Source organism: Mixophyes fleayi, chromosome 11 (genome assembly GCF_038048845.1).
Source record: "Mixophyes fleayi isolate aMixFle1 chromosome 11, aMixFle1.hap1, whole genome shotgun sequence".
NCBI classification, from domain to species: Eukaryota; Metazoa; Chordata; class Amphibia; order Anura; family Limnodynastidae; genus Mixophyes; species Mixophyes fleayi.
This window is the reverse complement of record NC_134412.1, coordinates 91,780,525-92,012,524: the sequence shown is the minus strand read 5'-3', so window position 1 is coordinate 92,012,524 and position 232,000 is coordinate 91,780,525. Positions and strand designations below refer to the sequence as shown.

Genomic DNA, 232,000 nt, shown 5'->3' with positions numbered 1-232,000 from the left:
CACAAACACGCGCACACAGCTCACACACACACAGCTTCACACACAGCTCGCACACAATCACAGCTCGCACACACACACAGCTCATACAGACTATTTATACACACACACACACAACTCATACAGACTACTTATACACACACACAGCTCATACAGACCACTTATACACACACACGCACATTACCACACACACAGCTCATACAGACTACTTATACACACACAGCTCATACAGACTACTTATACACACACAGCTCATACAGACTACTTATACACACACACAGCTCATACAGACTACTTATACACACACACAGCTCATACAGACTACTTATACACACACACAGCTCATACAGACTACTTATATATACACACACACACACAGCTCATACAGACTACTTATCTACACACGCACATTACCACACACACAGCTCATACAGACTACTTATACACACACACACAGCTCATACAGACTACTTATACACACACGCAGCTCATACAGACTACTTATACACACACACAGCTCATACAGACTACTTATATATACACACACACACACAGCTCATACAGACTACTTATCTACACACGCACATTACCACACACACAGCTCATACAGACTACTTTTACACACACACACACAGCTCATACAGACCACTTATACACACACACGCACATTACCACACACACAGCTCATACAGACTACTTATACACACACAGCTCATACAGACTACTTTTACACACACACACACAGCTCATACAGACCACTTATACACACACACGCACATTACCACACACACAGCTCATACAGACTACTTATACACACACAGCTCATACAGACTACTTCTCCACATACACTCACACAGCTCACTCACAGCTCTCACACACACAGCGCTCTCTCACAAACACGCGCACACAGCTCACACACAGCTCATACAGACTATTTATACACACACACACACAACTCATACATACCACTTATATACACACATAGCTCATACAAAGTGGTCTGTATGAGTTGTGTAAGTGTATAAAAAAAATAGAGGAAAAAGCGCTGGTTCAACTGTAACAATTTAATTGGTATAAACAATTAATAGCCTATAAGGCAGAAGCATAAAATTACCACAACTGACTAGCATACATAGGTTAATTGATCGTCGATAAACTTAGGAGTAACACCACTTATAGGTTGGCACAGTATAATTAATTACACTGGTGCACCAGTGAGTATAAAAGAGTAGCCTGTAGTATTCAATAACAATGTGTTCCATACAAATTTATAGCACACTATGGTCCGGACCAATCAAACTGCATCAATCAGACAGATGCCAACCTATAGGTGGTGTTACTACTAAGTTTATCGACGATCAATTAACCTATGTATGCTAGTCAGTTGTGGTAATTTTATGCTTTTGCCTTATAGGCTATTAATTGTTTATACCAATTAAATTGTTACAGTTGAACCAGCGTTTTTTCCTCTATTTTTTTTATACACACACACAGCTCATACAGACTACTTCTCCACATACACTCACACAGCTCACTCACAGCTCTCACACACAGCGCTCTCACTCACAAACACACACACAGCTCACACACACACAGCGCTCTCTCACAAACACGCACACAGCTCACGCACACAGCTCACACACACAGCTCACACACAATCACAGCTCACAGCACAAAGCTCACACACACACACACACAGCGCTCTCTCACAAACACGCACACAGCTCACAAACACGCACACAGCTCACACACACACACAGCTCACACACACACACAGCTCACACACACACACAGCTCGCGCACACACACACAGCTCGCGCACACACACACAGCTCGCGCACACACACACAGCTCGCACACACACACACAGCTCACACACACACACACAGCTCACACACACACACAGCTCACACACACACACAGCTCATACAGACTACTTCTACACACACACAGCTCATACAGACTACTTAGACACACACACTCACACAGCTCACTCACAGCTCTCACACACACAGCTCTCTCTCACACACACACCTCACACACACACAGCTCATACAGACACAGCTCTCGCACACAGCTCACGCACCTCAAGCGCACACACAGCTCACACACACAGCACACAGCAATAGCGAACAGCTCACGCACACACACAGCTCACGCGCTCGCACACACACACAGCTCTCGCGCACACAGCTCACGCACCTCAAGCACACAGCTCACCCACACAGCTCTTGCTCACACACACCTCTCACACGCACACAGCACACACACACACAGCTCTCGCTCACACGCTCTCACACGCACACAGCACACACACACACAGCTCGCGCGCACACAGCTCGCGCACACACAGCTCTCGCACGCACACAACTCACACGCACAGCTCGCACACAGCACACACACCTCTCGCGCGCACACACAGCTCACACACACACAGCTCTCGCGCACACACAGCTCACGCACACACACAGCTCTCACACGCACACAACACGCACACAGCTCAAGTACACAGCACACACACAGCTCTCGCGCACACACACACAGCTCTCGCGCACACACACACAGCTCTCGCGCACACACACACAGCTCTCGCACGTACACAGCTCTCGCACGTACACAGCTCACGCACGCACACAGCTCACGCACACAGCTCGCACGCACACAGCTCACACAGCTCTCACACGCACACAGCTCACGCACCATTCACACACTCACAGCTCACACGCACACAGCTCACACACCATTCACACGCTCACAGCTCACACACCATTCACACGCACACAGCTCACACACACAACACGCACACAGCTCAAGTACACAGCACACACACAGCTCTCGCGCGCACACAGCTCGCACACACACAGCTCTCGCACCTCTCACTCGCACACAGCACGCACACAGCTCACTCACTCGCACACAGCACGCACACAGCTCACGCACGCACACAGCTCACACACCATTCACACGCACACAGCTCAAGTACACAGCACACACAGCTCACTCACACACACACAGCTCACGCACACAGCTCACTCACACACACACACAGCTCACGCACACAGCTCTCACACGCACACAGCTCACGCACACACACACAGCTCACTCACACGCACACACACAGCTCACTCACACGCACACAGCTCACTCACACAGCTCACTCACACGCACACAGCTCACTCACACGCACACAGCTCACTCACACGCACACAGCTCACTCACACGCACACAGCTCTCTCACGCACACAGCTCTCGCACGCACACAGCTCTCGCACGCACACAGCTCTCGCACGCACACAGCTCTCGCACGCACGCAGCTCACGCACGCACGCAGCTCTCACACACGCACGCATCTCTCGCACGCAGCTCTCGCACACCTCTCACACGCACACCTCTCACACGCACACCTCTCACACGCACACCTCTCGCACGCACACATCTCACACAGCTCACGCATAGCTCGTACACAGCTCTCACACAGCTCTCGCACATGCATAGCTCGCACACAGCTCTCGCACGCACACAGCTCGCACACACAGCTCTCACACGCTCACACACCATTCACACGCACACAGCTCGCACACGCACACATCTCTCACACGCACACATCTCTCACACGCACACATCTCTCACACGCACACATCTCTCACACGCACACATCTCTCACACGCACACATCTCTCACACGCACACATCTCTCACACGCACACATCTCTCACACAGCTCACATCTCTCACACAGCTCACGCATCTCTCACACAGCTCACGCATAGCTCGCACACAGCTCACGCATAGCTCGCACACAGCTCTCACACACACAGCTCACGCACGCACACAGCTCACGCACGCACACAGCTCACAGCTCGCACACAGCTCGCACGCAGCTCACACACACAGCTCTCGCACGCACACATCTCACACAGCTCACGCATAGCTCGTACACAGCTCGCACACAGCTCACAGCTCACACACCATTCACACGCACACAGCTCTCACACGCACACATCTCTCACACGCACACATCTCTCACACGCACACATCTCTCACACAGCTCACGCATAGCTCGCACACAGCTCTCGCGCACACAGCTCTCGCACGCACACAGCTCACGCGCACACACACAGCTCACGCACACACAGCTCTCTCGCGCACACAGCTCTCGCACACAGCTCACGCTCTCACACACACAGCTCTCACACGCACACAGCTCTCACACGCACACAGCTCTCACTCACACACACAGCTCTCACACACAGCACACAGCTCTCTCGCGCACACAGCTCACGCACGCACACAGCTCGCTCTCGCACACAGCTCACACACACAGCTCACGCTCTCGCACACAGCTCACACACACAGCTCGCGCACACACAGCTCGCGCACACACACAGCTCTCACACGCACGCAGCTCTCACACGCACGCAGCTCTCACACGCACGCAGCTCTCACAGCTCTCGCACGCACAGCTCACGCACACAGCTCACGCACACAGCACACAGCTCACGCACAGCACAATTAGCTCTCACACGCACACAGCTCTCACACGCACACAGCTCTCACACGCACACAGCTCACGCACACAGCTCACACACACAGCTCTCACACGCACACAGCTCGCACACACAGCTCTCACACGCACACAGCTTTTGCACGCACACAGCTCTCACATGCACACAGCTCACACACACACACACAGCACACAGCTCTCGCACGCACACACCTCTCTCACGCACACAGCTCACACACACAGCACACAGCTCTCGCACGCACGCAGCTCACACACACAGCACACAGCTCTCGCACGCACGCAGCTCTCACACGCACGCAGCTCTCACACGCACGCAGCTCTCACACGCACGCAGCTCTCACACGCACGCAGCTCTCACAGCTCTCGCACGCACAGCTCACGCACACAGCTCACGCACACAGCACACAGCTCACGCACAGCACAATTAGCTCTCACATGCACACAGCTCTCACACGCACACAGCTCTCACACGCACACAGCTCTCACACGCACACAGCTCTCACACGCACACAGCTCTCACACGCACACAGCTCTCACACGCACACAGCTCACGCACACAGCTCACACACACAGCTCTCACACGCACACAGCTCGCACAGCTCACGCACACAGCTCTCGCGCGCACACAGCTCACACAGCTCACGCACACAGCTCTCGCGCGCACACAGCTCTCGCACACAGCTCACGCACACACACAGCTCATACACAGCTCTCACACGCACACAGCTCACACAGCTCACGCACACAGCTCTCGCGCGCACACAGCTCACACAGCTCACGCACACAGCTCACGCGCACAGCACACACAGCTCACACACACACAGCACACAGCTCACACACACACAGCACACGCACACAGCTCACGCTCTCGCACACAGCTCACACAGCTCACGCTCTCGCACACAGCTCACACAGCTCACGCACACAGCTCTCGCGCGCACACAGCTCACACAGCTCACGCACACAGCTCTCACACGCACACAGCTCACACACACAGCTCTCACACGCACACAGCTCGCACAGCTCACGCACACAGCTCTCGCGCGCACACAGCTCACACAGCTCACGCACACAGCTCTCGCACACACACAGCTCATACACAGCTCTCACACGCACACAGCTCACACAGCTCACGCACACAGCTCACACACACACAGCACACAGCTCACACACACACACACAGCACACGCACACAGCTCACGCTCTCGCACACAGCTCACACAGCTCACGCTCTCGCACACAGCTCACACAGCTCACACAGCTCACACAGCTCTCACAGCTCACACGCACACAGCTCACGCACACAGCTCTCTCACGCACACAGCTCTCTCGTGCACACAGCTCACGCACACAGCACACAGCTCTCTCGTGCACACAGCTCACGCACACAGCACACAGCTCTCTCACGCACACACAGCTCACACACACACAAAGCTCTCACACGCACACACCTCTCACACGCACACACCTCTCACACGCACACACCTCTCACACGCACACACCTCTCACACGCACACACCTCTCACACGCACACACCTCTCACACGCACACACCTCTCACACGCACACACCTCTCACACGCACACACCTCTCACACACACAGCACACAGCTCACACACACACAGCTCTCGCACACAGCACACACAGCTCTCACACGCACACAGCTCACACGCACACAGCTCACACGCACACAGCTCACACACACACAGCTCTCACACGCACACAGCTCACACCTCACACACACACAGCTCACACACACAGCACACAGCTCTCACACACACAGCTCACGCACACACACAGCTCTCTCGCACACACAGCTCTCGCACACAGCTCACGCTCTCGCACACAGCTCACACAGCTCTCGCACACAGCTCTCTCACGCACACAGCTCTCTCGTGCACACAGCTCACGCACACAGCACACAGCTCTCTCGTGCACACAGCTCACGCACACAGCACACAGCTCTCTCACGCACACAGCACACAGCTCTCTCACGCACACAGCTCTCACGCACACAGCTCTCACACGCACACAGCTCACACAGCTCTCGCGCACACACAGCTCACGCACACACACAGCTCATACACAGTTCTCACACGCACACACCTCTCACACGCACACACCTCTCACACGCACACACCTCTCACACGCACACACCGCTCACACCTCACGCACACACGCAGCTCTCGCACGCACACAGCTCACACACGCACACAGCTCACACACGCACACACAGCTCACACACACAGCACACAGCTCACGCTCTCGCACACAGCTCACACAGCTCTCACACACACAGCTCACGCACACAGCTCTCTCGTGCACACAGCTCTCACACGCACACAGCTCTCACACCCCTCTCACACGCACAGCACACAGCTCACACACACACACAGCTCACACAGCTCACACACGCACACAGCTCACACAGCTCTCGCGCACACACAGCTCACGCACACACACAGCTCTCGCACGCACGCAGCTCACACACGCACACACAGCTCACACACACACACACAGCTCTCGCACACAGCACACACAGCTCTCACACGCACACAGCTCACACACAGCTCACACACACACAGCTCACACACCCACACAGCTCACACACACAGCACACAGCTCACACACACACAGCTCACACACACACAGCACACACACACACAGCACACACACACAGCGCACACAGCACACACACACAGCACACACACACAGCTCTCACACGCACACAGCTCACACACACACAGCTCACGCACACAGCTCACGCACGCACACAGCTCACGCACACACAGCTCACGCACACAGCTCACGCACGCACACAGCTCACACAGCTCACGCACACAGCTCTCGCGCGCACACAGCTCATACACAGCTCTCACACGCACACACCTCTCACACCTCACGCACGCACGCACACAGCTCACGCGCACAGCACACACAGCACACACACACACAGCTCACGCTCTCGCACACAGCTCTCACACACACAGCTCACACAGCTCTCACGCACACAGCTCTCTCGTGCACACAGCTCACGCACAGCACACACAGCTCTCACAGCTCTCACACGCACACAGCTCACACAGCTCACACACACAGCTCTCACACGCACAAAGCTCACACACGCACACAGCTCACACAGCTCTCACACGCACACAGCTCACACAGCTCTCACACGCACACAGCTCACACACGCACACACCTCTCACACGCACACAGCTCTCACACGCACACAGCTCTCACACGCACACACCTCTCACACGCACACACCTCTCACACCTCACGCACACACGCAGCTCACGCACACACGCAGCTCTCGCACGCACACACAGCTCACACACCCACACAGCTCACACACACACACAGCTCTCGCACACAGCTCACGCTCTCGCACACAGCTCACACAGCTCTCGCACAGCACACACAGCTCTCACACGCACACAGCTCTCACGCACACAGCTCTCACACGCACACAGCTCTCACGCACACACCTCTCACACGCACACACCTCTCACACGCACACACCTCTCACACGCACACACCTCTCACACGCACACACCTCTCACACGCACACACCTCTCACACGCACACACCTCTCACACGCACACACCTCTCACACGCACACACCTCTCACACGCACACACCTCTCACACGCACACACCTCTCACACGCACACACAGCTCACACACGCACACACCTCTCACACGCACACACAGCTCACACACCCACACAGCTCACACACACACACAGCTCGCACACACACAGCTCTCGCACACAGCTCTCACGCACACAGCTCTCACACGCACACAGCTCGCACACACAGCTCTCACGCACACAGCTCACACGCACACAGCTCTCACACGCACACAGCTCACACACACAGCTCACACACACACAGCACACACACACAGCACACAGCTCACACACACACAGCACACGCACACAGCTCACGCTCTCGCACACAGCTCACACAGCTCTCACACACACAGCTCACGCACACAGCTCTCTCGTGCACACAGCTCTCACACGCACACAGCTCTCACACCCCTCTCACACGCACAGCACACAGCTCACACACACACACAGCTCACACAGCTCACACACACAGCTCTCACACGCACAAAGCTCACACACGCACACAGCTCACACAGCTCTCGCGCACACACAGCTCACGCACACACACAGCTCATACACAGCTCTCACACGCACACACCTCTCACACGCACACACCTCTCACACGCACACACCTCTCACACGCACACACCTCTCACACGCACACACAGCTCACACACGCACACACAGCTCACACACGCACACACAGCTCACACACACAGCACACAGCTCTCACACGCACACAGCTCTCACACGCACACAGCTCACACACACAGCACACAGCTCACACACGCACACAGCTCACACACAGCTCACACACACACAGCTCACACACCCACACAGCTCACGCACACAGCTCACACACACAGCACACAGCTCACACACACAGCACACAGCTCACACGCACACAGCTCACACACACAGCACACAGCTCACACACACAGCACACAGCTCACACACACACAGCACACAGCTCACACACACACAGCTCTCACACGCACACAGCTCACACACACAGCTCACGCACACAGCTCACGCACACAGCACACAGCTCTCACACGCACACAGCTCACACACACAGCTCTCACGCACACAGCTCTCACACCCACACAGCTCACACACACAGCACACAGCTCACACACACAGCACACAGCTCACACACACACAGCTCTCACACGCACACAGCTCACACACACAGCACACAGCTCACACACACAGCACACAGCTCACACACACACAGCACACAGCTCACACACACACAGCTCTCACACGCACACAGCTCACACACACAGCTCACGCACACAGCACACAGCTCTCACACGCACACAGCTCACACACACAGCTCACACAGCTCTCACACGCACACAGCTCACACAGCTCTCACACGCACACAGCTCACACAGCTCTCACACGCACACAGCTCACACAGCTCTCACACGCACACAGCTCACACAGCTCTCGCGCGCACACAGCTCACGCGCACAGCTCTCGCGCGCACACAGCTCACGCGCACAGCTCTCGCACGCACACACAGCTCACGCACGCACACACAGCTCACGCACGCACACACAGCTCTCACACGCACACAGCTCACGCACACAGCTCACGCACACAGCTCTCACACGCACACAGCTCTCACACGCACACAGCTCTCACACGCACACAGCTCTCACACGCACACAGCTCACACACCCCTCTCACACGCACACAGCTCTCACAGCTCTCACACGCACACAGCTCTCACACGCACACAGCTCTCACACGCACACAGCTCACACACACAACTCTCACACGCACACAGCTCACACAGCTCTCACGCTCACACAGCTCTCACGCTCACACAGCTCACACAGCTCACACACACAACTCTCACACGCACACAGCTCACACACCCCTCTCACACGCACAGCACACAGCTCACACACACACAGCTCACACACACAACTCTCACACGCACACAGCTCTCACACACACACAGCTCACACACACAACTCTCACACGCACACAGCTCTCACGCTCACACAGCTCTCACGCTCACACACACAACTCTCACACGCACACAGCTCTCACACGCACACAGCTCACACAGCTCTCACACACACAGCTCTCGCGCGCACACAGCTCTCGCGCGCACACAGCTCACGCGCACAGCTCTCACACCCACACAGCTCACACACACAGCACACAGCTCACACACACAGCACACAGCTCACACGCACACAGCTCTCACACGCACACAGCTCACACACACAGCTCACACAGCTCTCACACGCACACAGCTCACACAGCTCTCACACGCACACAGCTCACACAGCTCTCACACGCACACAGCTCACACAGCTCTCACACGCACACAGCTCACACAGCTCTCACACGCACACAGCTCACACAGCTCTCGCGCGCACACAGCTCACGCGCACAGCTCTCGCGCGCACACAGCTCACGCGCACAGCTCTCGCGCACACACAGCTCACGCACACAGCTCACACACAGCACACAGCTCACACACACAGCTCTCACACAGCTCTCACACGCACACAGCTCACGCACACAGCACACAGCTCACACACAGCACACAGCTCACGCACACAGCTCACACACACAGCACACAGCTCTCACACACAGCTCACTCACAGCTCACGCACGCACACAGCTCACGCACGCACACAGCTCTCGCACACAGCACACAGCTCACACACACACAGCTCACACACACACACACACACACAGCACACACACACAGCACACAGCTCACACGCACACAGCTCTCTCGTGCACACAGCTCTCACACGCACACAGCTCTCACACGCACACAGCTCTCACACGCACACAGCTCTCACACGCACACAGCTCACACACGCACACAGCTCACACAGCTCTCACGCGCACACAGCTCACGCACACAGCTCTCGCGCGCACACAGCTCTCGCACACAGCTCACACACACACAGCTCACACACACACAGCTCACACACGCACACAGCTCACGCTCTCGCACACAGCACACACAGCTCTCACACGCACACAGCTCTCACACCCCTCTCACACGCACAGCACACAGCTCACACACACACACAGCTCACACAGCTCACACACACACAGCACACAGCTCACACACACACACAGCTCACACAGCTCACACACACACAGCTCACACACACAGCTCTCACACGCACAAAGCTCACACACGCACACAGCTCACACAGCTCTCACACGCACACAGCTCACACAGCTCTCGCGCACACACAGCTCACACACACAGCTCTCACACGCACACACCTCTCACACCTCACGCACACACGCAGCTCACGCACACACGCAGCTCTCGCACGCACACAGCTCACACACGCACACACAGCACACACAGCTCACACACGCACACAGCTCACACACACACACAGCTCACACACACAGCTCACGCACACACACAGCTCTCTCGCGCACACAGCTCGCACACACACAGCTCTCGCACACAGCTCACACAGCTCTCACACACACACGCACACACCTCTCTCACGCACACAGCTCTCTCACGCACACAGCTCTCACGCACACAGCTCTCACGCACACAGCTCTCACGCACACAGCTCTCACGCACACAGCTCTCACACGCACACAGCTCACACACACAGCTCTCACGCACACAGCTCACACACACAGCTCTCACGCACACAGCTCACACACCCCTCTCACACGCACAGCACACAGCTCACACAGCTCACAGCTCTCACACGCACACAGCTCACACAGCTCTCACACGCACACAGCTCACACAGCTCTCACACGCACACAGCTCACACAGCTCTCACACGCACACAGCTCACACAGCTCTCACACGCACACAGCTCACACACACAGCTCTCACACGCACACAGCTCACACACACAGCTCTCACACGCACACAGCTCTCGCGCACACAGCTCACACACAGCTCTCACACGCACACAGCTCTCACACGCACACAGCTCACACACAGCTCTCACACGCACACAGCTCTCACACGCACACAGCTCTCACACACAGCTCACACACCTCTCACACGCACACAGCTCACACAACTCTCACACGCACACAGCTCTCACGCACACAGCTCTCACGCACACAGCTCTCACACGCACACAGCTCTCACACGCACACAGCTCTCACACGCACACAGCTCACACACCCCTCTCACACGCACACAGCTCACACAGCTCTCACGCTCACACAGCTCACACACACAACTCTCACACGCACACAGCTCACACAGCTCTCACGCTCACACAGCTCACACAGCTCTCACGCTCACACAGCTCTCACACACACAACTCTCACACGCACACAGCTCACACAGCTCTCACGCTCACACAGCTCTCACACGCACACAGCTCACACAGCTCTCACACGCACACAGCTCTCGCGCGCACACAGCTCACGCGCACAGCTCTCGCGCGCACACAGCTCACACCTCTCACACGCACACAGCTCACGCACGCGCACAGCTCTCGCGCGCACACAGCTCACGCGCGCACACAGCTCACGCGCGCACACTGCTCACGCGCACACACAGCTCACGCGCACACCTCTCACACGCACACAGCTCACACCTCTCACACGCACACAGCACGCACACAGCTCATGCACGCACACAGCTCACGCACGCACACAGCACGCACACAGCTCTCACACGCACACAGCTCACACACACACACAGCTCATGCGCACACACACAGCTCTCGCACACAGCTCTCTCACGCACACAGCTCTCACACACAGCTCACTCACAGCTCACGCACGCACACAGCTCACGCACACAGCTCACGCACACAGCTCTCACACGCACACAGCTCACACACACACAGCTCACACACACAGCTCACACGCACACACCTCTCACACGCACACAGCTCTCACACGCACACAGCTCTCTCACGCACACAGCTCTCTCACGCACACAGCTCACACACACAGCACACAGCTCACACACACAGCACACAGCTCACACACACACACAGCTCACACACACAGCTCTCTCACGCACACAGCTCTCTCACGCACACAGCTCTCTCACGCACACAGCTCACACACACAGCACGCACACAGCTCTCTCACGCACACAGCTCTCTCACGCACACAGCTCTCTCACGCACACAGCTCTCACACGCACACAGCTCACACACGCACACAGCTCACACACACAGCACACAGCTCTCACACGCACACAGCTCACACACACAGCACACAGCTCTCACACACAGCTCACTCACAGCTCACGCACGCACACAGCTCACGCACGCACACAGCTCTCGCACACAGCACGCACACAGCTCATGCACGCACACAGCACGCACACAGCTCACACACACAGCTCATGCACACACACAGCTCTCGCACACAGCTCACACACCTCTCACACGCACACAGCTCTCTCACGCACACAGCTCTCACACGCACACAGCTCACACACGCACACAGCTCACACACACAGCACACAGCTCTCACACGCACACAGCTCACACACACAGCTCACTCACAGCTCACGCACGCACACAGCTCACGCACACAGCTCTCGCACACAGCACGCACACAGCTCATGCACGCACACAGCACGCACACAGCTCACACACACACAGCTCACACACAGCTCACACACACAGCTCATGCACACACACAGCTCTCGCACACAGCTCACACACCTCTCACACGCACACAGCTCTCACGCGCACACAGCTCACACACACACAGCTCACACACAGCACACAGCTCACACACAGCACACAGCTCACACACAGCACACAGCTCACACACAGCACACAGCTCACACACAGCACACAGCTCACACACAGCACACAGCTCACACACAGCACACAGCTCACACACACCTCTCACACGCACACAGCTCACACAGCTCTCACACTCACACAGCTCTCACACGCGCACAGCTCACGCACACAGCTCACACAGCTCTCACACACACACAGCTCACACACAGCACACAGCTCACACACAGCACACAGCTCACACACAGCACACAGCTCACACACAGCACACAGCTCACACACAGCACACAGCTCACACACACCTCTCACACGCACACAGCTCACACAGCTCTCACACGCGCACAGCTCTCACACGCGCACAGCTCTCACACACAGCACACAGCTCTCACACACAGCACACAGCTCTCACACGCGCACAGCTCTCACGCACACAGCTCACACAGCTCTCACGCACACAGCTCACACAGCTCTCACACGCACACAGCTCTCACACGCACACAGCTCACACACACAGCACACAGCTCGCTCACACAGCTCACGCACACAGCTCACAGCTCACGCACACAGCTCACACACGCACACAGCTCACATACACACAGCACACGCACGCACACAGCTCACATACACACAGCACACAGCTCTCACACGCACACAGCTCTCACACGCACACAGCTCTCACACGCACACAGCTCACACACGCACACAGCTCTCACACGCACACAGCTCACACACGCACACAGCTCACACAGCTCACACAGCTCTCACACGCACACAGCTCACACAGCTCTCACACGCACACAGCTCTCACACGCACACAGCTCTCACACGCACACAGCTCTCACACGCACACAGCTCTCACACGCACACAGCTCTCACACGCACACAGCTCTCACACGCACACAGCTCTCACACGCACACAGCTCTCACACGCACACAGCTCTCACACGCACACAGCTCTCACACAGCTCACACACGCACACAGCTCACACACGCACACAGCTCACACACGCACACAGCTCTCACACGCACAGCTCACACAGCTCTCACACGCACACAGCTCACACGCACACAGCTCTCACACGCACACAGCTCACACACGCACACAGCTCTCACACGCACACAGCTCACGCACACACACAGCTCACTCAGCTCTCACACGCACACAGCTCACACACGCACACAGCTCGCACACAGCTCTCACACGCACACAGCTCTCACACACCTCTCACACGCACACAGCTCACACACGCACACAGCTCACAAAGCTCTCACACGCACACAGCTCTCACACGCACACAGCTCTCACACGCACACAGCTCACACACAGCTCTCACACGCACACAGCTCACACACACACACAGCTCTCACGCACACACAGCTCTCACGCACACACAGCTCACACACACAGCTCACGCACACACAGCTCACACACACACGCAGCTCTCGCACGCACACAGCTCACGCTCACACACACAGCACGCACGCACACAGCTCTCGCACACAGCTCACGCACACAGCACACAGCTCTCACACGCACACAGCTCACACACGCACACAGCTCACACACAGCTCTCACACGCACACAGCTCTCACACGCACACAGCTCTCACACTCACACAGCTCGCACACAGCTCACACGCTCACACAGCTCTCACACGCACACAGCTCTCACACGCACACAGCTCACACACACCTCTCACACGCACACAGCTCTCACACGCACACAGCTCTCACGCACCTCTCACACACAGCTCTCACACGCACACAGCTCACACACGCACACAGCTCACACACAGCTCTCACACGCACACAGCTCACACAGCTCTCACACGCACACAGCTCACGCACACACACAGCTCACTCAGCTCTCACACGCACACAGCTCACACACAGCTCTCACACAGCTCGCACACGCACACAGCTCGCACACAGCTCTCACACGCACACAGCTCTCACACGCACACAGCTCTCACACACCTCTCACACGCACACAGCTCACACACGCACACAGCTCACACACCTCTCACCTCTCACACGCACACAGCTCTCACACGCACACAGCTCACACGCACACAGCTCTCACGCACACAGCTCACACAGCTCTCACACGCACACAGCTCACACAGCTCTCACACGCACACAGCTCTCACACGCACACAGCTCACACAGCTCTCACACGCACACAGCTCTCACACGCACACAGCTCACACGCACACAGCTCTCACGCACACAGCTCACACAGCTCTCACACGCACACAGCTCACACAGCTCTCACACGCACACAGCTCTCACACGCACACAGCTCTCACACGCACACAGCTCTCACACGCACACAGCTCTCACACGCACACAGCTCACACAGCTCTCACACGCACACAGCTCACACGCACACAGCTCTCACACGCACACAGCTCTCACACGCACACAGCTCACACAGCTCTCACACGCACACAGCTCTCACACGCACACAGCTCACACAGCTCTCACACTCACACAGCGCTCTCACGCACACAGCTCACACAGCTCTCACACGCACACAGCTCTCACACGCACACAGCTCACACGCACACAGCTCACACAGCTCTCACACGCACACAGCTCTCACACGCACACAGCTCTCACACGCACACAGCTCTCACACGCACACAGCTCTCACACGCACACAGCTCTCACACGCACACAGCTCACACAGCTCACACACCTCTCACACGCACACAGCTCACACACCTCTCACACGCACACAGCTCTCACACGCACACACCTCTCACACGCACACAGCTCACACAGCTCTCTCGCGCGCGGACCCTGCTCTCGCTCACTCTCTCTCGCGCGCACCCTGCTCTCGCTCGCGCGCACCCTGCTCTCGCTCTCGCTCGCGCGCACCCTGCTCTCGCTCGCGCGGACCCTGCTCTCTCGCGCGCGCTCGCGGGGACCCTGCTCTCGCACACAGCTCACGCACGTGTGCGTGTGTGAGCTGTGTGCGAGAGCTGTGTGCGTGTGTGTGAGCTGTGTGCGTGCGAGAGCTGCGTGAGCTGTGTGTGTGCTGCGTGAGCTGTGTGTGTGCGTGAGCTGTGTGCGTGTGAGAGGTGTGAGAGATGTGTGCTCACGCACACAGCACACAGCTCACACACGCACAGCTCTGACACGCACACAGCTCTCACACCTCTCACACGCACACAGCTCTCACACGCACACAGCTCTCACACGCACACAGCTCTCACACGCACACAGCTCTCACACGCACACAGCTCTCACACGCACACAGCTCTCACACGCACACAGCTCTCACACAGCTCGCACACAGCTCGCACACAGCTCTCACACAGCTCACACAGCTCTCACACGCACACAGCTCACACACAGCTCTCACACGCACACAGCTCGCACACAGCTCACTCAGCTCTCACACGCACACAGCTCACACACAGCTCTCACACGCACACAGCTCACACACAGCTCTCACACGCACACAGCTCTCACACGCACACAGCTCTCACACGCACACAGCTCTCACACGCACACAGCTCTCACACGCACACAGCTCTCACACGCACACAGCTCTCACACGCACACAGCTCACAGCTCTCACACGCACACAGCTCACAGCTCTCACACGCACACAGCTCACAGCTCTCACACGCACACAGCTCTCACACGCACACAGCTCTCACACGCACACAGCTCTCACACGCACACAGCTCTCACACGCACACAGCTCTCACACGCACACAGCTCTCACACGCACACAGCTCTCACACGCACACAGCTCTCACACGCACACAGCTCTCACACGCACACAGCTCTCACACGCACACAGCTCACAGCTCTCACACGCACACAGCTCTCACACGCACACAGCTCTCACACGCACACAGCTCTCACACGCACACAGCTCTCACACGCACACAGCTCTCACACGCACACAGCTCACAGCTCTCACACGCACACAGCTCACAGCTCTCACACGCACACAGCTCTCACACAGCTCGCACACAGCTCTCACACGCACACAGCTCACTCAGCTCTCACACGCACACAGCTCACTCAGCTCTCACACGCACACAGCTCACACACACACACACACACACACAGCTCACGCACACACACAGCGCACACACACACACACACAGCTCACGCTCACACACAGCTCTCTCGCGCGCGGACCCTGCTCTCGCTCACTCTCTCTCGCGCGCACCCTGCTCTCGCTCGCGTGCGCTCGTGGGGACCCTGCGGGCGCTCGCGGGGACCCTGCTCTCGCTCTCTCGCGCGCGCGGGGACCCTGCTCTCGCTCTCTCGCGCGCGCGGGGACCCTGCTCTCGCTCTCTCGCGCGCGCGGGGACCCTGCTCTCGCTCTCTCGCGCGCGCGGGGACCCTGCTCTCGCTCTCTCGCGCGCGCGGGGACCCTGCTCTCGCTCTCTCGCGCGCGCGGGGACCCTGCTCTCGCTCTCTCTCGCGCGGGGACCCTGCTCTCGCTCTCTCTCGCGCGCGCGCGCGGGGACCCTGCTCTCGCTCTCTCGCGCGCGGGGACCCTGCTCTCGCTCTCTCGCGCGCGCGCGGGGACCCTGCTCTCGCTCTCTCGCGCGCGGGGACCCTGCTCTCGCTCTCTCGCGCGCGGGGACCCTGCTCTCGCTCTCTCGCGCGCGCGGGGACCCTGCTCTCGCTCTCTCGCGCGCGCGGGGACCCTGCTCTCGCTCTCTCGCGCGCGCGCGCGGGGACCCTGCTCTCGCTCTCTCGCGCGCGCGCGCGGGGACCCTGCTCTCGCTCTCTCGCGCGCGCGCGCGCGGGGACCCTGCTCTCGCTCTCTCGCGCGCGCGCGCGCGGGGACCCTGCTCTCGCTCTCTCGCGCGCGCGCGCGGGGACCCTGCTCTCGCGCGCGCGGGGACCCTGCTCTCGCTCTCTCGCGCGCGCGCGCGGGGACCCTGCTCTCGCTCTCGCGCGGGGACCCTGCTCTCGCTCTCTCGCGCGCGCGCGGGGACCCTGCTCTCGCTCTCTCGCGCGCGCGCGCGCGCGGGGACCCTGCTCTCGCTCTCTCGCGCGCGCGCGCGCGGGGACCCTGCTCTCGCTCTCTCGCGCGCGCGCGCGCGCGGGGACCCTGCTCTCGCTCTCTCGCGCGCGCGGGGACCCTGCTCTCGCTCTCTCGCGCGCGCGCGCGCGCGGGGACCCTGCTCTCGCTCTCTCGCGCGCGCGCGCGGGGACCCTGCTCTCGCTCTCTCGCGCGCGCGCGCGCGCGGGGACCCTGCTCTCGCTCTCTCGCGCGCGCGGGGACCCTGCTCTCGCTCTCTCGCGCGCGCGCGCGGGGACCCTGCTCTCGCGCGCGCGGGGACCCTGCTCTCGCTCTCTCGCGCGCGGGGACCCTGCTCTCGCTCTCTCGCGCGCGGGGACCCTGCTCTCGCTCTCTCGCGCGCGCGGACCCTGCTCTCGCTCGCGCGCAAACAGCTTATGGGAAAGCAAGATAGAAATTACACTACAGGGTGTGATATCAAATATGTATTGGCTTTAGCTCCATTCTCTTCACAACATTCTCCATTCTTTTATTAAAGAAAAGTATTTTAGGGGAAGACATTACCATAAAATACGCAGTATCCTTATTAGATTGCATGTATCTTCCCCATACACATGCAGGGTTGTGGCCTATACAAGGCAGAGTCATTAGATCTCTGGTTCCTAGTGAATGAACAGGCTGCATTGTCAAAGTTAGTTCAGCTTCTCACCTCCACCTGGAACTCGTTGCTGTTGTAGCGTCCGTTCAGCTCAGAACAGACCAGTTTAAACTTCCTGTCAAACAGCGAGACAGTATTCCAGTTCCGGTAGCGGACGAGATGCAGAACCTCCTCGTAATTTACCATTGTGTCGACACCTGCGAGACATGAACAGTGTGTTTAATGCTGTGGATTTCCTGTGAGATCTATAGTATTACCATTTACTGGCACATATCAGCAGAGCACAGACTATGATCATTACATAACATGGCAGGTTTCCCGAGCATGACTAATACACAGGAACACAGCTGAAGAGCTTCCTCCCACAGGTGCCCATGTAATAAAGTAACAGGACAAGACATATTCCATTTCTAATACCAGAAACCACATAGAAAACCCAACCATGCAAAGCCCAAAATCAGCAGCTGATCGGTGTAACTCAGGTAAGATACAACTTAAATGATGCAGCTGTAACATAAAAGGCTGTTTAATTACAATATTTTATTTATATTAATATTCTTCCCCCCATTCCTGTTTCATTATGAATGCTGTGTGCCTTTTCGTTTGTATCGGACTTGCCAACTCATACTTCTATGGGACAGTAAAGCAAATTAGTCTGCAGGCGTGTGTACACACACACACACACACACACAGTTATTGTTCCCAAACCGACCAAGATGCCCGATGATCATAATACATTTAAAAAATACACGATTATTATCGGCCACGTTGGTACATCCCCGACAGCCTGTGCTTATCTCCCGACCACAGTAACCTACTCTTGTGACAGTGGAAGTGACACAGGGCAAAGGCATAATAGCCCCATTAGAAGATTAATCTGTTGGACAGGTTAAAATAAAATTACTTAAACAGGCTGCCTGTTATAAGCCAGGGATTGTCCCCCTTTCTAGCTCTGCAGCGCTGACGTACCTGTGATCACTATGCCCTGATTGGAGCTGCTCATCTCCATTCCTTTCTGCTGCAGGTGTGTCAGATCCAGCTGCAGGCTCTCTCTATTGGGATCCAAGTCCTCTCCCACCACACTGATCTCACACGTATCCAAGTTATGCATGATCTCCTCCGACACCAGGGATTCTTGTACTAAGAGATAACAACAGCTTACTGGTCAGGCCTAGCTAGACGATGAGAAACTGTTATATGACCTACATAAAGCAGCTGAAGGAAAACCAAGTAGATGACAAAATAATTCAATACTTAATACATAACAAACTCCAACATAATGCAATAAATTAAGATATTTCCTCACCCTAAGCGATCACTGTCGTTTTTGTCTTGAACAACCAAAGTAGGAAAACCCAAGGCTCTTCCAAGGTTATTTGTATCCAACCCCAACAGACTCAGAGGTACAGGGTTAGTGGACAGTGAGGCAGCCACACACTCAGGTTATAACTTTGTTGGGCTCGACCCACTTCATACACACAAGGTTTACTTTGGAAACATAAGTGAGGGACAGCCTGTGGCACTGGGACCAAAGACATTCACTGAGGGTTTGACAGGGATGACAGCACCATGTCTGTGCAGTCTGGTAATGAGTGTCAGCCTTATGGAGAGATGTACATGGTGTGGTAGATTAGGGAATGCTGCCGATACTATTTACACAGTGAGGGCTAGTGATAATCTGAGTGTGAAGAGAATTAGGAGGGGTCTGGACAGTGCCTGGAAAGGTTACACAGGAAGCCGAGCGCAGGGTGGAGTATGGAGGTTTGGTAGGAAGAGGAGGTTTTATGGCCGAGGCACTTATAACAAACAGAGCAATAAGCAAAGTTAGGCTCTAACTTTAGTTTGTTTTTTAGTCTTTGTTTTCAAGTGCAGGGGGTGGTACAACGCTAATACCACGCCTGTCCTTTTGATCGCTGGCGTACAGCAAGCATCAGATGTTACCACACATTTATTTGCATAGAACAAAAAGACAGAAACCTGTAGGATCCTCGTCCCCTTCGCCTTCTGCTTCCACCTCACGTGTGATGGTGCTGATGAGATGTAGCTCGGGGAACAGAGACACCCCTTCTGTGCTCTCAAACTCAGAGGCGGAACGGGCAAAGTGATCGATACCGCTCAGACTGATCTTGGGCTCCTCGGGCTGCAGCACCATGACGTAGCCATCAACATCGGGGACATTGATACATGTCTCCTCGTTAAAGCACCTACAGCAAAGTACAGCAAATATTTCTGATAATTAACGGTATTAGCTGGTTGCACATCGGATAAAGATCTAACATGTCAGTTGCACAGACATTGCGTCTCTGTCCATCCTACCCTCCCCTTAGATTGTACGCTCCTTCGAGCAGGGCCTCCTCTCCTCCTGTTCTCCACCACCTGAACTCTGCTCTCCAGCTCCTTGTCTCTTCCGTGAGGTCCTCCTGCCCTTCTACCCCTCATCTAGCTGTACATTGAGCTTCTGAGTTACTGTGCTTTTTGTTAACTGTATCGTGCTGTCTCACCCTGTATCGTGTTTCTGTCTGTCCCTGTATGGCGCTACGGATACCTAGTGGCGCCCTATAAATTAAAAATAATAATAATGTTATCATGAACGGCATTATAGAAACCCCCTAAATGCTCAATGCTGCTGTGTCACCTACTTCACAGTGGTGGTGATCTTCAGACGTCTGATGCCAGGGGTGGGGAACTGACGGGAATTCAGGTAGGAAATATGCTGCATCGCCTGGTCAAAGCGGTCAATGTCATCACCTTCCAGTGTCAAACTGGACTGGCTGGGACTTAAATTAATCTGTGAAATTAAATTCAGACCATTATGTATTGTGACAACTTTGCCTTATGTCGACAATTCTGCACCGGAATGGCAGAAAACCGGCTGTGTGTTACATTGTTTACAACCAAATCAGCATTTCATAATGTACAAAATGTAACGTTAACCCCTCATTACCTTCTAACATCATTTTATGTGATTATGAGATGCTAATGAATTCAAGTGCAACTTCAGGACATTAGGGACAACAATGGGGGTAACATGTGGCCCATCCAAAGTCAACATCCTCAAGCTTTGCTAATGCATTATTAAAGTTGTATAATTCAGAATGCCCATATATATATATGTGTCTTTACTAATATTTGTTGTTCTCATTTCTTTTAAGGACATACGGCTCGTAAGTTTAGTTAAACTGCAAGCATTACTGCCATCTCATCATTCTGAAGCACATTAAGAATGTTCTACTGTATCCTGTATATATTTGTAGATACTCTATGGTAAGTGTACATATATGCTGTAGTGGTCCCAATATCACACTGACCTTAACGCCTTTCCCAACACCATCAGCGGGTGGGTATTCCAGCCCCTCTTTGCAGGTATACAGACAGTCTATCACCTTCTTACTTTCTAGCTTTCCAGTGCGGATCATCAACCCCGCGAGGTTTCCTCTGAAAAACTGGGCCATGTGCTGCTCTCCACCTGGACAGAGAGAAGAGACAGCAGTCAGTCTCAGCGCTGAGCCCAGCCATGGTCCTCTGCCTGCAGAAGATGTTACAGCATTGCATGCAGGTTAGTAACATCCAATCGTGGGAACCACCTGGCCTCCGCCGCCAGGAACCCACGAGAGGGGAGAGACATGCAGATGAGCTCTGGAGGTGGCAAGTGCAAGTGGTGGATATAGGAAAGGTATGGATTGGACAACCTGTGGTACCTAACCCATGATCATACCTTGCAAAAATAAAAATAAAAAAAACAAACAAAACACTAACATGTTTCTACACCGATTGCTTCATAAAGTTTTAGATTTAGAATTTCATTAGCAAATGTCTACAATAAAATAAAAAAGAAAGGAATCCTAAAATGCTTAATTGTAAGAAAATCAAACGCAGCTATTGTGAAACTACAAGCCCCAGCATGCCATGTCTGCCCAAGGTTGGCATGTAATGAAGGGGCGTGCAGTTCCACAGCCGCTGAAGAGGCGGTGTCTGCCTTTCCTGTTACCCCCCTGAACTTACAGAAGTATACTATATCATATCTGTATTGTGTCCAGTTTGTTCTGTCACTAACTAAGGACTTCCAAAATGAAAGCAGCTCTGCTCTGTGAATCTCAATGTCCCCGAGTCCCACTAGAATATAAGTAACAAGGGTTCTCTAATGTATGGGCGAATTCACCCCAGGAATCCAGTGTTACATGTGACGCTGTGAGCTGTACAAAGCGCTATGTTAGCGATGCTTCTGTGTTATGAGATGGAGGGAAAAAAAAGCCTCAATAGGTTGCCCCAAAACACAAAAAAAAATAAATAGAAAGTGAATTTAGCGTTTCATGCACGGACTGAATGAAATGTCTGTGTGGTTTAGTGGAAGAGATGGATAGGGAGGGGATAAACTGCAGCCACCTGCATCACTCTCTGTCATTGGCTCACTGACATTTCCACTTCCTGAATACTCTGCAGAGAGAGGTAAGAGAAGGGACAAACAGGGGAAGTGACCACAGGGTTAGGGACATTTGTAACAACAGAACAGGTTATGACAACAAATGCAGTGGTGCGATAGAGTAGACGTGTCCTCTGAGGCTCTGGTTCATCTCCAGGACCTTCCACGTCGACACAAGAGCTTCTCAGGTACGGCCAACCCTTTAGGCTCTGACGGCTTCTGAAGCTCTAGCAAATACACACAACAAGCTCCCACAGACACAACACTGCCTTACATTCAGGTTAATGATCATAGCGCTGTGATTATTCCATATTATTGTAGCCTACATGTCTGCAATATGATGACACTAAGGCGCAAATACAAGAATCTGTAGATTTCTACTCCTACTGAAGACATTGAATCTACCCTCCAATGTAATTACTATTTAGTGGCAAAGTGGCCATGCTGATTGAAAACCCTAACATGGGTTAAACTGTTCACACTGGCAACACAGAGTGAGTGCAGACATTGTCAGCTTAACCAAGACTTAAGAGACTTCAGTCAACCAATTAACTACAAACCAGTGGTATCGGAAGCATGAATATTAATGAGAAAGCAGCCAATCAGTTCACTAGGATCTACTGATATCTCTTGGATCCAAATCACCACTGTGATGTCACTGGATCCTTGTGAACGGATCGGCTGCTTTCTCAAATATTTGTGCATGACAATGAATACTCACACACTAGTCTAAGTGTTCTGTAAAAGGATGAATGGAAGAGTAGCACATTACATATACGCCCTTCCCCGGCTCTACAATCTGTACTCCAGAGTGCGCCTAGGGAAGCGACAGACAGGTGTATTATTGAAGCCTTACCTTGCCAGCAAGCTCCGACCACGAGCTGGGTGTCCAGCTGAGTAGGGTGTAGGGGATAATCCTCAGTCACTGTGACGGGGTCATACAGAACACCATCCACATAGAGAGTGACCGTGGGGAAGTCTACAGTGAGCACGTAGTGATGCCATTCCTTGTCGCAGGCCTGCAGAGACAAGACGCAGAAAACCGTAAGTCTGTTATTTCTATAGCTGCTCCCTAAACCCCGACACAAACACAAAGCTCTTCTACAGGAAGCCGCATGGAATGAGAATGTGTTTCCCATAGCAACCTAACAGGTACGGATTAGTTCTGAGTTTACGAAATGAAAGCAAATGATGGGTTGCTAGGGGTAACACAATGACACGTGTAAGAGTTCTCACCAACCACCTACATCAAGTAGGCACATTAACTACACCCCAGGACAGACAGCAATCACCAAAGCACAACAAAAAGGAAATGTTAATTTCCTGTCAGATACAATTAGGAAACTCTTCTAATCAGCATTTTCGGGCCATGAAAACAGATGTGGAGGATGATACATAGATCTGAGCAGTGACAGGTGAACAACTGAGGAAATTACAAATAATGTACATACTGATACACCGATATCCCAAATACCATCAAGTAATAACACAATCCAGTATACTAAACCAAAAACATAAAGCTCATATATTTGACACAAAGAAAAAAGACCAGATATGTTCTAATTTACAGGAGTTAAACTATAGAAAACATAGGGCGACATAGTATTTTGGGGGAAAGGGGAGATATACAACTAAAGAGGGTAAGATGTGATAACAGGCTGCATTGTGCACAGATGGTTAATGCAGGTGTCACGGTTACATTGATATTATTAGTGGATAAGTCAGTCCCTGTGCGATTATTACTGCATGGTTTATGTTACTCTGAACGGAGTTAATTAGCCACAGTAACTGTTTAATTAATGAAAAGCCCCAAATGGAGGAAGTGCACATAAAAGGAGTTCGTACCACAAAATGTTTAGCTTATGAAACGCCTCAGGCAGATGCTACGTGGCACCTTGGCAAAACTATTATCATCTGGACAAGTTTTGGACACAGTCTGTCTTAGTCTTCTGCACACAGGAAAGGTGAATCATTCGCAGAATGAGGAGCATAAGATCTTACATACGGGGAACGTCTGGTAATTTGGATTGGCTATTACCAAAGAGGACTGTCTGTTTCTACGTCAATAACCACCAACCCTACGTTTTATACATCAGTCTGTACTGGCATAGCCGGTCTGTATCCACACAACAGGCTGGGGAGTCACAATTACTGGGATTTAATTGGCTTACATTGCTATACAGCAGATCTAAATCTAAGATCATTATAACCAATAATGTCGGACTTGATTAGTTTGCACAGGAGCACCACTATCACTGAAGGATTTATTTAAGTGAATGCGTATCCTTGATCTTTGGGTGCCGACTCCTCTCTAGTTTTAGAAGCACACTCTGCAGCGCTTTACAATTGGGAACAAACAGTAATAAAACGATACAGGCTCATACCGACAGAGAGGGGTAAGAGCGCTGCGCAGAAGCTTTTACCATTGTTTGCATCGCCGGAGCAGAGGAGTACGGAATGGGACAGGATATAGGGACCAATTGTGGACATTGTACAGTAAATGACCTGATCACTCTCACATTAAGGACTGGAGCCGGCTTGCTCTCTGTGCGGGTAGGTAATGCAGGAGATATTTCTAGCACAGAGCTCCATTATAAGACAAGGTCACTTTGGCTTCTACGCTGCAGTTTCCCTTGGGACAAGACCATGACTATCTGCATCAGTAATGGTAATGCTGAGGTTTCACTTATTGCTACATAACATTACTCATTTAGATGGAACTGGTGTCAGGACGATTCTATTTCACCCTTTCATAAAAACAATAAACATTGTGCTAAACAAAGTTACCTGTATCATCATCATCATCATTTATTTATATAGCGCCACTAATTCTGCAGCGCTGTACAGAGAACTCACTCACATCAATCCCTGCCCCATTTGAGCTTACAGTTTAAATTCCCCAACACAGACACACAGAGAGACAGACACACATACACAGACTAGGGTCAATTTGATAGCAGCCAATTAACCTACCAGTATGTTTTTGGCGTGTGGGAGGAAACCGGAGCACCCGGAGGAAACCCACGCAAACACGCGGAGAACATACAAACTCCACACTGATAATGCCATGGTCAGGAATCAAACTAATGACCCCAGTGCTGTGTGGCAGAAGTGCTAACCACTGAGCCACCGTGCTGCCCTACCTTTATATCAGGTGGGGCAGCACGGTTATGTTGCCAAGTTCCTTTACACGTTTAACGTGTCAGGCTGTGATTGAACGGCTCTGTAGAGACCCGTCTGCTCTGTAAATATTGACAACGTGCCCACTGAACTGACACAAATTCCCTGTTTTTCCCCATTCTGATCCCAGCGCTACAATGTGACATGAGCGCGTATCTAAGTGTTTACTTGAAGCGAAGTTTGCTGCGCGGTAACTGACATCCCACACCGCCCACAGCAATCTGCGCATCAGCAGCTGCCTAATTAACACTCAATGTGTCTTTCTGCAGCAATCTGGGGCTGTAACTGCTTTTGCCTTTAACGTTAACAAATGGTAGAGATGTGGATCATTCTTACACAGTATAAACAGAATGACGTCTGATCTAGCACCCCGTGAAGAATTTTCCCAGTGTTCTACCCAGATCCATCAAACACTAGAGCAGGGTTATTCCAGCACCTGAACTCCGTTCTTGCAGAGTTTCCTTTGCTGTCAGCTGGGAGCTGTTGTTTAACAAACGTCAGTGCCACAGACTGCACAGCACACGCTGGCTGTATTAGTACTGAGCGATGTTCGGTAATTCCGGCCAGAACCGCAATGAAACAGTGACGGTTATACAGCCACATCTAGGTAGACGCACTGTCAGTACATTCTCTGGAGAGTTCCAGGGGTACCAGAGACCTAAGATGCCATCAGTCACTGGTCACAACTAGATTTATTATTTATCTTGGTCAGTGGAAAGCACGGAACTTGCACCAGGAACTGGTAAGTCTGACTCCGTATGACAGAGGTCACAGGATTATTCTTTATGAAGCAAAAGGGACTTTGTGGGATTTTCTGTATACAATAATACTACAATTCCCTAGCTCACAGCTGCTAGACCAGAGGAACTAGGAGAACAACCTGCAATTGACACAACCCATCCGACAACAAGCGTTCATGTTGTAATGGACAAACAACCAATGACCTCTAATGAATGGCGCTGATCCATCAGAGACTACGGATGATATTGTAACCTCAGCAGAGGGAAAATGGCAGCTCCTCCTCATTAATAAATTAAATATGCAGAGAGATGAAACAAGATTTGCTGTGCAGAATAATCTACGCTTTACTGATCGATTAAGTAGGAATAAAACGCTACTTATAAAGACGACCGCATATTCCCCCGGCACTGATCCTATAACACAAGCAATAGTGCAGCAGGACGGTTCTGGCATTAATGTGTCTTGATGGTACCTTAGCACACCTATTTCTTAAATGTGAATAAAAGATCATTAGGAAAGCATACACTAGAAACTACTTTCATCCATCAGCAATAACGGAGCTCAGTAGCCCTCTAGATCTATGACGGAAGGAGCATTGCTGAAAAGTGTTTGGAGCTCATCGGCGTGAGATTTCTGACATTTATGAAACGATAACCAGCAAATATGACCCAAAGTAGAGCCATAAAAGACCATGTACGAGGTGCTAATCAGGGGACATGTAGACACATTGTCCGCACTAATGGCCATTATTACACAGCTCTGGTATGGACGCCTTTATCATTGTCCCATAGTGGATGCATTTTACAAGCCTGGGAACGTACACATTTCTTCTCAATTAGAGAACAGGCACTACAGATTAAAGGCTCTTTATCTGCAGCCCATTTAAGGACACACGGAAGGGAACATGAGACCAGAGGCAGCTCCTCTCACCTGATTGATCTTCCAGTGGAACTCTGCAGGTTTATAGGTCTTCTGCTCAGAGGGCTCCTGGCGGAACAGGAATCCCAGCTTGCAGTTGTGGATGTACAAAGAGTAGTGGTGTCTGTTCATATCTAGATAAAGAGTGTAGATGCTATGGTTAATAGGTCAAACTAAATTGAATTTGTGAAGTACAAACTACAGTATTCAATCAGCTCTGTGCACAGTAACCATTGTTATAACAACAATCTGGCAATATTTATAAAGCCATTGAGAATATAAATCTTTCTTTTCATCACTTACAGTACAATTCTCATGTAACAGGACAGAAGCCCTTCAGTCACCTAGACAGAGATCATTGTGATTAAGAATAAGAACGGTCTGTCTTCTAGGAGTGACCGCTACAACACAAGACGTCCAACATCGGATTACTTTATGTGGATTCAACTTCCAACATTTTATGTAAGAAATTTGCTCGAAAACAAAATATCCTTAACACTTGAAAAATCATGAAGTTAAATAAAATATTGCTCTAGAATGTCACGCAGACAACAGATACAGGAGCGGTTTCTTTCTGTACAAACCCAAGAACGTTCGGTCGTCTGATCGCGTTTCACTTCCCACAGACAACAGGTCTCTGTTTTCAGGTTAATGCCGGGGCTGATCAATGCCGCCTCTGTGCACCGCAGCCGCTCAGGTGGAAATATAAATGGATGGGTGACACTTTTGCCCAACCTTTTGAGGTCACAGAATACGACCCAGACTTCAGCCAGAGTACAGATAACAGACATTCCAGTGAGGTAGCAGATCGGCTTTCTCTGTATTTAATATCTACCAGTGAGGCTTTACACAGCACTGGTTGTACTGGATGGTGAACTTAGCTTGGGCAGACTTGAGCGTAATAGTGATTAATATAGATCACAATCATTAAGACGTCTGTACTTTTCCCTCCAAACACCTAAAGGACAAAAATACCATGCCTTGTGTCCTGGGTCGGTGAGTCCCTCAGTCACCCTCCTAACACTAATTTTAGGTTCTGTGAGTGAGGGCCAACGCCTCACAGACAGAATTAAGCTGCTCTACCCTTCAGTTATTCAATGTAGATCTACCTATAGGGGCACACTGAACTGAACATGATCCGTGGAGTCTACTTCAGAAAGCCTACATAAATGATTACATACAGCTACTTTGTTGGGTGTGATTAACTATAGATATCGCTTCCTGCACAACTTATTTGTACCAAGCAGGTAGTTCCCCAAGTCACAAGTTGCCTTACAAATTAAAGTTTCTGCTTACTGCATAGTTTTGGTTAAAGAGCACAGAAATCTATTGAATCTGTCACATAACTCCGGACATATAACGAAATAGAAGTGTTTTACTTTTAGCCATACAAACACATTAGACCCCCTATGTATTGTTACTCCTGTTTAATTACACTTATTGTCTCCCCATTTCCCATAGGTTGGCAGCACAGCAGTAAAAATCATTCAATACAGTGAATGTCCTTTATATATAGCCAATATAAAAGGAAGCCAGTACCTGTCTTGTCTGAATTACACATGATGGTCTCTTTCTCTCGGCCTCCTGGTCCGTGTCTCATCCACACCGATATCACAAAGGGCTCCTTCAGGTCAGCGGTCACCACGCCGTCGGGGATCTTCACTGCCTGCGTACCGTTAAACTCAAACACCTGGTCGCTGTCGTGCCCGTTGTCTGTGGAGAGTCCCACCGTCCAGTTGGCGGCAGCGCTGGGAGGGGGGAGCAGCTCTGCGGTGTTGGATGTAGCTCCTACGTAGAAGCAGAGAGAGACCGTCAGGACCTCGTGGTGCTTTTACCAGACCATGTTCTGATACAGGTGAAATCCACACTCATTTTAGTTTCACAATTACACAACATAAACACATTATATATACGGTTAGTTAGGGTGATGAGGGGGTTTGTGAGGACTCTACTTAGCCCAATATTAGATCTGCACCTGGTTTCTAAACAGATTCAGTTCTGCAAATAGCAAAAGGTTGATGGATCTTTTCACTCAACCATTTGACCATAAAGGCAGAAGTATAAGAGCTTTAGGTTCTTACCGCAGAGCCTGTGAATGGACTTCTCCGAGTACGTGTCCCTGTCGCACCCTTTGCCAATGTGGCTGGTTTCCAGCTGTACAGTGGCTTGAATGGAAGTGATTGGCTCATCGCATGTCTCCAGATGCATGCCGGGGAACAATGCCAAGGATCCTGTGCCAGGCTCGTACTCTATCCTCTTACTCCATCCTATAGTAATACAGAGGGAAACAGTTGTTGTAATGTATCCTCTGTTGAAGCAGAAGACAATACGATGCCCACTATACAACTCGCTGACCAGCAATATCCCCATTACCCTACCCACATGACAAGAGCTACACGGGCAAACCACCGGCGTCCCGACACAAGTTACTTACCCTGCCAGCTGGCTTTACACGTTGGTTTAATGCTAATTTTCACTAATATGTCTTCAGCTGCCCTTTTCTTCCCGCAGTCATAGGCCGTGACGGTGAGTTTATACTGACGCTCTTTCCCATAATTCAGCTTTTCTGTGTTCTTGATGTAACCTGAGACATTCAGAATTAGGAAAAGGTCACAAGTCTCTAAAACATAATCCATAAACTGTCCAAGGGAACAAGTTATCACTTTATAATCAGAGACTGCGTTACCCAACGTGATTGTTCGACCCACAGACTGTGAGGAGGGAAGTGGAATAACCGATCATACGATCCTGCTTTATAGGTGAGAAACTAGAATCGGTTATAAAAGACTTTGCTCATTCCCAGGCGTTCAATGACACTTCTGATAACTAAATGCACACAGTTGGGGTAGATTAGCAGAGTCCACCCATCCTGACCTTTGGCAAACACCACTAAAATTAAAAACAAATCCCTACCATGCAGAAGATCGGTCATTTTAATACTATAGTCCCAACAATGTGAATGTAGCAGACTTCTATACCCTTGTTCCATGGATTAGTTAATATAATGGTTCAAAAACAAGGATCTGACTGGCGGATGAGCTGTAAATACCACAGGAAAGCACCAGATGTTTTCCATTTGGTTAATTTCCTCTTCAAACCCCGTAAATCACATTTAGAAAGCTGGTTGCTGACAGAATGCATCTACATGGTAAACACCGATCAGACGCTGGGTTTCTGGGTCTTACTGTGGCTGATAGAGGTTATCTCCCGGTATTAGTCACACACAGGCTTCCCTGTGACCTCTGAAGGAATAGGACTATTCTAAATTATGTAGAATTCAGGAGCTAGTTGGACCATTAAAACATAAGCGTCTGATACAAACGGTGGAGGCGGCCATCTTGTCAGCTATACCAATATCGGGTCTGTCACAAGGGATCTTACAGGCAGTAGGCTTAAAAACTTTGGTTAAACCTATAAGATTGCTTAATGTCATTAATCACAGCTCATCATCTGCCAAAGTCTGCTCCAAAAACTTGGTTTTATAGTGTTTAGAACCTCAATCTTGAAAACGGAAATGAAACAAAACAATTAGGTAGCATTCTACATAGCGCTGTGCTCTGCCAGGAGAGCGACCACTCACAGAGATCCTTTATCTAACACTGTATCTGAGCTCTATAACACACCAAGTCATTCTGCAACATATGGATCATCACACGGAGAGCAGAGACTTCCTGTTCCAGCAATGGTTAGAAGTCAACCTGCTTCCACATCTGTATTTAATAGACGTATTGGTAAATCAAATACACACACGACTAAAAACAAAGCACCATAACCATCTCCGTGCACGTTATACACCACAAATACGGGGAAATAAAACAATATATTGCTAATTTATATACAAAAAATGTGCAATAGATTTACCAGTTCTCACATGAAATATGACTGTGTGAACAAGTTGGTTCCCGGCTACTTACTCATCCCCCTTTCCTTGGTTTATTACAGCGCATTACTCTACGTCACAGATATACGGGCTACATTTACATAAATTTTCCTTCTGATGAAAGTGTCCACAAATACTGAAACGCGTCAAGGATTGATAGCGATACATTATATCCAGCTCGCAGCGCACTCTCACGGGAACACGGTGAAAAACATAGCGGTACTTCATCTTACTGCATAGATGGGATTTACCCAGAAGCGGACTCCATATTAAAGCCATAACTTGGGAAGCTTTCCTTCGAGAGACTAGTGCTGGGAACTACATTTATATGTACCACTAACAGCCTCTTATATACATATCTCTCTATATATAGCCCCTAGTGAGCCCGGTCTGGGTTATTGGTCGCCTTACCGTCCTTGTCAATGGTGAACGGCACGTCGGGGGTGACTATCTCATAACTGCAGATCTGGCTAAACTGGGGGGAGCAGTCGGCATCCACAGCTTCCACCTTCAGGATGTTATCGTATTTCTTTCCCTCGATGGCCGTCGCCTTGTAGGACTTCTCCTTAAAGACTGGAGCGTATTCATTCACGTCGTTCACTTGGATGTGAACAGTTGCCCTGCAGCAAGTTAATAATACAATTTAGATGAGACCAACCGAGGAAGTCAATACATGTGGTCTAATAAGAGGGGGGTATCCTCACCGAGACCAACTACAGGAACGACCCACAACTTTGTAGGAAAGAATTCCTAACACCCAGCAGATTTTATGATGGACAAATCATTGTTATAAATTCTTCTGCTAGAAAAGTACTATATCAGTTTGTGTTGTAACCTATCAACCTGTGAGCTGAAGATCTTAGCTGGTATGTATCAAGTAAGTTGGAAAAGATTGTAGTCTGATCTCACGCATACCCCTCCATTCCCTATTCACTACACTAGGACTTTTCTTTTTACAATGTTGTAGAACCATTCACCCTACAGAGAAGGGGATCACACTTCACATTCATAAAATGGTTACTTTAAATGCTGTTTTCAACTACAAGACAGCAGAAAATTATATATAAATGTGATGAAAATATCACCATTACCCATTGGAAAATATAAATGATTATAAGTGGTCACCTCCTTCAATCAGGGTGGAGGTCCTACAACACAGGCAGAGAAGGTGGGGGGAATATATGAAGGTACAGTATCATAGGTTGGTAGACAATGCATTTAAACATTGCTACTAGCTTAATTTTCCCTTTAATCAGTGGTAATGACAGTACGGGCTTGCTGGTACCGGTTAGAGCGGAACACACAGAGACATGTGATGTTTATAACAGCAATTAAAGTGAATGCTTCAAAGAGAAGATTCTATTAGACATGTGCAATTACTTTACGTCTCTTAAAGCAAACGTTTTTATATATTCAACAGATGTCTGAAACATTACTGGGGTACGGCTGGTTTTGTACCATTTTGCTGAAAGCTAGAAGCAGGGGTTTCTAATATGCATTTACAGTGTGAGATAAGCAGCACCAATAGGGGTACAGTAGGATGGGGTGAAGTTTCATGTGTAATATCACCTAATACATACATAGATAGTGTGGGGGTGGGGGTGGGGGGGGGTGATGTATATGGGCAGGTAGATCAGCAGCATAAGACAAGAAAAAGCCATTTGTGATGTACATGCACTTTGGAGACGAGAGCAGACATCAGTAACACAGCGTAATAAGCAGCAATAACTACAGTTCTAGTTAGTTTTACAAGACGTTTCTCCTGTGCAGTAGAGGTTTTATTAGTCCTCGCCCGGCCATAGGTTAGCGTGTTGTAGCATGTCGGGAAGCTGTTTGTGGTGTATGAGCTGAGTTATTCAAGTTCATAGCAATTACGTTCCGAATATATATTGAATAAAGGTTTTTGTACATACTGGCAAGTTGGATGCCAGCTCTGATCGGTGTGTCTGAGGGGCGGCAAGCGGACGCATCTGCTGCTCCTTCAGACCAGGACGTACCTATAACTGCATGCGCCCTACATACATACACGTATGTGCAACTTTTACACATGCAAATGACCTTTCTGATGCAAGCAACGTGCCCTCTCGTATCTCTTACGCCAAACAATTTGTATTTGTATAGACTATATAAACATATATACCTCCTAACATACCCAATTAGGAAATCGGGGCATTTTGGACCTGACCCAACAGAATTCTGCAATTGCAAATCTCCGCCCACAGATTACTGGCGCTATCGTTATTAGATTTATATTCGTCAACTTCAGTTATTATATTCACTGGTCCATCAAATGCACAAATCCTATCCGGCACCTCACAAGCTCACATCTGTCATCGATCTTACTTGTGGGACTTTTTGGCGCTTGAGCTGTCTGGTCCTTTGCCGCAATCATACGCCTGGATAGTAAAGGTGTAATCTTTCTGTAACTCGCAGTCCAGCTTCTCCGTGGAGCGAATCACACCCTCCCCGGTGGTCTTGTCCACCACCACGGCCTCAAACGGCACGTCCTGCTCGTGTATCTTAAAGCCGCAGATTTCACCTAGAAACATGACGGAGAGACGAGAGGGGAAAAACGTAGGTTACAGCCGCAACCAGCAGAGACTTAACCCTTCCACTGCCCGAGATCTCCTCAAAGCTCGGACAACCCAGCAGTAAAAGGGTTAACGTACAGACACAGGGGTAAAAGAGCAACACAGATATATAAGACAACCAAAACAAACAAATAAAATATGACATATTTGGCAGCCAGGGGGGTGTGAGGGTTTGTGGGCAAGGCAGAAGCACTGTGCTTTACTAGATGGGTGAAGTCCAGGGACTGTTATTTACAAGAAGCAGATGCCTGCCTTTCAAGCAAGTCCAGTATCTTGCATCCATTCATGCAGGAATACAAAAGAGAAAAAATAAATATAGAGAAATATAGATAGACAGGCATTTCACAGGAATACTCAGCATTTACACTAAGAACGGAAAACAGAAAGGAGAAGGGGGGAGAGAAAGTAATAGGAGGGAGGGGGACGAGCAGCCGAAGCGGCTGGTATTATTCCATCTTTGCCAAGCAATTGGGCAATGTTCATTTCAAGTGCAGATGGTTATAATGCACAGCGTGACATTATAGCCACAGCACTGATTATTGACATTCTGCTACAAAAGCAGATCTCGTGGGTCGGGGGGGGGGGGGGGGGGGGATTGGAGAGAGAGAAGGTAAAAGAAAGAAGAAGAAATTTAACAAAAACAAAACAAAACAAAAATAAGCATTAATAAGAAGAAGTCTTCCTGTGCAATGATCCTGGCTAAAATTAGGGAATCAAATGCAAAAAACGTTATGGGAGACGTAGAAATATCAATAGTTCAGACATCCATTTCAGCAGCTATCCCAACCAGACACCGGACCCGACGGATAAATGCACCTATTGTAAACGTGGCGTCAATGTATTCTATATATAGAGGTTTATGTGTGAGCATTTATACACAAATACCCAGACTGGTTGGCTATCCTTGTCATCCAGTTTATGGAAACATTTACAAACAACTGGAAACTGGGAGACCTCCTACAAGCTGGTGGGTTACTAACGTGACACTGAGTCATTGGATTAGCTTACACACAGACATATATGATCAGATCTAAAGCTATACCTTGGGCAACCTGTTACTCACCAGCCGTCTGAGAACTACAAGTCTCAGACTTCTCTGACAACAAAAGCTAGCTGTGTGGGGACTTGTAGTAATACAACAGTTTGTTTATAGACAAATCAGACGGTTGCTGTATCGTAGAACAATAGAAAAGTAACCACTCTACTGGATGGTATATAAGGACACTGAGAGGGGGCAGGGAGATCATGTACTTAGTCTAAGTTGCAGTAAGGCACGTGTATGTCAATGAATGATTGTTCTATGAAGACGTAAGTCCCCCTCTGCCATACAGAACTCTGCTCATCGATCTTACCTGCAATGTAACATTAATGTCCTGGAATGGATGTCTGCTCACCAGATATTTCTAACCAATGGGGGGAGATTTGTCACATAAATCATTTTCAATTAGAAATAAATAAATAAAAAAATTAACATAAAAGAAAACAGAAGATTATAAGAAAGGGGATCAGTATCTTCTGTTTACCCCTTCAGAGCCAATACTGAACGGCAATCTACATTGCGGGCTGTATGGCGCTGAAGGAGCCCAAGTGCTGATTCCCCATTTTCAGAACCAAAAAGTTAGTGGGTTAATAAAGTCATAAGAGGATAGAAAGAACCCAGTTATCACCTTCTTTGGTGACTGTCACCTCAAAACTCTCTAAAGGGAGAAAAGATAAACCTGTGTCAGTAAGTAGAGAGAGCATCAGAGATACACACAGATTGTATGACAAAGTCTTACTCCCCAGCCAGTACCTGTCCCATCTTCTGCTGCTGAATAAGGCGGGAGAAACAACACGTAACACATGGAACTATACAGACAGGAGCGCCTGGCACTCGTTATGGGAGAGAGAGGCACAGGTTAGGTAGGAAGGGGTTACAGCGGACTCCAAACCTACAGCGCATTGGTGGCAGCCGTTCTGTGGCCTCGTCTCATGTCCGCGAGAACGCAGGCAAGGAAGTCATAGTCGCTGTTTGCGCGCAGTCATATACTACAGAAGGAGAAAGTGCATTCATAGTTCCAGGTGCACTGTGTGTACCACATTAATGATTTATATCCAATTATTGTGCTAGGGCAGGAATAACCGTTCATGTTTACCTGTGACAGGAGCTTACACACAAACACACACACACGTTAATCCCGTGTTTAACTTCCTGAGACCACGCCACTAGATGCATCAGAAACCATCGCCTGTCACTTGATTTCATGTCATCACAACTTTCTCCCTCCCATTCAACCAACCTGTGAAAACTTCCCTAAGAGTGATTTAAAGCAGTTTGCTTGTCAAGGATTGTTTTTGATTGTTCGTAGTTCAAAACACTTAAGTGTGATATTAATGCACAGCTAGCTCATTATCACAGTTGCCTTAACAGTGCAGCCAGTACGCCAACACTTATGTATTAACTTGGAACAGACCAGACTTAAAGATTCAGCATTTAAATAAAAAAAAAAAATTATTGTAACTATTCTCTGCTGCCATAAAACTGTGGCAAATAAGATACAGTAAATGTATTCCTGCCATCCCCCAAGGGGGGCAAAGCACATTCATTGGTTTTGATGGACAAACTACAAATAAATCTACAAATTAAATGGCCATCCTGGGGCTATCCCTCCACCGCTGATGAATGCACATATGCCAAATTAACATTAATGAAACAGATAGCTGGGGCCCTATTCTATGCATTAGGAACGCTTGGGATAATTAGTTTTAAGCTTTATTTAAGTCAGCACCGAGTTCTCCTCACATCATATAGAGCAATGATGAGAATTTCAGCCGGCGGGGGAGACGCGCTATGGCTGACACAATGTCTTAGTAATCAGGTTAGCAGCTTTGCCCAAAAGGCTTTTTAGCTGCCTCATTTTTCCACCTAGACACATCATATGATCCACTTGCTGACACACAGGTATAGCAGGTAGGAAGAGCGAACGTTTATATACAGAGACATCTGAGCTTTGTGTTTATTGACGCAGTGGTGAGAGACTAGCACAGGACAAGACATGTCTCTTTAAACTACTCCACCAAAACACCATGCAGGACTCCCATTCAGACGCTGCTAATTGTGGTCTTTCCTATTGTTGCTTTCTAAAGCCTATCCTGCTTTATATTGGGGATGAAAGCCGCGGGGCTCATGGAGAGGCTCTTTGTGGATCAGACCTGCTTGTAATGCAAATAAATAGCAGGAGAATCTAAACTACAAGCTCCAGTCACAGCAAGAATATAGTAACACTATTTATATAACATTGTATGATCCGTCTACTGCCAATCCCTGTCATAAATCCCTCTTACCCTCGCTAGGTTACCCTATTACCACCCTCTTCCTTCTCTGTCTGTATTACCCAGTCTTGTTTTATTACTGTGTGCGTTCCTAAAGTGCTACGGAATACGCTGGCGCTATATAAATAAATGACGAGACATCCATGACTTATGCTGGACTACAGATGTCTCTGTGATAACCAGTGTGGTCGCACATTAGTAATGTTTAATGGGTGTGATATGAGCTCTCAGCAGATAATACGCAGTGACAAGGGCTGTGTGGCCTTGTATGGAGGGCACAGCCTGCTCTGTCTTTATCTAGTCCCACGGGAGCCCCTGACACTGACATGTACTATATGCAGGGGACGGGTATCTGTGTTGTACATAGAACAGAGGGTAGAACCAGACCCATGACCTCATTGTTCTGCATGATAATCTGTGTGGGGTGAGGCAATAATTAGCTGGGTAAACAGAAGCCAGACACGGGAGGCGGATCCAACAGATCCTCAGAGACTGAAGCGTTAATAAAACAAGTACATACTCTGCAATCTCCTGCGCTCTCCCGCTGTGAATGAGCAATCTAATTGTTAATCCCACTTAGCCATAATTACCTAATGAGTGTGTAAAAACAATGGTTTATGTAACATACAGAAGATGTTTAGTGCACTAAGATTGGACTCCACCTGCAACCACTACAAGGCATGCAACCCGTGTCTGTAGGTTTGGGAGAACAAACTAGGCCAGGCCAGCCTGCGGCTCTACGTGTTGTGAAACTACAAGCCCCAGCATGCCCTGTCAGCTATTGACTGCCTGTCTCCAGGCAGAGCATGCTGGGGCTTGTAGTTTCACAGCAGCTGGAGAGCCACAAGTTGTAGAACTAGGGCCATGTAACTTGTCATTACAGCACATTGATGGGCATGAATCACTGTTGTCTAGGAGAGCAAAAAAATTATACTTTACTGAAGTGGAAATGTTGTCTCTCTTAAAATGGCGTTTAATAAACATTTAATTCTGGTATTTTAATTATATAGTTTCTCCATAAAGAAATCCATAAGGACATAAAGGAAAAAAAACAATGTTGGGTTTCATTTGGATTCTTAATTCCTCTTCAGTTGTCCAAACTGTCCACACACCTCAGCACATGGTCCCAAAACAATTGGAGCCATGACCAGATTTGTTTGGATGATACCAAAGTCTGGCGAGCTCCTCATTACAGACTGAACAGTTATTTAGTTTATACGGTGATTTAGGGAACCACTAAACCTCATATACATTGATGACTTTAAACACAACAAAATTATAACATAGGTTTCCAAGCAGCACTGGAATAACAAGATGAATAAAAAAAACCTAGAAAGAAAATATTGTCGGATGTATTTAATAAACAAAAATAAATAAATAAATTAATAATTGAGGGCTTCATAATTAAGGAAAGGACGAGTTTATTCCAGATGCTGCATTTCCTCCACGGCAGAACAATGTAAAGGAGGAGACGGTGGAACAAGGTGCAGATTCCTAGCGGGAGACGGGAGGCTGCGATTCTCAGATCACATGTTCCAGCCTGCAGTATATAATATATTCTCATTTACATTCCAGGCACAGGCTCCTTCCACTCCCAGAAAGTTCTCAAAGTCCTCTGCTTCCCTCACTTCAACGAGGTCGTCTTTTATTCCTTTTAAAATTTGTTAAAATTGCATCACCGGTGAGCGCGGGGAGAGCTGGCAGAACCCGCGTTACAAAAGGATAACTTAATCAATGTCAGGTTCCTAAAACAGTAAACTGCAGAGATATCACCTGAAAGGTGTCTTCTGGCACGTTGCACTTACAATATCAAAAACAACACAAGCCCATGGAAAGTGATCAATATGCGTGTTGTGTTAGAGGCAGACGTACTCTGCGTACGTATAAATAGAAAACTAATGGAGGGTTTGTAAACAGAAACCTCGATACCATCTCTAATGAAAACAGACAAATACACAGGTTCTGTGGATCACTGGAATTCAGTAACCCTCCCACTCATTCTGCCACAGATGAGATGATTAGGATTGCTGCCCTGGGTGTGACGAGCCAGGCACGTACAGAACTCCAAAAACAGTATTTCGGATTGTCTGTAACTTAATACTGTAGCTTTAATTAAGTACTCAGTCCAAGTGTAACATCTATTTCAGCCTTTTGGCTGAAAGAGGAAGAAGTTTTCCTGGTGTACACATAAGTGTCCCCGTTCCCTACACCAACTAGAAGCAGCCATCTTGGCGATGCCCACAATCAGGAGAAGACAGAGTTTTAATTCACTTCGACTTCACTGAGCGATGACAAAATTATGAATATGAGGTGGGCCGTACATCCCAACTGCCCCAAATTAGACAAGACGGCTCTAATTCTCAGCCGCTTAACAGTCAGGACTTTTGGCAGGACTGCTGGGACCGTACATATAAGTACCTGCTCACTGAAGTCATGTCGGAAATGATGGGGGGTTTTAGAGTTGGAGGACTAGCTAGAGACTCCCCAACGAGTGGTGGGCACTCCTGCAAGGTAACATGTCCTTGATGGCCCAGCAACAAATGCTAGGAGCTAGGGTCCAGCCAGAAAGTAGCCCTCTTAAACAATTTACATTGCTGTCACCTGCAGTTGACATTGCCAAGTAAATAAGAAATGCCTGAATATAAGTAAACCACAGAGATTGGGGAGAGGGGGTGCAGACAGCAAGGTTTCACATGTATCTATCCTGGGCACTGATACTAGTGCTGAATCGGCAGGTTTGTTATGCTTACAGTGGAAACGGCAGTCCTGCAGGTTGGTATACACGGGGCAGCATGCCTCCATATTACAGATGTTTTACTAGATGTTATTCAGATACATGCCATAGGACATTCCAGTTACACAGACAGTGCGTCGGTCTCCGTCCTACAAATACTTTTTTGGGCAAGATGGCTGCTTGGCATGAGCACACAGTCTCTCCCCAGTACTAAGCTTCGTTTATAGCCTGGTGTGCAGAAACCATGAGAGAAAATGTGCAGTGTGTGAATTAATCCAACTGTGGTTCTGGATGGATGGACACATACTGTGCAAAACTATATTGTGTGGGACATGAATTATACATGAATGTTCAGATCTAATCAAAACCAACATTCCCAGGGAACAAAAACACTGCAGAATGCCACCGATTTATGACAGCATGCCCTACGTTCCAGCAAGGCCATGGTCATTAACCCCTAACTGTCCCCAAGCTGCCAGGAATCTGTAACGCTGCAGATGTATATGTGACACAGCTTAACCAAAAGATACGTCTATGTGGCGAGACATCTAAGCAGCTTAACACGTCTGTGCAACCGGATCTTGTAGCAAAATATTTCCACCGTAGTTAAAGGGCTTCTTGCAATTCACACACAACAAAAACACCTACTAGAGAAGCTGGGACAAAGGCTCTGCTATTTGTTCTCCTGGGGGAGGGACAGAACAAGGCCTTTTTGTTTACTATTGTGACATGAGCAGCCCCTGCTGACTCAACTCTCCGGGAATGTGGCAGCGTCCAGTTTGTATGGACTGAAGATCCAGATTGGGTGAATGTTTGGAAACGCTTCCAGGAATTGGTCATGGTCTCAGGTCCTGCTTCCAGCACCATTTCATAGCTGCGTAATATGGTTGATCATCGGCTAATAAGGCATATTTAATTCTAAAGTGTTTTTCCAGGAAGAAATACAGTTATTTATTTTAAATGCAAAGAGAGCCACTGAAACTATTTCTGTATTGTTGAATAGGATCCCTGTATACAGATATGGCTGTAAATAACTATATTTTTACGAAAAGTTGCAGTAACTTCTTAAAATAAAAACTTTTGGCTCGTGGACAGAGGTCCAGTAAACCGAGGCCACAACAGTCGTCTCCAGATTCCCCTTGGTGCTATATAGTGTCCCCCCTAAGCCGGCCCTGAACGTCCCAGTCAGTAGTCCCATAGGCTGATGACTTGTCATTTTCTGAATTTGGGGTTTTAATGGATTTTTTCTCTCTCTTTAATTTAAACTTGAAACATCAGATGGATTTTGTTAAAAATACCAAATTACCAGCCTGGTCACACCATGTAACCAACTATACAATATTTTGCAAATCACAGTTACAGTGCGTGGTGCATACGGCATTATATGTCAGACCTGAGAGGAAACCAGAATTTAGGCGGCATAAGGTTAAAAACTTACACCATCTCCCACGCTAGGGCTCAGTCACCCCCTTCTCCTTCCCCAATTAGTAAATAAAACATCACACCCCTGTATCTTTCATCTCCATTAAGTCACATCTGTACTTTGCTAGGTCAGATGCCTGAATGTATGACCTGCCCACATTATATATGTGTCCTATATCTCTCTGTTTGAATTATAAACTGTCAGTTCCTCTGGCCCCCAATATTCATGTTTGGTCTATGTATGCTGCGTGATGAGAGTTATAAATAAAGTTCTTAAAAAAAAACAAAAACAAAAAACCTTCCACCAGCAAAGAAGTCTATCAGGTATAATAGGTCTAATTATATAGAAAAGCAGCTCACTCCTATGAAAATAAAACCCGTTAGCTCAGCAACAAGGCCAAGCAGCAGTCGTTTAGACTTCTACTAGGCTGAACATTCGTTTATCATATAACTGGCTGAAAACACAAACAGTACTAACAGTTAGGCTGGGTACACACTGGCCCGATGACTGCACGAAACCCCTCCAATCAGCCGACATCCGACCGTTTGGTCAGATATGGTGTAAATATGTGTATAGTGACACCATGATCTAAAGTCGTCCCAAAGTGCCGATCACCATTTCATTTGGTTGGTCGCACTATTTAATATTTTCCGACCAATCACAGACCGGTCATGTAGTGTGTACACACTCATGCTCCCGATCACCGACCGGTCATGTAGTGTGTACACACTCATGCTCCCGATCTCCGTAGAGGTTACTGAGTCGGGCTTTATTCAGCCGATGCTAGCGATGAATGTCCCCGTGAATAAATGTAGAGAGTGCTGTAGAAGGAATAATTCATTTGATCGTTCCGAGACAGAATGTTTAGTTTCAGAGTCACAGAAGATAACAAAATTTGTTAGGACATGTGGATGGCTATAACAAGGCGGTTTAATCAGTGTGACAATGTGACAATAATAAATATTGGTGCTGTCATTCTGTGAAGACTAGAGGACCAGAGGAAGAGCACAGATCTAAAAGTAAATCGTGTCAGTGTGTATGAATGAATCTTCAGACTGATCAGACTTTCAGTCGTAGGTACAATCATTTGAGAGAACATGTTGGTTGGAAAATTCTTCAGTGTGTACCTAGCCTAATAGTACACTGCTAGTAACAGAAATCTCCATCTCTACAAACAAGGTCAGAAATAGGGAAAACAATAAACTAGTGAAATACACTTAAACACATATGTTCTATACGCCTGTCCACTCCCATATGTCTAACAGAAATAAGGAGAGTTGCCAAGCAAAATTATATGAACAATTTGCTAACAAACGGAGTGGAACGATTGAGAAGCTGCGTCTCAGCTCAGCGGAGAGGTGCTGTCTGACAGGGAGGCCTCATGGACCCAGGGGCTAGGAGTCCGCTGAAGCAGAAACCTCCGTGGCCGAATGTGATCACTGTGTGCTGAAGAGGAGCCGCAGCCAATGAGTTGATGTGTGTAGATGGTGCGTGAGCCCAAATGCCAAGTTCATCATCGTCAATTAGCAGCAGCAAATAGTCTGACTTTTCCTGGTGTTACAGACTGCACATCCCCCAAAACATCATGCAACAACGTACACCATAGAAATCCCAGCAAACAACTTTAAAATAAAAAAAACCACAGTATTGAAAGTTATTTTTGCTTAAAAGATAATATAAAAATAAGCACTGCAATTAAATGTAAATACAAATACAACTTCCATGTTAGATGATGATTTGAAGACAGCATAACATTTCAGCATTATTTCAAAACAAACCAACAAAAGAGGTCACAAGACATGGACTTAAACAGAGGGCTCATACCTGCATAACGCAGCGGAGCATCTTTGTCTAGCGCTATTAGAGGAGGGTCCAGCAAAACGGCATTATCGTTTTCTGTTACAATTCCGTGGTACGTAGTTTCAATCCATGGCTTATGTTTATTAACTATGGAAAAAAGAATGGAAAAAAAAAAAACACATTAAGAAAGGAGAGTAAAATGTTATTTAAAAAAAAAGGTAAAACAAATTCTGAATTGTATAAATGAACATTAAGAGATTTCTTGGGAAGATCCCAACATTGTAAGGTACAAAAGACATGTTGTGTGGATGGTTAGTGTGCAATAGCCTGATAGGGACCAGGGAATCAGCCGGGTGCTGCCTATGGTTATAGCCACTGCTTCTATGGTGCCCATACCAAAACAAATGGTGTATAGAAATATCTGACAGACCCGTCTGTGCGGCCTGTAGGGGAACCCGTCATGCAGATGTGACCACATATACCAGTGTTGGCTAAATCTGTGACACTCTAGGTGTTGTGAAACTACAAGTCCCAGCATGCTTTGCCAATATATAGCAGCTTATTGCTGGAAGGGTATGGTGGGACTTGTAGTTTCACAACACCTGGAGTGTCACAGATTAGCCAACATTGACATATACAGTCATCTTTCACTCGAATTTAGGATTGCTCACTATCAGATGGTGACCGGGGTAGACTGTCTTTTTGGGCCCATGCAGAGCACAATTTGGGGCCAGTTAGCTCTTGTATGGGGTGGTGAATCCATAGGGTGTGTGGGTATCTATTGTTGTCAAATGCCTTTCATTTCCAGGGACAGGACCATGCTTTAAAGATTAGCATCTAGAGAGGTCCAGCTGCCCAGTACAGTTCCATGACTCTGTATTTACCAGACAAATCTCACAACCTGTTCTATATGGGATTTATGGATTACTGAAGAGTGGTACTTAAAATGCAAAAAAGAAACAGATGTAGATTGCAATGAAAGGTCTGTTTACACAGTACAGTGTGCAGCAACAGGTCCCTTGAATGCATTTAAAGTGATGATTAGGGCTAAACCTGCGGTATCTCCACTCCATGGCCTACGGTCCTCCGAGCGCGACACCTCCTGGGCTTACAGCGCTTCAGCCAATAGAGCTGATGTACAGTAGAAGTGTTGGAGTTTCGATAGGACATCTCCTGAACTTTTTATTTTATATATTAACAGTTATTTACAGAACACCTACCTACATGTTATACAGTGCTTCAGAGAGAATATATAACCACTCACATCAGTCCCTGCCCCAGTGGAGCTTACAATCTATACACACACATGGGGAGAGCATACAAACTTTGCACCCTGGGTTGGAATCCAATCTATGACCCCAGCACTGTGAGGCAAATATGCTAACCAGTCTGCTGCCCGCTTGGGATATTTTGGGAGCTTGCTGATGAACAGAGGTGCTTCTGCTGTAGCAGTGGGCTGTGTAGTTGCTGATGTCTGCAAGTCAATTATTAGATGAAGTCAACAGATCCGATGAAGGTGGAGAATATATATATATATATATATATATATATATATTTATTATATATGCTCTTGTCCATGATGCAAGAGAGCTGATTTTTAAATATTGTTTGCTTTATTTGTGCTATTTTTCCCAACTATACAATCCCGTTTATATGCCTGTTTCTGCTGTGCTGTGCGGCACTTCTCTGACATTGGAATCACAAGGTCATAAAGTCCTATTTACATCACTGTGTGTCTTAAAGGGACACATACCAATATTTTTTAAATGCATGGAACTTCACACGTATAGAATTAACAGTCTGGGAGAAGTGCCATAGGGGTCCATGATCAACACTACTGAGAGCTATACATGTGGCACGTACACTGCATTCACAGTGCACAAAAATCCTATATGCAGGGAAAAAGACATAATAAAGAAGAGAATCATCCAAATTACTACGAAGTTACAATTTTTTTTATTTTTTTAAAAAAATACATTGAGTGAAGGTCATTAAGTCAATGAAGAAAATAGTAAATCTTTTCATCTGCACATATGTAATTTGTACTCTATGTATTTCCTTATACCCATACACCAATGTAATCAGGCCCCTGCAATAGTTACAATGTTTTATTCTAGTGCACCCTAAATTCAAGTAAATAGTTGCTAATTACCAACCAATATAGAGATAAGCAAATCCTCTGGCCCTGCAATATCCAGTGCAGAACACTTCTAAGGCTAATCAAGTTGAAGTCTTTATCTGCAATAATCTGATTATCTGTGCTTTTACATTTGTGCAATTGCTGCTATCAGGCCCTATTAGGAGATAACTCTGTGAATTGTCTGTGGCTGCACCGCCTGACTGCTCCGTCCCCAGTAAATAAATATCTCACCAGGCATTTCAGTAGAGCTGAATCGCAGCACATTGCAATATGGCAGACGAAATTGGGCCATTGAGCAGATTTCACAGCGCACCATGCCAGATAATGCCGTGTGACCATGACAAACAGCAGCATTGCTGATGTATAAACAATATTCCAAAGATATGGCTCAAACCAAAATTTACTTGAAATGCAAGATGGCCCCACAAGAATCTATAACACACCTCGGTAAATACTGTAGGTACCATGCATTCTGATATTTATTCAGTTCTGTATAACTCACAAACTCTTTCCTACATGGAAGCACTGCTACTACGGTCATTACATAGTGAGGCTGCTCCCCCATCATACTGACATCCGTGTGTTCTCCTCTGAATTCATCATCCAAATGTGTGACTAAATCCAATCTATTTAACTGCAGGCACCATCTCAATGACCAAACTGAGTACAGCAACAAGGTACTGGAACATGTGAGCAGGGGAACTAAGTATAAGACACAATAATCCCACCTAGCAGGTCCATACATGCAGTACATCTCTGTAGTCACCTGCTACACATACTACGGAAGCTTCGTGGGATCCAGTCATTTATCCTGAGAACAGAGTGGCGGAATCTGACCAAACTGGCATTGTCCGGCCAACTTGGGTATATAGACCAGGTGTGCCCATCAATCAGGTGCAACAAACAAATCTCACTTTATTTATTCAGTATGGGTTTGTATCCAGCCACAGTATCCCCCCAGTTACTGCTTATGAATAACTTGCACAAAAAGAATCCAGCCGAGATGTAGGCTGGGAGTTCTCCATGACCTCATTAAATAACAAACACTTATCACATGTTCCATCAGCATTTATAAGGAAGCCAGCCTGAGAGATGGAAGATTACATGGTTTTAAAGTCGGCTTTATCCTGTTCCGCAAACCCTACTCTACTTCGATAAGGTGGCTGCAAATACACAGTTACTACTGTAGGATACGATCAGAGCCTACAGGGCTAACACTTCACTTCTTTTCTGCAAGTTTATACTAGAAGTCTATGGGCTCCTTTCTACTTAACTGTCCTCACAGAGTCTGAAATAACTCAGACAGAATGACAAAAGCAATGTCAAAATACTTAAAAAGGAAAAAAATAATATTGTAATATGTATCTGAAAGTGACCAATTAGCATTCTACCCTCAGTATATACTGCTGTACGATCACCACTATCGGTCTGTGGTCGCTGATGACCTAGTGATAGGGGAACAGATATAACTGCTTGTACACCAATGCAGTCACCCAGTATATGGTCATGTGTGGTTAGAATGGTTTTATCTGTTTGTCTTGCGTGTTAATTGGTAATAACAAAATAGTGCCTGCTCTGCCATCGTATTTGGACAACGGTAAATGTATAGATCCAAGTCTGGAGTAAGGTACGGACAGAAATATGGTAGCTACCACTAAGAAACATCTAACTAAACAGAGTTATTTTGACGGAAAGGTACAAAACAGTACAGATCCCTCTTCCTTCCACTCAGCTTTACAGGTTTAGTTTTAATTTAAGATCTGCTGAAGAAGAGAAGACAGGGCAGTAATGAGGAACATGAATAACAGAATCTGGTACATTGATGTCGATGTTGCTGGGGCAGAATGATCCAACCTACAGAGAATAGCGTAAAGGAATACACATGTACACAATCCAGGAGATGGTTAATACACACAGCTCCAGAGCCCATGGTTTCAATCATTGCAGAAAATGAAAAAAACTTTAAATGTCACTATACCAGGTGGAGTTTATCGTGTTTAATGTGTATCTGATCAGTATAATTTGCTATGAAAAAGTGAATAAATCAATTATGTTATCGAGTTATCAAATATTGAAAATATATGTAGAAAAGTAGATGTAAGCTGGTAAATTGTAACAGTCACTAGCTTCAGAACACTCCCCTCATATCATAATATCAAGAATATCTGCTTCACTCTGTTTCCACTTCATTTCAAACCTTGTTCTGAGGTTTAAATCTAAGTGTTCCCTAAATGCCAGACTCGCTTCTTTACCTGCCCCTAAACATCTAGGGGGAAACACAAAAGGGGGGATAGAATCTCTGTCCTACGCATTAATTACCACCGAACATTTGCAGCTTGTAAATAATACAATCTGTCCCACCGGGGCCTGACGGTTTTACAGGGGAATTTTACGAACGTCAAGCTAGAAACACTGTCCCACCCAGCCCCTCTGCACAGTACCGGGCTCCTAGGTAATAGATGTTCCCACGGTGTAATGAGGCTTTCATCAGATTCACTGACAAAAAGTGGCTGCCCACTGGGGACACGTCCACCTATAGCCCTTTAACAAATCATTTTACAGAGTTTGGCAAAGTTTAAAGTTTTAGCAAACAAGTTGAAACAAATTCCATCTATCTTGTGGCACAGAATTAGTCTATAGGAGGAAGGCGGCATCTAATATCAGGAGATGGTGTGGTCCGGCCTAGGCTAGTAACACTTGATGTTGAAGAAGTCAAATGGACACATCTGCTCTATACTGTGACAGTCACATTTCATGGACTTTATTAGTGTGTCCCCAGCGACTATTCTATTTCCAGCCAAGTGATGCAGCACAAGACAGGGCTGACCTCTGCCCTCGATATATTTGACCTTGTGATAGCAGTCTCCTTCACATGCACTTTTATCTGTCTTAAGCTAGGTACACACTACAGAATTTTCCACCAACTTTTTATGCCAAGCAATTTTACATGCGATCGATGGTCCGATCGCTCGGTACATGGACTGCATACACACTAGCCTTGTTTAGGACGATAAAGGGAAGAGCGGACGTCCCTTTAGCGACTTTTTACAGCCATGTTGTCGTGAGCAATGACTGTAATTTCGTACTCACTGTTGTAGATCTGTCGGAAGTTTATACACACTACACATCGGAAACGAGATTGGAACGAAAATATTAAACGGTACGACCAACCATATGAGGCGACAATCGTCCATTTGGGCAGACTTTTGACCATCGTGTCACTGCACACACTGACCCGACTTTTGAACGAGCGGTCGTATGTCGGCTGATTGAGCCGATTATTGGACGAAAACCGTGTAGTGTGTACCCAGCTTAACACACCATCCTTGAGATCTACTACCCACTACATTATGCAGTAACAACGACCTGCAGAGACAATCAGTTTCTCATATTCTAGAAGCAGCGTTAGCTTTGAATCAAGCCTCTAACCCCCATTCCCTGCCAACCCTATAAAAATCTAGTCTGCAGAGTTTATTTCCTTATTACTTTTGGTCCTTTATGAAGGGGCAGTTGTTCTTTCCTATGTGGATGGGCCATTGTTCCTTTGAACCCAATAAACACTCCCTGAAAGTGTGATAAGTGGCCCCTGCTTGCCATAGTGAACACGATCATCTTAGTTGCTAGAAAAGCCATATCACGGCCACGAATCTCTAACCAATACAACCGAGTAATAACTATCCGAGCTACTGGGAAGAAGTGATGTCCTCTAGGAAATGTCATCTTGCAGGAAATGTTTGGTCCTTTGCCCTCCCCCACCCGCTACCTCTGTACACTTGCTTGCCGAACACAAAGGACGTTAATATAGCAATTTAGACATAACGACTGGGTAGCAACACAGCTGCTTGGAGAATGGCCGACTGACGTTCCAACAACCACAGATCGTGAGAGAGGGACAGAGGGCAATCTAAGCAGGGACCATGTCTATAAAACACATACATCTCCTTAGGTACCACCTGAAATTACTTTCCCCTTACAAGATCATTTACAATCCACACTGCAAAATAATTCCTATTTATAAACAGAAATGTCAACAATTTAACTTGCAATCTTACCAAATACTACTTCTGTGATGTAGATTATAACTTAAATCCCTATAATTAGATATTTTCAAACCGTTTACTGTGATAAAAACAGGTGTAAATTACCGCCTCTCACCCGTCAACCTTTCCATAAACATTAACACAAACAGTAATTGTATTTCCCCAGCATGGCAGCAGCTCTCTACATGTAGAGTGTTTGTTATTCTTGTAACCGGCTTCTGGGGTCTCTTGTGCAGATATCTGCACAAATGACCACTGTGCAAAGAGCCAATCTCTGGAACCCCATGAGAACAGATTGCTTTGATTAAAGGGCTGCAGTGCCTGAAAAACTTCAGCCGTCTGGGATGTGTGACACGGTCTACGTGTGGGCACGATCCACTGCAACTATGTATCTTTATTTAATTGTCAAAACAATTAATTTATGCTGACATTTCCCACAAGTGGTGCTGTCCTTTGCTTGCTATACCATGATGAACAGTGGGGGTGATTGTTACATCTGAAGCTAAAAAGGACAAACACTGTTCTATAAAACTTAGTTTATAAGTAAATATGTACAGAAGAAAAAGAAAATGAAACAAGGGTATAATAATAGGTTAATGTTACATTTGATTTGAACACTATATTGATAGCGCAGTGCCTCAGCAGCAGAAACAAAACAAACAAACAACAGGCAAACAAACAACAAATCCCACTATCTTGTAGTAGTGAAATTTAAACCCACTTCTAGGTGATATTTCCAGGTGTATTCGCGCTTTGTACACAAAGCCGCTGTGAAGCTTTGATCGTTAATAATGAACACGCACTGAATGCTCTGTTTAACACAGGACAAATTGCCACACTTTAACTAGCATTGTTCTCTAACACCGGTGTGTAACTGAGCTTAGGATCAAGGATCCAGGGTGGGGCTCAATGAAGTAATATAAATAATCAATTACAGAAAGATTCAAATAAATAATAGTATAAATCTATATCTATATAATCTAAATAAAAAGTGTCAAAAAGAGGTTTAAATGAATCATTGGTGAGACAGTAGAAACATTAAACAGCCATGAACTTAATAACCACTAGAGTAATTGCTAGGAAATAACTATCTTGTTACATATAGAGGACAACATCCAATTCACAGAACTCCAGGAGGCTGTAGGCCATAGGACGGATCAGCTATCAGCTCTCCCGTTTTCAGTACCTGCTTCTCTCTGTAACTGTAATCAATTGTATACAAGCCATTTTTCAGAGGCCTAGAAAAACCCATGAAGAGTAATGGAAATGCAATACTAATAACATGCCTCACACCATTACAGACTGGCAAATTGGGACAAGTTATGCCATCATGCAGAATTTCCCTAAGCTACTCCCCAATTTGTCAGTGACAAACTTAATTGCTGCGAGCATGTGCCCCTGATCAGGAAGACCAGAACCACTCCTAAAACGGCCTTGTGCAATGAGAACTGGGACTTCACTGTGTGCAGATAGGTCCTGCCCATTAGCGCTGCCTGTGTATTGTTTTACATTATCATGTATGTAAATATAACGTGTGTGTGTGCGTATTATCTACCTAGTTGTAGTTATTCATCCACCTGTGCTTTATATCTGTCTATTGACCCATCTCTCCCTAATCTCTATTTACATATCTAACTCTCTAATCCAGGTTTAGGAACACGTGACTCCAGCTGATGTAGACTTACAGATTCCAGCATGCACCGCAGGAGTTTGAGATGCACAGCAGTGAGCCGGAGGCTACCTACGGCTGATCTATACTTTATCCAGGTGGTATCAGGGATGGGTGCTCTTTTAAAAGAAGAAAGCAGAGCTCCATAACTAATTTTACGCCAGATTGTATTTTGTGTGACTTGTATCTGAAAATTTTTGTGGAGCCTTACGAATAAATGGAGAGGATGATCTATATGTAATATCAGTCACAGTGATCCCCTTCAGGAAACTAGATAACACATATTTTCTGTACCCTTTAAAAAATGATGCAATAAAGTCTCTTGTCAGAAGTACGAGGACTGTACGTTGCCCACGGACCTCTGGCTGCATGCAGGATTTAAGGACATAATCTGATATGTTCCCTAAGAGACCAGACAGGATAAATAGAAGGAGAGCTGTAGAATACAAATATCTGTATAAAATCACTGACTCCAGCTCCACCATGCAGGGTGGTTGTCTCAGGGTTGGGACAATTTTCATGTCTCAATAATAACAATAGAGACTTCAGTTGAAAGCAACAGAAACGGTTTTCTTCCAATCCCATTAATATCCGTTACACAAAAAGAAAAAGCATTTATAGCGCATGAGACATTTTCTTCATGGTAACTAGGAGAAGTGCTTTAAGACGTGATACTTAAAGTTGAGTGAGGAAAAATTGCTGCTTTAAAACATAAAAGCATTTCAATTAGGCTTTAGATCAGCACTTGGGAAAGCATTCTCTATGTGCCAAGCCTTTCAGGTCACATCACAATCCCATGCGAGGAGGGTTACAAAATAGAATACACGCTAAAAACGTTATATATGGGATGCAAACAAAGAACATGTGAAATATATTAATCATACCCTCCAAGGCACTGAAGCACCGACTGAAAAAAGGTGGACTAATCCTCTGACGTTTTAGCAGCCTTGATTGTAATTGTTACGATTTAAAAAAAAATGATATTACGATATTGGACGTCCCCGATGCCACCGACTCTTATGCTTAAGGTGGAAATCTTAAACATCATAATTTGGACAGGAGAGACACTCTCCCAGATATAGAAAAAGGTGGGCTAAGGTTTCATAAAAAATGGGGTATATATATCGAATCACTGGAACCTTCGATTCAGCAGAATATCTTTAAACTATTCGAATACACCACCTGGTATTTACTTAGGCAATTAAGTTAAGGAAAAACTTAGATTGAAAAAGGATGATGGTTTCAACTTGGTTGGACTCCAAAACCTAAAACTCTGGAGAATTAGTCTGATTTTGGGAATGCTGGGTGATTAAAACTTTGGGTAGATAGAGTGACCCTTCTAACACTCTTAAGGGCGCAATGGTCCGTTAGTTAGATGAAGACCGGACTAATACCTTTAAATTTAAACTTAAATTGAATTTTACGGAGACAACTACCCCTCCCCCCCCCCCCCCCATCCCTTCCCTTGTCCTCTTTCCCTATTTCAGTTGTGATTGTCTGTTAAAAAATAGTTCATACCAAACAGTCACATTTGTGAATATATGCGTACAAGAATATAAACAATGTTCTCGTGAATCTTAAGCAACACAATTTTCTCAGTCAATGTTTGTTTAAAACTGAGCATCGATAATTATATGTCATGTATATTTCAATTGTAATTGAATATGTCAAAGTGTGTAACTGGAATGACATGTTTGATTTAATGTATTTGTCATCTGAATTATTCTTTTTTGTTCAAAATAAAAAATAATAAAAAAAGGTGGACTGGTAATTATCCTACATTCAATACAAAATAAACTATATATATATATATATATATATATATATATATATAATCTATCGTTTCATTGAGAATTACAGGTGATCGTGAATGAAATTAACCAAATGACTGGATTTATCTTTGAAGTTGTAACTGGAATGGGGATAATGTTCTGAAGATTAATACAGATGGGCTGTAAGCTGATACATTCACGTCACCCTGCACAAGATACCTTCTTAGGCCACCCAGTGTGCTCCTTTACACGTAGGTGTGTTTTTCGTAGAGAGAACAACCTCCAGGAAGATTTTTACACTGAAACGACAGTATGTAACCAGCAGATAAAGCCCCTTTGTGTTAACCAGAAAGGTAGTTTTCCTACAAGAGCCGCAGTTACAGTTTATGGACAAACACCTGGTACATAGAACTCAAGAACCGATAATTGTCAACTATAAATCTGGCTTATTTGGATTGTAAAACCAATGTGCCTTAGCTGCAATCTGCAGACAAAAAAAATATTAAGCCTGTGTTATTTATAGAAGTAGTAAATGGAGAAATAGAAGTAACCACAAATCAAATAACGTGTGCCAGACTGTCATGAATTATACAACAGCACACAGGGCGCAGTAAATGAACAGCGCGCTCTGCAGCAGTCAGCACAGTGCTTTACTAGGTCAGTATGGAACACACATATATAATAACTAGCAGGGAACAGCACAGGTGCATTCTAACCATATTCTAACACAATTCCCTGGGAGACTTTGCCGTTTACCAGGTGAGTCAGTTCCGGTTTACATTAGACAGCTGCCATTTGACGTTTGCTTCCTTTTAGGTGCCAAACAAGTTAAAGCGTCATCCCTGCTTATCATTCATGTGGTTATATCAGAAGTCATAAATAATTGGAAAATACAGATCGTGAGTTACACATTTTGGGTGGGGGGTGTCCTGGTAAAACCAGAATACACAGAAAGAGGAGTAACATGAAGAACAACGTTTGTGCAGACAGAACACTACAGACACCCACAATCTGTTCTATGTAAATCATTAATAAATCTAACATCATATACAGAGTATTACCCTCACTACAACAACGGTATGCCGGTTACTGAATCACAATTCCAGAGACAAACACGGAAAACCAGGGACTGTCGCTGGAAGTCAGATCATTTAGGATGAGATACCTTATTATTCTTTTCAGGAATCTGAAACTGTACTGTACCCTATCAATAATGCAACCACGTAAGAGCAAAACAGAGTGCAGCTTTCAAAATGTAACCGATTTGTTAAGTTAAACAGTGCAATTATAATTTTTAATATCAACTTCATTGTGGCACTGTGTAAAAGACGAGAAACACTTTAAATGTGATTGTGATTCCATTCTTCAAAGCAGTATAAGAATAAATTGGGGGCGGGAGGGGAGGGTGAAGGAATTATCTGAGATCTCTGACATGCTGTAGTTTCCTCACATCACATGGTAAAGGTACAATCTGTTATTCAACGATTATAAGGTGTATGTTACCTTTTCATGACTGTATCCCTGTAAACAGTTTAGTGATAATTACACATTACATTTACCAGCTAATTTAGTGTACTCCTATTCTGAAATGTCTGTAAATTCTATATTTGATTTATACATATTATAATGTTGTCAGGATCACATTGTTTCTTGTTCTTCGTGGAACAACCTTGAAGGAAGAAGTAATAGTTTGTTATTTCATGCTTTATATGTGGTTGGGGAAGGAATGCCGCATTGATATCACAATGAGGATCACAGGACACTGATCTAGTTGTAGGTCAGCTTGGATAAAAACCCAAAGCAAAAATGACCAGACCTTCTAGCAGGTTAGCAGAGTTATTTATGCTTAAGGGGGGAATTGTACCTTTTGACAAATGAAAAAGTCTCTTAAAAGGGGGCAGAGTTTAGAAGACCTCGAGCCTGCACGGCAAATGACAATTACAGGTTTAGGAGATGCTGTATGACCGTCATGTCTACTGCAGTATTATCACCAGGGGTCCCATTGGAGACATAAAGCAAAGAGGTCAGATAGGAAACACTCACAAGCACCTGTCTGTCCGGGATTCAGCCCGTTATATACCTGTGCGAGTCTGCTTAGGTAACGGCGATAAAACGCGATTTGCGAGGCCGCCATACATCAGTGGATGATGGATGCTAATGACAGGTTCAAGGCTTCATGTTTCCAGGCACAGAGCATCCCGTCACCACAATGTGTTCCCCATGCAGACTAAAGCTCTTTGTGTACATTTCACAGACGGGCTTTATTCAGTAGGTTTCTATTCTCCATAGGAAAAAAAATCCACATTGTGTCTTTTGATTGTGTGTGTACAAGTATGGACAGGCTCAATGATTTTTCTTTATTCTTTTATCTTTTTTATATGAAGAAAACATTTTTCTTTGTACAAGAACAATTAGGATGAAAACGATTCACAGAGAAGACACTACGGTCTACATTAATGTGGTCTGTATATCCAGTCTCATTACCGAGATGAAAATGACATCCTTCCCCAATAATATCTCCTGATGCCTCTCACAACCTATTCTATTCTCTAATAAAATGACTGGTAAAAAGTAACCACTAACACGGAGGACAAACATAGACCTCAGAACTCATAGAGCAGAGTGTGACCACTTGGCCCATCTACTCTGCACATTATTCAACCTATGGTCGGTCTAAGTGTTAACCTGCGGGGTCCCGACATTGCCGCTTTAAATTAAGATTCATTGAAGTCGCGATGACGTAAAACTGTACTGCTAAACAGCTGTCCACTCGGAATAACTTGCCGTCGGCATGTTGGTCCCGTCGGTGATCTGCAGCGTCGGTTTTCACGTAAGTCTGTATTTAAACCGGTTTTTGCTCAATTCAGATTTTATTAGTAGGTGTCCTCGGTGTCGGATTGTTCATCATCATTCAAACGTACCCAACCCGTTTAAATTGCTCTACTGTATTAGCCTCTACCACCTCTGATGGAGGCTATTCCGCGTATTCACTACCTTTTCTGTCTAGTAGGACTACATAAAACATCCAGGAAAGCGATACATCTATTGCCCTCAGTAAACCTTAATTACAGAATTTAGGCAACATCAGTACACGGCACTCGGTGTTTGCCTATGAATCCTTCAACGACTTAATTGCACATTACCAACCTCCACAAAACTGAAGGCTCCTATATATTCGCAGTGTAAGCAAACCTAAAAACATTATCAACATTTATTCAGTAGCGCTCCACATATGGGGACAAATACATGAATAACAATACTGGGTATTGACAGACAAAGAGGTAAGAAGACCCGGCTCGCAAGCTATAGGACGAGAGGCGTATGACACACAAGGTTAAGTACCACTCGTAACATACTGGTTCCGGCAGATAGCAAAACATGCTCACGGGCTACGTGATCAAGCCAGGAGTCAGAGAATAGATGCAAGTTTGAGTGCAATGTGTAGAGCCGTGATAATCAGGTAGAACATACTAGGGAGGTTACGAAGATGGCTCACAATAATCTATTAAATGGGCCATAAAGCCAGGAAGGGAGTACAAGAGCTCCGCATAGTGATCGACAGGTCGCTATTTTGAGGTCTGGTGCAGGACAACATACCACAGGCTCCTGCGAGTAATCACACTAAAATAAGTGAATAATTGTACATACAACACGTTTCAGGTAGGTAATGCCAACATCACAACTATCTCTCACTGGAAGGACTTTCAAATATGTTTTACTCCAAGCAACGATATTTTAGTAAAAACCGATCCCTTAAGGTTTAGGCCACCGGCAAACATAAATAAGTTTATGTGGCTAGATATTACATGGACAGCAGTATATAGCATTGTGGCATTAACAGGCACATCAAAGAGGACATTACAAAGTCATCACACTATATACACACCCTAAGAAAAACGATTTCAATAAACTTTCAATCACTTGAAAGGGGAATGAATGTTTGTATACATATTCCAAAGGAAAGAGTAATTGAAAAGTTACTACACCAGAGACCGGCATTACTGGAAAAAGGCAGAATCAGCATTATTCACAGTATTTTAAAGGGTGCCAATTGGCAGCTTCACCAAAAACATGCATCACGTGCATGAAATAAGGATTGTGAAGACGACATGATCTATTGATGTGCACCGAGAATAAATATGACAGTTTATTCTAATAATGCATCGTGGCACAAAGCAAACTATTTTATTGACACTAGGAAAAATGACTCACAATACCGGTTACAATATGAGAGCTCTCAGGAATAGTTGTAATTAGCTGCCCGAGGATACATTTCCACACAGCTTTGAAGCATATTGCAGACACATCAGAAATTACAATAATCCACTTGACAGTGAAGTTTTATGATGATCAGATTTTCGCCTCTTTAAAAGTACATTATACATTGGATACTGTGAATAAAAGCAGTTTCAGAGTAATGTGTCAAAATAATAACAGCATTGAGTGTAAACAGGAATAAAACCCCCTCGACACATTGGTTAATAACTCGGACAACAGCCAAAATACCTGCCACATACTATAAGTATACGTACTATTGTACAGCTGTCGCCACATTCAGCCTTTTACTCCTTTCTAGACACAAAGAAGATTTCTATCTTTGTATCCAGCTGTTTAGAAGAGGACAGAAATATGGGTGGAGGGCAGCTCCCAAGAGTTAAAGTGTTTGTGTCACCTGCAGACAGTGGGTGCAGTATTTACAGACTGAAACAGTTTACTAGGAACAAGTCACTTTCAGTTTGTGCTCCAGGAAGAGCTCATAGTGAATGGGTAGGCTGCATTTTTGTGAACACTGGTTCATACCCCAAGATGGCTGCTTCCACTGAAGGTGGTCAACAGGTCCACTTCCATCTAAAGCTAGGTACACACTACACGGTTTTCATCCAATAATCGGCTCAATCAGCCGACATACGACCGCTCGTTCAAAAGTCGGGTCAGTGTGTGTAGTGACACGATGGTCGAAAGTCTGCTCAAATGGATGATTATCGCCTCATTTGGTTGGTCGTACAGTTTAATATTTTAGTTCCAATCTCGTTTCTGTTGTGTAGTGTGTATAAACTTCAGACCGATGTGTACGAAATTGCAATCATTGCTCACGACAACATGGCTGTAAAAAGTCACTAAAGGGAAGTCCGCTCTTCCCTTTATCGTCCTAAACAAGGCTGTGTGTATGCAGTCCATGGACTGAGCGATCGGACCATCGATCGCATGTAAAAATCGATCAGCATAAAAAGTTGGCGGAAAATTCTGTAGTGTGTACCCAGCTTAACACACTGATTTTAAATACACAAAACAAGCCTCTCTTGCTGGTACTGGCCTGTTTGTTACCCTGAATTAAGATCCAGCAGCAGGTGCCCTCTTTCTGTTTGAACGCTTACGGTTATCCCCGATTTATCTACCAGAATATCACAAGAATATAAATGGAAGTCGTAGACGAAATGTGAGTCAGTCTAAAGGTGACAGAGCATTGTAACCCCACTGCCCACTAGAACTAGCCAGCAGGGTATTGGGGGTCTCCATACTAACCCTGTGTGGGACACTAGATACATTTTCTTCTTAAATCAGTCTTGTAGGCAAAACCTACGTCTGTGCGCTATCGAGGCAGCATATAATCAATGTCTTACTTAGCTCTAAGTAGGTTTAGATGGGTGTCACATTACCTTCCAGCAGAAAAATGAAGATCTCTGGAGGAATGTGAAGATATGAAAAGCAGTAATGTAGAAGCCGCCAAGCCGATACAGAGAAAATAAAAGCACTCTTATCAGTGACTTGTCTCACTTTCCCTTATAGCTTCTATGTTCTATAATCTGAGCATTTACTTAAGGATGGGAAGCCTGAGCATACTGCGCCCTCAATGTATGGCTAGCCCCCACCACCATATCATGCTGCGGACATCACGGGGCTTAAGGTGATTAATACACAGATTTACTCGCTACTCAGCTGAAACACTTAATTCTTTAATGTACTGCCTGCCTCAGTGTTATATATGGTATACAATACTTTGCTCCTATACTGTGCATTTCTACAAAATAACGTTCAGAATATAGCCAACATTAAAACATTAAGGCTGAGATCCAAAAGAACTGCATCCAAGTTATAGAAAGTCACCATGTTCTAGACTGGGGTGCAGGGTAAGGTCAGTAGATAATTCACTAGGATCCATAGGTGTGCTCCTGAAAACCAAGTTCATAAAAGGACAAAGAAGTCTGCTAGAGGCAAGATGTCTGTCTGCTTCGCTAGTTACCCTACCCGCAGCCCTCTGCCCGATAGTCACTGTGACTGCTGGCAGCCTTTCATCTAGCTGTGCTACTTAAATGCCTTACATTCTGAATAAATACACACATTGTTATGTGTGGGGGTCTTGATTAGAATGCTACAATCTCAAACGTTTTATTTATTACCATTTATATATAAAGATAACACCAGATAAAACCATGAAGCAGACATTGCAATGACTCCGGTTACACCAAACAATTAAATAAGTAAAGCCCATAAAAACAATGTCCGTTTCGGAAACATCTTCCTTTAAGTGTTGTCAGACTGGTGACACAAGAACCCAAATCTGTGTTGACCTTTTTAACACAACCAGAAACATAAACAGCTATTCAAGTTATTTCTTAAAACAATTTGCTATACTACTAGGGCACATTATGTGACAAACGTATTATATATTAGACACAAACCCTTTGTGCCCTTGTTGTGACACAATATCCATTAGTCAGGCATGAATTCAAACCAGAATGTGCCAAACCGATGACCAAAGCAGCAGCGTTCTGGATTGTATCACAGCAACACGATGACGTCACACTGGTATTATGGTGGTTTAGGACAGGTTTAAAAGGCCATGAAACAATGTGCTGGATTACGTTCCAAAATTATTTGTTAAAAAGGTACAATCTGAGCTTCAGAAGGAGCCGAGAAGAGGAAACGTAACCTGAATAACGACTCCCAACACAAACACTTAACAGAATTCTGCAAAAATGTTTAAGGTCAGATATCATCATCATCAATTTATATAGCGCCATTAATTCCGCAGCGCTGTACAGAGAACTCATTCACATCAGTCCCTGCCCCATTGGAGCTTACAGTCTAAATTACCTAATATAGACACACAGATTAGGGTCAATTTGATAGCAGCCAATTAACCTACCAGTATGTTTTTGGAGTGTGGGAGGAAACCGGAGCACCCGGAAGAAACCCACGCAAACACGGGGAGAACATACAAACTCCCCACAGATAAGGCCATGGTCGGGAATTGAACTTATGACCACAGTGCTGTGAGGCAGAAGTGCTAACCACTGAGCCACCGTGCTGCCCTTATCACAGGCATTGCGTAAAAACACACTTGTTACTAGTATGTAGAGCTCACTGGAGATTGCTCTGGGCTTCCACAATACATTTACTTTATTTAAACACATTGAATAAAACAAGGGGCGTTACAAAAACCATATGGGAAACAGAATGTTAATAGTACGCTAAGCAAACACTATTAACAGTGGAAGGAGAATGACAACAGTAGAATCACTGTTTTATAGAGTCACACCCAACTTACACGCCATTTACTACCATTACTAACGGTAAATACGATGCTGAAAGGTTTGTACACAAATCTATTTTACAGCCATATGTTGTAGGGGGGTGTTACCTCCTACATACTAATAGATGAGTCACATCCACATCTCTTCTGGTCTCCAAGGTGACATATTAAACTCCAGAATAATGCACAGCCCATGGTATAAAAGGAGAAATAAACTACTGATGACAATATAATCAATTGGGAAACCATAAAGATCATCATCAGCTATTTATATAGCGCCACTATTTCCGCAGCGCTGTACAGAGAACTCACTCACACCAGTCCCTGCCCCATTGGATCTAAGATATATGATAGTCTCAAGACTATTTCCAGTAAGTGTATTACTTGGAGGGAAGACTCACAAGTCTACATGTTATGATGTTCTCACAACAAGCTTACTTTTTGTAAGTCTATTCACGACAGGGTAATTCACTTAAATATTCACTTGGAACTATAAATTTGAACATTTATTGGTTTATACAATGTTGCACTATTATATGTGATTTTGTTTTCCCTGTTTTGGATCATACTGTTGAAAATTCATCGGAGAACACTCCTTCAACAAATTGAATATAAGTATATTTTTATTTTCTCTGGGTTCACACACTTTAAGGCAGATCAATGAGAGATAGAGATCGCTTAGACATTTTTCTGGGCATCAATCAATATAAGTAATAAATTATGTCTCAGGGCTAGATTTACTAAGCTGCGGGTTTGAAAAAGTGGGGATGTTGCCTATAGCAACCAATCAGATTCTAGCTGTCATTTTGTAGAAAGTACTAAATAAATGAAAGCTAGAATCTGATTGGTTGCTATAGGCAACATCCCCACTTTTTCAAACCCGCAGCTTAGTAAATCTAGCCCTAAGCCTTTAATATCAGGAAATCTATAGGACAGATTCTTCCAGTGGTTCAGTGTCACAAAGTAACCACATCCACTGACACCCATAAGGAACACTTCATTTAAACTGTGGGAATCTTCTGCTACAACTTTTATTATGTGTAAGATTTATTAGAGAAAATGAAGAGACTAATTAAGCTCGGTGAACGGGTCATGATGGGATCTGTAGTGCATCAAGGACGTGCTTATCCGTGCTCTGTCCCTGCAAGTTACTTTGAACTGTTGGCAACGGTCTAGAGGACGACTTCAAAAACAGCCACTGAAACTGAGACATCCCTGGGAAAAGGCCTGGAATGAAATAGCACTCCTCTTTTAGCTGTGTGTCTTTAAAACAAGCAATCAATCTCAGCAAGAGAAATCCAGTGAACCAGATCACTTACAGCAGCACAATGCTGGAGGGCACAGATATATGAACTGCAGAGCAATGGGGCGGAAGGTGGCCGAGCTATGGAGGGAACTGGTACTATGTGATGCAGTGGCTGCAACATTCTTATCTTTCAATGCTGCATATCAGCAAACACATTACATTTCCTGCATCCTCCAGGCTATTAGTTTGACGCTTGTACTCCCATGCATTATATAAACATGGATCTATAATGAAGTTTTTATGGCTTATAGCATTACATATGTGGGACCCAACCCTTATTTACACACACAAAGCACAAACACTACATTCAAAACAATATTTACACAGTAGAATGTTTGTTTATGCAATACAGACCCCACTTTATAACAAGTTATTTTTGCTGCATCCACCACAAACTGAATACAAACAATACAGTTATAAATAAAACTCTCAATTTATACCCTAAACAGGTAGGACGACATTTGGGAACAAGACACAGGTAGAACACATTTGTCAGTACACAACCTCCGCACAGACAGACAATCTCATGGGAAGTGTTCCAGCACTTGAAAGAAGAACAGTGAATAATATTTACTCAATGCAGACAACAGTATTGACCATCGCAACAATAAATATAACAAAAAACACATACAAATATATGCAAAGCTTTAAACAAGTAATGTGAAATATTGAAAGACCTGTCTAGACCACATTGTTACCAGCAGAACCCTGTAATAAAAACACATGCATTTAGCCCCATCAACTCAGTTTCATATTTTACAAGCCTGTTGGCATAAAAACAATGAAACTGCAGGAGTATTCAGTATGCTAATAATTAGAATGCATTCCACTAATGGCTCTAGCACTTTATCATAAGACACACGCTATTACTGGACGCCAGTGATGCACACTCCAAAAATAAAGCAATTTCCACAGTATTGTCTTACTAGGACCCAATATATTTATACACACATCTCGCAAATATAGCAACACTGGTTTGCAGTTATCAGGCTCATGTTGCCAAGGGGGCCAGGAAGGAGAGTGTTAAAATTATTTTGGGTTGCAGCACATCCCAATTAACCCCTTAGCAGCCATAGTGACTGAATGCAATGCAGAAATTCTAGGCGACGCTTTAAAAGGCCATTGCAATATACACAAAATGATTGTTAAATGTCAATAGAAAATCTGGATGTAACACAGGCCGGATTAGATCTCAATTAGCAGAAAAGGTGACAATTCCAGCACCTCTACTATTTATAGATATTTTGTTCCTCATTTCAAGAAAATAATTCAACACGGAACTGGGCACATATCGCCTGATAGCTGTGTCTTCCCTACAGATTCATGCTGGTTTCAGTAAACTTCCGTACTCAGAAAGACGAGAAGTATAATTTAAATGGAAACTAAAAACAAATACCCATAGGGATGAAGGTTTATTTACTACAAAGAAAAACAAGACTAACACAAAGGATGCACCAATCTCTTAATGCATTTATCATCACTCTAAGCAAGGAATCCTTTAGACTATAATGTGTTTTGGTCCTTCAGGGAAAGACTGATATGTATCATATGGAGATCTGCATTGCGCATACCTACAGATTTTCACTGGCTAGTCCTGTAACAATCATTCTCAGCATACACAGGACAGTATGTCCCTTATAGCTACAGTATATGTCTGCAAGTATATGATGTGCAGCTCCCCAGGGATGGGATTAATGAATCCGGGCACACCACAGATGGGGTCTCGCTGAACAGCAATTTGAACAAACAGTAGCGCTGCCACCTATTCACTTCAGGAAGCCAGATCCCAGCAAACCGAGATAAAAAAAAAATCAGGACTGAGTGGTCAGGTAGGAAACACAACACATGCAAAGATGTGGTAAAACATTCATGTGCATTGGAATAGAACAACTATTGCACAACCTCTCAACAGGATTAATTCAGAACAAAATCTGATATTTGCTTTGATTATTGAGTACTACAAAAAGCAGATTAACCAGTTATTTTTGCATAACTATTATTACACAGAAAATTACAGGGATCAGGTTTACAGGAAAAATAGTGATCTAATAATGTGATTTTGCCATCATTTCTAACTAGTGGCTGAGATTTATAATGTCACTTCTGATAAATGGCAGAATAATTTTAAGAAGGAGCAAGATGACAGTGTTGTCTCTTGGAGGGTGAGGTGCCCCTTGGGCATGGGCAGCAAGAAGGGGCATAATGGGGCAGGGGCAATTAGAGGGGCAGCTGATCGCACTAATATTGGGATGCAGTATTCTTACATGGACCATAAATAGCCACCAGCAGGATGTACTGAGAATAATCACAGCCCCCAATGTAGGGACTGGGGGTCCCCACCAATGAGGGGAGCCCCTGCAGGACACTTCCCGAGGACCCCACAGACAGTCTCCTCACCTCGGGCGGCCCATGTCCCGCACACTAGCCCGGTGATGAGCAGCAGGCAGGCCGGGGAGCACCGCCACATCCCCGGCATCTTCTACGCCCTCTCTAGGTCCGGGTGTTACCAGCAGCCAAACGTCCCCTCCTCCTCCTGCGGCTCCCAGACGTCGGTGCTGAGCTCCTCGTTACGTGTACCCTCCGCGCCTGGCACGGTGAGCGCAGCGGTCCCTCCCGGTACCCGGTGCAGAGCTAAGATGGCGGATGCTGCTGAGGATCCGTCTCTGTGTCTGCGGGCACCGCGGTGACCGGCCCCGCCCCTCGCCAGCCAGCCACGCCCCTCACCCTGCAACGTTTGCGCTCCAGCCTCCACCGCCGCCGCGCCCACTACTGTCCCCGTCCGCGGCTCTGATTGGCTGCTCGTGGAATCCACCGCCCCTCCGCCCACTGTGGGCGGAGGCCTCTCCCACATAGCAGCCCCGCCCCTCTGCCTGAAGGGAGATGGGGCAGGTTATCCTGTGGATGGAGGAGGAGGAGGAGGTGTGAGGTGCTTTCATCCCCATCAGTGGTGCTGTGATACATGGGCTACACCCTGCAGCACCATCCTGTGTCTCCCTGACAGCTCAGGATCAGCCATTCCCCCTGAGATGTTATCCATCTAGCAGCAGGCTTGGCTACTGTCCCTACTTTCCAGGGACAGTCCTGGTTTCCCAAGCATTCTTCCTGGAAGTGTCCCTGTTTTTCAAAGCTGAGCCACAATTTCTCTTATCCTGTATATAAAATGCAGCTTTCACTATCCTGATATTCTCTGAGCTGTGTAAGGTAATTATGTATTAAAGGAAAGCATGTACAATGTGATAATGTCTGTATATTATAGAGAGAAAAGCCCTATCTCCAGTAAAAAGGGACATACATAGGGCTTCCCCCACCTAGTGAGGGTTTTGCCGGCTAGAAGGACAGCGTTGGTAAACATTATTTTAATTGTATTTTATTTTTGTTTCCTTTTTTTCTACAAAGTGGAAGCTCGAGTTCGGGTTTCCAGTTCCACTGCGCATGCATGTAGAGCACCGACCTGGACTGCATGTGTGTAATATGATTTCATGCACCTTCAGAACAGCAAAGAGTCCCTGGATAGGTGCTGGGTTGTCTGGCTGCCACCTCCCCGGGGTCAACACATGCTCCGCTTGCCCCTACCCTCCCCTTGTTCTAATGCCCCTACACTGTGGAGAGCAGATCAGAAGACTCAGAAGGTGGAACGGCCCATACAGACCCATCCGCGGGGGAATAATATATTTTTGTGGGGCTGGTACGACACCCTTGAAGCCTGGTGCCCTCTTGACATGCTTATTACCATGTTCCTCTGGACATTATTTTCAAATGTTGGTAAATATGCCAGCTATATGAACTGGCACCTGCCACTCCTGCAGCAAATTATCTGTTTTGTAGAAAAATCTAAAAAGAAAAGTAGGGTTTTATATATACAGGTCCACCTGGATGGTAGTAGATTGCATGGATCATTTATTTATATAGCGCCACCAATTCCACAGCGCTGTACAGAGGATATTTGTCATTCACATCAGTCATGGATTATTTATTCCTTCAAATTCATGTCCCTGACAATGTCCCTGTTTTTCAGCATCGATGATTTTGGCTAACTGCACTCTGCAATCCCACACAATATTCCTGTGAATAAGTATCGGCTCTAATTACCCAAGTTTTATAAGTTAATATGTATGGACGTGGAGAACCTGTCAGCTTCCAGTTCTTTATACATAGCGTCTGGTCTACTATGCGTGTAAATAATCCCTCCACCGCTACGAAAGTCTACAAAAATAAAAGCATATGTTGTATGCAATTATCTGGCCCACATACTGTGATGTGCTCACTCCCCCGGGTGGACAACTGCATGCGGTTCCTCTGCCTCACAAACGCTTGCGGGGCTGGAGAACTGTGATATAGAGAGGAAGACAGCCTGGGGGTGAAAGTAATGATGTCTGCGGCTCAATGTGAAAGCCAAGTCCAGCAATATTTTTGATGCTCTCTTCCATGTAAAAGGGGGATTGTTTTGTTGACTTTTGACTGTATCATCATCATCATCAATGTTTATTTATAGGACGCCACAGATTCCGTAGCACCGAGCAATCATCTTATAGATATGATACATGAGTACAATAAACATAATAACACATACAGGGATACCCATGTGCTAGGAATATATACTGTTAATACATCTGTCCCAAGTCACATGTTCCATTACAAATACAATAAATACAATTTAACCAAATTCCGTAGACATAATTCCCTGATTCCGAGTGAAACACGAGTGTAAGTGTAACTTGTGAGTGAACAATTTGCACACAGGTGAATACGTAGGTACGTCGTAGTTGGAGGTTCGTCCTGGTATGAATGAATAGCAGATCTGTCTGTTTGACACCAGACAGGTCCAACGAAAATGTACGAAAAACGTTTATTTTATATGTTACCAAAGAAATTACTACGAAGCCTCATTCAAACTTGAATAACGTAGCTCGTACATGGGAGCAACTTTCCGACGTGTACAGAAAACCGAAGCTCAGCAAATTCTGCTCTATGGGCGAGTGACTATTGAAGTATCAATAATCTGCCAATCATTTTGCAAACCTCTAATTACAAGCAAAAAAATGTACAGAAAAAGCCGCACAATGCTTACACCTGGTGCTGAAATAACACGTTTTAAATGATAATCGAAAAAGCTAGTACATCACCCCCTGCAGCTGTAAGAGAACCTGTGCGTTATCCGATAGTAGTTAAGAACAATCACATGAAAACCAGCACTGGGTATTGAAATAACACTATCCATGTACTCAAACATTTACAGATGGCGGTATTTCAATCTGCAGTGCTGGTTTCTATGTGATTGTTCTCTAATTACAAGCTGTTGTCTAGTTAGGGTGCAGCATCCTAATCATCCACTACTTACTTATCTTAGGCAGTTGCCTAGGGCGCCGGGACCTGCAGGGCGCCACTGACTAGATTTTGTAATCTAGTCAGCGGTTTTCGACAGAGGTGCAGCGGCGGGGTGGCGCGGCACTGGCGCCGGATGTTTTGAAGTGTCCTGGAAGTGGACTCCCTCTTAAGATGCGACCGGGCCGCACATGATCACTGACGGTGATCATGTGATCTGACTGCGGCGCCTCTGTCCACCAATGTGCAGGTACCCCCATGTTCTCACACTGTCAGTGAGTAAAGTTATTTCCCGATGCCCCCTACCCTTCCAGCATGCACCGCTCTGCTAAACCCACCCCCCCCCTTCCCCTTCCTCTGTGTGAAGAATCCAAGGAGCGTTTGGGCAGCCATTGGAGAAGAGACAAGAAGTTTTCAGGAGTAAATGCAAACTAATTATTTATTTATTTTTTTAAAAAATGAGGGTGCCTAAAGCCCAATCCAGGAAGTGGGAAGGTAAAAAAAAAAGGAGGGGGGGGGGGTGGGGGGATGATTATTATTTGTCACCTCATACTCTATATTTGATTTTCAAACTATGGTGGTGAAAATTACTATTTTAATGGCACCTTATGCTCTATATTTGACTTGCAAACTATGGGGTAGGTTCAGTAATTTTCTCCAACATAGTTTGAAAATCAAATATAGAGCATGAGATGGCAAATAATAGTCATTTTTCTACCGTAGATAAATGACTATTTTGCCTAGGGCGCCTAGAGACCTTGCACCGGCCCTGGACACTACGAATGCGCTTAGATGCACTTGCTCAGCCTCAACGTGTTTCCACAAATTATTTTCAAACATTTGCAATTATGCACTGAAATCCACTCACCAGATCAGCAATGAGCTGTGTAAAAGATTGCACTACAATTTATAGCACTGTAGAACCTTTTCCATTGGTTTTTCTTTTCATGGTAGGTGGTATAAGTATAAAATGTCTATTTTGTGTACAGTATATATTTTTAGTGGGAAATGCAAAGGCCAAGTCTAGATAATAATTTAGGTTTTATGTCTTGTGTATGCTGTGGAAAATGTATTACATTTAATATGCAATACAATTAAACCAGTAAAAAGTTTTTTAATCAGTCTGCTGAAAATAGAACTAGTTGGCCAATATTGCGAATTGACCTGCCTACTGAATCACAGGAACTTAGTTTATCTCTATTGTAAACTAGAATTGTTTTACTGTACAGTCATGGCCAAAAGGTTTGAAAATGACACAAATATTGGTTTCCACACAGTTTGCTGCTTCTGTGTTTTTAGATCTTTTTGTCAGATGTTGCTATGGTATACTGAAGTAAAATTACAGGCATTTCATAAGTGTCAAAGACTTTTATTGACAATTACATGAAGTTTATGCAAAGACTCAATATTTGCAGTGTTGACCCTTCTCTTTGAAGACCTCTGCAATTCGCCCTGGCATGCTGTCAATCAACTTCTGGGCCACATACTGACTGATGGCCGCCCATTCTTACCTAATCAATGCTTGGAGTTTGTCAGAATTTGTGGCGTTTTTTAGTCCACTCGCTTCTTAAAGATTGACCACAAGTTCTCAATGGGATTAAGGTCTGGGGAGTTTCCTGGCCATGGACCCAATATTTTGATGTTTTGATCCCCGAGCCACTTAGTTATCACTTTTGCTTTATGGGAAGGTGCTCCATCATGCTGGGAAAGACATTGTTCATCACCAAACTGTTCTTGAATGGTTGGAAGAAGTTGCTACTAATGGTACCATTCTTTATTCATGGCTGTTCTTAGGCAAAATTGCGAGTGAGCTCACTCCTTTGGCTGAGAAGCAACCCCTCACATGAGTGGTCTCAGGATGCTTTACTGTTGGCATGACACAGGACTGATGGTAGCGCATACCTTTCCGTCTCAGGACAAGCGTTTTTCCAGATGCCCCAAACAATCTGAAAGGGGATTCATCAGAGAAAATGACTTTACACCAGTCCTCAGCAGTCCAATCCCTGTACCTTTTGCAGGATATCAGTCTGTCCCTGATGTTTTTCCTGGAGAGAAGTGGCTTCTTTGCTGTCCTTATTCACACCAGGCCATCCTCCAAAGGTCTTCGCCTCACTGTGCTTGCAGATGCACTCACACCTGCCTGCTGCCATTCCTAAGCAAGCTCTGCATCGATGTTGCCCTGATCCCGCAGCTGAATCAACTTTATGAGACATTCTGGCGCTTGCTGGACATTCTTGGGCCCCCCGAAGCCTTCTTCATATCTATTGAACCTCTCTCCTTGAAGTTCTTGCTCATATGATGAATGGTTGATTTAAGTGCAATCTTACTAACAGCAATACCTTCCTTTTAAAGCTTCCAGTCTGTCATTCTAACTCAATCAGCATGACAGAGTGATCTTCAGCCTTGTCCTTGTCAACACTCTCACCTGTGTTAACGAGAGAATCACTGAGCGGATGTCAGCTGGTCCTTTTGGTGGCAGGACTGAAATGCAGTGGAAATGTTGTTTTTGGGATAAAGTTCATTTTCATGGCAAAAAGGGACTTTGAAATTAATTGCAATTCATTTGATCACTCTTCATGACATTCTGGAGTATATGCAAACTGCCATCATAAAAACTGAGGCAGCAGAAATGTAAAAAAAAATATTTGTGTCATTCTCAAAACTATTGTCCACGACTGTAGTCAAATGCTGACAAATGTGTTTTCTTTCCCTCCTAAAAATATATTTCATTACAATTTTCCATCATGGTAAACAAACATAAATACAATATTTTCATTATAAACTCATAAAACAAATACAAATATACATTTGTTTTGTTAACATGATACCTTTTAATCAGTAAGTATGCTACTAAAGACTAAACAGGATTAGATTACAAGTTTGTCTTCCAAGAGGTTCTGTAGCAGCTGTGGACTGTTTTATGTATGTAACAACTGTGTAGTGTAAGCTGTTCTCAATCCTTCTAGACTATTGCAGTCGCAGTCAGTATCATTCTAAGAATAAATAACGGCTAGACTGTGATTATATCATATTTTATATTCTAAATAAAGGGAGCCAAGATATTAAAATAGATGCCTGTACTTGGATTTTGGTTTTGCTTTCTGGCAGTTAAAACATCCTTGTTTTGATAAGAAAACAAATAATTTGAGATAGGAAATAAACAATTTGCTCATAAAATATTTTGTATTTTGTTTTGAGTTTTATTTTTACCTGTTCTTGATGTCTGAAAAAACTTACTTTATGGGTAGATTCAATTCAGCACAAGGTGACGTCGGACGTCACCGCGATCTCTGGCTGAGTACATTGCCGTCTATTACGGTAAGGAACATGGGCAGCATGGTGGCTCAGTGGTTAGCACCTCTGTCTCACAGCGCTGGGTTCATGAGTTCAATTCCCGACCATGGCCTTATCTGTGAGGAGTTTGTATGTTCTCCCCATGTTTGCGTGGGTTTCCTCCGGGCGCTCCGGTTTCCTCCCACGCTCCAAAGACATACTGGCTGCTAACAAATTGACCCTAGTCTGTGTGTCTGTCTGTCTGCGTGTGTATGCAGGGTCTGATGTGAGTGAGTTCTCTGTACAGTGCTGTAAATAACTTATGATGATGATGATGATGATGAATCTGTGCTCTTTTTTCTACACAAGTCTATGAGGAGGGAGGAAACATGAGCCTTGATTTCATGCCGTGCTAAATTGAACCTCCACTTTTATCAAAGATCTATATTCCTCTTGTAGTGTACTACTTCCTTAATTATATTTAATTGTTGTACTCAGCTACAGCGATCCAGTGGATGTGACCCCACCTTCGTTACCACTCTGTATAGACAAAATGTTGCAGTCCTCCTCATGTAAATACTTGTAATACAATGTCATAAGTTAATATTACCACTATAGATCCTTTGTTGCTATGACTAAAAAGGCTTTACCATTTAACCAAACTTCCAATCATCCCAAAATAGCAGCCCAAGAACTTTAATGAGCCCACTGTGAAGGAATGGGGTACCTTGTAATGAACTCAGCGAGCAGTCATACAAGATATTTGTATGGATAGTTGGTAACACAGCCTCACAGCACTGGGGTCATGAGTTCAATTCCCGACCACGGCCTTATCTGTGAGGAGTTTGTATGTTCTCCCCGTGTTTGCGTGGGTTTCCTCTGGGTGCTCCAGTTTCCTCCCACACTCCAAAAACATACTGGTAGGTTAATTGGCTGCTATTAAATTGGCTTTAGTCTCTCTAGGTCTGTAAGCTCCAATGGGGCAGGGACTGATGTGAGTTCTCTGTACAGCGCTGCGGAATTAGTGGCGCTATATATATAGCTGATGACGATGATAAAGCAGTGTTATGCATGCTAAAGGGAAATTATTGTAATTTAAGCACCCATCCCAGCCATTTTCCTAAATCACTCACATAATATTTAAATATTTCCTCCTAAAGTAGAATTTTGTTAAAAGAAAAAAAAAAAGCTGTGCTACATTGCCACCCATTCATGAATACATTATTCATAGTGTGAATTATATGCAAACCCAGACAAAAAAATCATGTTTGTAACTCACAATTAGCATTAATATAAAATACTGTAAGGAAATGGTTTTTGGTGTTAATGTGCAGTAATAATTTATTATTGGTGCTTAGTGAGGCCATAACAATGATGTGCAGGGGTCTACATCCAGAAGACTTTGTTTTTTTATGGATAAATGTTTTGTTTGGTTTTATGTTTTTCTGGATAAATGTTTTATTTGGTTTTATGTTTTTCTGGATTAATGTGGTTTTTTTTTGTTTTTTTAATCTATAACAACCCAGCCTATTGTATTGTAATCTATAAGCAGTATGACAATAACCCATCACTTCATGACAGATTCTGGAATAAATAGAACAGAATGATCTATTCTGTACATGATAATAGCACCTGTTGTTTTGACATAATGCAGAGTAACTGGATAGAACCCATCATATATATGTATAATGTCTTTTATGCCCAGTTTGCCAAAAGGATTTTTGCTGAACTTCGTACATACAAATTACATTTTCTTTTTGGAAACATATTTACCAAACTTAATGTATTTTTATATATTTATTTTAATTACGGTTTTCCAGCCTACAAAGCGAGTTCATATATTTTTGGTGTCTAACTCTTCACACTGAATATTATTTGTTTCTAAAAAAATCCAATACTTTTTGGGATGAGAAGCGTCATATAGATTCTATATTTATACAAGATTGAGCCGCTCTCTAAACCACCCTCCCACATCTTGTCATGACCCCCAAGTTGTTAAGATTCCCTTTTTAGACTGTCTTATGAGCTTGTCCCACCTTGTTTTATAATATTTTAACACACAAATACTTATTTGTAAATGCACACTACCAGTACCATTGTTGTGAATGGATCACTTAACCCAAAAATGTCTAAAGCGGCCATTTGTCCAGTACATAGGTGCGAACAAGCCTTCGGTTTTGATATGCGGCAGAGTCATTTGTATGGAATTCTATATTTCATCACCAACCAGATCTGCAAAATCCACCTTTAGATTTCAAGGGGTAGCTATACCAAAATGTGGGTTTGCGAAGATCTTCCCTATAGCAACCAATCAGATACTAGCTGTCATTTATTTAGTACATTTTACAAAATAACAGCTAGAATCTGATTGGTTGCTATAGGCAACATCTCCTTTTCCAAACCCGCAGTTTAGTAAATATAACCTCTACCAAGCAGGAACAGCATTTTCTTCTTTCCTTGTTTGTCACTGTATTTGTCAATCATTGTATGTTCACTTTGTTTTGCTTTTTTTCTCACATTGTACATGTCTGATCTAATATTATGGTACAATATAAATAAAACATGATATACAACATATTATAATCTCCTGAATGCACAAGGAAGATCTTCTTCAGTTCCATCCACACTACAAACACATTCTACCCGACTATCAAACTCGGCCACTCACGGACATAAATCAACCTATTTGGACAAGACTGTTGCCATTAAAAACAATTCCTTACTGACATCTATAAATCATGAACCAGCTGAATGTCTCTAATGCCTTATGACAATGTCCTTTATAAATACACACACAGTCTCTCTATAGGCAGTCTGAAGACTCTCAACTGCAGTCTTATTTTAAAATGTATATTTATTTGTATTTTTTTATACTGTTGCATGGCTTTAACACCAGTATAACAATAATATACACGCAATTCCTGCTTATGGGGATCACGTATATCTTGTGCATTGTAGGACTGAGTACAGGAATGGCTGTTGTCAGGCTGTAGGCCTTACTGACAACTGCAATGAATAAGAACACTAACCGGTATTAACACTACTGAACTAGCAGGTGGGGAGTCTAACGTACCCCTGGTATTCGCCAGGGACCCCCGCAAGGAGGTTTGGACTTCCCTGCACAGGGCACGCAGGTCGCGTTCCTAGTAGCCAGTTGCCGATGTAGTGTAGAAGGGTCAGACGGTTCGGGTCAAGCCAATCGGGAATGCAAGGTACAAGGGAGGATCCAGAAGAGTAGTCAACAAGCCAAGGTCGCAGGAACAATATGGGTCACGCAGAAAGAAGGATGGTCGACAAGCCGGGTCACAACTGAAGAGAGCAGAAACACTAGAAGAATGGTCAGGGAAGCCTGGTCACAACAGGGAAATCACCAGTAGAATACTAGAGACAGGAACCTGTTACTCTGGCACCCTAATGGCGCCAGAGCCCGGTTTAAATAGGGCAGACTAGGCAGTGATTGGAGGAGCCAGGAGGTGGCACGCTGCAGTATAGGTAGCGTCCCGTTGCCTAGCAATTGGACGGAGCAGGGTGCATGCGCCCGACAGAAGGCTGAGGCAGAAGCTAAGCAACAGGGCGCTACGGCCACCTGACAGCTGTGAGTCCAGAAGTCAGACGCACTTTCATTATATCAACCACTTAATCAGGAAGTTGTTCAATATATTGCTATATCTATCAGCACTATCTCTGTCACCAAGTTGGCCTTTTCCTGCCCTTAAGCAACTTAAACTGTGCTTCAAGAGCAACTCTACAGTCACTCCTGCTGGAAGCTCACTCCGGCTCCTCTCAGTGCCCAGCGTAGCTTTGTTAGTCCATCAAGTGCTTTGTTGCTCAATGCAAATTTTTCACGGAGATATTCACAGCATGTTCGCAGCCTGATTACATATTCACATAAATTAAAATAATGTCTGCATTGTAATGAGATTTGTTTCAGAACAACTTGAACCTGCCACTTCAAGAGCGGAAACATCTTCGTCTTTGTAATGAAAAAAACAACAACTTTCCAGACCAACCTGATTTTCCCAAAGCAAAAGACGGAATATTAATATCGGCGAAGTGACGACGGGAGTACACAGATGTCCTCAGACAATGTTTGTCTCACTCTGCAACAAGGCAGATTATGCAGCCAGTGTGTCAGAATGGTCATAAAGGTGTCACTTAAATGCAGTCTGGAATAAACCACAGTGCATACGTTTTAGAACCTATTTAATAAGTCAATAATACAAAAATACTATTATTGTATCCTAAAGATTCATCACAATCTTAGACTGACTTGTTTTGACAGGTGTATGATCAATTCCCCCTCTGCCTCTCTTGAAACTTCCTTTATGGTTATCAACAAGTCAAAGACTATCTGACAATGTTTTTGCATCATTAAAACATTTTTTAAGTTGGAATTACATTAAAGATACTATACATTGTTGCCATTTAAGCTTGATTGTTCGAACCCTTGCTAAAATTTAGCTAAAATCTTTTAGTCCTTTCCAAAATTGTAGATTTTATGGCAAACTTTTGAACTTTAAAGGCCGTTCAACAAACTGTTTCGATATCCACACTGAAACAAATTGGAGCACCTCTGGTTATCACGTCTCTAGATAGTTCCCACCAGTTGTTGATTGACGCATGCATGATAAGAAAAAATATATACATCTGAGCTTAGCAAAGCAATACAATTGTTATGTTTGTGGTAAGAAAAAAAAAAAAAACAGGAACATCTATAGAATCACAACTAAACTCCCAGCTGTCTAGAACTTTATTTAGCAAAGACTTTCCTCTAGTCTTCAAACCTTCAAGCGTTCTCTGAAAACCCACCTCTTCAGATAAGCATATAATATTCCTCAACCACCATCTTAATCTCCCTAGGTTACCCTATTACCACCCTCTACACAGCTAACACAAGACAACAACCCTCTGTACTTTTACCTTTGCATTCTAGCTGGTCCAGTGTGCAATATGATGTAGCACTTACCCTTGTGTTTCAAACTCCCATGGTCCCATAGATTGTAAGCTTGCGAGCAGGGTTCTCTTACCTCTCTGTCTGTATGTATTACCCAGTATTGTTTTATTAATGTTTGTTCCCAATTGTAAAGCGCTACGTAATTTGCTGGCGCTATATAAATAAATGTTGATTGATTTAATTCTCTCTGGAACAAAAGGCCAAAATTACAGTGTGTAAGTTCAAGAGACATTTATGATCTTTAATACCAAGTATGAAAATAAATCCCTTTTGTTAATTCTAAAATAATGACGTGTAACCGTATATGTGTTTAACGAGTTTCAAGGTAAATAAAAATAGACATGACAAATACTTTATTTGTGCCATTTTAATTCTTTGAACTTTGTTGCATAAGTCACCTCACCTGCTCCTCCCTGGAAAATGCTGGTGTAGAGAGTACTTGTGTCGGAGGACACAACGGAGAGACGTACATACATTTTAGCACACTGCATGCCTGAAGGGGAATAATTTTTGCTTTCAATCATTCAAGTATCTGTTGAAACATGCTGCGCAGCCTAGGTGTCTCTCTAATTCACATTTAACAAAAGTACTGCTACAATAGTAATATTTTTGTTCTCCCGTCATCCAGGAAAAAGAAATATGACAAGTTTATAAAAGCTTTGGTAATCGTTTTAGGCATGAATAGCAATTTCCAGCTGTCTGTTGTGTAGTAACAAAACGGATTGTTTACTAACAACATATCCCTCCGTGATGTACAATCATTAACAAAATGGCAACAAACGATGAAACGCAGGTGAGACAGCCCCGCTCAAGTTGTTAGTGATGGTGAATTCCGCAAAGTAGCAATAAAAAGATCAAAGTAACACAATTTCTGTGCTGCCCTCTGAATAGATGAAGGCAGGTACCTAGTTTGCCTGCTTGATAGACAGAGGCCTGGCTGTGGAGAGTTATTTAGTTATTTCATGCCTAAGTACTTCAGCTCACGTGCTTGGCTCTCCATCATCTTCTCCATCACTACATCAAAGCTCTCTATTCTCAGTTCTGAATGAAAGGTCTTTGGTACCGGAGCCATGGTTAACAACTGACCCTAATTTTTGGTCCCAAGTATTACATTTTCATCCCTGGATATTGCCGCACTTTTCAATAATAACAAACTGGACAAGACAATTGATATTATTCTGTATTCTGGATGCCGTTCTCAATATTTATACAAATTTACGTCCCTCCAAGAACGCTCTGTTTTGTGGTCCCCTACTTTTTCCTTCATACTCCATAGAAATAGGCAGCACCAACATAATAATTTTTACCAGGAAAAATATTTTGTTGCATTAATGTCTACTTTTGCGTGAAAATAGTTTTGTTGGTGTTGCAGAGCTCTTTGCTATTTTTGACTTGACTAATAGGCGACACGTCTGATAGGCTTTGGCATTTAATGTTTTCACTGTACCATTCCCGTCGCAATCAGCGCAATGGGAGGAGTCACTAACCTGTTATCCGGCCCTCTTCAGAGGCTTTGGAATGAGTCCCAAGAAGTTGCTGTGCTAGGGTCGGAAATTTATGTTGGTGACCCCGCTCGCTCCACAATGGTGACCCCACAATCAGAGCTCTCTCCCTGCCTGTCTCGGCCGAACGGACCTGCACATAGTGTGCAGCCCTCCCCTGGATCCGCTACTGCCTTCAGATCTGTGCTCTTCATCTCACATAACCATCTGCTGAAATGATCGTGACTCTGTACACTGTACAGATATTTGCCTACACTGCTGGTCCTGAGTGCGTACACACTTGGACATTTGCCCGATATCGTTCCATTGTTAATAGTGATTTTTAGGAAGTTTACAAAACCAAATTAAACCATACGATGTGTACCTGATCGTGGGGGCGTACGCACTTTTGCAATAGACTAAATGTTCATTTCTCGTGTGATTGGCACGATAATTGGATGAAAAACCTGTAGTGTGTACCCAGCTTAATACTCTTGGATAACTGCAAGGCATAAAGTAGACCTATCGCCTTGTCTTATGAATCTACTTTTTTTGACATTATGACTTGTTCACTATGCAGTAAGCAAATATTGGATTTCTGGGACCAAGGAGTCAGAGAGCATTGAGGTATAGAAGAAGCCAACCAGCGAGCGAACTCTCTCCTCCAATCGCTTTCCACGACGAGCTTTCAGATTGCAAGGCTTTCTGTATATCTCATAGCTCTCCCATTGTGCGGGTGGGAGGAAGCCTGGAGCGTGCTGAATAAAATGCTCAATCCCGGACAAACAGCGTTGCAGTAAAGAATCTGTAAAGCAAAAAAATATAACATCATAGATCTTAGTGACAGATCTGCTTTAAAGAAAACTATGTGAAGAATGCATGGAAGCAGAAACTCTGAAATACATTATTTAACATCATGATGCAGAAAAGTGGAGGTAGAGTCATATTGTGATGATATCTCTTAGAGACATTCTAGTGAGAGGAAATAATAGAAAAATATAAAATAATGCAGAACTTGTTGTTTCATAAATAATATTGTACTAACATTAACATGCTAATTGGGACACATCAGGGCACATCTACGGCATATGTCTCAGTTTTCTTGCCCTATATCCATTTGGGAAGTTTGCTGATTCAGTGTCCTGATTGGAGGGGACTGTTCAGCCAATCGGTCAGGTTTGTCCCAAGTCACAGGAATTTGGGAGCTATGTCACTGCTTATGAAGGTGAACGAGGGCATCAACGTGGCGTGCGGGTGCCGCATGCATCTGCCATTAGTGCACAGGACAACTGAAAGATCTTTTGGGGATGCTGGGCACGCCCCCAGGGAATCTGTCCTGCCCCCAACATGGCGGAACCTTGCCCTTGGCTTAGCATGACCACACCCCCCCAAAGTGATGTCACCACTGCCATTGCTGGTGCATTAAAGCTTTTCAGCGTAGACACATGATCGTATAAAGTGGGCAGCACAATTGCACAGTGGCTAGCATTGCTGCTTCGCAGTGCTGGAGTCCTGAGTTCAATTCCCACCAGGGCACTACCTGTGTGTAACTGGGTGCTCTGGTTTCCCTCCCACAGTCCAAAAACATACTGGTAGGTTAACTGGCTTCTGACAAAATAGACCCTAGTGTATGTGTGTGGTAGGGAATTTATATTGTAAGCGTTGGACTGATGTGAATGGCTACATATTCTCTGTACAGCGCTGCATAATATGATTGGCTCTAAATAAATAAGAGATAATATGGTAAGATGTGTCAGTGGTGTTCAGTAATTGTTCCTCTGACCGGTAACAAAATATTATTTTCAGGGCCGTAACTAGGGCTGTGCGATAGGGGCGACCGCCCAGGGCGCAATGCTACAGGGGGGGGGGCGCAGTTTATTAATGTTTTTAGGTTCATTTGGTGAAAATTAAGGGCTAAGGCGGCTGCATTTTTCTTTCTCGCCCCAGGCGCTAAAAATACCTGTAAAATGAGTCAGAGCAAACAGCAAACGACTCTGCTAGAGAGAAGCTTTAATTAAATGTCGGCACTAATTGTTAGTGGCACGTAAAGCAGCGTGGCTGAGTGTCTGCTGGCACGGCGGGAGGGGAGGTTTGCTGTTAGTCCCTCGCCTCTTTGTTCTTCTGTCATATTGAACCCACTGACGAGATTTTGGCAATTATTACAATTATAGTAATGAAGGTGGTTCTTTCATCTTCATTCTGTGTCTACAGCCCCACGTCCTCCTGGGCTCCCCATTCATGAGGAAATAATACTCTCTTGGAGTTAAGAACCTCAATGATCGTAGTTCTTTCCTGCTCATCTGGAAACTCCCCATTAACCCTGTAATTCCCAGCGCAGTGTAAGAGGGTCCTAAATCAGCAAATGTTTTTCTGTTGTAACTTTAGCTCTTGAAAGCAATAACTAAAATCGGGATTGGAAGCAAATTTTGCTAAAACACTTAGGGGGTCTCTGTATCAAGGCAAATATGTAGGTAAGAGAAGAGCATTCATACGCGTTACTCCATATTTGTTTTGGGTCGTCCGCATTGTAGGCAAACGCAGGATTTGTAGCGGGGGGTTTCCACACCACGCCGCCAGTGGGCGTGACCAGTATACATGGGGGCGTGGCTATAATATTAGACAGTGATTGGCTGCTCTCCACCTCTTCCTATCCCCATAATATACATGGGCAATGCTACATGCACTACTGTTAGGTGCACACAGCTCTGCCTTTTCAAGCAGAGCTGTGTGAAGCAGGGGAAGGGTCCAGCCACCTCAATTATACAGTGACCCAGGCTTGGAGGGGGTTTCCAGGCACTAGGAACCCCCCCCCCCCTCGGATTGCCTATGTAATCCATCAGTAGGAGAGCATGGGTGGACACGGTATGAGGGCAGACCGAGGACGGGCACTCATGGTTAGTATATTAATTAATTACCATGCACCCTGGTAGAACACTCCCTCTTCTCATCCCTGCGCTGAAATTCTCTGTTTCTGAGCAAAGTTGCATTATATATAATATATATAATACAAAAAAATATTATATATGGCGCCACTCTGTGCGATACACAGAGCATTGGAGACATATGTACATTAGTACATAGAACTCAGCTAAACCCTGGTTTCGGTGCATCCCTCCCTTTAACCATATCCTAGCCAACTGACCTTATTCATATTTCTTCAGTCTGGATTGGTCTCCTTATTCCTATCACTAGGTGGGTGATCGCAGCTCTTGTTGGTGTAATCAGTGTATTTTTATTACAGATATATTCACAAAAATATGAGACAATCCCAAACCCTTTCATGTATTGATCTGAAAATGTCAAAATGGCCTTTCTACAGGTATGTGTATCTCACAAGACCGGCAGATTTATTGCAGCCTGTGGTTGTTAGTTACAAATCTATATAAATATCAAGTATTTTACCATATACCCTGCAAGAAATCAGCTATTAACCATGTCCCTCCCACACATATACAATGTAAATTTCATTAAGAGTACCGTTCACGTTTGTAGGATTGCCCACATGTATATTATTATCGGATATATCATAAATATATGGCTTCATGTTAAAACCCATTAATTCCCGTTACTGTGTTCCCTTCCTGTTTCTACATAGCAGCTAAAGGTAGAAATATTTTTGTGCTGCATTCCTAATCTATTCTGTATTGAAAATTATTCAGACTTCACCTTGTGAACTACAGATCAACCGGTGGAGCCTTGAGCAAATCCTGTATGTTCACATGATCCTGGTATTGTAAAGGTTTTCTGTACCGATAAGAATAAACAAACAAATGATCATTAAACACATATTATTATTATATTGTAGAACTGAATAATTTCTTTATAGTTACTTTCCACTAATAATATATTTGATCTACATGCAATGGTAAAGTAATTAAATTCTTAATTTAGAGGTGAACTTAACGTAGTTGCCCCACGACTCAGGGTAGATTCATTAAATCTTCTAAAAAGTGGAGGTGTTGCTCATAGCAGCCAATCTGATTTGAGCTATCATTTTGTAGAATGTACTAGATAAATGATAGCTAGAATCTGATTGGTTGATATGGGCAACATCTCCACTTTTCCGTGTTGGAAGGTTTCATAAATCTACTTCAGACAGTTAATATGAGACATAGGCCAGGAAAGGTCTATTCTAAGGATACAATGGGGTATACATTTAAAAGAATGGTTAAATAAAAATGGATCATTTACCTATCATAAATGCTGTGTGACCACTAAGCTCCGCCCCTTTCCTGCTGTGCACTACCCCCCTTTACACACAGAAAATTAATATTTCCTGTGTAATGTGATTTATAATTGCAATTGATTTCATTTGTAAAAGCCTTTCAAAAATACCCCCACTCGATATTTTGCCAATGGCCTTGCAACTGCAAAGTGCTATATAAATAATTGAATGCCTGATCTAAGAATATTGACCTTGAGTTTGGTTCTTTGTCCTCCTCCTCCTGCCTCTCCGCCATGAAGGTCATAGTGGTTTTACCGTCAGGCTGCTGCAATCTTTGTATTCATTCTACTGCAGTGAAAGATTAGAACTGTGTTAAAATATTTCATTTGAGATTTGATGGACGTATTTTTTTGTTCTGTTTAACACCGAACATCTTGCAATCATTCCCTGGGCTTAGAAGCCTATAAATACGTAATGTTATTTAAAGGCGCAATCAATAGCTTTGAAATGTAGATGCAGGGAACATGCTTGAAAGTCGAAGACCTATTGTCCATCGGGCATCACTGTATCCGTCTCTTGTGAATATTTTGATCATGAAGATACTGGAACTCTAGAAGATGCTCGAAAATTGACCGATAAAAAAAGATAAACACACAAATAAGGAGAATAAACTATAAAACTAAAATATTTATACATGTGTATATATACCTTATTTCCTCCGTAAATGCCAAGATTAACACATCAATACTGTCCAACAATTTTTTTTTACAGGGCATTGTCAAGACCTAATGGGATCTAATACAGGTCAAAAAGCTGAGAAAGCAGTCATTTCAGCTGCTGTGACATCACAGGCCCTTTGTGTACGGTTCCACTAATCCGTACATGGCAAGTCTGCAAAGCAAGTTTAAAAAGCTGTCAGTCACTCTGAGTCTGCTCTGCTTCCCTCGTACAATAGCAACGTGGTATAGAAAGGAGAAAGAGAACATGATGGATATATTTAGCTGAGTATATATATTCATTTTATTTCATGTGTCTTCTTTAGCTCAGTAATGCTCAGCCTTTTATATATATTAATGCCAAATAGTGGCTTTATTTGCTCTTCAAAGCAAGGTTACTTTGCACATTTATTAATACCACCAATCACTAACCATATAGAGTGTTGATACCTTTATAAATGTGACAATTGAAAAAAAGAGGAATTTTAGTGTGCAGACGTCATCTTTGTAATTCCTGGAAAATAGGAACATATTGAGACCAATTTTTAAAACCTGGGACTGTGGCTGTTAATTAGGGACAGTTGCCAACTGTGTAACTCCTAGGCATGTCTTAGTGCACTACAACTACCAGATTAACATGTTTACTGAGCTTGGTTATAATATCACTGTAGATAAATGTCACTTTTATTAACGGTGGCTTAGTGGTTAGCACTTCTGCCTCACAGTGCTGGAGTCATGAGTTCAATTCCCGACCATGGCCTTACCTGTGTGGAGTTTGTATGTTCTCCCTGTGTTTGCGTGGGTTTCCTCCGGGTGCTCCGGTTTCCTTTCACACTCCAAAAACATACTAGTAGGTTAATTGTCTGCTATCAAAATTGACCCTAGTGTCTCTCTCTGTCTGTCTCTGTGTGTGTATGTTAGGGAATTTAGACTGTAAGCTCCAGTGGGGCAGGGATTGATGTGAGTTCTCTGTACAGCGCTGCGGAATCAGTGGCGCTATATAAATAAATGGTGATAATGATGATTAATTTTGAACTTATAAAGCTCACAGTAATTAACAAAAAATAGGGACATTTTCAGAGACAAATGTTTGTTAGTTTTTACTGTGACTCTCCCTATAAATAAGGGATCGTGGGCAAATATATACACTGCAGAACTTCATAGGGGTGAGCTCATGTAAGCTCGTACTGAGTACTGAGCTTCATATTAATCATATCCTGCACATCATACACTCTCTATACATGACTCACAATATAGATACAAAATACAGACCCAGCCAGTGCGTCACTTGTGAAACAAACTACACAACACGAATGGGAGCTCAATCTCCGGCCACTGAGGGTGTGGGCTAGGAATGGGACAGACGTGACCTCAGAAGGGGGAAATTTTGTGGTAAGGTATTTGGTTAGCTCAATGTATGGAAGCATTGACAATCGTCATAGAGCTGAATATTCGGGATTTGGTACAATTAGTAACTGAGCAACTTTAAGTTGTTCTAAAACTTGTTACTTTATTTATGAGTCTGCCGCAGCAACAAATTATTACATGTGTGTTACAATGTAATGTTAAAGACCTGGGGGTAAATGTATCAAGCTGAGAGTTTTCCGGCGGGTTTGAAAAGTGGAGATGTTGCTTATAGCAACCAATCAGATTTTAGCTATCATTTTGTAGAATGTACTAAATAAATGATAGCTAGAATCTGATTGGCTGGAAAACTCTCAGCTTGATACATTTACCCCCTGGTGTTTTTTTTGGGCAATGGAAAAGGGAACAGACAGCCAAATGAATATCCCCTTATGTCCTTCCAATATATGATCCTCACTGGGGAGGGGGAGCATCTAAATAGTAGCAGCCCCCAGTGAGAGAAAAGTTTGACACAATGAGAGGACAGCTGTTTCCATAGCAACAGGATGCTCTGACGAGTATTAAACTATAGAGTGTAGAACTAGATCAAGGTCGAATAGAAGAATAAGATATTTCACACAATTCATGAGACACTAAGGGGGGAATCTAGCAAAGGCTGACATTGTTCAGCCCTTTAAAATCAATCAAGGTCATTATAATTAACCATAAAATCGTTAGCTGAATGACCAAACTCTCTGGTCTAGTGAAAAGTCATTTTAATCCTACATCAAACATTTTGGGGTGTTTAAAAAAAACAGGATTTAGGGGCCACATTATTAACAAGTCAGCAATTGTTCTTTTCAACCCTGTACAACAAAGGGTTACTGCTAAGGATTGCACTGCTATCAGCGGTGCTAAATCCAACGTTTGGTATGATTTCGCATTGAGCGTGTTTGTACCGCTGCAGTGTCTGTTCTGTTATCTGATCTTTGAATAAAGCATTTATTGTTGTTTTAAAGTTTTTTGTTTTATTTTTTTTACAAATATTTGTATTTTGTTTAATATATTTTAGCTATTTTTTCACTTTTAATTTTTATTAGTGAATCACTGGAGCAGATGTGGGAGTATAAGACCAGCAGAACCAGCTGGCAGAGGTCTCCACCTATAGCAGCCTCTATAGACCGTGCTTTGCTCACCAATATTTGGTTTTAATCTCTAGATCAGTGATGGGCAAACTTTTTCAGGAGCGGGCCAAATAAAAAAGAAAAACTTTAGGCGGGCCAATATAATTTATTAAAAAACTCAAATATCGAAATATATAATACAAATTTTGTGAATGGGACGGGAGGGTGTTATATAGCAGTGTTACCTCTATAAGTGCAGCGATCGTACAGACACACCACTTATTTCAGCAGGTTGTTGCAGATCCGTCTTTCTGGTGAGCCACTAACTGACAACACAGCAGCCAATCGAAATTAGTATATGGCCCAGCCCATCTCTTCTCACATGACTTTCAGCCATTAGGGGGCGGGCAAGTGTTTGAGTGATTGACATACGAAGTGTCCTTTTAGGAAGGAGGATTAAGTGTAATGGAGGAAATAGCTGGGAAGGCATAAAAATTAAGGTTCTGACACACAGGGTCGGCCCTAATAATTTTATGCATATTTTAATGAATTTTTTTTAAAATATTGGCGGGCCAGATAGAACCTCTAAGTGGGCCGGATCTGTCCCATGGGCCGTAGTTTGCCCATCACTGCTCTAGATAGTGCAGACTTAGGCTGACAAGTATTGTGGAGATTATGATGTGATACAGAGAAGCCCAAGGGGATCAAGCACCAGTGTCCAGAAAAAGTCCGGGAAGAATGGCGTACAACAGACGTCAAATACAAAATTAAAGGCAGGGCAGGTTAAGTTGTACCTAAATCTAAAATACAGTCTAAAGGTCGAGACAGGCAGAGTTCAAACAAAGACTAAATGCAATCCAAAGGTCGGGCGAGTACGAGCAAATATCCAAGTCAAGGTCAAAATATCCTAACAGAGACCTATAGAGACAAGCACATACTAGTAGAGATGAACTACAACCAGCACAGGAAGCAGGAAAAGGGACAGGTGTCCAATAGCAGCAGCCTGAAAGAATGATTGACAGCTGTGTCTAAGATGCAATGATTGTACACATTAAACAGCTGATTCCAACATGGCTGCGCTCAGTGATTAAACTACCAGATCACCAAGGAAACCTCTGAAGCCACTGATGGAAAAGATGCATCGGACTGTTGCAACGAATGTCAGAAGTCGCAAAAAAGTGTGTTAATCTGCATTCATCAAAGTTAAAGAATTCTGAATGCAACAAGAAGCTGCTATGATATATGCAGGGAATGCTGTGCCGCTACTGTTGGATAAGTTTGTTGTGGTGTGCACAAATTAAAATGAAAAAAAAAAAAGTTACTGCATTTTAAGCTACAGCTCAAGGCAAGGAAACATTACATGGGCATATTGTGTTTAATCCTTTATAGAACATGGACAACAACAAAAAACATTGGCGTATGCCAGGGTTTCCCAAACCCAGTCCTCAGGGCTCCCCAACAGTGCGGGTTTTTCGGATCACATGACATAATTAGGACCACCTGTGGATCTGTTACAATGTGTCAGTAATAAATACACCTGTGCTCCAGCAAGGAAATATGGAAAACCTGCACTGTTAGGGAGCCCTGAGGACTGGATTTGGGAAACCCTGGCGTATGCAAAGTATGTTGTCCAGAGAGTTACAAGAACTAGGGCTGGAATCTGCAAACTGTATCTTAAGCAAATTTGTTGTACGAGAGTGATTGAATGTTTATGGAGCACCTCGGTGCTATATTGGCAATCGCCCTGTACAAATTGACATAAGGACGTTTCAGACATGTTGAAATGAAACTTGAGCCTACAAAGGAATTAAATGCTGGATGGCTTCCTTAAAAATATCATACGGACGAGAGGGAAACCTGATAAAGTTTAAAAAACAGAACTTGGAAAAAAGAGTGAAATTATTATATTAGTTTATTATTATAGTAATGACCTCAACAGGAAGACTTAAGGAGTTGCTGTTTTGTTCTCAAAGTGCCTGCCAGTTGCTGAAGTAATGCATCATTTCTTTGGGAGGGGTAGGGTCCCCTTAGTGAAATGTACAATTTATCATCACCAATACTCTTTTATTAATCTTTATGTTCCAAACCAAGATCAGGCAGTGTTCCTGTCTAAGACCCTGGACCATGTGTAGAAGGCTTGTGGTCTTGGCTGGTGACCTAATCTGGTCCATGGAACCTCTGGTTGATACCTCCAGTGAGTGCATTCCTATTCCTATTCTTCCTACTCTAGTATTGACAATATATTTGTTAGTCATAGACATTTATACATTTACACTTAGTAAGAGATGGGAACATTGGTCAAATGGCCTGGTCAGATCATGCTCCCATTGTCCTCTCATTGTCCTTTAGCCTCAGCCCGTCTAAGCAGTGGACGTGGAGACTGTACTACTGCTCCAAGAGCCACACTGTAAACCTCAACTCAAGTCCACAATTGAGTACATTGCACATATCTATGTTACGATTTTGATGCCTTAGTCAGTATTAGCACAGGCTTACCTAGGGCGCGGAGTCTAACGGCCTTCCGGTCTTCACCAAGAACCACCGCAAGGTAGTGTGGGCTTAGCTGCCGAAAAACCGCAGGTCGCGGCCCCCAGATTAGCCTACTGACGTAAGGGAGAAAGTTCTAAGTGATGGCAGGCAGACAAGAAAATAGACAATGCGGTGCAAGTACAGGCACTAACCGTTAATTCCAGGCGTAGTAGGTCTGGAACAGTAACCGGTAGATGCACGGAGGCAATGGGTGCGTGGCAGGATCCAGAGAATAGTTGGTAACACAGCCGGGTCGGTACACAGAAGGTATCAGGTATACGGTGCCAGAGGGAGATCCAGAGAATAGTTGGTAACACAGCCGGGTCGGTACACAGAAGGTACCAGGTATACGGTGCCAGAGGGAGATCCAGAGAATAGTTGGTAACACAGCCGGGTCGGTACACAGAAGGTATCAGGTATGCGGTGCCAGAGGGAGATCCAGAGAATAGTTGGTAACACAGCCGAGTCGGTACACAGAAGGTATCAGGTATGCGGTGCCAGAGGGAGATCCAGAGAATAGTTGGTAACACAGCCGAGTCGGTACACAGAAGATAGTCCAGTTGCGTAGTGCCAGGGATAAGCCAAAGAATAGTCAGGTCACAGCCAGGTAGGTACACAGGAGTAGGAGGAATAGAGGGGTTAACAGGGAGCAGGTTCACAGGAGTCAGGACACAGGAACTGTAGCCAGGAACAGGAAACACATTGCTCTGACACAGGCAGCGTGTCAGAGCAGGGAAGATATAGGAGTTTGAATTCCCCACCCAGGAGTCACATGATCGGCAGCAGAGAGAACCCGGAAGTGCGGCAGCGCTAACAGAAGAAGCGCTGAAGAGATGGACACCGCTGTCAGCTCCCGCTGACAGCGCAGCGGAACGGGAACAAGGTAAGTTCCTAACAATCTACCAGCAAAACATCTCAAAAGTAAGTGATCGGGGAAGCCCATAAATGCGTCGTTAGGGGTAAACTTATTTAGTTAGACACCTTCATTAAAACACAAAAAAAGAAGCCCTTAAAGAAAACCTACCGATATAGATCAAAGCTCTGGAAACTCACCAGAAATCCTCCCGGGCTGGGGGGACTGTTACAGAACTAACAGAAGCAAGATTCACCCTTAATAAACTCTTAAGTGATAGTACAATGCTGGACTTGATGAAGTGCCAACATAAATACTACTAGTGGGTGGAAAAATAGTCTCCTTCATTCATGCAGTCAAGGACCATGAGAGTAGACAATAACATTTTAATCATGAAATAGCTAAAGCCTTCCATTGCTATTATACAAAGCTTCATAATATCCCTGGGGTATCCTTACTGGTTGACATCACACTCGAAAAAGAGATGCTCTTCGGAAGTGCAACTTTCCAAAAATGTCAGAAGCCGCAAGGGAGACCTTAGACAATCCATTTACTTCCCTTCAGGTAAAAACCTGGGCCCAGATGGTTTCTCCATTGCGTATTATAAATACTTTGGGTCGAAACTGAGTCCCCTACTTCTTAGAGCTTTAAACAAGATATCGACTGATGCCGGCTTCTCTCAGCAGTCACTCGAGGCACAAATCACGATCGTGCCAAAGGAGGGAACAAATAAGTCTTTCTGTTCAAGCTACAGACCGGTTTCCTAGTTGAACTTTGACTTGAATTTTTAATGTGAAAATGCTTGTCAACCGTCTAAAACTCCTGTTACCATCACTATTCCATAGTGACCGACTTGGTCCTGAAACGTTCCATTCCTGGTCTGACCATGGGCTTATCATGAGCGGGCAGTTGTTGGAGAGGGTAAAAGTTTTTTAACCCCATCAGAAAAATTCACCAATCCCCAGCTGAATTCTGGCTGTACCAGCAGGCCAGACACTTCCTCCATATTAAAAACACTCTATACGAAGTGAGAAGGGCACCGACATCTTAGAAGTCCTGGCTCATTAAGGAACATAATTGCAGATAAGTAGCGTATTGTGCGTAAAATCGCTCTGTGCACGCCCAGAACAGGACCATACGATCTCTCATTACAAGAAATCACTCATTAGACATTTAAATAATTATTGTTATTATTATAATTTATTTGTTGGGCGCCACAAGGTTTCCGCAGCGCCTTACATAGTACAAACAGCAGACCATACAGGGTGAAACATTACAGAACAATAAACACTAAGGGCTAGATTTACTAAGCTGCGGGTTTGCAAAAGTGGGGATGTTGCCAATAGCAACCAATCAGATTCTAGCTATCATTTTGTAGAAGGTACTTAATAAATGAAAGCTAGAATCTGATTGGTTGCTATAGGCAACATCCCCACTTTTTCAAACCCGCAGCTTAGTAAATCTGGCCCCAAGTGTTTATAATGCTGAATTTCAGGAACAAGTCTACTAGACAAGAAGCGGGAGTTTGATCAGTGGATCAGCAAAGACACATTTAATCCTGAGAAACAAAGTGACAGCAGGACCAGAGACAAGATGGTGGCTCCCGAACCACAGTGTGAATTTAATCTTTCTAAAATAAACGGTCACAGAAATACTCCCCGTCTCCAACAGAGGCTGAATCATATGGAAACTCACATATTAGGTACAAAGTCCAGTCTCTCCTAAGGGTGCGGCTGTTCTGTTTTTGCCATTACTGCAGTAATTCCAAATTAAGAAGATGTCCTCATGGTAACATGCAAAATATGGGATACTTTTTCATTGATCATTATCATATCCAGACAAACTCAACATTTTTAATACAGATTGTGGGTTAAGCCAATTAGTGGTTATAGATCACACAGCTGCTGTATGGACATGGAGAACACATTTATGGAAGTGGAGAGGACAAATGTACCTTGGGGTAAAGAAAGTAGGACATCAGGTTTAATGTCAAACACAAGGGGGTAGATTTATTAAACTCAAAGAAAAGTGGAGGTGTTGCCCACAGCAACGAATCAGATTCTAGTTATACATTCCTAGAATGTAACAGAATATGATACCAAGATTCTGAATGGTTGCTATGGGCAACACCTCCACTTTTAAAAAGGTTTTGATATATTTACCCAATTACATCATTCCAGAAAACTCGTGAAACCCTACAATTCCACCAAATGTCTGTGAAGGTGCCTGTGGGAACCTTGAAAGCAATGGGGGTTGGGGGGGTTTGGTCTAAATCTAGGTAGCTGTGCATTGATCACAGTCTTTCAGGTTAGAACTGCGTAGTATATTTTCCTTGCCATATAATTATTTTGGTGTCACAGAAATCGTTGTTTCCGGCTAATCTTGTCCTAACAGAGAAAACTGCCCATTGAAACTGCAGCATAAAGTGCAAGGACCAACGTAATTCTTCCAGGTGGACTGATTCTGGGTAGAAGAAAGGACTTGTTTAGGAACTTACTACCTGTTCAATATCTGCTTGTGTCATCAGATGATGATCCTTGTGTCCTTACTGTTACTTCTCTGGAAAGTGAATCCGGATTTAGGAGCTGGGATCCCTCAAGGCTAAAACTGAAATCGCACCATTTGTATATTTTTTAGACATCAGAGCCCTTGGTTTATTCTCCCAACTATAAAAAAAAACGACTCTCCGTTTAAAAACACGACTTCTACGATGGGGTGGGTCAGTAAGAAATATAAAATAACTATAGTGAACCCTCAGCATTCTCTGCAGTTTATGTTCATATGTGATTTACAGCTTGGAATGAATGAAACATCTTGGGAAAAATGGAGAACTGAGCGCTGGATGTTCCATTATATGCAGCACAAGAGATCTGTCCTATGTCTGGATCTACCCCCTCATACAGAAATAGCAAAGCTTCTTCATGCGGAAAATTAAGGTTTCTGAAGATTGCCCGACCTGCCCTGACTTAACACTTTCCCTGCTGGAAGGAAAAATAATCTTCACCTGCAAATAGACAACTGTGAACATTGTCTGTGGAATAGTCACTTTTTAACAGAGACAACGGATGCAAGCCCCTCTCGTATATGTGAGTTTTTCATCATTCAGTGGCACACGGGGGCCTTTACAAAATTCTGCAAAAGTCTAGTTTTGCCCCTCATGCTTAGTAAGGGGTTAGAAGGGCTAGAAAGTGACTAGGATTTTATTATAGTGTACTTAGAGACAGGCACAAGTAGGAGAACCATTTGTGGCTCCATTGCAGCAGGAGAAGGTAACTGAGGGGCAGGCTAGAGATGAGTCTAGGGGTCAGCAATCTAAATTGATTATTATTGTATTCTCTCCCCCACAGACTCTGTAAACCAGCCCACTATAATGTTGGATACAATGTTGCAATAGCCAATGACAGGAGCACTTCATCATCATCATTTATTTATATAGCGCCACTAATTTGGCAGCGCTGTACAGAGAACTCATTCAAATCAGTTCCTGCCCCATTGGAGCTTACAGTCTAAATTCCCTAACATACACACACACACAGACAGACAAGGATCAATTTGATAGCTTCCGATTAACCTACCAGTATGTTTTTGGAGTGTGGGAGGAAACCGGAGCACCCGGAGGAAATCCACGCAAACACGGGGAGAACATACAAACTCCTTGAACCTCAGATATAACTTATAGTGAGTTTCCTTTTTTGATTCAACGTTTTATTGTGATCGGAATAAGCATTCAGGTTGAAACTTCATCCTCCGGCATCTACATCTAAAATACTGATTTATTGCCTGTAACAGCTGCTTATATAGTCATATATCTAACCTCTAGTTGCTGACCTCCAGCTATGTGTCGCCTGTGCAGAGATGACCTCCTGTAATAACTCCTGACATAAGGAGAGCAGACTCACGTTTACACACATGTACGGAAGAGCGCTGGAATTTAGCAGACATTACTGTAAATCACAATCCTACAGGTGCCCTACAAGAAAGGCTTTCCCAGGGATTGCTAAGTGAGCAGCTCTCCTTTAAGGCATCTAATTCCTGGGAATCAGACCTGACCCCTCACCCGATCTTCCCACAACACTCAGAAGATCCATCCTTCTCCTTCATTAGACTCCAGGAATGCTCCTTAGTCCTCTTCCTGCGTTCTTGTCCAGCATAGAATGAATAGCTGGACTCTGGGCAAACACAAAGTGGGGGATTAAAACCTTTGACATATTCACAGTGACATATGTGGATGTTCAGTCAGTCTTAATACAAGAATGCAAGGCAAGGCTGGGTACACACTACAATAAATGTATCCCACTGCGATGTCGTTAACGATTCTACCAACGACTTAAAAGTCCCGATCAGCCTGTCGATTCATGTGTACACACTATACACATTTTACCGTCAGATCGGTGCTCTTCATCTGTCAACCATCGGCTGAAAAGATCATGACTCTGTAAACTCTATGGAGATCCATGGACACTGTCGGTCATGAATGCATAAACACTGCAGAATTTGCCCGACATTGTTCTATCGTTTACAGAAATTTTTAGTCCGTTTATAAAATCTAATCAAACGATACGATGTGCTTTGGTATGATAAAGATCATCATCACCATTTATTTATATAGCGCCACTAATTCCGCAGCGCTGTACAGAGAACTCACTCACATCAGTCCCTGCCCCATTGGGGCCTACAGACTAAATTCCCTAACATACACACACACACACAGAGACTAGGGTCAATTTGTTAGCAGCCAGTTAACCTACCAGTATGTTTTTTTTTGGAGTGTGGGAGGAAACCGGAGCACCCGGAGGAAACCCACGCAAACACGGGGAGAACATATAAACCCCACACAGATAAGGCCGTGGTCGGGAATTAAACTCATGACCCCAGTGCTGTGAGGCAGAAGTGCTAACCACTGAGCCACCGTGCTGCCACTAAAGAAGATGATGATAAAACATGATTGTGGTAGTGTACACACTAATGAAATATTGGAACTAACAGTCGTTTATTGTGTAATTGGCACCATAATCAGATGAAAAACCTGTAGGGCCTGACACACTAAGGGAAATCAGGCAAAAAAAAGGAGTAAATGGTCTACGATAACGATAATTGAAGTTTCTTTTTCCTGTATGTTCTCCAGACTTTATACTCCACATATGAATTGTATATAGCCTGCAGCGTATTGTGTCTGTCTCAATACGACAAGTAACGATTAAGCAGGGCGTACCTACACCCGAATTCAACGAGACACTTCTAGCTGAATACAGACGTGCGGATTTGTTGTACATTTCTCTTTAGAACACTGTGAGAAGCCCCAATCATGGCCAGATAACATACCCCGGTGCTAGCAGCAGTCTGAGCTATGTTCCAGCTCTGTGTGCAGGATGAGACGTGTCGGACAGGTGCCAGCACACCTGCGTCTGCTCACACCCAGCTTCCTGCGGGCCGCACCTACACATCATTGTTTGGGGCCTGGAGCTATCTATACTGCACTGATCCACGTTGTCTGCAGCACAAGGAGCTGTATGTATCACTCGTGAGTAATAACCTTGTACCACAATAAGGAGAAGGTGATTTACACATCACAAATAGGAATAAAATGTCATTTTTCCAACCTCCTCAGTACTCTCAGTGCTTCCTGGAGCTGTAGTATATTGATTATTGAACACGTGAAACGCAGACAGGTGGGGAAGAGCTAACATGACTGAACAGGTAATATTATTTAAAGGCCAATAAACCAGTGATAAGGATGGAAGGGGCTGCTGAGCACAACCTTTCTCTTCAGTCTCCAGGTATTTGCTTTTCTCCATGAATTCTGCCCGTCAGCTGCAGTAATCTAACCCGACGGCAGCTTTAGACTAATAAGAACCCGGCCTCCGGGAAGCAGGTGAGCTGCGGATTAGTCATGGCCAAGACCGAGATAATTCTGTCTGCAATGTAAATCCACTCCCACTGCTGAGAGATGGAAGCGCACGCTGCTGGGTAGAGACAGGGATATAGGTGAAACGTAACCAGTTACCAGCAGAAAACGTACCTGTCTATTCTGCAAGAACAAACATGTAACAATAAAAGGATGAGACAGGAAACACCAGGGGTATATTTACTAAACTGCGGGTTTGAAAAAACAGAGATGTTGCCTATAGCAACCAATCAGATTGTAGCTGTCATTTTGCAGAATGTACTAAATAAATAACTAGAATCTGATTGGTTGCTATAGGCAAAATCTCCACTTTTTCAAACCTGCAGTTTAGTAAATATACCCCCAAGTCCCTTTACTAAGAAGCATAAGGTAACCCACAGCTAAGTACAGCTATGGAACCACTTATCCAGAAACCTTGGTATTAAACAAATATATTTTACACTTTAAAGTGCAAAGAAGTTAATATATTCTCTACACTTGGTTACAGAGATTTAAGACTTCATATACCCATGTTACATACATTATTTATCATATATGTTACTATGTACATAACTCCCTGGTAAAGCATTATGGGATCGGTAGTATAATGTAGCAGGATGCAAGGAGAATAATATGATTTTATGCTCTCTATGCAGTACCATTTGTTACACAGAAATCACTGGACACGAGAAGATTCTAAGCAGGTTTTATGTCATCTTGTTACAATCGACATTGATTGGCAGGACAAACACTTCCACGATGCCTCACACTGCAAACATTGGGTGCTAAGAGGAGATGGTGAGCAGAGGTAACATACATGTAATATAACGTGTGCTGGTCATGGGTGTTGGGGCTCATCCGTACACCATACATTATTCCATCAGTAGAGGTAACAAGTCACAAAATAAGTATCTCCCCACCGATCAAGTGCAGAATATCACTACAAGAGAAGCGATTAGCAAAGTGGACCCATGACACTGAAACGAGCCGTTGAACATGCTTCTCAGATCTTGGCGTGTTACCATTGCTCACCGCAGGTGTAGCATGTCACAGAAGTAGGCGGGGCCTGTTTATCGGGAACATACAAATGACAGACTATTTCAAAACACACTGAGTAGAACTTATTTCCTTAACAGGTAATGCTTGTGGAAGGAGGGATCATAAATTGGCCTCCGTGTCACTTCTGTGAGAGACTGAACCAAATATTTATTGTAAATATATGTTGACCTTCTTCCTGGTTGGGAGAATGGCATACCCCCACATCTGTGTGCTGATGAAAAACATAACTTACCCCAAGTTCTGTGCTGCCTCTTGTCCAATAACAACCAGCCGCAGAACCTAAGGGCAAGGGCACGCGCATGGGGTAGAACGCCACTATTTACCGACCGGGAAACCTTTGTGGCTTTGAAAGAGAGGATAAGCCCGGTCAGGATAACCTCACAGTGAATAGGGAGCGCTTTTCCCTTCAGACCCCAGTGCTTCCGCTGACCGGCTGCGGGCATTGTTTTGAACGAAATGTCACTTTGGTGAGCGTTACAGTGGCAGAACGAATCCTCATATTCAGACTCTGCGGTTTCCCTCACTGTAAATCTAATAGACAGCAGTACAGAGAATTATAGCATGGGGAGACCCGTAGATCATCTACATTTATATTGTACCTGTAGTAAAGCTTATCTCAGCAGAACACCTTATATCAACGCCACCATTGTCAAGTAAACTTAATAATTTTTTTAAAAGCAGAGAAGACAATTATTCCACAAGAACTGCAGATACACAGATAAGACCTGATCTTTCAGTGAGCCCGCACATTATAACGATGCACCAGGCCTGGTGTAGTCTGTGATATAAGTTGCAATGGCGTTTTCTACCCCTGGAGAACGGACTTATTGGGGCGAACATCCCGTCCTCCAACTGAATACATTGAATCATTTCTTTTCAGCTATGACTTTACATGATCAAGTGAAGTGCTTTATCCCTACTGTCATGGGACTAGGAAGGAACAATATACAGTTTCCATAGTAATACTGAAGAATACCAGTAAGGTGGGGATATGGAGTGAAAAGGAACTAAATTACTCTCTGGATACAGTTAGATCTGCAGAACAGGGAAGGTCAAATAAATATGAATACATTTAGTTGCGATAACTAGGATGTATCAAGACTAATATCCATTTAGTAGTCTACTAAATGGATATTAGTCTTGATACATCTAGTTATCGCAATAAATGTATTCATATTTATTTGACCTTCCTGTTCTGCAGATCTAACTGTATCCAGAGAGTAATTTAGTTTCCTTTTCAATCCCTCTCCCCACTATTGAATAAAAAAAACACAAAACACACAGAACAAATCAGCAAGTAACATCCTCTGATGAATCCAATCGCGCACATGGAGTGTTAACGTGCATTTTATTTGGCTATCTTTTGTCCAGTTGTAACAATAACGGCGCTTGCTGCAATTTTTTTTTTTGTCAGGTTTTTTTTTTTCTTCGATTGAGTATTTGGAGACGGAAGGAACAGGGGCTTTTCATTCCAAATTTATTTAAAAACAAATAAAACGTACAATAAACCATTCTGCGTTTGACCTTTTTTTTTTTTTTTTGCGATTGCTAAAAACAAACAATTAACCCGCCAGCGTGCCCATATCCTCGGTGTGCCGCACCACTGCAGCGGGAATTAACAGCTCTGCCTAATAATATAAACACACAGGGGGGAGTCAATAGGAAGTGACAAAGATAAAACAATGTTACATGCAAATGTAAACAAATGTAAAAGTTGGAGGATGGCAACGTACAAACATTAAAGTCATCTGAAGGTGGATGTCACCTTTAATATAGTAGATAATTAAGGAGAAGACAGTGGAAGATGTATATTTATTCTTGTTCTGAGCTGGACATTGGGTAGCAGTTATTCTAGAACATGTTTCCACCACTTCGTAACCTTGTCCTGAATGTAGACGAAGTAGTCGGCTCCCTTCATTGTTTGCCATTGAATACGATTCTCATTACACTAGATTATGCCGGTGATGAGATTTAGAAATCTGGGACTCAATTCTGCCAGGAAAGGTGTTATTGTACCCCTGTACGGGGGGCTCTCTTACCCCATGGCATAGCCCAGCTGTATTCTACAACAATTAATGTCATTGGTTCAGGGCCTCTAAATCTTCCTGTTCTACTTAAACTGGCCCCCATCCAGACACACAGCGGAGGCAGCCATTTTCTGGGCGGAACCAAACGTCACAAGAATGCAGCCTATCCATTCACTAGGAAGCAGAGACATCAATGAGCCTTAGTTATGCCTTATCTACGTCAATATTTCCTAAAAATGAATAAGCCGGGGGTAAGCATTCGATCCAAACGGATGGTTTGAGAATCACAGACATTATGGCACAGAAAATGCAGATTTATACAACACCGCCGAGCATGCCAACATTAACAAACAAAGGAAGGAACAGCCTTAAACAGCCTTTCATTCCTGATCTCCAACTGTGCAATTTCACATCACTTGGGCCCCCCCCCCCTAAAAATAATTGTTGTGTGCTTCCAAAGTAAAATCATCATGGACACATGTCACCATTCCCCCCCCCCCCCCCAGACTTGTAATAAATACTACGAAAAGCTCACTTCTTTCAAGTCAGAAACACAGTGTTGTATCTGCCAAAGCACCGGCATTAAAAAAACAAAAAACAAAACAAACAAATATTGCAAATACAAAATGAACCTAAAAGTCAGTATAAGTATATCCCATGGAGAGCACAGACCTCACAAGCAGCCATCCCAATCAGACGTCATGTTTCACAGCTCGTCCAAGCTGTATTAGTAGGGAGCGTCAACAATGGTCTCATCCCAACGAATGGGAGTGATAATGAATGAAGAATAAAATCTTAAGAAAAAAATAAAATAATAATCACGAAGCTAAAAAGGTTCCTGCCGGCAGCGGCTCAAACAAACACTGGTAGAACACGTCCGCTCTCCTTGTGGTCAGCTGCTGTGCTTCCCATGAGGCTTTGCTGTTTGGATCACCTCTCCTGTGCAGATTAGGGAAGCGGAATTCGGCAGCCAATAGGGAGAGTCTGGGTACGAGGGGGAAGGGATGCAACAAATTATTTTTTAAGAAACTTGGGGAAGTTGTAAAAACGTGGGGGAAGAGAAGGAGGTTCCTCCAGAGAAACAGCTGCCTCTGCCCACCAACTCCAGGGGGTGCCTCTCTTTCTCCCATCTGTGCTCTCGTTTCTGGCAATGGCTGCTGTGCGGTTACTGACGTCGATCTTCTGCCTCTGATCTAGAGAACGCCATAACAACATCCTCAGCGCCTACAGGACAAAGGAGAAAGGTGTGAGCTGGAAAAAGGTTATAAACTGCACCTGGCAACAGAGCCCAACGTTCTTTTGAACCATTTCATGAGAGTGCAGCCCTTTGTTTTCTCAAACTCAACATTGCTAAAACTGAACTCATTGTTTTCCCTCTTACTAAATCTTCACCCCAGCTTAATATCTCCATCACTGTTAATAACACCGCCATCTCTTCTGTTCCCCAACTCCACTGCCTGGGTGTCACCCTCGTCTTTTTGCCCGCAACATTTAATCTCTTGCTCAATCCTGTTGCTTCCAAGTACATAACATTGCCCACATCCGGCCTTTCCTTTCTCAGGATGCCACCAAATCCAATATCCACACTCCTATTATTTCCCGTCTTGACTACTGTAACCTTCTCACTGGCCTCCCCCACTCACACCTCACCCCCCTTTGATCTATTCTCAACGCGGCTTCAAGACTTATCCTCCTTTCACATCTTCTTCTGTCTCCTCTCTCTGCCTTGCTTTACACAGACTCTCTTTCCCCATATAGAATCCTCTTCCCACTCCACTGCCCCAGATATCTCCATCCACACTTCCGCCCAATGGTCGTCGCCTCTCCTCCGCCATGAGCACCTTATCCTATTCCGAATCCAAGATTTATCCCAGGCGCTCCCCCTCCACCGGAACGACCTCCCTTGCTCCATCCGTCTGTCCCCTAATCTGAATACCTTGAAGACGGGCTCTCAAAACCCATCTGTTCCTCAAAGCCTCCCAGTCATCCACCTAACTTCTACATAGCTTGTTCTCCTCACCTCCCTCTTCCCCGTTCGAGCTCCTCTTGCGCTTGCTCCCTAAACTGACTCCTCTCGTGTCTGCGGTCCATTCCCTCTTTTCTTTTATTTGCACTTGCACAGATTTGTCCTTGGCTGCCGTCTCAAATGATTTTATTCACTTGTACACATTTCTTTAATTTAAAGATGCATCTTTCTCTCTCACTAATTTCTTGTTTATTTTTCTGGGAATTGACCACTTCCCCCAGACTTTATAAGATGGAGGTTCAGGGGAAGGTTTTAAATGCGACACCCTGAATATAAATTCACTAGCTTAGGGACTCGCCTACAGGAGATGCCTTGACGCTGGCAGGTGAGCTTAACCCCAATATACCTATATTGTGTACAAAATTCTCCTTTATGTATATGCCGACACAGTGATTTTTATATATTGTTTATTTCTGAGCGCTGGACAACATTTTACTTTTATTTGCTGTCTCATGAATATTGGTTCAGCTCACAAAATTGTTTATATCATAGTGGAACTACATGTTGGGACTTGTAGTTCCACAACAGGCGGAGGTCGAACAGCAACGTGTTCTAGGCTTCCCTGTAAACCCCTGTAGCTGGCAGGGAAACCACAATTTCTGCTGACGACAACAGAGTGATTGCTGCTCTCAGCTCAAATGGAGCCTGACAAGAATATGGAAGCAGGCTGTAGTGACGTTAGAATGTCCCTATCCCCATCCAGCTTAGTAAACAGACGTTGCAAGGCCAAACATTACCATGCAGGTAGGCCTGGGGGTACAGGAATGCCCCCAGGAGGTTAAATAACAAACAATGAAAAAATAAAACACACAAAAAATAAGAGCATTTAAAAAAATAAACTATAAAGTGTTGAAGACTGAAGAGGTTCTGCAGCTGCGCACTGGATGGAGTTTTCAGAAAGACTGACATTAGCTCAGAGGGCAACCGGGAGAATATTTATGGGTTAGGCCAAAAATATAGATGCAACATGAGTTGTGGAAGGGGATTGGATGTGATTAGGGATATTTTAGGCATAAAAGTCCTCAAGAGACTGTTTATAACCATTGAAAATACAGATTGAATTACAAATCTGCAGAAACCACAAGAATTTTTATTTTTTTTCACCCAAAAAATAAATTAAAATCAAAATAGATTGTAAACAAATGTTCGATCCCCTTGTGGATACATTCATAGGGTCTACAGCGCGTAGTGTTGCGTTGTCTTAGTTCATGGTGCCTTATAGAAGAGAACCGCTTCTAATATACACAGATGTGTGTAAATGTTTCAGGAGTTTATCAGAAGTGAAGATATCTCCTGTACACCACAGCAGATGTCCTGCCGCTAATACCTCTGAAGGTCACTGCAATCAGACGATTTTAGCAGAAATGCAGAGATAGCCGCTTGCAGAGATAACTGCACAGCTAATGGAGATAGACTTCCAAATCTCTCATGTTCTGTCAAGGTATGGAATCCTGCCTCTGATACCGGGCAACTGGGATTTTCAGTTAATTATGAACTATTTAAGGTTATAGGTAAACGTCACACCATGTATTAAGTGGCTGCACTTGTCACAGCCTGAACAGTTTCCATTTAAAGCGTTTGTGAATAAGACTATATCATAGTATGGAGAACGAAAACTAAGGAAATCTGTTGCTGTAGAGGGTGAATTGTGTGGATTTGACTTCCCGTGAAGCTTCAGACCTATTATAACACGGTGTTTGCACAGAGAGATGAGCAACAGCCCAAATTCTGCAACTTAAAACAATGTGCAGTAATATTATATATATTACTGATTTATCACTTCCAAAGTCATGAATAGATAGAGGTTGCCTACGTGGATTTTTGCAATAATTGTTTGTGCAGTTACTCCAACCAGTGAATATTAAAAATCTATCTTTTCTTTTATGGCCAAAATTATGGATTTGAGGCCGTTTGTGAAGAAGGGGCTTTGTTATTGTTAATCTGAACTGAAATGATCCTTCTTGAATTTGCAAGTAAAGGAAAATTTGCAAAGTTGCTCATATAAAATAACAATCCGGAGCCGTTTAGGGCAAATAATAGTACAACCAAAGATTCTTAACCCACGTTTACCCAACGACTACATTCCACGGGAAAAGCAATTTGGCTAAAGAACTTCCAAGAAAACCTGGATTTCTAACATTCTTTCTGCTACTTTCAGGAACGCGGTTTATAACCGGTTTCCTTAAAATCAAAAAAAGATTTTTATTACGGGATTACTGCAACATTAAAATACATTGATTAACTTTACAGGTTTCAATTCAAGTAGAATTTAATAAACAGACACATTTATGTGAATTTTTTTTAATATCCACTATAGTATGGCCTTTAAAACATATAGATAACATTTAATGGCACAGTATGCTAATTAAGCAGCGAGATCACACCCATTTCCTGCCGGGGAATAAGGGAACAGGCCGGGATTCAGATGGGGAAGCGACACACACAACAGACAGGCGAAGGGTAGTGCCAAGAACCACGGCTATAATAATCCTTCCCCCCCCCCCCCTCCCTCATCCCAATCCTACTGGGAGCGGCCTCCGTCACCATCAGAGCAAGGAGACCGCTCTCTCCAGTTACCATGGCGACAGGTCGGATAAGCTGCAGGTTGATGTTTGGATACCTAATGAGGACGATACATCACAGAGCATGGAGGATCCACAGGCACCAGGCTAGTGTGCTCAGCAAACCGCCTGATTAAAGGGCCGTGATGACTAAGTGACCAGAGCACAATCCAGTCTCTGCATTATGCAGTTTTATATAAATGTATTCACCTGAAAATGTTGCAAAACCACTGCTCTGCCCCTGCTAAAGCCAGACAGATATTTGTTCGGTACATACAAAATGTTTTTTGGAGGGGAAGGTTGGGGGAGGGGGGGGGGGGGGGGGGGGTAGGGGTGCAATGGAGAGATTGTAAGTGGTACAGCAGGAATCTTGTTTACATAGAGCAAATAAATGCTTAATAAAAAACAAAAAAAGACAGATCTGCGCTTACCTAGATAATTATCCCGTGCAACACTACAAATCAATATACAGAAAGTTCTGAAGCAGAATAGCAGTGAAGATACGGGATGAGGTGGGAGAATGTTGGTACTCCCATAGAGGAGTTACGGTCTAAGAAACGCGCAGATATGTCTTTTCTTAGACGCGGCCAACCAACACAAATCTGTCGTTAACATTTGCACCTAAACACTCAGGGCTTTGTCGTATGTGAGTAACTTGCGTCTCGCCCTTGTCTGGAAGTACCGGACGTTTCTAGAGATGGGACACAGACCTCACAAAAAAAAAAAACTGGATGTTATAATTGGACGCTGAATATTACGCGTTATAGCCAAATTCACAAGCGATGCAGACGACTGTTGTGAATATGGAGACAGAAACTCCAAATCTAGAGTCCCGTTCACAAAAGTGGAGCAAGATCCAAAATTGGCGATTTTAAAACTGGGATTAACTCAAAGTTACAAAACGTGGGAACACGGTTAAATAAATCAGTCTATAATCTTAGCGCATATCCTATATAAATTCTACAGTTACCAACATCACTACTGTACTTTTGACTTACAAGTCTTAAAAATGACTTTAGACTTGTTAAAAAAGTTGGCACCTAGACTATATAACCCCCCCAATTAAGCTTCATCTATACTAATCTGACATGGAGTTGGTGCAGTAACATGTAGACCAACTGGGAGCGTCTCTGACATTAAGGGGTATATTTACTAAACTGCGGGTTTGAAAAAGTGGAGACGTTGGCTACAGCAACCAATCAGATTCTAGCTGTCATTTTTTAGAATGCAATAAATAACTAGAATCCGATTGGTTGCTATAGGCAACATCTCCACTTTTTCAAACCCCCAGTTTAGTAAATATACCCCCAAGAGTGAATCAGTACCTGGACGTCTGCTTCAAAGCCAGTCTGCACTCTTGACATATATTCCATGTCAGATCTCAGCACATTGACGTTATATAAAACACAGGTCTATATGTGCTTTGTAGACCTGTTCCCAAGCACAATGACTAAACAGCCTCCCCCAGCCAACTGGCGGAGGTATTCTGTGCAAGCTGTAACTCACCACAGATATCCAGATACACACAGACCGTGTACATGACAACCATAATCATGTTGTGCGTCAGAACATCTTTGTAAGGCCCCTAGTTGCAGCTAATCACAGTGTGTCAAAATAAATCAGCAGTGACTGGCTAATTGCACTCTTAATCAAAATCTACACAGTGCATTTTGCAGTCGCAGGCTAGACAGCATCTCTGAAATACACAACTGTTAACATTTCCATATTCTACAGCACAATGCAGCATTTAAACAAATGATTTTATAACACTCAATCAGTTAAGCACTTCTGTCATGCAAAAGCAGCTTGTTGTTGGTCTATGATTTCATTCTGTATAAAAGCAGTAAAAGTCAAGTATGAACAGATTCCCTTCACCTGTAGAAACCTGCATATATAACAGCATAATGCTAAGCAGCAGCCCTGAAGGAACAATGAGATGGACACAAAAGGTGCATTCTGATTACTACATGATACTGCACCGCCATCTAGTGGTCAGTGTGGTGATGCACAAGATAACCAAAATTAGAACTGCAGACTATAATGTAAAGGGCGTATTTATACTTCACATATTACAATGTTATCGGTCAATTTAATCACTTTAAAACAAATATGGACATATATTGACGCTGGCTTGGGCTAAAAACAATCATCTGGTCTGGCCAGAAGTACAAGTGGATCTGGAGGAAAATCCAGATGACGCAGGGAATATTGTGCCCTTCACAACAAAAATAAATTTGCCCCATGTGACCTGGCAATATGGCCCGGTCACATGGGGCTGTAGGGATGATCCCAACCACCAGATTGCATCTATTATACGTCCACACAGATTTTTAATTGTGAATTCACTTTTTTAACCATATAGTTGCAATGTCTGACGCTGGCCACACATTCATCCTAGGAGCCAGGCCACAGTAGGATCTTGCAATATGGCCTCACATGGTGGCCAAGCAGTAGATAGCCGGCTGTTAGTCTCTCAGGGCGACTACTGCGCTGACTGGACACTCAACCGCAGAAAATGATCCAATACGTTTTTATTATATCGTTCTCAGGCATGTCGTTATTCCAGGAACACATATGCAGCAATATCAGTGTACATAATCCAGTGTGGGAGACCACCAGAACTTACTGCAACCTAGTAACACTACAATTACTTGGAATTCATAGAGCGATTGGCTCTTTGAAGGACGGGGCTGCGTCTGCTCTGGAGAAAATGTTGCATTATGGGGGATGTATCATAAGACACGGACAGGTCAAACTGATGAGGGAGACAACAGACTGGCTGATGACCTACAGACTAGACCTCATTCTCCCTCTTATCAAACCGGATACAGTCAGTGAGAATTCCAGAGGGCAGATGTGTAAGGCTGGTAGCGACTTCCCCAATAGACTCACAGATCTCATTGCAGCACAGGGTACTTCTATTAAGCATTAAAACAAGAAGGGGGTATTTGAGTAATTATGGGCTTTTTGGTTTTTTTTTTATTGAGGGAAAAGGTTAAGACTTGTATTCTGTGTACATCAGTGGTAAGAATGCCCAAATGAATCCATTTGGATTCCATTACGTAAGGTTAATACAAGGTTAAAATGCTGATGGGTGTGAATAATATTTTGCTGGGGTCTAGTGTCCTATTCATGCATCTATAAACAGACTGCACAGACTCATAAAGAATCACTAACCCTCAAACAAGCTGCACATAACCATCCACAACTATGTGGAACATGACAAGCTCATGATCGCTTGTATACCTGATGGATCTAACACACAAAGTCATAACTCACACACAGATACGTACCCTGATCAATCGAATGCTGAGGAAGCTGGCTAAGTTGGCTATTAACCACTCCAGCGTACGTCCGCAGAAACGCCTCTTCGCTGGGCGTGAGCTACAAGGGGGAAGAGATTTTCAACAATGTAAAAAGTTTGTTACAGGAGGTGAGTATCAGAACATTGCCTGTAATATAAAATAGATTATTCAGAAAAGTATTAGACAGTGGTAAGAGATACATTTAGTCCCTGAATACAGTGACGTAGTACACATCTAAGCAATCGTCGCGCAGATCACACGATAAACGACCATTTGGTCAGATATTGCAAAAACGTGCACACTCCCACAATCATGCTCTATCGTACCAAAACACATCGCTTCTGTCACAATCAACGATGTCAGGCAAATGTGGAAGTGTGTACGCACTCAGGACCAGCAGCGTAGACAGATCTCTGTAGAGTTTACAGATTCACCATCAATTCAGCAGATGGTTAGGACAGATTAGGATCACAGATCTGACTGTAAATCGTGTAGGTGTGTACACACGACTCTGCATGATCATCAGGACTTTCAGTGGTTGATAAAATTTGTCTAGTGTTCTATTGCTACTGAGGCTTTGCAATGATGGGGGGGGGGGGGGGGTGGTGGTAATTATTCTGCTCTGGGTCATTGTATTACAGGCCACAAAAAGGAGTTCCCTAATCTACATGTCATGAAAGGTAGCCGAGAATACATACTCGAGGATAGAGATGCACTTTACATTTAAATACCTGGTCTATAACCTGCTCCCCAACAGGCTGCAACTTGGGTCAACGTTCTGTACGATGAATAAAACTACTCGCATCCATACCTGCCCTGTAGAGGGGGCGGGTACAAGATACTGCGTCATGTAGTATATTTGTGTCAGACTATGCAAGCAACATAATGACCTTACATCCCAGTCAATGAGCACTGAGCAGAGTTAGGGGCCTCTCCCAAAGTACAAGATGAACAATCGAGCGCTGGCGTATCAGGACATCATTCTCAGTGCAGGCCCCACGAGAAAGGATTGCAAACTAAGGGAGCAGCCAACACACACAGAAAGGGGCTGAGGACTGCCAGACCGCCATCGCTCTTAGAGAGCAAACTTAACCCTGGCCTGCTCGCTCCTGGAAGCAAGCTCTCCAACTAGGACGAGCTAGCGACTAGCCGTAGCGAGCATGGAGGTTATGATAAGTAGAAAACTTTAGGCACCTTTTTAAAATTTTAACCCTTCCTGCCACCGAGAAGATTAACTTACACCAATGCTCGTACGCATGGGGGACCAGTAATATGATAAGGGCCCCCAACATCTCCTGATACCACAACAGCTAGTTCCTGAATTAATTGTAAAACAGAAAAATGATTTAATAACTCGAGAGCATCAGAGAGGCTGTGTGCGGCATCAATTAAAAAAAACACAGTTAACGACATAAATTGCTATAGTTTAGGCCATTAACCATATTCACACCCTTTGCTAATAAATTTGCTGAGAAATAAGATGACTTGTGTCATTGAGTAAAAATATAAACGCTGTATAACTAGGGCTTTAAATAGGCCACATCGCCTAAGTATCAAGAATGAGATGGGTTTAAACAGCAAAGGAGAACAGTCACATCCTGACATACTCACGTTAGAACCCATCTTCCGCAGCATGAGCAGGACCCGCACCTTCTGCTGAACGTACATCTCTTCCGGACTCTTGCCGGGGGCCCCCTCGCGGTTCATGCCCTGCACCCTGAAATAACCAGGAAGAAAAGACCATTACCTCGCTGCTTGGCGCAGCCGGAGAAGTGACAGCTGTATTTGATGCAGTGAAATTCCCTCTCACCACCTGCAGATGGCAGTGTTGCTGTGTCTATATAGTGCTTTTATTGAATAGGCCTCTGCATATACTAAATAGCCAAGAGGTTGGACATAATAATGCACTTTAATAAACACAGAGTCCATGGTACAAACTGGACAACAATTAAATGAGATTTCTACCCTCAGATGACTTTAATGTGTTGTCTTCTCGCAACATTTACCAATTATAACCCTCTTTCTTTCTACTGTGATTTTTAGCCATTTATTTTTAATGAGCTGTTTATTTCTGTTCCCAGTATATAGGACAGCTCTGTTGTGGTCTTTGTAAGTAATTAAAATAATCTATATCAATAGGCAAAAACAATTAATATAGGTGAAGCTACAGTGATCAGATGGTTGGCCGTTAAAGCACTCAAAGCAATGGTTAAAATGATTAGTAAAAGTAATTTAATATAACATTTACATAATATATTATTAATCTAGAAGCCTTGTTTGCACGCTACCGGCCGGCTACCACTGGCTTTTAGACAACACGAGTTCAAAACGCAAATGAACCCATATTTCATCCATTACTTATATTATCTTATATTTATAAAGCACTGACATATTACACAGCATTGTACATGGAGGGGAATGAGGACACAAACAAAGGACAAACAATGACATGAAGGAAGGAAAATAGGTCTCTGGCCAGGTGAGCTTACAATCTAACAGGTGTGGGGGACACTTGATACAATTGTAGACGGTGGTGGGGAAAGTGTGTGTGTATGTGGCTACTGTAAGGCAGAAACATTATCAGCCACCAATAATAAAGCAGCCATTGGTGATTGACATGTCTGTGCAGCTACCGGTAGTTGGAATGAGACCTTCTGTCAATTAGGCATCTAGAAAAAACCCTCTTAAAAAAATAAATAAATAATAAAAAAAAATCCCAATCCCAATATAATATGATATATCCCAATATGCAGAGGCAACGAGTCGTACCCAATATGCAGAGGCAACGAGTCGTAAATAAAAAATAAGTGGAGCATGATTTCTGTCCCACTCCTCTGCGGACAGATGACTCTGTGATTTGTGGTACTGTGCGGACATCTGAGTCTGAGCTACAAGATTGCACTAAGCGAAGTAACAATGTGTTGTAGACTGGAGGCTTTACATGCAAATGGGAAGTTTATGGTAGAGGGGGGAAGGATACCCCCTTGGCCTGGATAAAACAGTTAAAGCAGTAAAACGGAAAGAGGAGCAGCCTCTGAGATAAAGATATACTGGTATATACAGATACTGGTGGATTGGTCAGAGGACGTTTTTGCAAAAATATTTTTTTTTCTTTTCTTATATAATCTCACTAAAAGCCAAGTTCTTCTTTAAACATGCAGTGACCGGATGGGCTTACTCTGATGTGTTGGGGGAAGAAGGACGATGGGATGTTCTTCCTACACAGTTTAGTTGGGTTTGTTTCTCACCGTCAGAAGCCAGAATGGTTACTGACCACTCCTAGTGGTGTCATCCGGTCACCAGACGCTCACCAACTGCAAATACAAACTGCGCACTAGTTGTAGGAAGATTCGGCTGCTACCACTAGGCTCCTTCACCGTGCCTAGAGCCTCTTACTTCTGGGGTACCTGGTAAAGCTGCTACAGCACCTCTTTGCTGTAGGCTGACTGGTACCCCCTAACCGCCTACTATGGATCAAGGCTGCTGGGTAGCAGGCAAAGCGTTGACACAGAAATGCTGGGCTCAACACAGCACAGCCGGGGAACAAATTAGAGTGTAAGCTCTTATCTGTTGGTCACAGGATACAGCAAGTAATAGCCTCAGGCAGAATCTTCAAGCAGTGATGTTTATTTGCTTGAGGAGTCCTTTCAAGGACCATTACACACTAGTTGGAGGTACTAGTGCTCAGCCGAAGTACAGATGGTAGAATACAGCTAAAATACAAAATAAAGCCATTATATACTGCTTCTGACACACATGTTGACAGGGCAAAACCCACCCTCCTTACTAGCTGGCACCACAAAGTCTGAGATATTACATCAGAATGTAATATATTCTCTAATCTTGGATTCAACAAAATTCACATTAATCTGTGATTTCCTAAATTACTTGCTAGTTGCATTATTTAATTAGTTCGGCTATCTTTCTAACAAAACAGGATAAAAGGTAACAGCCCCTTGCTGGGCATTCAGGCTAAAAAAAAGCACTGGTCACTCACAGATGAAAAAGGCTGAATTAGCGTTGGGATTTCCTCTCTTCAGATAGTTGAAGAAACATATTTCCTCTAATACGGCATCGGTACATTTTCAATTCAAAACTTGGTACATTTGCAACGATAAACACTAGCGTACTGCACCACTAAGTGAAATAAGCTTGTATAATAAGTTATGTCTATGTGACCCGGCCACAAAGGTCATACCATATGGGGATATAGAATAAGATTTATAGTATAACAATTTGTGGCTGATTGGGTTTCTAGTCAAAATATAAAGATACCTCTTCAGTTGTTGGATTTCCTCACCAGGATCCCTCGCTGGCTGCACAGGAACAAATGTCCTTCATACAAGAGCCTGAATGATTCCCCTGAGTATGCAGAACTAGATACATACATTCAGCTCCTATGTGATACACATCCCTCATATTGGTTCTAATATTACAGTTATGATAGCAGCTGTCATCCAGACATTATGTATCTGCCCATCCCCTCCAGTCTCTCCGCTTCCAGAAAATCACTTTATCCGAATCTTATCCTCAGTTACCGTGTAAGACATCAACACCCAGACGCTGATTTCCGTCCATTGAGGTCTTTCCATGGAAGGGAGAGGAATAAGATCCCAGAATGATATAACGACAGAGGTTTGTGTAAGAAGAGAACATATAACTGTATAGCAGCAGAACAAGTACGTTGGAGGAAACAGAGAGAGATGTGACAGTCACAGAAAGGCGCCAATCACAAACCAGCTCAACCCCCAGGAGCTGTCTTGGTGTTGCTCGCTGTATGCGGTGCGGCTGTTTGGCGTGACTGCGGATTGCACGATCAGTGAACAGTTCGGCCCATTGGTCACACGTGGGAGGCAAAATGCGGTGTTCAGGCCCCATTCCAAACAACCGTATGAGAACACAAAGCACGCACACCGACGTTTCAAGATCACACACAGTGCAATAGGATTGGGGGCTTATTATCATTCAGTTTTCCTGCTCTACCTGATCAAATCAGAGTTAATTTTGGAGAGGAAACATGGGACATTGGTCAGACAATTGGGCCAAATCTATAGCTTTGTATGTACTACAGGTTTTTCAACCAATTATCATGCCAATCACACGATTACCGACCGTTCGATCCGATATCGCATTAGTGTGTACGCTCCCACAGTTTTATCATACCAAAGCTCATCAGATTTTATTTTATAAAGTCCTATAAATCACATTTAACAATGGAACAATGTCGGGTAAATGTGGAAGCGTGTCCGCACTCACGACCAGCGTAGGCAGATATCTATAGAGGGGACAAGAGTCACGATGTTTTCGGCAGATTGCTGTGAGCAATGAAGATCCCAGATCTGATGGTAAATCGTGTAGGTGTGTACACATGAATCCGCATGTTCAGCGGGACTTTCAGCCGTGGGTGAAAACGTTACAGAAATCGCACCTGCAGCAATTCTCTGTAGTGTGTACCCAGCTTAAGTGTATGACCAGCTTTACACAGAGCTACTGGTGGAGAAAGTGGAGCAGTTATCTTATATGACATCAGTATCACCAACGCACTGGAGTCTGCACATTTGGAGAAGTCACAGGGCGTACTTATCTCCGAGGGTAATCCCACTAATAAAACACCTTCCTGCAGACAATAGAATCACCGCCCTTCAACAAATGTAATTACGGGCACAGTAAACATCTGTCTGCTGCGAGGGTGCGGCCCTTTATCTGAGAGTCTGCAACAAATTGTGGTACATTGTATCCTGAGCGAGCTTCCCACAAATCCAGCCTAATTAGTTTTACCACGTCACTAAAATAAAATAAAAAAAACCAAAAACATTTGTGGGTAAAAAGAATGGCAGAGCATGCAGGTAGTTAAAAATCAGGACTCACTCGTCTAAATTGGGACAGTTGGTAGGTGTGCCGAGAGAATGATCAAACCTCATTACAATGAACAGCACAGAAATGGGAAAAAATACATTATTGGATTATAGGGAAGAGAAGGTAGATAATGGAACTGCACTATATGGTAAGCTCTGCAAGCAGACGAGTGAACGTTTTATGAACCAGGTAAAATCCTACACACTCACTCATTTATACAAATAAAAAAGGGGAAAAAAGTATAGTTTTACAAAGGTCCTTTTCAAAATAATAGTAAAGAGTAAAAGGGGGGGGGGGGTGTAAACCAATCCATCACTTGTCACTATTGCCAGGGCACTTGCTGTGCCCATCTCCAACAGTATTATGTAAATTACAAAGCACATGGCCACAAGTTGTTTTACGTACCCGGACATTTCTGTAAACGCAGAACACATTGCCAGTGTGTAACAGACCCCTAGTTTCCTACCTTAAACCTCAGGCTGACCTTAAGCTACAAGCAGCTGTGGACCGGTATCCTCTTCCCGTGGTGAAAGGCACAGAGCGCAGAGCCAAGTCAGCCAGCTGTCTATTACTGAATGACATCCAACCTCCCCAACCTGCTGCAGCGCTACACATAGCAATACACTTGTTGCATGAACTCAGGCGTGTTGGCAATATACTGTACTGTGGGTGAACATGCCCTGTGTGACAGTGCGACTTAATGCCCAGAACAGGCCAAAACTAGGCTGCACTCTCAGTGATGTCACTGGTTCCTAGTGACCGGATAGGCTGCATTCTCAGTGATGTCACTGGTTCCTAGTGACAGGATAGGCTGCCCTCTCAGTGATGTCACCGGTTCCTAGTGACCGGATAGGCTGCACTCTCAGTGATGTCACCGGTTCCTAGTGACCGGATAGGCTGCATCCTCAGTGATGTCACTGGCTCCTGGTAACAGGATAGGCAGAATTCTCAGTGATGTTCCTGGTTCCTAGTGCTGCATCCTCCGTGATGTCACTGGTTCCTAGTGACAGGATAGGCTGCATCCTTTCCTATAACCACAGAAATACTGGATTGTATTTTCCCACCTACGCTGATCTTTAAGACCACACAAATGTAAATATAGACTGGAACAGTTCCCGCAGCACTCACCTGAACGCGCCAGCCTACGCGCCGAGTGGGTAGGCTGCGGCACCCGTTCCCTTCATTATTAAACGGACATGACTACGATTAACCATTACCTGACTGTGCCACGTAGAGCTGCCGAGTGATTTCTAAAGAGAAGCGAAGGCCGATAGTTTCTTCACACCGACGAGGTAACCAGACTTACCACGTCTTGTCTTATAGCTCCCAATGCTGGTGGGGCAGCAACATAACTAGAACAGTCTATTGTGATATAATCAGGCTTGCACATCGCTTTCTGTAAAACGTTTCTGGGGGCCCTGTCAGACCCTCACATTTATCATTTCTCAAGTCCGCAATTGTCCTGATCCGCCGATACACTAGAACCAACCTCGGATTGAGTTCACCACCCAACACACACATCCCCACTACACACAAGGCCTCTTTGATGTTACCAGAGTTTTATTTATATTTTCCGTGGGGTTGAAGAGCAAGTGCCAGGGACCCCAAGTTTCCCCACCATCAAGTATGAAAAAAAAATAAAAAAAAATGACTTCCTAATGCCCGTCACACAACATTAAGGATGGCGGAACTTTAATGGGGAGATTCAATTCTCAGCTAAATGAATTCGGAACGGCCCGTGAAGGCACCGCACGGCGATGTACAGAGGTGCGCAGGAAAATCAGCGACACTACCGGTACCGTAGTACCCAGAAATGAGCACTACTGAGCTTCATGCAGAACTGAATCTCCCCCTGTGTGTACTCATAATATAACATTACATGTAGCAACTAATAACAGTTCCATCAAAATCCTTCCATAGTTACTTTTGTCAAAGGAACCAAAATATTTAAATGACAATTTCGTCCACATAAAGGAACCTTTATATATGATCTCATCCAAACCACCAATCACGATAATCACAATTTGTAGTCTGAACCGTTCTATATAACTTACACCGGCAAGAATCCAGATGCTGTTCAATAGATCGATACAGCGTCCAATCATCAATAGAATTCCTGAACCTCCCAGTCACCAACCCATGTACTCAATAAAATGTGGGCGCACTCGTTTGCCGTTTTATTAAACCTCAACCCCCAAAAGCTTTCTAACAATCCTGCAACCCAACATCATACAATCAATTAATTTTGGGTTACAAGCAAAGAGAAATAGACCTTTTACTGTGGATACTTCTTATGCCACCATCTATAGCCAATTCAAATAACTAGAATTTCCAAACCCTTACTCTGGCAACACTCTTGTGCAATTATTGTGCAGATCACACGAAAAAAACGACCGTTTGGTCCGATATCACGTTAGTGCGTACTCTCTCACGATCATGTTTTATCGCACCAAAACACATCGCATCTGTTGATTTGGTTTTATAAACTTCCTAAAAATCACGATCAACGACGGAACGATGTCGGGCAAATGTGGAAGTGTGTACGCACTCACGACCAGCAGTGTAGGCAGATATCTGTAGTGTCTACAGAGTCACAATCATTTCAGCAGACAGTTATGAGAGGTGAAGAACACACATGTGACTGTTAAGTTGTTAGGTGTGTACGTATAACAATAGGGGCAATAATGCATACCCTTTCAAACTACCTAGTATGCACTACATATATACACACACACATCACTACACACTACCATATCTCACATGCAGCCCTGTTTAATTGGATACACCTCGAGGATGTAAGCAGGTCTACCATTACACGTAATAAGTTTGTATTATTACTACACCTCAAACACTCTTGTATTTCTTTTTTTAACCTCCATTCAAGGAACAGTTATTTTTGCTAGTATTCATATTCATTTTACAAAGAAGCTTTGTATTACATTTGTATTTTGGAAAACAAAGGTTCTAGAGTAAGGACTATGACAAAAAAAAAAAAGACATTTCCGGACCCTACATTCACGGATGTATGCCCACTCTGTAATACAGGTGCCCACGCATCCAATCCTGCCCATCTACAGACTAAACCACTAAATTTTGGCACCAAAACTACATTTAAAACCCAGAATTATGCAGGACATCAAAGGCCGTCACAGAGCTCCATAGGAACCGTCAGATATGCATTGTTATTATTCCTATGTTTTCCAGGACAAGGACAATGTTTCGTAGTGCACACACTGACCACCTCCCACTACAACTAAGCACATTAGGGGTTCTACAAAGAAAACACTGTAGGTCCATGCAGCAGCCATGCATAGGATGGGTCTGTTCTACGTCACGTCCAAAGTCATGAATTGTGGGAGAAAGGTCCAGAAAGTCAGGCGTTACCAAATATATGTTCCTTGGCTGCTGTAGTAACTACACGCCTGGAAAATATGTAAACTAAGAAAAAACATTTTGAAAAAAACAGTAACATATTTTGAACTTACAGATGTTATTTCCTTCATAAGGATAAGAAACGGAGCAGACCGAGGTTTAAACGTTTGGTTGCACATTAGCCTATGCTGCGATCACACAGAACAATCATATTGTTTCCTGAAGCCGGTCAACTGGGGCAAGAGCCGCTCAAATTAATAATGTACAACATTAAACAACACGTAACACTAACATTACTTGGACCTAGGTGACAGTGTAAGTGATCTGCCTTACTGTAAAATATGAACGGTTAATGGAATTGGATGTCTATAGGTAGAAGTTCCAGGACAGTGTGATATTCAGTATAAGACAGATAATTATTTGATGACAGTACAAAGTACTTTAGTACACAACCATACGCACAGCCTGGCACATACACATCTTGGGCAGCATGCCCACAGGAACTCATCTGAACGCTGAATAACCGGGCAGATCATTCCTGTGTATTCAGGACCACAGGCCGGGCAGTTCTCACCATGGGATGGGGCAGGAAGTCTCACACCATTGAGAGGTAGATGTAACAGTAACACCTTGGGACAGAGGTGATCATTAAAATGTCTCATTCACTGGAATACAGAGGGACAGTGAGATGCCCCAAAGGAAACTGCTCACACAGCAGCATCTTAACATTGAATTGCAAATGAAGTACTAGGGGATAGGTTAGACGAGTTCCTCAACTGATGCTGCTGTGGCAATGTAAGATCACTCCAAAAACATACTAGTAGGTTAATTGGCTGCTATCAAAAATAGACCCTAGTCTGTGTCTGTGTGTGTGTGTGTATGTTGGGGAATTTAGACTGTAAGCTCCAATGGGGCAGGGACTGATGTAAGCGAGTTCTCTGTACAGCGCTGCGGAATCAGTGGCGCTATATAAATAAATGGTGATGATGGTCAGATGTTACAAGTGTTATACATACATAACTGTTGTATTACGCAAATATATCTGGGATGAATATTATAAAGAGGTGTGTGTGTGTGTGTATATATATATATATATATATATATATATACACACACACACATACACACGTGTGTTATTATAAAGAGGCTAGTGTGTACTGCTTCTTATACATATTTTATGGGTAACACAAGAGACATAGATTATGTATGTGATATGTGTGCATTATTAGAGAGCAGGCAGAAGCTATAAGAATAAGGCTGTGTGTAGCAGCACAGGGGATATAGATTGGGCACCAGGGGCACAGTGAATGTGTATATGTGGGTGGGGGGCACAGTGTGTGTGTATATGTGGGTGGGGGGGGGGGCACAGTGTGTGTGTATATGTGGGTGGGGGGGGGCACAGTGTGTGTGTATATGTGGGTGGGGGGGCACAGTGTGTGTATATGTGGGTGGGGGGGGGGGGGCACAGTGTGTGTGTATATGTGGGTGGGGGGGGGGCACAGTGTGTGTGTATATGTGGGTGGGGGGGGCACAGTGTGTGTGTATATGTGGGTGGGGGGGCACAGTGTGTGTATATGTGGGGGGGGGGGGGGGCACAGTGAGTGTGTATATGTGGGTGGGGGGGGCACAGTGTGTGTGTATATGTGGGTAGGGGGGGCACAGTGTGTGTGTATATGTGGGTGGGGGGCACAGTGTGTGTGTATATGTGGGTGGGGGGGCACAGTGTGTGTGTATATGTGGGTGGGGGGGCACAGTGTGTGTGTATATGTGGGTGGGGGGGCACAGTGTGTGTGTATATGTGGGTGGGGGGGCACAGTGTGTGTGTATATGTGGGTGGGGGGCACAGTGTGTGTATATGTGGGTGGGGGGGGGGCACAGTGTGTGTATATGTGGGTGGGGGGGCACAGTGTGTGTGTATATGTGGGTGGGGGGCACAGTGGGAGGAGGAGGTTGGCACAGTGTATATATGTGGGGGGGGGCACAGCAGGAGGAGGGGGGCACAGCAGGACGAGGGGGTCTCCGGCCGGATGGAGCTGTAGACAAAGGGGCAGCTGAGCCCGGCATTGCCCGCTCCCCGCCCGGCTACTCACCGAGCTGACGGAGGCTCCTCTGCCGGTCTGGGTGTCGCTGGCTCCGGCCTGTGAGCGCTGGATATCAGGCGGCCTCTCTCCGCCTGAGCCTGGGAGTCACCGGCCGGGGAGGGGGAGCTGGAGGCGGTGCCGGGACCGGGGGAGGAGCCGGGTGCAGAGAGCGGCCTGGTCCTCACTGACCCCGACCTCACATGTGGTGTGTGCCTCATTACATGTGGTGTGTGCCTCATTATATGTGGTGTGTGCCTCATTATATGTAATGTGTGCCTCATTACATGTGGTGTGTGCCTCCTTATATGTAGTATGTGCCTCCTTATATGTAGTGTGTGCCTCCTTATATGTAGTGTGTGCCTCATTATATGTGGTGTGTGCCTCTTTATATGTAGTATGTGCCTCATTATATGTGGTGTGTGCCTCATTATATGTAGTGTGTGCCTCATTATATGTGGTGTGTGCCTCTTTATATGTAGTATGTGCCTCATTATATGTGGTGTGTGCCTCATTATATGTAGTGTGTGCCTCATTATATGTGGTGTGTGTGCCTCTTTATATGTAGTATGTGCCTCATTATATGTGGTGTGTGCCTCATTCTATGTAGTGTGTGCCTCATTATATGTAGTATGTGCCTCATTATATGTGGTGTGTGCCTCTTTATATGTGGTGTGTGCCTCATTATATGTAGTGTGTGCCTCTTTATATGTAGTATGTGCCTCATTATATGTGGTGTGTGTGCCTCATTATATGTAGTGGGTGCCTCATTATATGTAGTGGGTGCCTCATTATATGTAGTGGGTGCCTCAATATATGTGGTGTGAGCCTCATTATATGTAGTATGTGCCTCATTATATGTGGTGTGTGCCTCATTATATGTAGTGTGTGCCTCATTATATGTAGTGTGTGCCTCATTATATGTGGTGTGTGCCTCATTATATGTAGTGTGTGCCTCATTATATGTGGTGTGTGCCTCATTATATGTAGTGTGTTCCTCATTATATGTAGTATGTGCCTCATTATATGTGGTGTGTGCCTCATTATATGTGGTGTGTGCCTCATTATATGTAGTGGGTGCCTCATTATATGTGGTGTGTGCCTCATTATATGTAGTATGTGCCTCGTTATATGTGGTGTGTGCCTCATTATATGTAGTATGTGCCTCGTTATATGTAATGTGTGCCTCATATGTGGTGTGTGCCTCATTATATGTAGTGTGTTCCTCATTATATGTAGTATGTGCCTCATTATATGCAGTGTGTGCCACATTATATGCGGTGTGTGCCACATTATATGCGGTGTGTGCTTCATTACATGTGGTGTGTGCCTCATTATATGTGGTGTGTGCCTCATTATATGTGATGTGTGCTTCATTACATGTGGTGTGTGCTTCATTACATGTGGTGTGTGCCTCAATACATGTAGTATGTACTTCATTATATTACATGTAGTATGCCTCATTATATGTAGTATGTGCCTCATTACATGTGGTGTGTGCCTCATTACATGTGGTATGTGCCTCATTACATGTAGTATGTGCCTCATTACATGTGGTATATGCCTCATTACATGTGGTTTGTGCCTCATTACATGTAGTATGTGCCTTATTACATGTGGTGTGTTTCTCATTACATGTGGTATGTGCCTCATTACATGTAGTATAGTCATCATTACATGTAGTAGGTTCATCCCTGACACCATCATTACATGTAGTATATTCATTCTCATTTATATTACTTTTATATCACTGAAACAAAGAATAATTTATACATTTACATTCCTTGTATTCTTTTCGTTTTTAATAATAGATTTCTGACTAAATACTTCAAAACCAACTGTATTACTTGTGTGACCAAACCTGCTCCACATTAAAGAAGAAATAAGTTGTTTTAAAAAATGAAAATAAAATTTAAAAATAAAAATGTTATTTTCCTGCTGGTAAACACCCCATCCACCGCTGTAGTAATGTACATACATTTGTACCCAGTGGTTGAAGTATGACTACTGCTGTCATTGTAAAGCTTTCAATTCCTAGTTCACATTATACCACACAGTAGTGCCTCCAGGTCATATTATACCACACAGTAGTGCCCCCAGGTCATATTATACCACACAGTAGTGCCCCCAGCTTATATTATACCACACAGAAGTGGCCCCAGCTCATATTATACCACACAGTAGTGCCCCAGATCATATTATACCACACAGTAGTGCCCCAGATCATATTATACCACACAGTAGTGCCCCCAGCTCATATTATACCACACAGTAGTGCCCCCAGCTTATATTATACCACACAGTAATGGCCCCAGCTCATATTATACCACACAGTAGTGCCCCCAGCTCATATTATACCACACAGTAGTGCCTCCAGTTCATATTATACCACACAGTAGTGCCCCCAGCTCATATTATACCACACAGTAATGGCCCCAGCTCATATTATACCACACAGTAGTGCCCCCAGCTCATATTATAACACACAGTAGTGCCCCCAGCTCATATTATACCACACAGTAGTGCCCCCAGCTCATATTATACCACACAGTAGTGCCCCCAGCTCATATTATACCACACAGTAGTGCCCCCAGATCATATTATACCACACAGTAGTGCCCCCAGATCATATTATACCACACAGTAGTGCCCCCAGATCATATTATACCACACAGTAGTGCCCCCAGGTCATATTATACCACACAGTAGAGCCCCCAGATCATATTATACCACACAGTAGAGCCCCCAGTTCATATTATACCACACAGTAGAGCCCCCAGTTCATATTATACCACACAGTAGAGCCCCCAGATCATATTATACCACACAGTAGTGCCCCCAGATCATATTATACCACACAGTAGAGCCCCCAGTTCATATTATACCACACAGTAGAGCCCCCAGTTCATATTATACCACACAGTAGAGCCCCCAGATCATATTATACCACACAGTAGTGCCCCCAGATCATATTATACCACACAGTAGAGCCCCCAGGTCATATTATACCACACAGTAGTGCCCCAGATCATATTATACCACACAGTAGTGCCCCCAGCTCATATTATACCACACAGTAGTGCCCCCAGATCATATTATACCACACAGTAGTGCCCCCAGATAATATTATACCACACAGTAGAGCCCCCAGGTCATATTATACCACACAGTAGTGCCACCAATTTCATATATACACGCACATTATGACATATACACATATGAATAAAACATATGTAGCCAGCTGTCCTATGTGCGACTCCCTCTGGATTAGCACATCGAGCTCTTCAGTTCCGCAGATGAACACAGGAGGAGCAGCTGGACATGTGCTGCAGCTCTGTTTCCTCGATCCAGAGAGACCGTTTATAAATGGCCACCCCACCTTAATTCCGCTGTGCATAAGAGTGTGCCTGGGCGCACCCTACACGCCTGTGGCTCTGACATAGAACTTGTGCTAACGAAATAGCCTTACTCGCAAGTATTAATCTTAAATGTTATGTTGCTGACACCTATTGGATTTATTTTGCTAAACGACTGGTTTACATAGATTGGGGCTGACCGACGCCTCCTTAGTTAAATCATCACATATAGCAAATGTGGTTGCAGCACCCATTGATGCAGAGCAGCAATGCTAACCACACAACACCCTTTAATAAGTATTCAAATATCTGCCCTGTGCAATCAATTTGCATGCAGTATTGTCTCAGTAAATGTAACATATTCTTTTGCCCTCTTTTGTTGCGTGGAGCAGTAGAAGTCCCTACATTTCAGTATTATAATCATCAATCTTTTCTTTATGCGGTATATGTATTCTCCCTGCATTGAGAGAAATATACAAAATGGCCGACACCGGCAATGAATCATTTTTCACCTTTGCACCACCCGCTTATTTGCAGCGTGCTAAATAGTCTTTTATTTTTTAAGCACAAGCTGTAATAAACCAGTGCCTTTGTAGCCTTTATTTGATGCTGTTCCGATAGAAACACTCGCGGGTCACCATCACGGCTGTCATTCAGATCTTAAGAAGGTCACTTTGATTTGACGTTTGTTCTCTGGAAGATGGCACTTGGGATTACCAATTTAAATCATACAAGGTTCCAGCGATAAGAATTCTCGGAGGCAAGCGTCGGTTCTGTGACTAATTACGCCGAGGACAGAGGCTTCTGAATCTCAGAGTTGCTTTTGCTGTGATGGATTATTTAGATGTGGAGGTGTTGAAAAGGTTTTATTTTTGGAACACGCCACATCTCAAATTCAGCACAGAATATAGAGAAAGTTCTATAACAAAGGATCTCACCTCGGAGAGAGATGAAAAGGGCATTGCTAAACTACGGCCTCGGAGCCTGGCAACTTAGAATATAATTACTCAAACCCAGTCCTGTAGACTACTGTCAAATGATCTCAGCCTGAGGATTGCAGAATCTCCTACAATCCAACAAAGCTGCGTTATGTATTTTTACTTTATGAAATATCTGAGGTATATTAAAGACTTTTGTAACAGAATATTATTTATTTTATGAACTATTATTATGACATTGACGGTTATACAGAGGATTTTTATTTTACAGCAATGTTCCTCGTAGTCCTTTGTTTCTATTACTTACCTAGAAAGGCAGCAGTTACCATATTGTCCCTGTAGGAACGCGTGACCCCCATACTGAATGCACCTGCAGGATGGGTTGATGGAGTTTTGATGGGCTGGGGAAGGTGTTGGATGGGTGGAAGTGACATTTCTGTTTATTTTTCATGGTTTTACCTTTGTATTATTTTATTTTTATGGTTATTTCATTTTTTTTCTACTTTTCCAAGGCCACATTGGGACTTGATCCATCTCTCCCCATAGGCAAACCGAGGGAGGGTTTCCTAGTGCCTGGAAACTCCCCTCCAAGCCTGGGGCACTGTATAATTGAGGTGGCTGGACCCTGCTCCCGCTGCACACGGCTCTGCTTGAAAAGGGAGAGCTGCGTGCACCTAACAGTAGTGCACGCAGCATTGCCCATGTAGATTATAGGGATAGGAAGAGTTGGAGAGCAGCCAAGCACTGTCTAAAATTATAGGCACGCCCGCCATGCATGCTGTTCACGCCCACTGGCGGCGTGGTGTGGAAACCCCTCTCTACAAATCCTGCGTTTGCCCCTGCACCACAGCAAGTTAGACCATTTTTCATAGTAATACAATGCTAACATTAGATCACTATTAGTGTTCTGTTGTTAATGAGAGGCAGAAGAGACGTACCGGCACGTACCGCCGCTTGCGTATCGTAAACTGCGTGAATCGCTCTGCGCACGCCCACAAAAAAAAGCACAAGTACCTACGCATGTGCAGAGTTGCATCCACCGTGCACCTGAAAAACCGTGGTGGTCAGGTATAGTAAGGGCGTGTTCACGAACTGAGAGCCGATGCACCCCAAAACAGATACGCCTTTTACAGCCGTATTATTATAATGTAGGCTGAGGATGATGACGATCAACAGGCAACCGCTGATTGTGATTTTACCTCTGAAGCTGCCCGCTGCTTTCTTCGTTGATCATGCATCTATTATAGGCTTTTTTGTATCTTTAAAATAAATACATATAGTTACTTTCATTTGTATGCGAGAAGTAAGGTTATATCTGCTGTATTATACGAATATGTATTATATCCGTATGAAAGTTAATGTACAAAGTTTTATTGCGCTTACAACCTGTTTTTGTGTATATGTGTGTAACTTAACTCTGCATCAGGCCCATAGACCGTATCTTTCCTGCTGTATTATGGCTGGCCCCTAAAGCAGGCAACCGGCGCACGGAAATAGAGCCAGGAAACTTGCTCCCCGTGTTGGCTATTAGGGATATTATTTTGTCTGTGTTTCTATTTTCATTTGCAGGTTTATATTTTGGAATCCCTCTGTTAACTCTTTTTGTACTATGAAATATGACTCCAATTGGTTCTTTCTTTGTATGCTGTTTTACAAAGGAGATCATCTCTACTCTCAGTACCGTCTTTGGAGTCTGCTAAAATACTAATGGGTCCTCTGCATACTCTTATTATATTTATATGTGGCACAAGCTGCTTCCAATGTTAGATGTAGTGGAAATATAGACCAGTAGGATATATCCAATGACATCTACCTATATGTTCTGCAGGACCTTTATAAGATGGTTAGGGATGTAGCGTGTGGATCTCCAAATGTTGTGGAACTACAATTCCCAGCATGCCTCTGGCTGGCAGGGCATGCTAAGACTTGCAGTATTACAAAACAAAGGTCTCCGATTTCACGCATGATGAGCATTTCATCCTTTATCACGCTGGGCATTATGGATACAATCCCGGACCCCATATTATGAATATCTCCTAACAAAACCCAGCAGCTGACTGCCCTGAGCTTAAAATACATCTTCATTAAAACTTCTGGTGGTGCCACTGCCAAGAGTAACCCAATCTAACATATACTGGGGAAGTCAGAGCATGGGTGCCCGGAGCATGACCCGGAATACCGCTACAATCTCAATTTAACTCTTCCCAGTAACGGGAACTGATCACCTGTTTCTAATTAGTAATGCATTCACTTAGTCTTAAATGTCAGTATGTCATATGCAACTAATCATCACCAAAAACTTAATTTCTCTTCTGCCCCCCCTGGGGCTTACCCCACCCCCCATCACTCATCTCCTGATATACTCTGTGCTGCTGGGGGACCCCTCTCCTTCCACTATATAACTCTCAGTCTGTGGCTTCCTGCTGCCTCCATTCCCCTCCTCACATCATGTCACTGCCCCTGTTACATGCAGCCCTGTCCTCACCAACACATCACTCATCTCCTGATATACTCTGTGCTGCTGGGGACCCTGCTCCTTTCACTATATAACTCTCAGTCTGTGGCTTCCTGCTGCCTCCATTCCCCTCCTCACATCATGTCACTGACCCTGTCACATGCAGCCCTGTCCTCACTAACACATCACTCATCTCCTGATATACTCTGTGTTGCTGGGGGACCCTGCTCCTTCCACTTTATAACTCTCAGTATGTGGTCTCCGGCTGCCTCTATTACCCTCCTCACAACATGTCCCTGTCCCTGTCCCTGTCACATACAGCCCTGTCCTCACTAACACATCAGTCATCTCCTGATATACTCTGTGCTGCTGGGGACTCTGCTCCTTCCACTATATAACTCTCAGTATGTGGCTTCCTGCTGCCTCCATTCCCCTCCTCACATCATGTCACTGCCCCTGTTACATGCAGCCCTGTCCTCTCCAACACATCACTCATCTCCTGATATACTCTGTGCTGCTGGGGGACCCCTCTCCTTCCACTATATAACTCTCAGTCTGTGGCTTCCTGCTGCCTCCATTCCCCTCCTCACATCATGTCACTGACCCTGTCCTCACTAACACATCACTCATCTCCTGATATACTCTGTGCTGCTGGGGGACCCTGCTCCTTCCACTATATAACTCTCAGTATGTGGCTTCCTGCTGCCTCCATTCCCCTCCTCACATCATGTCACTGCCCCTGTTACATGCAGCCCTGTCCTCACCAACACATCACGTATCTCCTGATATACTCTGTGCTGCTGGGGGACCCCTCTCCTTCCACTATATAACTCTCAATCTGTGGCTTCCTGCTGCCCCCATTCCCCTCCTCACATCATGTCACTGCCCCTGTTACATGCAGCCCTGTCCTCACTTACACATCACTCATCTCCTGATCCTGAGATTATGTGTGTTTGCGTGGGTTTCCTCTGTGCTCCAGTTTCCCCCCACACTCCAAAAACATACAGATTAATTGGCTGCTGCCAAAATTAACACAAGACTGTGTGTGTGTGTGAGTTAGGGACTTTCAATTGTAAGTACCAACGGGGCAGGGACTGATTTTAATGACAAATATTCTCTCTACAACGCAGTAGAATTAGTAGTGAGATTATATATATATATATATATATATATATATACACACACTATATCTCTATCTGTGTATATATCTATATACATATCAATAGTCTCTTAGATACACAGAACGAGTAAGCTGTGTGTCTGCTCTGGGAACAAGTATTCTATTATTTATCATCCCTTCCCAGCAGCCGTCTGCAGAGTGAGCACTTAACGCTCTACGTTTAACTCAATAGGGGGTTTTCATTTACAAATTCATGGCACCGAAAAGACGGAGACGGCATGAATGTTGGGAGGATTATGTTTCTTTATTAGCTATAACACTTAATCCTTCTCCGTGGTAGAAGAGGGCTGCTGACAGAACCAGACAGAAAGACACAAGACAGAAATTCGCCTATAAAATTCCCAGTTATTACCAGTTGTGTTTTAATTAGGAGTTAAACGAGAGGATAAAAACATAATTCTATATCTTGTGGATTTCCTGCCAAATAAAAAGGTGAAAAATAAAAGTCTGCATTGAAGATATCTCTACTGCATGCCTATATATATAAAGGATAGCGTGACATTTTTGTAAAGCACTTAAATTTATAAAATTGCCCTCGTCAATTACAACACAAGTACCCTTATTAATGAGAAGCGTCACTGAATAGAGTATTTCTGCTAACCAGTGCCTCCAGCATCATTGGGAAGTGAGGTACCACACGAGCCTCTTCTGTCTCCGGTGAGGTCAGCAGGATAATGTCCGAGTCACTGGAATCTGACAAAGTTTCAAAAACAACCCAGAACAGAAGTCACACACAGGATTATACTGGTGATATTAATACCAGGTTAATTGCACCGGATAACCCTGTTTATCAATATGGAACTACACTTGGAAAACAATGATCGACTATAAATGTAGAGCATGGTAAATTGTATCAGCACGGTGGCTCAGTGGTTAGCACTTCTGCCTCACAGCACTGGGATCATGAGTTTGATTCCCTACCATGGCCTTATCTGTGAGGAGTTTGTATGTTCTCCCCGTGTTTGCGTGGGTTTCCTCCGGGTGCTCCAGTTTCCTCCCACACTCCAAAACATACTAGTAGGTTAATTGGCTGCTATCAAAATTGACCTTAGTCTTTCTCTGTCTGTCTGTGTGTATGTTAGGGAATTTAGGCTGTAAGCTCCACTGGGGCAGGGATTGATGTGAGCGAGTTCTCTGTACAGCGCTGAGGAATTAGTGACGCTATATAACTGATGACGATCTTGCTTTTCCCTGTTAACCTTCATCTGTGAAAGTCTGTCACATCCACACCGCTGATATATATATATATATATATATATATATAGATATATAATAACTGTATTTTTAAACATTTAACATTCTTGTTTTCTCTACATGTTGCTAGCCTTACCTGTCAATGTAACACCTGGGTTTTACCTATAGGTGTCACAAGTGGAGGACGGACAAAACACTATCTGGGCAGGGTTTACTGCATTCAAATTTTCAATGTACACCCACAGGCTGTACACCCACAGGCTACCCCCCGTACACCCACAGGCTACCCCCTGTACACCACATCCCTCTCTACATAGCCACCCATACTGTGCAACGCTTATATTTCACCAGAACTACAACCAGGGGCTATGATCACAGCCGCATAGGTTACATCACACCTTCCCAAAATAGACATTTCCATTAATTAACAACACTAATAGTCACAGCAGCAAGACAATTAGCACTTATATGTCCCTGAATGCACTTATAACTACAGAGAATAACACTGCATTTTGTTACATTTTCTATGTGTAATACAGAAAAGAAAATGAACACAATCGAGGCATCCAAGCCCGCTGGAGGAGAAGCCCATTCATTTGCAGAAAGAATGAAAGGAACAGACTCAAGACAAATCCCCCAATGTTTATTACAAAAACTAAAACGATACCTATTGTTATAATTTATTCACATACAATCAGTAAGAGAACAGCAAACAAAAAACATGTATTAAATATGTGCATGTAATGCTAAATTGTAATGAACACTTATCTCCAACTTTGTGGCTCATTGTAAAAAAGATTTAAAAAAAAAACGCTACACGTTCGGTCGCGCCGTTAAACGCAGGATGGGTTCGTAAACATAGAAATGCAGGGAAGCTTTCAATGCCCCCGGAGTATGAAAAATGCACATTCTGTTCTAATACAGAACAAACTGAAGAAATATACACACACCAGCCACCAAAATCCTGTCTCTGCTCAGCAAAGCAAGGTAAAGAACGAAACAGAAAAACCACTGGGTCATTCTGCGTGGTTACTTCTTAGTGTTCTCCACTTCAATACTCGCCAGAGCCAAAACTTTGTCTCCGGATCCTACAGGACAAGTAGACAGAAAATAGTATTAAAATACACAAGGAAAGCAACACTGACCTTCTCAGAGAGAATTTAAAAATCTGGCTCGGCGCGGCCGACCAGGGGAAAGACACGGCTCGGCGCGGCCGACCAGGGGAAAGACACGGCTCGGCGCGGCCGACCAGGGGAAAGACACGGCTCGGCGCGGCCGACCAGGGGAAAGACACGGCTCGGCGCGGCCGACCAGGGGAAAGACACGGCTCGGCGCGGCTGACCAGGGGAAAGACACGGCTCAGCGCGGCCGACCAGGGGAAAGACACGGCTCAGCCGACCATGGGTAAGACACGGCTCGGCGCGGCCGACCAGGGGAAAGACACGGCTTGGCGCGGCCGACCAGGGCCAGAAATAGCTCGACGCATTCCACCAGGCCCAGATATGACCTCTTGCTGTGGAGATAGGGGTCTCATTCTGTTAGGATGCAATCGGATGACTGGTACGCTGCCGGTGCAGACATATGGGAGGCACACTGGAGATTTCTGCATTATACAGATAATAGGATACAGAACTTACCTAACCCTTCTGACACCTTCTGAAACTGGCTGAGAGCGGCGCCTGCGTTCTCCGAGAGGAAAGCCTCATCCTCCGGGGTGAGCTGCATGAGGAACAACATAACAGGTCCTTCAAACACATCAAATGCTACCACAAATTTAATGTTATACATTAACATTTATTGTTCCCTACGGTCTATAGGGGGCAGGACATTTCTGAATAGTGGTGCATAGGAAAAAGAGGTTGAGTGAACCCATGACAGCCAGATATCCGCTTTCAATATATTAACTGCACTAGAAGAATTACAGAAACTAACTGGATTCTATGGGGGGTATTCAACTGACGGCGGGATCGCCGAAAATCCTGCGCTCTAAAAATATTACCGTTAATACGGTAATTTACGCGCAGGATTACCGTATTAACGGTAATATTTTTAGAGAGCGGGATTTTCGGCGATCCCGCCGTCAATTGAATACCCCCCTATGAGTGAATCAAGAAAGTGCGAAGATTGTGTCTGATAAGACTATTAGTATGTTCAGGGACATCTAGAATACGCAGAGGATGCAAGACGGGTCCATAATTGTTCTGCCAGAGAAAATCAGACTTCTGATCACAATATAAACCAGATAAACTGAATTCAGTTTTGTTGGGACACCACCAAAAATGTCCCTTGTAAGCATTTTTTTTATTATTTTTTTTCAATGCAAACATTTTTGGAGGACGTTACCCACTGTCAAATAACCACCCAATACTCCGAGTCTAGTGACTCCCCAAAATTAGGTTCCTGTTGGGTGGGGACAAAACCAGCCTGGTCCTGGCATATGAAGGAGGGTAGGATGTTGTTAGGTACGGTGGATAAGATCTTGGCAAAAATCTTAAGGTCGATGGGCGATAAGGAAATGTGGTGATTGGCGATAAGTTTATTGATACAAAAACAGAAAAGAACACAACGTTTTAGGTGCAGTCAGTCTTCTCTAAGACCTGCAGGGGATCCTCCCCCAAAACATTGTGTACATTCCATCAATAAACCTGTTCTCAGTGGGGGAGTCACTAATTACTACCTGTGTACAGCCTTTGCGCAATTCTTTTATGTATAATGCAAACTGGAGGCTCTTGGCGTGCACCATGCGCCAGTCACGGAGGGGAGCGATCATTTTATATTTACCCACAAAACTATTGTATCGTCAGATAGATAAATCCATTTGAAGAGACGTTTTACCTTCTCTCCCAGTTTCCGCAGCGCAGTGAGGATCTCCCCTTTCTGCTGTGTGTAGAGATCTCGTCCCAGTTTACCCACCATTAGGTCCCGATCCATCTAAACGTTAGGAGAACAGATTATACACAACTTGCCACCGACCAGGCACAGCGGTATTTTTTTTTAAGAGAATGATATCGTACGTCTGCCAACCGTGACCTCAACTGTCCAGGCTGCTTCTTAGCAAACATCCTGATGACTTCGGGGGTCTTAAAGGCTTGGCTGATCGCTGCTTGAATAGCCTGATCGACAAGGAGGAATGTAAACAGTATTAATTCTACGTGACTCCAGTAACTGGTTGGGAGATGTGGGCCGAGTACAAGTCCGGACGTCCGCTTTAAAAAGACTTTTGTGGACTTGATAGAAAGCGAATGCAAAAGACAAGTACGTCAAAAGTTCCTGTAACCCATAGTAACCATTTAGGCTTTTAACTTATAAACTGTGCAACAAAAATGAGTTAGAATCTGGTTGGTTGCTAGAGATTACAATAACTTTTTGGGATAGTTAATGCTTAAAAAACTCTTTAATAAACCAAAAAAAGGTACTCAAAGGTCTCACTGACTGTGTGGAGGAGGTTTCAATGAACAACAGCTTAATAAAATCATTTTAAAGCAGGAATCTAAACATTTAATGCGTTTATATTAGCTTACAATTACCAAGCTACTTCAACCCATCAAGAAAAAATTGCTAAATTGATGTTTGCAGCCTCACACCTGGATTTTGAGCTTTAAAAGATAAGTAAGCACTCCATTAAATATACCTCTAGCCTGTGGTCGAAGTTGAAATTTAGAAATGGGGGTATGCAAAACGTGAGTGACTGTAATGTGACAGTGTTACAATCACAGCAGTAGGAGAAGTGGCTGTATGACATACCACCATATGCACCCCCACATCCACCACTGTGTGTGTATACTGTGACCGAAGCACTGGGAAAGTAGCAAAATGCAGGTATATAAATCCTAAATTTCGGTCATATGTGTTTTGAAACCCCCAGGCATATTGTTTTTGTTGGGAAACGTTTGTTTCAGCTTTAGAAAAAGCTGGTATAAGGGTCCCTGGGGTATGAATGGAGAGAGAAGGGTGGGCTCCATTCATAAGGCTCATTCTGGGTCTTCCAAGTTATCAAGACAATCTGCTGGTAATCAGGAGCTGCACCTGCGTGGTTCTGATAAAAGGCAGCTCAATTAGACTCTCAAAAGCTGGGGAGGAGGTTAGATAATTCCTGAGAGACACCGAAATTTGTGATCAGTAAGTTCTGTTGTTTTGTATGTGTGTGGGACACTAGGTCACTCATTTTGGAGAGGGAGTTCCTGTATATTAGTTAGAAGTCAGACAAGCAAGGATTTTGTTTACGATTTTTTTATTTTCATTCTAGTGAATAAAACTAGCTGAGGATGTTTAAACCAAAGCACTGGACTGGTGTGACATATTTTTCTGATTGAGTGTAAAATGCATCCGTCTACCTCAAAAGATGGTACCCCTAACCCGATCCATGACAAGGTATATATGTGACTGGAACGTGATAGTGATACAATGAAAGCAGTAGGAGAAGTGGCGGTATGGCATACCAGCCCACTGTTTCATTCCCATATAATTTTTGGGCAGGGCTTCAAAAACAAGCCCTGCTGGAGTAAAACTAGCAGCAAAGTGTGTAAGTGCATGCCAGGCTGAGAAGGGTGGAACGCCCGCCTCTCTTCCGCAGAGTACTCTGTGTATAAAGTGCGGCTGTCTTATACATGCATCAGCTGTGATCTGCCTCCCTTCTCTTCTAAACAACATTGTAGGAAGGAGCGTTCAACCTTCTCAGTCTAGCGTGCACTCGCTGTCCAGCTGAATATAGAACCTCTGTTGCAGTGGGATAATAATCTTACGCCAGCAGGGCTTCTCACTGAAGCCCTGCACAACAAGGGGAGAGAGTGACGTTGTAATTTTATGGCGACACCAGGAGTTGATTAAAGGGAATTTTAGTAATTCAAAACAGAGAAGGACCACAAGGAAATCTTGCCCTGGGATAAACATGCCTGACAAGGAAGAAACTCTTCCTACCCATGGAGTCCTAGATGATCTTTTCAGATCAGACACAAAAGTGGGGGTTCTCTAAAAAAAAAAAAAAAAAGTCTAGCCGTATGTGTTGTCCGCCTTCCCCTGCCCTGGGAAGCTGTATGGAGGCTGCGGTTGACATGGAGCAATAATCAATGGAAGCAGATAACTGTGCCTGCGACGTGCGTGATATATAACTCACCAGCTGCATCCCGCTGAGCTCATCCACCAGCGTCATGTTTCCTGCGACAATTTTCTGCAGCGAATCGCTAAACTCACTCAACTGCTCCAACGTTTCTCTCTTCGTTTCCTCGTACTCATCGGCGTCCAGCTCCTCTCTGAAAGACGAGAGCCACGTCTAGTCTTAGAAGCAGTAATTATTCTTTACCAACACTTAAAACATTTTTTAACCAGTTGGCTGCAAATGTGCAAGCAGGAGACACATCTAGAGGGGTAGGGTAGTCAGTCACTAAACATAAGGGGCGTACAAGCACTCACAGTCCCAGAATTATTCGACTGGTTGTAATAAACGCAGGATAGCTGTATCCAGAGATAATTACACCCCAACCCCCGGCCCCCCCCTTCCCGCAGTGGGCAGACGGTGGCAGCAACACGTTGCTGCGGGAAGAGCCGGAACATTACCTGCATTCCTCCAGGTCCTGCAGCTGCTGCATCAGGCGATCCAGCTGTTCTTCTAGGTTCTGACGGAGTTTACTTGTCTCTGTCGTACCCCGCGATGCCATGTTTTGGCTAAGATATAAAAAGTTAATAGGGCAGGTTATAATCATCCAGTAAATAATTCTTCCCCAAAACCGGGTCACCTATAAAAGAAGCACAATACATTCAGGCTTTACTTAATTTAAATATATCATCTCTGGGATTGAGTCACCTTCGAACGCAACCGGCACAAAAGTTGCGTTTTTAAAGTGAGCACGGAACTTGAGCGTACGCTCGACAATATTCAAATCTAAGTGGATCTCAAGACACGTTTCCATTTGAATCTGGTTATAAGTCCGCCTCGGCTATACGTTACTTGCCGTATGTTAACAGACAGAACACAGGATAGACACAGGCATATGTGTAATATAAAGTCTAATCAGAACACATGCAAAAAACATTTTTTAAATATAACCATTAATAAAAAATTGTGGTTTAGTAAGGAAAAATGTTTTCATTAACTCCATAAATCAGGATGTACTGTATATACAATGTGTTTATACAGTCAATTTTCCCTTTCATACACATTTTCTTTGCTATCTTGTGCCAAGCATACGTGTAGTTTCTAACACAAAGGCGATGCCATGACAGCCACTATCTGCCGGCATTAACTCCTGCCCTGTAGCTGGTGCGAATGATATGGCTGTAAAAAGCCTATTTCACACAAGATACAGCACGCATGCGTCCAAATACACTCTGAAGATAAAAGAGAAAATCTTCCAAAATAATGTGGCCACTAGGTGGCACTATTCCCTCTAAACTGAGTGCTCCTGAGATTATTGTAACAGACAACTAATTATTAACAGTCCACTGTGTAGAGTTGCTCTGATCAGCAGATTTTCAATGAGGCTCATCAATGTGAAGCTCTTGTTTAATGAAACCATGTTTTCAATAAAACTATGTGTTGCAGAAGAACTGGTGTTCTGTCCTCTGTTTGCCCACTGGGTATGCTTATTTGGATTATCCGAAAAAATAGCTTGAAAAGACCAGTGTCTCAATACGGGATCAATCTTTTCTTCTTCGCCAAAGTTATTAGTTATAATAGCTAAAACCTTGATGAACGTAGAGAGCTCTCAAATAGGTGATCTTGGTTAATGCCACAATGGGGCATGAACGCTTTCTCTGTACTAACAGGAATTCACTACAAATATATGAGCGGATCTGGCTGAAATGGGCAAAGTACTATTATGACACTGGGTTTCTGGATGGGGTAATGGATGTTTTGCCTTCTTGAGTCGCCCTTGTGTTTCTATGTGTATAATTTTCTGATTTTGCAGTTTATTTTTTTACATTTTGGAATAAGAATGGCACAGATGCAATTGTAGTTGAGACACGAATGTTTGTAAATATATTATTCAATATATAACTGCCCAATTTGTAACTACCGTAAGCAATATCTGGCCATGTGGAAATGATGTCTGAATGTTAATGCAAGGATCTGTATTGCCCATCGCGAACCATACATACCTAATGTTGTATATTAAAAGCTGGATGAGACACCTTGGACAATAAGTTTGAATCATGACACCTTTACTATATAACATGATTGTACATTTTGAAGGGTGTATTTAGTTGTTTGTATGCCTTCAGAATGTACAACACGGTTCACATAAAACAATCTGTGTGTTCCAGAGGTATTTATAATTCAGCATAAATAAGAAACATAGACATTACTACCACAGAGAAGCAATGATTTCTATATGCAGACCTAATAAACATCTTACAAGCACACACACAAGATTGAACAAACCACTGGTAAATGAGCTTTAAACCCTGCTCAGAGCTTATCTCCAGCCAAAGGTCAGATTTTTCAGTCATACACCAGTTATTGCTGCAAATGTCAGTCAGCAGAACCCTTCCCCTGTCTGCGACATCTTCGGTTGTCTTCAACCAAATATATTAGGTAGAGACCTCAGAGGTGGCCATAACAAGCCCTCCTGCAGAGCTCATTCATGAAACTCCACAGTGAGGGACATAATGTAAAGACAGAGGTGTTTTTGGTGGATTAGAGGAGGGGGGGGGAGGGGTGTGTGCCAAATGTTCTTTGGCTCAACTTGGTCTACACCCAGCCATATACAGCACACAGGGCTATAGCTGGTACTCCATACAAGCCATTACATACAAAGAACAGGAAAAATCAGAAACAAATATTCTGAACCTGGGTGTGTCCCTGGAAATCAGATATTGTAGAAATCTGCAGTCACTGAGCTGTTCTCATGTGGATATCATGTCATACATCACATGTGTACATGACATACATATTGTATTGTATATAACACATATGCAGATGTCTAACCTCCCCCTTACTATAGATCCCCCCCAGCAGCAATATTCTGTACAGTGACATATTACACCCCCCTATACACAGCACCAGGGGGGACAGGTACTATACACACACGGTGCACCCATGTTACTCCTCCCTACCTGAGCCTGCAGCGGACCTCACTGGGCGGACACACTTCCTGCTGACGTCACCCCAGAACCAATAGAAGCGGAACCAGGAAGCCGCATATAGGGTGCAGCGCTGATCTCAGTCCCCCATGAGGCCGGTGAGTTCTGTAGTATTATGTTGCTGGGAGGGATCAGGCCTCGGGTGTGTCTGTGTTGGCTTATTAGTGGCCATGGTTTGGGGGTGTCTGGGGGCTCGTCCTGGGCTATAGTTATGTATAACCCATCATGGATAAGTATGTGTTGACAGTCATCTTACAGCTGTTCTATATGTAGGAGGTGTTCATAGTCATCAGTGACCTGTAATAATCTGTGTATGATGCACATTATAAACTCTCATTTGTGTATGTATGTATGTATGTGTGTGTGTGTGTGTGTGTGTGTGTGTGTGTATATATATATATATATGTCCTGCTTCTTAGCTGGGTGCACACTAAGGCTAGGTACACACAATGGTTTTCAGCCAATTATCGGGCCAATCACACGATAAACAACAGCTCGGTCACATATTACGTTGGTGTATATACTCACACAATGAACGACAGTCGTTCCAAAGTACCGATTGTCGTTTCATTTGGTTTGTCGTACTGTTTAATAATCTCCTTCCAGTCACCTGATGATCATATAGTGTGTATGCACTTATGATCACGATCTCCATAGAGTTTACAGAGTTATGGTCTTTTCAGTTGATGCCAGCAATGAACATGTCCTAGTGACTAAATGTAGAGAGTGCTGTAGATGGAATAGTTTGTTTGTTCGTTCTGAGACTGAATATTTTGATTCAGACTCGCAGAAGCTAATGAAATTTATAAGGACGTGGATGGCTATTACTAGGCGGTTTTAATCAGTGTGACAGGAATGAGTGACTGAGTGACTATTGTGCTTTCATTTGCTAAACAACTAGAGGACCAGATGAAGAGCACAGATCTGAAGGTAACTCTGTCTAGTGTGTATGCATGAATCATCCGACCGATCGGACCTTCAGTCACAGGTACTATTGTTCTAGATAACTAGTCGGTTGGAAAAATTCTTAAGTGAGTACCTAACCTTATGTAATCTAAAGCTGGGTACACATACACACTACAGAAATTTTTTCCATATGTGACATTGTTAACAATTATACAAACAACAAAGTCCCGATCAGCAGCCGATTCCTGTGCACACACTATACACGTTTTACTAGACTTACCTTCAAATCTGTGCTCTTCATCTGTCATAACCATCGGCAGAAAAGATTGTGCTCTGTAAATTCTATGGAGACCTGCCTATCCTGCTGGTCGTGAGTGCAGAGTTTGACTGACATCGTTCAATCATTGATTGTGATTTTTGGGAAGTTTTTAAAACCAAATCAAACACTGTAATGTGTTTTGACGAGATGAAACATGACTGTGGGAGTGTACACACTAATGCGATATCTAACCAAACGGTCGTTTATCGTCTGATCTGCATGATAATTGTGCAGGTCTGTATCCAGCTTTAGTTGTTAGATTTGTGTTACATGCAGTAGCATATACTGCATTTATCCATACCTGATGGGAGGTAATAGAATGTAATATTTATCTTGCATGAAATAGTAATCTATCTTCAAACGAGTAGATCAATAGAGATCAAATCCCTATATTGTATAGAGAAAAGTAACACTAGTCACCCAAAAAATGGGAAATACTATGGTTATTGACATGCTTTTACTAGCTTGAGAGTTGAACACTCCAGTACACATACTGGAAGCTAAGAAGGAAGGAGGGGAGGGGGGCTAAAAATATAGTGTGTACTGCATAAATTGTGCTTCCTGTGCTTGAAAATTGTGTAAAATGTACACTTGCCTAATTTCGGTGAGTGTGTATCATTTGAAATAAAGACATTCTTCATATCATGGATTTTGTATCTTTCTCAGTGAAATAAAGAAACAAATTTAATTCATACTCCTCTTGCTAAATCCTCAGCCCGCCGTACTTTTCCAACCTCCTCTCTCTCCACACTCCCTCCTGTCCTCTGCTCTTCAACTCCCCACTGATTACCATATCACACTCCCATATCCAAGACTTCTCCTGTGCTGCTCCACAATTGTGGAATTAACTTCCATGCCGAATAAGACTTTCTAGCAGCTTCCAATACTTTGCTCCATAAAAAAAAAACACATTCTCACTCTGTCACCCCTCTCTTGTCTCAGCCTTGCTCCTCTACATTAAATTGTAAGCTCTGCTTCCCTGGGTACAGTGTTGCAGACTTTTGTGTCACCTTATAAATTAAATGAAACCATGCAGTATATGTGTTACATTCAGCTTATATAGGGTGCGATAAGCTTTAAATAGACACTTATCACCTCCTCTCAGTGTGATGTTCTTGTATTAGAATATTACGACATATAAAAGTCAGATTATCTCCCAGTACAGTAAATTTTGTCTCCTAAACAGTGAAGAATTCTGAAAAACCCCAAACATAGTATATGCATAGTATATGTTAAAAATGCACATGCCTGATTTATCAGAGCTAAAATCTTTAGTATATGGTGCAAAAGATATAAATATGTTGTTCACTGTATAAATTAATAAAAATTAACCCAAGGTAAAAATTAGTAGAAAAGAAGCTTTCATTAAGTAGTGTAGGATGTTCTATCCACAGTAGCCAGATATATTCTATTAAGACATCTTTAGTCAGCAATAAGTTATATTCATGGTGCAGTAGCCCCTCAAAACAAATGAGTAACAAACTATTACAAACTCACAATTTGTTTCTGCAATGAGATTGGTTTCCGCCTGCACCCTGCCTAGTGGAGGTGACATTGCAGATTTGTCTTGGGGTCTGCTCTGACTCTGGACACTTGGTTGAACACAGGATAGCTCTTGGGACAGATTAGTGTGTTAGGTCTCTGTAAGTCACAGGAATTCAGTAGATGTAAACTTCATTCAGGAATGGGGCAGGATTTTTAGGAAGAGAAGTGCTTATTGGCAAATAGTAGTTTTAGAAAAGAGCCTTTGCACATCACTGAGAGATTGTAACGACAAAAGGAAGCAGAGAGTTGACTTGGTGCTGGGTTCAAAATGAAGTACTGGACCATTCCTAGTGGGTGATGAGGTCAGGATAGACAGTCTGCAAGAGGGGAGTAGACCGTACCGAGCCAACCAATCGGGACTAGATTAAACTGAGCTAATAAACAAAGATTTCCTCCTCATGTGCAGCTCATTTCAACATAGCAGTATTGCATATTAATGATTGGCTGCAGGGTGTAGCTCTGGCCAGAGGGAAGAAATGATTGTCTTAAAATTGGAATTTAAATACAACAAATGATTGTATGGTTCATAATTAGGATAAACTCCCCAGTGTGCATTCAATGCAACATCATCCCCCTACCTGCCTCAGCCTAGGTCAGGGTTTCCCAAACCCAGTCCTCAGGGCTCCCCAACAGGGCAGGTTTTCTGGATCACATCTGACATAATTAGGACCACCTGTGGATCTGTTACAATGTGTCAGCCAGTAATGAATACACCTGTGCTCCAGCAAGGAGATATGGAAAACCTGCACTGTTGGGGAGCCTGAGGACTGGATTTGGGAAACCCTGGCCTAGGTGCTTTATTATCCTGCAATATCCTGTGTCACAGAATTACACAAACATGCTATTGGCATCCTGCCTTGCAAAAATCAGTACCTTAATACACTTACTGCATTTACATTAATATACAAAAGTCGCCCGGCATCAATAATAGGAATACATTTTTGTGTGGTGGGAGGTAGAAATGGGACCGGTCAGGATATGCCTACATTTGGTACCCTGGCCTCAGACACAGTCATCTGTGAGACTCCTTTAAGCTGGATGAATGAACCACTAAATTGCCTTCAACGCGTTTCATGAATGATCCCACTCGCTTCCTTAGGAAGAAGCGGTGGTGTCTTTATAAGGTCATGGAAACGCCTCACATTTGTTACTCCCTGGGATCCTGAGCGCTGGTATAGTAATTAATTGTGATGGAGTAAAACTATTACTAAATAATATAAAAGATAGGGACAGTTGAATTAATTTCAACCAAACTTGAACCAATACATAATTATGCTATAAAAAAAAAAATGAGGGTAAATAAATGAGCTGAATTGAAACCTCTGAACCATAATTTCTTGTGTGTGGGAATTCTAAATGAGAACTGGTGAATGGAACTAATACATTATAAATTATAGTGAAAATCTAGTTCAAGTGAAAGACATCATTATATGTGTCAAATTCTGGTTGAAAAATATACTCAACGCTCATTAAAATCCTTACCTAATTAAGTATCAATTAAAAATAGGAAATCAATGACACAATATAGACACTTATACAATGATTAGTTTTAGCAATGTAAAGTTAACACAGGATTTTGTTTTTGTAATTTTATATAAAATAAATCTGGTCCTCTTGTAATACAAATGGAGATACTAACAAGTATTTTCAGAACATTAGACGCATAATTACGCAGGATGTAAAATCTTAATTATACCACAAATTTAAATCTAGCTTAGACCACTTTAGATATGTAATATACTTATAGAATATTTAATACTACAGAATAAAAATGTCTAAAACCCCTTACCTGGCTTCTGTGGATATTACATCACATCTAATCTGTACTAATTGCTATACTATACCAGGATTCCCCAAACCCAGTCCTCAGGGAGCCCTAACAGTGAAGGATTTCCAGGTGACCAGTGACATCATTCTACCACCTGTGGGTCTGTTACATTGTATCAGTCAGTAATGATTACACCTGTGCTCCAGCAAGGAGATCTGGAAAACCTGCGCTGCTAGGGGTCCCTGAGGACTGGATTTGGGAAACCCTGGGCTATAAAGTGTGCACTATGTTCTTTTCTTCACTTGTTTGGGTTTTTCGTGATTTTTCTCAGTGGAGGAAACAACATTTATTGTTTTATTAGGAAGTCTTCATTTTATGAAGTGCACTCTTTACCTGTAATAAGAGCATCTCATTGAGAGGAAAAGTATTTAAGGCTTAATGTCAGCTAACATTAGGTGAGTGTAACATAACTTACACTGTATGGTTCAATAAATCACAGTGTGCTCTATTTTTTCACTAAGGAAGAGACCAAATCCATGATATTAAGGAGAACATCTTTATTTCACAAGCCAAACATTTATAGTCAAGTGAATGTACATTTTGCTCAATTTCCAAGCACAGTTTATACCGTATACAGTAATTTTTTATACAAATGGTTATACTAGCACTAAATATTGGCTATAACATTTGTTCAGGTAATAGATGACCGGTTCTAACTCCAGCTGCTAGTTTATGGTATCAAAAGTTATATGTTTAGTGTTGGTTATAACTTAGTGCATAACTGCTTCCGTTGTTATTTGGCATTTGTTTTACTGAGATCTGCAACAATTTCAAGTTATCCAAACTGTCTGTAAGTCAATGGTATAAACGTCTGCAGCATCAATCAGTCTTCACTGGCTGAATAGACATCTAAGGTTTGCTAAAGTGCTTTCATTTATTTAATTCCATTCTGGAGTCCGGGAATCCTACCCGGAATTCGAGAGTCTCCCAGACAATCCGGGAGTGTGGGCAAGTATGCTTAACGCATGTCAAACGCGCTGGGGGTCAATTTTAGGATCTCCCAAACAAGAGTGAAATAGCATGGAAAACATACGTGTCTGAACCTGGCTTTTTAAACACATATCCCACGCTGATGGGTGCTCTGCTAAGGCCTCTATAAATTGCAATTACTGGAGTCCCACCTGCTGCTTATGGCTGTTGTGTTAAAATGAAAACTAAGAAACAAACAACATATTATTACTTTGAGTGTTCTACATTGTCAGTATCCCGTGTGAGCGTTAGGAGGTCTTCTTTGTTTCCACTCTGAACCCTTCGCTGGGTACAATCTGCGCGCACAATATTATAACGACGCCTCGTAACATTTATATATAAGAAAAACAATGATTGAATCCTGCAGAAATGCATGGGGAGGTTATCAGGTAACACATTCATATACTGTGTGTGTGTATATATATATGTATATATATATATTATATGATATATTTTTTACCCAGTACTAATTTGTTTCCCAGTACTAACAAATAGGGGGGGGGGGGGCAGAATTCACTCTAATAATATGGACCAAAATACAATTTTAAAGTTCTTGGAGTTTCAATTTTGCTTATGTTAAAATATCAGAATAAATAGTCAGTCTTCTTTCTGCAAAACTCTCATTCCATTATCAGTAAAGGCTGCCAAGCATGGCCTTTGTTTGTGGTTACTGCTACAGCGGTGAATGCAGACCCTTCCTCCTTCGTTTCCTCGCTAATCCCTCTATGACACAACAATTAGTCTATGTAGGATTCTGTCCAAAGCCAGTTCGTGCTGAGCAAATCCCAACACAGGAGCTGTCAGTCATTAGAAGGCTGCGTTGGAGAGGACCCCCCCCCCCCTCCCTCTCCGGCTGCTGTATATCTGTCTCTGTGGTGTAATAGTGGGAAGGAACTTCTATTGCACAAAGGAGCTGAATGCTCCTCTGTTTTGCCGTCTTTTGTCTACTGATTTCCAGGGCCAATAAGCGTTTAGTGGATTTTGTCCTCACTTTCCTCCTTCGATCACACCATCCATCGTCTTCAGAATTACTGTAGCTCTTTCTAATCGCTGTGGGTCAACGGCTCTGGTGGCACCGGAGAGGGATCCAATGTTCCTCAAACGTGCCATACGCAGGGGCAACAGGTCACCGGTTCATAGCAGATACCGGTCCTAGATTGTTTATTCAGGACCATGCCAGGGCACCGAGCGTTTAAAAGCCAGAAAGGGCCAACCAACAGGAAAAACCCTACACAAAGAGAATTATTAATATCACCGTTTACATAGAGGATTTGTTTGCTGCAACGTTGAGCATATTGGAGGATGGGGCAGGTGTTATGTCATTTGTAAGAGGGGGAAGATGTATTAAACCTTATATAAAATGAAAAATGGAGGTGTTGCCCATAGCAACCAATTGGATTTTAGTTATCAGTGCAATCTAGGAAACAGTCGCTAGATTCTGATTGGTTGCTATGGGCAACACCCTCACTTCTCCTTTTTAGAAGGTATAATAAATGTAACTCTACGGGGTAAATGTATCAAGATGACAGTTGTCCGGCGGGTTTGAAAAGTGGAGATGTTGCCTATAGCAACCAATCAGATTCTAGCTGTCATTTTGTAGAATGTACTAATAAATGATAGCTAGAATCTGATTGGTTTTTCAAACCCGCCGGAAAACTCTCAGCTTGATACATTTACCCCTAGGTGTTATTTACTAACAAAGGGCAAATGTGCAGCACCAATCACCAGTTAGATTGCATGAATCTAGAGCAAGCTAGACAGTGAAAATAACAACCAGCTTTAGACATTAAATTGATAAATATAAAGAGGAACATATATATATAATTTAATGTATTGTGACATTTAGCTGCTGCCTACAGAGATTGTGCAGTCTCATAGATATAAGCTAAAAAATAGAGCTGGAAAAAGGCTGTGCTCAATGTCCCTCTAATTAAAAAATAAATACAATCTAATAAAGTAGAAGTCTCATATGCAGTAAAAATAAAACATTGATTAATAGATATGACTTAAAACCATGGGTAATCAAAAGAAGTGTGACTTTCAGGTGGATTAATATACAAAATTATAAAGGGAACAAAATGTCCCAAAATATTAGGATCCTTAAAAGAGAGCCAGATTAACTCTCCATTACATATGGCTGTGATATGACACTTTGGAATAGTCAACGTCCCTCCGGTAAATTAGCTCTGAAGCAACAAATGAAACCAGTATTAAGTTCTCACCAGTCCTGAGGTATAAAAACCTGACTTATAGTTTCTCCGAATAAAGTTATCACCCGCGCCCACCGGAGTATATAGCCTGCAGCAGCTCTTATGTTTCAATATGTGCTGCCCTGAAGTATAGAGCTTAGATTCTCAACGCGTTTCTCTGCCTAAGTGGCAGTTCTTTTTGATGGAACTCTGCAGTGAAACGTGTTAAGGGCTGAGCTCTACACATATTGAAACATGAAAACTGCTATGGTATGTTCTCTGGTTTCAGGTAAAGTTGTGATAGCTTCTTTATGTGCGGTGACATGCGTTTTAGATAAAGTGACCCTTTAAGATGTGAATTAATACAAATACAGGACATATACATGACAAGTGACCAACCTGCATAGAATCTACACAACAATGTAATCATTATCTCACACACTCTCTCCTGCATAGATAGCAATTCAGCCCTATGAGGTCCGTTATATAGTAATAACAGCCTAGGTCATTATTACTACTGCATAAAGACTGGCGGTCTGGTCCTGGTTGCATACATAGACTATATAGAGGGCGAGGTGTACTTACCTGTAGACAGGATATTGAGCGCAGAAAACACCACAGACAGGCAGTAAAGTGCTGGTGTGTTTACGGCCTGGGAGGAAAGAAGTTTAGAATGTTCAATTTATAATTTAGTTCTTTGTTGGTTTTGTTAGAGGCAACAAAAGATTAAACCTTTCGCATTTTTTTTTAACTAACGACACTCCAGAACACATCATTACAAGTCTATAGATTTCATCCTGAAATTATTAGATTTTAGTTTCACTGGATGATATAAAAGTTCTGCGATCAACACCTCCAGCACTTACACATTCTCTGGCCAGAGATGTCGTCAGGACAGTGCAGATCCCTTCAACGAAAGAGGCCGCCCCAAACGTGTGGAAGAGGACTCTGAGCCAGCGGGGCAGCGGGTCCAGGAGAACGAGGATCAGAGAAAACGCTGGAAGAGAATGGGGGATTACCGGTATCTGGCGGCAGATCTAGAGTAGAGCCTGTGTGCCCTCCCCTGGTTATAGTGTGATCCTTATACAGGGCTTTAGGGTACACCTACACAGGGGCAAACGCAGGATTTGTAGAGAGGGGTTTCCACACCACCAGTGGGCGTGACCAGCATGCATGGGGGGCGTGGCTATAATTTTAGAGGGTGCTTGGCTGCTCTCCAACTCCCCCTATCCCCATAATATACATGAGCAATGATGTGTGCACTACTGTTAGGTGCACTCAGCTCTCTCTTTTTGAGCAGAGCAGTGTGAAGCGGGGGTAGTGTCCAGCCACCTCAATTATACAGTGCCCCAGGCTTGGAGGGGGGTTTCAAGTCACAAGGAAACCCCCCCTCGGTTTGCGTATGCTATATAGGGCCGGTACCAGACAAGCTTTATTCATCTGGTTGCATTTAAATTCTTCCACTTATCAGCTCCCGGAGAAGCAAGATTTTAGGGGGTATGCTTGTTAAAAAAATAAAATAAAATAAAAAGTTCCATGGCATTATCGTTTAAAGGACACCTTCACATGGTGGCAGGTGAAGTTAGGGCACTAAGCCATTTATAGCTCTTTAATGCAGCTCTATGAAACATCTTCCATAGAAGTCTGTAGAGGCGCTATAGACAGATCCAGCCTTATGACAGTAACTAGTTCTCACTTTAAGGTAGGAAGGTACTGGCCCCTAATTCCTGTACATGGCGGGCATATCTGATTAAGGAGAGGTCCACTAAAGATAGACTTAGCCTTTCAAGGACCTCCGTAGAATTTGTTTTTGGGCATTCAATCTGTCCAAACCCAATATCCCATCAATATTCCTTCAAAACTGACTTGTTAGAAGCAGAACCTGATCAAAATCCCATTTGGCCCTTGTTCGGGTCCCTTCCTCTCCCCTCAGTTTGTCAAAAAAAAATCACATAAAAGTTGGGGTAATCTGGGCCCCTCAGTGCCAACTTGTCCCTAGGCGGAAGACAAGATTGCCTAATTATTGATCCGACTCTGATTAGAAGACCCCCGAGGACCGGAGCTTTATGGACTATTCTAGACCATAGTATCACTTGTGTAGTTTCTGCGGTCAGACACCCAAGCCATTGAGAACTAATATACTGAACCTATTTGTCTTTGACTTCATCGTAAAAAGCTACAGCTACAGGTAGAGAGCCTTGGGGTGTACTCACCAGTGGTGAATAACGTGAAGCCAATGTTGCAGATCAGGTTATCAAGAAGAGGTTGGCTGCAAAACCGCGAGGAACTGGGTCTGCGGAAAATATTATAGATATTGGAAACCTCTCGTTCTGATATATCTTTAAAATTTACATGGGACATAAATGGGGGACATACATAGTTATTTCCCTAGGTGCTGTATGGAAATGGTCTTAAAACACCGTCCTGAGGTCTCGCGATGAGTTCCTGATTTGTTGATCTCCTCACAGGAGTACAGGTGTCCAACCATCTAAATACATTCACGATGTCTAGCGACACCTCGCGGCCAATTGAATCTGCCCCTTAAAGTGCCGCCATTGGTTGTCCCTTTATACATTGCTTAGACATTGTCTATAACAGTGTTATGATGCTAATATATATATAATTAATGACATCATCTTTATGAAGGTTTTATACCTTGTAGTATTTAGTGCTCAGGTTTATCATGGCGGATGTCCTGAGGTGGAGATAGAAGGATGGGACAAGCTGCCGGTTCACTCTTCTCAAGACTAACTAAGAACAGAACTCATATTAGTGCTACAGGTAAGACCTTTGTATGCCCCCCCTGTGCTACAGGTGATTGGATAATATCTGCAGGTAAGGGGTGAGGGATATAGACGCTAAGGTGATTGATGTATGTGTGGCGGATAATATTATAGTCTGGATAATATCAAGATTATCCACACACTGGAATAACCTAAACTTCTTAGGGTATCCCAGATGATTCCTGAAGCGATCCAGTCAGTCAGCATAGTCAGAATATTATGGGTATGGTATAAAATCTGATTGGCTAATCTTGCCATGTGATGTCAACAAATAAAAAGTAGTTGCTATAGCCAGGCTACCACAAGAGTATATCTGCAGTGTGTTTACAGATAAAGCTGCATATTTCACATTGTAGTGAATGTGGTTCTATGTGTAACTGTGAGGGAAAACTGGTGCTACCCATAGCAACCAATCAGATGTTAGCTTTCATTTTCTAAACTTTATTGTAAATATGACAGCTGGAATCTGATTGGTCGTCAAATTTTTCAGGCTGCGGCCTGCCAAGCTTAGAGGGTCACACCCAAAGTCTGCCTTACAGCACCCAGCAGCGCTACTCATAATAATTACTCTCCCAAACATAACGGTAGATGCGGGGGGGGGGGGGGGGGGGTTAATCACACTCCTTTCCCTTAATTTGGCTTTGAGTAACACCACCTCTTCTGCATAGAACAGTTGTTTATAAATATCCCCAATCTACTTATCTATTGGGTTTTCTTATGCTGCGGCAGGAAACATGCAGCAGTAACATGTATGCACACATCGTTATATGTCAGGTACATACCTTAGTAGAACATACACTTCAGGGACGGTGAGGGCGACACCGGAGACTGCCACAGTCACCAGCCTGGTAAGAAGACAGAACGTAAAACCCATCAGTGAACGAGTAATAATTACAGCACGAGACCACCCATTGATGACCCATGATGTGGTAAACGTGTGCCAACACTTACAGTCTGGGTCGGTGGGTGATTGGCAGCCAGTGGCCGAGGTGACGGAACGTGTGAGCTACCAAATAGTGGAACATTCTACCGACGCTCTGACCAACGTCCTCGTCCAGTTACCCGATATACTGGGTATAAATAATGTATCACCTCTTTCATCCCACCCTCTGCAGTGCAGACCTATTTAGTATGTAATAACGTAGACCAATATGTAATGGGGAATAACCTGTACAAGATTACTACCAGCTCTCACTGATTGCATTCACCTAAACAACTTTATTGTCTATTTTATATGTTGGAACATCATTAGATCGACAGCGGCTTCCTGGAATTCCAAGTACAACAGTCTTTGTGTTCAACTCTTGCACAATTCACTGGATCTTACATTGTACACAGCATAATTAAAATGATATTTTGCAAGCTGTTGATTGATGATTGATTGATTTATGTTTTCCAGTTTTGGTGCTGTCTGGTTAAACTCGCAGAAGCTGAAATCATTTTGACTTAGTTTGAAGGTGTATTAGGGAAATCCGGTCCATTCTTGTGGCAGTGATGTAACTGGATATCTGAGGTGACCCCATACACACCAAACTGTCGTAGTGCAAATATTTCCAACCCCTCTCACATCCTATGTACATATGAGAGTACTGGATGGCATGTAATCATTTACTGAAGGCACAGACTGGCCATATGCGTAACACAGGCTGGTGTAATGTGTTGTATAACGTATTGGATGCAGGCTGTGTATAAATCGCTAGTCATTTGGGCTATTTACTGTATAATGTTTCCAGCAATCACTTGCTGGTCACCGTAAGGTGTGATGTTACCTGCTGATTTGTGCAGCTCCACCCCTATCCATTTCTTGCAGAATTATTAACTACAAAATTTCCAATACCTAGCTTTTGGATAAACTTGTCCAGACCCGGCCTGTTCTCTCTCCCCACCAATCCGGGTGCGGCTGGACTGACGTGTGTAGGTAAAACTTTGCCAATGACTGCGCCTGTAATCTGAGAATTCCTCATGGGTTTGGGGATGATAAAGAAATTGAATGTCCAGATATGGATTAAGCTTTGTTTTTTTCCTCAGGGATCTAAAGTAGGTGCCACTTAGAAGAACCTTTTGTTGAGACATTTACGTGAACTATATTTTGCACCATTATATACATTGCACACATCCGTGAAGACATACGTAGAGAGAGTGAAGAAACAATGGCACTGTACCTACCTGCGGGAAGTCTCGCTCCATAGCAGACTGCAATCACCGACCGGTTCTGTTCCTCCACCGAGTTCCGTGTTTCTATGGTAACTAGTAACTGTTGCTTACTCTGCAGAGTGACCAATCTGTGGTTGGATTAGATGACACCATGGTGGGCTCCATCTAAGTTAAAGACATTAGCCACGTAGGAATGTTAGAGGCGCATCTGCATGTTTCTGGCACTGCAGTGGTTAACTCTCTATAAACACACTTACCGGTATAGCTTGCGGATCACGCCCTGCAGAAGTTGGGTACTTGTCACCACTAACCAGTTAGTAACTATTACACAGACCATCAGGGTGAGGGCGAGAGACTTGGCCAGCCCCAGGAGCATGGTGACTCCGGCTACAGGGTAATAATGCCACGGGGCAGCAATGCTGGTGGGGCCCACCCTTGGCGCACAGTCTCACTAGTTTATACAGTTGATTGGACACAAACAAAAGTCTTCAAACTGAGCTTTGTGATGTGTGGGAATCCGCTAGCTGCACAGAGGTTCAATTCTTCTGCCTGTGCTTGCTTGGTAGACAGCGCCCCCTGCTGTAAACATCTGACTTCTAGATTTGTTAATGTCGTCTCCTACAGCGATGGACAACCTGATGCACCTCAGGGGCCACATATGGCGGCCCTCTAACCTTCAAAAGGGCCGCACTTCACCCTTTATCTCAGTTATAAGTTAAAACAATACAATTAACGAAAGAAAGAGCCACCTATCTGTAATAACCTATCAGCAGGAGTTTTATACAAGTGTTACAACAAATCTGACCATATAGCAGGAGGAGCTGGGGCCGCAGGTGAAGGTTTAGAGTGTTGTCTGTGGCCCTAGACCCACCTGTTGGCGATCACTGATATATTACGTTGTCTTTTCTTCCTTTTTTATTTTTTTATTTTTATTTTTTTAACATCTAATCCAGTATGATTAATCCCTAATGCTCATGTTTTTGACACGTGGTGGTTAACAAGTGCTTGCGGTCAGATGGGGTCAACAGAGCACACGTCATTGATCCCAGCGTGTTAACATACGGTGAACGCAAGGTGCAGTGGGAATGCACAGCAACTCAAACGCTCCCTTAAGATAGGGATATGGGGGTAAATGTTTCAAGATGAGAGTTTTCCGGCGGGTTTGAAAAGTGGAGATGTTGCCTATAGCAACCAATCAGATTCTAGCTGTCATTTTGTAGAATGTACTAAATAAATGATAACTAGACTCTGATTGGTTTTTCAAACCCGCCGAAAAACTCTCAGCTTGATATATTTACCCCCATGGTGTCATTGAATGCAAAGGGTTCTTATTCCCGTACCCATTTACGTGCTTTTACTAGAGGTACAAAAACACTAGTAAAAGCATAAGCCCGTTAGTTAATAGCGTTAATCGTATATCAGGGCGAGCAACCCGTCAGCAGGAGTCGTGTATTTTAAGGAATAACGCACATCCTGCTGTAAATTATTATAGATATTAGAAATTGCTCTCAGAAATCTCTTAGTCGTGACACCTGCACCCTTGTTACTGGGTCATGTAACCCCTATACTGGAATAGGCCCCTCCCACCAACTGGTCTGATCGTGTGGGTCCCCGTGTCTGATAGCCCTGCAATCACCAATCAATGTAGTCGTAGTCAATTTAGAGGCTTTTTTCTCAGAACTATAGGTCCGCCCTCTAATGGGCCGCCTCCATTCTGTGTGGGTGACGGGGGCAGTTTAATGTCTGATAAGAGCCATCATGAAATAATTATACGTGTTGTTTTAAACAGAATTGAAATTGTCAATTTATTCAATTATCTGGTAATCATTTTGAATATACTTTGGTCCTCGTTAAACTCTTGCAAGCAGAGCGGAATTGCAAACCAATAAATATTGCAAACCATAAACCGCAAATCACACTTATATTTTATTTTACACAGTTGTATTTTTCCAAAAAGTTTTCTTGCCGTAGAATCCTCCCTTTCCTTTTCTGTTATGTTGTTTGGTTTTTGTAGACAATTTATTGTATGTTATTTTTATTATTTGCAGTTTTGATCAGTTTGCCTGCACGACTCTTTATTTTTTCTCTGCGCGGCCGATTTTCTGCAATCTGTCCCTGGCTGCCCCTATGCTGGGACTATCCAGGACAGTTTCATCCCTCTGCCCCAAAGTCATCAAGTTAAAACCCAGTGATCAAAAAAATGTCTGCAATTGGTTGCTTAACAACCAGAGGGACCGACCGAGCAGGGGCTTAATAATACCTCCGCGTGATGGCCGCGTATGGTCCGAGATTGGCGGTGAAACCTGCGCAAGGAGCTCCCGGTGGGCAGAGGGTGAGTTTATATTTTGTTTTGCTTTTTTTACTATTTATATTAGGTGGATCATCCATTGAATTAAAATTACAAAATTGCAAATTCAATTTTAATGCATTAAAATTCGATTGAATGTACCATCTATGTAAATTAATCTGTTGCCTTTGTTTTATTAAAGTCACATTGTTCTTTTGCCGACTTTGTGCGTTCAGTCACTGGTAATTTCTGCACCTCTCCTGTTTTTTGGTTGTACAATTCTAACTATTACTTTAATCCAAAAAAAATTAAAAAGTAGACATGGTAATGATGATGGTACATGTCTCAAAATTGTTTTCATGTTGTATCTTCTACATACACCATTCTATTAAGATAATTTCCTTGACCGTTCATTCACTGGATGATACACAATACTTTATTTATGTTCTCTTTTATTTGTATATCTGTTTCCTAATCTCAGCAGCTTTATAGATAATTGAAGTAGAACAGACAGATAATACGGTTCCAAGATGACTACATCTTACCATTCTGGCGCTCATTGGCCAGAACAGTTCTGCTGTCGGACAAATTGGACTGGCATTAAGTCGAAAATTCCATGGGGACACATTTGTGGGGGTCATGTGTTTACCCCATTGGTGCAGTTGCTACCTGATTGCTTTCCTTCACAACACTCCACAGAGACTGCGTTGACTAAGGTTGTCAATGATCTGGTCACTGCTAAAACTAAACGCCATTACTCTCTCCTAATTCTCCTGGATCTCTCGGCTGCATTTGACACCATTGACCACTCTCTTCTCATGCAAACGCTGCAATCCCTAGGGCTTCAAGACACTGTTCTATCCTGGTTCTCATCCTACCTCTATAATCGCTCTTTCACTGTTAATTTCTCTCTAGCCACCTCTTCTCCGCTTCCTTTATCAGTTGGAGTACCACAAGGCTCAGTGCTAGGTCCTCTGCTGTTCTCTATCTAAACCGCTTCTCTTGGAAATCTAATAAATTCCTTTGGATTTCAGTATCATCTCTATGTGGATGATACCCAAATTTATCTATCCTCTCCTGATCTCTCGACATCTGTGTTGTCCCGTGTAACTGACTGTCTTTCTGCCATATTATCTTGGATGTCCTCTCACCAACTCAAACTTAATCTTTCTAAAACAGAGTTAATAATATCCCCACCCACCAACAAGAGCATACCTGACATTTCTATTTCTGTTGATAACATGACCATAAATCCCACCCCACAAGCTCGCTGCCTAGGTGTAATCCTTGACTCACACCTATCCTTTGTTCCCCACATTGACTCTATATCTAAATCATGTTACATACATCTAAAGAACATTTCCAGAATTCGCACATATCTCACACAAGACACTGCAGAAACCTTAATTCATGCACTTATTAACTCCCGCATTGACTATTGCAATTCCCTACTTACTGGTCTTCCCAAAACAGACTCAAACCTTTACAATCTATTTTGCATGCAGCGACAAAATTGATTTTCCTTGCAAATCGTTATTCCTCTGCTGAATCACTCTATATGTCTCTACACTGGTTGCCTGTTTTCTACAGAATCCAATATAAAATACTTTTACTTACCTACAAGGCCATCAACAAAGCTGCATCAACATACATCTCCTCTCTTGTCTCAAAATATCTCCCAACTCGGCAACTCTGTTCTGCACGAGATCTGCGTCTCTCATCCACCCTCATTACATCCTCCCATTCCCGGTTACAGGACTTTTTTCGGGCTGCACCCACTCTATGGAATTCTCTCCCTCACACAATAAGACTCTCCTCTGGTCTACAAACGCTCAAGCGTTCTCTGAAAACCCACCTCTTCAGGCAAGCTTATAATATTCCTCAACCACCCTCTTAACCTCACTACATTACCCTATTACCACCCGTTACACAATTTCACACAAGACAACTACCCCCTGACCGACACTGTTGTGTGACAGGATCATTTAGCTTATGAGTCACTGTTACCTTTGCAGTCTGGCTGGGCCGAAATGCAAAATGTAGAACTTAACCTCATGTATCAAACTCCCATTGTCTCATAGATTGTAAGCTTGCGAGCAGCCTTCTCACCTCTTTGTCTGTTTTACCCAGTTTGTTTATTAGTTTATTGTGTTTGTCTCCAATTGTAAAGCGCTACGGAATATGTTGGCGCTATATAAATAAATGATGATGATGATGAGGGGTGATTAAAGTCCAGTTTTAAGCATCTTCAGCCACCTTTGGTGGTCAGTGGAAGCCCCACATTGCCAGTGATTTCGGGCCAGCTTGGTGTAAATTGTCAGACAGAATTGCTCCATTGCAGAATACTGTTTTTTTGTACAACTTTTGTCGTTTGAAAACTTTGCTTTTGTGTAGTATAGTACTTGACGTTTTTTGTATTAAATTACGTGTTTGTCTCTAGAACTAACAAGCGGTTTATACCGGGCTTTCCTTAGCATTTCCTGCGTCATTCATGCTTGTAGGAGGAAGGGACTGCTTGTTGAGTTTATAGATATAAAGCCAATGAAGAGGTGGAGCTATATAACTTGCATATAATCATATATCATGTCGTCATAAGAGCACTGTGTAGGGCTCGGTCACTGGTTTGGAGCAGGACCAGCACAAGGGGAAGCCTGTCGTTACTCTCTCCTCCTCCTATGTAAAGCAGGGGGACATTTGCATATTGGCTTTACTGACAGAGTCATAATGACACTTAGTGGCCTATTTAAAACCTTAATTTCACATATATAAGAAGTATAAAAAGTACTTTCATTATAGTCGATTGAAATTGTTAAAATGCTCAGTGGCGTTTTCTGTACACAGACTTTTTGAGTTCCCCGTTGGTGCTATTTATGTTTTACTGTAAAGTCGTTTTTTTTACCGGACCAAATATGAAAAGTTATCAGAATTGGGGCTTCAACAAAATAATATCCATTTAAGCCTAACATAAGTGAACTCAAAGGATTAAAAAAATAAAATAAAAAGTGAGGCCAAAAAATTGCTTTGGCAAAAAAAACCAATAACAACATGTAAAAGAATAAAATAAGGGTTATGTTTCTAGATAATAGTCGTTTTGCTCTGGAGAACAGGATACCTGCAAATGCTCGCTGCAGGAAGGGAGCATAGAAAACCGATATTCTATTTTGCACACTTAAGCTGGGTACACACTACAGGTTTTTCGTCCAATAATTGGACAAATCAGCCGACATCCGACTGTTTGATCAGATATCGTGTAGTGTGTATACTTACTTAGTAATCTAAAGTCGCCCCAAAGTGCCGATCATCGTGTCATTTGGTCGTACTGTTTAATTTTTGCCGACCAATCACCTTCCAATCCTGCAGTGTGTATGAATTCACCCGACTATCGGCCAATAATGTATCTCAGAGTGACAGGTCTCAGTCTGCCTGCTGCTGATCTTGTCATGATCCACGGTCTCTGTCAACTGTCTGCGCTGTTTTTCCTTAGAGAAGAGACTGATATGGATGGTACGGGCTGCTCCCCCTCTCTCCCTCTGCACATGTAGTCTTAACCCTCTGTGTGCTGGCTGGAACAGATAAGATTAGTGCAGCATGAGGAGATTAGAGCAGTGTCCCTCCGTTCCTGGGGTTAAATTTCATCTGCCGGAGATAAAGCTGTCACACAGAATTTACGGCCTGTTTACAGTTCGGCACTTAACACAGTGCTGTGTCAAGACAGGCTGCCCAATACAATTGCCGGGCTCGCTGAACATCTCTCAATGAATTAAGACCTGAGCTGTCACTTGCTTTTTATGGACTACCTTGCAGCCGATAATTTTGACAAATGAAGAGCAGAGATCTGATGATAATCGTGCATAGTGTGTACACGTCAATCGGTATGCTGATCGGGATTTTTTTAATTTATTCTGTCGTTGGTATATCGTTAATCGTTTACTTCTCTGTAGTGTGTACCCAGCTTTACATAGTCCTTAGTTCACCTACATAATACAAATGTAAAGTGCATTACAGTAACAAACAATGAATGAGTTTGGGTGCATAAAATAAGAGGCAGCACACATTGAGAAATACAAAGGTAGTAATTACAAAACATTTGAAGGTGCAATGCTGAGAGAAATCCCAGTAGACGTACGCTGAGTATTTTAGGGCGTTTTCTCGTAGATGGGTGTGTTTAGCACCAAAAATAGCAACTTTGACGGTTGCTGGAACTGGAAGCAGAGAGGATACAGGACTTATACAGACACCAAAGGACCCCACCGCGGAGGCATTTTGCCACGAGACACAGAAGCTGTCTTCCTGTAAGGACATTTATTTGATATATTTATTACATTCTCAGGCTCTCCACATTTCCTTGTTCTGTGTGCAGGAATTAGCACAGATATTACACTAGACCTCTTCACATACTTTCACTTTTTTGCTATTTTGGTGTATCAGGTTCCTGCACTCCGTACATATTACCCTCACATAATATTTACAATATCATCCACTACATTGGCCGGCTACTTAGTTTGCATTTGTGGACAGCTGAGTTGTGGGTGCACGGTATCACTGCAACCCTACTGAAGAGAACATATACCTTCATCATAATCATCATCTTCAACATTTATTTATATACGGCCAGCATTCTCCATAGCGCTTTACAATTGGGGACACACACATTAATAAAACAAAACTGGGTAATACAGACAGACAGAGAGGTAAGAGGGCCCTGCCCGCATGCTTACAATCTATGGGACAATGGGAGTTTGATTACATAGTGGTCCAGCCAGATTGTAAAGGTAGAAAGTGCTTAGTGGGCTATGTCCAGTCACACAGCAATGCTGGTCAAAGGGTTGTTGTCTTGTGTGAACTGTTTAGAGGGTGGTAATAGGCTAGTAAGAGGGTGGGTGAGGAATATTATAACCTTCCCTGAAGAGGTAGGTTTTCAGAGAACACTTGAAGGTTTGAAGAATAGTGGAAAGTCTTATTGTGCGAAGAGGGGCATTCCACACAGTGGGTGCAGCCCGAAAAAGGTCCTGTAACCGGAAATGGGAGGATGTGATAAGAGACGCAGATCTTGTGCAGAACGGAGGTGACTAGTTGGGAGATATTTTGGGACAAGGGAAGAGATGCAGTTTTGTTGAAGGCCTTGTAGATTAGTAGAAGTATTTTATATTGGATTCAGCAAAAAAACAGGCGACCAGTGTAGAGACTGAGAGAGAGGATCAGCAGAGGAAGAACGATTTGCAAGGAAAATTCATCAATGTAGCAGCTGCGTGCAAATTAGATTGTAGGGGTTAGAGTCTGATTCGTAGAAGACCAGTACGGATGGAATTGCAATAGTCAATGCTGGAGATGATAAGTGCATGAACTAAAGTTTTTGCAGTGTCGTGTGTGAGATATGTGCGGATTCTGGAAATGTTTTTTAGACGTAGGCAAGTCGATAGTTCAGATTCAAGGTTCACACCTAGGCAGCGAGCTTGCCGTGTGGGATTTTATAGTCCTGTTGTCAACACAAATAGAAATGTCAGGTAGGTAACTTCTGTTGGCGCTTGGGTATAACATTAACTCTGTGTTTTGAAAGACTGAGTTTGAGTTGGCGAGAGGACATCCAAGATGAAATGGCAGAAAGACAGTCGGTACTATTATTGTTAGTGTATCTTTCTGTATGTTCAGTAAAATGTAAAGAACAACTAAATCTAAATTTAAAATTAAGTTACATATATAAAAATACCCCACAAGGTTAAACTTGTTGGGAATAAGACAATGGTAGGATGCTGCATTGATTCCCACCGAGCCCGTAATGGCTGATAATAGAGGACAGTATCGGTGCCCATACACGCTGTGATTTTGACTCTCAATTAGGCTCTTTTTCATAGTGCCTATTGTATGATCTAAAATTGGCTTCAAATCACTGCATGTATGATTCCAAAAAGATCACCGATCCTGGTCAGCAATCGATCAGGATTTATCACATGTCGGTCATCGTAGATAGTAGCTGTGGTCGGATACTGGGCGTATCAGACCATGTTTTCAGATATCAGTCAGCCATGCTAAGAATTGACCCGGCATATGATCTACATTACCGCATAGGACAATATCCTCACACTGTATATTTCTGTTAGAACCTTATGTCTCTGTTACTGTGACAATGTAATGCAGCACTTCAGTATCATCGAGCATTACACAGATCTATTGCTGTGCATAGGGTTATATGGGAAATTGCACAATACGAACTCAGTCCCACTTTGTTGGTTAAATGCCATGATGAAATGTTTGCATATTATTGGGTGTTGCAGCTTTTTCCTCACCTCTTACCCGTTTCTCTTCTTTCCCAACCTGGTGTGTTGTGTATAGGGGTCAGTGTGTTTGTGATTGATTTGTACAGTGTCTTGTGTAACACAACCCAAGCAGACTGCATTTCAACACAAACGTTGTGTCATGCCAAGGCTTAACCCTGACCCTGCCACAGGGATTACTCTCTGGACCATGAAAGCTATAACGTTACCTGTCTCTCTTATCATGGACATTTAAATTGGCAATAAAAGAATAAAAAGTGTGCATGTGTGTGTGTGTGTGTGTGTGTATATATATATATATATATATATATATATATATATATTTCAGTGTCTTATATGTTTTTTCCTTAATCCCCATAAGTAGGACTGATGTTCACACTATCACTCTCCCCAGAATTCACAAACCCAAACATAATTCTCCTTTGTTTTTGCTTTTTTTACAAAGTAATAAGCACAATTCAAGTCTGGTCTGAAAAGTCTCCCAACAAGTTTCTGAAACCTTGGCCGATATTTATCTTGTAAGCCAACCTATATTTTAGGTGTGGTAGACTAGAAGTGTTTTGTACACAAGCATTATTAAATCAGTTCACAGCTATTCCATGTCTCCTTTATAGATTGTATACCCCAACATCTAAGTCAGGTCCATTGTCTCCTTCATTGATTGTATATAACCCAACATCTCAGTCAGGTCCATTGTCTCCTTCATAGATCATATATAACCCAACTTCTCAGTCAGGTCCATTGTCTCCTTCATAGATCATATATAACCCAACATCTCAGTTAGGTCCATTGTCTCCTTCATAGATTGTATATAACCCAACATCTCAGTCAGGTCCATTGTCTCCTTTATAGATTGTATGACCCAACATCTCAGTCAGGTCCATTGTCTCCTTCATAGATCATATATAACCCAACATCTCAGTCAAGTCCATTGTCTCCTTCGTAGATTGTATATAACCCAACATCTCAGTTGGGTCCATTGTCTCCTTTATAGATTGTATAACCCAACATCTCAGTCAGGTCCATTGTCTCCTTCGTAGATTGTTTAAGAAACCCCAACGTCCTGAATTTGAATTCCTGGTTGCCGGCAGAAGCCATGGAAAAGTCTGATAACCTGACGGAGGTTGTTCTGCTGGCCACGGGCTCATTTAACCCCATCACTGTAATGCACCTGAGGCTCTTTGAACTGGCACGTGACTATCTGCATGGAACAGGTACTGATTAAGACACAACAACTTCTTGCTTGAATAAATGGTGCTTTGTTTACATCACCAATAAAACAGCACATTTTGGTCAGAATGACACCTGGCGACCCTAGCTCTGGCTAGACACAGACCATCTGCCTAGTAAGATGCACTGCACAATGGAACAATACAGGTTTAAATACAATAAACCTCTCCCTTGAGCCTAATTACTTCATTAGCCCCTGTCATGCAGACTCCATGGGAATACACCTGCGGTGGTAGTCAGCACAATGCTGACTACCCCGACAACACTTACCACAACATGAAGATTCCGAGGGGCTCCTTACCGATAATCACTGATGACGACTACTATTGAAAGCAACTTTAACCAATCACGAACAAGTAGTTTACAAGTTTACAAAGCCTTCTACATTGTATATAGGCGCATACTTACATTACACTATTAACAACATCGATAATGCCGTCACCATGGTGACTGACGTCATGAAGAGCAGCGGGCTTATTACTTCTTCGTGATTGGTTCAAGTCACTTTCAACAGTAGTCGTCATCGGTAAGGATCCCTTCGGAATCATAATGTGGTGAAAGTGTTGTCGTGGGAATTCGGCATCGATATGCCGTACCCCACCCATCCACCTGTCCCTATGCAGGAGGTGTGCCAAATAACCCTTTTTTATCACAATACATAATAATATATATGTTTTGTCTTTGTTTTGTTTTTCAATTGTGTAGACTGCGTCTAGTACGTAGGCTTTTGGGTTTATAATATGTTCAGGCATGCAGTGTAGTTGTACAAAGGTGTAATGTGATTTATTCCTTCTGAACAGGAAGATATAAGGTGGTCAAAGGCATCATATCACCGGTGAGTGATGGGTACAAGAAGAAAGGTCTTGTCGAGGGGTCTCACCGGCTAACCATGGCACAACTGGCTGCGGAGAGTTCTGATTGGATAGAGGTGGACGTCTGGGAATGTTCCCAGAAAGAATGGACGGAGACGGTGCTGGCGTTGAGGTAATGGGGAGAAGGGAGACACAGGGGAGCAGTGTCCTGTAACCGGGTCAAAGATGAAACTTAATTATTGGTTCTTACCTCCCCCAGACATCACCAGCAGCAGCAGCAGCAGCTTGTATGTGCCAATAGCGGCAGGAACCAGAAGAAACCGGGGAGCAGGAAGGGTCATAAGAGGAAGAGAGACAACAGCTGTCAAGATGTCACCGACTATAACTGTCCAGAGAGTAAAGGTATTAGATCAGAGGGAAAGGGGCTCTGTGTTATTCATAGGTGATATTCAATGTTTTATGTATGCAGTTACCAAGATGTGATCACAGAGATTCTATCCTCCCAACCCCCAACATCTGTGCAATAGCTCCCCCCCCCCCCCAAAAAAAAAATAGCTCCTGATTGGTCCGAGACCCCTCCTAAGAGCCCCAAAAATTGTAATAAAGTATCTCGTAAAGATTGGGATATCACAAGCTCAGCAAACAAGTTGCACATAGTGTTATGTGATTCAGGTTTATTACTGTACAGCTGGCCTCACGCATACAGCACTGGCTGACACTGAGCACCTCACATATATAGTAATACACCCCCCGTTACCTCTGTAGTAACACATCCCCCCCTCACCTATATAGTAATACACCCCCCGTCACCTATATAGTAATACATCCCCCGTTACCTCTGCAGTAATACATCCCCCCCTCACCTATATAGTAATACATCCCCCCCTCACCTATATAGTAATACACCCCCCTCACCTATATAGTAATACATTCCCCGTTACCTCTGTAGAAATACATCCCCCCCCTCACCTCTATAGTAATACATCCCCCCTCCTCTGTAGTAACAGCCCCCCCCAGTAACACATCCCCCCCCTCTCCTCTGTAGTAACACTCCCCTCTCACCCCGCCTGCAGCAACACATCCATCCCCTGTAACAATTTTTGCTACCTAGCAGTGATCTTGGTCTCTCCTCAGTACCACATGTACAATCTGGCAGGCAGTGAGTGGCCGGGGCTCGCAGCGGCTCTGGGGGTGGGGACTGGGAGAGACTCCGCGGTACAATACGGGGCAGCTCAGAACAGACATTACATAGTTGTCCACATGCAGCCGGCTTGTTGTGCACCAGTGATGGAAGGTAAAAGGGTTCATCATACTCCCCGATGATCATTAATGTTTATAGAGATTTATACCTATCGTACCATCCATTGTGTACTCTAATACCAGCAGCTTATTCATCATATATTCATCTATTTTCCATCCTTGCATTTTCCAGCCACCCCTCAGGTGAAGCTGCTCTGTGGGGCAGATATGTTGGAGTCTCTAGGGACCCCCAACCTCTGGAAGCCTGAGCACGTGGTAGAGATCGTGTCGTCCTTTGGACTGGTCTGTATCGCCAGGTTGGGAAGCGACGCCCGTAAGTTCATCTACGAGTCAGACGTCCTCTGGAAGTACAAGGACAATATTCATTTGGTGGAAGAGTGGATTACCAATGACATCTCCTCTACTAAAGTCCGGAGAGCCCTGAGGAGGGGACTCAGTGTCCGATACCTTGTGCCGGATCCAGTCTTGGATTACATTCAGGCACATGACTTGTATAACGAGGAGAGCGAGGAAAAGAACTCGGGCGTTATCTTAGAGCCTCTAGTGAGGAACAACAAGAACCCTCAAAATATGTGATGTTATCACCTCCTTCCTCGTTTCTCAGAGGTCGTTATTACGCTGAAAGTGTATCAAGCCTCACGCGTTTTACTGATGTCTAGTTGCACTACTGTCCCTCAAGCCTATTGTCTTTTATTTAGTTACTTAAGGTACTAGTTATCTCCAACAAAAATCCAACCAACCATCACATTTTAACAGTAAACACATTTTGGTTTTAGTAGCATGGATCCACATCGGTGAAAGTTGCCCATTTTTTTGTTACATTGAAAACGATGTGGTGTTGATCAAAACCTTCTTTTCTAAATCTAGAATTCTTAAAGCAAAAGTACTTTCGTTTCTGGGAGAGGACACATTTAACTTGCATTTCTTATGAAGCTGCGGAAACCAGTAATGTCATGTTTATGACAATATAACTGGCTTATGAAGAGTCGTCAAACTCTAATGTTACAATGCGAAAAACATGGCGGCCATTCACACGTGAGCAGCGTCAAGTTGGAGTTTTTATACAGGTCCAGCTGAACGACCTCTACGCACACCTGTGTCACAGTAAAGATCCTGCATCCGTTCAGGGTTTAATACGATACTGTAGGCAATACTGTTACTGTATATCGCAATGCTGGAAGCTGCTGCTGTAGAAATATATATATAGTGGGGAAAATGATGCACAATTGATTCAGGGAAAGAATAAAGTGTGAACGATGTACACGCAAAGCAGTAATCTGAGTTTTTTTTCATGTTTTTCCGTCATTTAGGCATGGAAGAGGCGGTCGTTTTGCGACTATTCACAAAGGATGCAACCTCACAATTCACTAGAACGTTATGACATCACTGAGGCAAGGATTGAAGTTGCTCAGTGATGTCACTACTGCCTGGTGACTTGACAGGCTTCCCTTACTGTGAATAGTGGTTCACCCCCCAAAAATGGCCACCTCCAGCGAGTGTAGGCCACAAGTGAACTGTAACTGATACATAAGTGTAAAAAATAAATTCGCATTAACTGGCTTCATCCCGGAATGTTGTTGGTTTAAATAAAGAGTCCGGTTTACAACAAGAAACAGCATGTCTTGCATATAATGGTAAAGGTTCTGTAACATATCCTGACTTGGTTAATATGTTAACAATTACCTCCTCCCCTGTATTTGAACTGTGAATGTGACCAGACAGTGTAGACTAGGTCACTGTCTATATGCGGACAGGCAGGCATTCATTCATGACTTGTGGTTACACTGTTACCTCATTACTGGTTCTGAGGTTCAGGAATTAAAGGGACATTGTCACGAGAAATTATTTCTATATTTTTTTCTCGTAAATATAGGTTAGTGTCCTGTAGTCGTTGCTCCGAAAATACCAAGGGAAGTGAGGGAGAAAGTTTACAGGAATAACAAATGCAGCTTTACCATGTACTGTCATTTATTCCAATAATACCAACATGTAGACATGTTGGGCCTGATTCATTAAGGATCTTAACTCAAGAAACTTCTTATTTCAGTCTCTTGGACAAAACCATGTTACAATGCAAGTGGTGCAAATTAGTTTTCTGTTTTGCACAAAAGTTAAATACTGACTGTTTTTTCATGTAGCACACAAATAACAACTTTAAATTTCAGTGTACAAATAAGCTATCAAGTATTTGTGTGATACATGAAAAAACAGTCAGTATTTAACTTTTGTGCAAAACAGAACACTAATTTGCACCCCTTGCATTGAAACATGGTTTTGTCCAAGAGACTGAAATAACAAGTTTCTTGAGTTAAGATCCTTAATGAATCAGGCCCGTTGTCTTTACACAGAAACAGATATCTATATCCTCCTGCTGAAATTGAAATATAAATAAGTTAATAGTCTTATGTTGGGCAACAAGTGCCCCTCCCGATCAATGAAGCATAGAGCACGGATACGGATCAGCCAGGGTATGACACACAGAGCACGGGTATGGATCAGCCAGGGTATGACACGCAGAGCACAGATACGGATCAGCCAGGGTATGACACGCAGAACACAGATCAGCCAGGGTATGACACACAGAGCACGGATACGGATCAGCCAGGGTATGACATAGAGCACGGATACGGATCAGCCAGAGTATGATATAGAGCAAGGATACGGATCAGCCAGAGTATGATATAGAGCAAGGATACGGATCAGCCAGAGTATGATATAGAGCAAGGATACGGATCAGCCAGAGTATGACACAGAGCACTGGTAGGGATCAGTCAGGGTATGACACAGAGCACGGATACGGATCAGCCAGGGTATGACACGCAGAGCACGGGTAGGGATCAGCCAGGGTATGACACAGAGCACGGATACGGATCAGCCAGAGTATGACACAGAGCACGGATACGGATCAGCCAGGGTATGACACAGAGCACGGGTTGGGATCAGCCAGAGTATGACACAGAGCACGGATACGGATCAGCCAGGGTATGACACAGAGCACGGGTAGGGATCAGCCAGAGTATGATACACAGAGCACGGATACGGATCAGCCAGGGTATGATACACAGAGCACGGATACGGATCAGCCAGGGTATGATACACAGAGCACGGATACAGATCAGCCAGGGTATGATACACAGAGCAGGGTGTTAGGTGAGTTGAGTTAACAAACAAGCACAAGAGGACAGACGGTCGCAGGTGGAGTACACATATCACAAACAAAACAAATGCGGCAGGCCGGATCCGCAGTGTATGTATCATCATCATCACCATTTATTTATATAGCGCCACTAATTCCGCAGCGCTGTACATAGAACTCACATCGGTCCCTGCCCCATTGGAGCTTACAGTCTAAATTCCCTAACATACACACACTCACACAGATAGACTAGGGTCAATTTTGATAGCAGCCAATTAATCTACTAGTATGTTTTTGGAGTGTGGGAGGAAACCGGAGCACCCAGAGGAAACCCACGCAAACACGGAGAGAACATGCAAACTCCACACAGATAAGGCCATGGTCGGGAATTGAACTTATGAACCCAGCGCTGTGAGGCAGTACTGCTAACCACTAAGCCACTGTTACATATATATATATATATATATATATATATATATATATATATATATATATGTGTGTGTATGTATGTATATATGTATGTAGATAGATAGATAACACAGGATAGTCTGTATGATAAATCCACTCATTGATTTCACAGAAAAGGAATCACACGGAAGAATAGGGAATATATTGCTAACGTCCTTTCACTCGCCAAATGTAGAGCACGTCGTAATGCAGCGTCCTGTGCTTCGATCACACCAGACATGTATATACCACCAGTTGTAGGCTGCACGTTACATTGTAACTACTACAGGAGATTCCTCTGTCTGTTATGTAAGAGATTTCCTCTAATAGCGGGAAGCAGACCCTATTTAGCCCGGTAAACAATGGAGAATTGGCGTCACTGATTCATAACTTCCAAAACAATCAGCGGGAACCAATTCAAAAGCAGAAAACAAAATAATTCCATTACAACATATACACACAGATACAGGATAAGGAAACAATGGACTGCTAGAGTAAGACGAGGATGTTTTACCCTTAGTTACCTGTCTAACTCTTATTAAACATGCGGCTTTGTGTTTCCAACGGTATTCTGCAGCCGCCCCTCAGGATTCCCAGAAAATGTTATTCCTGTAACGAGTAAAGCGATGGAAAGCAATCCATCTGAATGAAAGGGGTTGTTCACCTTTTGGGTAATTTCAATTTATTAATTTCTGCTTTCAGTCCTGTAACTCTTACTAAATATATTGCTTTATATTCCTTGTATTCCTTATATTAGGTGCACTTACGCAAATACAAACACGTGACTTTACACTGTGGTTTTTCACGTTTGAGGTTGGTAAACCGCCTTTTCTGTGTTTACCATGAAAGATCTGGAAAGTGGTACAGTCTGCATGCAGCCTCATGCTTAGTGGTATTTATATTACATTTCTAATATATATGACAATTACTGACTGTCTGACAAAATGTTGCATATCCCCATATTTTACTGTAATTCACTTCACATAATAGTTTGATTTTATTATAATGAAAGTAGAAAGTGGACACCAGAAATATTTAGCCTATTGGACTTATCATCATCATCATCTATTTATATAGCGCCACTAATTCTATAGCGCTGTACAGAGAACTCACAGTATTGCCCCATTGTAGTTTACAGTATAAATACACACACACAGACAAAGGGAAACTAAGGTAAATTTAAGAGTAGCCAATTAACCTATTATTAAGTTTTGGGAGTGTGGGAAGAAACCGGAGCACCCAGAGGAAACCCACGCAAACACGGGGAGAACATACAAACTCCACACAGATAAGGCCATGGTCGGGAATAGAACTCATGACCCCAGTGCTGTGAGGCAGAAGTGCTAACCACTGAGCCACCGTGCTGCCAGGACTCATCACACCAGTCTCTCACTATTGCTGCAGACTCAGGAGCACCACAGTGACCCGATGTCACAGCGCACTCTGCCAAGTGTGAGCTCCAGAGACCCGTCTGTATTTAAGGTTAAACAAATAACCGGCACAGTCCTTGGTCTGTAATTACTTGTACAGTATTGTGTGTAACATATTAACCACCCCCAGTCACTGCTGAATAACACATGGGCGTTGCAGCTGGTGATCGGTGGGCTGATTCCTGACAGCCAGCCGTTGTTAAAGAGAACCCTACCCCCTTCCACCACCCCCAAAAGTACAATAACGTACTGTAGTCAGGGGAGAGCTCTTATTCTGCAAACCAGGAGGGTTTGGCATTGGTGAGCATAGTCTATAACCCAACGGTACAGGGAATCTCACTAAGCCAAGTGTCCATTTTTTATAAGACGTAATTTCATTTAATTGTACCTATTACATAAACACAGTTGAGGAAAATGGAATGCAGTTTGTCAGGGTTTCTCAAACCCAGTCCTCAGGGAACCCTAACAGTGCATGTTTTCCATATCTCCTTGCTTGAGCACAGGTGTAATCATTACTGACTGATACAATGTAACAGATCCACAGGTGGCACAATTATATCACTGGTGATCTGGAAAACCTGCACTGTTGGGGCTGCCTGAGGACTGAATTTGAGAAACACTGCAATATACTATGACCCATTTTCTGGGTACACCCTATACCAGAGGTGATCAAACCTTTAATCATGCACAACTGAGTTATTCTATTTTGCTGGCACAATAATTATCCCAGACTATTAGAATTTGAGGGGCCACCAATACATTCAACATAGTTGCCAAAAGTCCCTAATTCCCAAAGACAGACCCTGGTAATGTCCCTGTTTTTCAGTAGTGTACAACTGCACAATAAAATCCCTGTTTTCCTGCATGCTACGTACAAGTCACACCATCTACTCTTATGGTCTGGGCTTTAGACTTTAACATCAATTTAGTAGATCTATCTAACATGAAAATTTATTTTATCACATTCCAGAAACATAAAATGTTGGCAATTCTATAAATTAAAAAATAATAGTAATAATAAAGCTATTTATTTTAAATTATTTAAATGGACAAAAGACGAAATATCAGTGTGACCACTGTTAGTTCTGGGTCATACATCCCCTCTATCCCTCAGTTCTCCCAGATTTAACTGCCCATTATTCCTTCTCTTATTATTAATTTAATATTCACTTATTAAACTCACATTACAGCAACTGTAAGGAGTCTTATAAATAAAGAGGTCACAGCTTGAGTAAAAAAAAAAAATGGGCGCAAATACGCATAGCAATTTGCAACAAAAATGCAAAAGAAAAAGAAATGCAAAGTTTTTAATAAACTTTCCTTTATGTGTGTCTGTAATAGGCTGGATATAGGTCTGTACAGAAAGGGTTACACACAGGACATTTGGAGACCGACCTCCCTGCTGTGATAGGACACACTCCTCCCTATAGGCTATATAACTGTCTGTCTGTGGCCAGAGGACATTGTCCTTCAGCAGCTGTTTCCTGCCAGTTACCCCACAAGAGACTGCTCATGGCCCCACCAAGCTTCTCTGGCACCTGGAACATGGTCAGCAACGAGAACTGTGACCGGTACATGCAGTCCCTGGGTAAGCTGACCTGCTCTGGCTGGGGAAGGGTTAATAACAGCTTAGAAATCTTCTTTACCAGCAGGGGGCGCTGTCAGGTGGTAGATTTGTGTGACCTGGGGGGGTATTGGAGGACTCTGACCTCTGTCTTTGGACTAAACCTAATTGTGACCATAATGTAAGGAACTCCTGATGTAAATTGGTGCAAATTAATAATAATTATAATACTACCATTGTTATGCAGTGCTGTACAGTGGATACTTAATCGTTCACAAGTCCCTGTACCATTAGAGCTTACACTCTAAAATATTTGACTCTTTAAATGATTACATTCCATATGTAACCTGTACAGCACTTTTTGCACATCCAATGCTTAATCAATTATATGCATTGTGTAACCACATGGTCCTGTATTTTCCTCCTCTATATTTGCATGTGTTGGTCTATAAAAAGGTCAACAAAATATATTGTTTGATCCATCCTATGTATATTATCGAATAAGAGGTGATTTTCTGTCAGGTTACAGAGGTCAGTCTGACCCAGCTCATCCTGGAGGGGTTTGTCTGCACCTTTCATGGACTGATGGTGATGGTTTGTTTATGTCAGTTACTGAATCAAGTCCAGGTTAATGTAGTCACAAAGTCAGTGTCAAGTTGAGAAGTAGACAGATATTTCCCAGATGAAACGGGTCAGGTTGACTTCTGAACGAATTAATTTAGGATTCTGATTTATCTGCACGATAAACAATGGTGTCTGCATGTAATCTGTGAATAGCTGTATCCAGCTGAACCAACCCTCTGCTGAGCTAAAGGTCCGTCCTTCTCTTTGTGCCCGTTATAACTAAATTAACGGTACAATGTTCCTTTAATAGGACATGTGTTTTTTTGGTTCATTTTTTTTAAGACAAATGACCACGGTGATATTACAATACTTAAGGTACTTTATTAAGGTATTGTGGTGACGATCACTATGCATTGCTGCAAGCCACAGCAACGCATAATGAAACGTGACTGTGATTTACTATGCTGGGGCTACTCTGGGAGCCCAGACCAATTGCCCCCTCCTCCACCAACTATTTACTCTGCCGGTGAATGGAGGAAGTGCTATGCACATAGGACTTCCATGGGTGAACGAAAAGTTGGAGAGGACTCTGCTGGATCGAATGGAAAATTACAGCAAAGCTTTTCACTACTTGATAAACAGGATAACATAATAATTTATAGGGTCTGTGTTAAGAAACATTAAATGGGTTATCATCATAACCATTTATTTATATAGCGCCACTGATTCCGCAGCGCTGTACAGAGAACTCACTCACATCAGTCCCTGCCCCATTGGAGCTTACAGTCTAAATTCCCACACATACACACACATATACAGACACACACACATATATATATATATATATATATATATATATATATATATATATATATATATATATATATATATATATATATATATATATATATATATATATATATATATATATATATATATGAACCCTTCACAAACTATGCAATGGCCACTTTACTGGAAAAAAATGCTGGTTTTTTTTTGGGGGGGGGGTTTCTGGCTAATCGCACATGGCTGCTTTGTATGATGGTTCTAGGTATAAGCCTATTGCAACATACAATAAAATAACTGTTGACCCCACTCGCCCGTAATGCTGTGTGGGGTCGTTCAAGTCCTTAATCAGTGCAATGGAACTTGAGAGTGCAGTCACCACCTCTATAGTATGTTTAACACTTAAACCAGGGTTTCCCAAACCCAGTCCTCAGGGCTCCCCAACAGTGCAGGTTTTCCATATCTCCATGCTGGAGCACAGATGTAATCATTACTGACTGACACATTGTAAGAGATCCTCAGGTGGTCCTAATTATGTCAGATGTGATCCAGAAAACCTGCACTGTTGGGGAGCCCTAAGGACTGGGTTTGGGAAACCTTGAGTCTTAAACAGTCTTGTTTGGTACCTGCTAATAACCATGTCAATACTTCTACAACTTACCTGAGCAGTGCTGTGTAACCTGACTTCAATGTTTCCCTGTGTACTTCAGGTATTGATATTGTCACCCGGAATTTGGCAAAACTACTTAAGCCTCAAAAAGTGATAGAACAAAACGGAGACTCGTTTGTAATTCGGACACTGAGCACCCTGCGCAATTATCAGGTTCAGTTCACGCTGGGGGAGGAATTTGATGAGGACACCAAGGGCCTGGATAATAGAACATGCAAGGTAGGTACTGTAATGTATATAGGAATATACTCAACTTGGTGTGTTACCACCAGACCTGGAATCCCACTGTCGGGGTGGGGTACTACTTGATGCTAGAAACATGCACCCACCCCTCCCTTGCAAAGGTTAATTTGCAGCTACACTCCACCTAGGGATCTACAAAAACAGACCTTAACACCAGATTCTGTTTCAACAAGTGCAAAGTGTAGTATCTGAGGGTTTTCATCACCTCTTTATAATGTGAGATCAGTTCTCCTAGGGCAGTGTTGGCTAACCTGTGACACTCCAGGTGTTGTGAAACTACAAGTCCCAGCATACCCTTCCAGCATTAAGCTGCTATATATTGGCAAAGCATGCTGGGACTTGTAGTTTCACAACACCTGGAGTGTCACAGGTTAGCCAACACTGTCCTAGGAGATGCATTACTATGATACAGGATATTATGATACATAGATTGTAAGCTTGCGAGCGGGGCCTTCTCACCTCTTTGTCCGTTTTACCCAGTTTGTCTATTAGTTTACTATGTTTGTCCCCAATTGTAAAGCGCTACAGAATATGTTGGCGCTATATAAATGAATGATGATCATGATGATGATGGGCCTTAGGAATTGCAAGATGTATAGCTTGTATTTGAGAGTGAACTCTCTAATAAGGACACAGATAGTGGTTGCTGTAATATTGTACTTGATGATAAAAGCAAAATATTTTCACTGTCCAATAATTGTACTGCATATGGGCAGACATGAGGTCTAAACCTGATTGAATTTGATTTTAGAAGATGGAAAATAGCTCTGAATTATAAACCCCCTTCCCTTTACCATTATGGTAATTATTCAGTTTGGCAGTGCCAGGTTGCCAATTGTCTGTAAACTTAGAGTTTGTAAAAATGTAGTTAAGAATTTGTCAGTATTGTGATTAGGAAATCTATTATCTGGCTTAAGCTGGGTACACACTACACGGTTTTCGTCCAATAATCGGCTCAATCAGCCGACATACGCTCGTTCAAAAGTCGGGTCAGTGTGTGCAGTGACACGATGGTCAAAAGTCTGCCCAAATGGACGATTGTCGCCTCATTTGGTTGGTCGTACCGTTTAATATTTTCATTCCAATCTCGTTTCCGCTGTGTAGTGTGTATAAACTTCCGACCGATCCACAACAGTGAGTACGAAATTGGTCATTGCTCACGACAACATGGCTGTAAAAAGTCGCTAAAGGGACGTCCGCTCTTCCCTTTATCGTCCTAAACAAGACTAGTGTGTATGCAGTCCATGGACCGAGCGATCGGACCATCGATCGCATGTAAAATTGCTTGGCATAAAAAGTTGGTGGAAAACTCTGTAGTGTGTACCCAGCTTTACCCCACTGACTCCATGACATAAATGGTGTCATCACATGCATATTCTTCACTCCTAGGAGTGAGATATAACATTTGGGTAAGTGTGTATTAACCTACTGCTCTTGGAAATATGGAACCAAGATAAAGTTTGATTTTGTTTGGAACTGCTGTGAGCTTACAAACTTTGCTCCTTATAACTCCTCTAGATGCTGTTACTACCATTTGTAGGGGAGACCGGCCAGTTTAGTTTTGTAGGTTCATTGTGTGAGGCTTCTCCACGAAATGTTCAAAAATCTTCACTTATTTTTGCTTGCATTTCATAGAGATGTAAGCAGATTTATGTGCAGTAATTGCTGCTACAGGAAATGGATCCCAATGTGTCAATAAAAACTGCTTTTCATTAAGAAAGTCAGGCAGAGCAGCATGTGACCACATTGGGCAATGCAGTCACGCATGTGATTGGCCAGACTACTACCTGTCTGCTGTTCCGCCTGTAATAGACCCGTATATACTCATGTATTTCCTCTATGGGACAGGAGATGGCAGTGTAACACTAGCACAGATGACAGTTTTATATTAGTCTTGTGATTTTGCTGCCTGGTTCATATCCAAGAATGCTCACAATGATCTATAGACCTTAGATCAGAAGACTAGAGTTTTCAGTACTGTAATCGGCTATAGTTATTTTACTTGTGATTCACCACAATGGTTCTCTGCTGAGACTCAGGATTGGTTAAATAGAGAGTAAGAAAATGACCATGGAAAATCTTACTATGAAACTTCAAACTGTTATTGTGGATTGTGGCCTTAAATGAGATAATTAAGCACCTCTTATCTACTGTAGCCTTAGCCCTTACCGGGATATCCAGGCCCTTTACTCACTGAGCCACGTAATCTGTACAGGTTCTGCAGCAAATTAAATCCACATAAAATAAGGTCCTCAACCAGCCACTGAACCTGCAATTAAAAGGACATTCATGTATTTCTTATATTTAAGCATAATATTCTTAATGTTGTTGGGACGGAGCAGCTACATTCTTGATTCCACTGTCCCTCTGATTCCTGTGACGTTCGTCTGTTTATAATTAAGTCCTATACTGGTGGTCAACAATTGTTCTATCTTTTACTTTGTATATATTGAACACTCAATCAAATTTTAGGAATGTTATTTTGTAGTAATGGTTATTAGTATTTCAAGTTTGTGGTGGTTCTTAAAATTCATGTCTGCAGTTCTAACAGTTTTGAAATGTTAAATATAAACATATGTACTTACCACCTCCTATCAAATCCTACAAATGAAAATGTATTTCTCTAGTCCGTGGTTACCTTGGACAATGGACGTCTAACGTGTGTTCAGAAGGGCGAGAAGAAGAACCGTGGGTGGGTCCACTGGATCGATGGAGATGACCTACATTTGGTATGTCTATTGTCTCCTCTTCTGTGACATTGAGGAAGTGGGTCTCTTACATAACTGTGTAGCACTGAAGTATAGTGACTTGTTTCCTATGTGATGACCCATTGTCTGGTCACAGATGTATATGTGGAGATCTTGAGTCCAAAACCAATTGACGCAGTAGGTCCTATTCTCCCCCCCTCCACGCCCCCCTCCTCCTCCCATAACTAATAAATCTCTACCGTGAAGTGTCCAAGACTGTCCTTGGTTTATAAAGGCAAAATTGACCTGGTCTGCATAAATTCTACAAGTCGGGTAACTAATACACCAACGTGATTACTGAGTACATCTTTATTGATGTCTGTGACTGCACAACTTCCTCAGCTCATTGAAACAATTCTTCTGGCTCCTGAAGCCTGTTATCTTGCTTCTGGACTTGGACAGTATAGTACTGAAGAATGCATGCCTCAAATATCTGACTATTGTAAATTGTATCTAAAAATATAGTTAAAACAGACTTGATGGACCGGTAGGTTATTCATCAAATCATAGGTAACTAATATCATGTGTGCAACTGAGACTTTTGCATTTTTATCTACAGTAGAAATAGCAGATCTGTTGCTGGCTATAGCAGTGTGCTGGGGGAATTTGTCTCTGTTTTTTCCTTTTAGGATAACCCCACCCTTTCATGCACCTGTTATAGCCTATAAATTGATTTGAGCAACTACCAGTTCTTTATTTAACTAATATCATGAGAATGTAGCCTAGTGATTGCGCCAGGACCTGGTGGTCACATGTGATGAGCTCCAAACTGGTTCTGTCCACAGATTAAAGGTCTCAATAGAGTGGAAGGGTGACATTAATATCTCCATTAGAACAGCGGCTCATCTGGAGGAGTAGACTTGTAAGGTGTCTGAAGGAGTTGTGTGACTGAAGGTAGGATGTGACTGGAGAGGTGTCGCTGTCATCCAATCCGGTGCCACCTTCAGTTACACACACCTCCTCAATTTATCACACTTTCTGGTCTTCCTGGTGGGATTAGAACTGCAATGAGAAGACAATAGCTGGATGAGGGAAGGGATAGTGTCCGTTACTGGCCTTTTTCCGTCTTGATTTTTGAATGCCCATGAACACTTTTTGTTTGGGAGGGGCCGCTGCAGCTGCTGCGTTCCTCACTTAATATAATCACACTATCCCATAATAGTCTGGTGTCTGCCCTCAACATACCAGAGACTTCCTACTGAAGGCCTGACCAGCTGTCAGCCTAGAAAATTAGGTATGGACACTAGACCATATTGTGGTTCATATGACAGGGGTTATGCATGGGGAACAAGATCTTCTACGTTTAGTTGTGTCCCTGCCCTGCTAACCCAAGATTAGCTTGTTAATGGACCAATAACAAATTTCCCAGAATCCTCCTGTCGTGCAAGTAGTGACAAGGCAATGCGGTATTAATCGACTGTATGTGGCTGTGAAATAAAGAAGATATCGCGCAGCTGCAGTGATTTTCATATACAGAGTCCCCTTCAATAGGCCAATCGGCTGTGCAGTGGGGCTGTCACCATTGTGTGTGGATCATAGGTGCCCTCTAATAACCTGACTGTTCAGTGACCTAGAATGTTCACTTCTAATCTCCTGTGTTTTCTCCAATAGGAGCTGAGCTGTGAGGACCAAGTGTGTAAACAGGTCTACAGGAAGGTGCCAGGGGCCTGTTGATCGCTATGGATCGGTTATTGCCTGCTCTGGAAGGAAAACAATATGCTTGTAAAACGATCTATGCAATAACTGTATCTAGTTTATATATTTATATTTTGTAGAATGATTTTCTTGTATTGCAGTAACTTTGGATATTTAATATGCTGGTTTTGTGCTAATTAAAATATTTGTAAGTTAACAGTTGTCACGTTGATATTTCAAGCTCTTAAAACCAAGTGGATCTCTGACTCGATTCTATCTTCCTCTCCAGTGATCTACCTGTAACGCCTCAAGAACTGACACTTGTGTGGATGTAACTTGGCCTCTGTCTGTTGATTACATCACATGTTTATATTAATGTAGAATTACTCAGGATTAACTTGATAACCCATCTTTACAACCAGGCTAAGGGGTAACCCACAAACTAAGCTCTGGTCCCCCACACAGCAGGTCAATATGATACCTCCAGTCTGTTGTTGGGTTGTTCATCACTTTCTATACTCCAGGCTAAAGCCCTGAATCCTATATCCAGGCCAGTCTCTGTTAAAGGCATGCGTCACAAACTTAATACTGAATGTGTCTAATGACCAAACCCCTGTTACAGGCCGTATATCTTCTCATCCGTTATTTAATTGTAATATTTGCCTTATGCACCCATATGAGATCTGGCTTACCGTCAGCATTTGCTTACCAGTTACCACCATCTCTCGTCAGATATTTATATTGCACCACTTATTCCACGGCGCTGTACAGAGAACTCTCTCACATCAGTCTCTGACCCATTGGAGCTTACAGTCTAAATTCCCTAACATACAGTATATAAGACTAGTGTCAATTTGATAGCAGCCAATTAACCTACTACTATGTCCTTGGATTGTGAGAGGAAACCGGAGCTCCCAGAGGAAACACATGCAACCTCGGGGAGAACATAAAAACTCCACACAGATAAGGCCATGGTCGCGAAATTAACTCATGACCCCAGTGCTGTGAGGCAGAAGTGCTAACCACTGAGCCACCGTGCTGCCAATGGGGGAGCAGGACCTCTGGAGAACAGTTCTGCCAAATAACAGCAACAATCCTAAATACTCCTGGACATTTGTGTAACCACCCAGCTCTGCCACACTGTCTGTCTATGATTGTGGATTTTAGAGCAGGTGGAACCAAAATAAGTGTATATTGTATAAATGATTATCTTCAATAAAGGATGTACAAAATTCAAACGCCTATATACTGTGAGAGTTTCACCTTTTATCAAATAAAGATGATCTTATGTGTGTCTTCCTAAATGTTGGACCATAAAACTAATAAAAAGAAAAATAATACACTGTGTGGTGAACAAATATATAATTAGTGCTATATTAAGCTCACCCTTTAATGCCGAGAAGACCTTTAGCTTAAGAAAGCAGTTGGTGACAATAACCCTTATTGGGAGAGCCTATTTATCAAGTACTGCTTGTTCTGGTAGCACACGGACATCTCAGAACAGAAGCATTTTTTTTTATCATATAGAATTTTGCTGCCACTGGATGCACTGCTTATGGGGGGGGGGGTACCATCCGCTGTGATAGAATAATGCAGCCCCATAGGCTGTCCGGAACCATTACTACATGACCAGATCGATGCTGGGTCCAATCACTGAGCAAGACACACAAGATCATCACCCTTGCTTTAATTAAAGGTAACACCTCTCAACGCAACGTAGGTGAGCGTGAATTGTGCAGGACCTATAATGGAGATAATCATTTGTACATTACACTTTATATACATTCTTTTCCCTTTTTGGGAAAAAAATCTGGGACTTATATTAGGATGCAAACTCTGTGAACTCTATTTTTTCTTTTGAAAACACATTGTAGAAGTTACCTATGTTGTGTGGTGTCATTATTCACATATTTCTATCCCCTCAAGCCATCTGCCAAAGACCTTATAGAAGCTGCGTTCATCTGTCTCTGCAGCAGTAAATGGTCCATTTGGAGCTGCCCAGTTCTCAATCCCTAGTACGTGCTTAGTGTAAAAGGGATTGCTCCTCTTCAGCTATAGTAGAACAAGATGCCACAAGAGGATAATAACCACACAAAGGAGAAGATGCATTTTAAATGGACATGACCAAACTCAACTCTAAGTTCTGGAGTTGGTAATGATGATTGACAGATCCATATGCTAGATTTAAGGTGCCCCTTGTTGCACAAATATTATTATATTTAAAATACTTGATAAGCAGCTCTGGCAGAAATCTGCACAACCCCTCTGCAACGAGTAACACACATTAAAATTATTATTTTTTTCACTATGGATTTAGGATTGGAAACAAGTTAAATAATCATAACAAATATACAAAGAAGAACATGTTTCTTGGTGACTTGCAATAGCCTTATAATTTACAGTATTGTATATACAGTCTTACATATCATTCACATTCCTGTCAAATGCTGGTCATTATATTGTAAGGTTTGTGGCCTTGAGCTTCTATGTGGTCATGAAACTCCTTGGTGACTCCCAATATCCTTATAATGTACACTAATGGTACATTATCCCATATATAAAAGCTATTATTTGTATAATTGTAATACCCTTGATGCTAGTGGTATTGATAGCTGTCATAAGTAAGGAGATACATATAACAGACTCATATGATGTCTTAAAAGGGTAAGACACGCACACAGGGGCAAGTGTAGACTGTCTGAAGGGCATATTATAAAGTCAACATTGTTCAGTAGGCAAGAACAAAAACACACTTTGTCAATACGCTTTGTCAACTGTTACACCTTCCATATAGTGGATGTACGGACATACAGTATACAATGTGCGTACAAGTATATACATGCCAAATCCACAAAAATGTACATCTCAGCTCACAACTGTCCTGATTTTTGGAGGGCATAAGAGGAGTGGTCTCATGAGAAATGGGAGTGTTTTGGATGCAAATGCGCACGGTTTGGTTGGATCATGGGAGTGGCCTATTGTGTCCTGATTTTCCAATCAGGAATGTTTTGAGATAGGTAATATGTAGCTTTCTGTTACTCGTTATTAGTACTGCAAGGTACTCCAATCTTGTGAAAGCATCCCCATTTATTTTTTGGGGGAATATCCAGGGAGCCTAATGATAAATGAAAGAGGGTACTTAATATTTAACTATGTCATGGTCCAGGTTATGACTGTCCTGCTATTGCCCTATTGGATAAGGCCAGTTTCTCTACAGTGCTTTCTGTGCCCAATCAGCATTTTTGGATGCGACAACAAGTTACCTTTATGTGGGTCTACAGAGAAACATCATAGATAAAATAAGATGATGATGATGATGATAGATTTGCTTGAAAAGTTTTCTGCAAAGCATAACCTTCCAGCTAAAATGCCAACAATAAGACTGCCCTCTATAAAACAACGCACAGAAAATTGATGACAATATAAAAATATAGCTGCCAAAATGTTAAAGTATTTTCTATGGATACCATGCTGCTGAGTCAATGCATCCATGGGGGTTATGCATGATAAGTTACTACATGTGATTCTGTCTTTGCAGATCTTAAGGCATTACAGTACAATACTTTCCAATTGTCCCAATTATCAGGACTTTGTCCAGATTTGAGGACAATTGGCAGATATGTCCCCAAGTGACGACCATTTTAATTCATGCGACATTGATAATTTTCAGGAGGAGAAGGGGGCCCGGCATTTCTGAAGCGTTAGATGTGCTCCCACAGTGACATGTCACCCCCCCCCTTTTGAGCTTGGTGGCGCACGCACTCTATACCAAGCTCTTTAATGTTGGGAGGAGTGCAACCCCTTCCACGTTTATTGTATGTGATTATAACATACTAGGTGACATTTATAAGACTCTTACTCAATAAAATGTAACTTGTAAAGTCTGTGCCATAAGAATGGATGGTAACAATGACATCTCACATACAGAACAATAAGGAATGTTGTTGAGCAAGTTGTGCAGTACTGAAACATGGGGACAAACATTTCCTAGGAAGCAACTGGGGATGAATGTGGAAATTAGGTAAAGTCAGCAACTAAGGTACAAAAAAAGTGAGAACCTTATTCAATGAGGTCAACAACCTATTACCCCTATTTGATTGTCTTCTCCTATGCAGGGTCCTGCAGGAAAATTATTGCCTGAGGGGCAGGACGGGGGGGGGGGGGGGCATCTCAGGAGCCTATTAGGAACATTTTAAAGGAAAGAAAAGCAGGTAGCTCAGTGACCCAGCCCAAGGTAGCCGACCATAGGACAGGTGGGGGAGAGCAGGGGCAAACCCAGGATTTATAGAGGGGGGGGGGGGGGGGGGGGGGTTCCAGTGGGCGTGACCACCATGCATGGGAGCGTGGCTATAATTTTAGAGAGTACTTGGCTGCTCTCTAACTCTTCCTATCCCCATAATATACATGGGCAATGCTACATGCACTACTGTTATGTGTACACAACTCTCTTTTCAAGCAGAGCAGTGTAAAGCAGGGGCAGGGTCCAGCCACCTCAATTATACAGTGCCCCAGGCTTGGAGGGGGGTTTCCAGGCAGTAGGAACGCCTCCCCATTTGCCTATGGAGAGGGGCAAATACCCCCCCTGTCCCTGTGAAACTGGTACTATATTCAATAATGTTCCTAATACCCAGACAATGGCTCCTAGAACCTCTACACCCTCCACAGGGGCAGCTCAGGCACGGTTGCCATGGACACCAGACTCTTCCCCCTGTTGCCAGGCGGCCCCCCCCCCCCTTTCTCTGCCGTATCTGCTGCCTCATCCTGACCACGCCCCGGACACGCCCCTGGCGCCCGCCCATTGGCCGGCCGGCCTCCCTGTGCGGCTGATGTCACGTGAGCACTATCCAAGATGGCCGCCCGGTTGTTTTGATGAATAATCCTGTGTGAGGCGGCGGCGGCAGCGGAACCATCCCCGGTGTCCTCGCGGGATCCCTCGGTGGTTGCTGGAGGTCTGGAAGAGACGTGTGTGCGGCGCCGCGGGGAGCTCTCCGCCTCCATTCTCCCCGGCCTCTCCCGCAGACAATGCAGCCCTGAAGCCGGAGGGCCCCGGCTCCCCCTCCCGTCCCCCGCACGGACCCCCGGCTCTTGTCACCATTAAAAGGAAAAACATGGAGGAGCTGAGCGCTGACGAGGTGAGAGGGGAACTGGCCCAGTCATCCGCAGTGATCTGTGGCCTTCCCTGGGGGCAGATTATATGTATTCTATGTAATACCCCCCACTCAGTGCGTGTGGTGATGTGATGCGGCCCACACAGCCCCAGGCTCCATGATATAGTATATAGTACATTATATCACTGTTACTGACTGATCACACACAGCCCCAGGCTCCATGATATAGTATATAGTACATTATATCACTGTTACTAACTGATCACACACAGCCCCAGGCTCCATGATATAGTATATAGTACATTATATCACTGTTACTGACTGATCACACACAGCCCCAGGCTCCATGATATAGTATATAGTACAGTATATCACTGTTACTGTCTGATCACACACAGCCCCAGGCTCCATGATCTAGTATATAGTACATTATATCACTGTTACTGTCTGATCACACACAGCCCCAGGCTCCATGATATAGTAAATAGTACATTATATCACTGTTACTGTCTGATCACACACAGCCCCAGGCTCCATGATCTAGTATATAGTACATTATATCACTGTTACTGTCTGATCACACACAGCCCCAGGCTCCATGATCTAGTATATAGTACATTATATCACTGTTACTGTCTGATCACACACAGCCCCAGGCTCCATGATATAGTATATAGTACATTATATCACTGTTACTGTCTGATCACACACAGCCCCAGGCTCCATGATATAGTATATAGTACATTATATCACTGTTACTAACTGATCACACACAGCCCCAGGCTCCATGATATAGTATATAGTACATTATATCACTGTTACTGTCTGATCACACACAGCCCCAGGCTCCATGATATAGTATATAGTACATTATATCACTGTTACTGACTGATCACACACAGCCCCAGGCTCCATGATATAGTATATAGTACATTATATCACTGTTACTGACTGATCACACACAGCCCCAGGCTCCATGATATAGTATATAGTACATTATATCACTGTTACTGTCTGATCACACACAGCCCCAGGCTCCATGATCTAGTATATAGTACATTATATCACTGTTACTGTCTGATCACACACAGCCCCAGGCTCCATGATCTAGTATATAGTACATTATATCACTGTTACTGACTGATCACACACATCCCCAGGCTCCATGATATAGTATATAGTACATTATATCACTGTTACTGACTGATCACACACATCCCCAGGCTCCATGATATAGTATATAGTACATTATATCACTGTTACTGACTGATCACACACAGCCCCAGGCTCCATGATATAGTATATAGTACATTATATCACTGTTACTGTCTGATCACACACAGCCCCAGGCTCCATGATATAGTACATTATATCACTGTTACTGACTGATCACACACAGCCCCAGGCTCCATGATATAGTATATAGTACATTATATCACTGTTACTGACTGATCACACACAGCCCCAGGCTCCATGATCTAGTGTATATAGTACATTATATCACTGTTACTGTCTGATCACACACAGCCCCAGGCTCCATGATATAGTATATAGTACATTATATCACTGTTACTGACTGATCACACACAGCCCCAGGCTCCATGATCTAGTATATAGTACATTATATCACTATTACTAACTGATCACAGACTGCCCTGAGCTATATCATCATCATCATAATTTATTTATATAGCGCCACTGATTCTGCAGCGCTGTACAGAGAACTCATTCACATCAGTCCCTGCCTCATTGGAGCTTACAGTCTAAAGTCCCTAACATACACAGACAGAGACAAAGAGAGACTATGTTACTAATATACTGTATTATAGTGTTATATTCTATAGTATATCACTCTTACAGGTGCATCCTACACTGCCCTGGGCTATATATTACTAATATACTGTATCATATTGTTATATTCTATAGTATATCACTCTTACAGGTACATCCTACACTGCCCTGAGCTATATATTACTAATATATTGTAACATATTCTTATATATTCTATAGTATATCACTCTTACAGGTGCATCCTACACTGTCCTGAGACATATCACTAATATATTGTATTATAGTGTTATATATTGTGTAGTATATTATATCACTCTTACAGACTCATCGCATACTGCCCTGAGCCATATGTTACTAATATATTGTATTATATTCTTATATTGTGTAGTAGGCTTGGCTAACCTGTAGCACTCCAGGTGTTGTGAAACTACAAGCCCCAGGATGCTTTGCCAATATATAGCAGCTTAGTGCTGGAAGGGTATGCTGGGAGTTATAGTTTCACAACACCTGAAGTGCCACAGGTTAGCGAAGCCTGTTCTATAGTATAACACCACTTATTAATATATGTTATAGTACATGATATCACTTACAGATTTGTCACACACTGCCCTGAACCATATATTAATATATTATTTTCTAATATGTTCTATAGTATAATGCTACATACTAATATAGTCTATAGTATAATCTTCTGTTATCATTTAGAGATTCCTCACACACTGTCCTGAACTGGTATGTAATATAAATAGTTCTAGAATCCAGAGCATACCATGTATCACTAATATAATTTTATACCGTCACTGCCCTGAGCTACTATATAATATACATCATTATAGAATTCAGCCAATATACCATGTACTTCTAATATGTAGTATAACACTACAAACTAATATTATGGTATAGAACAGTCTTCTATTATCACTTGGACTCCTCACACACTGCCATGAGTCACAATATAATGTAAACAGTTCTAGAATTCAGACCACATACCATCTATTTCTAATGTATTTTATAGTATAATCTTCTATTGAATAGACTCATCACATACTGGCTGGAGCTAGTAAATACTGTAAATAGTTCTAGAATTCAGCCAACATAATATATTTGTAATATATTTTATAGTGTAATTTCTCTTATTACTCCTGTAGACTCATCTCATGCTGCCCTGAGCCAGTAAATAATATAAATAGTTCTAGAATTCCAGCAACATGCCATGCATTGCTAATATAGTGTATATAAGCTTCTATTGTTACTCTTATAAACTCATCACACACTGCCATGAGCCAGTTAATAATACAAATAATTCTTTAGTTCAGAAGACCTAATACTTGTATATTGCATTATATTTCCTTCATACAGACCAGACACTGCACTGCGCCACAGAGCTTGCATTCTAACTGCCCTGCTGTAGTGACTTCTCTAAGGTTATCAGCAGGTTTAGTATTGGGATTTAGACTGGGCTTGGGGAACCACTGACAAGTTATTTATCAGTGATGTGGGACGGTATTACTGATCCCTGTAATGTAGTCTTCCAGTATTTTACAGATATTTATTGTAAATCATTACACATCTATATAACTGAATATTCTGTGGTTCTGGTTATATATTCCAAAACTATCACAATTACCCCCTTGGCGTAGTGAGACTTTTTTCTTCCTTTTACTACGTGTAGCCTGTTCTGCTGATTTCCACAATGGACCAAAGTATATTGAATAGTACATAGTTCTGATTAACCTCTTTTCATAAACCTATAGTATAATACGTTTGTTCTTGCTGCTAGTTTTGTACAGTCATTGTGATATTGAGAAACTACAACCGGGTATAGGAGCAATTAGTGCAGATTGTTTTTGAGAAACCATTTTTTTTTAAAAACAATCTAATTTAAAATAACTGCAATATGTCTTCGATCTCTGGTAGTAATATTGTAAGTCATCTCCATTATGTAGAGTGAAGGTTCCATCCATAGAACACAGAAAGGATTAAAGTATGCGTGTGGGGCAGCACAGTAGTTAGCATTGCTTCCTCACAGTGCTGGGGTCATGAGTTCAATTCCTATCTGTGCTGAGTTTGCATGTTCTACTGTGTTTGTGTGAGATTCCTCAGAGTGCTCCGGTTTCCTCCCACACTTCAAGAGCTTTTTGTTGGGTTAATTGGCTTCTGACACATATGAACCCTGTAGTATGTGGAAGGGAATTTAGAATGTAAGCTCCAATGGATCGGGGACTGATGTGAATACTTACATGTTCTCTGTACAGCGCTGCGTAATACAACTGGTGCTATACAAATACACATTAGCAGTAATTGTTCTATCCTAGTAGAATCGTCCTACTTGGCTTTACATCTTGGCGTTTTATACTCTACTCAAGTTATTATATTGGCAATAAACTTGCTTTTATTTGCTTAATTTTAAATATTTCTTTCTGTCATCTAGCTCACATTTTCCTCATACCTGTAATTAAAGAAGAATTAAATACAGTAGTAAAGTTGGCAAAGGGTTGGGTATCTCTTGACATAACCTTATTTTTGCCTCAGTGACCCAGTTTGCTGCTTATGTTTTAATTTCACTAAAGTTCATCCTGGTATTTAAAATAAAATGTCAACAAACTATGAGCTGTCATTGCAAGGGATACAGGTAGCCGTATTATCACCAATTAGCTGTACCTATATTTAAAATGATGGAAGATGCCTAATGTGCGTCCTTCAATGGTGTCACCAACAGGAAGTCTGCTACGTGCAGGCAAATATCTCCCCCAGCAATCACAGCTTTCTCAGATATCTCCCTATACAACTGATTAGTTCCTGATACTTTTATGTATATATATTTAGGAATATAAAGCTCTTTCATATAATCCAACTTGTATTTATTTAGTGGCCCTTTGCAGTCCCATTTTTAGGGTGGAAAAACCCACCCTGTGTCCCACACCTCTCTCCATGCCTCCAACTCCGTAGTTCCACTGGGCAGCGGCTGTGTCATGTGACGGAGATGGTTGTGACCCCCTGTGCCGCTGGAATCTGCAGATATGGATCTTGCAGCTTCGTATCGGTCTTACCGCTCACACCCATCTCGGTGGCCATTATAATAACTGTGAACGATAACAGCTCGCAGCCACGCACTGTTCCATTGGAATATATGCCCAGCCTACAGCATGGTGGCTCTCGCACCCGTTTATGTAAATCTGCAGGGAATGAGTTATTACTGACTTCTTATAATAAGAATAATCCCTCAGGCATCCTAAAAGTAGCCTTGTGTATACCATTCCCCCTCTTATAAGAAAGTACAATAATGTTATAAACGTTACATTAAACATCCCGACTCCTGCTGTCGTGCTTGGCCTCTGTATAATGTCACAGCAGCAGCCTGTTGCTTCGTGATGGCTGAAGTGTCTAGGAAATGTTTACGAAGAGGCTGGGATGTCGGAGACTACGCAGGCTTAGAATAATACTGAGACTGATGCCGGGCCGCACGCAATATCCACAGACGGTAACCACCGCCTGTGTGGGCTCAACATAATCGTCCAGTTGGATTAACCATCCTGTGCAGTCAGCGGGGGTCAGAAGATATTGTGCCCCTTACACTTTGACCTCTACGTGTTGGGCATTGTGGGCACAGATCTGCTTATGTCAAATGACCAGCTTGCGTCATGTGTGTATGTTCTTTAGAGATTTTACTGGAACTTGCTTGTGGCTAGTTTGGTGCATGCGATGCAGCTGTCACAGGGGTCTTTGAGCCCTCTCACAATCTCTCCTCCAAGATCGCATCAGAATGCTGCTTAAAGTTGGACTTCCTGAAAACCCCACTGCGTACGCTCCCTGCTGACAATTGCTGCAGTGTTAAGGCCTTTAACAGAGGCTTTTTAACAAAGGCAAACTGGAGGGTGGGGGGGATGAGGGAACATCACTAGGGAGATGAAACTTGTCACTGGTACTCGGCTAAATGCCAAATAATTAGGTTAATATATAGTTGGTCCCTGTCAGTCTGTACTCGGACATTTGTATTATTATCAAGATCAATTGGTAAAACGTGGCTTTGTTCGTTGATTAACTGTGAATTACATACTAGATGTGTTCCGATCTGTAGCTTACACCATCGATAGAAGTGTGATGTACTGTAGATAGTGCTGATTTAATGCACATTGGATTCTTTGCCAGATGAAACTGCTACCAAGTTGCACAATGAAGGCAGCAATTTCTGGTCTGGACCGATATTCGGCCTATCAATTCTGTGGCTACTAGTGACATCATTCCGGCGCCCAGAGGCACTTTAAAATATAAATTATTTTTAAAAAGTATTTAAATGATATTATCCCTGTTTCTTTTCTTAAAATCTTTACTGTAGCTCCTCAATATGAGTTCCAGTGTTAATCTGGATAAATAATATTTGATAATTTAGCTGTAGACCAGGAAACCTTTTTCGTGAATGTGTCCACCCCATACAGAGCAGACTGCAGTCATAGCCAGTGGGTTGTACTAGAACTTAACCTCACTCCCCAATAACACCCTCCCTACCCCCCAATCTGAAGTTATGTGATGGGTTTTAAAGCCTTTCCTGTGCAGTAACAAAATGCAGTTAGTCTCACAGTAGGGGCCGGAGTGCTAAGCGTTGTTTTGAACCCCTCTGCTTCCCGTGAACTTATACATCCAGACATGCGTCTGTTCCCCAACTTCCTATTGGCAGAGCCAGCTGTCAGCCCTGCTCAGTAAGATTCCTGCAGCTTAATGCTGAGCTGGCACCTTCTTGGGCAAATTTTGCTGCCACTTTCTCTTGAGGGGTGAGCCTTGTCTTCTCATCCAGAAGTGCATGCTTTTGTTTAGAAATAAAAAAAAAAATTATTTTTTTTGTTTTTTAAGAAATAATAATTTGCACAGTGTGTCAGTCTGACAAAGTCCTTTTAAGTCACTTTTAGTCAGAGTGAAGAACATAACAATTTCCAGTAAGAAATAAAAGCACTTGTAAAGGTCACCAGGAAAAACTGCACAAATAAAGTGCAAATTACTTTCTCTTCACTGGGGAAGTTTGTTTTTTTTTGTTTGTTTTTAAACGGCTTTTAACTTTCTGGTTGTCCCTGTTTGCATACTCTCCCAGCGCGTCACACAAATGTGATCCCTGAAATAAACAGGTTTCATGATCCTATATATTCCCAGTCACATGTTTCCAGTGGAACTGGGAAACAATATCGAGTTCCACCTCTTGTGCCGAGTAGTCATATAGCTGGTAGTGTAAGCTCTGCTGACCGTTCTGGAGCTCACCATAGCACAGAACCATGCGGGTGTTTGTTCATTCCAGAATCGGTTAACCATTTCACTGCCAGTGTGATAGTGGCAATATAGCATTGGCTTTAGGAGAAGGCACATCGACAAGCTCTTGTAGTGCTGCTGTACTGCCATTTCTAACACACATGTGATAATCTAAGGGGGCTATTGTGCTTTGTAGCCTCTAAGGCTTATGCAACTTCTGTCTTCGGAGCGTTCACCTGCAGCCCCAGCTCCTTCCTGCTTAATGTCAGATTTGTTTGTTATAGCTTGTAACACTTATTTTAAAAGCCCGCTGATATATCATTACAGATAAATGTTGTTGTTTTTTTTTCTTTGATGAAATGTATTGTTTTAGGTTATTACTGGGATTAGGGGTAATGTGAGGCCCTTTTGAAGTTTAGGGGGCCGCATTATGCACCCCCGAAGTGTATCCGATTGCCTAGCTCTGGTTTAATGAGAAATTAATAATTACAGCTACATTTTAATGTTCACCTCCATACAATGGAGGTAGTCAGTTTATAGTCAGAACCAATATATTCATGTGACTGCAGCCAATCCATTCTGTAGGAAGCAGTGACATCACTGCACATGACGTCAGTTGATTGGCTGCGTTGTCATGAATCTTGGAAAAGGCTGTGGGTTAAGTATCTATGGGACCCATTCTGGTTGTATTTTACACAGCTAATAGGGGTAAATTTGTTTGCTAGTTACACAATTATGGAGGTTGGCAGTGGTCTTGACACTTTCAGCAGAGCTCAGCTCTGCATCAGATGAACGCTGGGTGGCGTATTAGGTGTTGGTAAATCTTGGGATGAACGCTAGCTGAGTTTTATGCGTCATCATTTTCTGAAGATTAGAACAAATTCAATGTAAAGACATTTTCCTGACCTAAAAAAGTGACTATTGCCAGATTAGTAATTATATCGCTGTCAGGAATTGCCAATGTGCAGTTAAACTACATGTTGGGGGACAATGCTATAGCTAGTAAAACCTATTGCATGCTGAAATCTCAGTCTAAAAATACATAGGAGAGATTTACATTTTGTGGCTGGAAGTCTGATGTTTGCTTTCCTGCATTGTACAGATCAGACACGTTGCTGTTACAGACTCATGTTTGTGTATAAAGTATATTAGTAGTATGGTAACTGCGTCCTTGAAGCCATTGCAGACCTTGATTGTATTGTTCTGTGAGTGAGACACAATGTCCTTCTAATTCTGTGCACAATACGGCTGCTATTGTGTATGTACCTAGTGTGAGGAAATGCCTGGAATGGGTTCTGCATTCACGTATGAGTCTGATCTAACTGCTTAGTTGAGTGGCTCAGTAGTGCCAGAACCAGTGCTGAGTGCAGCTGTCTCTGGAAAGCCTACGTTTACAGTGGCTGCATATGGGTATGCATATAGCGCTACATGGATTAAAGGGTTCATTCCTTAATTCTAAGTTTATAAAGCACTTGTTCTATATGACCAATTTAGGTGCTTTCTAAACACCTAACCCTTGTGCTAGAACGAGATCAAAAATTATGTCAAAGTTTTAGGTGTATTGTATGAAGCTCGTGTGTCTATAATAAATTCAAAAAGCAAAGTAACATCTGCAGCAATTATTTAATTCATTTTGCATATTCTCATCTACCCTCTTTTTTAAGTATTGTATTGAAGTTTGCTAAGCTGGGTACACACCTATGCAATCTTACTGCAGATGCAATTTCTGTAACAATGTCACCAAGGAATGAAAGTCCTGATAAGCAGATTCATGTGTACACACCTATGTGATCTTCATCTCTCATAACCATCTGCTGAAAAAATTGTGACTGTGTACACTGTACAAATATTTGCCTACACTGCTGGTGGTGCCTACACTGCCACATTTGCCAGACATCGTTCCATCGTTGATCGTAATTTTTAGGAAGTTTATAAAACCAAATCAAATATGTTTTGGTCCGATAAAACATGGTTTGGTTGTGGGAACGTACACACTGCTGCAATATCTAAACGGTTGTTTATTGAGAATTGCATAGCTGTGTACCCGGCTTTATTCTAACATTGTAACTTTGTTACATTCCTATTCAAAGTTAGTTCCACAGTGTAAGAGCTCTGAAAATCTCTGAAGCCATGGTGAGAGGAACTACACATTTAGAAAACGCTAGCTCTTAACATTGGTTTCAGAAACATTAGATCATCACCATTTATTTATATAGCGCCACTAATCCCGCAGCGCTGTACAGGGAACTCGCTCACATTAGTCCCTGCCCCATTGTAGCTTACAGTCTAAATTTCCTAACATACACACTCAGACAGACTAGGGTCAATTTGATAGCAGCCAGTTAACCTACCGGTATGTTTTTGGAGTGTGGGAGGAAACCGGAGCACCCGGAGGAAACCCACGCAAACACGGGGAGAACATACAAACTCCTCACAGATAAGGCCATGGTTGGGAATTGAACTCATGACCCCAGTGCTGTGAGGCAGAAGTGCTAACCACTAAGCCACCGTGCTGCCTCAGAGGGTGAATCTCTGTATAGCAGGATGCGCTCAGCAGAGATTCAGGATCCGCACCGCCGATTTTCCAGGGCAGTGTGATTAATGTCTCAGTCCCAACCTTGAGGCTGCAGAGTGGGGGTGTAACAAACATGGACCAATAGGAAGCCGTAACCCCGTTGATTGCAGCTGCTTATTGGTCCTCATACTCTCTTCCGTACCCATTTTGAAATGGTGAGCTTTAACAATTTGTTGATTATTTTGTTAGTAGGCTATATGGTATGCTACAATGCTTCAGTTATTTTTAAAGTTTTACAGCATATTTTTATTTTCTGCCTGCACGCGAACGTAAATATAAACTGGTATGGTTATAAAGTGCTTCTTAATAAAATGTCCAAATGAACAGTCAAAATGAATGAGCAGACTCTGTTTAAGAAATAAAAGTGTGAGTGGGTGAGGGTATTGTGCTCTCTCTTTTATAGAGTGCAGTGATCACACTGGTGACAAAGAACAAATTCCTCATGACTTTCAGTTTTGCCAGTAACGCCACATTCTCGCCAGTAGGTGTCACTAGTTTAGACCTAATCTGGTTTAGGCCTTGATCTTTCTGGGTGGGTCTTCGCACCCTGTAGAGTACCAGCAATCTCATTTGTTCAGATTTAGGCTAATTAAATGCACTCATGCAAATGGTGTGGGTCTGTATGTTTTTGTGTATCTAATGGGTCTGTCACCGTTACCCATAATAGTGCAAATGAAGTAGGATTAATTTGCACATTTTAGTTTATAATAGGCTTTAATTTTGATTGATATGGTCGTACATGGGCCATCTTTGCCGACTAATTTGAACGAGATATGACTTCCTTCCAGCATGACTGGGAGGGGTTACTATAGTCATAAGTTGTCTGCACGCGCACACAAACCAGTGGTGCTCATCTTTCAACCTCACTAACATGTCTCATAATGATCTAATTAATTATTTTCAGGATAACTTCCAAGCCCCAGTTGTCCGATGTCTGCCGCACTATTGCAGCAAGTGCTGAGGGCATAAGTTGTTTATCTGTTTCTGCGCTGAAAGTGTTTGTTTTCTGTCTTACAGATTAGACGTAGGCGCCTGGCTCGGCTCGCTGGTGGGCTCTCTTCACAGCCCACGACTCCTCTTACTTCTCCGCAAAGAGAAAACCCTCCCGGACCACCGCCAGCTGCAGCCTCAGCACCCTCTGTGTCCCACCAGCTTGGCCTAAATGTTCAGGGTATAACCCCTGCTACCTCACCCATAGGAGCATCAGGTATGTGACCAGCGCCGGCTGCCACCTTAGCGCGATTATTCACCGGTGTAAACGCTACTTGCTCAGTTCTCCCTCTGATCTGCTGGCGGATGTCTGGTCGGAGATACATTTAACATTCTTTGTTGGTGATTATTTGTGTAGTTTGATAATAAAAATAAACTGCTATGAAATAATTGATTGATTTATAGGATAATATAGAAACTAGATAAATAAAATGAACATTTACGGTCGTCTTCACCCTATGCTGATTATCTCACCTCTTTTGGAAAGCCTAGAACTCCCCCCAAAGTTGTAAACATTTCACTAGGACAAATAAGATCTGATCTTTAGAGTAGGGTGGGGCGGAGGCAAACATTTGAATGACAAACGTAAAAATAACCACATGTGTTCTATTTGGTATGCGGGGTAGATTTCTGCAGTGTTGTGGGATTTTTGCAGCAAGGTCAAATAGCCATTGTCATCACATCACAGCAATACCTTTGTGCAAATCTACTGCACTACACAGAGCATGTCATACAGGTTTTGCTGTAACTTTATGCTAGGTGATAACTAATAAACATTAAATGCTACTTTTGAAGCTAGGGCCACATGGGAGTCCTCTGGGTTGAGATCCAGCCGATTGCCAGTATCACTTCTAGGCCATCGCGTTAGTGTCCTCGGAACGTGCCCTCGCACACAGACCGTCAACAGTCGTCTTCTGCCAGGGTCAATCATGATTTTCCTGATTTATATATTGCCTGCTATGTTTTGATCGGTGTTGCACATGGATTTACATCATATTTAGTCACCTTAAATGTTGGCTCTTTAAATTGGAGTAAATTGACACACCCAGAAATTCTGGGAAACATTTGGCCGTTAAGATGTAGATGTACTCTTCAAGGAACTGTTGTATATCTGTGTGTATATATAGAAAGTTGAACAGCCAGGGGCCTGGGGGACACATAGGCCCCACAAGCTTTTGGGGATTTTGATAGTGTGAAAATAATTTTGAATGCATTTTTACTATATATAGTATAATGTAAAACGTATTAAATAATGCAGGGCTACCCACCCTGTGTCCCCCACCACTGCTGTGTATTGCACCTCTCCATTGTCTTCCTTGTGACTTTTCAACTTTCCTTTATCTGTCTACTCTAAGTCATACATGACTAATGTAAAAGTAAAACTCTCCCAACCCTTCTTCGCTGGCTGTCCTGCTCTCCTGCCTTTTACTATCTGCAGCTCTGGTTTCTTAAGATAAGTTGTTTCTTATCTGGATCCTGGAATGTTGGTGCCCTGGCCTTAATTCAATACCACCCATGTTTAATAATTAGGCCTCCCTCCTTGCAACCAACCCCAATTAACTTAAAATGTATAGTATTCCCATCTAACACATTTTTATAAACCCCCCCCCCCCCCCCCAAAGTATCCCTATTAATAAATTAATACAATTTATATTTACTAAATATACCAATTTCCCACAACCATCCATGGCATAAAATAATTTATATTTACATTTAATAAATAGCCCTCCTCTCCAAACTCGCCCCCACGCACAGTCCCATCAATAAATTAGTAGACCACCTTTTACTCTTTACATTCAGACAACCCCCCCCCCCCCCCTCCCCCAATCCTTCCCTTATTACATTCAGAATGTACATTCATTTGGGAATACATTCAGCAGATTACAGGATAATGACTGTCGGGGGCTGAATTTTGCACTAGTACTAAACGGGACCTCCTCATAGTATGGTAAATGACAATCTATTTTCTCTTCCTTGCCCAGATAATTATTATTTTGTTATGTGTAGTGAGTCACCTTGATTTTTGTTTTCTTGTTAAATGTTTTTTTTTTTTTTTTTGCTTTGTTTTTAAAACAGGAAGTAATTACCCATTTGTGTCATCTCCCCTTGTTGGCATGAAACATTTGTTATAGATGTTATTTGAATTTGCATAGTGCAGACGGCCTTATTAAACACTTGGAGGTAAAATTTATCAAGCTGCGGGTTTGAAAAGTGGAGATGTTGCCTATAGCAAACAGATTCTAGTTATTTATTTAGTGCATTCTACAAAATGACAGCTAGAATCTGATTGGTTGCTTTAGACAACATCTCCACTTTTCAAACCCGCCGGAAACTCGTAGGTTGATGAATTTGCCCCTCAGTCTTGTTTAAGAAAAATAAAATAAAAAATGTAACTGTGCTTTAATGTCAGAATGGCAAATGAATTGATCTCTCTGATTGTCGCCCGTTCTCGTCGATCTCCATTGTTTATCAATCAGTGTCACAGTCATGGCACGGATGTAATCAGGTGCGATGCACGTGATGAACAGCTAAGATTAGAAATTGATGTTCTAGTTAGCAGTGTAAACAGTACAGCTTGTCCTGAAGTTGTGCAGCAGGAGTCTGCTATGTGTTAACCAGTCTCGTGGTCCCTGTGTATTTCTAGCACATAAACAGCTGTGGAAGCCGAGACACAGGTTTAGTCAGATGTTCGGATACATGTAAAGGCAGGTCGGGAAATATGTTTTTCCCTGCTCCATAGAACGTGCATCAGGCTGGTACGGATTTCACGGTGTTGCAGTTCCTATGTACCCCCCCCCCCCACACACACACTTTGTTAAACCAGTATTCCGGATAAAGCAGGCTATCTACTTTCTGTGAGTCGGTGACCTGACGGAGGCTCAAAGTACCATAACTCGGTGATGTCACAGCTTGCTAGTGAAATGATTGGCTCTATTCTCATGAATAGTATGTACTGTGTAATTTATATACCTGTTCTAGCTGAGCTACACAGGGAAACTGACAAATGTTTCTTCCAAATCATTGCAGAGCAGTAATTCAGTATCTTTATTAGCATTTTCCCTCAACGTATTATGGTTATTATTATTATAATCTTTTATTTGTTAGGCGCCACAAGGTTTCCGCAGCGCCGTACATAATACAAACAGGAGACCATACAGGGTGACATAGTACAGAGCAATAAACACAAAGTACCAATACTTCAGAACTCCAGGCAGACATATGGGCGAAGATGGAGCAGAGAACAGGTATGGAGACAGGAGGGGAGAGGGGCCCTGCTCATACGAGCTCACATCCTAAGGGAGGGTGGACAAACAGGCACAAGAGGGAGCCATTAAGGTAAGGGAGAGAAAGGCGGGGCTGGTGGAGAGGGGAGAATGAGAGAAGGAGGTTAGCGAAGGAGTAACAAGGTAAGGGTTAAGTGGCTGGTTGGCAGGCTTTGAGGAACAGGTGAGTTTTAAGTGCCCGTTTGAAGGAGCACAGACTGGGTGAGAGACGGATGGAGCGTTGGAGATCGTTCCAGTGGAGGGGAGCAGCTCGAGAGAAGTCTTGGATTCTGCAGTGGGAAGAGGTGATCAGAGTGGAGGAGAGGCGACGGTCATTGGCGAAGTGCAGGGAGCGGGCAGGGGTGTGAATGGTGAGGAGGTTCGAGATATAGGGGGCAGTAGACTGGGAGAGGGCTTTGTAAGTGGTGATGAGGAGTTTGAAAAGGATCCTGTAGGGGAAGGGGAGCCAGTGTAAGGCAAGGCAGAGAGGGGAGGCGGAGGAGGAGCGGCGTGGGAGAAAGATGAGTCGGGCAGCCGCATTGAGAACAGAACGAAGGGGGGGCGAGGTGGGAGAGGGGGAGGCCAGTGAGGAGAAGGTTGCAGTAGTCGAGGCGGGAGATGAATAACTCGTGCCAATGTGTTTTTGAAGCTTTTACGAAAAAATAGATTGTAAATATTTATTGTATGTATAGTAATTGTATGTTTGCTCTGGTTTCCTCCCACACTCCAACAACATACTGGTAGATTAATAGGCTGCTATAAAATTGACCCGTGTGTGTGTGTTAGGGAATTTAGACTTTAAGCTCCAATGTGGCAGGGACTGATGTGAATGAGTTCTCTGTACAGCGCTGCAGAATTAGTGGCGCTATATAAATAAATGGTGATGATGTGTTCTTTTGGGCTACATCCTATTGGCATGTTCTAAATAACCACTTCACCATTCCTCTTTTTACTGGTGTCCTCAGCATCATCACCATTTATTTATATAGCGCCACTAATTCTGCAGTGCTGTACAAAGAATTTACCCACATCAGTACCTGCACCATTGGAGCTTACAGTCTAAATTCCCTAACACACACACACACACACACACACACACACACACGGGTCAATTTGATAGCAGCCAATTAACCTACCAGTATGTTTTTGGAGTGTGGGAGAAAACTGGAGCACCCGGAGGAAACCCACGCAAACACGGGGAGAACATACAAACTCCTCACAGATAAGGCCATGGTCGGGAATTGAACTCATGACCCCAGAAGTGCTAACCACTTAGCCAACGTGCCGTGCTGGTGTGAATTTTGCAGCTAACGGTTCCCACCTCTTAAAGTCGGCTGTCTGTTCAGTGTTTTCAGACGAGCAGGAGCAGTTGATGGTGTCCACCCCATTAGAAGGGTTTATGGCTGCTTGAAGGCAGAAAAAAAAAACCTGTGTTTGACCCAAGGCATGATGGGAAAGATGGATGTTTGAGCAAGAACAGACTATAAAATTAAGTGAAATGCAATAAACCTTCCATATACATTATAGACCTCTGGAAAAGACGTGTTAGCGATTTAAAGCAGCTCACTAATAGATGATTTTCATTGAAATACTTATCTTGGGTTTTTCTCTTCTAAGAATCCCTGCATTAGTGGTAATACAATTATTATTGACCCTGGGCGCACAAATCCTGGGGTGGGTTGTGAAAGCAATAATAGCTTGGTCACTGATAGACTATATTAGAAATGTACTACTGAGCACATCCCAACAAGTTATCTACTATGTACCATTACAGGCTAAGCCCACCCAAAATGCCTGAAATTACAGGGTGTAATTGGATGTATTAAAATAAAATCCAATGTTTTCTTGTCCTGTACTCAATAGTTCTATGCATCTGGTGGGTCCTCCAATGGTTTTTCTTTTTGTAATCAGAACTTTCTATTGGCTTTAAATATCCCAGACACTCACAAAGTATAGGTTACATGGAGGGGTGCTTCTCGGTGACGGGGGGAGCTTTGACAACCCTGAGCATAGTACTGTTGAGCCAGGTGTAAGGATCTCCTGTTTGGGACATTAGATCTCAGGTATCACTGTTGTATTGTGTGAATAGCACTTAGCACTGTACCATTCTCCTTCTTCCTTCAAACCTGATGATTAACCGGTTTCAGTCCAGAAATGTGACAGCCTGAACAGCATTAATACAATGGCTGGGCCTGGCTGTAATCTCTATCTCATACTTTCTGGCATTGCTCTTTTATGTATTATCTACAGTAACAAATAGACTAAACAATCAGATTGTTACACAGATCCCCAGTCGTGCCCATTCCCTCCGCAGAGCTGCAAACTTTATCCTTATAAACAGGCCGTCAATCTGGTTCTGTAACACGCTCTTAGATCCTCCTGCCATTCAGGGAATCGAGCTGTAATAACCACGAGGCTGCGTTGTAATTCTGCAGAACACCAGTTTCCCGTCGGCTTAAAAATCCTGTGATTCTTAGATGGCTTAGAGGATGTTGTTCTTGTGTTTTCTTTGTGCGTGTACAGGACATTGGCAGGACTCTACAAATAATAAAGGAAGCTGTTGCCTTAAATTTCAAGGCTGGATACTGTGGATGTATACGGAGTCTTGGAGGATCCATAACTCCCTGATTTGGTAGCGGAGAGAGAACCGCACTGATCAGTGTGGGCTAGAACATGCCTCTCTCCGGGTCTGAGTCATACTCAGATTGCTGGGAATGGCTTTCAGTATGAATACTGGCAGGAGTGTGTGATGCTACGGACCTTATGGACAGGATCATTATAAGCGCACATCAGTAAGCATAGGCTGTCCAGACACCAATGGGCTTCTACATGGGCTGCTGCTTGTTAGAATAGTTATTTTATATTTGCTATAATATGGTGTTTGATATGAATTTGCTTGGGATGAATGTCCAGGGCACAGTTGGATGAAGTGCTACGATGACTTCACACAGGGTCAGATACAATCCATACTCCTCTGAATTTCCAGCCGATTCAATATCTGAAAGATAACTGGCTTTATTTGAGATTGGCTGTCTATTTGTGTGATTTGCAGCCAGTTTGGTCTAAAACAGATCCTAGCATATACGGGCACCTTATGGTGAGGAGGTGATCATCTCTATCTGATTTGCTGGGCTATGAAGCTGTGGCACACGGTTTAACAATATTGGCGTTTTTTTTTAAACCATGTTCAGACTCCTTCCTGATCAAATCTCCATTTGGTCAGAACTGAAAATAAAATTATGACCCCTAGCACATCCTGTACACAGCAGTGCAGAAGGTCATGTGCAAACTGCGATACGACACCCGAACAACCAGATGGTTCAACAAATAGTTTACAGATCTGGTTGTTCGACAATCGTGCCAAAAAGCCTGATCACTGCATTAAGGTAGCTTCAATCTTGTGTTTTCTTGTTCTGTGGGTAAAAGCAGGGAGCATTATAACACCATTTAATGACTGTCTGTTTATACAGAGAGACTGGTACAGACCGGGGTGAATAATGTAACCTCCGAGAATGGTCATGTGATGCGGTTCTCCACAAGTGAAAACTACCCTGAATATTCTATCATAACTTTTATAATGTGAATATTCCACTGTCACCTACCTTGTCCTGGGATGTCTTGAAATCCCCCCGAAGGAACAGAATCCATCCTGCTTCTCTGTAGGGCTGTCGGTTCTGTGTATATCAGTGCTGCTTTGTTACTGGTCACAGCTACGGTCGTACTTGCTACACGGCAATAAGAGTGCTGCGTTCAATTCACATTAGCTGGCATCAACTTGAACAGACATTCCTGGCAGGCGGCGTCCGATATCCTGACGTGCCCCTTGACAAGCGTTTCCTAGAGAAATCTTAACAAGTCACCTCGTTGTCACCCAGCACAAAGCAAAACTGTCGGAATAAAGGTCTATTAATGATGTGTTTGTGGGAATAGGCAAGTTATTGTCATATGAAATGTGCGGGTAAAGAGAGGTGAGCCGCACACTGCATCCACATACATACCTTCACACACATGCAGATTCCCATGTTACGTCTTCCCTAGAACAGTCCTAATAGAGATCTCTAACGATGCTTATTTGTCACCCTCCTGATGGATTCTCCGGTCTGTAATCCATGTTTGTTACTCAGATTCAAAGGTGCCTCTTACGTGCTACATTGCTGTCACATGGGTGTCCTGGTTTTGTTTTCCAAACAAACATTAGGAACACGTCTTATTTACATCTTTCATCTTCTGGATTCTGCCTATTTTGCTCCAAATATCCCTTGTTTTTGCCAACAGATGAATTTATAAGTGTATTGATTTTGTTAATAATAATTAAGTTCACTCAGAACGTGTACAATGTGGGCCCAGTACATGCACTAACACCTTGTTTTACCTGTCTGTTTTGGAAAAACACAGAAGAAATTATTTGGGGCTAATTACTTCATATTCCCGGCTCACAAAGTGGGGGTAGGGTGGGGAGATTATTATTGACTATTTCTGCAGTTGCATTAAAGTGTATAAAGCAAATGTGGATCAGGGACCGACCTGCAGCAGTTCACTGGTTTACGAATAAGCTGTATTTGGATTTTCAAATGCATTGGGTGGAACCAGCCATATGGAAAGAGATACGTGCTAAGGAGGGTTTTATTAATAGCTTGTGTTATAGCCTGACATCTCGCTTCTATACATGCTGTAAAAATAGCTCTAGGTATGACACAAAGCAACTTGTAAATGATCCTTCAGTCATCCTTGATGGAAGCGAGTCAGGATAGAAAAGGATATTTCATACAATGTGTCCACACCAGGTGCTCTATTGTTGGCCTTCATATATTCACGTCTTTGTAATAAAAAATTCTGTAGAACTGAATTCATTGTAAATCACACACACTATTTGTTTTGATTAGATTTAAATATTTGTTAAATTGTAAACTCTAAATGTTTTCTAAAAATAAACAAATAATTTATCCTGAATAAGTTTGTTGCTGTCCTGCTGGTAATCTAGTGTATTGGGAGGCTTGGCGAGATATGTTTTTTATCCCAATTTTTAAGTAACATGTTTGTGCCTAAATCCACCAATCAGTATAATTTCCAGATTGTCAGGGTGGTGCTTGCAGCAGACGCTGACAGCCCCTGGTTCTTGGCAATGATCGCTCTCCCCTTCCTCCTCCTCTGAAAACCATATTTATGTCCTCTATGGTATTTCCAGCTAGAAGGGACACACCATGGGGGTCTACCAAGACATGGAGGTGCTCAGCAATTGCTGCCCCCTAGTGTAAGAACATGCCACTGCCCTCTAAGCTTATGTTCCTGCTTGTAAACGTATGTTATTTCTATTAACTAAACCATGCACTATTTTTACTGATGACACAAGTGTATCCATGAGTGTGCCAATAATGTTAAAATGGATTGTTCCTTATGATGTACTGAGTGCTAGCTTGTAACTGTGTTTATTATCATTGTTTTGTGCTGTTGTATAACTGGGTGGCCTGTGTTCTCTCACAGGGGTGGCCCATCGGAGTCAGAGCAGTGAAGGAGTCAGTTCGCTCAGCAGTTCGCCATCGAATAGCCTCGAAACCCAGTCCCAGTCCCTCTCTCGTTCCCAGAGCATGGACATTGACAGCGTCGCCTGTGAAAAAAGGTAAAATGCTCTAAAGCAGAACAGTTTTTTTCTTTTTAAAGGGTAACTTTACTCAAAAATGATGTTGCCTAATTAAAATTACTGTGCTGAATACTATAGCTAACCAGAATAACTCCTGGTAACTGAAATGGAACTTCTGCCTGAAATCTCCTGTTGCTCACTCAGAAACACACTCTCTGTCATTTCACAGGTTGTGAATAACTGAACTTCTTTAGAAGCATCTGTAACCACAGGAAAAAAATTGATGGACTTGTTTTTATGGTTACATGTATTGCTAAGAATGGCTCATACTCATATTGACGTGACAAACCGTAGCATGCATATGTTAAGAACAGTGTGTAAATTGTAACCAGATATTTACATACATCAAGGCCAGAAGGCCTTAAAAAGATTAGTATTAAAGCACTAGTTAATTTAATGGACTTGGAAAGCCCTGTTCTTGTCATTACAAACAAATGAGGCTTATATTATGCAAAAAAACAGAGCAAGACCTCAAAATGGAGTCATTATATGTTCATGAAAGGGAAACTATTATTTAATAAAGCTGGACATCCATGAAAGATTAAGTGAGCGATCATAGTGCAAAAGTAGATTATCTAAACCAGCTAATGTAATGTTTAGTCTTATCCTCCAGACAGTTTTATATATCATTAGTGGTCAAAGGTTAGTTAAGTAAGCTAAACTGAGAAACATTTCATTGTAAGCAGCGTTGTGTATCTTGTAGAAATGTTACATTATCAAAAGTCCAAATGATTTAATAAATATAGGTCTTAGATGAACACCAATAAAATTACATAAATTGCTGATTATCCATGAAATATCTGGTGGTGGAGCAGAGAATGGTTGATATCCAATCTGTCAAATGTCAACAGTGTGTTTTGAATCCTCATCGGCTATTTATATAGCGCCACTAATTCGGCAGCGCTGTACAGAGAACTCGCTCACATCATTCTCTGCCCCACTTGAGCTTACAGTCTAAATTCACTAGCACACACACAGACCAAGAGAAACTAAGGGTCAATTTGATAGCAGCCAATTAACCTACTAGTATGTTTTTGGAGTGTGGGAGGAAACCGGAGCACCTGGAGGAAACCCACGCAAACACGGGGAGAACATACAAACTCCACACAGGTAAGACCATGGTCGGGAATCGAACTCATGACCCCAGCGCTGTGAGTTAGAAGTCCACAGTAGATTTTAGGCAGAGGTCTTATCTAAATCTTCACAAGTTGTAGCTTGCAGCATTATGACTTTGATTAGGTGGCGTTATTTTAAATGGGATGACCCATTAACACGTAATATTTTACTGATCATTCTACGTTTTTTTAACAGTTACTGATGTGTAAGTAATAAGTAGAGTAATCAGTGCAGCTTTGTGTATTCTATAATATTGCTGCCACTGGGGAAAACAGAGGGGAAGTGATTTCCTGAAAGCCTCCCAGTAGTAATGACCGTAGACAAATGGCCCCAAGGTGCAGAGTTGATGTAAATAAAAATGGATTTTATGTCAATGAACGTTAAAAATATATAAAATGATATAAATATACATATACAATAAAGCAGAAAATATTGTGCTTTGGGACTAATTGTCTATGTAATTCCTGATGTGTCACTGATCTTCTTGCTGTCATTGTTTAGCCATGTCCAACGTGTCAAGACACATACGACGTTACATATTACAAAGCAGCTGCCATTTGGGAGTCTCACAGAACACTTGTAATTATGAGAAGTCGCAGAATATCTTTGTGTTTAAATAAGGCTAGCCACACTTTATATTTGATCATATGGGGGCTTTTTTGTGTGTTTTTAATTAAATCGTTAAAGACTGTGTGTGGGTGGGTGGGTGGTCTACAAATCCAATACTGTCAGATATAGATGGATAAATCAATTAATAATAGAGACATTGTAATTACAGAAGGATCAGATTGGAAAGTGCGTAGTGTAGATATACGGTTGGTTTTACAGATCCTACAGCTGTACTACATTGTGTGTACACTGAAAATATAGTTTGAATGTGTAATGTGTGAAGCAATTAGGTTTTTAATCCAATGCTCTGTAGAAATAAACATCAGAGTATAACGTGTGTATCCCAATCATATATTATGTGATTTTTACAGAAATACAATCATTTGTTCAGAAACAACTGTAGATACGTGTGTGGACGGCTTAAGGTTAAACCTTCTTAAGGAGAATGCATTCCTAGCAGTGAATGGGTTACATCGTGTGTCTTCTCTCCTAGCATGTCTCAGGTGGATGTTGACTCAGGAATAGAGAATATGGAGGTGGACGAAAGCGATCGCAGGGAGAAGAGAAGCATCGCTGATAAGGTATTGTGTGTGTGTGTGTGTGTGTGTGTGTGTTTTTATTTGTGTTTGTAGGTTTTTTTCTTTTTTTTTTATCCTTCAAAATTAGGCTATTTATACTCTGTAAAAATATCCACTAATGCTACTAATAGCGCTGGCTATACATAGCGGGATTTGTCCGCAGATATGGAACAATTGGCCTATAGAAATCAATTAGATTGTTGGCAGGAACATTATTTGTGATCAAATATCTTCCAACCACACGAATAGGCCCCAGTGACATCAGAAGTGCGAGGCTACATTAGATGACATCATTTTGTGCCGAGCTTTAGGATTGGCCGGTGTGACTGGGGATATCTTGGATTTGGCTGTTAATGGTCTGAGTAATGATGAGCGGTTTCCTTCTATTGCAGGAACTATCGTCCGGGTCTGAGGTGTCTGAGGAGCAGTCTCTGCAGCTGGTCTGTAAGATCTTCAGAGTGTCTTGGAAGGACAGGGACAGAGATGTCATCTTCCTGCGATCTCTCTCCGCTCAGTTCAGGCAGAACACTAAAGAAGGTATTTCTATATCTGTTCTATTGTATGGAAGACAAACTACTACAGCAGCTAAAGCTTGTTCCTGATGTTATGTAGTGATGGATGCTTTCCAAAGGCATTAATGTAATATATTTCCAAATCATGTCTGTAAATTTTGCTAAGAACCAATGACATCACTGATGCATAGGGCACAAAATACCTCGTTGTGGCTAGTTCCTAGTGACTGTGGGTTCAGCCCCCACATTGTCCGTCTCCTCTGCTGTGAGCAAATATTTGCTCTTATCTATAGCTGAATGCACACAGCTAGCATTGCAATATATAGTAAATAGTTGAGTGACTCTCTTGTAACGTTTCTATATCTCCGTCTGTACTAAAGAGCACTAATTCTGGTGTACATATAGAAAATGCTTCTATCCCACAATACAGCCTTATTCAAAGTAACTTCAGCTTTGATGAATTGATGAACCTTTTATGTATGAATTTGTAAATATTGCTGATTAACTCCTTACCGACTACCCACCTCCTTTTTACTGTGGACAGAGAGAGGCTTCAAACCTTTACACCGTGTTTTAACAGCACATAGCCGTATTGGTATTTGTGATTATTTCTGCAGCGACTCATTGTGTACAGAATGCGTTCCCTCCGTATCCTGTGCCTCGCCGAGCCTCACTACAAGGGAGAGCGCTGATATGTCTGAGGAGAGTCACAGAAACTGTTTGTTTGGCTTCTAACTGAAGCAGCCGTATCAAGTTGTAGTAGATTTGACAATGTTTGTAGCATCCTCCAAGATCTATTCCCACCTACTGCTGGACACTGTAATAAAATATAATGGTGTTACGCTATACTCCACGACAAAACTGTGTAAAAAAAATCACTCCAGTTCCGGAACAAGTTATTGCCGTTTAACCAGCACAAAGCTACTAAAGTATGTCTTGTCAGCAAGTTACACAGTACCCTAGTCATTCAGGGGTTAATGGGCGCACGCATCCTCATTAAATGTTTGGGGAAAGGCTTTCCTTATACACAGCTTTATCTGTTTCCGTTAACAAAGCGATTCCGTTGTGATTGGTGTCAATTAAAGCTTTGTTTCTTTCTTTTCCTGCAGTGTACTCCACCTTTAAGGACTTGATCGGGCAGATTTTAATGGAAGTCTTGATGATGTCCACACAGTCGAAAGATGACAACCCCTTTGCCAGCCTGACTGCCACGTCTCAGCCAATCGCGGCAACACGAATCCCAGAAACGAGTTTGGTGCTGAATTCGGGATCACATCCTGGCACCAGCCCGATGTTCTGTAACACAGGATCCTTCGGTGCCAGCTCTGTATCTAGGCAAGTGGAGGCTGCTCTATGTATTGTTATAATAGGAGGAGGGCAGGGAACAAATCACCTCATAGGAGGCATCAGTTTTGTGGCTGACCCAAAATCCATGAAACACAACCTTATCTATTCACGAGGAACCTGTGACATTAGTTCCTTGTATGTTGATAGTTGCCCCCTCTGTGTGTAGGTGATAGGTGCACTTTAAACACAAAGCTATGATTGTTCTAAGTTGTACCTTTTTGCTGAGAAGTCTAGTCTTATGCATGGACATGGGTATGTACGGGTCATTTTGAGCAGGCAAATCCTGTGTTCTTATTGGCTCATTTTGTGACTGATGAGTATGTTTGTGATTTGCAGTTATTTGTCCATAGTCATCAAATTACAGTAATGTGTAATTCAAATTCCTCAGACTCTGTATTGTATTTTTATATATGTATTTCTTTGTGTTTTAGTAGGTTTTAAGAGTTGGTGATATTGCATGATCCTGTATACATACAATTTTTATTCATTTTTTTTTTTTAATTTATTTATTTTTTATTGCCTAAATCTTTCTACATGATGTTTTTCTTTCTCTGATCCAGTCTGTACAGTGCTAGTCCTGCTGTTAGCACTGTGGGTGTGCCTTCCAGTCATTCCCCTACTCTCCCTATATCTATTGCCCAGCCTAGCGGCACTGAGCTCTCTCTGCCTGGCAGTCCTCACGTCATACAGCCAAGCCCACCACCACTAGTCCTCACCCCTTCCCCACTTTACCGGCCTTACAGTGTCACCCGTTCAGGACCACTGCCCATCCCTTCCAGTTCTAGGGCTGCCAACATCTCTCCAGTCATGCACCTGTCTAGCAGCCCTGGCGCAGTGCCCGGCAGCTCGCCCAGACAGCGGCCTCTGTTATCTCCACGAGCGTCCCCGAGGCTAAACCGGATCCCACCTAGGTATTTCCTACACAGGGCGTGTGTGCATGTATGTTTTCTGTATGTTGTGTGTGCCGTGTACGTCACTGGATCCAGGCGCATGTTTGCCAGCCCCTAACGCCAAGCTTACCAGGGAAACGCTTACAATGATCGGACCAATTAATATAGGTGTGAAGCATTTGTTTAAGTCTACCAGAAGCGGTTCTCCTGCTATTCTCCTCGTCAGCTTTTGTGTCGCCCCAGTATTCATACCCACTTGAGTTACTGGTCTACTTGCTGTGCTTGGATCATGTCTGGAAGGTCCAAGACCGCTAGTTATTCTCTCTTATCTAACTGTACATTCACATAGTAGCAGCTTCTTATTGGCAGATCATGTTACCGATAAGAATTCGGTAGTACCCACTACGGGAAATGGGATCCAGAAGGTTCCAAAAATCAAAGTGAACAAAAAAAATAAATAAAAAAAAAATCCCATTCTTCTGCTATAGTGACTGGAGATTTTTCCTACAGTCACTAAGAGCATTGTGGAACCGCTCAACCAGTAGGGGAATACAGGGGCAAACCCAGGATTTGTAGAGGGGGGTTTCTACACCACGCCACCAGTGGGCGTGACCAGCATGCATGGGGGCATGGCTATAATATTAGACAGTGCTTGGCTGCTCTCCAACTCTCCCTATCCCCATAATATACATGGGCAATGCTGCGTGCACTACTGTTAGGTGCATGCAGCTCTCTCATTTCAAGCAGAGCCGTGTGAAGTGGGGGCAGGGTCCAGCCACCTCAATTATACAGTGCCCCAGGCATGGAGGGGGGTTTCCAGCCTGGAAACCCCATCTCTTGTTTTGCCTATGGAATGCGAGGGTATTATGGTGAAACTGGAAAGTAATTGTGATGTGTTACTATAGTTTAGAATTAGTGCTCAACAATTATAGAAAATGACCTTGTATGGAAAACCCCAAGTCCTGAGCAGTCCATATTCACCTAGTGCCGCAGTATCTGCTCATCAGTGTCTTGTGGCTAACTGTCGTTTTCGCATCTTAACGGATTGATTCGGATTGGCTTTTGATGGTCCACGGTGGGCCTTTTTGTATGTGTGTTTTTTTTTTTTTGTTTTTTTTACAGTCCTCAGTTGTTTCAGTGTGGTCAAAAACAATGACATTTGCAGACCAAATCTGCATGTGTGTCCTTGCAGTCCCGTGCAATTTGCCTGCTGGTGTTTGCAGTTTGGTTTATTGAGTACTTTAGATATATAATGCATGTTTGTCCCTGGTGATATAATTTTGTTACATTATTATAAGCGAGGTGCATACGCTGCTGTGTCTAACTCTGTTGGTGAATGTAGCTGGGAAACTTCCCATCTCTAAGGCTCCAATTATAGTTTAGGTATTGTGTGACAATGTAGAAAGTCATGCAGGTACCTAGCAAGTTATGTCTACATGATGTACCAAAGCCTGGCCGTGTTATATATTCTTGTGTGCTTATAACTGTTCTGTAATACTGTAATGGTAAACCTATTACAAAATATAAGACAGCTTAACAAACCTCAGGAGCTCGGAAGCCATAGAACCTGAAAATATTAGAGCTTTTAACGCTTATGTTCTCTATTTGTTATGTCTATAATAATGGATATACCGTTTCCTGGAAAGGTCCAGTTGGCTCTCTATTTTATTACCTGGCTCCTGAGTGTTTTATTTTGTCTACACCTGTTACTGGGTCTCCTTCAGAAACATGTTGAAATTGAATACATTTGAGGCAGTTGGTGTTCAAAGCAAGTTTCAAACCTGCCATTCTGTTGTGAAGCTATTTAAGCACACGACTGGAAGAGCATTACTTCACTCTAGATACCTCGCATGAAGAGATACATAGGAAATATATTAAATACTGTCATAGTCTTAGTACTTTTGTATGTGTATTTTTTTGAGGTATTGAGATTTATCTTCCTACTTTAATCAGCTTCTTCTCTAGCCTAAGTTTTTTCATTACTGTATTCTGATATTTTACATTACGTGCATCTTATTGGTCATAAATCCTTTATCTGCTAAAAAATGAACATAACTTATTTTTGGGGTATTTGACACTTAGACCCCAAAAGATTTGTTGCTGTGCCCACTCTCCCCCTGTTAACTATGTGTTTTCATGTTGTGCCAGCGTGTACGACAATCCTTTGTCCCTCCTCTTCCTCACCAGCACCGATGAGGGTGAGGATTCCAGTGATGAGGAGAACGATGAAGAGGAGTTTCCTAGTGTACGGCTCGGGTCCAGGTACTGGTGGATGAGGCATGCTGGAGTGTCCACTCACTAACGTTCACAGATACCGGTTGCTGTGCCAGTCTCTCACACCGGAGGGAATAGCTCTAGGTCTTCCGACTTTTAACCAGCTCGGCTGCATGACGTCCGATGGGGTTGTGCTGTTAAGAGACTCATTCAGACCACCTCTCTGGGGGTATTGTCACATGACTGCACGCCGTGTACCCAGGGTGACGGGTTCCTCGGCATCTTGTAAATTTAAAGTATGGCCCTGTCACCATCACACTATTTTATGGGCTGAAGCGAAAGCCACCCTCTGGTATAACTAGGGGCTAATGACATCATTGAGGCAAGAGGCATGAAGTGCCTCAATCCTAGCACTGTCCCTAGTGAACGGATAAGTCTGTGTTTTTCCCTGAAGTTTAGTTTATAGCAGGGTTACCTTAGGCCTCGTACCCACTGGTGTTTTGTTGCTAGTTTTTGTTTTTAGGTCACTGTAGGCTTCTATATTGTGCTTAATGTTTTGTGAACGCATTGAATGAAACGCAACACACTCAAATGCTCGTAAAAACACAAGTGTGTATGGTGTCATTGGGAACAATGGGTTCTATTTTAAGACTTTTTTTATTTATTTTTTTTAGCTTGGTTGTATTAGCATTAAATACACTATTAAGTCACATGAAATTAATGCTTTAGTTGCTTGCTGTTGGTGTAACAGTTGGGATGCGTATCTTAGAGAGACTGACCGATGATAAATCACCTTCAAAGATTGTGTCTACTATAATTACTCTAATCTATCTCTGAAATGTATCATGATCGTTATACTTTAATATGTCATAAGAGTTTGTGCTGTGTGATATCACCATCATTATTTATATAGCGCCACCAATTCTGCAGCGCTATACAGAGAATATTTGTCATTCTCATCAGTCCCTGTCCCCAGGAGCTTACAGTCTAGATTCCTTAACATACACTAGTGGTAATTTTGTGAGCAGCCAATTAACCTACCAGTATGTTTTTGGAGTGTGGGAGGAAAACGGAGCACCCAGAGACAGCCCACGCAAACACGGGGAGAACATACAGACTACACGTAGATAAGACCATGGACTGGAATCGAACTCACGACCCCAGTGGTGTGAGGCAGAAATGCTAATAGTGAAATGGTGTTTTAAATTTATAATATAATGAAAGTGGTATAAAAATGTCTGCTGTGAAGCACACCTTAATAAACTGAATGTGATCTGCTATATAATAGACAATCGCCACAGGCCGTATGTCCGCGTATCTTTATACAGACTCTAGCCGTGTGTGTGCGCCTAGCTTGGGGTGTGTATATCTCCGTACCCTGTAATTATGGAAGCCGTGTGTAAGGTGTATTATACAAGCTTCTGTCCTGTCCCCGTGTTCAGCTTTGTGGGACGGAAGTAATGAAACTGCCGTCAGTGCAACGTCCTTATGTACTAAACTGTAACACATCTGAGGCTTTGCAGTAAACGCCTACTAATCTATACTTCTCCATGTGAAGTTTGCTGCCTGTGATTTGCTGAGATCACTAACTCTGTGTTGTTTCCTTGCAGCAGATGGTGGGACAGGTGGTATTGGGAGCAGGGTCTAAGTGTTGTTATTTGTTCCCTTCTGTAGTGGAGCTAGTAGTGCGGAGTCCTGCAGCGATCATTTCACTATTGAAACGTGCAAAGAAACAGAGATGCTCAACTACCTCATTGAGTGCTTTGATAGAGTGGGAATAGAGGAGAGGAAAGCACCAAAGGTAAGAGATTGACGGGAGAATGCAGCAATTACTGTACAATGTCAGGATATTGGTAGTGTCCACTTCTGACTACATTGTGTGTTTGTATCTTATTTGTTTAATGGTTTATGACAATGGTTCATGTGTGGAAGGAAAGAGGACACGGGGATTTGGGTGGTGGGGGCTGTGCAGGAAAGGAGATTGTGGTTAGAGAACAGGAATGGCAAGTTGGGGTAAAAAATGTAGATAATTGAATACAAAATAGAAAGAATAAGCGCTCTAATCCACGAGGTCACTCTAGACCTGAGACGAGCAGCATGTAGGGAGATTCTCCCAATATCTCAATAGCATGTAAACAAAATAAATAATCCTATAGTGCTCAATGTCAGGCCATTGCACAAACAGACAAAAGAAAAACATAAATATAAATACAGATAGATAAAAATAATGATACTAATAATAATAAATAAATGATATGAAAATAAAAACAAAAACATCAAATTAAATAAACACAATATCTGTAAACATAATAGATGTACAATCACCGCTAATGTGGGTCAAATGACGACAATACTTATGTAGTGATATCCACGTATATCATGTCTAAGATGTTAATGTTGATCTTTATAAATTCTATTGTTTGGTCGTAATGAACAACTCCAACGTATATCTCATAATAATCAAAACAAAAGCAAAAAAGGGAAGGGATGCCGTCCAATATACTCAATATAGATCACTTCCAATATCCCTGGTAGTGACCATTCGTGGGTGTATGGTCAATAGGACTCGGTTCCCTCTTGTATTATATGGCCCAGATGATGTTATTTCAATCAGATATCATCTGGGCCGAATATTACAAGAGGGAACCAAGTCCTATTGAACTTGCACCCACGAACGGTCACTTCCACGGATATTGTTTTGATTATTATGCGATACGCTGGAGTCGATCATTACGACCAAACAATAGAATTTATAAGATTAACATTTTGGACATAATATATGTGGAAATAGCTACGTACGTATTGTTGCCATTTGACCCACATTAGCTGCGATTGTACATCTCTTATGTTTACCGATATTGTATTTGTTTAATTTGATGTTTTTGTTTTTATTTCCATATAATTTAATTATTATTATTATTAGTATCATTTTTATCTATCTGTATTTATAATTATGTTTTTCTTTTTGTTTGTGCAATGGCCTGAAATTGAGCACTATAGGACGATTTATTTTGTAAAACTGGAGATAAAACTGGCCCTTGAGATCAAGGAAGTGACGATTACAGAGATTAGGAGAGGTCACTGGAGGAAGAGAGGGAGAGAAGTTTGGCAGAGTCGTTGGGGTTATCAATAGGCTTATTGAGATCACTTGGGATGAGTCTGGGTCCATAGGATAGGAAGAGAGGGAGCCAGATGGCAGATTATAGGGGAATTGAACAGGACCAGGTTGATGTCCTAACATGACCACCATACTGAAAGAATGTATTACCTTTGACCAGTGATGTTGGAAAGATTAGGATACAGTTTGTTTCTAGAAGTCTCTGCATTATTACAGTGAGGCTGATTGCCAGCTATATAATTATAAGGTTCTCTCCGCAGTGAGTTGTCTGTATGTATTTTTGTAATATCCCCGTTCTGTTCCCACTGTAGATGTGCAGCCAGCCAGACGTGAGCCAGCTCCTGAGCAAGATACGGTCACAGTGTATCTGCCATGCCGCTCTGGTGTTACAGGGGGCGCTCACTCAGCCAAGGTAAGCGCCAGAAGGTGGCCAAGCTGTAATACTGGGGCTGCCCATTCGCCTCCTTGTGACCACTTGTTGGTGCACTAATTTGGCACCCACTGCAGCTCTGTTATGTACAGTAATACCTGCCCTCTATTACGGACAGCTGAAGCTTCACCCACATACTTAGCACATGGTCTAGACGGGTCTCGTACAGTACGCAGTCATTTAAACTGCTATCATGATTGTGTTTATGAATAAACCAATCCACCTAGTGTAGCAAGTTTACCAAGATGTCACTCACTCTGTGTCTGCTCTGCTAGGGAAGTACCGCCCTCCTAAAGAGGAGTGAGGGAGCATGGTGGACCTACTTAGGGTATAAACACCCCAGTTATTTCATGTGTATCATACAGCCTTTTATATAGCCATGTCAGTGGCTTTTACTTGAGCTGGATACATTCAGCTATATAGTGATTTCTGCTCTTGTATCTCCTCTCCAGGTCTGTACAGCAGCAGTCTCTCCTGGTGCCATACATGCTCTGTAGGAACCTGCCGTTTGGTTTCATCCAGGAACTAGTGAGGACGACATATCAAGACGAGGAGGTGTTTAAACAGGTGAAATAAGACCCTTTTACTGTCTGTTACAGAACTAATTCTATACAGTTATTTGTCTGTCTCTGATCACTTACTGTCCCATTACACACAATACAAGAGGCTACGTGTTACATTTGTACATTAATGTTTCTGTCTTTCTCGCAGATCTTTATTCCTATTCTTCAAGGCTTGGCTCTGGCTGCTAAAGAGTGTTCTCTGGACAGTGATAACTTCAAATACCCCCTAATGGTAAGGACCCTGCACCTACAGCTGCATTGTACACATGGACGGCTGACCTCAAGGTGACGCGTTCACACACCAAGGCTGGAGTTAATATGAAGTCTTCAGCCTCGCTGTGACATTTCACTGCATTCCTTTATTTATCTTCATGGCAGCGGTGATGCAGTAAATGCCGCAGTCTGACTGTGTCGGATCAAACAGGAAACGTGCTCCGGCTGTTGATGTCATTTGCAGTTATTTGTTTTCAGTCTCATCTGTGTTTGATTCCACCATTATTATAATATAGGAGACTATCAGCCAAGTCACTTAAGGACGTTTATTATGTTGACATTATATCCTGTGTGTATATCTGATGCACCACAACCCAATCTTCTGGGTTTTTCCCCTAAGCCTCCGACTTATACTATAGTGTGTACTTATCCCGCTGACTGTATAAGTTTGTTGACTTGCATCACCAGGCAGCTGTTTTATCGATGCCCAGTGCACTTCCCAGAGCCACACAGTAGATCAGTAGTGGCAAACCTGTGAAACTACAAACCCCAGCATGCTTTGCCAGCTATCGGCTAGTTATCTACTGGCAAAGCATGCTGGGGCTTGTAGTTTCACAACACCTGGAATGTCACAGGTTAGCCATCACTGCAGTAGATTATGTTGGTCTTGCAGTTGTACATGAGATGATATGAGGGGGAGCGGATGAGAGGTTTTATGCATGAGATTGGAAATATAAGTGGTACAGGAGTTATGGAGGGTGTGTAGGCAAGGCCTGGCAATTTTTTTTCTTTTATTTTGAAGTTTATGGGAAGCCAATTAAGAGTAGTCCGCAATGTCTTGTACGCTAAATGCTCCTGTTGGGTTAAGCAGGGAGTTAAGTTAGTTTAATAAGATCCCACTAACACCATGACCACGGACCCACGATAATGATGCTTTGTAACAGATTGTACGGCATACCTGCAAGTGATTCTTCATTTACTGTCTCTGCAGGCATTAGGTGAGCTCTGCGAGATTAAGTTTGGAAAGACTCACCCTGTCTGCTGCTTGGTAAGTTATATTACTGCTTATAGTAATGACCGTTGCTATGTACACGTTACACCATGTGATTGCTGGTCCTGTGTACACGTGGGAGGACTGTGTGTTGGTGGCACTACCCAGGATTTGTGTACTCCAAGCACTGGCATACATGTGTTAGGGTGACACCACACACATATTCTTTATGTACGTAAACATTTGCCTTATTTCCATATATTGTGTCCATCTTAGATTGCCTCTTTGCCGCTCTGGTTGCCCAAACCCCTGAGTCCTGCCAGCGGCCGGGAGCTGCAGCGCCTCTCTTACCTCGGCTCTTTCTTCAGCCTCTCCGTGTTTGCCGAGGATGATGTAAGTCTCCAGTAATCTGCTGTGGTCTTTACTCCGACAGAAGAATGAGTACAGGGTGCACATATCGTTGTCAGTCTTCATTTTATTTTAGAAGTTCTTTCTTGAAAATAGATTTATTAACAAAGTTTGCAAATAACCACAAAAACTCTAATTTCAAATAAAAGATAAAAAAAACCCTCTTAATTTATTATAGATAAAAAAAAACACCCTCCCATAAAGGGGAGATTTGTGACGTTCCGGAGCTATTATGCCATAGACAGTTTCTCCCATCTCTACCATGTTATCCTCCCTAACAAGTGCCCTTCTCGCATCAATGAATGGCCGGTTGTAGCCAAATTCACAGCTGCGCCGTATTCTCACCATTTCTTAGTGATGGACTTGACTGTGCCTTGATTTGGTGGTTTTACGTAACCTTTTTTCTGATTTGATTAGAATGTTCATTGATCTTCACGATGAAGCTCTTTTTTCTGGAAATGTGCCAGTTAACTTTGGGAGCTCTCAGACTGGTGAATTTTAGTCTTAAATTAATTGAAGCTTTTTTAATTGTACGCAGGTGGAATCCACTAAATTTTGTGACATCTGAAGGCAATTGCTTGCTCCAGGATTGGTGTTTTTTTGGGAGGGGGGGGGGGGGATTTTATTTTGTAATCCATTCTTCAAAGGTTGTTTTTGATATATTTCACATTGTGTTGGTCGGTAATAGGATAACCCATTTTGGCTCCATGCTACAAGAAAATAAAATTTGAATTAGCAAGATCTAGTGTAATTTTCTAGTGTATTTTGATTATGTATGTACCCCTGTGTCTCTATTTACAGAATAAAGTTGTCGAAAAATACTTTTCTGGTCCTACTATTACACTAGAAAATACCCGTGTGGTCAGCCAGTCGCTACAGCATTACTTGGAGTCTGCTCGGGTGAGTATTATAAGCTAGAAGAATAATTAGCCGTTGGGGCAGCACAGTGGTTAGTATTGCTGCCTCACAGCACTGGGCACTGTCTGTATGGAGTTTGTATGTTCTCTCCGGGTTTTCATGGGTTTACTCCAGGTGCTCCAGTTTCCTTCTACAGTCCCAAACTGTGTGTGTGGTAGGGCCTTGGACAGTAAGCGCCAATAGGCATGGACTGATTACATGTAATATGATTGGCACAATTTGATGGGTAACCTAATATAGTTCAGGGGCTGCATTATGCAGCCTTCTAACCTTTTTAAAGGGCCATACGTTATACATAATCTAAGTAGTAATTTAATACGAGACATTTGATCAAAGACAGATACACCTATCTGTAATCACATATCGGGCACTTTATGCAAGTGTTAAACGAACACATCTGACTATAAAGCAGGCTGCTCTAGGGTCAGTTGTTGCCCATTATCACTATACAATGTCATGTTAAAATAAAACATGATCCGGTAAAGTTATAGTTTGGTAATTCTCAGTATGCATTTAAACTGTTGCACAGTTTAGCCACTGGAGGGCAGTATTTCACTATGAATGAGATTTCCTGATATCTGCGAGTTATACCGGGTGACCAGTATAGGAGCTCACTAAGTGTTGGAGAACTATTATTAATTTTAATAGCAGTTACATCCTGGTTCTAGTAAGACACAATCATGGGCTTCTGCTGCAGAGCATAAGACCATGATGGACCATTCTCAGCTGAACTAACACACTCGGAGGGTTTTATCGAAGCGTAGGGACAAAAGACAGTATTTTTATATACGGTATATTTTCTTGCATACAACAGAAATGATGAGAAAGTGAGGTTAGAGTTCCCAGTAAGTGGAAAGGATACAGAATATTCCTGTACCAGTTCCAGGAAGCCCTATGTACTGTCTGTACTCATTATCCGTGTTTACTGATTAGTGCCGCTGCGCAGACTTTAATTCAGATACAGAACGGCTACTTTGTTACTCTGCCATTTAAGTTGGGTCGTTACGTGATGCACACATTGGGCCAGTGTGTGTGTTTTTATGAACAAACCATGTGTTCTGTAAAACATTCTTTCCTATATGTTACATGCATGGAAAATGCCGCCTTGTTACAGCGCTCTGTCCCCGGGTTAATGTGTGCGTGTGAGAGACCAGATATCACCACTGGCATTGCTGAAATGTACATTTACCCACAGCGACCAATCGCACGTCAGCTTTCATTGTCTACCTTGCTCTAGATGCATAAGAGCTAATGTCTGATTGGTTGTTGTGGGCTACTGCTATATCCACCTTTGATCATTGTTCCTGAATAACATTCACTGGTAACTAAGCTTATTATATATGTGTGTGATGCACCACGTACTGTAAATGATAAGTCTATTAGAAGAGTTCAGGGACTATATAGGTGGCTGAATGCCGTTATATAGGTTTTGAGAATAGAACATGACTCTTAAAGGCTGTAATAACAGGAAACACGTTTTCCTAAGAAACTAAATTGGTGTCGTCGGAACTCCCATGTTTATACAGATATTATTTACAGGCGTTTATGTACTATCACTTGTGCATTATAATAGTAATGGAAAAGTATGTGCTGTTTCTTTTATATTATGTAAATAAGATGACATTTCAATCACTTAAAATTCTGTATCTTGGTTTTATATGTGCATTAAAGGATAATTCTGGCCAAAACATCATTACGGTCTGATAAAGGGTTGAGTGTCCATGCCTCTAATCGTGACCATTGGTATAAATAGACGGAGCTTTGACAACACCTCTCCTCTCTCTTTAACAATAGTAAGAAGAGGGCAGCATTATTGGTGCTATTGAAGCATTTCGGAAGGAGGATCATAAATAAATGACCATTATTTTATAATCTTAATGAACCATTGCTAAATCTTAATCCTAGAATCTTAGATGAATGACATCAATATGGATATCTTGTATTTTTCAGCAAGAATTGTTTAAGATTCTGCATAGTATCCTGCTGAACGGAGAGACCAGAGAATCAGCGCTGAATTACATGGCTGCTCTAGTGACTGGTAACATGAAGAAGGCCCAGATGCAGGTACGGTCCGTCCCACCGCCCCCTCCCTCCTAGTGCAGGGCACCGCTCATAGATCTGTTTCTTTGTCACCTTCAGACAGACGACCGGCTGGTGTCAACGGACGGCTTCATGCTAAACTTCCTGTGGGTGTTGCAGCAGCTCAGCACCAAGATCAAGCTGGAGACGGTGGACCCCATGTATATATTCCACCCTAAATGTCGCATAGCGTTGGCCAACGATGAGACCCGTATCAAAGCCACCATGGAGGAGGTCACCAGCTGGATGTCAGAGCTGAGTACGTGTCATTTCCTTCTGCTTAGTGCTCCATAGTTAGGTTTGATGAACTGGTTTATTGTAATCTAGGGGGTTATTGTATACAGCCTGGGGAGCAGAAGGTGGAGGTAAATTGTCCAGAAATGATAGATGAGATTCATATTCTATGTTTATAGGATATAGGGGTCTATTTAAGATTTTTCCGGTTATTGACCCGATAAGTAACACAATCATCGCAACGTTGACAGATGACTATTAGTAAATTGCCCAAGAAAGTCATGTCTGCACAGGGCCTCCGATAGGAGGCTGTCCCAGCGATTACTGTTTGTCTGGTTCTGACACAGACTCTTTAATGATCATGTGACCTAGTGTCACCCATGCGTAGATCTATTTGCGGTACATAGATCTCTCTTCTGTAAAGCTCTCCCATAGGACTGAATGGCCATCAGTGAAGTAATTGGTAGCATTACCAGACTATTCTATAAAACATTGTTTCATTGTCTGCAGAGTGTGCAAACTCTTAAAGATTGTGCTAGGACATAGAAATACAATATTTAACAAACGAAAACTTTTAAAACTTTATTAAAAATGTATGTTATACATGGGGCGTACGTCCCCATATGTGTTTACGTATTGTCATTAGCTATGTTTTCAGTGTTGTTAGTCTTAGCCTTTCCTACTCCCCACCCAATTTTTTTCCCTCTACTTCCTTTCCTCATTTCTGATCCTTTTCCCCCTCCCCGCTTTCCACAGATATAACTCGTACACCAAATGGGGAAACAATCCTTTTATATTCATATTTTTCCAACGTATAGTGATGTTTGTATTCGTCTTTATGTTTCCTCACTAAATAAAGGATTTTAAAAAAATTTAAATGTATGTTATTGCTATTAAATCATTTCTAGGTCAGGATCCATCGTCATTTTCTGAGCCCAAGTTTCCTACGGAGTGCTTCTTCCTAACGTTACACGCTCATCACCTCGCCATCTTACCCAGCTGCCGACGCTATATCCGAAGGCTACGAGCTATTCGGGAACTGAACAGGTGAGTGCCGCTCGCCTGAGATTACACCTATCTTTCCCCATTAATCTCACACTTATTACTACACAGTGTTGTCTTACCTTTCCATTAATGTCCACGTCTAAGGCCTGGGAGGAGGTTCAAGCATGAAACCCAAAGAGATATTGTGTCTAGTGTCTGGTTTTAATAGAAAAGATGGCAGTGAGAACGGAGTTAATGGTTTAGTTTTTACTTATCCAACATAGATGGGAAATTCCCTTCACTAATCAGTAAAACGCGTGTGTGTGTAATTTGTGTGGCGTCAGACAGGCACTGTGTACACCAGCAGCTTTTCAGATAATTGTTAGCTTTCATAGCGCTCCAATAGCTCCATACTGACACATAGAGGAGAATAGAGATTATCGTTACCCGTCCGCTTCAATGTGTCGGCACGGAGCGATTGAGCGCTATAAGCGATGGCACTTTTCCAGCCGGGAGAGCGCTAGTCTGACACTACTATAAAAGAAAGCTCTTTACTGTACACTTCTACTTACCTGGCTTCTGGCTATAGGGGGCGCTAGTTATCTTTCTGTATCACTGAAGCCTGACTCAGATCTCGGTCGGGGCTGGGAGGTCATTCATCCCCCAGTCATCCTACAGCCACATTGGGGAATACTAGGACCTAACCATCCACCGCAGTGCTATTGACCCTTCACAGTTTCCATGTCTTATGGGATTGTTGCTTTCTCTTTAAGTTCTGTCGTGTCTTTCAGTTAGATACTTTATGTTGGCATTGTTCTATCACACAGTGTGTAGGTTATGGTTTGATGTTACTAGGGGGAGTAGTTTGCAGCATACAGCTGTGTGAGTGCACTCGCACAGCTTGCTGTGTTTAGCTACACAACTGTTGAGTCTGACGCCCCCTTATCCCATTTCCTCTCCTAATGGCAGGACGGTGGAAGAGCTGAAGAACAACGAGAGTCAGTGGAAGGATTCCCCGCTGTCCGCCAGGCACAGAGAGATGCTGAAACGGTGTAAAACACAACTTAAGGTCAGATCCCCGTTCTCCACAGAGTATTGTGTATCACTAACCGACTCACTGCTCAGCCTTAGAATAGCTCTGTACAAGACAGGGGCCTGGTGTGTCCTCTGATCTGGTGCTTATCATATCTGTGGTTTACAGTGGACAAGGGGATGGGTCTTCTAATCTAGACTTGACGTATGACCTGTGCTGCTTTATAACCCTAATACATGTGTCTACCCATTCACTCTCCAGAAACTAGTGCGCTGCAAGGCCTGCGCCGACGCCGGTCTGCTGGATGAAAACTTCCTCCGAAAATGCCTCAATTTCTATGGAATGGTTATACAGCTGCTATTACGCTTGATGGATCCTGCTTACCCAAGGTAAGCGCTGCGTGGCTTCAGGTGGTGGGAGCCTATTGGTATACACAGCTACTTGTGTGTGTGTACAGCGTTAGTGCGGTCACACTCAATGGTTCATTGCTATAGTTACATTCCAAAGGCAGCTGATCCTGTTGTTCACTACTTATGGGTTTATATAGCTGAAGGAATGTTACTCACATTTTGTTTCTGCTTTAGTCCTAAAAGACCCATTAGTCGGGGATAGAGATGTCCCAACACACTTCATAACCAAGAGCACTCTCTCTATTCTTGTGCCCTCGACAGAACCCTGCTTTGTTGTCTTTCATTTTTGTTTTTCTTCCTTACAATCCTCTAGCTGACCCGCGTGTTCTAAAGGTTAATAAACGCAGGTTCAGAATGACATATTGGCACATTCATTTCCCTTAACATGTAAATTTGAATGTGTCACCAGGTTTCCTTTTTATCTGCTATTACAATTGATTTAACAAACCATTTCAAAGCATACGCTGACTGTTTAGCAGAGGATTCCTGTCCCTATATAATGTGTTTATCGATCTTCTCTCTCTCTCTCTCTCTCCGATAGTATGACGCTGCCTTTAAACCCCGACATTCCCAAGATCTTTGCTGCACTGCCTGAGTTTTATGTAGAAGATGTAGCTGAATTTTTGTTTTTTATCGTGCAGTAAGTACGCTGATTTACTCAGAGGTTACATGTGCGGTGTTGTGTGGAAAGAATGTATTTGTATAGATCATATGTACTTGTGGGTTGAGGGAGAAAAAAAAAAACCTCCCGTGTATGTTTACCTCTCCATCAGCCTATCGTGTTGTATAAAACTATTCTATTTCATGAGTAATGAAAGTTTCACCAGTGCAGCAGAATAGTGTGAGTTACAGGTGAATATTTCCAGGTGTAAGTAGGACAAATCCTGGACATCCATAATCTATCTATGGTCTATAATGAGTCGACACAATGAGTCTATGGATAAGGCGTCTGCACAGGGGACTTTAAAAAGTCTGTATATAACGGAGAATAGTTATAAATATAACAAAAAGTAGCAATCCGTTATTTTTTTCTAGAGGGTCCTCGTCTGGTAGGACATTCACATATGTAGTGCAATGCTCAGACAAGTGTTGACTTTCTCTATTTAAAGCCTCCTGTGCCTTCTGTTTGAGCCTATACTGTGGCAAATTTGCGTTCTACTTTAGAGAGATGGGTGACATGTGGCCCCCGAGCCTTCACTTGCGGCCCCCAGCTCATTCCTGCTTTGTTTGTTGTAACCAGTAACACTTGTATAAAAGACCTGCTGACAGGTTATTACAGATAGGTGTTTGTTTGTTTTTTTTTTATTATTATTTTGTGGTTTTTTTAAACTTTATTTGTTACAAGAAGAAACGGCATGGAAAAGTACAAACTGCAAATAAAGCAGACTATTTTAAGGCAACAAGATGTCTTTTATTTTAAATTTTTATGCTAGAAGGGAGGGGTAAGAGAGACAAGGGACAGGGGGGGGGGGTTATGGAGGGGGGAGGGTGTGGGGATTAGGCAGAAGGACAGGCACGTAGGTGTCTCTTTTTTTTTTTTTTATTAAATGTATTGGTTTTTACCTTCTTACGGAGATGAAGGGTAATGTTCAAGGGGCGCAGCGTACGACCACCCCAGTGTATTGGGTTGCCTATTGCTGTATTACAGGGTACATCATCTGGCCTAGTATATGGGGGTTGTGCTGCTTTTTTGTCTTAATGAATTTTCACTTTTCATTATACTGCAAGACAAAACCAATATTATCCTCCTTTAATTATTAATTCCCTATAATCCCTGTACCTCCCCCAGGCTGGGAGATAGAAGGAGAACTGGGCGCTGTGCTCAGCTGTTACTGGAACACAGCAGCAGATCAGTGATTCTACAGCAATACGACGTCCGTTCTGTGACATTGGTACACTATAGGCCTATACGTGAACGTAGTGCCAACTGTTCATGTTTTTGTGTTGGTTTTGGCAGAACCAAGCTGGTGTTTTGGATTTCACTCCCAAAAAATGTAAAATTGATTGAAAAATCCTTGAAAACCCCAGAAACAAACTCATGACCTTTCTTACATTTTTTTTTTGTTCCTATTTGTCCCCAGTGTTTCTCCATTACACACCGCTTTGTGGGTGTTATATAGTTACACAGTATCTACATTTGTAACATCTTTTTCTATATAATCATTTCCTGTTTTTCCCTCATCTATTGTCATCACAAATGTCTCAGTATTCAGCATTATATATGCTCAGTTATTTCAAACCACCTCATCATACAGTATATTAAGGTAATGACATTGTGCTGAACCACTAAACATACACTGAATGAAATCTGGTGTACCCCTGATACAATCTGGGGGTATCACATGACAGATCCATCCCCAGCCGTATACACCGCACCACGGAAACCGTACAAATAGATGGGTAATACAAACACACACATTACCTCCCTTGTTTAATCCACTCTACTTCAAAACATAGAAGACACAAATGTTTCTTCATAATAGGCCTTTACATAACTTTGTTGTCCATTATGTAGATGCTTTAATTATAGATTTTGTTAATGTTGATCCTTGCTCAGTGTGTCCTTGTTCCCCTCCTAGATACGCTCCTCAGGTTCTTTTCGAGTCCTGCACACAGGATGTTGCGACGTTCTTGGTGGTACTGCTATGCAACCAGAACTATATCCGAAACCCCTACCTTGTGGCCAAACTGGTAGAAGTTATGTTCGTAACCAACCCAGCCATCCAGCACCGGACTCAGAAGTTCTTTGAAATGATCGAAGGCCACCCTTTGTCAACCAAACTCCTTGTGCCCTCCCTGATGAAGTTTTACACAGGTAAGGCGAGATGTATCCATTATTCGCCACGATTTGTTCTGTCCTCTGATCTCCCCGTTGTTGAAATCATTTGGTTCATTTTACAACTGGTCAACTTTCTAAAGGCAAGTTTAGGAAACCTGCGGAGAGAAGTTGAGGACTTAAAGGTCCTCAACAGCTGTAGAGCCCTAAATTACCCATCTGAGTGTTCTCTTTTATGGCAGACCGGTCAGATAAGTGCCTGAAATAATCTGCAGCCACCTCTATGTTCCAGCACATATTCAATCTTTTATTTTCTTCCTCTCCAGTCTTTTTCCATCCTCTAGTTTTTAACTTGCAGCAAATGCTTGCCCATCTGGCTGTTTAAAAGTGGAGCCGCGACATAGATTTGCTTTTCTCTACCTTTTAAATTGCTAAAATATCGGTAAAATATGTACACACATTCCAACAGTAAGGCCTATGCAATAGCTTCTCCTGAAAGAGGAGGTGTTTGGGAAGCAATAGATTATTTCACAAGGACACAAATTCTAACAGTTGACTTGCTCAGATTATTTTTCAAAGAGTTTGTTGCCTTTTGCAGAAACTAATTAAATTCTATAACAAAGCAAAAATGTAGCTTTTTAAATATACTTTGAAAAAAAATGAATGAGTGAGCTGCAAGCTGTTCCCTCTGTAGCTAACGGGTAAGAATGTGAGCTCTGTGTGCGTGCTATGACCTTGTGTTCATGAGGACAACCCTGCCATGTCTTCTGCAAGAGCGATTCCTCCCATTAGTTCTGCTTTGTCGACTTGAGCAAAATCTGATTTTCTCTGGTTTCCTCTCGGCCTCCAGCTCATCCGCAGCTGTAGCTGACTGGCTTCTGTTTATGAGCAGCCTAGGACTGACAACTTGTTTCATGCAGTGAAATCTTTCCTCTTTCCAGATGTTGAGCACACTGGTGCTACCAGCGAGTTCTATGACAAGTTCACCATTCGCTATCACATAAGCACCATCTTCAAAAGCCTTTGGCAGAATCCAGGTCATCATGGCACTTTTATGGAAGAATTCAAGTGAGTGTCACTGTGCAAACAGCTATCGTCTGCTGTAAATTAAACCTCTTCTATAAAAGAAGCACTAAAGTTAATTTTATACATGCTATATACATTGTCTCTAATCTTATAAAAGCTATATCAGTTTAGTGCTCCCTTCACAGAAACACTTAAAAGACGGGGACCTGTTGTCTGCACGCAGTAGAATATTTCTGTTGTGTGTCGTACTATAAATTTACTACAAGACAGATGCACCACTACATAACTAATATTGATGAGGCATGACTTGTGTTCATGAGACGCTGGTTCCTGGTGATTTCATAAGCTCCATTCTCCGGACGATATCTCATCTCACAGAATAGCCACATCCACAGTGTGGAAGTGACAGGTCAACTTTAAAGAGATTCTGACACTAACATATTGAACAAATGAACAGACAGCATATAGATAAGTGTTTCTATTTCACTGTTTGTTGCCAAACTGTTTAGTTTGTTATCTGTGCTAATTATCCTGCGGGTTCTGGATGCGGTAACCACAGATATTATATAGGAAATCATTGCCCTGTCTCTGCCCATAATTCCTTACGTTGGACTTATGAGAGGATCCTGGATTACATGATGCACAACTGCATATAGGTGGCAAAAGTTAAGTTTCCTAATTTTATGCATTGGTTTATTTCTACAGCTATATAATGGACCCTTTATGTGTTTCTATCTTTAATGGTTGAGAGTATTGTGTATAATTCAGGATGTTGACATTGAAGTGTTTGTCTTTGCAGCTCGGGGAAGCAGTTTGTGCGCTATATAAACATGCTGATTAACGACACCACGTTCCTGCTGGATGAGAGCTTGGAGTCCCTGAAACGCATCCATGAGATGCAGGAGGAGATGAGGAACAAGGAGCACTGGGATCAGCTGCCTCGGGTCAGAGCTCAGTCCAACATTTGAAGCCGAGGCAGCCATGTTGTGACCTGGACCAATACTCATAATGCAGCCCATTTATCAACTTCCTGTGATGTCACTGTTTCCAAGTGAATTGATTGGCTGCATTCTTATGGATTTTGGTCCAGCCCAAAAAATGGCTGCTTTCAATATGTGTAGGAAATGGGGTGAACTTAAAATCCCATAGTCCACAGGTGTCACATCTTAATATAATTGCCTTTTCTGATAGAGAGGAGGAGGGCTGCAAGTATTAACTTGTGAATAGAGGACTGCCCTGCGATAGGCTTAAATAGTATTTTATTATTCTGTTGTCTTATTACATCACCATATTACACGCTGCTGTAGATTGAGGGGATGGCGATATAGAACAGAAGGTAAAGATGGTCTTTTATTGTATATCTATTGTGCTAGACAGTTTTGTATCTGTCCGAGTGAACGCTGTATGCTAAATAATGGTTCATTTAATAACAAGGTGCAATTAGTGCCGATGTGCTGTATCCTATAGCACTTATTGTCTTTTGTAAGTCTTGCTTCTGTACGAAGAAGGGCAACTAAAATGGTGCATGGTCTACAGCGGAAAAGGGAAACGGGGGACATGATAGAAACTTTCAAATATATCAAGGGAATAACAAGGTACATGAGGGAAACATTCCTCAAAGGAAGAGAAGTATTAGAACACGAGGACATGTACTGACACTGGGGGAAAGAGAAGTATTAGAACACGAGGACATGTACTGACACTGGGGGGAAGAGAAGTATTCGAACACGAGGACATGTACTGACACTGGGGGAAAGAGAAGTATTCGAACACGAAGACATGCACTGACACTGGGGGGGAAGAGAACTATTAGAACACGAGGACATGTACTGACACTGGGGGGGAAGAGAAGTATTAGAACATGAGGACATGCACTGACACTGGGGGGGGGGGGGGAGAGAAGTATTAGAACACGAGGACATGCACTGACACTGGAGGGAAGAGAAGTATTAGAACACGAGGACATGCACTGACACTGGGGGGGAAGAGAAGTATTAGAACACGAGGACATGCACTGACACTGGAGGGAAGAGAAGTATTAGAACACGAGGACATGTACTGACACTGGGGGGAAGAGAAGTATTAGAACACGAGGACATGCACTGACACTGGGGGGGAAGAGAAGTATTAGAACACGAGGACATGCACTGACACTGGGGGGAAGAGAAGTATTAGAACACGAGGACATGTACTGACACTGGGGGGAAGAGAAGTATTAGAACACGAGGACATGTACTGACACTGGGGGGAAGAGAAGTATTAGAACACGAGGACATGCACTGACACTGGGGGGGAAGAGAAGTATTAGAACACGAGGACATGTACTGACACTGGAGGGAAGAGAAGTATTAGAACACGAGGACATGTACTGACACTGGGGGGAAGAGAAGTATTAGAACACGAGGACATGTACTGACACTGGAGGGAAGAGAAGTATTAGAACACGAGGACATGTACTGACACTGGGGGGAAGTAGCTTCAGAGGAAATGTGAGGAAACATAACTTCACAGAAAGGGTAGTGGGTAACTGGAATAGCCTCCTATCAGAGGTGGTAGAGGCTGATACAGTAGATCAGCTTAAACACGCTTGAGATAGACATAAGGATATCCTTACAAAGTACTAAGGATCAAATAGGGTTTGAGGTTAACCTAGGTTAAAAATATGGGCAGACTAGATGGGCCAAGTGGTTCTTATCTGCCGTCAATTTCTATCCTGGCACTAGGTGGATAAAAGAAATCCTATCGGGTTGGCTGCTATTATTACAACGTTAAAGTCAGATCTTAAGCCAATGCCTCTGTCTCACTTGCTGCCCTTTAGGTGTAGGAGAGTATATAGCAGCCGCTTTCTTATGGTCTCTGTACGGGGACCATCATCTGCTGCACACTGCAGTCGTAACATCTTACTGAGGGTTGCTTGTACCTGAAACCTCATTGTTCTCTGACAATGTATGAAGTACAGACCGTCAGTCGCCCCTACAGGCTCTAGAAGTTTGGGTTTTACGTGATCCTTACATTCTTGTGGCTTCTTTCTTTGCAGGATCAGCAGCAAACACGGCAGTCCCAGCTTGCCCAGGATGAGCGCGTCTCCCGTTCCTATCTGGCTTTAGCGACCGAAACCGTTGACATGTTCCACATTCTTACCAAGCAAGTGCAGAAGCCGTTCCTGAGACCTGTGAGTATATTGGGCACCCGGTGTTCTGGTAGAGGCTCCCCTGGAATCTTCTCTTCATCTTACCGTTGTCTTGCTTGCCTCTTGTGCAGGAGCTGGGCCCCCGTTTAGCTGCCATGCTAAACTTCAACCTGCAGCAGTTATGTGGACCAAAGTGTCGAGACCTGAAGGTGGAGAACCCGGAGAAGTACGGGTTTGAACCAAAGAAGCTCTTGGATCAGCTCACGGATATCTACCTGCATTTAGACTGTGCCCGGTTCGCAAAGGCCATAGCGGATGACCAGGTGTGTGTGATATTTTCTCTCTACATATACTATATTGAAGCTTTGATTGGGTGACTGTTTATTCTGTGTAAGGGAGCAGATGTAGAATGAGTTTCCTCTTTTCGCAGCGATCCTACAGCAAGGACCTGTTTGAAGAGGTCATATCGAAGATGAAGAAGGCCGGGATTAAGTCTACCATCGCCATTGAGAAGTTCAAGCTGCTGGCGGAGAAGATAGAGGAGATCGTGGCACGTAACGCTCGGGCAGAGATAGATTACAGTGACGCCCCAGACGAGTTCAGAGGTATATAACCCTGTTTTGTTCTCTCTGTTGAAAGATTTTTAGGATTGTCAGCCGGTCGGGTTTGTTGCGCACAAATTGAAAATGTAAAATAATGCATAATTATCTCTTGTATCATTCAGACCCGCTGATGGACACCCTGATGTCTGAGCCAGTGAGACTGCCGTCTGGCACCATCATGGACAGATCGATCATCCTGAGGCACCTGCTGAATTCATCCACAGATCCCTTTAACAGGCAAACACTAACTGAGAGCATGCTCGAACCAGGTACAAATCACAGTGCCTCGTGCCTCATAATGCGAGTCCGTCTCGCTGTCCAGCAATGCTGAACTGGAGTTCTCATGGTTAAATTTAAGTTATATCGAGAGAGATATATATATATATATATATATATGTACATGTAATCATGAATTCGAGACGTTATTCTTTATATTACAGTTTGTAATGTAAATAAGGAATAAATGTGTGAAACGCGTCTTATCAGACTTTACCTACTTTCTATGATACTAGTAATTCCGTCTGCAGAGCTCACAGTTCTTGAGACGTCATTGTTTGATTTCTCTTCCCCATAATTGCTTTGGCTTCTTCCAGAACTCTCCTGTCAATGTTTTTTAATCAACTTATGATTCGCTTACAAGACACGATCACCTAATAGATATTGCATTGACGACCTAGTGGGCTGGGCAAAATGGGCATGGTTAAGTCTATAAAGATTAAAAGATAAAATATATATTTTAAGGTCTGAGTCTCTATAATGTAATACTTTCTATTTTACAATTTGAACTTTTTTAAATGAATAGCACATTCCTATAGTTCTGGCTGGCTATTCACTGAAGCGTTTCACAACACCAGGCCTGCTGTATTAAATCCCAGTAACACACCTATTGTTTTCCAGCCTTCTAATGAAGCGTTCTATGAATACATGAACTCGTCACTGCTCCTCGCAGTGTAATTATTTGGCAAATATCCATCCTAGTTAAGCCTGCCTATTCTGTTTTTATTTTGTATTTTTATAGTGCTCTCACTATAATTTGGTGTACTTTAAGTTGTCCCATATCTGAATCACAAGCACAGCATTAAGTGTCTGTTAGCGGATACACCTATGTAAGTGCCGGGTATTGGGCTTTAAATGCTTGTGGTAGGGTGGTGACGTACAGTCAGATGCTAGGTGGGGTATTTATTTAATTAATTAAAGGTCTCTTAAAACTCTTACTATGAAGTACTAATTTATACCAGGAGTAGTTTAACATTCAAATACATCATGGAGAATTCATCATTTGTTTTGCTGCAGACATATAATTTCTCCCGCAAGAACTTGTCAGACCTGATAAGTTATGAATAGAAGAGTTTTATACAGTATTTTGCAGTTTGATTAGACGTGCTGCTTTGTAGGAGTCACGTGAGCCTGTGGAAGGGAAATAGAGGAAAAATAATATATAAAAAGCTACAAGTTAAAATGAAATGCTCTGTGTGTTGTAGTGTTCTAATTCGATACAGTTCCCTCCACCACAAATGTCCGAAAAAAAGGCACTCTGAAGGTTGTAGGTAATGATTAAAGACTGTTGATGGACGTGACGTAGAGAGGAAAGGATAGCCTGTTCTGAAAAAAAAAATTGAAAATAATATTCCTCCTCTGTTCTAGATGATGCTTATTTTGTTTGTTTTTTTTCCTCTCAGTGCCAGAACTCAAGGAGAGGATCCACGCGTGGATGAGGGACAAGCACAATGCCGACCAATGACACGATGATAAATCGTTGAGAGGTTTGTCATACTGGTGGCTGTCCGCAACCGACGGAACCCTGTACATATATTTAAATATCACAAGCATTGACGAGCTCACCCGACAGATAAAGGGGGATTATATTTTCTTAATAAGGGCCAGCAGTACAGAAAGCGGAGACCTTTCTGTTTATCAGCGTGGAAAAGGGTGGACAGAAGACATCGAGGTTTCGCCACAAGCCAGTGAATCGCCAACTGCATCAATGTATCACTTACATGAGTTTTTTTTCTTTTTCTTTTTTTTTTTTTTTACTTAATCTCGATCATTTTTTTGTTTTTGTTTTTATTCCAATTTTTTTATTTCTGCTGCTACTTTTTCCCTTTTTCTTTTTCCTTCCCCCCCACCCCCACCTTGCCAAGATACCAGCATCTATCTTAAATGATGTACACAATTTTTGAAAAGACAATAAGATGAAAATCACCCCCTGCCGCCCAAGCTATGCACTCGAGTGCTAGATATGCTCTTCGATATCCGATTCAGGGACCGAGGCATCCTCAAGCAAAATGTGATTCACGGAGCACATTTTTATAGTGTGTATGTACAAGGGAAAAAAATAATAATAAATATATATAATTCTTAAGTTCATTAACGAGAAACTATGTTTTATCACAGGCTTTGCGTGCTTTTTTTTTTTTTTTTTTTCCTTTAGACATTCATGTGCAAAAGGAATTGCTTTTTTGTTTTTTTGGGGGTGGGTGGGGGAGTTGAAAAACAGCACTGGAAATTGTTTTTAATTGCTGGCTTTCTTGAAATTTGGGGGCTAATCAGTCTGCCTGGTTACACTACCCCTGCTTTGCACACCGCCCCTCTCCCTTCTTCATCCTGTATGGGAGGGATTATAACACCCTGTACGGGAAATATCAGTTTGCACCCATTGTTTAGCCTTACCAAAGTGAATGGTGTCGGGGGGGTCTGGCAATGTGCAAAGGTTACTTTTTTTTTGTTTTCTTTTTGTCCCCCCTCCCTCCTTGCTTTGTTTTTTATGAAACCTTTTTGTATTCCTGCCCTCCACAGCATACTTGAATTCCTGTACTATCTTTATGTGGAAAGGCAGGTACGTTTTAAAAAAAAAATTATATATAAAAAAAATAATGAAGCCTGTAAAATAGACAAGTGTGTTCCCCCTCTCCTTATATTTTCAGTTCCCGCTGCAGAAATACTCCTTCCTTCCTGTTGAGTTCTGGACTCTGAAAATACAATAAATGGTGACAAACATTGCAGACACTGTGTGCTTGGTGTTCATTTTAGCGCTGCTCTGATAGGTGCCGACTTCACACTTGGTCAGTTAAGTGATGTTTGAATTATATCTATGCCCAGGGCAGAAAGCAGCGCAGCTCAGTCTCGTTTCAGAGTTATTATTCATTTTAAACCTAGTTGTAACCAATATCTGTACCTATAATCCTGTAGGGTTATATGGTTGAATTTACCAATTTACCATGTAAGGCTAGTGTCACACGGACATTGTAGAGTGCTAGGCCTCTCCAGACACAGCAGAGATACATGCAGCGCGCAAGCGCAACTTACGTGCTTCTTGTGCGGTGAGTTCCTTCACCGCTTTGTCACAATGGGAGTGTTGGAGCATCATGCAGTTTGTTACTTTGTTTCGGACACAAGTTACCATTGCATACATCCTACAAATACAATCATAGGGTGAAAAAAAAAAAATAAAGCACAAAGTCCACGTTGTCGAAACAACATATTTATGGGCAAGAAGGTGGGGAGATCAGATGTTTACTCGTGAGTGAAGAGGGTTCCAGGTCAAAGGGTTTGTCAAAGTTGGACAATGAAGGGAATATTGGGAGCCATACAAAAGAAGGTTTTAGGTGAGGGAAGGAGTAATTCCTATCTTCCATAAATAGGCATGGAGCCCATACCTTTGTAAAAGGATCTGGCCTATCATGACGATATCTGATTATATTTTTCCATGCATGCGACATTCCAGATGCGATTTTTTTTTGACTGCAGAGTTGTGTTGTGGGTCTACTTGTTTTCAGTGGGACGCGATCGATGACTTAGTTGAGGCCAATACGTGTGAGACCACTTTTGTTGACTGTGTACAAAGATTTTTGGAAGCATGGACTTGGTCCATTTCAGACCTTTCAAGGCAAGTTGAAGTTCCTAGGTTCCTGAAGCACAAGTGTCCCTCTTCCCATAGATTTAGGCTCCAGAGGAATATTTTAGACAAATTTGATCTTTTCTGTAGAGATGTGAAGTCCTCTGGAAACTGATGTATCGCTCTTATCAGTGTGGTACTTTGCACCCGAAGCATATACTCGCAAGACCAAAGGTCAACCACCTTGTGCTCTTTGTAGAACGTGATCTTGAGGCTCCGTTTTTCCTTTTAAGTAGTTGATGTCATAGGTGCCTCCAGACAAATGCTTTTTGCCTCTCGACATTTGGAAGCCCTCTATTTTTCTTTTAGGTGTGGGAATCCTCTCCAGCTGTGGACGCTCTAATTTTTCTGCTATCTAGAAGGACCATGTTTCCTTTTTCTAGACATGGCATCCTTTTAAGGACTCCTGGCACAAGAGGTAGACTGTTTTTATAAAGCCTATTTTCCTCCTCTGGCTCAGCACTTAGGCCCGTCTTTTAAAACCACATTCATTTAAGTGGAGCAGCTCCTGCAGGATTGTAACCTGGTGTTCCCAGGATGCAACTTGCCTCTAGTGTTCTGCACACATCCTGCGACCTCTTTCTATTCTGCCAGACTTGTGGCCAGTTCTTCACCCAATTATTCCTCTGGCTTAAACCTTGGTCCATGGATAATACTTCCAAAAGGTCCCTGTACTCGCTGCCATTGTCATGAAAGACCCTCTTTGGACCAGAACTGGAGATTGTTTATCAAGGATGCTTTTAGTGGAAATCGTTCCCTCCTTCCTCAGATTAAATCCCCACTTCTTGCTGCAAGAGCTACTAGGTGTAAAATGGTTATGGGGCCATTCACAAGGTTCCAGGCTGCCTCCTCGGTGCAGCCTACACAAAAGATTTTTACTCTACCTAAAATCGATTTCTTTGACTCCATTGGGGGACACTGCGAGACATTGTGGACATACCAAAGCTGCCCCTAAGGGAGGCAATGCTCTGGAACGGCTGCACGTAATACCCCGCGTCCGAAGCTCGTATCAGACGATGCAAAGCCCTGGAACCTGTAGAATTTGTCAAATGTATGGACAGAAGACCATGTAGCTACCTTGCACAGCTGCTCCGCCGAAGTCCCATGATGCGCCACCCGCTCTGGTAGAGTGGGCCTTTACCGATACCGGAACAGGCAGATCTGCTCGAGCATAAGCCAGTCTAATGGTGGAAGTGCGCCAGCAAGCCAGCGATTGCTTGGATGCTGGCCAACCCCGCTTCGGCGCATCGTAAAGATCCTTGGTCCTACGGACCGAGGCTGTGCGGTTCACATAAGCCTGAAGAGTGCGAGCTACATCCAGCAACATTAAATCGTCCCCTGAAGAAGGGGAAGGTGGGGGCCGGAACCACAATCTCCTGATTTAAGTGGAATCTGGACACAACCTTCGGAACAAAAGAGGGTTTAGTGCGAAGGACTACCCTATCCTCGGGGGGGAAATCAGGATTGGCGATGTGTAGCAGAGCGCTGCTAATTCCGAAATTTTGCTAGCTGACAAAATCGCTAACAAGAATACAGTCTTCCAAGTGAGGTAGCGTAAATCCACCGACTGTATGGGTTCAAATGGCGTATGTATTAGTGCATTGAGCACCAAGTTGAGGTCCCAAGGTGCTACTGGATGAATAAAGGGGGGGGGGTTGCACATGCAGAACCCACTGCAAGAAGGTCTGAACATCTGACAACCGCCAGCTTCCGTTGAAAATAGAGAGTGCTGAGACCTGAACCTTAAGGGACCCCAGGCGGAGCCCCTTATCTAGACTGCCCTGCAGGAAGGCCAGCAGTCTAGGGAGATAAAACCTGGATGTGTGGGGACCCTGGGCTTCACACCAGGTTAATGTATGTATTCCAGCCTTGATAATATAAGGCCGAGGAGGTCTGTTTCCTGGTCTTGATAAGAGTGCCAATAAACTCGGGTGAGAATCCCCATGCCGTTAAAGTTAGCCGATTTAAATCGTGGCAGAGAACGGGAGGGTCCACTGCCAGCTTCAGGATGTCTGAGAACCATGCTCTGCGTGGCCAATGAGTAGCTACCAGAATGGCAGGGACTCCACTCCCTTTTTAACTTTTTTAATACCCGGGGGAGCATGGGTATCAGGCGAAAAAAGTTACACCAGGCAGAAGTGCCATGGAACCGACATGGCATCAGTGGAAAATGTCTGAGAGTCTCGAGACTTTGAGCAGTGCTGGCGGACTTGATGGTTTAGTCTGGATGCCATGAGGTCGATCTCTGGCATGCCCCAACGTTCTGCTAGAAGGACGAATGTCCACTTTGTTGAGAGACCATTCGCCCAGGTGAACCCTCTGCCTGCTGAGGAAGTCGCCCTCCCAATTTTCCACGCCTGGAATGTAAACGGCTGATATTTGGGGTACGTGGCGTTCTGCCCATACAATGAGTTCCCCCTTGGTGATTTAAATATGCCACGGCCGTGGCGTTCGACTGGATCTGAATAGGTTTCCCTGCCAAGAACCTCTGTGCTTGCGTCAATGTCCTGTATACCGCTCACCGATCTAGGACGTTTATCGAGAGTGCGGACTCCTGGGGAGTCTAAAGACCCTGCAATCTCGGGGATCCTGTTACCCCTTCCCAGCCCAGCAGACTTGCGTCTGTCGTGACTAAGGTCCATGGGCCAGTCTGAAGGGTCTGACCCATGTCCAGGTTTTGCCTGGATAACCACCACATTAGGGAAAGATGAGTGGGTCCTGACAGGCGAATGATTTGCCCGTCTAGGTGCTCCTGAGAACCTGACCACTTTCGCAGAATCTCCTGTTGGAGAGGGCGGGAGAGAGAATTTTACAAAGGGCACGGACTCTAACACTTAGACCATCGTTCTTAGGAGCTTCATGCAGCTGAGGATGGATCCTCCTTCCGCACCAATAAGGTCCTTGTTCTGCGCAAGAGGGTGAGGACTTTGTTGTCTGGTAAGTAGACTCTGAGTCACTGTGTCGGTTATGAGGACTAGGAAGCGCATGCGCTGGGCTGGAATGAGGGATGATTTGGGTAAATTCAGAATCCACCCATGAGCTTCCAGAAACTGCATCATGATCTGGATGTGACGAGTTAAGAGTGACGGTGCTTTCAGAAGGTCATCTAGATAAGGCACTATTGTGACTCCCCTTCAGGCGCAGGAGTCCGGCCTTGATCACCATGATCTTGGTAATGACTTGTGGAGCTGTCGCTAGGCTGAAAGAAAGGGCTCTGAACTGGAAATGGTGTCTTCCTACCGCAAAGCAGAGAAGACAATGGTGTCCCTTCCATATAGGAACGTACAGGTTGGCATCCTTGATGTCTATGGCGGTTAGGAACTCGTCTTTGCTAGAGCCCTCCCTCAAGATGGCTGCTCTCCTGAAGTGCTGGTTTCTTTGTTCTGGCCACAGCGTGTGATTGCAGTGTTTTCAATGGCGCCGTCCGTGCCAGGAAATTGAGAAGAGCCCGAGCAGAAGTACCGCCTCCAGTAATATGGCCGCCTGCATGAAGCGCCAATCAGCGCATGAAATGAATGGCTGTCGGCTCTCTATACACAGAGTTAAAGTTTGCCCAGGCTGCATGTGTAGGTTGCAAGCGGATCGCCTCCTAATGAGCGCGATTGCTGCGCTGTGCCCCCGCTGCTCGTTCTCTAGGGGGAGGGGGGCATGCGAGCAGGTCCGTCGAAAGGAGAGGCTGCTGCAGCTTCACTCTCGCCGACTAGCAACTGATCTGTGACCACCTTGAGAATAACTGCTGCCTCTGTCAGATGTACATTATGTCGCCCTGTTGCTTGTTAGTCTGGGGGATGGACAGGCTGCACGCAGAGGTGCCAGGTAACAGGCTAAGCTACGGCTTACCTGCGCTGGGACCCAGAGTGAACAGAGCTGTAGTCTTATTCACTCCTCTGGCTCTTGAGTTCGATCCCTGCGCTTCACCTGTAAGGAAAAGATAAAATAAAAACAGGAAAAACTATAACTAATACAGGTATAGGCAGGAGCCTATACAGAAGTGACCCATCTCCTAGGCACTTAAATTAAACTGAGGTGTCCATGGGAGAGGAGGAGCATAGGGGAGGAGATTGAAGATCAAAGAAGTTGATCAGTGCCTAGACTCCTACACCCACTACTGTACCCCAATGTCCCACAGTGTCCCCCAATGGTAGGAAAGAGAAAAAGGCTTTAACTTGTATAAATGGAGGAGAAGGGTAGAGGTAAGTATATCTCAAATGTGCTATTTATTATGGTATTAAAATTCCTGCCATTATATTTTCTGTGTGTTTGAGATTTGTTTGGTTCTGGCAGGAAAAGATGGGGACCTAATACTGATTTGGGACATATGTGTTTTCCAAGGGGACAGAACAATTATTCAGATAGCCTAAAAATATAAGGCATCTACCAAACTTATTTGCAGTTACTTCCTCAAGAAGGAACTGTTGTTGGATTGTGAATAAGGTGGTAACTTTACGCTTCCGTCTTGTATTGTATGCATGAACGGGAGCAGAGGACCTCCTAGATTGTAATTCAGGATGTTGGTGACCTATGAAGAGCACAACATCTTCAGCCTTCTTCCAGGAAAGAAAATGTACATTTTCGGGGGCTATTCCAAACTTTTAACTTTATAATATGTTACTCTTGTAAACCTCTAATAAATAGACAGAAACAAAATGTATAGAAGGTTAATACGCTATGAATGACCACTATTATCAAGCTTAATTCGGGAGGTTGTAACCCCTGTTGGAAAGATAAAGAGGGACGGCAATCTAAAACCCAGCTGACTAAATACAATTAAATCTTAATCTATATGTAGAACATATTAAACAGGGTGCCACTGCTGAGTTTACATGTTGTATTTCCATTGTCTGTAAAGTAAATAGAATTACAATGATACTATTAACCAAATTAAATTATATTTTTTTTTGCACACTCCATTTTTTATTTTTTTTCTCTTGCATAATCTCAAACAATATGTAAACTTGTTACTCAGCCAAACTGGTATAGTTCCCAACCGAAAATTTAGTGACAGCACCTTACAAAATAACTAGTGCTGGTCAAGCCGTTTCTGGTTTCCATTTATACATTTAAGCCGCATAGATTCTAGATGCTTTCTGTTGGCGGTGCAAACAAGCTGGTCCTTCTGCTGGGTGCTGGAATTGCAGATTGCTGGATCGATTCAAAAGCTGGCTTAATGATAAGTTCCTCGCCAGTACTTGTGTATACTGCATTAATTGGATGTATAGAGCTTGGAGACCTGGGCATAGTTTGGTATGTGGACCTCATTACTCCACCAGGCTGTGGAACAATGAGTATCTTGCAGAATAGCGTTACCAACCAATATCTGGTGGGAGAGGTATCGTGTCACAACTCTGACGTGGTTTCCAGAAGGATAAAATTTATACAGATGCTGGCTGCTCCATTTCTACCGTAC

At 43.4% G+C, this 232,000-nt stretch overlaps 6 protein-coding genes and 3 long non-coding RNA genes across 21 annotated transcripts in view; 3 read left to right on the top strand and 6 right to left on the bottom strand.

Moving 5' to 3' along the window:
* CLSTN1 (calsyntenin 1) overlaps positions 1-65,724 on the bottom strand; it is a 76,585-nt gene extending 10,861 nt beyond the window's left edge. The window contains exons 1-16 of one of the 4 annotated variants that reach the window (XM_075190297.1): positions 65,408-65,724; positions 44,574-44,696; positions 36,948-36,977; positions 35,033-35,228; positions 33,101-33,309; positions 31,244-31,393; positions 30,891-31,076; positions 30,349-30,597; positions 28,822-28,943; positions 24,827-24,989; positions 23,934-23,984; positions 22,859-23,016; positions 22,190-22,338; positions 21,528-21,754; positions 20,520-20,690; positions 19,602-19,747 (exon numbers count right to left, since the gene is read on the bottom strand). In XM_075190297.1, the coding sequence (XP_075046398.1) occupies positions 19,602-19,747; positions 20,520-20,690; positions 21,528-21,754; positions 22,190-22,338; positions 22,859-23,016; positions 23,934-23,984; positions 24,827-24,989; positions 28,822-28,943; positions 30,349-30,597; positions 30,891-31,076; positions 31,244-31,393; positions 33,101-33,309; positions 35,033-35,228; positions 36,948-36,977; positions 44,574-44,696; positions 65,408-65,486 (2,409 nt within the window). In that variant the 5' untranslated portion in view covers positions 65,487-65,724. The remainder of the gene's footprint in view (positions 1-19,601; positions 19,748-20,519; positions 20,691-21,527; positions 21,755-22,189; positions 22,339-22,858; positions 23,017-23,933; positions 23,985-24,826; positions 24,990-28,821; positions 28,944-30,348; positions 30,598-30,890; positions 31,077-31,243; positions 31,394-33,100; positions 33,310-35,032; positions 35,229-36,947; positions 36,978-44,573; positions 44,697-65,407) is intronic. The other 3 variants (XM_075190299.1, XM_075190298.1, XM_075190300.1) reach the window with 3 other exon arrangements.
* LOC142107129 (uncharacterized) lies at positions 168-1,877 on the bottom strand. Of its 2 annotated transcripts, XR_012679876.1 has the most exons (5): positions 1,820-1,877; positions 1,637-1,675; positions 1,490-1,555; positions 665-708; positions 168-514 (listed from the first exon to the last, which is right to left on the bottom strand). It is a non-coding gene; the product is annotated as an uncharacterized LOC142107129 (long non-coding RNA). The 2 variants fall into 2 exon arrangements; XR_012679875.1 differs by lacking the exon at positions 168-514 and having other exon boundaries at positions 622-708.
* A 158-nt stretch (positions 65,725-65,882) lies between the features above and the next one.
* On the top strand, positions 65,883-67,673 carry LOC142107871 (uncharacterized). Its single transcript, XR_012680026.1, has 2 exons — positions 65,883-66,211; positions 66,407-67,673. It is a non-coding gene; the product is annotated as an uncharacterized LOC142107871 (long non-coding RNA).
* A 10,503-nt stretch (positions 67,674-78,176) lies between these two features.
* On the bottom strand, positions 78,177-82,888 carry LOC142107870 (uncharacterized). The gene is made up of 3 exons (XR_012680025.1): positions 82,457-82,888; positions 81,707-81,784; positions 78,177-78,845 (listed from the first exon to the last, which is right to left on the bottom strand). It is a non-coding gene; the product is annotated as an uncharacterized LOC142107870 (long non-coding RNA).
* Positions 82,889-97,507: 14,619 nt separating this feature from the next.
* CTNNBIP1 (catenin beta interacting protein 1) lies at positions 97,508-117,080 on the bottom strand. Its single transcript, XM_075190269.1, has 4 exons — positions 116,952-117,080; positions 107,245-107,350; positions 105,622-105,712; positions 97,508-98,965 (listed from the first exon to the last, which is right to left on the bottom strand). Exons 2-4 carry the CDS (start codon positions 107,338-107,340, stop codon positions 98,907-98,909), a joined length of 246 nt encoding a protein of 81 aa, XP_075046370.1. The 5' UTR covers positions 107,341-107,350; positions 116,952-117,080; the 3' UTR covers positions 97,508-98,906.
* A 9,604-nt stretch (positions 117,081-126,684) lies between these two features.
* Positions 126,685-134,160, bottom strand: LZIC (leucine zipper and CTNNBIP1 domain containing). 3 transcript variants are annotated; one of them, XM_075190266.1, is made up of 7 exons: positions 134,115-134,160; positions 131,616-131,723; positions 131,176-131,311; positions 129,077-129,175; positions 128,898-128,993; positions 127,700-127,781; positions 126,685-127,150 (listed from the first exon to the last, which is right to left on the bottom strand). In XM_075190266.1, the coding sequence occupies exons 2-7, from the start codon at positions 131,714-131,716 to the stop codon at positions 127,092-127,094; spliced, it is 573 nt and encodes a 190-aa protein (XP_075046367.1). In that variant the 5' UTR covers positions 131,717-131,723; positions 134,115-134,160; the 3' UTR covers positions 126,685-127,091. The 3 variants fall into 3 exon arrangements, with proteins under 3 accessions (XP_075046367.1, XP_075046369.1, XP_075046368.1); XM_075190268.1 differs by lacking the exon at positions 134,115-134,160 and adding an exon at positions 133,849-134,005; XM_075190267.1 differs by lacking the exon at positions 134,115-134,160 and adding an exon at positions 131,863-132,018.
* Positions 134,154-172,134, top strand: LOC142107101 (retinoid-binding protein 7-like). Of its 6 annotated transcripts, XM_075190263.1 has the most exons (8): positions 134,182-134,239; positions 148,883-149,166; positions 156,434-156,607; positions 157,424-157,607; positions 157,695-157,837; positions 167,333-167,511; positions 170,163-170,264; positions 171,894-172,134. In XM_075190263.1, exons 2-8 carry the CDS (start codon positions 148,962-148,964, stop codon positions 171,954-171,956), a joined length of 1,050 nt encoding a protein of 349 aa, XP_075046364.1. In that variant the 5' UTR covers positions 134,182-134,239; positions 148,883-148,961; the 3' UTR covers positions 171,957-172,134. The 6 variants fall into 6 exon arrangements, with proteins under 6 accessions (XP_075046365.1, XP_075046364.1, XP_075046363.1 ...); XM_075190261.1 differs by lacking the exons at positions 134,182-134,239; positions 167,333-167,511; positions 170,163-170,264; positions 171,894-172,134 and adding exons at positions 145,363-146,193; positions 146,709-146,923; positions 158,868-160,302; XM_075190262.1 differs by lacking the exons at positions 167,333-167,511; positions 170,163-170,264; positions 171,894-172,134 and adding an exon at positions 158,868-160,303 and having other exon boundaries at positions 157,424-157,601.
* Positions 140,184-147,210, bottom strand: LOC142106691 (uncharacterized). Its single transcript, XM_075189675.1, has 7 exons — positions 147,132-147,210; positions 146,847-146,940; positions 145,463-145,525; positions 144,111-144,190; positions 142,764-142,894; positions 142,483-142,549; positions 140,184-140,936 (listed from the first exon to the last, which is right to left on the bottom strand). The coding sequence occupies exons 1-7, from the start codon at positions 147,208-147,210 to the stop codon at positions 140,806-140,808; spliced, it is 645 nt and encodes a 214-aa protein (XP_075045776.1). The 3' UTR covers positions 140,184-140,805.
* Positions 172,135-176,742: 4,608 nt separating the features above from the next.
* Positions 176,743-225,700, top strand: UBE4B (ubiquitination factor E4B). 2 transcript variants are annotated; one of them, XM_075190258.1, is made up of 27 exons: positions 176,743-177,049; positions 187,644-187,833; positions 196,361-196,496; positions 198,736-198,823; positions 199,213-199,357; positions 200,442-200,667; positions 205,458-205,584; positions 207,213-207,313; positions 207,784-207,898; positions 208,043-208,126; positions 209,099-209,155; positions 209,375-209,491; positions 210,308-210,406; positions 212,375-212,488; positions 212,564-212,762; positions 213,646-213,784; positions 214,691-214,790; positions 215,016-215,143; positions 215,706-215,804; positions 217,744-217,979; positions 218,882-219,008; positions 219,766-219,910; positions 222,004-222,138; positions 222,228-222,419; positions 222,527-222,701; positions 222,821-222,967; positions 224,378-225,700. In XM_075190258.1, the coding sequence occupies exons 1-27, from the start codon at positions 177,026-177,028 to the stop codon at positions 224,437-224,439; spliced, it is 3,507 nt and encodes a 1,168-aa protein (XP_075046359.1). In that variant the 5' UTR covers positions 176,743-177,025; the 3' UTR covers positions 224,440-225,700. The 2 variants fall into 2 exon arrangements, with proteins under 2 accessions (XP_075046359.1, XP_075046360.1); XM_075190259.1 differs by lacking the exons at positions 176,743-177,049; positions 187,644-187,833; positions 196,361-196,496; ... (1 more) ...; positions 199,213-199,357; positions 200,442-200,667 and adding exons at positions 200,688-201,590; positions 203,718-203,831.
* The last annotated feature ends 6,300 nt before the right edge of the window (positions 225,701-232,000 follow it).

Excerpts from the sequence above, each read along its gene's own strand:
- CTNNBIP1 (XM_075190269.1), bottom strand. The coding sequence starts at position 107,340 with ATGAACCGCGAGGGGGCCCCCGGCAAGAGTCCGGAAGAGATGTACGTT. Across the intron at positions 105,713-107,244 it reads TGCGGAAGATGGGTTCTAAC|CTCACGCCCAGCGAAGAGGC; the intron begins GTGAGTATGTCA and ends TCCCCCTTGTAG. Across the intron at positions 98,966-105,621 it reads TCAGCATTCGATTGATCAGG|GCGCTGAGGATGTTGTTATG; the intron begins GTACGTATCTGT and ends TTTGTCCTGTAG.
- LOC142107101 (XM_075190260.1), top strand. The coding sequence starts at position 148,962 with ATGCTGGGACTATCCAGGACAGTTTCATCCCTCTGCCCCAAAGTCATC. Across the intron at positions 149,167-156,433 it reads GAGCTCCCGGTGGGCAGAGG|ATTGTTTAAGAAACCCCAAC; the intron begins GTGAGTTTATAT and ends TCTCCTTCGTAG. Across the intron at positions 157,838-158,867 it reads TAACTGTCCAGAGAGTAAAG|CCACCCCTCAGGTGAAGCTG; the intron begins GTATTAGATCAG and ends TGCATTTTCCAG.
- LZIC (XM_075190266.1), bottom strand. The coding sequence starts at position 131,716 with ATGGCATCGCGGGGTACGACAGAGACAAGTAAACTCCGTCAGAACCTA. Across the intron at positions 131,312-131,615 it reads CAGGACCTGGAGGAATGCAG|AGAGGAGCTGGACGCCGATG; the intron begins GTAATGTTCCGG and ends CTCGTCTTTCAG. Across the intron at positions 128,994-129,076 it reads TGAGGTCACGGTTGGCAGAC|ATGGATCGGGACCTAATGGT; the intron begins GTACGATATCAT and ends CCTAACGTTTAG.
- UBE4B (XM_075190258.1), top strand. The coding sequence starts at position 177,026 with ATGGAGGAGCTGAGCGCTGACGAG. Across the intron at positions 177,050-187,643 it reads AGGAGCTGAGCGCTGACGAG|ATTAGACGTAGGCGCCTGGC; the intron begins GTGAGAGGGGAA and ends TCTGTCTTACAG. Across the intron at positions 200,668-205,457 it reads GGTGCCAGCTCTGTATCTAG|TGGAGCTAGTAGTGCGGAGT; the intron begins GCAAGTGGAGGC and ends TCCCTTCTGTAG.
- LOC142106691 (XM_075189675.1), bottom strand. The coding sequence starts at position 147,210 with ATGCTCCTGGGGCTGGCCAAGTCTCTCGCCCTCACCCTGATGGTCTGT. Across the intron at positions 142,895-144,110 it reads CTTCACGTTATTCACCACTG|CGTTTTCTCTGATCCTCGTT; the intron begins GTGAGTACACCC and ends ATTCTCTTCCAG. Across the intron at positions 142,550-142,763 it reads CATCTCTGGCCAGAGAATGT|GCCGTAAACACACCAGCACT; the intron begins GTAAGTGCTGGA and ends CTTTCCTCCCAG.